The 288,358-nt window shown below is 44.8% G+C and overlaps 1 protein-coding gene and 1 long non-coding RNA gene across 7 annotated transcripts; both read left to right on the top strand.

The window, feature by feature from the left end:
- The first annotated feature begins 74,357 nt into the window (after positions 1 to 74,357).
- PDZD4 (PDZ domain containing 4) lies at positions 74,358 to 268,764 on the top strand. Of its 6 annotated transcripts, XM_077283624.1 has the most exons (9): positions 103,832 to 103,966; positions 106,142 to 106,219; positions 255,930 to 256,192; positions 256,704 to 256,794; positions 257,911 to 258,009; positions 258,282 to 258,344; positions 261,856 to 261,957; positions 263,588 to 263,698; positions 264,284 to 268,764. In XM_077283624.1, the coding sequence occupies exons 2-9, from the start codon at positions 106,184 to 106,186 to the stop codon at positions 265,898 to 265,900; spliced, it is 2,382 nt and encodes a 793-aa protein (XP_077139739.1). In that variant the 5' UTR covers positions 103,832 to 103,966; positions 106,142 to 106,183; the 3' UTR covers positions 265,901 to 268,764. The 6 variants fall into 6 exon arrangements, with proteins under 6 accessions (XP_077139737.1, XP_077139738.1, XP_077139740.1 ...); XM_077283622.1 differs by lacking the exons at positions 103,832 to 103,966; positions 106,142 to 106,219 and adding an exon at positions 74,358 to 75,069; XM_077283623.1 differs by lacking the exons at positions 103,832 to 103,966; positions 106,142 to 106,219 and adding an exon at positions 74,458 to 75,069 and having other exon boundaries at positions 255,930 to 256,174.
- A 3,737-nt stretch (positions 268,765 to 272,501) lies between these two features.
- LOC143804965 (uncharacterized) lies at positions 272,502 to 274,890 on the top strand. The gene is made up of 2 exons (XR_013221141.1): positions 272,502 to 272,636; positions 274,812 to 274,890. It is a non-coding gene; the product is annotated as an uncharacterized LOC143804965 (long non-coding RNA).
- The last annotated feature ends 13,468 nt before the right edge of the window (positions 274,891 to 288,358 follow it).

Genomic DNA, 288,358 nt, shown 5'->3' with positions numbered 1-288,358 from the left:
AGTGGCTACCAGTACTGTCTGGTGATGGTGGACCACTTCACGAAATTCGCCGTCGCTGTTGCTACCAAAGACCAGACTGCCGAATCAGCTGCACAGGCCATCTGTCAGCACTTCGTTCTGGTCTACGGGTGTCCGGAACGGCTACACTCTGATCAGGGGGCGTGTTTCGAAGGGCGAGTCATTGAAGAACTTCAACAGATGTATGGAATCAAGAAGTCCAGGACCACCCCGTATCATCCACAAGGGAATGGCGCGTGTGAACGTTTCAACCGGACTCTCCTACAACTGATCCGAACCTTAGCAGAAGACAAAAAGCCTGACTGGCCTCGATTCCTCCCAGAACTGCTGTGGGCCTATAACAATCAAGTCCATTCTGTCACCGGATACACGCCTTACACCCTCCTTTTTGGCCGCCCAGGCAAAGGCATCCATGAGCTACACCTGTCTAACCCTGATGAAGACACCTGTGGTACCTATCCTTCCTGGCTACAAGCACACCGTCAAAGGATGGAAACTGTCTACCGGCTGGTGGAACAGCAGATCCAGGACCAGGTCCACACTGATCCACTTCCAGTACAAGAAGACCTACTGAGTGTGGGTCAACTGGTCCTAGTTCGTATAAAGAAACCGCAAGGAAAACTCCGGCCCAAGTGGGAGACCGAAGTCTATCGAATAATTGGACACCCGTACCCTGGTGGCCCCGTCTACCAAGTACAAGGCGAAGACAGCGGCAGCCTCCGCACCCTGCACCGTAACATGTTGCGCCCCTGCCGTTCTCAGCCTGACTCCCCTCCTGTGATACCTAGAGAGATGGATATCACTAATACTGTGGGAAACACCGACACCGGGGATGTAGAGGTAGAAGACATACCTACCCCTGCTCGCCTGACTGACGCGTCTGAACCCCTTACCTCCTCGACTGACTTACCGACTGGGGCGGAGAGTGGAGTGACTGATCGGGGAGAGAGATTAGCACCCGTTAGGCGGACAGCTAGGACCACCGCAGGAGTGCCCCCGGGACAGTCCTACAGAGACCAATATGTGTGGCCCTCTTCACAGCCGGGTCCTACAACCTCCACAGCCATCGCCGCCCTGGAGTCAGTCATTGACAGGGACTGCCAACCTTCAAGTGGGGGGGCGTGTAATGAGCTGGCCGGCTCTGACTGTTCTGTTATCATTGACATAGAAGAATCTGTGACAGACACTGCCCCCGTGTGGCCAGAAGTTATACCTATGCCGAATGTGATTACAGAGAAACAAACTGTATTGGCTAAGCTCCCCCCTGTTATGTCATGTGACCAGGAAGAAGGGAGAGAAGAAGTAAAAAGACCCGGGAAGCCAGTCTGTGCAGAGAGAAGTCTGTATATGCTGGTGCCCTCCTGTGAATGCGATATAACAGATTGTCTGGATGATCCCTCTCCCTTGAAAGCTGACTTCCAGATCCTGAACCCACGAACTGTAAACGGGTCCTCTGTTGAGAGGCCGAATATTCACTCAGCGGTGACATCTCCACAGATCCTGAACCCACGAACTGTAAGCGGGTCCTCTGTTGAGAGGCCGAATATTCCACCCCTACCTGCCGTACCCCAAGGACTACAGTCTGGACCTGAGAGACGGAGCTTTGTTTAATCCCTGCAGTGACAGACAGGCCTGCGACGTGGGAAGATAACCTCCTGGAGTAAAGAGACTGGTAACGTGTGGATAGGGACAGTGAGGGATAGTTCGTTATTACACGTTAATTCTATGAATAGGCATTTTTTGTATTGTCTACAATTGTGTTCCGCTGTGTTAAGAAAATGTTTAACAGTAAAGATATGTTTGATAAAATGGAATCTGGGTGTGGAAGTTTTGCTGAGCCAGATCATGGATATACATGGGCGAACTTGCCCTCGGTCACTTCAGTTGGTGCGGTCATTAGTCCCACTTACAGTCGAGACTAGCAACTGACCAGAGTCTGACCCTCCATCACTACGTCTACTACTGTTCATGCTCCTTAGCTTTGTACAGTGAGTAGAACTGCCACTTTCAGATATTCGACCACTTTGTCTCTCTGAACATCCTTGGTGGTCAGCCATTCCATTCTTTGGAGGGTCCCTTTTGTTTCCTTTTCCTTGGGAAGAAGGCGGCCGCCACCTTAGGTTCTGCAGCTGTTTATTGACCTGCCGTCTGTACAGTCTTAGGTGCTCTACTTCTCTCAGGTATGCCATGCGATACCTCAGGAGTATCCGGATATTCCCTAGACTCTCCTTGGACCCGACAACCAGGAATGACACCATCCCATCTTCAACCACCTGGGCCTCGTCATCAGCCGGAATCCTTAGTCTCTTCACACCGGATTTATCCACCATCTCCTGCATCCCAAATCTGCCAATGAGCTTCGCTACCAGAGCTCTGGGCACTTGGACTGTGTCCTCTACCAAGCCCAGACGACTTTGAGCTTTCCTGGCTTGCTCCAAACAACGAGTGGCCTCATTATTCCTCAACAGGATCATCTGTTTCGTGCGGAGGCACTGTAGGTGCATGTCCCTCAGGACAGCCACCCTCTTCACTGTGACTTCCTTAGTAGACAGTACCACCAACTGTTTCGTCTCCAGTGCCCAGTGCACACTACACGCTTCTACTGCCTTTTTAAAGGCCTCATGCACACCCTCACTGGTACATGCATCTTGCGCCTCTTCGGGTACATCTATCACGCACTTGAAGAGCGGAGTCTCACTTTCTTCAGGAACGGACGGCTCCTGCTTTGCCATGGACCTTTCCATCAAGACACCTGTCACAACCGGGTGACTATCTTGTTCTGCTTTTAGCGCCAACTCCTCTTCAGCTTTACCCTCTTCCAGACCCCTGGTCAAGACGGGCATTAGCAGCTTCACGTCGTTACCCCTCTGGTACTGACACGGGTAGTCTGCGACCTCCACCTCTTTCTCTTGTAGAGGGCCTTTTAGTGCTTCTCTGAGCACTACAATGTCTTCCTTTAGGGTCTCATACATACTTTGCCATGTGAACAGGTGACCTCTGAGCTCAGAGACTTCCTTCTTCAGCTCATCCAGCCTGGGCTCAGCCGCTTGTCTCAGGACCCTTTCTCGTTCAACGTGGTCTTTCACTGACTCTTTAATCAATTCTATCTCGCTTCTCCCATCCTCTGGATTGGTGGGACATCCATCACTTGAGGAGGTATCTACTTCAGGCACCACTTCCTTGGTGGCCTCCTCCACTTCTGCACCCTCAGACTCTGCACTGTCAGGGTCGGCCCTCTCTTGGGTCTCAGCGGTGACATCATTAGGTTCGTTCCTTTTCCCTGGGACTTCAGAGTACTTCATACACCCCAGGTCCTCGGCATCTTCCGTCAATTCTTCACACAGAACAACTGGTTCAGCCTCTTCGCCTCTTTTACGTCTCCGGCGATGGGAGGAAGACTTGCCATTTGTACCTGAGTCAACCTCATTGCACTCTTTCCCACTGGCATCACCGTCTGAATGGGAGTCACCACCAACCGTCACCACAGGTCCTGGACCCCGTCCTCCACCCGTCACCACAGGTCCTGGACCTCGTCCTCCACCCGTTACCACAGGTCCTGGACCCTGTCCTCCACCCGTCACCACAGGTCCTGGACCCCGTCCTCCACCTGTCACCATGGCACATGCGCTTGATACTTGCCACGACTTGTCACAGTCACCCCCAGAGTCTGTGTCACACTCCACAGTACGATGACCCCGCAAGTCACTCTCTGTCTGGGTGTCAGCTCCACTTGTTTTAACCAGCAGACCACTACCAGCCGTATTGTGGCACACTTCAGGTGACGTCAGGTTAGTTAGTTGGGCAGTCGCACCTTTTCCCTTGGTCAGGCCTACCTTAGGACTGTCAACTCTAGGGGGCGCCTTCTCAACATTACTACCTCCCATCCACATTATATCCACAAACACTTCACCCTTTTCCCACAGTGCTTCCAAATCTTGTCCTATCACCATAGGACACGGCAAGTTCGGGACTACTGCCACCTCATGGTATGTGTAAACCCCCGCTACGGCAATGTAGAGAGTGGCTACCTGAAGACGTTTAGTGTCCCCAGGTGACACAGAACTTCCTGGAAGGGTTCTCAGCAAAGACGCTTCTCTCCCCGGGTCTATCAACCCCCGCACACTCTCTCCATCCAGCCAAAAAGGACACAGTCGTGACTCCTCACTGATTGCCACCCCTTTTTTGGCTCCGCCCCCTTTCTGGGCAAGTGCTCTGCTTTTTGACACCACCCCTGTTCGGGATTCAGCCCCCCTTGGGGATTCCACCCCTTTTTGGGCCATTACCCCTGTTCGGGTTACCGCCCCTTTTTGGGACTCCACCCCCTTTTGGGCAACCATCTCCATTTGGGTCTGGGCTCACTATTAGGGATACTCCCCTCCCTGGGACACACCCCGTGGACTTCCCCACGGCACTCAGGCCCCAGTTCGCACAGTACACCCCCTTGTCTCTGGGCTTGTACTGGCCCTTTAAGAGTCAGCACAACTTGGAGGAAAAGGGCCACTGCAGCTACGCCTGCTGTGGAACCTCTTGCTGCCACTGCAGCTACGCTCCACAAGGCTCTACCGCCGTCTTCGTGGACCCGCCAATCCACAGGACGCCGCTTGTCCCCTTCGTAACCCCGCCGAGTTACAGCCAGACGCTTGTCAGCTTCGTAACCCCGCCGAGTTACAGCCAGACGCAATCTTCGTGGCCCCGCCGAGCCACAGCAATTAACTTCCACGTGTGCGTGCTGGATCGTTGCCCGCATTCGAGCACCAAATGTAAGACTATTCCTACTGAGTGTGTTGGAGGACACTCGCTTGGCCGCGATATTCAGCACACGGGCACGGGTTTTTAAAACAAAACAGTCCATACGGTTTATTATGCCTCATAAACCATACCATGAGCAGTCCATATACATACTGAACCCGGACATCACTTTAAGTTTCAGGCCCTTATTCTGTGGCAACTAAACACGCTGGTCCACACTGACCAGTTGCCACGGGTTACCACACAGTTCATGTTACAAGCACCAACAGTTCATGGAGGTACCTTATGGGAGCTCCTGCTCCTTCTGCTGACTCCTTGTCAGACCTCTCTCCTGGGGAAACTGCCTTACGGGGTTCACCAACTTGCCTGGCCGGCACACATCAGTCAGTCCAGAGCCACCGAAGGCCGGTAGCTTCCCCAACACCGATCACCGATCATCCAGGTCCCAAGTCTCTCAGGTGCTCCAAGAAGACTCCACTCACAGGAGCACTTAACCCAGATTGTCCAGGACCATGATCACACTGTGGTCTTCAGAACGTCCATCCCACCTGGGACCGTCCAACACAAATGCATGTGGCCTGTCTGGGTGCTATTCAGGACTTAGTCCAACACCACAGGCCACCAGGTCCAAACCATGTGCTTTCCAGGAAGCCTCCTCCCAGGTCTTCCTTTCCAGGAAGCCTCCTCCCAGGTCCTCCAACACAGGCTTCCAGGACCTTGCACTTGGACCATTCAGATCCAAACACTGGAACCACACAGGAAACACGTGACCCACACCCTGGCTACATTATGTACCCGTAAGCACACCCACAGTAATGGATCACCTGGGCTGGTCACGTGATCCTGACATCACTGCAGGTCGATTCTCACGGCCTCAATACGACTCCGTGCACACCGGGGAGACCATGCAGCGCCCCCTACCTGTTACAGGGGTCACTGCATCACATGACATAGTATAATGTTTTTGGAGCGCCCCCGTAGTAGGGCTATGGGGTACTCGGTACCGGGTCCTTCGCTTCTCGGCGGGGATGTCACGGTGGCTGACCCGGTGCGTGGCTCTAGGGAACGTCCGTTGTAAATGGGGGAAAGGTCTTTAAAGGGATAATGCTCGTGATGCCACCTGTGGTATTCGGTCAGGGTGACCGACGCTGCTTAGGGGTACGCTGGGGATGATGTGATGGCAGCTAGATGGTATACCTTCCCACAGGTGAAGTGTATCCCCAGGGCTTCCCAGTGTGTAGATGGTGGATGCTGTGAGCGCAGTGAAGAACGAGGACACAAGGTTGCAGTCTCTTTACCTTTACTGAAGGCTTCAGCATCCACAGTCCAGGGTACAGACCACAGGGTAGGCAGAGTCCGGCCGGTCTGAAGGCAAATCCAGAGTCCCCTTATCCAGGTGGAAATTAGTAGCCTTCCTCTAGCGCCTGGATGTTGTAGTACCTCCCTGCTGAGCTTCTCGGTAAGGTCCTCACAACTGATGTTACTGTTCTAGATGTTATTTCTCTTTCTCTATGTCCCCCAAATGGAATGGATAGGACAAACCCGTATGACCGGTGGCCTGAGGCTTTTTACAGGGACTCTATCACGCCCCGGCCCCCACAAGTTGCCACCGTGACTCCTGGGTATAAGGTCGGGCAGGTAACGTGGAATTGCCTGTCCTGCCGGTCTTTGGAGCTAGGCTTGGAGATGTTGACTCCCTCGGTGTTTTGGCTACCGGGTCCTGCGCCTCAGAAAGGAGGCAGCCTTTCGCAGGGCAGAACTCCTTCTGGATTCCTCTCCTTTTGCTATGACTTCATTTCTCACCCTCCGCAATACAATTCTCTTCTAATGTCTCTTTCTTAGGATGCTGCTGCACGTGGGGCAGGCGCAGCTCCGTGGCCTTCTGTCTAGGCCTCTGACAGGATCCCACCACTGTCAGGGACCCACTCTGTCTGCAGCCCTTTGATGTTCCTCCGTCCCCTCTGGCTGCCTGACAGGGTGATGCCTGGGTGAAGCCCAGTCAGCTTCTGACTAACTTCCTATCCAGACCACCAGTTTTACCTAATTGTGAGGAGTGCCCTAATAGATAGAAACGTAGCTCCCCCTGGTGGGCTGGAGTGTGAAGTGTGTTGTGTGGTTTGTGATACCTGGTAAAGAGATCTCCTTTATTGCCTTCAGACATAATATCACTCCCCCTGGTGGAAGAATGACATTACTGCAATGACCAGGACTCTGGGGCGCTGCACTTTCATTTTACGTTTTTGGCCCCAAAGTATGAACCAGACATCGATGCCGAAAAAGTTCCTAACACTCAGATGGCTCTTTTTCATTACCAGACTTAAAAGGGGTTGTCCAGTTTTGAAAACCCCTGTTCCCCCACTGTAGTTTGTTTTTAAAAAAAGATAAACAACTGCGTTTTACTCGCCCTCCCCAGGTCCGGCATGAGCTCAGAGGCTCTGAGTGGTTCCAGCTGTAAATTCAGGCAGAGACGTTGAGCTCACTGATGTGACTTCAGTGCTGCAGACAATGACAGACACCAGGAGACTCTGCTCTGGACCTGGGGAGGGTCAGTAAGGGACAATTTTACAATAAACTATATCTGGGGTAAAGGAGAAAACCTTTTTGAGTGCACTCTATCTAATTATACTGGGTCCATGAGATGGGGGGCCCCATTGCCGTCGCCAGCATCGGGCTGTCCATATGTCATCGCAAATTCAACTGTATTGGCATCCTGATACCTATACAGATAAAGCAATTATGAAATAGGGAGGCCATCTTTCTTACTCGACATTTGATGTCTTAGCGCAGCAGGCGTGATGACTAGGGTTGAGCGAAACGGATCGGACAAATTCAAAAATCGCCGACTTTCGGCAAAGTCGGGTTTCATGAAACCCGACCCGATCCTAGTGTGGGATCGGCCATGCGGTCGGCGATCAGCGCACCAAAGTCGCATTTCGTATGACGTGTTCAGCGCCATTTTTCAGCCAATGAAGGAGGACGCAGAGTGTGGGCAGCGTGATGACATAGGTCTCGGTCCCCACCATCTTAGAGAAGGGCATGACAGTGATTGGCTTGCTTTCTGCGGCGTCACAGGGGCTATAAAGGGGCATGCACGCCGACCGCCATCTTACTTCTGCCGATCGTAGCATAGGGAGAGGTTGCTGCAGCTTCATCAGAAGAAGGGATATAGTTAGGGAGGGAAGATTAACCCTCAAACTGCTTGTGCTGTAGCGATTTCCACTGTCCAACACCACCTTTTTATTGCAGGGACAGTGGAGGCTATATTTTTGTGCATCAGCTCTGTAGCTTATTAGGCTGCCTTATAAGGCTCCCTGATAGCTGCATTGCTGTTTGCATGCTGCTGTGCAAACAAACTGCTTTTTTAAAAGCAAAAATCCTGTTGCTCCTTTCTGCACAGTTATCTTGTTTATTTGTCCACACTTTTGTGTGCAGCAGTCCTTTTTATTGCTGCCATACTTGTCCTGAGATCATTGTAGGGAGATTGAAATTGTACTACAGTCCTTGTATTTTTTCATATATCAGCCAGCCACTTTCAGCCACTTACACATTGTATTGTTTTATACACTGGGCCTGAGTTTTGGTTCAGTCTCCCAAAAAAAAGTGAGATTCAAATTCTCACAAAGTGGATATACTTCAGTCCTGTTAGTTTGTCGTATATCAGCCAGCCACTTTCTGCCACTTACATTGTGTTGTTATATACACTGGGCCTGAGTTTTGGTTCAGTCTCCCCCCCAAAAAAGGGAGATTCAAATTCTCACAAAGTGGATATACTTCTGTCCTGTTAGTTTGTCGTATATCAGCCAGCCACTTTCTGCCACTTACATTGTGTTGTTTTATGCACAGGGCCTGAGTTTTGGTTCTGTCTCCCCCGAAAAAAAGGGAGATTTAAATTCTCAACACATTTATATACACCTTCTACCTTGTTTTACAGTACCATATAACGGTTGTTATTTTGGTTAGATTTTCCAAAAAATGAGGAAGTCTGGTGGAAGAGGCCGTGGGCGTAGGTTGCCAGCTGGTACTGATGGTGTTGGTGGTGGTGGTGCATCTGGTGGTAGTGGGAAAAGCACAATAGCACCTAAGGCTGGAGGTGTTGAGCCAGCGTCATCGTCTGGCTACACAAGGCCTCGAAGGCTCCCTTATCTGGGAGTAGGAAAACAGCTTTTAAAGCCGGAGTAGTAGGAAATAGTTTTGGCTTTCCTTGCTGACTCAGCCTCTAGCTCTTTCGCCTCCTCTTCAGAAAGTTCAAAATATAAAAGCAGCGAGTCGTCAGTGGATGCTCCTGGTCAGGAACAAGACGTTTCCTTGTGTCCTTCACCCAAACCAAAAGTGAAGGATGCGTCATGCGACACTACAGGTTACTCCATGGAGCTCTTTACACATACCATGCCTGGGTTAAAAAGGGAAATTGTAACTGCCCATTACAAGAAGAATCGGACATGGAGTGCACTGATGCACAGCCACAGCTAGATTATTATGCTGTTCCATTGACTCAGATCACTACATTGCCCTCGCAGTGTACTGAGCCAGAATCTGACCCTGAGGAGAGACTATGGTGCCCCGTCCCGAACGCTATAGCACCTTACACGGTGACACAGAGGAAGTTGCACATGACATTGAAGAGGAGGTGATAGATGACCCAGTTGTTGACCCAGATTGGCAGCCATTGGGGGAAGAGGGTGCCACTGCCAGTAGCTCAGAAGCGGAGGAGGATGATCCGCAGCAGCCATCTACATCGCAACAGCTGTCATCTGGCAGGCCCGTATCAGGCCAAAAACGTTTGTCAAAAACAAAAACAGTTTTAGGACAGCGTGGACATCCGGTGAAAGTAGCACAGCGTGCAATGCCTGAAAAGGTATTCCATAGTAGGAAGAGTGTGGTGTGGCAATTTTTTAACCAAGATCCGAATGATCAGTGCAAAGTCATCTGTAAGAAATGCTCAAAGACCTTTAGCAGAGGGAAGAATCTTCAAAATTTAAATACAACGTGCATGCTTAGACATTTAACCAGCATGAACTTGCAAGCCAGGACTAACTACCAAACGTCCCGTACCGTTGGTGCACCTGCTCAGAATGAAGGTAGTCAGCAACGCTACATTGCTTCCCTCACTGTAAGCCCACTGGTTAGGACACCACCAGCAGCAAATGTGGAGGTATCGTCGCAAGGCCAAAGCAGTCAGGGAATCACAAGGTTCTTGGTAGGAAACACTGCATGTAGGCCAACATCAAGAATACCATCACCAACCCTCTCTCAATCCACCATGTCCACCACCCCCACCGCTAGTTCCACCATATGCAGCTCTCCAGTCCAGCTCACCCTACAAGAGACTCTCGTTAGGAAAAGAAAGTACTCATCCTCTCATCCGCGTACACAGGGTTTGAACGCCCACATTGCTATACTAATCTCGTTAGAGATGATGCCCTACCGGTTGGTTGAAAGCGAAGCTTTCAAAGACCTGATGGCCTATGCAGTACCACGCTATGACCTACCCAGTTGGCACTTCTTTGCGAGAAAAGCCATCCCAGCCCTCCACCAGTATGTCAAAGACCGCATTGTCCATGCACTGAGGCAATCAGTCAGTGGAAAGGTGCACCTCACAACAGATGCATGGACCAGTAGGCATGGCCAGGGACTAGTGTTGAGTGATACCTTCCGATACTCAAAGGTATCGGTATCGGATGGTATCGGCCGATATCCAAAAAATATCGGATATCGCCGATACCGATACCCGATACCAATGCAAGTCAATGGGACACAAGTATCGAAAGGTATGCTGGATGGTTCCCAGGGTCTGAAGGAGAGGGAACTCTCCTTCAGGCCCTGGGATCCATATTCATGTAAAAAATAAAGAATTAAAATAAAAAATATGGATATACTCACCCCTCCGGCGGACCCTGGACCTTACCGATGTAACTGGCAGCCTCCATTCCTAAGAATGAGGAGTGAAGGACCTTCGATGACGTCGCAGCTTGTGATTGGTCGCGTGACCGCTCATGTGACCGCTCACGCGACCAATCACAAGCCGCGACGTCATCGCAGGTCCTAAACTCACTGCATTCTTAGGAACGGAGGCTGCCGGTTACATCGGTAAGGTCCAGGGGCCGCCGGACGGGTGAGTATATCCATATTTTTTATTTTAATTCTTTATTTTTTACATGAATATGGATCCCAAGGCCTGAAGGAGAGTGTCCTCTCCTCCAGACCCTGGGAACCATACACTGGGAACTTCCGATTCCGATTTCCGATATCACAAAAATATCGGAACTCGGTATCGGAATTCCGATACAGCAAATATCGGCCGATACTTGCGGTATCGGAATGCTCAACACTACCAGGGACGTTACGTGTCCATCACGGTGCACTGGGTTAATGTGGTGGATGCAGGGTCCACAGGGGAAAGCCATAGTGGGACAGTTCTGCCTAGCCCACGGTCTAGGAAACAGTTGGCTGTAGGCGTTCGCCACCCCTCCTCCTCTTTAAGCGAAAGCTCGTCCACACAGCGCAGTCGCACGACAACTCCATCCGCAGCTGCCAGTGTTGCACACGAGGTGTCCCACTATCGAACAGCTAGTGGTAAGCGTCAGCAGGCTGTGTTACAAATGAAGTGTTTGGGCGACAACAGACACACCGCGGAAGTACTGGCCGAGTACTTGCAGCAACAAACTCAGTCATGGCTGGGCAGTGTACATCTTGAGGCAGGCAAGGTAGTCAGTGATAATGGAAGGAATTTTATGGCTGCCATAGCCCTTTCAGAACTGAAACACATACCTTGCCTGGCTCACACCTTGAACCTGGTGGTGCAGTGCTTCCTCAAAAATTATCCGGAGTTACCAGCCCTGCTCCTGAAGGTGCAAAGACTTTGCTCGCACATCCGCCGGTCGCCCGTACACTCCAGCCCTATGCAGAACCATCAGCGATCGCTGAATCTTCCCCAGCACCGCCTATAAATCGACGTTGCAACAAGGCGGAACTCCACACTGCACATGGTTCAGAGGCTGTGCGAACAGAGGCGTGCTGTAATTTGTGGGAGGATACACATACATGGGCAGGCACTTGGATGGCAGACATGGAGTTGTCTGGTGTACAGTGGTCGAAGCTACAAGACCTCTGTCAAGTCCTTCAGTGTTTTGAGGAATGCACACGGCTGGTAAGTGCAGACGACGCCATCATAAGCATGAGCATCCCACTAATGCGTCTGCTGATGCAAAGTTTAACGCACACTAAGGAGCAGGCATCTGCAGCTGAGGAGGAGGGAAGCCTTGATGACAGTCAGCCATTGTCTGCTCAGGGAACTCTCCTGGACGAGGTGGCGGACGAGGAGGAGGAGGATGGGGATGAATATTTATGGGAGTAGGATGCTTCTCAGGGGGCAATAGAAACTGGTGGTGTTGCAAGGTCAGGTACAGGGTTTTTGCGGGACACAAGTGATGTTGATTTGCAAGAAAGTGCTCCTCAACCCAGCACAAGCAGTGAATTGACACCTGGAACATTGGCCCACATGGCTGAGTATGCCTTGCGTATCCTCAAAAGGGACCCCCGCATTATCAAAATGATGACCGATGACGATTACTGGTTGGCCTGCCTCCTGGATCCACGATATAAATGAAAATTACAAAATATCATGCCACATGAGAATCTTGAGCAAATTTAGGCTACCAAACAAGCAACTCTTGTAGACCGTTTGGTTCAGGCATTTCCAGCACACAGCGGCGGTGATGGTTCTCACACGAGCCATAGGGGCAACATGGCAGAGGTGTTAGAGGTGCACAAATCCGAAGTGGCGTTGGACAGAGGGGTTTTATGACCAGTTTGTGGAGTGATTTCGCAATGACCGCTGACACGACAGGTACTGCTGCATAGATTCAAAGTGACAGGAGACAGCATTTGTCTAGTATGGTTACAAACTACTTTTTCTCCCTTATCGATGTTCTCCCTCACAGGTCATTCCCCTTTGATTACTGGGCATCTAAAATAGACACCTGGCCTGAATTGGCAGAATATGCATTACAGGAGCTCGCTTGCCTTGCTGCTAGTGTGCTATCAGAAAGAGTCTTCAGTGCTGCTGGTTCAATACTGATCGAAAAAAGGACACGTCTGGCTACCCGAAATGTTGATGATCTAACCTTCATTAAAATGAACCAATCATGGATTTCAAATTATTTGGCCCCACCTTCCCCTGCTGACACGTAGCTTGCCTGAAAAATGTCTTGCTTTTGGCCTCCTCTTACTGACTTCTCCAATTCCTCCATTTGCAGCTGCTGAATGTCCACCATAGGCCATTTTTATACCTCCCTAAATGGGCTGACTCCCCCCACAGGGCCATGGTCACCACCTGGCGCAAGCACCCGTGCAAGAGCCGTTTGCCTGGACAGGTGGGTGTGCCCACTCTTGGGCGATGGCACTGGCACAGGGTCCCTCATAGTACAATGAAGTGTCTCTGACGGTGGTGGTGCACAACCAACGTCAGACACACCGTCGTAATATGAGGGGCCCTGTGCCACTACAGCCGCCCACAAGAGAGTGTTCCCCCCCAGCTCGAACAGTGCTCTACCACTTGCAATACTTACCTCTCCCTGCTCCACCACTGTGTAGTCTGTGCTGTTAAATCCTTCAATGGCACTGCCAATACAAATTTGTTGAAATGATAGATGATAGTTAAAATATACAGGGGCCCTGGCCTCCATTTAGACCAGTTAATACTTTGCGCCTGCTACCACTGTCTGCTACTCAGCAGAGGAGCCCACCCCTGTACCTAGCTATGCCACCTGTTTCTTTATGATCAATTTTTTGGCAGACATTTAGCCCACTTTATTATTTGGGCCTACTAACTGTGTCTGCCGCTCATTACAGTTGTCCTCCACTGAACAAAGCAATGCCACCTGTTTAGTCCTGTTACCAATTTTGAACTGCATTTAGCCCACTTTATTATTTTGGCCTACTAACTGTGTCTGCCGCTCATTACAGTTGTCCTCCAATGAACAAAGCAATGCCGCCTGTTTAATCCTGTTACCACTTTTGAACTGCATTTAGCCCACTTTATTATTTGGGCCTACTAACTGTGTCTGCCACTCATTACAGTTGTCCTCCATTGAACAAAGCAATACCGCCTGTTCAGTCCTGTTACCACTTTTGAACTGCATTTAGCCCACTTTATTATTTGGGCCTACTAACTGTGTCTGCCACTCATTACAGCTGTCCTCCAATGAACAAAGCAATGCCGCCTGTTTAGTCCTGTTACCAATTTTGAGCTGCATTTAGCCCACTTTATTATTTGAGCCTATATCTGTGTTTCCTCCTCAGCCTGCCCATTGACCAGCCACTGCTAGATGAGTCTCCTGGTACATTGACCCAGACCACTACATTCCCCTAGCACTCTACACAGCCAGAATCTGACCCTGCTGAAAGTCAGGTTCCCCTTCCCGCATACTATACCACCTTACACGGGGACAAAGAGGAAGGTGCAGATGAAAGTGCAGGTTCCTTAATCAGGTGGGGGGCATACTTGTTGGCGACGTCACTGGCACAGGGCCCCTCATAATACGCAAAAGTGTCTCTGCCGGTGAGAGGCGCCTCCCGCCGTCAAACACACCGCCATACTATGAGGGGCCCTGTGCCAGTGCCAATGCCAACGAGTGGGCCCCCCTGCTTGCTCAGGATCACAGCACTTGCAAAATTGAAATACTTACCTCTCCCTGCTCCACCGCCGTGACGTATTCCTTTTTTCCTGGGCCCATGAAAATCTTGAGCCAGCCCTACCCCCCACAACTTTAGCCAAATGACCCCCAGTTTTCAATGCCTAACTATTATTATAAAGTAAATCAAGATTGACAAGCTTCAGTAATAAGAATTGATGTTTTTGGCATTAAAATGGGCACTGTAGGTGTTTTCCTGTCCTCCACTCACTGCCGACTTTGATTCCCCATTGACATGCATTGGGTTTCGTGTTTCAGTCGGCCCCCGACTTTCCGCAATAATCGGCCGATTTCACCCGACCTGACTTTTCACAAAGTCTGGTTTCGCGAAACCCGACTCGATCCCAAAAAAGTAAAAGTCGCTCAACTCTAGTGATGACGTCACTAACTACATGGCACCCGCTCCACTGAGATGTGCTGCTCTTCAGAACACTTTCTACAGAGCAGTGGGGGAATGAGGAGGAGAGCTGAGTATTTTTTTTTTATCAGTGAGAACTTTGTGGTGGCCAGAATACTATATGGAGGACTACATAGTGCATTATACTATAAGGAGGACTATGAGCGGTGCATTATACTATATGTAGGACTATGGAGTGCATTATGCTATATGGAGGACTATGGAGAGTGCATTATATTATATGGAGGACTTTGGTGAGTGCATTATAATATATGGAGGACTACGGAGTGCATTATACTATATGGAGGACTATGGGGAGTGCATTATACTATGGAGGATTGCGGAGTGCATTATACTATATGGAGGATTACGGAGTGCATTATACTATATGGAGGACTATGGGGAGTGCATTATACTATATTGAGGACTACGGAGTGATTTATACTATTTGGAGTACTATGGAGTGCATTATACTATATGGAGGGACTATGCGGAGTGCAGTATAGTATATGCAGGACTATGAAGTGTGCAGTATACTATATGGAGTACTATGGGGTATGCAATATACTATATGGAGGACTATGGAGTGCGTTATACTATATGGAGGACTATGGAGTTCATTATACTACATGGAGGACTATGGGGAGTGCAGTATAGTATATTGAGGACCATGGAGTTAATTATACTATATGGAGGACTATGGGGAGTGCATTATACTATATGGAGGACTATGGGGAGTGCATTATACTACATGGAGAACTATGGGGAGTGCAGTATAGTATATGGACTATGGAGTTCATTATACTATATGGAGGACTATGGGGAGTGCATTATACTATATGGAGGACTATGGGGAGTGCATTATACTATATAGAGGACTATGGGGACTGTATTATACTATATGGAGGACTATGAGGAGTGCAGTATAGTATTTAGAGGACTATTAAGTGTGCAGTAAACTATATGGAGGACTATGGGTATGCAGTATACTGTATGAAGGATTATGAGGTATGCAGTATACTATATGGAGAACTATGGGTGGTGCATTATACTATATGGAAAACTATTGGGAGTGCATTATACTACATGGAGGAATATGGGGAGTGTAGGATACTACAGTATATGGAGTACTGTGGGGTACATCATACTTTATGAAGGATGGGTTGCATTATCCTTTATGAAAGACTATGGGGTGGATTATACTATAAGGAAGGCTATGTAGCGACTATTCTAATATTTGGATGGCTATGTGGAAGTCTTTATACTGTATGCAAGCAATTACACAGTGTGAAAGTTTGTGCGGGGTCCATCATGCTGTGTGGTGGCCATTATACACTGTGAAAAAGTGTGAGGCCATTATACTGTATGTAGGCCCATTATAATGCATTGAGGGCTATGTGGGGGCTACAGCTGGGGGATAATACTGCGTTGAGGGTCACCATACTTTTGCGGGTATGTTGAGGATGGGGAATAATAGGGTCATCATACTGTGCATGTGGAGGGTGCTGTGGAGAAATTCACTGTGAGAGTATCATACAGTGTTTGTGGGTCACTTTTCTGGCATCATACTTTATGCGTGCAATTAAAGGGTAATCTAGGGCTCCAGTAGAGTAGTAGTAGAGTAGTAAGTTGTGAGATATGTTCTTCTGTGAGCCCACCACATTTTTTTTTTTCTTTTGCGGGGAAAGCCCAATTAGAACTCCTGCTTTGGGGCTCCATAATTTCTATGTACTTTCCTGCACATGGGCACTTGGGGAATTGTCTGGAGTCCAAGAGGTGACCCCTTTTCTTGGAAGGTGTTGGCAACTACACCTCAGATCACCATCCCACATTATCAGGGACATCAGCGATGTTGTGTCCCACTCCCCAACAACCCTTTTTTTTTCATGAGCTTGAATGGAAGGGGCGATTAGATTCATTTGAGTGTATAACATAGAATATTTAATTTGCCAATCAAATGGATTTATCTTAGATCACATTTTCAAACAATATAAAAAAAAATGCAAAGAAAATAAAACGAGAACAAAGTAATGCACAAATTGTATGCAAATGATTTGCCTCTAGAAGGTGTGAAAGCCACATTACACTTACCCATGCAGAACCCGACTCTGGGCCTTATAACAATGCATTCATTATCAGTATTTCTAGGAAATGAAGGCAAGCGGCAGCCAATCAGCAATGCAAATCAGATTATTATTTACACTTCTGATTGATCACTATCGCCTGGTTTCTGTGAACACATGATCTATATAGAAGCTGGTCTAAACAATACTTTGCAAAAATCCTTACATTCCTCTACACTGTTGTAATGCAAAATCAATGCAGCTTTAGCCACAGAGCAAAGAATTGGGGCCCTGGGCCAGCATTGGAGGTGGAATTGTGCATTAGGGCTGCAAAGGGCCCATGTATTGCTTTTGCACAGGGGCCCTTTTTTGCCTGCGGTCACAAATGAGCTAATGCTAACATCTCTGATATTATACAATAATAAATGAGCTAATCTATCCTGGTGGTCTAGGGTAATGAAGAAGTTAAATGTAACATCACTGGTGTTTTTTGGTAATAATGGAGATATTGCTAATATCCCTGGTGGTCTAGGGTAAAGATGAAATTAAAGTTTATATCCATGGAGATCTTTAGTGATAATGGAGTTATTGACAACATTTCTAGGAGCCTTGAGTATTGAAAATGATAATATTAACATCCCTGGTAGTTTACAATAAGTGAGTTAATGATAACATCCCTGGTGGTCTAGGGTAGTAGGAGGTTAAGCTCCAGAAGCATCAGAATCTCTCTTAAGCTTGTCTTATTCTCCATCTTTCTTTCCAGGCTGTGATTGCAGACTGCTTTTGGGGGCCAATTTCAGAGCCCCTAAACCAGCTGGACATGCAATACATCATGACTGCTTCCCTTTCTAGCATAGGGATATTACTATAGGAGAAAAAAATCAATAAAACATGTAATGAAAAGAGAAGCAGAAAAAAGAAAAGAGCACGGGACAGTACTGAATGTATATATTTGAATGCTTGGTGACAGGGTGACGAAGAACAGCTGCAAGCTACTCTTTCTAGTTACAGCAGGAAGACCTGTAAAGAAGTTCTAGCTATAATACAGCCAGAAGACTAACGGAAGGGGAACATTAATGATTAGAGATGGGCGAACTCGAATGGTAAAATTTGGGATCCGTACCGGGCAAGTAGTATCTGTGCACAGGCCTTGAGCAAGGACTTCTTCTAGAAGTCTGTGTTACTGTTCAGGTTTGGAAGCCCAAACAAAGCTTGTTCAAAGGCTGCAGCGCAGCCAATCAACAAGCTTTTCCCGTGTGTGCACTTCAGGCCTCATCATAGCCAAGTCAAGTATTCTATGAAAAAAAAAAAAAAAATAATAAAAAAAAGACATGGGGTCCAGTGTTTTTTTTTATAACAAGCGCAGGTAAAGCTGACAGCTGCAGGCTGCAACCTTCAGTTGTCAGCTTTGTCTTGGCTGGTTATAAAAAATTGAGGGGTCCCCACACCGTTTAAAAAGAAAAAATATTTAAATAAATAATTTAATAAAAGGCGTGGCATTTTTGATCACCAGTCAAAATAAAGCAGACAGCTGGAGACTGGTATTCTCAGGCAGCAGCGCGCAGCCACTCCAAAAAAGGCACATCCATTATATGTGATAATTCTAGTGCTTTGCCCTGCTCTTCCCGCTTGCCCTGGTGCATTGGCAAGCTGGGTAATATTTTTGGGTTGATGTCAGATTTGTTTTGTCAGCTGACATCAAGCCCAGGGGTTAGTAATGGAGAGGCATCTATCAGGTACCCACATTACTAACCCCGTAGTGAAAATGAATAAAGACACTCACAGAAAAAAGTCATTTAATTGAACAAAGCACCCCCAAACAAATCCCCTCTTTTTCCCATTTATTAATGTAAAAATAAAACTAAAAAATCATAGTTATACTTGCCTGTCTTTAATGCTGAATTCCCACGACGAGTCCCAACTCTGCTACATCTGATTGCACTGCTAAACGGTGACATCAGTAATGTTACACCTCAGCCCGGCTGCAAGATCACACTGAGCTGAGAGTGAGAACGCGGCTGCGTGTGACCAGCGGTGACATCATTAAGGTTACCGCGGGTCACATGCAGCCATGTTTTCACAGTCAACTCAGTGTCATCTGGCAGTCTTGCTGAGCGGTAACATACTAATGTCACTGCTCAGCAGTCCAACCTTATATAGCAGAGTTGGAGCTCGTCGTGGGACATCAGCATTATGGATTATCGGCGGACAGGTGAGGATTACTTATATTTTCTTTATTTTTATGTTAATAAATGGGAAAAAGAGAGGATTTGTCAGGGAGTGTTTTGTTCAAATAAAGGACTTTTTTCTGTGTGTGTTTATAAAGTTTCACTACAGGGTTGGTAATGGGAATGTCTTATAGGCGCCTCTCCATTACTAACTCCTGGGCTTGATGTCAGCTGACGTTACACAGCTGTCATCAACCCCAAAACCATTACCCCACTTGCCAACACACCACAGCAATTGGGAAGAGCCACAGATAAGTGCCAGAATTGGCGCATCTAATTGATTCACCTTTTCTGTCGCAGCTGAGGACTAATCTTTTTAGTCTGGAAGAGGGGCATTCCCAGCCTTTTAAAATCAGCCCGAAACTGTCTGTTTATTAAATATAGGGTGGACACCATGTCATTTTTTTATGGTAACCCATTTTAATAACCAGTAAAGGCAACGCAGACAGCTGTGAGCTGGCATTAATAGACTGGGAACCTTTAATGGTTATTGGTCCCTTCCCAGATTAATTACATCAGTTCCAGCTGTCTGCTTTCCCTCAGCTGGTCAGTAAAAATAAGGGGTACCCCGTGCCATTTTTTTTCTTTGATTTATTTGCTAGGTAAATACATGTACAGTAAGATACACATGCACTGCACTAATTATCTCACTGTCACTGACATATTTCTTACTATGCACAGGCGCCGGCTGGTGAATACTTTCATCGTCCGACGCCTGCTATCACTGCTATCAGCGAGACCAGGCGTACGCTGATGAGAGTAATAGTCATCAGCCAACGTCTGATCGGCGGTAACCTTTTCACCGCCAGTCACAGCTGCTTCCTCACAAGCTGTCATCTGTGTGACAGGGTCGGAATCACAGCGTTGCGACCAGTGTTAATGTCAGTAAGGTTACCGCTGATCAGAGCCTGTGTTTCCTATGCCCTCACACAGATGTTCGGGCCCCCCCCCCCCCCCAATTTATTTGAATGGGTTCCTGTTTCGGGATCGAGTTCGGGTACCGTTCTGTTACTAGAACCCAACTTTTTAATAAAGTTCTTCCAAACGCGATGTACCCGAACATCCACCGGTCCGCCCATCCCTATTCATTGTCACACATTCATTCATTTTAAAGGTGCTTTAAAATATATATGATTTTGAAATTGTCTTCTCTTTATGTTGAGCATTAGCAAACCTGACCCCACAGAATCTATTTTTTATAGGGATTTGTAACTGAAATATATGGTCACCTTGGGTTTTCTACAATTTCAACCCAGAAATAACTAAAGCGTGAAGAAGTAAAATCATTTCCAACCCTGGATCCACTCAACTCTTACAGCTTTCCCCTCCTCCAAGAAGTCATTGGGTCATGCCAGTGACAGTACACCCGCAGACGGCAGAAACAGACTTGTGGGGTCAGGACACGGTCCAGCACACACAAATGACTTTCCAATAACAATTAGTTGGGCCTGCGGAGGGATGAATAATCGGTGGTACTCGGATTGATTTTAGATGCTCTGAGAAGCATGAAACCTTACCCAGTGTGTAATAAAATCTCAACCTGGCTGATTATCAGGATCTGATGCTGGGAATGGGTTAAAAAATACTTACCATAGTGTCATTTTACTGTGTATAATGGAAGAGCACAAAGCTTTTTGCAAACCTTGCATTAACCCATATTTATCTGCCTGAAATCACTAGTGCATCTGTATAAACTAGCATTAAAGAATGCAAAAAAAAAAAACCCAGAATAATTCAACTTAAATTCAAGAAGATGTGTCCCTTGCCATAAATATGTAATTTTATACCTAATGTAAATGTAAGGAGGTGGACATGTTGCCCACATTCCCGCTTGAAGACACATACAGTTGTGCTCAAAAGTTTACATACCCTGGCAGAATTATTCCTTTCTTTGCCTTTTTCAGAGAATATGAATGATAACACCAAAACTCTTTATCCACTCATGGTTAGTGGTTGAGTGAAGCCATTTATTGTCAAACTACTGTGTTTTCTCTTTTTAAGTCATAATGACAACCCAAAACATCCAAATGACCCTATTCAAAAGTTCACATACCCTGGTGATTTTGGCCTAATAACATGCACCTAAGTAGACACAAATGGGTTTGAATGGCTTTGACCTGTTTGCTTGAAACCAGTGTGTATGCATAAAAGCTGAGTGAGTTTCTAGGATCCAGACAGACTTGCATCTGTCATCCAGCCACTGACGTTTCTGGATTGTGAGTCATGGAGAAAGCAAAAGAATTGTTAACAGATCTACAGGAAAAGGTAGTTGAACTGTATAAAACAGGAAAGGGATACAAAAAGATATCCAAGGAATTGATAATGCCAGTCAGCAGCATTCAAACTGTGATTAACAAATGCAAAATCATTGGCTCTGTAAAAACAAAACCACGGTCAGGTAGACGAACAAAAATGTCGCCCACAACTGCCAGGAGCCCTCTACTGGTGTACTGCTGCAGGTAAAGAAACATTTAATATGTACTTCTCTCATCGCAAGTGCTAATATATCCTACACATCTTGTAATGTACTATTTATGGATACCCTACAGGTTCTAGTTTTATGCTATATACTTAGATCAGCAATTTTTACCTGACACCTATAGCAAGCTACCCATCATATTCTTGCATTCAGGATTGTACCTATGAATAGCCATGTATATTGCATGCTTAGTTAGCTCTATGGGACCTCTTATGGTCCGGTACGCCCCTAGCATTCAGACTTTGGGACACTGCGGCTTACACCGCTGTCCCCTGACTGCTGCGCCTTCCCCCTGTGTTAAAAGCAGATCTCCCATTTAGTGAGCCCAAATGGGATATGGGGTTAACTCCCCGCAGAGGGGGCGGGGCTTATCCTCTGCTTCTGGCACCCGGAAGTGCCAATAGCACATTCAATCCCTGGACCCGGACCTGTTGGGCTGCCGGATCATGGACCCGCTGGAGCATGCGGTGAGGGATAGGATCGGCAGGGAAGGAAGCCTTGGTTAGCAGCTTTGCTGACTGGGAGCGACTCCTTCCCTGTTATGGTGCAGGCGATGCCGCCGGAGGGTCGGCGCTCTCGCAGAGCCACCCGGCCTCCGGCACGGCTGAGCCCGCCATTATATGCAAAGAAGAGCGCGCGCAATTCGCGTTCGCGCGCTTCCTCTGATTCGGGCGCCAGGCGCAGTAGTACGGCGTGAAGCAGCGTCGTACCTTAGGTGGGGGAGGATCAGGGATCGGCGCTGCGCGACACGTGCATTAGTACAGCCCCTGCTGCCCCAGTGACAGGAAGAAGGAGTGCAGGTCTGCAAGTGCCAGCGTTATTACCTGGCTCTGCAATCTTATTTGGAAACAGCATGGGGGGAGCCCAGGGAACGTCTGCTTCCTCACAGGATGCAGGCTCTGCAGAGAAGGAGACTGAGGCTCCGCAGGGGGGCATCCCACCACTTTCTAGGAACATGGGGGAAGTTATGGCCAATACTGACAGGGGCAGGGATACGGCAGCCCCAGTGCAGCAGAATGTGGGTTCACCTCACATAATACCAGCGCCCGGACAGCACAGCGCATACTCCCAGTCTAGTATAGGGGGATAGTCACAGTTTCCATCCTACCCACTCATTTTAGTACCCTGTACTCGCAAATACCGGGTGGGCATTTAGCTCCCTCTCAGGCAGCGGTAGCCGAACATCTGAACCCCCTAGCGTCGCTATCACTGATGGTGTTCGTCCCCCAATTCAGGGGCTGGCACCCTGGCTCTGGATAACAGACAGAGTGCGGGTATCCGCTCCGCGCGCAGATCATCATCGTCATCCCCCAGAGGGCACCGCAGGAATAGACATAGGAAGCGCGGTCGTTCTGACAGCAAGCGGCGTTCGTATCGATCCAGGTCCAGCCGGCGCAGTAGGCATTCTAGAGCGTCGCATTGGCGCTCGCCTTCGTCATCAGGCATTTCTTCAAGCAGGTCGCACAGGCAGGAGTCTTCTCGTCGTAGGTCCATACATCGCATGGAGCGTCAAGGTTCGATGACTCCCGTGGCACGGGACACAAGCCGTTCGGAGGTTGGTGCACCAATTGGTGAGTACCCTTTGTTGGGGCTTGGGGGGGGTAGAGAACCAACACCATCCTTTCAGACACAGTAGCCAATGCGGCCACAGGGTATAGGATTTATGTTAACCCCAAAATACTACAACCGTCAGGATCGTGCAGGCAGCCCCTCCCTCCTCGCCCGGACGTTTATAAGAATGGTCTGTTTTGTGGTGTCCCTCCGTTAGGGGCTCACTAGGACAGCGCCATCAAGGAACAAATCTGGGCCTCCTAGGATGTGTTATGGCGGAAAAGCACCCGGAGAGGTGCTCTGAGCTTTTTATATACTTAGACAGCATCTATAATTCCTACAAGGCCCACGGGGGATCAGCATGGTGGAAATATGATGAAGATTTCTGCCGTCGTCTGTCCGTCAATCCCCAATTAGGCTGGGTGTAAAAGCCACGGATTCGTGGCTTCTCCTGATGATGGCCCAAAAAACGACTCAATCCTTTCATGTGCCCGCTGCTGGGTCCAATAGCAACACGGCAGCAGCATCTACTCGTAGGCCAGGTTTGTGCTGGTTATTTAATGAAGGACACTGTAAGTTCTACGGGCTCTGCAAATATAAACACGAGTGTTCAGCCCCAAAAAGCTAACCCCGGAAAAAAACCCTCTACAGGTGAGGTTACCGACGCCAGCGAGCGTAGAAAGAGTGGGGCCGTGGCTGGACAAATACCCCAATAAGTCGGCTGCGGCGCAACTGCGGTTCGGTTTTTCCTATGGTTTTTTTTTCATCCCGTTTAACTGGTCCCTCGAGTCGCAGTCAGCCCCAAATTTACAATCAGCTAGGGAGTTACCCAACGTGTTAGCAGAGAAATTGGGTAAGGAAATCGGGTTGGGTCGCTTCCGCGGTCCTTTTAAGACACCTCCTTTCCCTAATTTGCGTGTTTCACCCCTAGGTATGGTTCCCAAAAAGGAATCAGGCAAGTACCGGTTGATTCACCACCTGTCCTACCCCAAGGGGATGTCTGTCAATGACGGCATACCCAGTGAGGACTCAGCCATTACTTATTTATCCTTCGATAAAGCGGTGGTTTTAGTCAGAAATGCTGGTCCGGGGGCCCTTATGGCCAAGTCAGACATAGAATCCGCTTTCCGTCTACTTCCGGTTCACCCGGATTGCTACCAATTACTGGGAGCCAAATTTGAGGATTTTTACTATTACGACACATGTCTTCCCATGGGGTGCTCAATTTCCTGTTTTTATGTTGAATTATTCAGCAAGTTTTTAGAATGGGTTGTCCGCGAGATCACTCGGCTAACCGCCATTACTCATTATCTTGATGATTTTTGATAGTTGGCCCAGCCGACTCAGACTTCTGTTCCACAGCGCTGGCACAATCCAAAGATGCCATGACATATTTTGGGGTCCCACTTTTCCCCGAGAAGACGATAGGGCCAGTATCAGTGATCACATTCCTTGGGTTTGAAATCGACACGGTCGCCATGGAATTTAGATTGCCGAAAGACAAAATCAACAAATTGCTGGACCTCATTAATGGATGCATTTCGGTTGGCAAAGTCACATTGACGCAAATGCAGTCACTTCTTGGCTCACTAAATTTTGCATGCAGGATCATGCCAGCGGGCAGGATATTTTCTCGCAGATTGACGTTTGCCACGAGAGGAGTGGAACAACGTCATCACAGATTCAGGATCACAGCTCAGTTACGTTCTGATTTAAACACATGGAAGATGTTTCTCAGCAATTACAATGGTAGGACTTGCTTTCAGGAGACAGAGTGTTCAAACGTTGATATGGGTTTGTTGTTTGCAGCGTCAGGCCACACGGGTTTCAGTGTTCGTTTCGGCAGCCAAATATGCTCCGCCCAATGGCCTGCTTCCTGGATTGCCAAGGAGTGGAACGGTGACCCAACCTTGATTGACCTTTTCCCGTTGCGGTTGCCATGGAAATATGAGGCCCACTATTGGCCAACATGCGAATCCGCTTACACCCTGAAACCGTTGGCGGGGCGCATGCCATCAGCTACCTAGCATCTCCTTCATTTTGGTTTTGTACCTGATCAGATCCATAGTATTAAAATGTTTAATGTTTAATGTTTGGTTTAAATCTAATACATTACCTGATAACAATGAGACTGTTCCAGAGTTAGTAACTGGGATTTATTCACAGGACCTACGGGATTTGCTTCTTCAGGAGCGTTTGGAGGAGGTGGATTGCCTACATTCGATCTGGGATGTCCTGGGGACCTGATGCCGCTAATACGCTCATCGGTAGCTCTGTCGACCTGGAGTGCATATGGTAAGGCGTGGGAGGAGTGGTGGCTTTTAGCAGACGGAAAGCCGGTGGGGTCTTCGGATGATGTTCGGATGCAGGTGACCATGGCATTTCTATCCAAATTGCATGCCAAGGGAGTATCGGGTGCGGTAGCGCGCAACCGTGTGTCTGCGTTAGCCTTCCATTTTAAACTGCGAGGATGGTCAGATTCCACAAAACATTTTTTCTTTTTTAGTCAGCCAGCTATTGAAAGGTTGGCGCCAAGTGGATAAGCACTGCGACAACAGGCGTCCTATCTCCTTTGATTTGCTAATTAGCTTGGTTAAATCCGCGGTATCAGTCTGCGATTATAACTATGAAGCTGCACTTACATCAGCGGCTTTCGGACTGGCGTTTTTGGGGCCATGCGGGTCAGTGAGATCTTACCCACGGCCCTAAATAAACCGGGTGGACTGAGGCGTGATGATGTATTGATTTGTCACGATCTCAGGATTAGGATATGTAAATCTAAAACTGATCAGGAGGGCTGGGGACGTGGTTCCCGATATTTGCCATCAATAAGGATGTTTGTCCATTAACGTTAATCAAGAACTACATGCAGGTGAGAAAGGATGGTGATCAATTTTTCATGCATGCGAGTGGTTCCCCTCTAGTGTCGGGCCAATTCTTAGCCATATTGAGACGTGCGTTGTCTTTTTTTGGGAATGCCTGCAGCAGAATTTGGGACTCATTCTTTTCGTATAGGTGCAGCGACTGAAGCTTCCAGGGCGGGTTTATTTGAATCAGAGATTCAAAGGGTGGGCAGATGGAAATCCCGCTGTTTTGCCAGATATATCAAGCCTGACTTAGTGTTATAAAAAAAAAATAAATTATTTTTTGGTTTTGGTTTTGTTTTGTCTAATAATAATATAGAAGCAGCTCCAGATACAAATCGGAGAAGTTATCGTTAGTGTTTTGGTTATTATATGTTGGCTAATTGTATACTTTATTTCCTAGATGGAGTGGGACCCAGTGTCTGGATAGTGGGTCACTCATACATCTATTGGGCAGCTCGTCCTGCTGAATTGTGCCCAGGAGGGCGATCCTTGGGTTTTGATGATGTCGATGTGATATGGCGTGGTATGAGAGGTCTGACGTGGTCCCAAGTGCTGCCGGAGGTCGCTCACATTGCAAGGGTGTCTTCATCTCCCGCCATTGTGGTTATCCATGCCGGAGGAAATGACCTGGCTTCCTTTCCACTTGCCGAGCTGCTTACGCTTATCAGATCTGATATGGACAAATTCCCGAGTTTTTCCCGCTGATGCGACTAGTCTGGTCCGAAGTTATCCCAAAACTGGTGTGGCGGGGTGCCAGGGAATTGGATGCTATGGAGAGATCCAGACGCACTTTGAATCAGAGGATATCGCGCTTCGTGAGATTTAAGAATGGTGTAGTGGTAAGGCACCACCGTCTGGAGGGAGATAATTCCGGTTTTCTTCTTCCAGACGGAGTTCATTTGTACGAGGCGGGTTTGGATATCTTCCTCAATGGGCTTCGTGAAGGTGTGGTACAGCCTATGCATTCGTGGGGGGGGTCGCAGCTCACTGTATTCGCTCCTCCTTGGCGGAAGGGTGGAGTTTTGTTGGTGGTGAAGATACCTGCCCGGGAGTCCGGAAGGCAGTTAATCTCCCTACACCCAAATTTGTTGGCAGATATTGCCTGAGTTTATAAGCTGCGACCAAATATTTTACCCAAAGTTAAAAGATGGAAATTTTATGTCTATATTTCCCAATAAAGTCTTCAATTTTGATAATTTGTTGGTGTCACTTAATGGGAGTAAACGGTTATGGGTCGTAGCAGTCTGTATGTTGACCTATATGTGTTTGTTCACACCCAACCTTGCATGTATGAAAGATATTTAATAAAGCCATTTTATATGCACTTTACTATGTACCTGAGATTGTCTGTTTTCAGCTTCCCCTACCCATTGAATGGAGCAATATGGGTCCATTATTCTATATGGAGCGATATATAGGACCACTATTTTGTATGGAGCAATATATGGGGCCCATTATACTGCATATAGCAAAATATGGGACCCATTATACCGTATGGAGCAATACATGGGGCCGTTATACTGTACGGAGCAATATATGGGGCCCATTATACTGTATGGAGTGATATATGGGGCCAATTATACTGTATGCAGCATTATATGGTCCTATTATATTGTATGAAGCTTTATATGGGACCATTATTCTGTATGGAGCAATATATGGGGCCATTATTCTGCATGGAGCAATATATGGGGCCATTCTATTTTATGGAGCAATATATGGGTCCCATTATACTGTATGAAGCAAAATATGTGGTCCATTATACTGTATTTAGTTATACATGTATCCATTATAATGTATGGAACAATATACGGTGCCCATTATACTGTATGGAGAAATATATGGGGCCCATTATACTGTATGGAGCATTATATGCACCATTACACTGTATGGAGCATTATATGGGACCTGTCATGTTCTCAATGGCAAGAGAACATAGCATCAGCATATATAGGAACTAGCTCTTGGAAGATGGGAACTGAGCTGACCATGAACTAAACCTAACGCACAACTAGCAGTGGCCGGGTAGCATGCCTACGTTGATTCTAGATGCCCAGCACCAGCCGGAGGACTAAATAATGCTAGCAGAGGAAAATATTAGTCCTAGCTCACCTCTAGAGAAATACCCCGAAAGGAGACAGAGGCCCCCCACATGTATTGGCGGTGAATTAAGATGAAATAACAAACGTAGTATGAAAATAGGTTTAGCAAATTTGAGGTCCACTTACTACATAGCAGAAGACAGAAAGGACACTTTCATGGTCAGCTGAAAACCCTATCAAAACACCATCCAGAAATTACTTTAAAACTCTGGCATTAACTCATAACACCAGAGTGGCAATTCCTGTTCACAAGAGCTTTCCAGACACAGTAACGAAACTACAGCTGTGAACTGGAACAAAAATGCAAAAACAAACATGGACAAGAGTCCAACTTATCTAGTAGTTGTCTAGGAGCAGGAACAAGCACAGAGAGGCTTCTGATAACATTGTTGACCGGCAAGCAACTAACAGAGCAGCAAGGTTATATAGCGACTCCCACATCTTGATGGGAACAGGTGAACAGAGAAGATGAAAACACCAGTTCAATTCCACCAGTAGCCACCGGGGGAGCCCAGAATCCAAATTCACAACAGTACCCCCCCCTCAAGGAGGGGGCACCGAACCCTCACCAGAACCACCAGGGCGATCAGGATGGGCCCTATGAAAGGCACGAACCAGATCAGAGGCATGAACATCAGATGCATTCACCCAAGAATTATCCTCCTGGCCGTATCCCTTCCACTTGACCAGATACTGGAGTCTCCGTCTGGAAACACGAGAGTCTAAGATTTTCTCCACAACGTACTCCAACTCACCCTCAACCAACACCGGAGCAGGAGGCTCAACGGAAGGCACAACCGGTACCTCATACCTGCGCAATAATGACCGATGAAAAACGTTATGAATAGAAAAGGATGCAGGGAGGTCCAAACGGAAGGAAACAGGGTTAAGAATCTCCAATATCTTATACGGGCCGATGAACCGAGGCTTAAACTTAGGAGAAGAGACCCTCATAGGGACAAAACGAGAAGACAACCACACCAAATCCCCAACACAAAGCCGAGGACCAACACGACGGTGGCGGTTGGCAAAAAGCTGAGTCTTCTCCTGGGACAACCTCAAATTGTCCACCACCTGCCCCCAGATCTGATGCAATCTCTCCACCACAGCATCCACTCCAGGACAATCCGAAGATTCCACCTGACCAGAGGAAAATCGAGGATGAAACCCCGAATTACAGAAAAACGGGGACACCAAAGTGGCAGAGCTGGCCCGATTATTGAGAGCGAACTCTGCCAATGGCAAAAAAGCAACCCAATCATCCTGGTCAGCAGACACAAAACACCTCAGATATGTCTCCAGGGTCTGATTAGTCCGCTCGGTCTGGCCATTCGTCTGAGGATGGAAAGCGGACGAAAAAGATAAATCTATGCCCATCCTAGCACAGAATGCCCGCCAAAATCTAGACACGAATTGGGTCCCTCTGTCAGAAATGATATTCTCAGGAATACCATGCAAACGAACAACATTTTGAAAAAACAGAGGAACCAACTCGGAAGAAGAAGGCAACTTGGGCAGAGGAACCAAATGGACCATCTTAGAGAAACGGTCACACACCACCCAGATGACAGACATCTTCTGAGAAACAGGCAGATCTGAAATAAAATCCATCGAGATGTGCGTCCAAGGCCTCTTAGGAATAGGCAAGGGCAACAATAATCCACTAGCCCGAGAGCAACAAGGCTTGGCCCGAGCACAAACGTCACAAGACTGCACAAAGCCTCGCACATCTCGTGACAGGGAAGGCCACCAGAAGGACCTTGCCACCAAATCCCTGGTACCAAAAATGCCAGGATGACCTGCCAACGCAGAAGAATGAACCTCGGAGATGACTCTACTGGTCCAATCATCAGGAACAAACAGTTTATGAGGTGGGCAACGATCCGGTCTATCCGCCTGAAACTCCTGCAAGGCCCGCCGCAGGTCTGGAGAAACGGCTGACAATACCACTCCATCCTTAAGGATACCTGTGGGCTCAGAGTTACCAGGCGAGTCAGGCTCAAAACTCCTAGAAAGGGCATCCGCCTTAACATTCTTAGAACCCGGTAGGTATGACACCACAAAATTAAACCGAGAGAAAAATAATGACCAGCGCGCCTGTCTAGGATTCAGGCGCCTGGCGGTCTCAAGATAAATCAAGTTTTTGTGGTCAGTCAATACCACCACCTGATGTCTGGCCCCCTCAAGCCAATGGCGCCACTCCTCAAAAGCCCACTTCATGGCCAAAAGCTCCCGATTCCCAACATCATAATTCCGCTCAGCGGGCGAAAATTTACGGGAAAAGAAGGCACAAGGCCTCATCACGGAGCAGTCAGAACCTTTCTGCGACAACACTGCCCCAGCTCCGATCTCAGAAGCGTCGACCTCAACCTGAAAAGGTAGAGCAACATCAGGCTGACGCAACACAGGGGCAGAGGAAAAACGGCGCTTAAGCTCCCGAAAGGCCTCCACAGCGTCAGGGGACCAATCAGCAACATCAGCACCCTTCTTAGTCAAATCGGTCAATGGCTTAGCAATATCCGAAAAACCAGCAATAAATCGACGATAAAAGTTAGCAAAGCCCAAAAATTTCTGAAGACTCTTAAGAGAAGAGGGCTGCGTCCAATCACAAATAGCTTGAACCTTGACAGGATCCATTTCAATGGAAGAGGGAGAAAAAATATATCCCAAAAAGGAAATCCTCTGTACCCCAAAAACACACTTAGAACCCTTCACACACAAAGAATTAGACCGCAAAACCTGGAAAACCCTCCTGACTTGCTGGACATGAGAGTCCCAGTCATCCGAAAAAATCAGAATATCATCCAGATACACAATCATAAATTTATCCAAATAATCGCGAAAAATATCATGCATAAAGGACTGGAAAACTGACGGAGCATTTGAAAGACCAAAAGGCATCACTAAATACTCAAAGTGGCCCTCGGGCGTATTAAATGCGGTTTTCCACTCATCCCCCTGCCTGATTCGCACCAAATTATACGCCCCACGAAGGTCAATCTTAGAGAACCACTTGGCCCCCTTTATGCGAGCAAACAAATCCGTCAGCAACGGCAATGGGTATTGATATTTTACAGTGATTTTATTCAAAAGCCGATAATCGATACATGGTCTCAAAGAGCCGTTTTTTTTTTGACACAAAGAAAAAACCGGCTCCTAAGGGAGATGACGATGGACGAATATGTCCCTTTTCCAAGGACTCCTTTATATATTCTCGCATAGCAGCATGTTCAGGCACAGACAGATTAAATAAACGACCCTTTGGGTATTTACTACCCGGGATTAAATCTATGGCACAATCGCACTCTCGGTGCGGAGGTAATGAACCAAGCTTGGATTCTTCAAAGACGTCACGATAGTCAGACAGGAACTCAGGAATTTCAGAGGGAATAGATGATGAAATGGAAACCACAGGTACATCCCCATGAGCCCCCTTACATCCCCAGCTCAACACAGACATAGCTCTCCAGTCGAGGACTGGGTTGTGAGATTGCAGCCAAGGCAATCCTAGCACCAAATCATCATGTAGATTATACAGCACCAGAAAGCGAATAATCTCCTGGTGATCCGGATTAATACGCATAGTTACTTGTGTCCAGTATTGTGGTTTATTATTAGCCAATGGGGTGGAGTCAATCCCCTTCAGAGGAATAAGAGTCTCCAAAGGCTCTAAATCATACCCACAGCGTTTGGCAAAGGACCAATCCATAAGACTCAAAGCGGCGCCAGAGTCGACATAGGCGTCCGTGGTAATAGATGACAAAGAGCAAATCAGGGTCACAGATAGAATAAACTTAGACGGTAAGGTGCAAATGGAAACAGATTTATCAAGCTTTTTAGTGCGCTTAGAGCATGCTGATATAACATGAGTAGAATCACCACAATAGAAACACAACCCATTTTTCCGTCTAAAATTCTGCCACTCGCTTCGGGACAGAATTCTATCACACTGCATACTCTCTGGCGACTTCTCAGTGGACACCGCCAGATGGTGCACTGGTTTGCGCTCCCGCAAACGCCTATCGATCTGAATAGCCATTGTCATGGACTCATTCAGACCCGCAGGCACAGGGAACCCCACCATAACATCCTTAATGGCATCAGAGAGACCCTCTCTGAAAGTCGCCGCCAGGGCGCACTCATTCCACTGAGTAAGCACAGACCATTTACGGAATCTTTGACAGTAAATTTCCGCTTCATCTTGCCCCTGAGATAGGGACATCAAAGTTTTTTCTGCCTGAAGCTCCAAATGAGGTTCGTCATAAAGCAACCCCAAGGCCAGAAAAAACGCATCCACATTGAGCAACGCAGGATCCCCTGGTGTCAATGAAAAAGCCCAGTCTTGAGGGTCGCCCCGGAGCAAGGAAATCACAATCCTGACCTGCTGTGCAGGGTCTCCGGCAGAGCGAAATTTCAGGGACAAAAATAATTTGCAATTATTTCGAAAATTCTGAAACCCAGATCTATTCCCCGAGAAAAATTCCGGCAAAGGAATTCTCGGCTCAGATACAGGTGCATGACAAACAAAGTCTTGCAAATTTTGTACCTTCGTGGCGAGATTATTCAAACCTGCAGTTACACTCTGAAGATCCATTACAAACAGGTGGACACAGAGCCATTCAAAGATTAGAAGGAGAGAAAAAAAAAAAAAAAAAAATTCTCAGCAGACTTCTTATTTCTCTCCTTTCTCAGCCAAGGATTTTAACCCTTTAGTGGGCCGGTCAAACTGTCATGTTCTCAATGGCAAGAGAACATAGCATCAGCATATATAGGAACTAGCTCTTGGAAGATGGGAACTGAGCTGACCATGAACTAAACCTAACGCACAACTAGCAGTGGCCGGGTAGCATGCCTACGTTGATTCTAGATGCCCAGCACCAGCCGGAGGACTAAATAATGCTAGCAGAGGAAAATATTAGTCCTAGCTCACCTCTAGAGAAATACCCCGAAAGGAGACAGAGGCCCCCCACATGTATTGGCGGTGAATTAAGATGAAATAACAAACGTAGTATGAAAATAGGTTTAGCAAATTTGAGGTCCACTTACTACATAGCAGAAGACAGAAAGGACACTTTCATGGTCAGCTGAAAACCCTATCAAAACACCATCCAGAAATTACTTTAAAACTCTGGCATTAACTCATAACACCAGAGTGGCAATTCCTGTTCACAAGAGCTTTCCAGACACAGTAACGAAACTACAGCTGTGAACTGGAACAAAAATGCAAAAACAAACATGGACAAGAGTCCAACTTATCTAGTAGTTGTCTAGGAGCAGGAACAAGCACAGAGAGGCTTCTGATAACATTGTTGACCGGCAAGCAACTAACAGAGCAGCAAGGTTATATAGCGACTCCCACATCTTGATGGGAACAGGTGAACAGAGAAGATGAAAACACCAGTTCAATTCCACCAGTAGCCACCGGGGGAGCCCAGAATCCAAATTCACAACAGGGACCATTATTCTGTATGGAGCAATGTATGGGGTCCATTAAACCATATGGAATTGGGGCCCATTATACTGTATGAAGCAATATAAGGGGCCACTATACTGTATGGAAGATTATATGGGGCCCATTATACTGTTTGGAGCACTATGTGGGTTCCATTATACTGTATGAAGTAATATATGGGGCCATTGCACTGTATGGAGCAATATATGAGGCCATTATACTGTATGGAGCAATGTATAGGTAATAAAACAAAGCAAAGTCCAGCTCACCATAGTTGACATCTCTGAGTATTCGGAGCACGGAACCGCTGTGTCAGGGCGTGGAGGGATCAAAGAAAAAAGGAAAATCCAGCTCAATGAAATAGTGAAAAAAACGTGTCGTTCCTTTATTCACTTCAATAATATATGTGGAGGATAAAAACATCAGCAACAACAGAAATAAAAACAGTATCAACGCGTTTCTGGTGACATGATTAAGGGTGCTCTGTCACCAGAAACGCGTTGATACTGTTTTTATTTCTGTTGTTGCTGATGTTTTTATCCTCCACATATATTATTGAAGTGAATAAAGGAACGACACGTTTTTTTCACTATTTCGTTGAGCTGGATTTTCCTTTTTTCTTTGAGCAATATATAGGGCCATTATACTGCATGAAGGACAACATGAGGCCCTTATACTGCATGGAGCATTATGTGGTGCCCATAATACTCTATGGTGGACTATGTGGTGTCCATAGTACTGTTTTAATGACTATGTAGTGCCCATAATATTGTATGGAAGAATATGTGGTGCCCATAATACTATATGGAGGACTATGACTATGTGGTGTCCATACTACCATGGAGACACAGGATGGGGATATTCTTAAATAAAGGGGCTCAAGATGGGGACATTATTAAATAAAGTGGCCCAGGATGGGGACATTATTAAATAAAAGGCGCTGAGGATGGGGACCTTATTAAAGTGGACATAGGGGTCCAGGATGGGGCAACATAGGGGCCTAGGATGGGGTCATTAAATAAAGGGACCCACGATGGGGGCATTAAATAAAGGGGCGCAGGATCTGGGACCTTATTAAATAAAGGAGTGACATAATTATTGCATGGGGGTCAGGAAGAGTGTCATGGCCACTCCTTCTGCGGCTGTGCCTGCTGCCGGGACCACCGCCGCTCCCTCCTCTCATACTTACCCGCTGCGGTGCGCTCCTCCTGCAGGCACGCGTCCTCTCCTTCATTCTTCTGCGCTCCCTGGTTCTCATCGGGTGAACGTGCGTACCGCCCACTCCAGCACTTCCTCTTTCTAATTTAAAGGCGCTCTGTATCTCCTCTCTGTGATCCTGGAGGACCGTGACCCGGAAGTCCTTCAGCACTCCATGTATTTAAGGCGATTCCTTCCTCTGCTCCTTGCCTGTCTGTCATTTGTGCTTCTGTGACTCAGGTCCACCTTTGTCTTTGCTCTGCCTGTTCTGAGTCTCCGCTCTGTCCAGCCAGTTCAGCTTCTCTGCCTTTCCCAAGCTTCCTTGTCTCCTCATCCAGTCCAGCCTTCCCAGTGTCCGCTCCGTACTCTGTTAGTCTGGTGTCTCTGTCCTGTCCTGCTTCCTTTGTGTCTTCCCCTTCCCAGTGCTCCTTTGGTCTCGCCTGTATTCTGCTCTTACTAAACTGTACTTCATCTTACCCCGCTCTGTCCGTCCTACGCCCAATTGTGTAGAGGGTTTTTAAATCAATGCCAGCTTCATTTTGAGCTACTTCCCAAGCAGTATCCCACTGACCGTTCTAAAGTGGCTTTTGTAATCTCTCACTTAGAGGGTGAGGCTTTGGCGCGGGTTATTCCTCTCTGGGAGCGGGATGATCCCCTTGTTTCTCAACTCTCCACCTTCTTTGATACTTTTCGCAAAGTGTTTGATGAACCGGGTTGTTTGGCCTCTACCACCGAGTCTCTGTTCAACCTTCAACAAGGTAAGCTTTCAGTGGGCCAATACGCTATCCGGTTTCGCACCCTTTCATCCGAATTAGGATGGAATAATGAGGCTTTGGTGGGAGCCTTCTGGCGGGGGCTTTCTCCTCAAATTAAGGATGAGTTGGCGGGTCGTGATACTCCGACTTCCTTGGAGGACCTCATCTCGTTGGCAACCCGCATTGACTTACGTTTTCAAGAACGTTCTCGAGAATCTACTCGATAGAGGAGATTTCCTCAACTTCCTCCTGTTTCTCCTAGCTCTTCCCGCCCTCGGTCTGAGTCTTCTGCTATTTCTGCCCCAAAACCCATGCAGGTGGATCGTCTTAAGCCTGTGGAGCAACGTCGGAAAGAGAGACTAACTCAAGGTCTCTGTTTCTATTGTGGTAGTGCGTCTCATCTCTTGCGTACCTGTCCTTTGAGGCCGGGAAACGCCACCACCTAGGACTGGTAAGAGAGGTCTCCCTAGGTATCCCAGAACCCTCTCAACCCCTCACTCTTTCTGTTCTTTTACATCTGGGTAATAAACGTTTCTCTGACTCTGCTTATATAGATTCTGGGGCAGCCAGGAACTTTATTCAACTCGAGGCAGTTAGGAGATTACGGATTCCGGTCAGATCCCTTGAGACTCCTTGACAGATTGCGTCAGTTGATGGCCAACCTCTGCGGGAGTCCGTTACATTGGTAACCTAAGAATTGGAACTCCAAATTGGAATCCTGCATCGTGAGAAGATCGTCTTCTATGCGCTGCCTTCTTTATCCCACACGTTTCTTCTTGGACTTCCTTGGTTGAGGACTCACGAGCCTTGTATTGACTGGCGGTCTGGCGAAATCCTGCGTTGGGGACTCTTCTGCCAGAGTAACTGTCTGCTTCCTGTTTTGCCAAAAAACCTTCTCGTCCAATTTCGGTGTCTTCAAATTTACCTTCTTCATATTTGTCTTTCCTGGATGTCTTCAATAAGACAGAGGCAGAGACTTTACCTCCGCATCGACCCTACGACTGCCCAATTGATCTTGTTCCGGGCTCTACTCCTCCCCGAGGTCGAATCTACCCATTGTCTCCTACCAAGACTCAAGCCATGACTGAATACGTCCGGGAGAATTTATCCAAAGGTTTTATTCGCAAATCCTCCTCCCCTGCAGGTGCGGGTTTCTTTTTTGTTAAGAAAAAGGACGGGTCCCTTCGTCCTTGTATTGACTACCGTGGTCTCAACAATCTCACGATCAAGAACTAGTACCCGCTACCTTTCATTCCTGAGTTGCTTGATCACCTGAATTTTCACAAAATCGGATCTTCGCGGAGCTTACAATCTAATCCGTATTCGTTCAGGAGACGAATGGAAAACCGCTTTTAACACTCGAGATGGCCACTATGAGTATTTAGTCATGCCTTTCGGCTTGTGTAACGCTCCAGAGGTGTTCCAGGAGTTTGTGAATGGTGTTTTCCATGATCTACTCTACTTCTGTGTGGTGGTATATTTAGACGACATTTTGGTGTTCTCCTCAGATCTTGCTTCCCACAAAAGGGATGTCCGCCAAGTGCTGTCTTGTCTTAGAGAGAACCGTCTTTATGCCAAACTCGAGAAGTGCGTTTTTAAGCAGTCTTCGCTACCATTTCTTGGCTATATAATTTCTGACTCTGGCTTGCAAATGGACCCGGAAAAAGTGTCTGCTGTGCTTAACTGGCCACGTTCTCAGGGAGTAATAGCTATCCAACACTTCCTTGGGTTCACAAATTACTACCGGCAGTTTATCCCACATTTCTCCACTCTGGTCGCGTCAATTTCTGCTTTGACTCACAAGGGGTTTAACCCCCACATCTGGTCTTCTGAAGCCGAAGATGCTTTTCACTCTCTGAAACAAGCCTTTGCTTTGACTCCTGTACTCCGTCGGCCTGAGGTCAACAAGCCCTTCATTCTTGAGGTAGACGCTTCTGCCATTGGTGCTGGTACGGTACTTTCCCAAAGATCCTCTTCCGGACATCTGGCTACTTGTGGTTTCTTTTCCAAAATCTTCTCCGCCTCGGAGAGGAACTGCGCCTGTGACAAGGAACTATTGGCCATAAAATTGGCGCTGGAGGAGTGGCGTTATCTGTTGGAGGGAGCTTGTTCACCCTTTCAAGATCTTCACAGATCATAAGAATTTGGAATATATCCATTCGGCGCAAAGATTGAATCCTCGACAAGCCAGATGGTTGTTGTTCTTTGCCCGTTTTGACTTCAAATTACATTTTCGTCCTGAAAACAAGAACTTCAAAGCCGATGCTTTGTCCAGGTCATTTCTCGCATCCGATGTTGAGGAGGAGCTGGCACACATCGTGGATCCCTGCAAAATTATCCTTGTGGCTCCGGTCAGCATGTCTTCTTTACCACCAGGTAAAACCTTTGTCCAGGTGAACGAAAGGTCTCGAGTCCTACGTTGGGGCCATGCCTCAAAACTAGCAGGCCATGTAGGATACAAGAAGACACTCGCTCTCATCACGCGCCACTATTGGTGGCCTTCTCTTCTTCCGGATGTTCGAAGTTTTGTTGCCTTATGTCCTTCCTGTGCAAGAAACAAGATCCCTAGACATCTACCCTCTGGTCTCCTACATCCGCTTCCAGTTCCTTTGGCTCCCTGGCAGCATATCGCTATGGATTTTATTACCGACCTTCCTCGGTCTTCTGGTCATACGGTCATTTTTGTAGTCGTGGATCGATTCTCCAAGATGGCTCATTTCATCCCTTTGCCAGGATTACCTTGCGCTCCTGAATTGGCGAGAATCTTCATTGCTCATATCTTCCGGATTCACGGTTTTCCGTTGCACATAGTCTCTGATAGAGGAGTCCAGTTCACCTCTCGTTTTTGGCGAGCTCTATGCAAACTGATGAATGTTACCTTGGATTTCTCTACAGCTTATCATCCTCAGACCAATGGACAAGCAGAGCGCACAAACCAAATACTGATGACTTATCTCCGTCATTTTTCCAACGGTCATCAAAATGACTGGTCTGATTTGCTTCCGTGGGCTGAGTTCGCGTACAATAACCACATCAATGAGCCTTTTTCCAAACCTCCCTTCTTCATCGTCTATGGGCAACATCCTGATATCCCTCTACCGGTACTTCCTGTCTCGGGTGTGCCAGCGGGTGATCTTCTGTCCAAGGAGATTCTCCAGGGTCTGACAGGAGACCAAAATTGTCTTGGAACGGGCACAGGCCAGGATTAAGTGACATGCCGATAAGAGACGTCTGGATCCTCCCTTATACCGGCCAGGTGATAAGGTGTGGCTGTCCTCCAGGTTTATTCGTTTAAAGATCCCTTTGTATAAATTGGGTCCACGGTACGTAGGTCCTTTCGAGGTTTTGTCTCGTATCAATGATGTTGCTTACAAACTGAAATTGCCCGCTTCTCTTCGCATACCTAACTCTTTTCCCTTTTGAAACCAGTCATTTTCAATCAGTTCCATGTTTCTCCTGCTCAAACTCCTTTACCTGTCTCCGACCCAGATGTCTTTGAGGTTAAAGACATTCTTGCCATGAAAAAGTCTCGAGGTAAAACTCTCTTTTTGGTTGATTGGAAGGGTTTTGGTCCCGAAGAGAGGTCTTGGGAGCCCCGTGAGAACATACAAGCTCCTCAGATTTCATCCAGGTTTCTGTCTGGTCTTAGAAAGGAGGGGGGTAAAGGGAGGGGTACTGTCACGGCCACTCCTTCTGCGGCCGTGCCTGCTGCCGGGACCACCGCCGCTCCCTCCGCTCATACTTACCGGCTGCGGTGCGCTCCTCCTGCAGGCGCACGTCCTCTCCTTCATTCTTCTCCGCCCCCTGGCTCTCGTCGGGTGCGCGTGCGCACCGCCCACTCCAGCACTTCCTCTTTCTTATTTACAGGCGCTCTGTATCTCCGCTCTGTAATCCTGGAGGACCGTGACCCGGAAGTCCTTCAGCACTCCATGTATTTAAGGCGATTCCTTCCTCTGCTCCTTGCCTGTCTGTCATTTGTGCTTATGTGACTCAGGTCCACCTTTGTCTTTGCTCTGCCTGTTCTGAGTCTCCGCTCTGTCCAGCCAGTTCAGCTTCTCTGCCTTTCCCAGGCTTCCTTGTTTCCTCGTCCAGTCCAGCCTTCCCAGTGTCCGCTCCGTACTCTGTTAGTCTGGTGTCTCTGTCCTGTCCTGCTTCCTTTGTGTCTTCCCCTTCCCAGTGCTCCTTTGGTCTCGCCTGTATTCAGCTCTTACCAAACTGTACTTCATCTTACCCCGCTCTGTCCGTCCTACGCCCAGCTTCTCTATTTTGTATCTCCTACTACCTGTCTCCGGGTTCCAGCTTCGTGCGGCAATAGTCCCCCTTGGGTCTGCCCCTAACGCTCCCTATATAGGGAGTGGTTTACCTGGTCAGCTCACCCTTGGGAGGTTCGTTGTCGTGGATCTGCGGGTCCACTCCTGGTGTTCCAAAAGATCTCACAATGAGGAACATACATTATTGTGTTATAGTGGCAAATGAGGACATAATTACTGTTGGGGCCAATCAGTGAGCATTATAACTTCTGTAACTTTTGAGGATACTGACTTCCACGGAGGGGAGGCAAAAGGGGGAACTGTTACTGTGCAGGGTGGAACTATTTCGATTTTTTTTTCATCTGAAGTAATGTAGAAGTTGGAGAAAAAGGTGAGCAATGTGCTCTGTAAGTGATCAGCTATAGATAACTGTGTTTTATTTTCTGCAAAGACGAGTCCTGACCAGAAGAAGTGATAGTGGTCTGTACTGGATGAAGAAGAAAACGAAGGTGAAGTATTTCAACTACAGACGTCACTGGTGAGTCAGTGTATTACCTGTACACTTACACCCTATACTGTATACCATATACAGAGCTCCTGTCTATAATGTCACAGGTGGTCTCTGTATTACCTGTATACTATATACAGAGCTCAAGTGTGTAATGTCCCCAGTGGTCACTGAATTATCTGTACACTATATACAGAGATCAAGTGTACAATGTTACCAGTGTTCACTGTATTACCTGTATACTATATATAGAGCTCATGTGGATAATGTCACCAGTGGTCACTGTATTACCTGTACATTATATACCGAGCTCATGAGGATAATGTCAGCGGTGGTCACTGTATTACCTGTATACTATATAAACAGGAGCTCTGTATATACTGTAATGTCACTGGTGATCACTGTATTACCTGTACCCTGACACTATATACAGAGTTCCTATGTATAATGTCACTGGTGATCACTGTGTTACCTGCACACTATACACTATATTCAGAGTTTTTTGTATAATGTCACTAGTGATCACTGTATTACCTGTACACTGACACTATATACAGAGCTTCTGTGTATAATGTCACCGATGGTCACTTTATTACCTGTATGCTATATGTAGAGCTCCAGTGTATAATGCAACTGATGATCATTGTATTACCTGTGCACTATAGAAACAGGAGCTCTGTGTATATACTGTAATGTCACTGGTGATCTCTGTGTTACCTGTACACCGACGCTATGTTCAGAGTCTCTATGTATAATGTCAGTGGTGATCAGTGCATTACCTGTACACTGACGCTATACACTGTATAATATATACAGAGCTTCTGTGTATGTCACTGATAAGTCCCTGTATTACCTGCACACTGACACTGTACACTGTATACCATGTACAGAGCTCCTGTGTATAATGGTCACTGCATTACCTGTACATTGAAATTATATACAGACTTCCTGTGCATAATGTCACCAGTGGTAATATTAGTGTTATTAGTATTGTGATTTTTATTAATGATCAGTATTGTAGTATTTGGTCACTGCGTCGTGGCAATATCTGATCTGGTCATGGTGTGGTGGTATTTCTCCCTTGAATGTGGGATTATTCAGTCACTATGAGGTGGTAATATTTGGTCTTGTCATGATGTGACTGTATTTATCTCCTGTATGTGGTATTATTCAGTCACTATGTGGTGGTGATATGTGGTCCGGCCATGGTGTGGTGATATTTGTCCCCTGTATGTGGTATTAGTCGGTCACTTTGTGGTGGTAATATGTGATCTGGTCACAGTGTGGTGGTATTTATCTCCAGTATGTGGTATTATTTGGTCACTATGTGGTGGTAATATGTGGTCTGGTCATGGTGTGGTGGTATTTATTCCCTGTATATTCCCTGTATATTATTCGATAATGTCAATGGTGGTCACTGTATTACCTGTATTCTATATACAGATTTCCAGTATATAATGGCACTGGTGATTATAGTATTATCTGTGTACTATAGAAACAAGAGCTCTGTATATATTGTCATGTCACTGGTGATCACTGTAGTACCTGTACAGTGACACTATATACAGAGTTCCTGTGCATAATGTCACTGGTTGTGAGTGCATTACCTGTTCACTGACACTATATACAGAGCTTCTGTGTACTGTATAATGTCACCGGTGGTCACTGACTTACCTGTATATTATATACAGAGCTCCAGTATGTAATGGCACTGGTGATCATTGTATTACCTGTGTACTATGGAAACAGGAGCTCTGTATATACTGTAATGTCACTGGTGATCCCTATATTACCTGTATACTGACACTATATACAGAGTTCCTACGTATAATGTCACTGGTGATCAGTGCGTTACCTGTACACTGACGCTATGCACTGTATACTATATACAGAGCAGCTATGTATAATGTCACTGGTGAGTCACTGTATTACCTGCACACTGACACTGTACAATATATATCATGTACAGAGCTCCTGTGTATGTCACTGGTGAGTCACTGTATTACCTGCACACTGACACTACACTGTATACCATGTACAGAGCTCCTGTGTATAATGGTCACTGGTGATCACTGCATTACCTGTACATTGAAACTATATACAGAGCTCCAGTGTATAATGGCACTGGTGATTATTGTATTACCTCTGTACTATAGAAACAGGATGTCATGGTCTGTATGGAAGTTCTTGTCTAGTGCTTCAGGGGTTAATGTTGCCTCTTTTGGCTCTGTCCCTTGTCAGTGATACTTTTGACCTCGGCTGATTTCCTGATCCCCGTGTATCTCTGGATACTGTCTGCCTGTGTGTGATTGCTTGTGTATGACCTGGTCCATTCCTGTTTCTGAGTTTTCTACCCAATTCTGTACTTGCTTAGTCTCTTGGTTTTGACCTCTGCTTGTCCCTGACCTTCCTCTTTGTGTTTCCTGTCTGATACCATGCTGCAATCTATGGCTTTCTGACCCTGGATTGTTATTGACCATGTCTCTGTCTGTTTCCATCTGTACTGTGTCGTCTCTTAGTTTACCCATGCCTGTCTAGTCTCCCTGAGCTTCTCTAGCCCGAGCTCTGATCTCTGGAGTCCGGAGCTTGCCTCCACTCCTGACACTCCGCTTGCAGTCACGTGCTTCAGGTCCTCTTACCTGAAGCACGCTTCTCCACTGTGGCCGTCCCGTTTCTCTGGACTCTCTGGGCACCTTTCGCTCAACTCAGGACATGCACACTGACTGGGTAAGCAAGGGCAGTGTGGTGTCCTTTACACAGGAGCTCTGTATATATTGTCATGTCACTGGTGATCACTGTATTACCTGTACACTGACACTATATAAAGAGTTCCTGTGTATAATGTCTCTGGTGTTCACTGTAGCACCTGTACACTGACACTATTTACAGAGTTCCTGTGTATAACGTCACTGGTGATCACTGTAGTACCTGTACACTGACATTATATACAGATTTCCTGTGTATAATGTCACTGGTTAGCAGTGCATTACCTGTCCACTGACACTATACACTGTATAGTATATACAGAGCTCTTGTGTATAATGTCACTAGTGAGTCACTGTATTACCTGCACACAGACACTGTACACTGTATACCATGTACAGAGCTCCTGTGTATAATGTCACTGGTTATCACTGCATTATCTGTACATTGAAACTATATACAGAGCTCCTGTGTATAATGTCACCAGTGGTAATATTAATGTTATTAGTATTGTGATTTTATTATTTCACTATTGTAGTATTTACCACTGTATGGTGGTAATATGGGATCTGGTCACGGAGTGGTGGTATTTCTCCCTTGTATGTGGTATTGTTTGGTCACTATGAGGTGGTAATATTTGGTCTCATCATGGTCTGACTGTATTTATCTCCTGTATGTGGTATTATTCAGTTACTATGGGGTGGTGATATGTTGTCCGGCCATGGTGTGGTGATATTTGTCCACTGTATGTGGTATTAGTCAGTCACTACGTGGTGGTAATATGTGATCTGGTCACAGTGTGGTGGTTTTTATACCCTGTATCAGTCACTATGTGGTGGTAATTTGTTATCTGGGAATGGTGTGACGATATTCATCAAATGCATGTGGCATTATTTGATCACTATGTGGTGGTAATATGTGGTCTGGTTATGATGTGGTGGTATTTATTCTGTGTATTTGGTATTATTTGATCACTATGTAGTGGTAATATATGGTCTGGTCACAACGTGGTGGTATTTATCCTCTGTATGTGGTATTATGCGGTCACTATGTGGTGGTTATATGTAGTCTGGGCTTGGTGTAATGGTATGTCTCCCTTTTATGTGATATTATTTTGTCACTATGTAGTGGTAATATGTGGTCTGGTCATGGTGTGACGGTATTTATCCCCTGTATGTGGTATTATTCGGTCAATGCGGTGATAATAAGTAGTCTGGTCATGATGTGACGGTATTTGTCTCCTGTATGTGGTATTATTTGGTCACTATCTGGTCTGGTCATAGTGTGGCAGTATTTGTCCCCTGTATGTGATATTATTCGGTCACTATGTGGTGGTAATATGTGGTCTGGTCATGGTGGTATTTGTTCCTTGTATGTTGTATTATTGGTCTTGGTATAATAGATGTGTTATGTATGGAGGTCACTTGTTCTCTCTGATATCAATAAGGGGAAGATTCTTGATTTCCAATAGTGATTAAATACTTGGATATTTATCCCCTCCCTGTCCTGTGACTATTAAACAGTAGCAAATATGCACTTACAGGGGTTCTACAGTGAAAACAAGTAATCACCTACCCTAAGGCCATGTTCACACGTTCAGTATTTGGTCAGTATTTCACATTATTATTTGTAGCCAAAACCAGGAGTGGATGATAAATGCAGAAGTGGTGATGTGTTTCTATTATAGTTTTCTTCAGATTGTTCCACATCTGATTTTGGCATACAAATACTGATGGAAAATACTGACTAAATACTAAACATGTGAACGTGGCCAAAGAATAAGTGATAATAAGTTATTGATTGGCGGGGGTCCGACTGCTGGGACCTGCACCGATCTGAAGAATGTGAACTCTTATCCCCATTAGTATGGAGCCGCATGTGCGACTCGACCACTGATCCATTCATTCCTCAAGTGGCTGCTCTTGGCTATTTCTGGAAGCCCCGAAAGAGAATGAATGGAGCTGCGGATAGATAAAAGTTCCCCATTTTTCTGATTTGTGCAGTTTCCAATGGTTGGATTCCACCGATCAATAAGTTATTGCCTACCTAGCCTGTGGATCGGTGATAACTTGCTTTCACCAAAGAACCCTTTAATGCAAACTACCATAATTGTACATCCCAGTTATGGGATGTTTTACAGTCGATGCACCACTATAACGCGGATCGCGGGTAACAGATATTTGCATATAGCTGTAGAGTTGGACCCTAGAGTTCATTCCCCTATGGGCCCTAGACACCCTAGTCTAACCCTGATGTCATTAGTAAATGCCTTGATTTATTAAATGTAAGGGGTCAGATTTTTGGGAATCCCACCAAGTTTGAGAATGAAGGGGCCGAAGATCTGCTTTAGTACTGTGCCTCGTTCACAGTTCTTCCCTGCATAGCCAGTTGGCCAGGAGCTCTACAGTGCAGAGGATAAATAGTGAATGGTACTCAGTGCTGCAGCCCCTTCATTTTTGGGTTTGTGAGGGATTGGACCACATCATAAGTTGATTACATATCCTAGCAAAACCTCTTTATGTTTCTGAATATTTTTAATAAAAAAATGAAACTATACTTAAAGGAATTTTTGGGAGTTTAACGTTGATGGTCTCTCTTTAGGATGCATCATCAATATCTGATCGGTGGGGGTGCGACACCCAGCCATCATGGTGATCACTTGTTCCCGGTGTCAGCGGTGGCCAGAACTGCTCAGTTATGGAGCTGCACAGCACTGCTCCATTGAAATAGTGGCTACAGTCGGGTCCTGCACATCCACCCTCTGTTGATTACAATTGATGGAGGATGTATGGTACCCGGCCATTGTACAGTTGACAGAGCTGTGCTGCTTCGTAACTGAGCCTGTGAGGGTGCCGGGTTTCGCACCCCCACCAATCAGACACTGATGGCCTATCCTAAGGACAACCTCTTTGAACTTTTATCTGCTCAGCCTAAGCATTTTTTAATGGCTGTGGATCTTAACACTTATTTTTCTCACAGACCATATCTAGTTTATGCACTTTCCAATAGGCAAAATGCTGGTTCCAAAAATCTGAGAAGACTTAGTATTGAAGCAGAATGCATTATATGCGACATATCCAGGGTAAGATTCCTATTATCATGTAACTTTCATGTATCTGTTGGGTATGAAAGTAGCAATCACCATATTAACCAAGGACATAGTCAACTTCCTGAGCTCCTATTCTAAAATGTCACACCTTATGCCAAACCAAGCCATGATCGCCGGGTACCAGCTAATTGACACTAATAAATTGCAGACCTTTTCCAGCCCACACTCCAAATACCATCCATGCATAATTTAGTTTAAGAGTAAACTAGTTCCTGATGGTAAAATACCAGGATTAATCTCTATAAGAAAAGGAAAATAAATGACTATCCAACCTAGAAGACTATCTAAATAGCATAGCACAGGCTAGATATATGTTTTATCAGTGACATTTGGTCACAGTACACACTATACTTTGGGATTTATATATTTCTCCAGTATTTTATAGCTTTGTTCTTTTACAGTATATGGCTGGAAAATCAATGCCTTAGTGGTTTATAATAGAATGACCACTTAATATAAGGTGGTCCCATAAGAGTAGGGGGCATCTGTCAGGTCTCGAATGTTCAATCTGTAGCCCCGAGGCCCCTTCTGACTCAAACACCAAGTGAGAAGCCCCCATGAAGTGGTAGATTAACCACCACTTCTCTTTAATAAAGGTCTCCATACACTTTAGATGTTGGTGGCAGTGGTAAACCATCGGACGTGTAGGACATCTCCTGACACTCTTCTCTGGAGAGAAAAGGATTGGAGAATTGGACCTTGAACATTCAATCCTGTTGTTTTCTGGGGAAATAAGCCTCTGACGCAAGGGTCTGGCAGTGGCTTTCTCCTCTCAATCCATTGGAAACAGATGAATGTTCAAAAGAGCCAAGAGCTCTTGTATTGGGAAATTGGAATAGTTAGCTCTCTGCTAAACGAATGTGTATGGCCAGCTTTAGACATATGACTTATGTAAACACTATAGTTCTGTTTGACCCCAAAACTTTTAGATTAGCTGGCATTTTCAGCTTCTGAATTGTAGACTCTTGACTGTCATTCTTGATCGAAATCTTAGCTTTGCATAAGCTCCAATGGCAGACTTCTTTGCAGGACCTGAAAGACCACGCTATAAGTCAATGAGATTGGCCAGGTACAACTGGTGTCCGTCATATGAAAGATCCGACAAAACAGTGTTGGCTTCAGCTATAAATGTTACCACCAATGGCTTTGAAATAAATTAACATTGTTGTTACCTTCAGCTCTTATGTGGTAGGACGGTTGGTGCCTCGTCCATTTCTAACTGAATCTTTGAGATGTTTAATTCTAAAGGTCACAAATGGCGACATCATATATTACTAAAAGATGTCTCCTCTGTATTTGACATATTTTAGAAAACGTGTTCTCATCAACGTCCAAGACGAAACAAAATCTGCTGATCTGTATAGTCCTGGAATTTATCATAATTGTAGCTGTGATGAGCACTGCTTAATTCCTATTTTGGATAGTCCTATTTTGCTGAAGATAAGCTGGTCATTGGGTGTCCAAGCAATGGGACACCCAAATATCAATTTTGTGATGTGATGTAAATGCTGCAGATCAGGAACAGAAATCGTGACAATGGTGGAGAGCTGAAACCGAAAATGCCAAGTCATACTCAGTTTGTTTTGCTCTATCTGTCGAAGCTTATACACTGTAGAGTTTTCCGAAAGGGACAACCTACTTAAGAGTAGTTACTCATTTGGGGCTTGATGTTGTACAATATAAGGTGGCCACAAAGGGTGCTGCTTTCTGGAGGACCCAGTTATGTCCACTCTCTATAAAGACAGCCTGTTAATTTCATTTTGTCCCATGTAATACTTTAGTTCCCCTTTAGTGGCGTAGTAGAAAAATTCAACACTTACTGCTTAGTTGGCCTACAGAATAGAATTGATCTTTGAGTGTCCCATTGCTAGGACTCCCAGCACCTAATCTCCTTATCTAATCTTCAGAGGGTCTTTCTTGCAAACTACCTAAAATAGAAATTGAGCAGTGCGCATCACAACTACAAGGAGGGTAAGAAATGCTCAGTTTGTCTTGTGTAATAATTACCACCACAGCTTATAGCCTATGGTTTACTGAAAGGGGACAACCGCTTTCACTGAAAGTTCCCTAACAGCAGGGAAATATATATCATACTCTATGTGCAGCCTATGCAGCAGCATGGACTATAACACCCTACTCCTGTACATAGCACACACGGACATGAAAAAGCAGCATGGAGGACATTATTCAGTAGTAGTGAGCAGTGCAGCTGTGAATCCTGCATTAGTGTGAAATAAAACACCTACTAGAATGCAGCACAATGGGTCTGTCACTGCCACTCTGCTTCTGTCTCTTTTTCTCAGCTTCTCACTGCTGGTTCCTCAACCTCCCCCTTTCCCGTTGTCAGACCTAAATAGGCAACTGTAATCTGATACCTCAGTATTCTGGAAGTTTCTCTTATTTTGACCAACATAATTTTCGTTATATTTCTCAGTGAAAGTTGAGTTCAGGAGGCGAGGCCGGAGAAGAAGAGGTTTATAAGAGGAAAGAATCATATTTGCAAGAAGAATCGAATGGTTTGGTGAAACGACAGCAACCACTTCAGTAAGCATCTGCAGACAAGCTTGTCTATTAGTCCCATTGGTGGCCAACATACAGCATGGATGCTTTACACTGTGAGACACATGGTCATTATTAGTGGCCACATCACGGTTGACAAGTCATCTGAAAAATTTTCCTAGGCTTGAAGCTCATGGACCTCAATGCAAAATCTATATCTGAGCCATGAATTATTATAATACTGGTGGGGATACAAGGGCACCACCAGGGCTACCTTCGGCACTCCCTACAGCTATGATCCTGCATTCCTCAAAGGGAATACATTTACTTTAACTACTAAAATTAGTGCTGGTTGAAAGATCCCAGAATAAAAAAACAATAAAAATGATACCTGAATTGTGGTAATTGGATGTGCCAAGCTTGGAAAAAAAATGCAAATTAGCCTGGAAGTGCATAGGGGAGTGTCAATGCACCACAAGTGCATCACCCCCGCCTTCAATGCACTTTGAGGATATTTGGCATGTAGCTACAAAGCTTGATTCCCCAGCACTGGCACATCCGATTAGTACAATTCAGATATCCTTTTTATTGTACGAATGAAGTTGTGATCCAGCTCACCCAAGTTGAAGCTGCCAGAGATCCTCGGCTCAGAAAAAGATGGCTCCTGGTCAGTGGTAACAATGAAGTATAAAGTAGGAAGAATCCAGATGTTTTTTGGATAACAAATGTGCAAAAACCTTATTGTAGACTCAGGAAAAACAGGATATACCCAGCACTCGAAAAATAGATGAGCTTTTCCTACGCGTTTCGAAGGACTATGTTTTAGTTCAAAGCGCATAGATAAAGCTAATTTTATTTTAGTACCGAAAATGTCCTTTTTTTTATTGGTCTAGAATAACGTTTTTGTTTATTTTGTAATCCAAAACATGGTTGAATTCTCCCAGTTTCTACTTCATCTTTTTTAACTTACCAGGACCTATATAACTATACCACCAGATTAGTGATGAGCGAACGTGCTGGAATGAGGTGTTATCTGAGCATGCTCGGGTGCTAACCGCCGCTTATTCCCATATAGAAGGAGACAGGTTCTGCGTGCGGAGGGCAGCTCTCACATTTCCATAACGCATCTTTGCATTTTTGCTCTGGAGAGGACATCACTGACGCCACATCACCAGATCATGATATGTTGAGCGATGTCTAAATATATCCCATTCTGTATGTGCGGAAAATATTCATCAGCAGAAGGATTGGGTTTATTTCCATCACCGTTCTGCCGGCACAGACCGCGATCTTTAAATAAACCCCTCAGTCTATTAATATCTGGTAGGAAACGGTCCAATTCACGAGTGCCACGCTGCCTGTTGTGTGCGCCAAAGGAGAGGGAGACCGTTTGCATTGTATAATCCCGTCAAGTAATCAGCATTGGCCGAGCATTCCTGAGAATATTAGCTACGTGCAGATCTCCCCGGTAGGTCCCAGATATTACGTTCATTGAGTTTCTCCAGTGATTGGAGAACATGTAGATAGGGAGGTTGGCGGGTCAGTTTGCTGCATCCTCGTAGAGAGGGAATTCTGTAATGGAACGCTTTACATATAGAGTAGACATGCTGAGCCCTTGGTAAATATGAAACCTCTGCCGCGTCATAGAGATGCCGTGTAACCTCCAGCTGGAGCAGATTGTTTATAGCGGGAGGTGCGGAGGGCAGTTTTAGGCACATATGTATCAGGGTTTTGGAGCGCCAATGTCTTGCAAAAATTGGCAGCATAGCAATCATTTTCCTATTAACCGTTTCTGTGCAGAGTCAATATTTGGAGCATAGCACCATTTGGAAGCGTACGACTGGGCACCGGTGTACCGGAATTCTTTTTTTTTTACGACATATGAAATACAATTCCAAAATTCTAAAGTTACAATTATTTTGATTAAAATAGGCTCCCAGTCACCCCAGTCATAGGGCTGAAGTTTGGCATCCGCACTGCTGCGCCATATAAACTCAGAGGATAATAAAGCAATGGAGGGAATCCCAGTGATTGGTGACCGTCAAATCTAACGAAAAGGACAAAAGTATCGGGACTAGTGTTGGTGTGAATCGATTCACAGAACCAGGTCAATCGGCCAAGTCAGTGATGTGTGGCGGTTGTACGGGAGCCCTGAGAACAGCCTCTTACATGACGGAATCCACAGCTCTTCTTTTGATGACGCTTCGTGCTGCAACAATGACATCGCACTAGATCGGATAATCAAAAGAAAATGCATTCAGATAAGAGGCGATTCTCAGGGGTCCCGTACAGCGGCCACATATTACTGCCGATGGACTGGGTCCTGCAAATCAATGCAATACATCTCAAGTTGGGACACCTACACATTCCAGCTACAGGAGCTTTTATGACATCCCATTCTTAATCCTATGGCATTAATATAGAGGCTGTCTCTACTTTGCAGCTATAGCCAGTGGGGAAAACTAGAGCTGGTGCAAGATTTGGATTGTGGCCCCCTCCGACCGCATGTTAGATGTATAGGCCCTTGTAGTGTTATAAATCCTATAAGAACATACAGGTTGCACCTCCTCTTTCATTATGTGGTAATGTCCCCATTCTTAGGCTTATTCTTGGTATATATGTCTCCCAACCTGGGCCCATCCTGGTATATATATACCCCATCCTGGTATTTATGTTCCCAGTAGCGTAGCTAACGGGGGGGGGGGGGAGGGGGTGGTCACCCCGGGCTCCATGCTCTGAGAGGGTCCACCCGGAGCTACATGACTGTAATGACATGACAGCGGGCGTGATGATGTCACTACTCGGCGCCCGCTTTCCGGAGATATGTAGGCGGTCAAAGCAGCGGAGAAATGAGGAGGACTATCGAGTTTCCCTATAGGGGAGACTCTGCAATGATGGGAGAGAGAGCCGTCACCATCATACTGTATGGAGCAATATTTGGGGCTCACTATACTGTATGGAGCACTATATGAGGACCATCATACTATATGGAGAAATATATCGACCAAACCGCTGCACGACCAGCTCTACTCTCACCTATTGTATCCTCACCCATCCCTTGTAGATTGTGAGCCTTCGCGGGCAGGGTCCTCGCTCCTCCTGTACCAGTTGTGACTTGTATTGTTTAAGATTATTGTACTTGTTTTTATTATGTATACCCCTCCTCGCATGTAAAACACCATGGAATTAATGGCGCTATAATAATAAATACTAATAGTATATGGAGTCCATTTTACTGTATGGAGCAATATATGGGGCCACCATACTGTATGGAGCAATATATGGGGCCATCATACTGTATGGGGCAATATATGGGATCAATTATACTGTATGAAACAATGTTTGGGGCCCATTATACTGTATGGAGGACTGTGGTGCCCATAATACTGTATGGAGGACGCTATGGTGCCCATAATACTGTATGGAGGACTCTATGGTGCCCATAATCAATTATACTGTATGAAACAATGTTTGGGGCCCATTATACTGTATGGAGGACTGTGGTGCCCATAATACTGTATGGAGGACGCTATGGTGCCCATAATACTGTATGGAGGACTCTATGGTGCCCATAATATTGTATGGAGGACTCTATGGTGCCCATAGTATAGCATGGAAGACTATGTGGGTGTCATAATTATGTATGGAGGACCATATGGTTCCCATTATACTATATGAAGGACTACTTGGTGCCTATAATATTGTATGGAGGACTATGTGTAGCATTATACTGTATGGAAGACTATATGGGGCCCATTATATTGTATGGAGCATTATCTGGTGCCCATAATACTACATGGAGGACTATGTGGTGCCCAAAATTCTGTATGGATGACTATGTGGTGCCCATAATACTATATGGAGGACTAAGTGGTGCTTATAATATTGAATGGAGGACCATGTGGGACTATTAATCTGTATGTAGCAATATATGGGGCCCATAATACTGTATAGAGGACTACATAGGAGGAAAATGACTTTGTCAGGGCTGCAAAGTTGAGAGATCTGCTCTTCTGTGACCCCTCCGAATATTGAGGTTTGTTTTGTTTTGTTTTCTGGGGGGGGGGGGAAGCAAATAGAACATCTGCTTTGGGGCCCCATGATTTCCATGTATGTCTCTGCTGTAGACACTGATACAGCCTTAAAGGTATGGTCCACTTCTGGAGATCTCTTTTTACTATCTTTGCAATTAGGCTTCATTAAATATTATGCACCATTTACGGTACATTTTTTAAGCCTCTGTTTCGTACTGTCTATTGCTGTTGCAAAATGAGGTAACGGAAAATCTGTCAGTGATCTTGTTTTGACAGGCTTATGGGAAAGTTGTAGATCTTTGATCTGAGCTCCTCTCAGTTGATTTATGACCACAGACGACATCAAACTTGAATGTAGACGATAACAAAGAGCCAGAGTCCAACAATGTAACAATTTTAATTAAACCCAATTGCAAAAATAATTTTTAGCCCAAAATAATTTAGTATTAAATAAGCAAAAAAAAGTCAGCAACCCCTTTATTAATAAAAAAGCAAACAAAACAGCATTGACAATGAAACCCGCAACATCTAAATCCATGCCATGATTGATACGCCATAGTTATCCCATAGTAATGCAATGTTTGCACTGTACCAGTCCTATGTACATTTCTTGGAGTTTATACCTATACAGAGTACTGAGCGAGGGACCCATAAATTTGGCAGTCAGATGCATTAAATCAACAGTAATGTCCTGTGGAAGGAGGCAGTAATAAAACCATCAGCCATCCCCCTGTCTGCACAGCCAGTTAATGCATCATATGGCAGCCGAGCAGCTTTTCCACATCTTGCTCATCTTCCAGTTTAGTGGCAGACGATGATTTATTTACAGTACAACGAGTCATTTCTTTGCTCAAGTAGTTAAAGAGTCACAAGGGAAGGTGAAAGATTATCACCCGACTATACAAAGAGAAGAGGGGCAACCACTATGCCGCCATATGCACTCATGTAGTATGAACCCTATGTAAAATCGGTGCTCTACCAACATAGTTGAAGAAGAAACACCAGCAATGCTGTCCTTTTTTTAAAAAATGAATAGTGTACTCGAGGAAGGAACTTGTGTTCCAGACTAATTGAAATAGGAACCTCCGTACCACAAAAGATAAGGAGACGTGTATGTCTTGTTGCAGTGTCAATTTATTTTGTTCCGGTAAGGAGGCAAAAAACAGATGTAGTCCAACGTTTCTCCCGAGGTCAGTTTTTGTCAAGGACATCTGTGTGTAGCAAGAGCCAGGAACCAGGAAATGCTGTAGGGTGGGATCCACAACATCTCCTGGCTCTTTCTACACCCAGATATCCTTGACAAAGACCGACCTCGGGCGAAACGTTGGACCATATCTGCTTTTGACTCCTTACTGGATCAAAATAAGCTAAAACTACTGCAAGACTTACAGTCTCATTTTCTTTTTTTGGTGCTGAGGTTCCTACTTCAATCTACCAACATAGGTGTCATGGTTAGAGAATGGTTATAGATACCCTGTGCAAGCTATTACAGTAGTACCCAGCACCCTATTATAACATTGGTCATAATCATGGTCGATCTAGTATGATGCAAAAGCCAGCAAGGTAATCTAGTGATTGTTCTTATGACTACACTTATTACGGAAAATTATCAATTGTGCCATAGGTGGCACCAGGAGTGCAGAGGCAGCAGTAGAACAAGGGTTCTGGGGCCTGATAGGGCCCAAAGCCTTTCTAATAGTTTGGTTCAACAACGGATTGGGAATGACCCGATAGAAATCTTTGGGATCAGTTCTGGGATCCACCATTCTGTTGTTTCCCTACCACTGATGGCCATTAGAGATGAGAGAATCAATTCTAGATTAATCGATTTTGCTTCAACTTTCTCCCAAAATTTGGATTCTACCGATCAGCGTTGTCAACTTGCCTTTTTCTTTTTATGGACCGTTTATCATAAAAATCACAGACGGACAATATTTTTATGAGCACATTAGAAAACCCTAATTAATTATTATGACTATCAGGGATCTGTGTCTACAACCCATAATTCTGATCTCAGACGTCGGCTGCAATCACTGTGAGCTGTAAAATGATGATAATTACAGTCAAAATAATCTGTATATGTTTCTTCAGCTTCAAAAATATCATAGACCCCTTAAATTTTTCTTTACGGATAGGTCAAAAATTTGCCTTATTTTTAATGACTGTCCTGGAATTTCTGGATGGTTGGCCACCTGACCATTGAATACAAAATTTGGTCAAATCCAGCAAAATGCATGCCTGTTAAAATTAAAAAAAAATTAGCTCTATAATCGCCTTTCTTCTTCCTTTCAGCCATCACCACAACTTCTCAGACCTCTATGTTGGCCTTCTGTTCTTCTGGCCTACTGTTTTTCCTCCATTAGGCCCATGAGGTCAATCTCCGGCCTGTGAGTGGCCTCACGCCGTCCCATGGTGGGGTGACACGCATCATGACGTATGTCGCTTCCTGGGGTCGCTCACAGGCCTCAGCTTGGAAATTCTGGAATGGAGGCAGAAGAGAAAGCCAAAAGAACAGAAGTTAATGCCGGTGACCAGGAAGCCGTGGCGGCAACGGCCTAACACTGAGTGAGGATAGGTAAATATAAAGGCTTTGTGTGTTTTTTATTATCTTAACCTACATTACTACTATAATACATGGCCGAGCTCTGTCATATTTTACTTCAAATTTATCAAAAGGGAGTAAGAGTAAAACTGTGTTAGTTGCCCATAGCAACCAATTACAGCGCAGCTTTCATTTTACCAGAGCAGTTTGTGACATATAATCTGAGCTCTGATTGGTTGCTGAAGGCAACAAGCACCCATTTTTTTAACGCACGGTGTAGACATGAAAGTAGTTGATGACAGTTGTATTTTGAATGCTCCGTCTGCCCATTTCACGACACACATCATTAGCGAGGCTAAAATTAGTTTACTATTAAAGTGTAAGCTGTTGGGACCGCTGTGGAGAAACAATCCTCTATGGCGGCAGCAGTCATTGACAGGCTATGTTCATATGTTGCGTTTTTGCTGCAATTTTTTATGCGCATTAAAATCTGCTTTTTACAGCACCAACAAAAGCCATAAGATTTCGGAAATGTCATGCCCACACTTGTTTATTATACCTGACTAAACTGGAAAATTGCTGCTTTTTTATCAACTGAAGCAGGTCAATTCTTTCAGCTATTTTTTCATAGTTTTTTCAGCATAGTAAGCAATGAGAAACGACGTTTTGTTGTGTTTTTGCTGCGTATTTTGTGAATAAAGCCACATTCACACGGTCAGTATTTGGTCAGTATTTTACTGGGAAAGAAGACGCGGAACTGCGGGTTGAGTAAAGGACTCTTGCTAGCTGAACTGTATTATCGAGCCAGGTTGTGGTGAAGTAGTAGGGAATAGTAAAGTGGGAGAAGTGAAAAGGATTGAATTTGTGTGAGGAAAATGCTACGTATTGTGAAGGAAACGTTTGAGAAGATATGTACCCACTATCTACTGTACTTAACCCCCTCCTCCCCAGGTTAATGTTCAGTAAAAAGTTTATTTTGAACTGTTGGTCTCCTTCCTAGAATTGTCAAACATCTGGTCCTGGCCAACCAGCAACATCGGTTACATGGGGCCTGCACAGTGTTGCACCCTCACAAGTCGACACACCCAGCCAGGAACCCCAACTTCATGTAACATGCCAGGGTGTAAGAGAAGAGTACCTCGCCCACAGCTAACCCCCCGCTCCATGTTCCATTTACATTATGGGTAATTCATTTTATATTTTCGTGGACTGGACTTTTACTTTTACTGGACTTTTTACGGACACAGCCTTACCAAATATACTTATTTTTTACTCTTCTTTTCAGTCCCCTTAATGCTTGCACTGTTTACTGCAATAATTGAGTTTTACACTACATGGCGAACTCAACAATCTCCTATGGAGCACAGGCACCAGCTGGTCTTAATAGTAGAACAAAAATGACGGGGGCCTTCAGTTGACCCCTGGCTGCCATGTGAACCTATTATCACACCACTATCACGTCATGGGGCACAATGCAAATTAGAGTGGATCCATGACCCGGATTGTGTGGATAAGCTGCAGAGATCAGAGCTTGCTCCAGTCACTGCTGTTAGCAGCAAAGCTGGCACCCATCGTATAAGGTGCAGGCTCAACTCCTGGGCCTGCTCAGTACACCCCCCCCCCCCCCCAAAATCCATTGTACATGTAAAGGAGTATTCTGGGGCTAGAATATTGATGACCTGTGAATATAATAATCCATCATATGAAATTGGTGGAGGTCAGACTCCTGGCACCCCTGACTATTAGCTGACTGAAGGGCCCATTCCTCTTTTATTTTGTGGTTGCATCTGGTACTTTTTTCCTTCTGCAACTCACTATTAAAGTAATTGGAACAGAATTGTTGTACCAGGCACACCTATTACCAAGTGTGATACTGTGCCAAGTCGCTAATTGTGGGGTAACCTAGTGTCACAAACCACCAAACGTATATTGATGACTTTGGCTAAGGGCTCGTGCAGATGGTCGTATTTTAGGTCCAGATCGGACCAATGTTAGTGTATGGGGCCGTGCACATGTCAGCTTTTTTGCTTGGACAGAGCCGGTCCTAGGAAAAAAATCACTGCATGCCTGAGTTTGATCCTATGTTTGGATCACACTCGGCCATGCAAGTCAATGAGTTTGTGAAAAACATCGGACTGCACTCGGATGACATCTGAGTGCAGTCCGATTTCCGAGACCCCACTGAATGGAGAAGACGGAGAAATGTTTCTCTCCATCTTCTGCTCATCAGAGAGATATGATGGATCACACTCTGATCAAACAGTGCATAATCAACCCCATTCTCTCACATGAGAAAATACTCGCACTTCCCCTAAGGATAGACCATCAATAATAAAGTTTTGTAAAACCCTTTTAAGATAGAAACATGTTTTGCAATCTACGGCTCGGTATATTCTTAACTAACTGACCTAGAATCAATAAAACTTGTGGAACCATCAGCTAAGATTTCTAGATGAAGATGAAGAATCGTACAGGGAGTAAAAACAACTGGCTACTTTTTTCCAAAAATGCCGATGTCCTAAGGTTTCGGGAAGAACTTCAGCCCCGACCCAAGCACTCAGCTGCAGTACGAGATATATCCTGCTGACTGATGTGTCGCCGTTTGTAAAAGTTACTGTCTTCCGATCTCTTTTTCCAAAATTCTCATGAGCGTAAGTCACTTTGAAAGTCAAACCTGCAGAATCAATTCTACCCGGTGCTGAATGTATTTTTTTCTACGATTCAGAGGAGATGTTTTCTAAAAGTGATCGATAGACAGAAAAAAAGCAGCTTAAAAAAAAAAATCTATGAGTGCACTTAATTCATCAAAGTCAACAAGCCGGACCGATGTGTTCACTGAAATGTGGAAGAATGTAATAAACTTCTGAGTGATTTCTGAACACATTTCACTCTCCTCCTTGACTATTGTATAGTTTGGAAATCTACCCGCTCATTTTCTTAAATAATATTCCGCCACCCTTACAAAGCCCGGGACGTTACATTAACGTAAAAATAACTCCTCCATCACAGCGACGTAGTATCAGGCACTGGCTTTAGTACAGTCTTTAAAGATCAAAGGCACAAGCCCCAAACGCCCCACCCCTGCGTAAAAAAGGACAAGGAGTCCAGGAAGTGATGATCCGGCCCCCACGGAGCCCTGATCCCTCATTATCCAGCCTGTCTAGGATCACATGGAGACACAGAAGAATTTACATCCACAGAAGATCTGTGGTTAGTTCTCCAAGATGTTTGGAACAACCTTCTGCCGAGTTCCTTCGAAAACTTTGTGCATGTGTACCATGAAAGAGTGATGAAGGCGAAGGGCGGTCACACCAAATATTGGTTTTAGATTCATCTTTTATTTATTCTATTTGTATTTTGTTAATTGATATTAAATAATCTATTAACACTTTTATTTTTTTAAATGATTATTAATTTGAAACATTTTTTCTGCATCTGTCTAAAACTTTTGCACAGAACTGATGTAGTTATTAAAGTGTTTGTGTTATCCGGAGGCTATATTTTATCTACATACTGTTCCAAACAAATCCCACTATACAAAAAATATTATTATCCATAACCATGACCACTATCCTTACCACCATACAGTGAATAAATAATATTACCATACTTGAGGTAAACAAAACACTCTGTATAAAGACCAATAATGCTGCTATATACCTACTGTATAAAGACCAATAATGCTGCTATATACCTACTGTATAAAGACCAATAATGCTGCTATATACCTACTGTATAAAGACCAATAATGCTGCTATATACCTACTGTATAAAGACCAATAATGTTGCTATATACCTACTGTATAAAGACCAATAATGCCGCTATATACCTACTGTTTAAAGACCAATAATGGTGCTATATAACTACTGTATAAAGACCAATAATGCCGCTATATACCTACTGTATAAAGACCAATAATGCCGCTATATACCTACTGTACAAAGACTAATAATGCCGCTATATACCTACTGTATAAAGACCAATAATGATGCTATATAATTACTGTATAAAGACCAATAATGCCGCTATATACCTACTGTATAAAGACCAATAATGCCGCTATATACCTACTGTATAAAGACCAATAATGCCGCTATATACCTACTGTATAAAGACTAATAATGCCGCTATATACCTACTGTATAAAGACCAATAATGATGCTATATAATTACTGTATAAAGACCAATAATGCCGCTATATACCTACTGTATAAAGACCAATAATGCCGCTATATACCTACTGTTTAAAGACCAATAATGCCGCTATATACCTACTGTATAAAGACCAATAATGGTGCTATATAACTACTGTATAAAGACCAATAATGCCGCTATATACCTACTGCATAAAGACCAATAATGGTGCTATATAACTACTGTATAAAGACCAATAATGCCGCTATATACCTACTGTATAAAGACCAATAATGCTGCTATATACCTACTGTATAAAGACCAATAATAGTGCTATATAACTACTGTATAAAGAGCAATAATGCCGCTATATACCTACTGTATAAAGACCAATAATGGCACCAGCAAACTACAGCTAAATAAATAAGGGTCAATATTATCCCTATGCAGTGACCATATAGTGGTGGGGGTCATTGCAGACCACATGACAGTACAGTTAGGGTATGTGTCCACGTTCAGGATTGCATCAGGATTTGGTCAGGATTTTTCATCAGTATTTGTAAGCCAAAACCAGGAGTGGGTGATAAATACAGAAGTGGAGCATATGTTTCTATTATACTTTTCCTCTAATTGTTCCAGTCCTGGTTTTGGCTTACAAATACTGATGAAAAATCCTGACCAAATCCTGATGCAATCCTGAACGTGGACACATACCCTTATACTCAGTGACTTACAGTTGATGTTCATTATGATAGGAGTCATAACTTTTCCATCTTACTACCTCTATGGCTAAACTGTGTGATGTGACGTCCTCTCAGTATCCCATTTCACCCCAAAATGACTGCTGCATTCCCTGCTTCAGCTTTTATACTGGCTATGATAGTCCCAGATGATTGGCTTTGCTATACGATACTATATAATATCAGCAAGGCATTATGGGGAAGCGCACCAAAGGGCACCTGCTAATGCAATCTTCTGCAGTGTATAATATGGCAATAGGCATTTTAGGTAAGTTCCGCAAATATTTAGATTTTGCCAGCTTCAGTGAATTCCTAAAAATTCAACACAAATTAAAATCTCATTGTTTCAATGTAATCGTTTCGTTTGTAATGTTTAACTTCTCACCCTGCCAGCAATGTCCCCAACTGATGGTATCCTGCACAAACTCCTCATCCAGCTGCCAGCCCCCAAAAATAGTGTCATCACTATAATTATCCCCCTCCCAGAAAATGTGCAGACAAGGAGTGCCCCTAAAAAAAATGTGGTCCCAAATAGTGCCATAGAGAAAGTAATAGCGCACCATCCAGAGACTGTGTTGCACCCTAAACGGTAAAGGTATCATCAATAGTGATCTTCTCAGTTCCTCCCAAACAGGAATTTTGTGCCCATTGTGCCTCTTAGACAATAATGTCCCAGACACCCCATAGGAAGTAATAAAGCCCCATATGTGAAAGGGTCTTTTTTTTCCAGTGAAAGAGCGCCACTCCTGCTCTTGTGACGGTGTCCGGTACTGCAGCTCTTCCCCATTCACTTCAACAGAGAGCTGCAATACCAAGTATAGACTTTGTACAAGAGTGGCGCTGTTTTGGGGAGAAAAACAAATGACGACCACTAGAATAGCAAAGGATCCTTTGGTGGGTCCAGGTTCTGACACTATTATGAGCAGCAGAAAATAAATTGTGGCAGCAGTGCCCTCCGATCCTAAATGTTGATCTATGCACAAATCCCCCACTAGAGCCTAGTGCACACACCACTGCAGAGCATTTGTTTTATTGGCCTCGTTTTCTGCCACCTCGACGCTCCCATTGTGTAGAGATGTCCCCTTCATCCCGACCGTGTTATTTGCTCGGCTGGCATTGACCATTTATTCTTCTAAGCGCAGCGGGAGACCGGGCAGAGGGGAGGGGGCTGGGGGCCCATAAATAAAGGCTGAGAACATGGCTTTGATGAGATATCGATTGATTGAGAGAAGTGGAAGGTGGTGAGACCGTGATACTGCAGGTGAATTAGAACAACAGCTTCAAGCATTACTTCATCCACCTCATAATTAAATTATCACTTGCCACAGTGGCCGCCACGCTTTTAACCCCTTCCTGCAGACTCGCTACACCAGCCAGGGCTTATATCTTGAGATATATTAAGAAACTGCATATGTAGCAATCGCTTACAGTAGAAGTTTAGGTTTATTAATCACCTTACCTATATAACAGAGAATATATTACGGGGTTTCAGAAGGAAGAGTGAGTAGTGATGAGCGACAGTGCTCGGATAAGGTGTTATCTAAGCATGCTCGTGTCCTAATTGAGTATTCAGCATGCTAGAAAAAAAATTGACAAGGCTGCATGTCTCGAGGCTGTTTGAGGTCCCGCAACCACAGAACGCAAGTTGCCAAAAAAATTGAAGCCACTAGGATTTTTTGTTGTCGTGGTCGCAATGCAAGAATAATCACTTACGTTATGCATAGACTGCGGCCAAAGCCGCCATGCAGTCCCAACTTAATCCTTAGACATGTTGGGTCCTCCAAAGTGGACATACAGACGGTACCACTGGTCACATGTGGCCGATCTCTGCCTACCACAATGTTGCACGCTTCTACTTCACAATCTTGTTGGTAGGAGAAACTTTGCTCATGCTTTGACCGTGCCAACGTCAAAAGTGACCAGTTTTTGGTTTTATTTTATTCCGACTGATCCTCAGACTATTCAGTTTGAAAAAAAGATCCTAAGACATGGTCCTTTTTATTTAATGCTGCTTTCATTGGTCTTTACTAAGGGGGTGTGGCTTACAGGATCCTCTGGGGCGTGTCTGTAGGCTGCTTTGCATTATTATTATGTGAGCCACGCCCCCTCAGAAAGACCGAAAAATTTGCACCAAATTAAAAGGCGCATATCTGGATTTTTTTTAAAAAAAAAAGAAGGGAGCAGTGGAAATAAAATTAAAGCACAAACTGAACCCACTAGACCTGGTGCCAGATCCTCTTAATCTTCATGGAGAGGAATAAAAAAGAAAGATACGTTACTGAAACTTTAAGTTCTTGTTAGTTGAGGCTGCAGACATCTAGAAGTTTAGAAGATACTTTTTTATCATTTAACTAAAAATAAATGATCCCAAATCGGGCAATAGAAATAAAAATGATTTATAAAAAATGCACAGGACAGTGACACTAATGCTTAAATACGACAGCTAGTATATAAAGTACAATATTAAAAGGGATTATGATGTCAGCAACAAGTGTCTTTCTGTCACCCAGGGACAGCGCCCCCCTTGTGTACAGGCTATGATTGGTATTACCTTTCAGTCTCATTGACGTTAATGGAATTATTTAAAGCGAATTCAAATAATAATATTATTTATAACATGATAGATGTTTTTTTTTCTAATATACATATTTTATTAGAACTGAAACCTCTCCTCCTTTAAAACTCTATTTCCAGGAAAGTTTTGTCTTTGGATTTCATAATGGCTTAAAATCTAATTCTCATAGATTTTCTTCTTGATTACAGGCCGATGTTATTTTTTTTCATCCAATTCCTTTGCCATTCTCTGGAGTCTGGAGCTGACCATACAAGTCTAGCCCACAAATCCTGGTTAAGCCCCGCACATTGAGATGCTTGACCCCGGCTCTGAGCTCATCACATCCATCTCATTAAATGCATCACCCATCACGTCTGATGCACTCACTGCCTTCAAGTTATTGATTATGCCAACGGCAATACAGATGCCTGGAGTTTTTCCCAAGCTTTAAGATGCCTCTCACTTTAATCCGTAGTCCTATAGCTCTATGGAGGCATGGTCTGAAAGAAAGCGAATTTGGTAGGAAAAGAGCACAATAAAGTAGTATCGAATCTTCTTACATCAACGTGTAGAGCACAGGTTCGTTGGAAGTGATTAGTTGAAGTAACACTTGGGATTATGGGAACTTTGCAAGAGAAAGGGTAACAAGTCATTGTAAGGTGTGTCTTATCTTGTGTCTTCAGGGTTCAGGAGCACACTGCTCCCCTTCCTCACAACTTTGTGTTTGCCAGGGGCAATGTGCTCCTGACGGCTAACAGTTTGGACCAGCAGCATGGCGGAGCCACTGGCTCACATTGTGTGCTTTCTGATGCTGTAAGCAGAGGTAACGTTACCTCTGTAGCAAAGGAGAAGCGTAGAGGGACTGGAGCTGCTCGGAATAAAGTCGGTCAGTATAGCGCTGGCAAACGGTGTCTAAGCACTTTCTGGTGAGCTTGTGTTTATACAGCGCAACCGAGCTAAAGAGGCCGAGATGCAGCAAGGAGAACGAAAACAGCAGCCGGAACCAATTGCACTGAATGCCTCTTGATGGCCTACTTTTTTTTTTTTCAGCCACTAGTTCTTCTCAATACCTGAAGAGACAATAAAAGATTCATTTTGAGATCACACAGTGTTAGTCAATAACCTGTCGTAAGGCCACAGAAAGCACAGTACAACTGACCTCGCTGTACTAAGACATTTTTAGGCAAATGAGGGTCAATATCCCTTTAAATGTTTTAGTGTATTGTTCTACGTGATATTCAAAAGAGGAAATTAATCGGTTCATACAGCATGGCACATAAATGTCTCCGTGCCAGCTGCTCCGTACCCTATGTAATCACAGACAGCACCAGAGCCTACCGCGCCAGACATAGCATTCTACACATGGCACTTAGTGGCCACCAGGGATCCGTACAGGAGCAAGCAAGGATGGCATGGTGACAGGGCCGAGACGAGAGCTCAGAGAGACCGACGCGATGGTTCTATTTAGAATAAGCAAAAAATCAGCACTGCGATATAACAAGTGATTAAATATCAAGTGTGTGACATTTAGGCTCAACTCAATGGAGCCAGTCAATGTCTAATCTATTATCTATCTATTATCTATCATCTATCATCTATTATCTATCTGTCTATTATCTATCTATCATCTATCTATCTATTTATTATCTATCTATCTATGTATCTATCTATCATCTATCTATCCATCTATCTATATCTATCTATCTATCTATCTATCTATCTATCTATCTATCTATCTATCTATCTATCTATCTATCTATCTATCTATACTAAACCAAAAAACGGAACAGCACAATATCTACTGTCGGGTGCACAGGCCTTCACAGCAATTAATCCTCTATGCCAAAAAATCCAATAAAGATAGAAATAGAAGGCAGCACTTCATTATTTAGGTGAAAAAATGTGGTTTAACTCAGACCCACATGGCAGGAAACGTTTCAGCTCCTGTTGAGCCTTTCTCAAACCTAAATAGTGGAGTGCTGCCTTATCTATCTATCTATCTATCTATCTATCATCAATCTATCATCTGGAACATTTTGGAACATCATCTGGATTTTCCACATTTTTTGAAGTTTTCTATATGTAAGATGTTTTTGTTGATAACTTCAGAGGCTTTGCATCCATCTTTGTATGGAAAGTGCTGTCTTTATTTTTCTATGTCTTTCTCTTTTTTCTTTCTTTCTTTCTTTCTTTCTTTCTTTCTTTCTTCTCTTCCTTTCTTCCTTCCATTCCATTCCTTTCCTTCCCTTTCCATTCTCTTTTCTTCCTTCCTACCTCCCTTCCTTCCCTTTCTTCCTACCCTTTCCCTCCTTCCCTTTTTTCTTCCTTCCCTTTCCCTACTTCCCTTTCCTGACTCTTTCTACCTTTTCCTTCCCTTACATTCCCTGCTCTTTCTATTCCTTTCATTCCCTTCCCTTATCTGTCTTTTCATCTCTTTTTCTTTCTTTCCTTCCTTTTCCTTCCATGCACTTTCTTTCCTTTTCCTTCCCTGCACTTTCTTTCCCTTTCCTTTGTTTCCCTTTGCTTCCCTTATCTCTCTTTTTATCCCTTTTCCTCTATTCTTTTCGCTTTTGATTCTTCTCAAGCTCATATTGAGGCAGGTGCCATTTTTTCATTTTTGGGGTTATCCTTCTTGGAATATCCCTTTCTCTATTTCCTACACTCTAAACTGTCCCTTCCATGCCAGAGTAGCGTGCCAATGGAAAGAGCAGCTCCTATGTTGGCAGAAGTAACATGACCTCAGCTGGCGGACACAGACAGGAGAGGGCCCCTGTGTAAGAACAATATATGGGCCCTTTGCAGTCCGATATATCATCATAATGCCCACTTGCACCTGGTTTGGAGGTGGTAGTGGCCCCCTTGCCTCTTGGGCCCCTGTGCAGCCACACAGGTTGCACCAATGATGTGTCTTCCCCAGGACATTCCCACTGTTTGGAATGGGCACTATATTACATTTTCTTCCTTTTACTGATATCTGCTAATTTAATAATCAAGTGATTACAATGTATCACTCTTTCAGTCTGTCCATTTTTCATAGAGTACAGGCTGCTGAAAGCAATAGTCTGTCTTCTGCTTACAGGCTTAGGAGGGAATGATGAGAAATATACAGAGACCACCAAACTTCCTGGGGAAAAGGATATGCAAATGAGCTCTCCTCCAAGAGGATCAACACTGGCTCTCTAGTGCCACCCATTGGAGGATGTCAGTCACTGCAATGCCTGAAGGGTCTATCCTGATACTATTAAGAGTAGAGCAATACTCTAACATGATCTTGTAGGAAGCCTAAATTGACCCCACCACTAGATTATGATTTCTAAGCAAAAGCATCCAAATGAAAAGACCATGTGGTTAATATAAGAGGTATGAAGAGAAAATAATGCATCCTATTAATGGGGGAGTATAATCAATTTAAGACTACTGTTCTTGTCCCCCCATCATTGGTCTAACAGAATAAAGATATCTGCACGGTACATTAACCAAATATCACAGCGCAGCCCTCCATACTCCAGGCTCGAACACACAGACATCTCCATCCAACCAGAGAGGGGACCCGCAGGACATCACTTATCTTAGAGCATCCTGCAGAGACTTACTAAATAATGCAAAAGGATCTGGAGGAAAGGTCTGATGGCCCCGGCTATACACGACCCTATTGACTACCATTACACATAGTATTAGCCTATTAGAAAGGTTAATTCATCTACAATGGAGACAGAGGGATTACAGCGGTCTATTAGGAGGCACCACAAGCCAAGGGAAAAAGGCAGACACCATTGATAGTGACGTGTGCGGACTGCAACCAACGTGCCCCACAAATTACAGCACGTAATCTCACGGAAAGGAAAGTGCACATGCAATGTAAAGTAGAAAAAAAGAAAGAAAAAACATATTTTCTGCCAATCACAGCACAGCTGCCATAAAAGCGATAATAAGTGAACCCCAATGTTTTAACGCCTTGAACATCACACCAAGATTGCATTTTAGTGATCAAATATTTTATTTTTTACTGTGCACCACACTGAGGGATGCTACTTTTGAGTGGCAACGTTAAAGGAGGCATAAGTGCTGTACTACATAGGAATTACTGTGTGACAGTATAGAGGGGGCACCGACCTAGGTGGCATTACTACTGGGACATCTGTGTTACCTCTCTGAGTCTACTCAAGATAAGTGTTCCCCTTGTTTGTCTATCCCAGTTGTCTGTAGTTGTAGTGGAGATTGAATAGTGCACACCGACCTAGGTGGCATTACTGTTGTGCATGAAATAAGAGAGGACACTACTATTATAGGTGCATTAAGGAGTCACTATTACTCTGTAAGGCACAATTATTATGTGATGCACTGAACAGGCAGCCAACTCTGCAAATGCCTTCCTAGTCCTTCTGACTTTTGGACCCAGTGGCAACATCCCCCCCGACTCTAATGGGACGTCTGTTTTACCTCTCTGAGTCTACACAAGATATGTGTTCCGCTTGTTTGTCTATCTCCGTTGTCTTTGGTTGTAGTGGTGATTGACTAGTGCTTACCCCGTCCTTCCCTAAGCAGAGATTATTGCTGGGGTCAGGCAGGGATTAGGTTCCTGTTTGGAATTAGGTGCAGAACCTATATAGGGATGTTTAGGGCAGACAGGATGACTTTAGATCTGTCTAGGGGTTTCCACATCCCCCTCCCCTAGTGTTGAGCTCGGTTCCCCTCATCCCTTCACTTTGCACTTAGTCTTCCCACACTGTGTTTGACAACAGTACTGGAAACGCCTTCCTAATCCTTCCTACTCTTAGACCCAGTGTCAACCTCCCCCCCGGCTCTAATTGACACACCTGGACTTGGTGTTTATAGACTTCCCGTCTGCTTCTGGGAATCGCCGGTGATATTTCCATTTCCCACTGTTGAGGCTTGAAGCTATAGCAGTAATCTATCTTCCTCTTTGGTGCTGTTGGAGGACGTCTGTGTTACCTCTCTGAGTCTACTCAAGATAAGTGCTAAACTTGTTTGTTTATCCCAGGTGTCTTTATTTGTAGTGGGGATTGACTAGTGCACATCCTGTCCTTCCCTAAGCAGGGTTTATTGCCAGGGTCAGGCAGGAATTAGGTGCCGAACCTATATAGGACGTTTAGTGCAGAAAGGATCACTTTAGATCTGCCTAGGGCTTCCCACTTCCCTCTTCCATAGTGTTGGTCGCCCCTTCCCCTCATCCCTTCGTGTTGCACTTAGTCTTCCCACACTGTGCATGCCATTATCACCGGCCGTGCATATTTAAGGAAAAAAAACTGGTTTTATTTGAGTGTGGTTTTTTTGGGGGGGTGTTTTTTTTCCCTTGGTATGGATCTGGTTGCAGCTATGCTGTCTGTCTCTGATGGTGAATGACCTCCGTTATGAGGTTCAGGAGCAACGACAGTGGCTGTAGGTCAGTGATGTTGGGGTCTCTGCAGGTAGGCCGGTCCAATCTGAGCCCAAGGTTGCCTTCCTAGACAGGTTTTCCAGAGGAAGTGACAAGTTTTTTGTGTTTAAGGAGGCTTGCTAACTTTATTTTAAGCTTTGTCCTCACTCCTCCGGAAATGAAGAGCAATGAGTTGGTATTGTGATCTCTCTACTACAGGGTTCAGTTTGTCTGTGGAGGGATTTTTTTTGGCTATTTATCTATGATGACCCTGACCGAGTCGCCTTGGTGGAGTCCAGGTTGCATCGCCTTCAGCAAGGGAATCGGTCAGTGGAGTCGTATTGCTCCAAATTCCGCAGGTGGGCAACTGATGCAAAATGCAATCACCCAACTCTCAAAAGCCAATTTCTTCAGGGTCTCACTGAAAGGTTGAAAGATGCTTTGGCAGTATATGAAACCCCTGAGTCCTTGGAGGCTGCTATGTCGTTGGCTATATGTGATGACAGACACCTTCAGGATCGGTGGGTAAGACCAACTTCTCCGTAGCATCTTTTTCAGGGTATTGCCCCTCTGCTAGGGGAGCAGTCTAGCTGTGAACCTGTACAGGAGAGGGTGGAGGAACCCTTGCAATTAGAAGGGCCTCTGCATCGTACATTTCCCGGGAGGTTCGCAAAAAAAGGGGTGTGTTTTTTGTGTGGAAAAAGGGACATTTTTGATTGGGGCCTGTCCTTTGATGCCTAAACCCTCTAACCCGTTTAACCCTTGGTAGTCTAGAGTCGAATAAGCAAGGGGTGCATCTATCGTTAACCAACAGTTCCCGGTTTGTCCTGACAGCAGAGGTGGTGCTGGAGAGCAAAACCGAGAAGATTTCAGTGTTTGTTGACAGAGGAGCTGGAGTCAGCATGGTTGATGCTAAGTTTGCCAGAACTCACATGCTGGTTTGCTGTGCTTTATCTAAGCCCATTTCCATCTTCGCCATTGACTCAGCGCCACTTGCACAGAAAGCTTTCACTCACATTGTTCGTAATGTAAGACTGAATGTGGGGTCGGTTCATTGTGAGATAATTCCTTGCTATGTCCTGGACGGTCTTCCCACCCCAATTGTATTGGGTCTTCCCTGGTTGGTGAAACGTAATCTGTTGGTGGATTGGCAAGCCAGGGAGATCATTGAGTGGGGGGATTACTGCCAGGAGAACTGTTTAAATATTTACCTGTCTACAGTCTCTGCGGAAACCTTACCTGCATTTTTGTCGGGGTTTGAGGACGTTTTCTCTGAGTGGGGGTGTCAGGATTTGCCTCCTCATCGTGAATATGACTGTCTTATTAATCTGACCCCAGGAGCTAAACCACCAAAGTCCAGACTGTATCATCAGACCCTCATTTTCGCCCGTGGTGGCAGAGTTCTTCTTTGTGAAGAAAAAAGATGGCGGTCTATGTCACTGTTTAGATTTCTGGAAATTAAATCAAATTACCGTCCGAGATCCATACCCTCTTCCTCTGATTCCTGATCTGTTCAGCCAGGTTGTGGGAGCTAAGGTGTTCTCCAAGTTGGATTTAAGGGGGGCTACAACCTGGTTAGAATCAGAGAAGGGGATGAATGGAAGATGGCGTTCAATACCTCTGAGGGTCATTTCAAGAATCTGGTCATACCTTTCGATCTGCATTTTTTCAGCATTTCATCAATGATATTTTCAATCATTTGTTGGGTAGGTTTGTGGTGGTCTATCTAGATGATATTTTGGTTTACTCTCTTGATTTGAAGACACATTGGGGGGTATGCTAAACAGGTGCTGCAAATATTAAGGGATAACAAATTATTTGCCAAATTAAAAAAATATGTTTTCGCCGTCCAGTAGTTGCAGTTTTTGGGGTAGCTGTTGTCATCTTCAGAAATTCGAATGAATTTGGAGAAGATCCGTGCTGTCCTTGATTGGGACCGTCCCGAGAACTTGAAGGCCCTACAATGTTTTTTGAGCTTTAACAATTTTTACCAGAAATTTATCAGGAATTATTCAGTAATTGTGAAACCCCTTACTGACATGACAAGGAAGTGGTCGGACTTTTCCAAATAGTCAGATGATGCCCTGGGGGCTGTTTCCTCCCATAAGAGCTGTTTTGTAATGGCTCTTATACTTAAGGTACCGTCACACTCAGCGACGCTGCAGCGATATAGACAACGAGCCGATCGCTGCAGCGTCGCTGTTTAGGTCGCTGGGGAGCTGTCACATAGACAGCTCTCTCCAGCGACCAACGATCAGGGGAACGACTTCGGCATAGTTGAAACTGTCTTCAACAATGCCGAAGTCCCCCTGCAACACCCGGGTAACCAGGGTAAACATCGGGTTACTAAGTGCAGGGCCGCGCTTAGTAACCCGATATTTACCCTGGTTACCATTGTAAAAGTAAAAAAAAAACACTACATACTCACATTCTGATGTCTGTCACGTCCCCCGCCGGCAGCTTCCCTGCACTGAATGTGTCACCACCGGCCGGCCGTAAAGCAGAGCACAGCGGTGACGTCACCGCTGCTGCCAGCGCTGACACATTCAGTGCAGGAAGCTCTCGGCAGCAGCGCGTAACCCTGTGAACGCCAGGGGACGTGACAGACATCAGAAGGTGAGTATGTAGTGTTTTTTTTTTACTTTTACAATGGTAACCAGGGTAAATATCGGGTTACTAAGCGCGGCCCAGCGCTTAGTAACCCGATATTTACCCTGGTTACAAGTGAACACATCGCTGGATCGGTGTCACACAGACCGATCCAGCGATGACAGCGGGTGATCAGCGACGAAATAAAGTTCTGGACTTCTAGCTCCGACCAGCGATATCACAGCGGGATCCAGATCGCTGCTGCGTGTCAAACACAACGAGATCGCTATCCAGGACGCTGCAACGTCACGGATCGTCGTCGTTCTCGCAGCAAAGTCGCTTAGTGTGAAGGTACCTTTAGTCAACCCAATGTTTCTCAGCCCTTTGTTGTGGAGGTTGATGTGTCGGAGGTGGGGGTTGGAGCTTTGTTGTCTTAGGGTCCATCCCCTAGTAAATGGCGTCCATGCGCCTTCTTTTCTAAAAAATATTCTTTGGCTGAGAGAATGTATGACGTGGGTGATAGGGAGCTTTTAGCAATTAAATTGGCATTTGAGGAATGGCGATATTGGTTGATATTGGTTGGAGGGGGCTGTCCATTAAAATACTGAGATCGCTGACCATAAGAACTTGTCATATCTTCAATCGGCTAAACGTCTCAACCCTAGGCAAGCTAGATGGTCCGTGTTTTTCACTAGGCTTTAATTTTGTGCTCACTTTATTTTCAAGGGTCAAAAATGTCAAGGCTGATGCGTTGTCTCGGAGATTCCCTGGTGGTGGTGACCCTGAGGACCCTGTCCTGATTTTGCTGCAGGGGGTAGTCATTTTAGCATTGTGCCCTGAGCTGGAGGGTGAGTTGTTGGAGGCCCAGGGGGACGCCCCGGCCTCCTGCCCTCCAGGAAGGTTATTTGTGCCTCCAAATCTGCGCCACAAAGTAATTGCGGAACCTCACAACTCTGTACTTGCTGGTCATCCAAGTAGTAAGGCAACAGCGGACCTCCTTTCTTGTAATTTTTGGTGGCCGTGGTTGCATCGGGATGTGGCTGAACAAGTAGCTGCTTGTAGTATCTGCACATGTTCTAAAGTATCACATACCTGTCCATCTGGTAACATTCTTCTATTACCTATTCCTAGTAGACCATGGACACGCCTGTTCATGGATTTTATTATTGACCTACCGGTATCTGCAGGCAAGATTGTGGTTTTGGTGGTTGTGCATAGGTTCAGTAAAATGGTTAATTTTGTGACATTACCAACACTTCCCGAATGTCAAGACTATTGCTCAGGTGTTTATAAATGAGATCGTGAAACTTCCCTCTGATGTGGTATCAATTCGGGGGACCCATTTTGTTTCCAAATTCTGGGGGGCTCGACTGGGGGTGCCGCTGTCCTTTTCCTCTGCCTTCAATCACCAGTCGAATGGACAGACTGAGTGCATTAACCAGAATTTGGAGACCTGCCTCAGGTGTTTTGTCTCCAAAAATCAGGAGGATTGGGCATCCTACTTACTGGCAGAATTTGCTATCAACAATCACCGTCAGGTCACCGTTCTTTTGTGCATATGGTTACCATCCTCAGTTTGGTACTTTTAACAGGGGAAGGGGAGGAGGCCTGAGCACCCGCCAATTGGTATTATTCTGTTCCATTTTTTCACTATATATATATATATGTATATAAATATATATACAGTGCCTACAAGTAGTATTCAACCCCCTGCAGATTTAGCAGGTTTAATAAGATGCAAATAAGTTAGAGCCTTCAAACTTCAAACAAGAGCAGGATTTATTAACAGATGCATAAATCTTACAAACCAAAAAGTTTTGTTGCTCAGTTAAATTTTTATAAATTTTAAACATAAAAGTGTGGGTCAATTATTATTCAACCCCTAGGTTTAATATTTTGTGGAATAACCTTTGTTTGCAATTACAGCTAATAATCGTCTTTTATAAGACCTGATCAGGCCGGCACAGGTCTCTGGAGTTATCTTGGCCCACTCCTCCATGCAGATCTTCTCCAAGTTATCTAGGTTATTTGGGTGTCTCATGTGGACTTTAATCTTGAGCTCCTTCCACAAGTTTTCAATTGGGTTAAGGTCAGGAGACTGACTAGGCCACTGCAACACCTTGATTTTTTGCCTCTTGAACCAGGCTTTGGTTTTCTTGGCTGTGTGCTTTGGGTCGTTGTCTTGTTGGAAGATGAAATGACGACCCATCTTAAGATCCTTGATGGAGGAGCGGAGGTTCTTGGCCAAAATCTCCAGGTAGGCCGTGCTATCCATCTTCCCATGGATGCGGACCAGATGGCCAGGCCCCTTGGCTGAGAAACAGCCCCACAGCATGATGCTGCCACCACCATGCTTGACTGTAGGGATGGTATTCTTGGGGTCGTATGCAGTGCCATCCAGTCTCCAAACGTCATGTGTGTGGTTGGCACCAAAGATCTCGATCTTGGTCTCATCAGACCAGAGAACCTTGAACCAGTCAGTCTCAGAGTCCTCCAAGTGATCATGAGCAAACTGTAGACGAGCCTTGACATGACGCTTTGAAAGTAAAGGTACCTTACGGGCTCGTCTGGAACGGAGACCATTGCGGTGGAGTACGTTACTTATGGTATTGACTGAAACCAATGTCCCCACTGCCATGAGATCTTCCCGGAGCTCCTTCCTTGTTGTCCTTGGGTTAGCCTTGACTCTTCGGACAAGCCTGGCCTCGGCACGGGAGGAAACTTTCAAAGGCTGTCCAGGCCGTGGAAGGCTAACAGTAGTTCCATAAGCCTTCCACTTCCGGATGATGCTCCCAACAGTGGAGACAGGTAGGCCCAACTCCTTGGAAAGGGTTTTGTACCCCTTGCCAGCCTTGTGACCCTCCACGATCTTGTCTCTGATGGCCTTGGAATGCTCCTTTGTCTTTCCCATGTTGACCATGTATGAGTGTTGTTCACAAGTTTGGGGAGGGTCTTAAATAGTCAGAAAAGGCTGGAAAAAGAGATAATTAATCCAAACATGTGAAGCTCATTGTTCTTTGTGCCTGAACTACTTCTTAATACTTTAGGGGAACCAAACAGAATTCTGGTGGGTTGAGGGGTTGAATAATAAATGACCCTCTGAAAAGACTTTTCACAATTTAAAAAAAAAATAAACAAAGAAATAACATTCTTTTTTGCTGCAGTGCATTTCACACTTCCAGGCTGATCTACAGTACAAATGTCACAATGCCAAGTTAATTCCAAATGTGTAAACCTGCTAAATCTGCAGGGGGTTGAATACTACTTGTAGGCACTGTATATATATATATATATATATATATATATATATATATATACGGTATATAACTATAGTAAACCAAAATGCGTGCGCTAATCATGGACAACCATAAGATCCATTCGGTTGACTGGCCACTTTACTGGAAGTGGTTGGGCACGACATGCCTGGTTGGGCACCGATTGTTCAGTCTACCTCCACCACCGGGGTGTTTAGATACAGGAACACAGCGATAACCCAATCTTTTTCCTGACGTACATGACGTTATCTTATTTTTACCCATTTGTGGGGTTGTTTTTGACTTTGCTTCTACGCTCTCTTTTCTTCTATTGTCCTTTTCCCATTTACAGGTCTATATTGCACCTTTGCTCCTTGGCTATCTATATACCTCTGCGTCTTACATTCCTTCATCCTGTAACCCCCTCCTTCCATGTCTTATATGGCCACAGATTTGAGCTGCTGGTGAAATACTCTCAGCAGTTTTCTGTCTAACAGATTGGCTCTGAGTGTTACACCAAAGACCATCCATATTTATTAGCTACCTTTCCCGCTCTCCCTCCCTCTCGCTCCCCCTTCCCTCTTCTGCTCTACCTCCCTCCTTCCCAGCAATGCTGATGCTCGGAGATACTCATAGGAGAGAACGCATGTCTATGCGTTCTGCATCAGCCTCATTAAGCACAGGTGCCTTCAGAGCCCTATGTGTGTGCCTGGAGGTGGCATGAAGATCTAGTGTATGTGACGTCCTCCTTGAGCGCCAGCTCCATAGCATCTGGAAAAAGAACCTTATTCTTCACAGGTATTTATGTCCTGGTACCCCATTTTCTTGGGTAGCATTGGAAGGCAGCCCTGGAGAAGAGACTACTTCATAGGGGGGAGGGGAGGAGAAGGTGCACCCCTTTTTTGGAAGATGAGGGGGGCAGCTACTGGTCTTATCCTCCCAATGTCAAACCTCCCCCCTGTCTGCCAGTCTGTACCGGCCATGGATTACCTGGTCCCTTTGGATGGATAATTAACGGATATTACGCGTCTCATCTGGGTCCCCCTCAATTACATTCAGATCCAGTAGACAGGGAATTGAACAGACATCTTTGACTGGCGATCATACAAGATTGGGGGGTATCCAGCCCCCTTCCATCACAGACTTGCACCCTCTTGAAGCTAACATGGGATGTAACATGTGTGTGGTTCGGAAACCAGAGGAGCATTACAAAGTGATGCTGCAGGTAAGAAATGCTCAGTTTACGAGGGCATCTAAATGGTTAATGGCAGCCAAGATGATAGGGTTAAAGGTGTGAAAATGGGTCCGGATGAAGCAGAAAGCAAAGGGTGTGCAGAAGGGATGAAGGAAAAGTGCATGGCGGAGGAAATAGCATAAAAGACAATGGAATAAACTGAAAGCTAAAAAATAACCATGCTTTATGGGGATACAGGTGTTGGATGAGGGGGTGCGGTGAGGGGCGCAATATGGAGAATATAGGGGGAGCCACAAATTATCCCTTATTATGTGATGCAGTCAATAAAGGCAGTGTGGTGTATGGCGAGGGCTGTCGTACTGGAGATTGGGTATAGGAACCGTATGTAAAGCAGATGGGGAGAAAATGCAAACAATGTAAGTAGCCAGCTGTAACCTATGTGTATATGTGCAGTATACGGTGTATATCATGTGCGCAGCCTCTCCTGTCATCATGTGTTCACACGCTACACGTGTACACATTCCCACACTGGCGGGCATGCATACACGTGCGACAAAAAACAATCACGTGTCACGCGGAACTACTCACCTTGTGAAACCAACGGGCTGCCATATAGAAGTGTACATATATATATATCTATATACACCGTATATATATTACAATATATAAACACCATAGAAAATATTACATGTGTGGCACAGAAAATACATAGGCACCCTCTAAGTTAACCAGGAGTCCATAATATCGCTGCTTACTGCTGGTTATCGCCGGTATGTAGGCTTAAACATGTATTGAGTGCGCTACAAAGGTGATGAAGATGTTAAATATGAAGAAGGAGGTCAATTTACCAGTTAATTAATTTAGTGGGTGGTCTCAGATTGGATCAGAATCCGTAATAATACCTTCTGTTATTGAGGATGTTACCCGAGTATTTATATTTATCTATCTATCTATCTATCTATCTATCTATCTATCTATCTATCTATCTATCTATCTATCTATCTATCTATCTATTCTTCCATTATCTATCTCTCTATTTATTATCTTTCTATTATCTGACTATTATCTATTTATTATCTGTCTATCTACCTGTCTATCTATCTATCTCTCTATTATATATTCTTCCATTATCTATCTCTCTATTTATTATCCATCTATTATCTATCTATTATCTTTCTATTATCTATTATCTATTTACTATTATCTATCTATCAATCAATCTATCTATCTATTATCTATTCTTCCATTATCTATCTCTCTATCTATTATCTATCTATCTAGTATCTATCTATTATCTATCTATCTATTACTTATCTATCTATTATCTTTCTATTATCTATATATTATCTATTATCTATCTATTATCTATCTATCATGTATTATCTATCTATCTATTATCTATCTATCTCTCGATCTATTATCTCTCTATTATCTCTCTATCTATTATCTATCTATCTATCTATCTATCAATCATTTATCTATCTTTTATCTATCTATCTATCATTTATCTATCTATTATCTATCTATCTATCTATCTATCTATCATTTATCTATATATTATCTATCTATCATCTATCTATCTATCTATCTATTATCTCTCTGTATCTTTTGTAGTTTGTTGTGCTGTCACTTTCCGGATTCCCTTTGTTTTTGCTCCTCTTCCTCCCCTTCATCTGTTTCCGTCCCTGCTTTGCGGCTCCTTGTGAGGTTCTTACTGGCAGTGAGAAGAGGGTTTTATTATCCATTTAAAGCCTCCTTAAATCTTCCCTGAGATTCTGCCGGCTACAGCCCATAATAATGAATCTTGTGATCCGGGGCCCGGAGCGCTGTGTGACTGGAATAGAAAGCTAGATCCAGACGACGAGTGAGATGAGGGGTCCGGGGATGGTGGGGTGACGATAATGCCTGGTATTGTGATGAATGTAATACAACATGCTATACGTCTATGCTCTACCCTGCTATATTTATTGCATCCAGCTCTAATTTCCCCAGTATATGTCCCCGCTATAACCCAAGCCTGAAGTACCAGTCTGTCGCTGTCGTTTCTAGCGTGCTGCTATGACAACTGTGATTTCGCCTTATCAAGTCACGCACTTGTATTATCCAACCCGTACAGTTATCATAGGGGCGTCCAACCATGGTGCATAGGGTCCGCGTGCTATGACACGCCGTGCAATCCAATACACGATCCCATGGTGGATCATCCCTATCAAAGTACTGTTCCAAATGGCCCAATCAGTTCTGCTACTTCCACTGTAGACACCAGAAGACCATCGCCTCCTCTATACTGATAGCCACACGAGAGGGGAAGGCAATGCTTCCTAGCAGGCAGCAATCCGAGACTGCTGGTTTTATAATTTCTCGTTTGCTGCCACTTGGTTGGAAATCCGTGACGTGAATTCCCTACGTGATACCGGCCACAAATACAAAGATACTCTGCCGAGGGACGGCAGTGGAGAATGTGCCATCACATGAGCTATGAGCATGCAGCTCTCATTGAAGACACCTGTGTCTATATGGAGATTTTATTATTTAAAGTCAATGATCAATGGAGGAAAAAAATGGTGCAAAATGACTCCTATGAGCCGAACCAGGCACCGTAAATGGGTCTTTGCTTTGGCTGGTAAAAACGGCTTTGCATGTGGGACTTGTCTGCAAAGATTCTTCTAAGGCTACTTTCACACATCAGGTTTTCAGTGTCAGGTTAAATCCGGTGAATGTTGGAAAAACTGGATCCGGCGCAGATTGTGAAAAACTGATGCGACGGATCCGTTTTTATGACGGATCCGGCTAGCCTATGTAGATTATTGGATAAAAAAAAATTTGGAGCATGCACAGTTTAAAAAACCGGATCAGGCCGCCGGATCCGCCTTTTTCCGCATCCGGCACCTTCCGGCTCCCATAGGCTTCCATTCTAGCAAACAGCCGGAAGCGCCGGATCCGGAGCTTCAGGCTTTTTCGCCGGAGACAAAAAACGTTGCAATGGACGTTTTTTCAAGAAACTGGAAGCGGCAGATTTGCCGGATCCGACGAAAACCAGACGAAACGCAATGTCATTCGGTGCAATCTGGCACTAATACAAGTCTATGGGAAAAAAACCTGATCCAGCGGCAACATTCGCCTGATCTGGTTTTTTGAAAATTAGCCGGATTTAGCCTGACACTGAAAACCTGATGTGTGAAAGTAGCCTACGACGTGATGAGCTTCTGGAAACTCCTTCCAAGGAAAGGGTAAATCAAGGCTGGATTAGCCCCTCTTACTTAACAGCTATCGCTGAGTGGGAGACCCTCTTATAGGGGTTGTGCCAAAATCCAACAGTAATATGTTCCTGGTCACGGAGATTCTGAGCACTGAGAGTACAAGCAATCATGAGTATGGGAATCCTCCAGTCCTCCAGTCCCGGCAGGTAGCGCATGCATTCAGTTCCTCTATCAGTCCTCTTACATAATGAATAAAGCAGCGGCAGAGCGTCTGTACCAACTGCATTCTATTCTTACAGGGACCCCCACTCTTATAATCACTAATGGCTCCAATAGTTGGACCCTTTGCCAGGGGCGTAATTATAATCAGTATAGAGGTTGTAAACGCACTCGGGCCCTGGAGACTAGGGACCCCAAAAGGTCCCTTTTCCCCATAGGAAAAGACTATTATTAAAGGGGTTGTTCAAGAGTTTAACACTTAGTGTAGGTCATCAATGTCTGATCAGTGAGGGTGCAAAACCTGACACCCCTGCCGATCAGCTGTTCATGGTGTCTGCCGAAACTGATTAGATACAAAGCTGCAGAGCTCCATCGACAGAATAGTGCCTGCGGCCGGGTACTGTACATCCCTATTGATTTGAATATGTGCAGTACCCAGCCACAGCCATTGTGCAGCTCTGTATCTGTGCAGTTCCTGTCGCACCCTCACCGACCAGACATTGAAGTCACACCCTCATCGATCAGACCCTGAAGTTACACCTCCACCAATCAGACATTGAGGTCACACCCCCACTGATCAGATATTGAAGTCACACCTCCACCGATCAGACATTGAAGTCACACGCTTACAGATCAGACATAGAAGTCACTCCCCCACCGATCAGACATTGAAGTCACACCCTCATCGATCAGACCCTGAAGACACACCTCCACAGGTCAGACATTGAGGTCACACCCCCACTGATCAGATATTGAAGTCACACGCTTACAGATCAACAGATCAGACATTGAAGTTGCACCCTCAATGATCAGGCATTGAAGTCACACCCTCACCGATCAGACATTGAAGTCACACCACCACAGGTCAGACATTGATGTCACACCCTCACTGATCAGACATTGAAGTCACACCCTCACCGAGCAGATATTGAAGTCATACCCCCACAATGAGACATTAAACTTCCACCCCCACCGATCAGACATTGAAGTAACACCCTCACTGATCAGACATTGAAGTCACACTCTTACCGATTAGACATTGAAGTCACACCCCCACGATCAGGCATTGAAGTCACACCCTCACCGAGGAGACATTGAAGTCATATCCTCACCGATCAGACATTGAAGTCACACCCCCACGATCAGACATTGAAGTCACACCTTCACCGATGAGACATTGAAGTCACACCCTCACCAATCAGACATTAAAGTCACACCCTCACCGATCAGACATTGAAGTAACACCCTCATTGATCAAACATTAAAGTTACGCCCTCACCGATTAGACATTGAAGTCACACCCCCACGATCAGACATTGAAGTCACACCCTCACCGATCAGACATTGAAGTCACACCCTTACCGATTATACATTGAAGTCACACCCCCATGATCAGGCATTGAAGTCACACCCTCACTGATGACACATTGAAGTCACACCCTCACCAATCAGATATTGAAGTCACACCCCCACGATCAGACATTGAAGTCACACCCTTAGTGATTAGACATTTAAGTCACACCCCCACGATCAGGCATTGAAGTCACACCCTCACCGATCAGACATTGAAGTTACACCCTCACCGATTAGACATTGAAGTCACATCCTCTCTGATTAAATATTAAAGTCACACCTACACTGATCAGACATTCAAGTCACACCACTATCGATCAGTTGTTGAAGTCACACCCTAACCGATCAGACATTGAAGACACCCCCACGATAAGACATTGAAGTCACCCCACCACCGATCAGACATTGAAGTCGCACCTTCAGCGATCAGATATTGAAGTCGCACTCTCTCAGATCAGATATTGAAATCACACCCTCACCAATCAGACATTGAAGTTAAACCCCCACCGATCAGACATTGAAGACATATCCTTACAGATCAGACATTGAAGTCACACCCTCACCGATCAGACATTGAAGTCATACCCTCACCGATCAGACATTGAAGTCACACCCTCACCGATCAGACATTGAAGTCATACCCTCACCGATCAGACATTGAAAGTCACACCCCCACCGATCAGACATTGCAGTCACACCCTTACTGATTAGACATTGAAGTCACACCCCCACGATCAGGCATTGAAGTCACACCCTCACCGATCAGACATTGAAGTTACACCCTCACCGATCAGACATTAAAGTTACACCCTCACCGATCAGACAATGAAGTCACACCCTCACCGATCAGACATTGAAGTAACACACTCGTTGATCAAACATTAAAGTTACACCCTCACCGATTAGACATTGAAGTCACACCCCCACGATTAGACATTGAAGTCACACCCCCACGATCAGACATTGAAGTCACACCCTCACCAATCAGACATTGAAGTCACACCCCCACGATCGGACATTGAAGTCACACCCTCACCAATCAGACATTGAAGTCACACCCTTACTGATTAGACATTGAAGTTACACCCTCACCGATCAGACATTAAAGTCACACCCTCCCCGATCAGACATTGAAGTAACACCCTCATTGATCAAACATTAAAGTTACGCCCTCACCGATTAGACATTGAAGTCACACCCCCACGATCAGACATTGAAGTCACACCTTCACCGATCAGACATTGAAGTCACACCCTTACCGATTATACATTGAAGTCACACCCCCACGATCAGGCATTGAAGTCACACCCTCACTGATGAGACATTGAAGTCACACCCTCACCAATCAGATATTGAAGTCACACCCCCACGATCAGACATTGAAGTCACACCCTTACTGATTAGACATTTAAGTCACACCCCCACGATCAGGCATTGAAGTCACACCCCCACGATCAGACATTGAAGTCACACCCTCACCGATCAGACATTGAAGTCACACCCTTACCGATTATACATTGAAGTCACACCCCCACGATCAGGCATTGAAGTCACACCCTCACTGATGACACATTGAAGTCACACCCTCACCAATCAGATATTGAAGTCACACCCCCACGATCAGACATTGAAGTCACACCCTTACTGATTAGACATTTAAGTCACACTCCCACGATCAGGCATTGAAGTCACACCCTCACCGATCAGACATTGAAGTTACACCCTCACCGATTAGACATTGAAGTCACATCCTCTCTGATTAAATATTAAAGTCACACCTACACTGATCAGACATTCAAGTCACACCACTATCGATCAGTTATTGAAGTCACACCCTAACCGATCAGACATTGAAGACACCCCCACGATAAGACATTGAAGTCACCCCACCACCGATCAGACATTGAAGTCGCACCTTCAGCGATCAGATATTGAAGTCGCACTCTCTCAGATCAGATATTGAAATCACACCCTCACCAATCAGACATTGAAGTTAAACCCCCACCGATCAGACATTGAAGACATATCCTTACAGATCAGACATTGAAGTCACACCCTCACCGATCAGACATTGAAGTCATACCCCCACTATTTCAGACATTGAAGTCACACCCCCACAATCACACATTGAAGTCACACCCTCACCGATCAGACACTGAAGTCACACCCTTACCGATTAGGCATTGAAGTCACACCCCCACGATCAGGCATTGAAGTCACACCTTCACTGATGAGACATTGAAGTCACACCCTCACGAATCAGACATTGAAGTCACACCCCCCACGATCAGACATTGAAGTCACACCCTCACCGATCAGACATTGAAGTTACACCCTCACCGATTAGACGTTGAAGTCACATCCTCTCTGATTAAATATTAAAGTCACACCTACACTGATAAGACATTCAAGTCACACCACTACCGATCAGTTTTTGAAGTCACAACCCAACCGATCAGACATTAAAGACACCCCCACGATCAGACATTGAAGTCCCCCCATCACCAATCAGACATTGAAGTCGCACCTTCAGCGATCAGATATTGAAGTTGCACTCTCTCAGATCAGATATTGAAATCACACCCTCACCAGTCAGACATTGAAGTTAAACCCTCACGATCAGACATTGAAGACATACCCTTACAGATCAGACATTGAAGTCACACCTCCACCGATCAGACATTGAAGTCACACCCTCACCGATCAGACATTGAAGTCATACCCTCACCGATCAGACATTGAAGTCACACCCCCACCGATCAGACATTGCAGTCACACCCTTACTGATTAGACATTGAAGTCACACCACCACGATCAGGCATTGAAGTCACACCCTCACCGATCAGACATTGAAGTTACACCCTCACCGATCAGACATTGAAGTTACACCCTCACCGATCAGACAATGAAGTCACACCCTCACCGATCAGACATTGAAGTAACACACTCGTTGATCAAACGTTAAAGTTACACCCTCACCGATTAGACATTGAAGTCACACCCCCACGATCAGACATTGAAGTCACACCCTCACCGATCAGACATTGAAGTCACACCCTCACCGATTAGACATTGAAGTCACACCCCCACGATCAGGCATTGAAGTCACACCCCCACAATCAGACATTGAACTTACACCCTCACCGATCAGACATTGAAGTCACACCCTCACCGATTAGACATTTAAGTCACACCGTCACTGATCAGACATTGAAGTCACACCCTCACCGATCAGACATTGGAGTCACACCCCTACGATCAGACATTGAACTTCCACCCCCACCGATCAGACATTAAAGTCACACCGTCACTGATCAGACATTGAAGTCACACCCTCACCGATCAGACATTGGAGTCACACCCCTACGATCAGACATTGAACTTCCACCCCCACCGATCAGACATTAAAGTCACACCGTCACTGATCAGATATTAAAGTCACACTCTCACCGATCAGACATTGGAGTCACACCCCTACGATCAGACATTGAACTTCCACCCCCACCGATCAGACATTAAAGTCACACCATCACTGATCAGACATTGAAGTCACACCCTCACCGATCAGACATTGAAGTCACACCCTCACCGATTAGACATTGAAGTCACACCCCCACGATCAGGCATTGAAGTCACACCCCCACAATCAGACATTGAACTTACACCCTCACCGATCAGACATTGAAGTCACACCCTCACCGATTAGACATTTAAGTCACACCGTCACTGATCAGACATTGAAGTCACACCCTCACCGATCAGACATTGGAGTCACACCCCTACGATCAGACATTGAACTTCCACCCCCACCGATCAGACATTTAAGTCACACCGTCACTGATCAGACATTGAAGTCACACCCTCACCGATCAGACATTGGAGTCACACCCCTACGATCAGACATTGAACTTCCACCCCCACCGATCAGACATTAAAGTCACACCGTCACTGATCAGATATTAAAGTCACACTCTCACCGATCAGACATTGGAGTCACACCCCTACGATCAGACATTGAACTTCCACCCCCACCGATCAGACATTAAAGTCACACCATCACTGATCAGACATTGAAGTCACACCCTCACCGATCAGACATTGAAGTCACACCCTCACCGATCAGACATTGAATTCACACCCTCACTGATCAGACATTGAAGTCACACCCTCACTGATCAGACATTGAAGTCACACCCTCACTGATCAGACATTGACGTCACACCCCCACGATCAGACATTGAAGTGACACCCTCACCGATCAAACATTGAAGTCACACCCCTATGATCAGACATTGAACTTCCACCTCCACCGATCAGACATTAAAGTCACACCATCACTGATCAGACATTGAAGTCACACCCTCACTGATCAGACATTGAAGTCACACCCTCACCAATCAGACATAGAAGTCACACCCTCACCGATCAGACATTGAAGTCACACCCTCACCGATCAGACATTAAAGTCACACCCCTATGATCAGACATTGAACTTCCACCTCCACCGAGCAGACATTAAAGTCACACCATCACTGATCAGACATTGAAGTCACACCCTCACCGATCAGACATTGAAGTCACACTGTCATCGATCAGACATTGAAGTCACACTGTCATCGATCAGACATTGATGACCATAGGATAGGATAGGACCAAGGATAGGCCATCAATGTTAAAATCCTGGACATCCCCTTTAAAGACCTGTGATAGTTTGGAGCCCTGTGGGAGATTTTATATTAGGGTCCACAAGCTGCAAGTTATTCTTCTGCCCCTCACAAAGATATTGTGATAGTCAATAAGTGTTCATTTTGGGTGAACCCCTTTACTTTTTTTCGTTCTTTTTTTTCCAGAAGTCTTAAGCATTTCAATGACTGAATTATAGCGGTCACACAAAATGTGAACTTAATGAAGCCGGAGGTTACCGAGATCGACTTGGTAGAAGCTATTAAACATGATTTTTTGCCTATTGCTTGATTTGGAAATCCTAAACTGGCAATTAAGACTGATAGAATCAATTTACCAGCTTTGAGATTTGCGGCTAATTTGGTCTGAGAATCAATGGAGAAAGATATGTAAAGATTTGCTCCGCTGTTCCAGCCATATTTGAAATTAATAAAACTAACTGCATCGCATGACCTTCTAAAAACAAAGATAAAACTATAGAAATAACCTCTGCTCTATTGATATTGCTTCCCTCATACTGGATTTATATATTTTATCTGTTTGCTGTGATGCCTGGTATCTCCCTCATTATAAAGCCCCGCATGAACTGCTGCCATAGAAACTGCATATACACACACATCAAAGGCTCGGGACGGAAGCTTCTCTTCAGGAGTTCTAGAATTCAGAAAAAGGAAAATATTTGTATCAGTGGATGCATTTTCTTTACATTCTCTAGACATCGCCCCTATACATTGCAGAGAGGAGCATAGCAAAAATCCAAATACACTCTTATTATAGTGACTGTGAAGGGTTAATTTCCACCTTTATAGCCATTTCATCTACCCACTTTTATCTTGGTAACACTGCAATTCCTCGAATGGGCTGCATCTTCAAACTAAAAGGCCATCTTCTGTCATCCTTCCTCCACTTAAAGTGAATTCGTCAGCAGGTTTTTGCTATGTAATCTAAGAGCAGCATGATGTACAGGCAGAGACCCTGATTCCAGCAATGTATCACTTATTGGGCTGATTGGTACAGTTTTGATACAATCCTTGTTTTCTCTGCTGTAGAATTAGCAGTGCTCTGAATGCTGAGCTCAGTATAACCCTGCCCACACCAGTGATTGGTAGGTCTAAGTGTACACTGAGCATAGACAGCTGCCAATCAGTGGTGGAGGCGTGGTAGGACCAGGAGGCACGTGGCACCTAGTTCTGTGGTGATAATCTCCTGCTGATAAAACACTGATTTTTATTGAAACTTCAGCGAATTGCCTAATAAGTGACACATCACTGAAATCAGGATCTCTGTCCCTACATTCTGCTACTCTCATATTACATAGCAAAAATAGTTGATAGATTCCCTTCAAGGATCTATTCTAGACTTATTTCTGAAGCCTTACACCATGGATGCTCCATTGATATTACTGATTGGTAGAGATCTGTATTACTATTTATCCTGATCCTTCTGGATCATGAATAGAATACCGGGACAACAAAGAGATAGCTGTATAGAGTATTCAAAGATTTCACTGGAGAGGACAAATTAGGAACCTATTGCTGGATTTTAGGTGGAAAACGATTAGGGCTTACATATTATGTAGGTTGAAAAAAGGCCACGGTCCATCGAGTCCAACCTTTCTCCACCAATTGTACATTTTGTCACTTATTTATCTACTAGATGGAGGCCTGCTGCTATCGCATCGGGAGGGCTGTAATGTTGCGATTGGGGCAGGCTCTGCAGCATTGAGAATCTCTCTCCCCATGTGCTCGCCCACCTATTCACTCTCTCTTTCCCCATGTGCTGACTTCTCCCGTCTGTGCTCTCTTCTTTGACCTGTGCACCCCATGTGCTATCCCCCTTGTCTGCTGTCTCTCTCCTTCCTGTGCTGTATTTTCCCCTCGTGAGCTGTCTCCCCCCTGTGCTCTGTCTCTCTCACCCCTGTGCACTTTCTCTCTCCCCCATCTGCTGTCTTCTCCTCTCGTGTCATCTCTTCTTTGACCTGTGCACCCCATGTGCTCTCCCCCTTGTCTGCTCTCTCTCTCCACCACTGTGCTGTCTTCTTCCCTCATGTGTTCTCTATTTTGAGCTGTCTCCCCCCTGTGCTCCTCCTGTACAAAGATGGCGGCAGTCAGTGATTCATTTGGCTGATCCCGGCAGTGGCGTGTTCGCAATGGTGTTCCACTGGTGGTACAGCGCAAGAGGCTGTGTACGGTGTATACAGTGTGTGTGGTACATATGGCGTATGCAGTGTGTCTGTGTGTATGTGTGTGTGTGGTGCGTGCGGTGTATATAGTGTGTAGTGTGTACGGCATATACAGTGTGTGTGTGTGTGTGGTGCGATGGTGTTCTGCTGGTGGTACCACGCAAGAGGCTGCGTACGGCGTATACAGTGTGTGTTGCGTACGGCGTATACAGTGTGTGTGTGTGTGTGTGTGTGGTGCATACGGCTTATACAGTGTGTGTGTGTGGTGTGTGTGTGTGTGGTGTGTATGACGTATACAGTGTGTGGTGCGTATGGCATATACTGTGTGTGCATGTGTGATGCGACGGTGTTCCGCTGGTGGTACCACGCAAGAGGCTGCGTACGGCGTATACAGTGTGTGTTGCGTACGGCGTATACAGTGTGTATGTGTGTGGTGCATACAGCGTATACAGTGTGTGGTACGTACGGCGTATACAATGTGTGTGTGTGGTGTGACGGTGTTCTGCTGGTGGTAATCTGGAAGAGACTGCGTACGGCTTATACAGTGTGTGTGTGTGTGTGGTGTGTACGACGTATACAGTGTGTGGTGCATATGGCATATACTGTGTGTGCGTGTGTGATGCGACGGTGTTCCGCTGGTGGTACCACCCAAGAGGCTGCGTACGGCGTATACAGTGTGTGTGTGTGTGTGGTGCGTACAGCGTATACAGTGTGTGGTACGTACGGCGTATACAGTGTGTGTGTGTGGTGTGATGGTGTTCTGCTGGTGGTAATCTGGAAGAGACTGCGTACGGCTTATACAGTGTGTGTGTGTGTGGTGCGTACAGCGTATACAGTGTGTGGTACGTACGGCGTATACAGTGTGTGTGTGTGGTGTGACGGTGTTCTGCTGGTGGTAATCTGGAAGAGACTGCGTACGGCGTATACTGTGTGTGTGTGGTGCAATGGTGTTCCGCTGGTGGTACCGCGCAAGAGGCTGGTACCCCCAGCAGTTTCCATATTGAGACACCCATCACTTGGTTGTCCTATCCGCCGCTTGGAATTCTGAGATCTGGACGGAACAGGATGTGAAGACATAGATCACATGGATGTAAGCTTATCGGGATGAAACAATTCTGAGTATATTCGGCTCTGTAAAACAAAGGCAGAAAATGGAACCGAATGAGAATTGTGTGACTTTTGCAGTATATCATCCATAGTTTGGCTCATAAGCTTGCAGCTTTTCCATAGCTGGTTCTTCCGTCTTAGAGGAAATCCCATTGCAGCCCCCGGGGAGCTGTCCGCAGTGCTGAAATGCTATAACAATAGGGTCGGACGCACAACGCTTCACAAATTCTCCTCTCACTACATCTTTTGCTTAGCAACAACTCGAAATCCTAAGGGAAAGAGGGAGTTAACTCGCGATTACCCTGCCGAGGACTCACCGCCAGGGCTATTTTAAGTGTAAAACAATAACTCAATTCTTTAATTAAGAGGTGAGCTAATTTTATTACCGCTAACTCCCTGCAGGCTGATCACCTCTGTAACATTTAAGGTGGTTTATGTAAGGTAGGAGAGCAGCCTTGCTATAGTCTTCATACCCCGGAAACACACGACTAGCTGGATCCCAATGGTTGTGTTAGTTATATGGGGGCTTCACAAGGGGTTATAAGGAATACTGTTGCAGCAGGGGTCTGGAAATCTCAGCATATAAGCATGCAACTCTAGGAAGGATCTCCCCCTCCCCACGCCCACATGAAGCAGTGTTTTGACAGTCAGGGTTAAATGCTGATAGAGCACTTATACATAACTGGCTGTCATTGATGGCGGGCGAGCGAGAATTAAGGTGAGTGACAGGCGGAGAGTGTGCACAGATAACAGCACAATCAGCTTACAACTCAAGAGGTGCCCAATCCTCCGCAGCAATGGCAGCACTGCATTAGGACACAATGACTTATTCCTGCAGCCACAATATATCTCATATACAATACTCTGCTAATGGGACGTATTTGGGTCAGGTTTTTGTGCAGCACAAAAAAAGGTATTTTTCTGCATTGAGCTGGGGGTCAAAATAGCCTGTCTGCTGGAATGGGAAAAGGACGATGATGGTGGGCTTAGCTACATTATTTAAAGGGGTCATCCGGGACTTTGCTTATTTTTTTGCAGCCTGTTTTGCTCATCGCTGATCTCTGCCAATTCAGAGTGGTCATAGATGGCTCTTACCAGCGATTCTGTTGCTCCAGACATCACGCCAGCAGAGAAGATCTTCATCTCCTCTGCTCTGTCTATGGAGCATCGCTGCTGACGTCATATTGATTGACCGCCTGCTCCCCGCAGTTAGGCAGCGGGGAGCCGGCTGTCAATCAATATGACAGTGGCATTGACGCTCCGTCGACAGACCAGAACAGGTAGTTAGCAAATACCTGCCTGTATATTCTTAGCCCCATAGGAAAAAGAAACAAAGTCACAGATAACCCCTCTAATTAACTCCATTATTAGTGAATGGGAGATATGGAAACTGTGTAACACTCCAAGCCAACCCCCATTTGCTTTTTTGGAAGTTTTGCAGTTTCCATAGCACCAAATGGAAGCATTGGTGGATGAACATCTACCTACACAATATATAATATGTTGTTGCATTTATATTACTGATATAAGTATTGGGAAGCCTATACATTACACCTACAGGAGCTTCAATGACAACCTCTTCTAATTCCATAGCTAATGATATGCAGCTGTCCCACCCTCCCTCACCCTACCCTTTGCTTGAAGATTTCCATTGACAGAGAACTCACCACCTCCCATGGCCGCCTGTTCCACTCATTGATCACCCTCACTGTCAAAAAGTTTTTTCTAATATCTTAATGTGTCTCCTCCCTTTCAGTTTCATCCCATTGCTTCTAGTCTTTCCTTGTGCAAATGAGAATAACGATGCTCCCTCTACACTGTGACAGCCCTTGAGATATTTGTAGACAGCTATTAAGTCTCCTCTCAGTCTTCTTTTTTGCAAGCTAAACATTTCCAGATCCTTTAACCGTTCCTCGTAGGACATAGTTTCCAGTTCTGCTCACCATCCTGGTAGCTCTTCTCTGAACTTGCTCCAGTTCATGTCCAACTTGCTCCATATCTTGTAGACATCTTTTCATGCCAGAAATCTCCTGCCGTGTTCAAGAGCTGCCTCAGCCAAATCTGTACAGCAAATATCTTTCATTAGCCCCATGCAGTAACCATTGGGTTATTTTGACTTTTGTTGTAATTTTTTGCATTGCGTTGAAGTTTAGTATGCTGTAGAATTTATGGATGGATAGATTTAAATCTATCTATCATCTATCTATTATCTATCATCTATTATATATCTATTATCTATCTATTTATCTATTATTTATCATCTATCTATTATCTATCTATCTATTATCCATCTATCTATTATCTATCATCTATCTATTATCTATCTATTATCTATCTATTATCTATTTATTATCTATCATCTATCTATTATCTATTTATCTATTATCTATCTATCTATTATCTATTTATCTATCATCTATCTATCTATCTATCTATCTATCTATCATCTATCTATCTATCTATCTATCTATCTATCTATCATCTATCTATTATCCATGTATCTATTATCTATCTATCATCTATCTATCTATCTATCTATCTATCTATCTATCTATCTATCTATCTATCATCTATCTATTATCCATGTATCTATTATCTATCTATCATCTATCTATCTATTATCCATCTATTATCATCTATCTATCTATTATCTATCTATCATCTATCTATTATCTATCTATCTATCTATCTATCTATCTATCATCTATCTATTATCTATCTATCTCCACATTTGAGATATGCAATGGCTTCACAAGTCCTGGTGCTGTAGTGATCAGTAATAGAGCTCTGCATGTATTACTCAGGGCTGGGAGTGTAATAGATAGAGATGGTTTCATTATCCTTGTCCTTACTAGATTACAAATGTAGTGTACGCAAGACATTATCATTTCTCCTTGTAGGTTGAATCACTGCCAAATCTTCACAATCCTTCATCGCTTTTGAAGCCATATTTTACTTAATGTACAAGTCTAAATTTCATTATAATTTAAAGACATTATTTAAATCAACTTACCTGATGAAAAGTATTGCTTTGTAGTGTCTTCTAAATACATCTTTTCATATGCTGACTGACATTGAAAGAGTGTGGGAGAAGTATTGGATCTTCTTAGAAAGACATCAGCTGGAGTCTCACAGGCAATACTCCATGGGAGAAAAGTCTGAAAATTATTCCTCTCCCAAAATGAAAGACATTTTTTTTCATGTACCATCTAAGAGCAGAAATAACCCTACAATGCCTGACTCTTTAATGAGCCTTGAAACTTGACCAGCGTAAATGCCAAGCCACAAGCCCATCAACAGACAGATTGTTTCAGGATGTTTGCCCCTCACCAGTGTAGAGTTGCCAGCCAGGCTGTGCTCTAAGCTGATGAGGGGCAAACACCCCAAAACAGGCTGCAAGCTGACAAACTTCCATCTTGGCATTAACTTTGGTCATGTTGCAAGGTTCATTAAGGGGTTAGACATTGATTTAATGGTTGAGGCTAGATGGTGATTTGGTCTCAACACATTGCCTCCCTGAAAGTACAGCAACAAGCAAGTCGCAAAAAATCCAATTGATTCCGATATTTTGTGCCTTTCTTGACGCGATTGCAGAACCAGAAAGCCACCCCATTCACCGGTGTTACAATGTGATGTAGCAGCTGAACAGAACGATCCATGGTCGCACAACATGTGGTCATGTTTAGCCCCAGCCATAGTGTAGCTACCTCTCTTAGGTGGTACTTGAGAGATAGTATTTTTATTTTTGCTAAATAGCTCACTTGCATACTTGGAAAAGGTGTGAAACGCATCATGTACATGAGCACTGCATGGAGGCACGAAGACTTCTTGTAGCTCCTCCGAAGCTTTACACAGTGTCTCCTTCATCTGAACATAACACAACTTTATTTCTTCAGAGCTCCAGAAAACATGCCAGAAAATTTTCTGCATGTCTCTATAAAATAGAAAGTTTTCTAAACCTTCTAATTTCTGCAACACTATAGGGTGACTACAGTATAATAATTATTATAATTGCCACACTGTTTAGCTTAAAAAAAGGACTCTTACAATCCAAGGCTTCTCTATCCCGCTGTAGGCTACCAGTTGGAGGACTAACAGGTTCACACAGGACATATTGGAATTAAGACTCTCTTCATGCCATGGTTAGACGTTTTAAAGTCTCTAGATATTTTCCTCTAGCACAAAGATAGGACACTATATCATAATGAGGTGGTATGGATCATCCAGTGCCCGGACTGCAAAAATAAACATCGATTTATATACAGTACACATATATTTTATTCTTGCAATGGTCAGTTGTTTAGGAAAGCAGAGCAGTAAAGAACAATCTCTTTTCACTTCCGAGTCAATGATTTTTATTATTCTGCTTTGGTCATAGGAAGAAGTGAATACTTTACACGATGGAAACCAATGAAGCCCTTGAGACACTATTGACTATAGTGGGCTTAATTGGGTGCCCATGATGGTTCCAACACTTTTCGTCTGGTTATTTTTTACCAGATTTGTGATGGAAGAGATTCCTCTGCTCTTGTGGATAGAGACTTAGAAAAAGCAGTCCATATCTACCAAGAAGATACCAAAAAAAGATACTTGGGTCTCCAGGTGTCATTGTACATGTTCAGCATATTCATTAGGACTAAGCATTGGTTCCAAAACACTGAATGTGGTGTGAACATAATTTTAATAGAAAAAGTGTCAATTCAGCTCACTACTCCTTTGTTAGAGATAAGTATCTCAGGAGACTTCCAGAGTAGAGAGTCTATGGTCTGTGTGTGGTGCAGGGAGCATGCACTTGCCTGGTGTCCATGTCTCAGTGACCCAAAAGGGAATGTTGTCCAGCACCAAAGGAAAAGAGTGAAAAATGAGTCTTTACTCATGTAGGATAAAAAAAATTGTCAGAATATTAAAAAAAGCCATAATGTTTAAGCTTTTCAGGTAGTAAATCTCTTAACCTGGAGAACATATCCTTTTGGACCATCGAGAGCTGAGTATAATCTTAAATAATGTATAGCTAAAATCTATGTTCAATCTATGTTCATGATTAGACATACTCATCAAGTGATCAAGGCAGACCAAGGATCGACTAAAGCAATGGAGGACACACTTGGGTTAAAAAGGTCAATCCTGGGGAGGGGGGTTTTGTGTGTGAAAATGGCATCTGCAAAAAAGGCAGTATGGCTCACAATCCAAAAACATCCATTCATGGTGGGAATAAGGAGTTCATCAAAGAAATAACACAAGTGTCCTGGAAGTGTGCACCTGGTCTCAATCATTGAGAAAATTGAGAACCTGTGGTTCCAGATACTCAAGGCTTGCTGTTACATGCCATTCTCAGTCCTCCTGTTTTCTCCACTTTTGCTTTGATGCTGACAGTGACGTTGTGGTGATGCTATGTAGAGGTTAATCGTCTCCATCATTATTTGCAGCCAATAAAGCAGCTTTTCATCCCAGAAGGAACGTGGCTTTTGTTTAGTTGTCTAGGTGTCTTCATTAGCAATAAAAATCCCTGCTTTCCACTACAGCCTACCATTCAACGCTCTACCCCCTCCAGTGTCTCCATTATTCGGCTACAATTGAGCTTGTCCTTTACTCCCCTCACTTGTTTCCACCTCTCCTCCTTGTTCTCTCCATCTTTCCTTCCCCCTTGCCTCCCTCTCTGCAGTGACACTGAGCTCTGCATTTTAAGCTACAGAATTACCGCACTCCTGCTGCCCTTTGCAGGTTAATATCCATCTTTATGTATTCCAAGTCATTTTGCCCGAAATAGCAGGCGTCTTATGGAAAAAACCAGGGACTGTAAATCACCGAAAGTCCAAGCAATTTTCAGCCAAGAGCTTCCCCCATCTCTACCCCAACACCTTGACAACCAATTCATTATGGCTTATTTTGATGCCATAATGGAGATGTACACAGCAACGCCCCTTACAACCAGAACGAGGGACTTTTACAATTCATGGGTTAAATTCATCTAATTGGAATCACAAAGTAGCGATGGTAGATTAATGGCGATACAGACATAAAATGTAACATAGGAACGTGCATCATGTCTCTGGTCACCGGCGGCTCCTCGTGCAGTAACTGTGAATAATAGATGGATGGAGTGAATGAACAATGCTCAGGAACGTATAACAGTCAAAGGGTAAGTCCTAAAAGGGTAGTATAGGATTAGAAAAAAACATGTCTGCTTTCTGCTAAATCTATTGACCTTGGTTTAAATTCCAACTTAGCTTCATAGAAATTACTGTGAATGAGTTGCAATGCAAGATGTGGGCAGGTGTGGCGCTCTTTTTAGAAGAAAGCAACACCATTAAGACAAATACTGTGTATTTTTCCAATGTTATCTAATCATGCTGGTTGCCCACTAGTACTAGGCACCAAGTGATGGTATCACCACACTCTACCTTTGGAATCCTTTTAGGTTTTTTTTCCATTCCATGTTCCCAAATTTAGTGTTGTCTGGAATTAATCTCTGGTTCTCTTCTTTCTTCCACTTTCTATTTCTTCTTTCTATTGGGATTAATGATCCCCCGGTCTATAATCATCTCCGGCTGTCAAGTAATCCAAGCCAAGATCAAAGAAGTGTCTCCTTTTGGTAATCCACATTCTGGGCTTTCCTAGTTTATGGTGTAACAGTTTATAGAGATTGATACTCTAGAACAATGGCTTCTACGGTTCTACAGCTGTTGCAAAACTACAATTCCCAATGTGCTATGTTGGGAATTGTAGTTTCTCAACAACTAAACTGTCCCAAGTTGGAGACCACTGTGTTTGACTTTTTCTGTTGTGCTCCTCAAGCCTTCACACAATAGATGGAGTCTTTCTACCTTGCTATTTTTAAAAAAAAATTTGTTTATTAGTTCAGAATAAACAAACATTGCACACATTTGCAATTATCGTCATTAATTATACCATGAAATACAAACAGTTGCAAAACATCATCATACTAGAAGTTACAAAGGTAATAGAATGTGCATGGTAATCATTAGTTCCTTATAAGAAAATACCTATTATACAACTTAACAACTCTAACCATTAACAGTAAGTCGCCAAAAGAAAAACAGATTCAAATCCTGCTCTATGAGCGATGCCCCCGAAAACCACAAGCCCACCTTCCCATGTAGATATCTAGTCAGTGCAGACTATAGAGTACGACAAGAGGAATAGGAATTCCATCTGCCCCATATCTTCTCGAATTTACCTGGACATCCTCTATTTTGATACATTGTTTTTTCATATGGGATAATTGAATTCACCAGATCAATCCAAACTCTAAGGGTCGGGGGGAGCCACCCATCCATCTTAACGCTAATACCTTCCTTGCCAAAAAGAGCGTCTCTCGGGGAAAGATCCCAGTATAATGATCCCAAGTCTCCGTATCCCACACCCCGAACAAACAGGTCAATGGTTCGAGCGGGACAGGGATCGACAATAAAGACATTAATAATGTCGTTACCTCTCTCCAGTAATGGAGAACTACAGGGCACCTCCAAATCATATGAACAAAATCTGCATCAGGCATATGACACCGTAAGCAATCTGACGAATGTAAGCGGCCCATTTTAAAAAGTCGCGTCGGGGTCAAATAGGCCTGATATATGATATATAACTGGGTCATCCTATTATTGATTGAAGGGGAAACTTTAGTTGAGGATTCAAGAATATCTTCCCATTCCTCCCCCAGTACATCGGGAAGGAGTTCCTCCCATTTCCCCTTGACAGAATTGATGACAGACCCATCTCCCATGGATAGTAGATATGTATATAGAGAGGAAGTGAGTCCTTGAGGACCCTGTGATTTGAGGATACCTATCAAAGGTAGAGAAGAGATCGCCCGACCCGTACCTACATTTCGTATGTGCGATTGGAAAGCTGATCTTAGTTGTAAATACCTGAAGAATTGAGACCTAGGGATGTTGTAATTATTTTGTAATTGTTCAAAGGTTACAAAAAAACCCTGGTTATGTATATCGCTCACCGAGAGAACACCACGGGAGACCCAGAAATCAGTGGATGGGTGATTTAGTAATTCTGGTATATAACCATTATTCCACAGTGGCATTTCAGCTATGACATCCGCAAATTTAATAATTCTTTATATTTGTCTCCATACCAATCTCGCTAGCCGGAGCATAGGCAACAAACGACAAGTACCAACTTTCTCCATCTCCAAAAATCCCAGTGGGCAGTCAATCCGGGCAGAATGAATTAAATGACTCTCGGAATTAGGTAGGGAGCTATTAGGCATCCACTTACTTATCGCCTTAGCCTGCCCAGCAAGGTAATACAGATAGAGGTCTGGTAAAGCCGCCCCACCCCCCTTTTTTGGTCTCTGTAGAATAGATAGTTTGAGTTTGGGCCTGGTCTTCCCCCATATAAAGGATGTGATTAAGGAATTTAATTTTGCGAAAAATGACTTGGGTGGTACAGCACTATGTTGAAAGCAATAATTGAGCTTGGGAAGCAGTATCATTTTAATTAGGTTAATGCGGCCTGCGACAGAGAGGGGGAGTCTACTCCAAATTATAAATTTAGATTTGACCAAATCCAACAGTGGATAGATGTTAAGTTGTAGGTCTAACCGACTGTATTGAGACATATGAATACCTAGATATTTGAAGTTGGAAACCACAGGTAGCGATGTGAGAGTCCCGAGACAGGGAGCCGAAGTATGAGATAAAGGCATCAGGGCAGACTTATCCCAGTTTATATATAGGTCGGAGAATTTACTAAATTTATCTATGACCGCTATCACTTGTGGTAGAGTTTCTTCTATTTTATCCATAAATATTATCATATCATCAGCATAAAGGCCAATGGTATCCACACGATCTGCAATATTTATTCCCTTGATATCCGTGGAGGATCTTATGCGTATTGCTAAAGCCTCTATCGCAAGGGCGAAGAGAGCAGGGGACAGAGGACATCCCTGATGGGTTCCCCTGTGTAATGTAAAAGAATCAGAGGTGGAATTATTTACAATTACACGCGCCCTGGGATTCTTATACAGCGTGTCTATCCCCCTAATAAATTTCTCTCCAAAACCATATTTCTGCAGACATGCGGAGAGGAAAGGCCACTCGAGAGAGTCGAATGCCTTGGCCGTATCTAGCGATGCCAGCGCCCAACTATTGTCCGGCTCTAGAGAGCTATATTGAATCACCGATTGGACCCGCCTGATATTGATAGAAGTACTTTTCCCAGGCATAAAGCCAGTTTGATCTGGGTGTATAAGGTCTAATATGAGCGTATTTAGTCTAGTGGCCAATATTTTGGTGAAAATTTTGTAATCTACGTTAACTAGTGATATGGGGCGATATGATCCACATTCCAGAGGATCCTTCCCCTCTTTTTTCAGTACAATAATGTTTGCATCATAAAATGTTTCAGGCATAATCTCTCCCTCCCATATACTCCTAAGTACCCTCAATAAAAGTGGTGCCAATTGACCTCGATATTTCTTATACAGCTCAATAGGAAACCCATCAGGTCCAGGGGCCTTCCCAGTGGCCATATCCATTATAGCTTGCTCCACCTCCTCCAAAGTGAACTCAGCCTCCATAAAGGCTTGCTGAGCTGGACTCAATGAGGGGAATGCTATGTCCGATAAATAGTCTACACATTCAGGAACACCAAAACCACTACCAGACTTGTATAGAGATTTATAGTAATCGTGAAAACACTGGAGGATCTCCTCAGTAGAGGATACCAATGAACCATCAAGTGCCCGGATCTGTAATACTGTATCAGATGTGTTGTGTTGGCGTACTAAAAAAGCCAATAGTTTACTGGCCTGATTCCCCAATTCGAAGTAGGATTGACGGGTAAAAAACAATTTGCGTTTTGATCTTGTGTCTATATGTTGGGTATATAACCTTTGGGAAGTGAGCCATGCTACCCTGTTGCCACTAGTTTGGTTGGTTAAATAGGCAGTCTCGGATTCCTTCAATCGTCGCTCCATCTCGTCATCCTCTCCTGCCGTCATTCTTTTAATATAGGAAATTGTGGAAGACAGGCAACCCCTTAGATATGCTTTTAGAGTATCCCAAAACAGACTAAGATTTGAGGGGTCTGGATGGGTAAGGATAAAACAGTTCAGCTGATCCACCGTTCTATCGCTAGAATCTATTAATTTCAGCCAGAAGGGATTCAATTTCCAGGGTATAGTATTATTTGACTGACCGTATTTAAGTTTAAGAATAACTAGACTGTGGTCTGATATCCCCCTATTGCCATGCTCAATACTATCCACCCATAATGCCAGGTCACTAGACCCAAATATATAGTCTATACAAGATAGAGACCGTCTAGTTGATGAATGACAAGTGTAATCCCTTATCCCAGGGTGACGTATTCTCCATAGATCCAGCCATCCGCTACCATTCATAAACAGTGCCAATTGAGAAGAGGATTGAGTAGAAGGGCCCCCAGACATCCCGTCATCCAGTCTCAATCTATCTAAGGAACTATCCATGACTAAGTTAAAATCTCCCATACAAACAATAATAGCATCAGGATAATTTAGGGAGAATCCTATTGCCATGCGGAGAACCGATATATTAGCTGGGGGTGGATTATAGACACACAGTATCACATATTCCCGCGTGTTAATAAAGGCGTGCACAAAAACAAATCGACCTTCTGGATCTCGTCTTGCCTCCTTGGCCTCCCATCTAACACTTCTATGGATTAGCAGAGAGACCCCTCTTGAATAGCTGGTATGAAATGCGTGGAGGGACCACTGCACTCATGGCTTTTGTGTACATTTAGCTGTGTCCCTGGTCAGATGTGTCTCTATAAGTGCTACAACATGGGGATGATACCGCTTAATCTGTGAAAATACCTTGATTTTTTTTACGGGGGGTCTTAATACCCCGTACATTCCAAGTCATACATATAATCTCAGACCCCATAGTTACACTTGAGAGAAGGAATATTATACACCAAAGCTCGTGTAGAGATTAGGAACACCACGCAGAGCACAGAATTATCAATGGCGACTATCAAACATATCAAACAGTCAAAACTGGTGTAAGAACCCAAACAAAATAAAACTTGAGCAGTAGAGGAGTATTATCCTACACTCCTACAGTCAATTAGAAAAGGGGATACCCTCACTGGAATCAGCGTTCGGTATTGTTGGTAAGCTCAACACCTTGTACGGAGAGCTCCATTTTGTATTGCCATTGGATAAGGAATATTGCTCAGGAGTCCGGCACATTAGACACCTTGTATGTTCGTAACCATTCGGTTACCTCTGCCAGATCTGTAAAAAACAGGGAAGAGCCTTCATGGACAACGCGGAGCCGAGCTGGGTAAAGCATGGAATAAATGATGTTTTTATCCCTGAGCTGCTTCTTAACTTCCACAAATCGAACTCGCTGCTTTTAGAGCTCCATAGAGAAATCCGGGAAAATTGATATAGTGGCGTTATTGAATTTAATAGGGCTCTTCTGCCTCGCCAGGCGGAGTATCGCATCTCTGTCCCTGCAGTTAAGAAGACGCGCCAAGAAGGGCCGGGGCGGAGCTCCAGGGGGGAGAGGCCTCGCTGGTACTCTATGGGCCCTCTCCACAGAAAATGTTGAGGAGAATCCATCTCCCAGGGAGGTTTTAAGCCAGTCCTCTAGGAATTGCTCAGGTTGCTGACCCTCTGAACGCTCCGGCAAGCCAATTATTCGAATGTTATTACGGCGCAGTCTATTTTCCAAGTCGTCTGCTTTTTCTTTCCAGGCATTCACGGACCCGGCGGCTTTTGACAACTTAGCTTCCATAGGGGTAATGGTGTCCTCTATCTGAGACACTCTTGTTTCAACCTCCGAGATGCGCCCTCTCATAGCTTGCATATCATGTCGCAAACGACCCACTTCAGTATGTACGTCTTCTATTTTCTCAGTAAGAGAGGATCTAGTGAGGGATATAGCCTGCATCAGTTGCTCAGACGCTTGCTTAAGAGTTAGTTCGTCCTGTTCTCCCTCCTCATTACTGTCAGAGGGACGATTTTTGCGTTGATGCTGTGTGGGATTATTTCTGAGAGTGCGTACATTATCAGAGGTGTCTTCTCTGGTATATTTCTTTAATTTCTCAGCAGCCCCCGATCCTTTAGAGTGCTGCATGGCGGTTAGCAGAAGGACCCTTCAGAAGGATCACACATATAGTTATAGCTGGTCTATTCTCCAATAGCTGATCCGGCAAAGTTAAATACTGGAATGGATCCCAGGAAGATCACCAGCCAGACAAGGGGACTGTCAGATATTCACAAAAGCAGCAGCACAGGATTCACCAGGCACTATGTCCCAGAGCAGCCCACAGCCTCCACAGGCAGCACAGCAGAGAGGGAGGGGTTAATCCCTCCAAAGTTTATGGCACAAACAGGAGCTTGTCAGATAAGGGGGGTGCAGGGCCCAATCTTCCAGGGCACACACCGCACTGCCCCTTTATTATTACAATGATGTGCTCACCTCCCAGGTTGTACCGCAGTCTTGCTGTAAAGCGCCGCTCTCCTTACTGCTGGAGAGCGCGCTGCAGTGATGGCTGTCGTCTCCCAGGTGCCGCCCGCTGCCCCAGATCAAGCACCTGTATCTCAGCGTTCCACAGCGCTCCCGCTTCAGCCCAGGTGTCTGCCCCCTCCAGGGGAGATGTATCCGGCTTCAGCAGCCGCCGGCGCCGCGTCCTGTATGCTGGGACACGCGTCCAAGATGGCCGCCGCAGCCCAGGGATTTTTACCGCCCGTCCTGGCTACTTCACTTCCCGGCGTCTCCGGGCTCCAAAACTGCCGCTCCCGGGGGTCGCCGGTCTCCTGAGATCGTAGGGGCACCTCTCCAGCCGGTGCAGCCGGTAAAACAGGGGAATTTGTGGCAGGATTCAGGTCAGGATGGCCGGAGCTCTCCTAAGGTGCATCCTCTCTCCTGGGTTACATAGCCATGCCCCTCTTCTACCTTGCTATTACTTGACATTTTTTGCCGTTCCTGTCCAGGTCGCTCTCTCTATCTTCAAAGCACATTTTCCAGCACGGTCTTATTCATCACTGCTCACTCATTGTATCACCGTGACCTTTTCCCATACTGCTTTGATTCTTCGCCCACTCTGTCAATTTGTTATGATCTTCCTCTCTAAATCCAATAAGGACATTTCACTCCAAATTGTAATCTTGACCTGTCCTTATTTTCCAGCCTTTTTTCGACTTCATATTTGATCCTTTGTCCTACTATTATTATTTATTTGTATCCTTATATACATATTTTCTTCTTATTTTCATATGCCTTGCTCAACTTGATAATGGAGCTCCACTTTTGGAGTAAAGCATATAAGTGACTTATTGCGAAGACTATTTGGCTGCCGTCAGCTTTTGAAAAGTCTCTATATATCTGCTGCCCTGCACTCACCCCAAAAATCTAATTTACAGACATAGAGGATTCAGGTTGAATTGCACGCTTACTCATGAGTTGCAAACCATGGCCATCAACAGTCAGTGCTTCACTATAAGGGTTCATATGCTGTTGGTGTATAGACTAACAATCCAAAAATGGTGATAGTGCAAGGTCAAGACATGGTCACTTCTGTATGGTCCATTTTGAGTAGATTCACTAGCCTTATTTGAGCCCGTCAGCTAAATTCATTACCCAATGGTCAGCACCTTAAAATTTACAGTTCTCCAGCACCATAGGAATCCAAATTGACTGTCAAAGAGGTGGTCAGCTTAGCCTATGTGCTTCATTGGCGTTGTTATACATGACTGGGGATGTGCACCCCAAAGGCTGACTGGGCTGTGCTGTTTTACATTATGGGTCAAGTTTTCCTCCTACCAAACAGTCATGATCTCTCTTGGATACTAAGATTTTGATGCTGACAATACAAAAATCAAGACTCAACTTTTGATATGAGATTTGAGCCCACTTTGGCACCAATTGGGTTCTCCATTAGCCAGAGTTTTCTGCACTCCGAGTCCACATATATCATACCAAAAACTCTCAAGGTAAAGGTCAACCAACCATTTCAAATATTGTAGGTAAAATGTTCAATTAGCTCACCAAAACAAGGTACTTGTGGTCTTCAATCTATTTGTTAGTTTGCATGGTGCACGGATTATTGGGTCAATTCCCAAATTTGTAAATAGGCAAAAAGAAAATAGATGATCCAGCGCCGGTACTTGTATATGAAAATCCAATTTCATTCCATCCTCATTAAAAACACATTAAGGAAAATCTTAAAAGTGGAACACATGGCCTCTACCTTTCCATACCATTACAAATTCTTCATCATTGCCATAATGTGTTGGACGTGTGTTGGCTATATGTTCCACTTTTAGCATTTTCCACCATGTGTTTTTAACGAGGAAGTTATACATACAAGCACTGGTGCTGGATCATCGACTTTCTTTTTGGCTGTCTACCAACCAATTCCATATTTCTGTCTTTTAAAGTAATGAACTACAAGGTAGCATGAATTGGCACCAAGAAGAGGTCCTATTTCAATTTTTACTGTATGGCCCATTTTTGTTTGATCCATTTCCAGTGTCACTTGTTCCTTTGCCCTTGTGTCCATAAAACCAGTGAATGCACATATTGTACAATGCCAGTGTGACTTTTAAGTTTAGCTTAGTAATATTTGTGTATTTTTTCCTGACTCCTTACAGTCATTTTGTAAATTCGACCGGGAAATTGCTGCTCGAAAAAATGACGGTATCTCTATATATTGTGGTGCTTATCTGAGTAGAAGGAATATTCCTACTTTGTGTCTTGAACAATATATTCCATGTGTATCTGAAATGATATTTTCATCTATTCTCCATGACCTTCACCGCTCCATATAGAAAATAAAAGGACAAGGACAAGCAATCAACTGCTTTCTTGTGCATCTTCATTCCGTTTTGGCAGCGCTCCAGCCTTTAGCCATGCTGCTTTGTATGTGAGGAGCGTATCAGACAACACAGTGGTTGTAAAGTCTCGGTTCTTTGATTACAATAAAACTATGAGTCTAATAAAGTGTCGACGTAGAAGAAGAGCCAGAAGAACAGGCAATTTAATATTACGCATAAAGCCAAGCAATCTCTGAAGGCAAACATTGGTAGTAGTATGGCTCGTACTCAAGAGCTCATGACTTTTAAAGAATGCAACCTTTGCCTATTATTATGAACTTGAGACGTCTAGGAATAAAAAAAGCTTAGCCATAAAGAGGTAGGTCGCGCACAGTCATATCTGAAACGCGTGGCATGTCTTGTCTATCGGAACTACAGAGTTGAAAACTGGGAGTGACATCAGCAGAAGATCTTGGTTCCATGGTTGATCCATCACACCCAACATGTTCAATGTCAATCGGCAGCTAACGTGGTGTAAATACCAACACTAGACATGTGTTCCCTGGAGTGAATAATCATATTTTAGCATCTGTCAGTCTGATCCAGTGTTTCACAGTGGATTCAAAGATGCAAGAATAACTAGATTCACACAATGGTTGAGTGAAATAATGGAGTTTACTTAAGAGAAAAAACACAAAACATACAAGATGTCAAAAGATATAAACAGCTACATACAAGACTATAAAAAGATGCATCCAGATAATACAAATGGTATATCAACAAGATAAGGAACAGCACATTATGCATTATACTTAGCCTCCATTTTTTTCATATAAGGGACTACCTGCTAAAATCATCCAATGAGAGTAGACTTAACCTTCCAAAAACTTTCTTAGTTTCAACTGGGCTCAAATTTTCTTCACAGGAGTAGACAGAGCATCGGGCAGATCCCTACAGTGGGCTGCTCACTCTGGTTACAATTTTTGGTGTTATGATTGGTAATGATGGACTGGCAGGGCCGCCATCAGGGCATGACAGCCATGACTGGCGTATGGGGCCCGGTGAGCAGAGGGGGCCCGCATCGGGCCCCGTCTAATCTGCTCACCGGGCCCCCCCCTGCCGGCGCTGCGGGCCCCCCACCTGCCGGCGCTGCGGGCCCCCCCCTGCCGGCGCTGCGGGACACTATTGACGTGCGGGCCCGTGCCCGCACGTCAATAGTTAACAGCCGCCGGTCGCCGCCAGCCAGTCGGAGGCTGGCAGCTGACTTCAGCGGCCGCAGTGCGCAGTCGCACTTCGCCGGCGTCTGATGTCATTGTCAGCCGCCGGCGAGTGCGTCCTTCACCTGCGGCTGCGTGGAGGAAGTGAGGTTCCCCGCCGCAGGAGCATGGCAAGGTAAGAACTCGGCTTTTTTTTTTTTCAGAGCGGCGATCCCAGGGGGGTGGGGCCCGGGGCAGAACGCTGGACATGCTGGGGCAGAAAGCTGGACACGGGCAGTATGCTGGACACAGGGGCAGAGATGCTGGACACAGGGGGCAGAGATGCTGGACACAGGGGGCAGAGATGCTGGACACAGGGGGCAGAGATGCTGGACACAGGGGGCAGAGATGCTGGACACAGGGGGCAGAGATGCTGGACACAGGGGGCAGAGATGCTGGACACAGGGGGCAGAGATGCTGGACACAGGGGGCAGAGATGCTGGACACAGGGGGCAGAGATGCTGGACACAGGGGGCAGAGATGCTGGACACAGGGGGCAGAGATGCTGGACACAGGGGGCAGAGATGCTGGACACAGGGGGCAGAGATGCTGGACACAGGGGGCAGAGATGCTGGACACAGGGGGCAGAGATGCTGGACACAGGGGGCAGAGATGCTGGACACAGGGGGCAGAGATGCTGGACACAGGGGGCAGAGATGCTGGACACAGGGGGCAGAGATGCTGGACACAGGGGGCAGAGATGCTGGACACAGGGGGCAGAGATGCTGGACACAGGGGGCAGAGATGCTGGACACAGGGGGCAGAGATGCTGGACACAGGGGGCAGAGATGCTGGACACAGGAGGCAGAGATGCTGGACACAGGGGGCAGAGATGCTGGAAACAGGGGCAGAGATGCTGGAAACAGGGGCAGTATGCTGGACACAGGGGCAGTATGCTGGACACAGGGGCAGAGATGCTGGACACAGGGGCAGAGATGCTGGACACAGGGGCAGTATGCTGGAAACAGGGGCAGTATGCTGGACACAGGGGCAGTATGCTGGACACAGGGGGCAGAGATGCTGGACACAGGGGGCAGAGATGCTGGACACAGGGGGCAGAGATGCTGGACACAGGGGGCAGAGATGCTGGACACAGGGGGCAGAGATGCTGGACACAGGGGGCAGAGATGCTGGACACAGGGGGCAGAGATGCTGGACACAGGGGGCAGAGATGCTGGACACAGGGGGCAGAGATGCTGGACACAGGGGGCAGAGATGCTGGACACAGGGGGCAGAGATGCTGGACACAGGGGGCAGAGATGCTGGAAACAGGGGCAGAGATGCTGGACACAGGGGCAGTATGCTGGACACAGGGGCAGTATGCTGGACACAGGGGCAGAGATGCTGGACACGGGCAGAGATGCTGGACACAGGGGCAGTATGCTGGAAACAGGGGCAGAGATGCTGGAAACAGGGGCAGTATGCTGGACACAGGGGCGAGATGCTGGACACAGGGGCAGAGATGCTGGACACAGGGGCAGAGATGCTGGACACAGGGGCAGAGATGCTGGACACAGGGGCAGAGATGCTGGACACAGGGGCAGAGATGCTGGACACAGGGGCAGAGATGCTGGACACAGGGGCAGAGATGCTGGACACAGGGGCAGAGATGCTGGACACAGGGGCAGAGATGCTGGACACAGGGGCAGAGATGCTGGACACAGGGGCAGTATGCTGGACACAGGGGCAGTATGCTGGACACAGGGGCGGTATGCTGGACACAGGGGCAGAGATGCTGGACACAGGGGCAGAGATGCTGGACACAGGGGCAGAGATGCTGGACACAGGGGCAGTATGCTGGACACAGGGGCAGAGATGCTGGACACAGGGGCAGTATGCTGGACACAGGGGCAGAGATGCTGGACACAGGGGCAGAATGGAGATATGGGGTATGATGAAAGACATGGGGGCATGACTGGAGACACTGGGGGCAGAATTGGAGACAGGTTGTGCAGGATCATGGGGCAGGATGGATACGATGGAGACAGATGGGGCAGGATGGGGAGATCATATGGGGCAGGATGGATACTCATGAGGACAGGATGGGAGAACATATGGCTGACGCCAGTAATGAGACACATGGGGCCAGGATGGGGAATATTATTACCATAGGGACTAATTAAGGGATATTATTACTGCAGTGATGTATTTATTTTTTGAGGACAGTGTTTTAAATGAGGGGGCGGTCCTGTTACTGTGTAGAGTGACACTATGTCGCCTCTTTTTCTTTATGTGGTGTAATGTAGAAGTTGGGAAAAATTAAGTAATGTGTTCTACAAGCAGAGCTCGAGATAACTGTTATTTCCTGCAGAAACGAGTCCTGGCTGGAAGACATGATGGCGGTCTGTGCTGGATGAAAGATGAAGGACTTCACATAGAGACGTCACTGGTGAGTCAGTGTTACCTATACACTGACACTATACACTGTATACTATATACAGAGCTCCTGTGTATAATTTCACTAGTGATCACTGTATTATCTGTACACAGACACTGCATACTAAGTAGAGATCTCCTGTGTATAATGGCACTTATGGTGATAGTGTGGTGCTTTTTTTTTATTACTGATCAGAATTGTAGTATTCAGTCACTATGTGGTGGTAATATGTGGTCTGGACATGGTGTTGCGGTATTTGTCCCTTGTATGTGATATTATTCGATCACTGTGGTGGTAATATGCGGTCTGGTCATGGTGTAGCGGTATTTGTTCTTTGTATGTGATATTATTCGATCACTGTGGTGGTAATATGTCATCTTGTCATGGTGTAGCGGTATTTGTTCTTTTTATGTGATATTATTGGTCATTTTAAAAATTGAAAAATAAATAAAAATATACCTAAATTGTTTTGCATATTTTAACAAATATTTAATAGGTTACAGCAGAGTAGTGCCCGGCCAAAAGAGTCTACCGTGTTATGGTGGCGGCTTACAAAAGCTGCCGGCTATATGTGTGATCTGGTGATGGGAACTGTTAGGGTATGTGTCCACGTTAAGTAAACGCTGCGTGTTTGACGCTGCGTGGGGCCACAGCGTCAAACACGCAGCGTCCAGATGTTCCAGCATAGTGAAGGGGATTTTAGGAAATCTCGTCTCCACTATGCGTGGTAACACGCACCCGGCGGGCCTGCGACTCCGGACATGCGGTGCTTCTTTTAAGATCGCAGCATGTCCGTGTTCCTTGCGGCAGCTGCGACGCCGCAAGCTATAACACAGGGCCCTATGTGTGGGGTGCGATGATCCCGGATGTGTGCAATGAACACATCCGGCATCATCGCGTCACAGTAGGGGGCGGGGCTTAGCACCGAGCGGGTTTGCCGCTCTGACGAAACCGCCGGCCATCCTGAAGGTGGATACGTACCCTCAATGTGTGATTGGTGAGAAGTGGAGTTTTTCCAAGAGAGAGCGGTGGGACCGTGGACAGTTCGAGGGGTGGAGAGTGGAGGCGGGGCTGGGGTGGAGCCTGGGCGGAGTCTCAAGGGGGCCCCGAAAATTTTGCCAGTATGGGGCCCCGAAATTTCTAGTGGCAGCCCTGTGGACTGGTGGAGTTTAGGAGCAGCAGAAGAAGGCAGAGTCTGAACTTCTCCTCTGTAACAATGAGGATTTAACACAGATCTGGAAAAAAAATGCTGGACAGAAAAGTGCAATTTGCTGCACTATTTTGTCTCATGAAATGCCAAGCCGCCTAAAGAAAACCCAATCAACTCCTTTTCTAGTCAACAGAGTCCAATGCCTGCCACTGGTTTCTGCCATGTATGGGTCCAACACTGTTAACTATTATTATTTGGTCATTATGCTCAAGTGATGGAGCAGAACAATGGAATTAAAAATGGAAGAGCCTTAACAAATCATTAGCGCCAAGTCAAGTTGAGCCATGACCTCTCTCAAAATATATCCCTTTTTATCCCACATAAACCTGGCTGGTATATTTGGTTAAGGTTATGATAAACCTACCTGGGTAGTCAAAAGGTCCGAGGTCAAAAGCCCGAAAGGTACATCATAGACAGAGGGGTGAGACAAAGGCATAATCAGATAACAGTCCAAGGTCAGAATTTCAAGAAGGTAGCGGATCAGGACAAAAGTGCTAGGCAAACGGAGGGTCAAAGCAAATAGAAGCAGCAAAGATCAGGATACAAGACAAGGAGAACGGAGCACACACATACCTCTTGAGCAAAGCTACAATTGGCAGCAATCTAAGGTAGAGAGCTGGTTAAACATTGAGGTAATTACTGTGAACAACAGACACATGGATGAGGCCCTGGCACACCCTCGTCATAATTGGATGACTAAACTGTCACTCAAGACACTGACAGCTCGGCACGCCCCAGGATCCCATTGGACAGCTGAGCTGTCAATCATGCCCCTGTCCTAGATTGGAAAGAAGGAATGTCATTCAATGAGTCCAGACACAGTGATAGGAAGAATTGTGACAGGTGCTTTCCTGGGACCTGGCAGGAGGCAAGGGGAAGTAAATGCAGAATTATTCGCTAATTGTTTTTGGCAATTTGCGCAAATCAAATTGCAAAAAGTATGAATTTTCCATGTCTAGCAAATTTCCTAAGATTCTACACAAAATTGATTTGCATCGAATCAATTCGCTTATCTCTACTATCTACACAACAAGTGTATCTGTGTGCTTTCAAATGCCAGGGCTGAATTTTAATTCTAGTCCGGTCCTGGTTTCTTTGTCTAGCATAAACATGATGAGAATATAGGATACTATGTGTTCATGATGGTACTATGTGCTCTTTATTCTTTCTTTAACCAAAGTCTGGTTTATCAGTCTGAGAAGATCCTGGGAAAATTGGAATATCCTTGGATAAAATCTTGAAACCTAACGAAAGGGCCCCCTATACAATAGTTAGCTCTCAGCTGACGTATGGTTTGGTCGGTAGATATCACTCCCAATTATACCACACAGGAACATTTGCTCTGCTGAGGGGTCTGTTATGACCCCAATGGCGAGGGTCTCAGAGGAACGTGGAAGTCTGCAGAATACAAAAATCCAGCTCATAGGGCAGTGGTAACTGGGTTGACCATATATCTACTCCTAACGCCAACACTAGAAGTAGCCGGGGATCATTCCTACGTTGATTCTAGATGACACGCGCCAGCCGGAGAATCTAGCTACCCCTAGTAGAGGAAAACAAAGACCTTTCTTGCCTCCAGAGAAGGGGACCCCAAAGCTGGATAGAAGCCCCCCACAAATAATGACGGTGAGGTAAGAGGAAATGACAAACACAGAAATGAACCAGGTTTAGCACAGAGAGGCCCGCTTACTGATAGCAGAATAAAGAAAGGTAACTTATATGGTCAACAAAAACCCTATCAAAATCCACACTGGAAATTCAAGAACCCCCGAACCGTCTAACGGTCCGGGGGGAGAACACCAGCCCCCTAGAGCTTCCAGCAAAGGTCAGGATATAGATTTGGAACAAGCTGGACAAAAATACAAAACCAAAACAAATAGCAAAAAGCAAAAGGCAGACTTAGCTGATATAACTGGAACCAGGATCAGTAGACAAGAGCACAGCAGACTAGCTCTGATAACTATGTTGCCAGGCATGGAACTGAAGGTCCAGGGAGCTTATATAGCAACACCCCTAACTAACGACCCAGGTGCGGATAAAAGGAAAGACAGAAAAACCAGAGTCAAAAAACTAGTAACCACTAGAGGGAGCAAAAAGCAAATTCACAACAGTACCCCCCCCTTAGTGAGGGGTCACCGAACCCTCACCACGACCACCAGGGCGATCAGGATGAGCGGCATGAAAGGCACGAACTAAATCGGCCGCATGAACATCAGAGGCGACCACCCAGGAATTATCCTCCTGACCATAGCCCTTCCACTTGACCAGGTACTGAAGCCTCCGCCTGGAGAGGCGAGAATCCAAGATCTTCTCCACCACGTACTCCAACTCGCCCTCAACCAACACCGGAGCAGGAGGCTCAGCAGAAGGAACTACAGGCACAATGTACCGCCGCAACAAGGACCTATGAAATACATTGCGAATAGCAAACGACACAGGAAGATCCAGACGAAAAGATACAGGATTAAGGATTTCCAATATCTTGTAAGGCCCAATAAAACGAGGTTTAAATTTGGGAGAGGAGACCTTCATAGGAACAAAGCGGGAAGAAAGCCACACCAAATCCCCAACGCGTAGTCGGGGACCCACACCGCGGCGGCGGTTGGCAAAGCGCTGAGCCTTCTCCTGTGACAACTTCAAGTTGTCCACCACATGATTCCAGATCTGCTGCAACCTATCCACCACAGAATCCACCCCAGGACAGTCAGAAGGCTCCACATGACCCGAAGAAAAGCGAGGATGGAAACCAGAGTTGCAGAAAAAAGGCGAAACCAAGGTGGCGGAACTAGCCCGATTATTAAGGGCAAACTCAGCCAACGGCAAGAATGTCACCCAATCGTCCTGATCAGCAGAGACAAAACACCTCAAATAAGCCTCCAAAGTCTGATTGGTTCGCTCCGTCTGTCCATTAGTCTGAGGATGGAAAGCAGACGAAAACGACAAATCAATGCCCATCCTACTACAAAAGGATCGCCAGAACCTGGAAACGAACTGGGATCCTCTGTCTGACACAATATTCTCAGGGATGCCGTGCAAACGAACCACGTTCTGGAAAAACACAGGAACCAGATCGGAAGAGGAAGGCAGCTTAGGCAAAGGAACCAAATGGACCATCTTGGAGAAGCGATCACATATCACCCAGATAACGGACATGCCCTGAGATAGCGGAAGATCAGAAATGAAATCCATGGAGATATGTGTCCAAGGTCTCTTCGGGACAGGCAAGGGCAAGAGCAAACCGCTGGCACGAGAACAGCAAGGCTTAGCTCGAGCACAAGTCCCACAGGACTGCACAAATGACCGCACATCTCTTGACAAGGAAGGCCACCAAAAGGACCTGGCCACCAGATCTCTGGTGCCAAAAATTCCCGGGTGACCTGCCAACACCGAGGAATGAACCTCGGAAATGACTCTGCTGGTCCACTTATCCGGAACAAACAGTCTGTCAGGTGGACAAGACTCAGGCCTATCAGCCTGAAATCTCTGCAACACACGTCGCAGATCCGGAGAAATAGCTGACAAGATAACTCCATCTTTAAGAATACCAACAGGATCAGCGACTCCAGGAGCATCAGGCACAAAGCTCCTAGAAAGAGCATCGGCCTTCACATTCTTTGAACCTGGTAAATACGAGACAACAAAATCAAAGCGGGAGAAAAACAATGACCAGCGGGCCTGTCTCGGATTAAGGCGTTTAGCAGACTCGAGATACATCAGATTTTTGTGATCAGTCAAGACCACCACACGATGCTTAGCACCCTCGAGCCAATGACGCCACTCCTCAAATGCCCATTTCATGGCCAACAACTCCCGATTGCCCACATCATAATTTCGCTCGGCAGGCGAAAACTTCCTAGAGAAAAAGGCACAAGGTTTCATAACAGAGCAACCAGGGCCTCTCTGCGACAAAACGGCCCCTGCCCCAATCTCCGAAGCATCCACCTCAACCTGAAAGGGAAGTGAGACGTCAGGCTGGCACAAAACAGGCGCCGAAGTAAACCGGCGTTTCAACTCCTGGAAAGCCTCCACGGCAGCAGGAGCCCAGTTAGCTACATCGGAGCCCTTCTTGGTCATATCCGTCAAAGGTTTCACAATGCTAGAAAAATTAGCGATAAAACGACGGTAGAAGTTAGCGAAGCCCAAGAACTTCTGAAGACTCTTAACTGACGAGGGCTGAGTCCAATCAAGAATAGCTCGGACCTTGACTGGGTCCATCTCCACAGCAGAAGGGGAAAAAATGAACCCCAAAAAGGGAACCTTCTGTACACCAAAGAGACACTTTGAGCCCTTGACAAACAAAGAATTTTCACGCAAAATTTTAAAGACCAACCTGACCTGCTCCACATGCGAATCCCAATTATCAGAAAAAACCAAAATATCATCCAGATAAACAATCAAAAATTTATCCAGATACTTCCGGAAAATGTCATGCATAAAGGACTGAAAAACTGAAGGCGCATTGGAGAGCCCAAAAGGCATCACCAAGTACTCAAAATGACCTTCGGGCGTATTGAATGCGGTTTTCCATTCATCACCTTGCTTAATGCGCACAAGGTTGTACGCACCACGAAGGTCTATCTTGGTGAACCACTTGGCACCCTTAATCCGGGCAAACAAGTCAGACAACAGCGGTAAAGGATACTGAAATTTGACAGTGATCTTATTTAAAAGCCGATAATCAATACAAGGTCTCAAAGATCCGTCCTTTTTTGCCACAAAAAAGAATCCCGCACCAAGAGGGGAAGAAGACGGACGAATATGTCCTTTTTCCAGAGACTCCTTGATATATGAACGCATAGCGGTATGTTCAGGTACCGACAGATTAAACAGTCTTCCCTTAGGAAATTTACTGCCTGGGATCAAATCTATAGCACAGTCACAGTCCCTATGAGGAGGCAGTGCACTGGACTCAGACTCACTGAAGACATCCTGATAATCAGACAAATACTCCGGAACTTCCGAAGGCGTAGAAGAAGCAATAGACACAGGCAGGGAATCCTCATGAATACCACGACAGCCCCAACTTGAGACTGACATAGCCTTCCAGTCCAGGACTGGATTATGGGTCTGTAACCATGGCAGCCCTAAAACGACCAAATCATGCATTTTATGTAAAACCAGGAAACGTATCACCTCGCGGTGTTCAGGAGTCATGCACATGGTAACCTGAGTCCAATACTGCGGTTTATTTGCTGCCAATGGTGTAGCATCAATACCCCTAAGAGGAATAGGATTTTCTAATGGTTCAAGAGTAAAACCACAGTGCTTAGCAAATGACAGATCCATGAGACTCAGGGCAGCACCTGAATCTACAAACGCCATGACAGGATAAGATGACAGTGAGCAAATCAAAGTTACAGACAGAATAAATTTAGGTTGCAAATTACCAACGGTGACAGGACTAACAACCTTAGCTATACGTTTAGAGCATGCTGAGATAACATGTGTAGAATCACCACAGTAGTAGCACAAGCCATTCCGGCGTCTATGAATTTTCCGCTCATTTCTAGTCAGGATTCTATCACATTGCATTAAATCAGGTGTCTGTTCAGACAACACCATGAGGGAATTTGCGGTTTTTCTATCACATTGCACCGAATTAGGTGTCTGTTCAGACAACACCATGAGGGAATTTGCGGTTTTGCGCTCCCGCAACCGCCGGTCAATTTGAATAGCCAGTGCCATAGTATCATTCAGACCTGTGGGAATGGGAAAACCCACCATAACATTCTTAATGGCTTCAGAAAGGCCATTTCTAAAATTAGCGGCCAGTGCACACTCGTTCCAATGTGTCAGCACGGACCATTTCCGAAATTTTTGGCAATACACTTCAGCCTCGTCCTGCCCCTGAGACATAGACAGCAAGGCCTTTACTGCCTGAATCTCAAGATTGGGTACCTCATAAAGTAAACCGAGCGCCAGAAAAAACGCATCAAGATCAGCCAATGCTGGATCTCCTGGCGCCAGCGAAAAAGCCCAATCCTGAGGGTCGCCCCGTAAGAACGAAATAACAATCTTTACTTGCTGAGCAGAATCTCCTGATGAACAGGGTCTCAGGGACAAAAACAATTTACAATTATTCACGAAATTCCTAAACTTAAACCTGTCTCCGGAAAACAGTTCAGGAATCGGTATTTTAGGTTCTGACCTAGGATTTCTGATAACATAGTCTTGTATGCCCTGCACACGAGTAGCCAGCTGGTCCACACTTGTAATCAAGGTCTGGACATTCATGTCTGCAGCAAGCATAGCCACTCTGAGGTAAAGGGGAAGGAGAAAAAAAAAAACTCAGAATCTTCTTTCTTATAATCCCTCTTCTGCAATGCATTAAACATTTAATACTGGCCTGGCAAACTGTTATGACCCCAATGGCGAGGGTCTCAGAGGAACGTGGAAGTCTGCAGAATACAAAAATCCAGCTCATAGGGCAGTGGTAACTGGGTTGACCATATATCTACTCCTAACGCCAACACTAGAAGTAGCCGGGGATCATTCCTACGTTGATTCTAGATGACACGCGCCAGCCGGAGAATCTAGCTACCCCTAGTAGAGGAAAACAAAGACCTTTCTTGCCTCCAGAGAAGGGGACCCCAAAGCTGGATAGAAGCCCCCCACAAATAATGACGGTGAGGTAAGAGGAAATGACAAACACAGAAATGAACCAGGTTTAGCACAGAGAGGCCCGCTTACTGATAGCAGAATAAAGAAAGGTAACTTATATGGTCAACAAAAACCCTATCAAAATCCACACTGGAAATTCAAGAACCCCCGAACCGTCTAACGGTCCGGGGGGAGAACACCAGCCCCCTAGAGCTTCCAGCAAAGGTCAGGATATAGATTTGGAACAAGCTGGACAAAAATACAAAACCAAAACAAATAGCAAAAAGCAAAAGGCAGACTTAGCTGATATAACTGGAACCAGGATCAGTAGACAAGAGCACAGCAGACTAGCTCTGATAACTACGTTGCCAGGCATGGAACTGAAGGTCCAGGGAGCTTATATAGCAACACCCCTAACTAACGACCCAGGTGCGGATAAAAGGAAAGACAGAAAAACCAGAGTCAAAAAACTAGTAACCACTAGAGGGAGCAAAAAGCAAATTCACAACAGGGGTCCTGGTTTCTGGCAGCGGATTGTCACACTGAAAACTAAAAGATTGTCAGTATGAAATTGGACATACGTGATCCTTATCTCCCCAGACATCATCTGTTGGGGAATGTTGGGAGGCCTCCATACACATAAAGCTGGTCATACACCTTAGACATATGGTGGCTGAACCAGCTGATATCGACGGGTTCAGATGACAGCCTAATGTGTATGGGGGCGCTAGCCAAATAATGGTTGTGGGTGAGGTCGATCAGGGATGTCCAATTTCAGTCTGCCCATTGCGTTGCTCTTCCAGGAATAAGACGCCGGCCAAAGTGTCAGTCGGTGGCTTTCTCATATAGAACACAGGAGCTCTTGGCCAAAAGATATTTTGGTCTGCAGCCATCTAATATGTCTAGCCGGCCTTAGACAGTTGTCGGAGTCGGTCAATATTGGCGACTTCGGATGAGTTAGTCTGTGTTGGGGCCTTCACAATAGAGGCAGAAGCCGTGAAACTGTTTCCTACCATAATGTTCAGTATCTATTGTCAGATTTGATGAAGGAAACTGATGGGTCTATTTTTTAGGATTTGGCCTCTTACTCCAGTCAAGAGCAGTGATCACACAATCGCATGTGAAGACATTTTAGACAACTTTATGTCTCTATTCAGCGGCATAAGTATGTCAGAAAACACTTCTAATTTTTATGTCCTCTGGAAGGCTGAAAAGTGAAGTGCTGAGATCCTACAATACCCCGATGTATAATTTATCGATTACACAATAATATCTCGCTACTAATGGCTATTACGGAAGTCTGTATTATGTCTATGGTGCATCCAACTAAGACGTGTAAACCTGCTGATGGATGCTCCAGAAAGACGCAGGGGATTCATTTCCTTCTTTGCTTTGTTATCAAGAACAGTACCGTAAAGAGAATTATTAGTAGAAAAAAAAGTATATTGTGATGTTACGATATATTCAGTTAAAGCTATTAGTATGGATTTCGAAAAGGAACCAATATTTGAAACAAAGAAACCCAAAAGCCAGCAGTGAGGCTGATGATCAGATGTCTTACAGCGCCCACAACACAGATAAGATTATGAGGATATGAGCATTGTGTAGACTCCCCTATGGCAAGTCGTGTAATTAATTCTGAGACTCCGGGCTATCCACATAGAGCGTGTGGGATACAGCCTCGCACTTTTCTGTATAAGAGCAGTCTAGTATTTCTGCTTTCTAATATCTTTCTTATGAGCTTCTGTTAAACATTGAGCTGCCAAAGATTCGATGCCAGCCAAGATGTAGTGTCTGGGAGATCCTCGCAGTTAGAGCTACCTGATATGAATTACTGAGACTGCCTTCTGGGCCTCCAGAATTGGCATTTTCTCTTTATCAGAAAGTCCTACAAAAGAATTCATTGAACCTACAAAAGCAGTGTAACAGATAATAACCTATGTAACAGATACAGCTCTGACATATTCCATGGCAATGTACACTGAGAATATACAAGGCTTTGTCTCAAGTTCTTACATAGTTAAAGCAACTTTTGCAATTTACTTGTTGTCAAAAAATCCTCTCCGTTCTCAAGAATTGAGAGATTTTTAATTCTATAGTATACAACTTATTGCTTAGGCCACCCTATGGTCTCAAAGTAGCCGGTTACCTAGGCAAGGATTGACCGCCACTAGCAGGCTCTATGCGTTAGATCCTGCGAACGGCACTCATACGTTGGCCGGACCTCTGGATAAGACCGGCTTCAGAAACCATGCGCTTCTCTCATGCTACAGAAGCCCGGGTGAGAGCTCAGTTTGGGCCATTAGTGAGCCATGCCACCTTCCTGAAGAAGTGTGGAAGAAACGCGTGTCAGGGTGGAGGGACACAGCATAGACTCCACACAGTGTGTAAGTACTATTGAGAGGCTTCATGATTACATTCTACAAGCTGCAATCTGCTTTTTTTTGTTTAATAGAGTTTATTGCTCTTAATTCAGCACCAGCAGGGTCGGACTGACCCACCGGGAGATCAGAGAATCCTCCGGTGGGCCCGCCCCCCAGTGGGCCCTCCCCCTCACCTGCACCAGACTCCTGCAGCACAGGCTATTAGAGGTGCCTGATGGCGGTCTACGATAATTGGTGTTATATAGCCCTTTTTCATACAGCACCTGCACTTTTTATGTAGCATGAAGTTGCACACAGCATGATTTAAGAGTAGCATAGTATAGTATTGTACATTAATACATCATAGTAAATTTTATTTTTAGTGTGTTTAATGGAGTCCTTAGCCATGAGTGTCTCTCACTTCGGAGGTCAGTAGATGGTTTTTAGTTTTTTTGTTTTGTAATTAAAATTAAATAAAAGATTATGGATTACCGGTATAATTTAAATCTGTTTCAATTTGTGTTTATTTCTGTTCACTCCCCCATTATGGAGGGATTATAGTGTAACGGACAGATTTTTGTAGACTTAAAGGGAGACTGTCACCTCCCAAACTGCAAATTAAACTGTTTCTACAGTAATATAGTGTAACTAGCTGTACTACCCGGCTTCGCCCGGGTTAATGACTGCTGTTAGCAAAATAGAATGTGATAACAAAAATTTATTCTGCACACAAAAACCACAAAACAGATAGAAATGTAATTATTAAAAGGCAAAAACTAAGCTAATAGAAGAATTTCACAACATATATTAGCTTTGTTATACTGAGAATGTCTTTGTTGCCTATATTAACCAATCAGAGCTCAGATTAATTAACTGTAGCAAAATAGAAGCTGAGCTGTGATTGGTTGCTATTGGCAGCCTGATAAATCCCCAGGCAACAGTAAGCCCTCCCCCCTGGCAGTATATATTAGCTCACACATACACATAATAGACAGGTCATGTGACTGACAGCTGCCGTATTTCCTATATGGTACATTTGTTGCTCTTGTAGTTTGTCTGCTTATTAATCAGATTTTTATTTTTGAAGGACAATACCAGACTTGTGTGTGTTTTAGGGCGAGTTTCATGTGTCAAGTTGTGTGTGTTGAGTTGCGTGTGGCGACATGCATGTAGCAACTTTTGTGAGATGAGTTTTGTGTGGCGAAATGCGTGTAGCAACATTTTGTGTGTCGAGTTGCATGTGACAGGTTAGTGTAGCAAGTTGTGTGCAGCAAGATTTGTGCATGGCGAGTTTTGCGCGTGGCGAGTTTTATGTGTGGTGCGTTTTGAGTATGTGCAAGTTTTGTGTGAGGCAACTTTTGCATGTGGTGCAACTTTTGTACATGTGGCAATTTTTCTGTGTGTGCAAGTTTTGCATGAGGTGAGTTTTCCATGAGGTGAGTTTTGCACGTGTGGCGAGTTTTGCGTGAGCCTAGTTTTGCATATGGCGAGTTTTGCATGTAGCGAGTTTTGCACATGGCGAGTTTTGAGTGGTGACTTTTGTGTTTCGACTTTTCTGTGGCGAGGTTGGTGTGTGTATGGTGAAATGTGTGCTGAGGGTCGTATATGTGTTCAAGCACGTGGTAGTGTGTGGCGCATTTTGTGTGTGTGTTCATATCCCCGTGTGTGGTGAGTATCCCATGTCGGGGCCCCACCTTAGCAACTGTACAGTATATACTCTTTGGCGCCATCGCTCTCATTCTTTACGTCCCCATTGTTCACATCTGGCAGCTGTCAATTTTCCTCCCACACTTTTCCCTTCACTTTTTCCCCATTATGTAGATAGGGGCAAAATTGTTTGGTGAATTGGAACGCGCGGGGTAAAAATTTCACCTCACAACATAGCCTATGACGCTCTCGGGGTCCAGACGTGTGACTGTGCAAAATTTTGTGGCTGTAGCTGCGACGGTGCAGATGCCAATCCCGGACATACACACATACATACACACATACACACATTCAGCTTTATATACAGGTCCTTCTCAAAAAATTAGCATATAGTGTTAAATTTCATTATTTACCATAATGTAATGATTACAATTAAACTTTCATATATTATAGATTCATTATCCACCAACTGAAATTTGTCAGGTCTTTTATTGTTTTAATACTGATGATTTTGGCATACAACTCCTGATAACCCAAAAAACCTGTCTCAATAAATTAGCATATTTCACCCGACCAATCAAATAAAAGTGTTTTTTAATACCAAACAAAAAAACCATCAAATAATAATGTTCAGTTATGCACTCAATACTTTGTCGGGAATCCTTTGGCAGAAATGACTGCTTCAATGCGGCGTGGCATGGAGGCAATCAGCCTGTGACACTGCTGAGATGTTATGGAGGCCCAGGATGCTTCAATAGCGGCCTTAAGCTCATCCAGAGTGTTGGGTCTTGCGTCTCTCAACTTTCTCTTCACAATATCCCACAGATTCTCTATGGGGTTCAGGTCAGGAGAGTTGGCAGGCCAATTGAGCACAGTAATACCATGCTCAGTAAACCATTTACCAGTGGTTTTGGCACTGTGAGCAGGTGCCAGGTCGTGCTGAAAAATGAAATCTTCATCTCCATAAAGCATTTCAGCCGAGGGAAGCATGAAGTGCTCCAAAATCTCCTGATAGCTAGCTGCATTGACCCTGCCCTTGATGAAACACAGTGGACCAACACCAGCAGCTGACATGGCACCCCACACCATCACTGACTGTGGGTACTTGACACTGGACTTCAGGCATTTTGGCATTTCCTTCTCCCCAGTCTTCCTCCAGACTCTTGCACCTTGATTTCCGAATGACATGCAAAATTTGCTTTCATCAGAAAAAAGTACTTGGGACCACTTAGCAACAGTCCAGTGCTGCTTCTCTGTAGCCCAGGTCAGGCGCTTCTGCCGCTGTTTATGGTTCAAAGTGGCTTTACCTGGGGAATGCGGCACCTGTAGCCCATTTCCTGCACACGCCTGTGCACGGTGGCTCTGGATGTTTCCACACCAGACTCAGTCCACTGCTTCCTCAGGTTCCCCAAGGTCTGGAATCGGTCCTTCTCCACAATCTTCCTCAGGGTCCGGTCACCTCTTCTCGTTGTACAGCGTTTTCTGCCACATTGTTTCCTTCCAACAGACTTACCATTGAGGTGCCTTGATACAGCACTCTGGGAACAGCCTATTTGTTGAGAAATTTCTTTCTGGGTCTTACCCTCTTGCTTGAGGGTGTCAATGATGGCCTTCTTGACATCTGTCAGGTCGCTAGTCTTACCCATGATGGGGGTTTTGAGTAATGAACCAGGCAGGGAGTTTTTAAAAGCCTCAGGTATCTTTTGCATGTGTTTAGAGTTAATTAGCTGATTCAGAAGATTAGGGTAATAGGTCATTTAGAGAACCTTTTCTTGATATGCTAATTTATTGAGACAGGTTTTTTGGGTTATCAGGAGTTGTATGCCAAAATCATCAGTATTAAAACAATAAAAGACCTGACAAATTTCAGTTGGTGGATAATGAATCTATAATATATGAAAGTTTAATTGTAATCATTACATTATGGTAAATAATGAAATTTAACACTATATGCTAATTTTTTGAGAAGGACCTGTATTAGATTAGCCCCTATAAAAATCACACCTGTAGTATTAAATGCCATGTTTTAGTGGCTGAGAAAAAGAATTTTATTTCATATGCAAATGAAGGTGCTTCGTTGCACCCTTGGCGTGGCTAAGGGCTTAGTGCACCTTCACACCCCTTCATTTAGCATTCTGAGCACTTCCACCTACCCTGATTGATTTCAATACATGGTACTGTGCTTACGCACTGACAATTCGGGAGCTCAGCGGCAAACACACAGAGTGGGTGCTGGGGTGCTCTAACACCTCGCTCCTGTCGGGTTGCATTAGTGTAGCAAGCGGCGGTCGCAGACAACAACTAGGGAGGAAAGCACGCCAACATTTTGTATGCGCCCACTCTGACAATGTTAGTGCGCATGTATAGGCCTATGAATCACAGAATCCTGGAATGTAGAGTTGGAAGGGACCTCAAAAATCATCGTGTCCAACCCCCTGCTCAATGCAGGATTCACTAAACCATCCCAGACAGATGTCTGTCCAGCTTCTGCTTGAAGACTTCTATTGAAGGAGAACTCACCACCTCTCATGGCCGCCTGTGGATTGAGTTCAGGCAGTACTGGCTCTGGTCAAGCGAGCGCTGTCAATCAGGATAAGGAGAAGTGTTCAGAATGCAAATTTACTGGTCACAAAGTTGCACTGAGTTGTTGGCCATTGGCCTTGTTCAACGGTGCAACAAAGCGCCTTCATTTGCAAACGGTATAAAATGCTTTTTCTCAGCCACTAAAACATGAAATTTATACTGAAGGGATAATTTTTTTTATAGGCTGCTATGTCCTCTATATAACTGTATTCCTAACAGTTATTTGTTCATATAATAATAATTTGTGATCCCTCTGTTTAACCCACCGATTCCTGGAATCGTCTGCTAATGTTTTTTTGTTTTCCGGTCCAGCTTTACCACCGTTCCACCATCTATCAGTACGTTTTAATGAAGTCAGGTATAGATTTCAGCATTGACATTAAAAAATGATGATATTATTGGAAAGAGCAGAATTAACCCCAGAACTGTATCAATAAAGTCCGACTGCCGTACTCCAGTGCAAAAGTGCAATAAAATCAGCTAATCATTGACCCCCGTACTAATTGTTCCTGAGGTTCTTGCTGTGGATCCTGCTTATGGATTATTGGTAACTGACTGTTTAAGGTTTTGATGACATACTGTATACAGGTTACGGGTTTGATTAATGGTTTTAATACATCATGTCTTCTGTATTATTGACTGGAACACCAATTAACCCCCTTGGGATCATTTAAAGGACTCTTTAAAGAACCCCCTTCATAGACTGTAGCTACAGATGTAGCATTGCTTACTGATTGACAGAGTTGTACAAAAGGGAAGATAATGTTGGATGCCATTCGAAATCTGTGGAAATCTGAGAATCACAACGGGATTAGTAGTAGGAAACCAACATCTAAAAGAAACCATGATAGGGCTAATATAACAGAAGTATAATAAGTACTGATGCAAAAAAAAAATATGGAGAGAGTAAATGCATTGTAGACCTGCTCTTCATGGGGCCAGTCACTGAAGATACCCCTACACAGAACTAGGGAGCCCTTGTGTTGTGAATTCTGCTCTTGGGCTCCCTCCGGTGGTTATAAGTGGTAGCGCTGCTATCTCTGGATCACAGCAGTCATCAGGTGTGTTCACTTTTTGCAATTCTGACTGGGCTATTTAGTCTTGCTTGACCCTTTAGTCAGTGCCAGTTGTCCATTGTTCCTGGAGGATTCACATCCCTGCCTGGTCTCTCCTGCTTTGCTGTTCATTTCAACAAAGATAAGTTCTGGCCTTGATTTTTGCTGTCCACATGCTGTGGGCCTTATTGTTCAGTTCTTTTCCATGTTTTTGTCTTGTCCAGCTTGGTCTGTATAAGGATTTGTTTAGCCAAGCTGGTATCTCTGGAGATGCAGATATACCCTCCATATCTTTAGTTAGATGTAGAGATTTTGTATTTTCTGTGGTGGATATTTTCTAGTGTTTTAATACTGACCGCATAGTACTCTGTCCTATCCTTTCTATTTAGCTAGAAGTGGCCTCCTTTGCTAAATTCTGATTTCAGTCTGTGTATGTTTTTTCCCTCTCTTCTCACAGTCAATATTTGTGGGGGGCTGTCTAACCTTTGGGGATTTTCTCTGAGGCAAGATAGTTTTCCCTTTTCTATCTCTAGGGGTAATTAGTCCTCCGGCTGTGTCGAGATGTCTAGGGAGTGAAAGGTACATTCCACGGCTACTTCTAGTTGCGGTGTTAAGTTCAGGGTCTGCGGTCAGTACAGGTCCCACCTTCTCCAGAGTACGTCTCATGCTGCTCTTAGGCCACCAGATCATAACAGTACAACTGGCCAACAATGAGTTAACTGCATCTCAGAAGAAGGGAAGGAAAGTGCTGAGCCATTTTTTTTTCTGTAGTCTGTTGTGGTTTTTTTTCCCTCTTTACCTCTGGGTGGCTCAGGAGTTTGGCGCTGGCATGGATGTTCAGGGATTGGCTTCTCATGTGGATCAACTTGCTGCTAGAGTACAGGGTATTTCCGATTATATCGTTCAGACTCCGGTTTTAGAGCCTAGAATTCCAACTCCTGATTTGTTTTTTGGGGACAGGTCCAAATTTTTGAGCTTTAAAGATAACTGTAAACTGTTTTTTGCTCTGAAACCCTGTTCCTCTGGTGATCCCATCCAGCAGGTTAAAATTGTTATATCTCTGCTGCGTGGTGACCCCCAGGATTGGGCATTTGCCCTGGAACCTGAGAATCCGGCTTTGCTTAATGTAGACACCTTTTTCCAGGCGCTTGGGTTATTGTATGATGAACCTAATTCAGTGGATCATGCTGAGAAGACCTTGTTGGCCCTGTGTCAGGGTCAAGAAACGGCAGAATCATATTGCCAGAAATTTAGAAAATGGTCTGTGCTGACTAAATGGAATGAGGATGCCTTGGCGGCAATTTTCAGAAAGGGTCTTTCTGAATCCGTTAAAGATGTTATGGTGGGGTTCCCCACGCCTGCTGGTCTGAGTGATTCTATGTCTCTGGCCATTCAGATTGATCGGCGCTTGCGTGAGCGCAGAGTTGTGCACACTATGGCATTGTCTTCCGAGCGGAGTCCTGAGCCTATGCAGTGTGATAGGATTGTGTCTAGAGCTGAACGACAAGGATTCGGACGTCAGAATAGGTTGTGTTTTTACTGCGGCGATTCTGCTCATGTTATTTCTGATTGCCCTAAGCGTACCAAGAGAATCGCTAGTTCTGTTACCATCAGTACTGTACAACCTAAATTTCTGTTATCTGTGACCCTGATCTGCTCATTATCGTCATTTTCTGTCATGGCATTTGTGGATTCAGGCACCGCTCTAAACTTAATGGACTTAGAATTTGCCAGACGTTGTGGTTTCCCCTTGCAGCTTTTGCAGAGTCCTATTCCTTTGAGGGGCATTGATGCTACACCGTTGGCTAAAAATAAACCTCAGTTTTGGACACAGCTGACCATGTGCATGGCGCCAGCCCATCAGGAAGATTGTCGTTTTCTGGTGTTGCGTAATTTGCATGATGCTATTGTGCTGGGTTTCCCATGGTTACAGGTGCATAATCCGGTATTAGATTGGAAATCTATGTCTGTGACTAGTTGGGGTTGTCAGGGGGTTCATGGTGACGTTCCTTTGATGTCAATTGCCTCCTCCCCCTCTTCTGAAATTCCTGAGTTTTTGTCAGATTTCCAGGATGTATTCAATGAGCCCAAGTCCAGTTCCCTTCCACCGCATAGGGACTGTGATTGTGCTATTGACTTGATTCCAGGCTGTAAGTTCCCTAAGGGCCGACTTTTCAACCTGTCTGTGCCAGAACATACCGCCATGCGGAGCTATGTAAAGGAGTCTTTGGAGAAGGGGCATATTCGGCCATCTTCTTCACCATTGGGAGCGGGATTTTTTTTTTTTGTTGCCAAGAAGGATGGCTCCTTGAGACCCTGTATTGATTATCGCCTCTTGAATAAGATCACGGTCAAATTCCAATACCCTTTGCCTTTGCTTTCTGATCTGTTTGCTAGGATTAAGGGGGCTAGTTGGTTTACTAAGATTGACCTTCGAGGGGCATATAATCTGGTTCGTATTAAGCAGGGTGACAAATGGAAAACTGCGTTTAATACGCCCGAAGGCCATTTTGAATACCTTGTGATGCCATTCGGACTCTCTAATGCTCCATCTGTGTTTCAGTCCTTCATGCATGATATATTTCGGAATTATCTTGATAAATTCATGATTGTATATTTGGATGATATTTTGATTTTTTCAGATGATTGGGAGTCTCATGTGAAACAAGTCAGGATGGTATTTCAGATCCTTCGTGATAATGCCTTGTTTGTGAAGGGGTCTAAGTGCCTCTTTGGAGTACAGAAGATTTCTTTTTTGGGCTTCATTTTTTCTCCCTCATCTATAGAAATGGATCCGGTTAAGGTTCAGGCCATTCATGATTGGATCCAGCCCACATCCGTGAAGAGCCTTCAGAAATTTTTGGGCTTTGCTAATTTTTATCGCCGTTTCATTGCCAACTTCTCCAGTGTGGTTAAACCCCTGACCGATTTGACGAAGAAAGGCGCTGATGTGACGAATTGGTCCTCTGCGGCTGTTTCTGCCTTTCAGGAGCTTAAATGCCGATTTACTTCTGCCCCTGTGTTGCGTCAGCCGGATGTTTCTCTTCCTTTTCAGGTTGAGGTTGACGCTTCTGAGATTGGGGCAAGGGCTGTTTTGTCTCAGAGGAATTCTGATGGTTCCTTGATGAAACCGTGTGCCTTCTTTTCTCGAAAATTTTCGCCTGCGGAACGCAATTATGATGTCGGCAATCGTGAGTTGTTGGCTATGAAGTGGGCATTTGAGGAGTGGCGACATTGGCTTGAGGGGGCCAAGCACCGTATTGTGGTCTTGACCGATCAGAAGAATCTGATTTACCTCGAGTCTGCCAAACGGCTGAATCTTAGACAGGCCCGATGGTCCCTGTTTTTCTCTCGTTTTGATTTTGTGGTCTCGTATCTTCCGGGTTCTAAGAATGTTAAGGCTGATGCCCTTTCTAGGAGCTTTTTGCCTGATTATCCTGGGGTCCTTGAGCCGGTCGGCATTCTGAAGGAAGGGGTGATTCTTTCTGCCATCTCCCCTGATTTACGACGGGTTCTTCAGGAATTTCAGGCTGATAAACCTGACCGCTGTCCAGTGGGGAAACTGTTTGTTCCTGACAGAGGGACTAGTAAAGTGATTTCTGAGGTTCATTGTTCTTTGTTGGCCGGTCATCCTGGGATCTTTGGTACCAGAGATTTGGTTGGTAGGTCCTTTTGGTGGCCTTCTTTGTCACGGGATGTGTGTTCTTTTGTGCAGTCCTGTGGGACTTGTGCGCGGGCCAAGCCTTGCTGTTCCCGCGCTAGTGGGTTGCTTTTGCCTTTGCCGGTCCCTGAGAGGCCTTGGATGCATATTTCTATGGATTTTATTTCGGATCTTCCGGTTTCCCAGAGGATGTCGGTTATCTGGGTGGTTTGTGACCGGTTTTCTAAGATGGTTCATTTGGTACCTTTGCCTAAATTGCCTTCCTCTTCTGATTTGGTTCTGTTGTTTTTTCAGCAAGTGGTTCGTTTGCATGGCATTCCGGAGAATATTGTGTCCGATAGAGGTTCCCAGTTTGTTTCTAGGTTTTGGCGGGCCTTTTGTGCTAGGCTGGGCATTGATTTGTCTTTTTCTTCCGCATTTCATCCTCAGACAAATGGCCAAACCGAGCGAACTAATCAGACTTTGGAAACTAATTTGAGATGCTTTGTGTCTGCTGATCAGGATGATTGGGTGGCTTTCTTGCCATTGGCCGAGTTTGCCCTTAATAATCGGGCTAGTTCTGCTACCTTGGTTTCACCCTTCTTTTGTAACTCTGGTTTTCATCCTCGTTTTTCTTCAGGGCAGGTTGAGCCTTCTGATTGTCCTGGGGTGGACTCTGTGGTTGGCAGGTTGCAGCAAATTTGGGCTCATGTTGTTGACAATTTGGTGTTGTCTCAGGAGGGGGCTCAGCGTTTTGCTAACCATCGTCGGTGTGTTGGTTCCCGGCTTCGGGTTGGGGATTTGGTCTGGTTGTCTTCCCGTCATGTTCCTATGAAGGTTTCTTCCCCTAAGTTTAAGCATCGGTTTATTGGCCCTTATAGGATTTCTGAGATTATCAATCCAGTGTCTTTTCGTTTGGCCCTTCCAGCCTCTTTTTCCATCCATAATGTTTTTCATAGATCTTTGTTGCGGAAATATGTGGTGCCCGTTGTTCCCTCTGTTGATCCTCCTGCCCCGGGGGTGGTTGATGGGGAGTTGGAGTATGTGGTTAAGAAGATTTTGGATTCTCGTTTTTCGAGGCGGAAGCTTCAGTATCTTGTCAAATGGAAGGGTTATGGCCAGGAGGATAATTCTTGGGTTGTTGCCTCCGATGATCATGCTGAGGATTTGGTTTGTGCCTTTCATTTGGCTCATCCGGATCGGCCTGGGGGCTCTGGTGAGGGTTCGGTCACCCCTCCTCAAGGAGGGGGAACTGTTGTGAATTCTGCTCTTGGGCTCCCTCCGGTGGTTATAAGTGGTAGCGCTGCTGTCTCTGGATCGCAGCAGTCATAAGGTGTGTCCACTTTTTGCAATTCTGACTGGGCTATTTAGTTTTGCTTGACCCTTTAGTCAGTGCCAGTTGTCCATTGTTCCTGGAGGATTCACATCCCTGCCTGGTCTCTCCTGCTTTGCTGTTCATTTCAACAAAGATAAGTTCTGGCCTTGATTTTTGCTGTCCACATGCTGTGGGCCTTATTGTTCAGTTCTTTTCCATGTTTTTGTCTTGTCCAGCTTGGTCTGTATAAGGATTTGTTTAGCCAAGCTGGTATCTCTGGAGATGCAGATATACCCTCCATATCTTTAGTTAGATGTGGAGATTTTGTATTTTCTGTGGTGGATATTTTCTAGTGTTTTAATTCTGACCGCATAGTACTCTGTCCTATCCTTTCTATTTAGCTAGAAGTGGCCTCCTTTGCTAAATTCTGATTTCAGTCTGTGTATGTTTTTTCCCTCTCCTCTCACAGTCAATATTTGTGGGGGGCTGTCTATCCTTTGGGGATTTTCTCTGAGGCAAGATAGTTTTCCCTTTTCTATCTCTAGGGGTAATTAGTCCTCCGGCTGTGTCGAGATGTCTAGGGAGTGAAAGGTACATTCCACGGCTACTTCTAGTTGCGGTGTTAAATTCAGGGTCTGCGGTCAGTACAGGTACCACCTTCTCCAGAGTACGTCTCATGCTGCTCTTAGGCCACCAGATCATAACACCTTGTATGTTCTTCATATGGACCTACTGTGAAGGCATTTCTAAAAAAAAGCCCCCATTGAGTAAAGGAATGCAAAGTCTGTGAAATATCATTTCAATAGTTTGAGGATTCGGTTATTTAAATGTGGTCACACTTTTTGCTTGCATGTCAACTGAACTTCTCCATTTTGGTGGGTCCAACTGCTGATCTAATTTGTATTGAGGTGGAACCATAGTCATTTGATGCATGGGAGATTGGATTTCAACCCGAAAGATTGCCTGAGATTCTGCCAAGAACATCTGTTGGGCTGTACTTTGATATTAATGGATGAAAATGAACAAAATCAAGCAAAACAATCAATCTTTGGGTAAAGGTCCCATGCACTTTAGATGAAAGTCAGCTGAACCTGCAGATTTCAACGAGACAAGCCAAACATCTGATGTGTATGTGGACCTGCTGACGCTAACCAAGGAGATGTCGTGAGAGAAAAGTATCGGGCAGTAGGAATTTATTTTAGCTTTAAAGGGAGATAAACTGCTGGCAGACTCCTCCGGCAGTGACTTTCTCCTGGTTCTCCGTTGAAACGACAAGAACATTCAACAGAGCCGATTACTCATCTTATGTTCCGGATCAGAAGTGGCAGCTTTCAGCCAAATGACTGTTCAGCAAGCCGATTATTATCTCTTGTGTATGGCCATCTTTAAATGTAATAACCAACTGTGGTCTTAGCTAACAGATCACAGACTTTCATAGTCTGAAGTGGGGTCAGCTGTGTTTGATTTTTTTTGGGACCAAAAATCAGAACAAAGAACTGTCATCCATGAATGATCTTTTGTTCAAATAGTTTTCAGGTGAAGATCATTTGTTTTTTTTTCCCAGTGTTAATTTATTTGTATGCCCAGTTTGATCAAATGTAGGTTCCAATGTAGACTAAAACATCTATGGCTGAGGCAGCGTACCAGGGTATTGTTCTTCAATGGTTGTTAAACCATTAAACTATTTTTTGCTAATGTTTATCACCACTTTTAATAAGGGGGTGTATCACTGGGGCATGCCCACCATATGTAGAAAAGTAAACTTCTTTCAGTGTAAAAATGGCTTTTCCAAAATAAGTTCTCCGTTCCAGATGATGCCTCAGTGGGTTAAGTCAAGTTTATAGGAAGACCCTAAAGTAGGACAAACTTCATAAACTAGAAACTACAATAGTGTCAGACTGATGTGCCGAGAGTTGACTATGGTAATAGGTTCTACTATCAACCTATACATGTTCACTTTGAATGACGTTATATATCATATTACTGTATATTATTGATGAAGAAGGAACCTCAGAACCACAAAAGAAAATTAGACTGTAGGTCTTGATGTAGTGATAGTTTATTTTGATCCGGCAAAAAGTCAAAAACAGATATGGTGCCATGGCTTTTACCCTCCTTGCCATATTTCCTGATTCCCGGCTCCTGCTCCACATAGGTCCTCCTTGACATGAAAGAGATCTTACGATTTATGTTATTGCTCTACTAGATTTCTGCCTACTTGCACCCATAACAGATGTCCTTGACAAAGACCGCTCCCGTTCGAAACGTTGGACCAGCAAGACCTACAGTCTCAGTTTCTTTTGTGGTGCTGAGGTTCCTTCCTCAGTAAGTTTGAACCACGAGTCCCTTCCTCAAGCACACAATTCTTTAATAGGACAGTGTGCCGGTCTTTCTCCATCTAATTTGTACATAATTGATGTTGTAAAGGGTGATTCACTACTGAAATTTAAGAAGGGCCTGGATGCTTTTCTTGATAAATATAATATTACAGGATATGGGCATTAGATTCTGTGATGGGATGTTGATCCAGGGAACTAGTCTGATTGATGCATAGAGTCGGGAGGGCATTGTTCCCCCAATATCGCGCTATTAATGTCTGCTCCATGGGTTTTTGCCTTCCCCTGAATCAAAATATTAGGTTATAGGTTGAGCTTGATAGCCTTTGTCTACTGTAACTTCAACCTTAAATCTATGAAACTATGAAATTATTAGTAAGTTGTTTATCAGTAAACTTATAAGAATTGCCAAATTTATGCGTTGGGTTCCAGATGTCTATTGCCAAATACTTGGGACCCATTGGTTGCTTGGATTGCTTTCTATAGTTGGATTGCCTGCAATTGTTGGCATTGTAATTGACTGTCCAACCCAGACCAAAGACTATTGAAAATAACGATACCGGAATACTTGTCAAGTAGTCCACCTACAAACAAGATATATGACCCCAGCGTTGGATCCTTCCTAATAACCCCTCTGACTTGCAGTCCAAAATGGTTTTCCACACCAATTCACAGAAGAGAAAAGCTCATGGACGTTTAGATGTTTTTTACAAATAAAAAAAACAACTGAGCATTTTTTTAAAATGTTTTCATCTAATGCAGGGGTGGGGAACCTCAGACCTGAAGACCGTTTACGTCCCTCGACAACTTTTTCTTTGGCCCCTGGGAAGATTCCTGGGGACCACAGTGCTTGTGCAGGCAGCTGTGTTTTGATGTCCACTGGCCTTTTAATTCCTTCGTGCTCCGTGAGCACATGCATGTAACATTCCCTACTGAACGCCTAAGCACGTGCAATGAAAAATTACGTCCTGACACCAGTGCCAGTGTCAAGGCTCACTTTGTGGGAGGTGTTAACATACAATTTGTACGGCCCCCGACGGATTGCTTTGGCAGAAAGAAGGTTCCTCACCCCTGATCTAATGCACTTCTAAAGTGTAACCTTGCTAATTTAATTGCAATTTTGCTCTTTCTTATTACATTTTGCCAAGTTGTTGCCTGTAAGATCCAGACAGTATAGAAAGGCTTTCATCACACAATATATGGCTTTTTTAAAGGTTATTCCAAAAGTCGGTCACCTTCCCCAGAGAACAGACTTTCCACAAATAGAAGCAGAGAACAACAATAATTACAGTATGATTTATAGAAATGTCAGTGTCTACACTTTACCAGGAACATGAAGGCAGCAGAGATTTCTGTGTTTGACCTGGGATTTATATATATATTTTTTTATTTAAGATCATCACATTATATACTGTTGCAGATTTTGTACTGAACTAGGGGGCTAGACACTTTCGGTAGTATACCCCTATGTATTTCTTTATCCATTTTTACACACACCAACTTTTTGGCTGCAGCAAAATATATTACATGTTGGTTATTCAATTCAGGGGCCATCCAGATCAGAAATGTCAGAGAGCTATTGTTGCTTTGGCTCATAAAAGGAAGTCTCAACTTGGAGATCCATCGCTATGACATCTACAGGTGCTTCTCACAAAATTAGAATATCATAAAAAAAGTTAATTTACTTCATTTCTTCAATATAAAAATGAAACTCATATATTATATAGAGTCATTTCAAACAGAGTGATCTATTTCACGTGTTTATTTCTGTTAATGTTGATGATTATGGCTTACAGCCAATGAAAACCCAAAAGTCATCATCTCAGTAAATTAGAATAATTAACCAAAAACACCTGCAATGGCTTCCTAAGCATTTAAAAAGAGGTCCCTTAGTCTGTTTCAGTAGCTCCACAATCATGGGGAAGACTGCTGACTTGACAGATATCCAGAAGGCAGTCATTGACACACTCCACAAGGAGGGTAAGACACAAAAAGCCATTGCTAAAGAAGCCGGCTGTTCACAGAGTGCTGTATCCAAGCATATTAATGGGAAATTGAGTGGAAGGAAAAACTGTGGTAGAGAAAAGTGCACAAGCAACCGGGATAACTGCAGCATTGAAAGGATTGCTAAGAAAAGGCCATTCAAAAATTTGGAGGAGATTCACAAGGAGTGGACTGTTGCTGGAATCATTGCTAAAGAGCCACCACACACAGACGTATCCAGGACATGGGCTACAAGTGTCACATTCCTTGTGTCAGGCCACTCATGACCAATAGACAACACCAGAAGTGTCTTACCTGGGCTAAGGAGAAAAAGAACTGGACTGTTGCTCAGTGTCCCAAGGTTACTAACAGCCGTGGGTGGAATAGCGATCCACCCGCGGCTGTTAACATGTTAAATGCTGCTGTCAATCACTGACAGCAGTATTTAACTTGTGCAAACCGGATGCGCGTCACAAACCCCCTCTATCGGCACCCCTGTCACATGATCGCAGGGCAGCGATGGGTTGGCATTACAGCCAGGAACCTGCAGAAGACCCCCATGCTTGTCATCGGAAATCTCCTATGAACGCCAGCCCGTGGCGATGATTATTTCTAAAGCCCTGTTATGTGTAGTGCAAGCAATCGAATGATTGCAGCTTCGAGTCTTCTAAAGAGACTATTGAAGCAAATAAAAAGTTTTAAAAACGGTGTTCAAAACACACCCCTTTGGCCCCATTCAAATTAAAAGATTAAATAAAAATACACATATTTGGTATTGCCGAGTTCAGAAATGTCTGATCTATCAAAATATAAAAACAATTAATCCGATCAGTAAAGGGCGTAATGAGAAAAAAACACACCAGAAATACGTGTCAAAACATTGTAGTTATGGCTCTGGGAAGAAGGGGAGCAAAAAACAAAAAGAACGCAAAAACGTAAAATCCCAAGGTCGTAAAGGAGTTAAAATACCTTTTTATCTATCTATGTGAGTACAGTACACTAATATATCAGTCCTTACTGTTCTACAGCATGGTTAGATGTCTGCTTGTCCTATAGAAGTAGCACTGGAACATTACTCCCCAGGATGTTGTGTATTGTGGAGGAGCTGACACCCATCCATGATGATCTTATGAGACCCCTGAACGGATGCTAAGACCACCTGACTCTGATTGTGAGTGGATATTGAATCTGTAATCTCTGTACAGTATTGCGGCATATGTAGATGCTACATAAATAAGAAAAACAGTATTTCTTTATGGCTCATTGCTCTATCATCATACATTTTAAAAATTTAGATAAAAGCTTAAAACTTTGTTCCGCAGTGTTGTGGTCCAATTTTCATAGTCATTTTCTTAACATCAAAATGACATAATCCCAACCGCAGAAAAGCTTAGACCGTCCTAACAAAGTGACCCGGCCTCAATATCTCGTGATTCGATTGAGACGTCAGACTGGCAATAAAATATTTATTACATGTCAAGAGTCACAAAATAGACACTCAAATTCAGAAAATTCTTTATCTTTTTATGATTATTGATGCTTACCCTGATAAACCTTCTTAGGTTAATGATCGGGGGGTTTGCGGCACAGCAAATTGCATCTGACAGGTTGTATAAACTGTCATCGGTGGTCCCTGGTGGCACCTGCCATACCGGCATATGACAGTCCAATAAAGTTGTATTATGACGCAATTTTGTAGTGTCAGATCTATGACATGTGACAAATTGTGTCTAATCTCAGAAAGCAGGGACGATATGTTACTCATATTAATGCAATAAGATGTAAAATGTAGCCTAAGACAAAATCTCTTTATTGGTGCATAAACACTTCATTTCAAGGACAAGTGAGAAGTCATATTTTATACTAGGCCATGGGTATGTCTTTTTATACCTACTTGCAATTACCTACTTAAAAGATCTTTTTGAATTACATTTCTATGATCCCTTGAAAAGGGGCTACCAGGGTGTGCTCTTATATTTTTCTCGATGCTCCCGAGTACCATATTTCACTTAAAAAAAAAAAAAAAATCTGCCATATGGTTCCAGAGATATGGGCTTTTTTATGTAGTGTACATTTTTATAGGCTTTAGCAAGGGGGTATGACTCACTGCAATAATGCAGATCAGCCTAAAGACACGCCCCAGACGATCCAGTGAATCATACCCTTTGATAAAGACTATAACAATTAGCGCTAAACGAAAAGACCCATAGCTCTAGAACTATATGGTATATTTAAAAAACATATATATTTTTAAATTTTTAAAAAGAAACAAAACCTGGTGTCAAGTCATCAATTTTAAAGGGAATTAGTTTCATACTGACCGAATCACTGGCAGCTTTCATTCCTGGCAGTATTTTATTACAGAGGTTTATGTGTTACTTTAACGATCTGCTACGTTCTTCAATGTGCAGTCTGTTCACAAAAGAGTTCTGGTCCAGGGGGGTTGAATAAAAGAAGTGTGTATAAAAGAGGGTTCTAGTCTGGGGTCACTATATAGGAAGGATCTGGTGTGAGGTCTATATAAATAGGGTTCTGCTATGGGGTCACTATGTAGAAAGGTCTGGTTTGAGGTTTCTATATAAAGGGTTTTGGTCTGGGGACACTGTATAGGAAGGGTCTTGTCTAAGGTCTGTATAAAAAGGGTTCTGGTCTGGGGTCACTGTATAGGAAAGGTCTGGTTTGAGGTCTATATAGAGAGCGTTTTGGTATAGGGTCTGGTAAAAGTCTGGTTTGAATACAGAGGGTTCTTGTCTGAGGTCACTATATAAAAAGACTCTGGCCAGAAGAAGTTTGTATGCAGAGGATTCTGGTCTGGGGTCACTTTATAGGAAGGGTCTGGTTTGAAATCTATATACAGAGGATTCAGTCTGTGGGTCACTATATAGGAAGGGTCTGGTGTGAGGTATGGAGCGCCCCCAGACGCAGGGCCGCGGGGTACTCGGCATCGGGCTTCTCTGTCTCAGTTCTGGGGTTGTCACGGTGGCTAGACCCAGTCCGTGACCCTGCTAAGGGGCGTCCAATGAAAGTTGTAAGTGGTGGTGCGCGGCGCAGGTCGCGATGAATAACGAGGACACAGGGTTGCAGTCTCTTTACCTCTTTACTGAAGGCTTCAGGATCCTCAACCCAGAGCACTGTTAACCGGGCTGGCTGAGTCCGGCCGGTCCGAAGGCACATCCAGAGTTCCCTTTGCAGGTGGAAATCGGTGCCTACCAACTAGCGCTTGTGTGTTGTAGTCCTTCCCTGCTGAGCACCACGGGATAGTCCTCACAACTGTTGTGTCTGTTTCTGATGTTCCCTCACAACTGATTCTGATGTTCTTCTCCGTCCCCCAGATGATATGGATAGGACGCACCCGTATGACGGGAAGGCCTGGAGTTCTTCCGGGACCCGAGCGTCGCCCCTCTCCCACAGTTGCCCTCTATGTCTTCTTAGCTGATTTTGGTGAGACAGCCAACCTAAAATCAACTGTCCTGCCTCTGTTTGAAGTATTGCTTGGAGCCTAATACTTTCGGCGTTCTGGCCACCGGCTACGCGCCTCAATAGGATGTTGCCTCGATCTTACAGCACGACTCCTACTGGTGTTATCTCCTTTTTGCTTTGATCTCGTTTCTCACTCTCCACAATAAACCTCGCTTCTTGTCCTTTCTTGAGATACCGCCGCGATGTAGTGCAGGCGCGGTTCCTTAACGTTCTTTCCTGTTCGCTAGGCCTCTGTCAGGATCCCACCCCTGACAGGGACCCCCCTGAATCTTCCCCTGCAACACCCTCTGCCACAGGATGTTGCCCGGTTCCAACCCAGTCAGCTTCTCTCTAACTTCCTATCCAACCCCCAGTTTTACCAGATTGTGAGGAGTGGCCCAATACATAGCGCCCTTAGCTCCCCCTGGAGGCCAGACTATGAAGTGTATTGGTGTCTGTGATACCTGGTCAGGTGAACTCCTTCAGTGCCATCAGACATACCATCACTCCCCTTAGCGGCAGAGCATCAGTACTGCAATGACCAGGTCTCTGGGGCGCTGCAGGTATATATATAGAGGGTTCTTGACTATGGTTATTCGATTGGAATGCTCTGGATTGAGGTCTGTATGAAGAGGATTCTGTTCTGGGGTCACTATATAGGAAGGTTCTGGTGTGAATTGTGTATATAGAGGGATCTTGACTATGGTTATTCAATTGGAAGGGTCTGTATTGAGGTCTGTATGAAGTGGGTTCTGGTCTGGGCTCATTATATAGGAAGGGTCTGATGTGAGGTATATATATAGAAGGTTCTTGACTATGGTTATTTGATTGGAAGGGTCTGGATTGAGGTCTGTATGAAGAAGGTTCTGGTCTGGGGTCACTATATAGGAAGGGTCTGGTGTGAGGTGTATATATAGAGGGTTCTTGACTATGGTTATTCAATTGGAAGGGTCTGGACTGAGGTCTGTATGAAGAGGGTTCTGGTCTGGGGTCACTTTATAGGAAGGGTCTGGTGTGAATTGTATATATAGAGGGTTCTTGACTATGGTTAATCAATAGGAAGGGTCTGGATTGAGATCTGTATGAAGAGGGTTCTGGTCTGGGGTCACTAAGTAGGAAGGGTCTGGTGTGAGGTATATATATAGAGGGTTCTTGACTATGGTTATTCGATTGGAATGGTCTGGATTGAGGTCTGTATGAAGAGGATTCTGGTCTGGGGTCACTATATAGGAAGGTTCTGGTGTGAATTGTGTATATAGAGGGATCTTGACTATGGTTATTCAATTGGAAGTGTCTGGATTGAGGTCTGTATGAAGAGGGTTCTGGTCTGGGCTCATTATATAGGAAGGAGCTGGTGTGAGATATATATATATAGAAGGTTTTTGACTATGGTTATTCGATTGGAATGGTCTGGATTGAGGTCTGTAGAAGAGGGTTCTGGTCTGGGGTCACTATATAGGAAGGGTCTGGTGTGAATTGTATATATAGAGGGTTCTTGACTATGGTTATTCGATTGGAATGGTCCGGATTGAGGTCTGTATGAAGAGGGTTTTGGTCTGGGGTCTCTATGTAGGAAGGGTCTGGTGTGAGGTGTGTATATACAGGGTTCTTGACTATGGTTATACGATTGGAAGGGTCTGGATTGAGGTCTGTATGAAGAGGGTTTTGGTCTAGGGTCACTATGTAGGAAGGTTCTAATCTAAGGTTTGTATACAGAGGGTTCTGGTTTTTGTACAGGGTGGTTTGGGGGCTACTGTAAATCTTAAACTACATATATATATGAAGGGTTCAGACCTACATAAATAGATGGGGGATAAGGATAAAACATTTGCAGGGGTGACTCAATTTGGACAAGTCCTATTGCCTTGGGAGGCCCAATAGAGCAAGTAAAAGAGAGCGTAAATGGAGGGGACACCCTGAATATAGCTGAAGAAACTGAGCCCAAGACCAATGTTCCTTGTACCGTGCATGATAAGATGTGATTCATAAGAGCTAAGGCCCAGGGGCAGGTCTATCTGAGATGTCCAGAAGAAAAACATCTTTGTTGCCAAGGGCAACCAATCACAGTGCAACTTTCATTTCACCAAAGCTGTTTAAAAGATGAAAACTAAGCTCTGATTGGTTGCTATGAGAAACAAAAACAGGTTTTGACAAAAGGAGGCCCTTGACAAGTGTTATTTACTGACAAGGCGCCCCCCAATAAATATCTTATCATAGCAGCAAGGTTTGGGTTCTTCTGCTGGATGCCTGCAAAGGAAACGGTTCATTAGTTTCCATATAAATAAGTACAAATAAGCTTGGTTCTCCTTAAAGGGGAAGTCCTGCTTCGTTCACTTCTGCATCAAAAACTGAGCGGTGCAGTTAACTGACACAATATCACTTCTTGCAGGTGAAATTGCATGCACAGGGTCACCTTTAAAAGGGCATTATACATATGCCGTCATGTAAAGGAAGCCCACCCTAAAGTCAGGTTACTGCACCTTTAAGGCCTCTGGTGATTTGCAAGGGCTGGAATTGTAAGAGTTAACTTCATGCCATATTTTATTGCCATGATGCAGAATATGAGGGACACCTGTTTTGCTTTTTTTGCTGACGTGCGTGGCTTTCTGCGGAGCGTTTTGGAGTATTGCATGTGAAGGCATCTGGGGGTCCCCAGGAGAGGATTTAACATCTGACCCCAGTCATCACATGATGCATTTCTCCTATGGTAATAGGGTGCGGGGTGACAGCTGCTGAGCCCAGGATATTGCACTCATTAGTCACTAGGACTCGGTGAAGGGAACAAGCGGGATAGAAAATGAGGGCGAGAGAAATCGCCCGTGGAGAGGAAAATGTGACGAGGAAACGCTTTGATGTGCTAAACACTATGTGGATGGTGCACAATATGGAAGCCTCAAATATTGCCACAAGCGCCAGCAGTGAAAACAGTAGAGGGTAGAAACCCACAGACGTTCATGTCCCACCTGGATGTTTATTTCTAGCATGTTTCCCTCATTGTCTTAAAAATTAACCATCGTTTTAATTTTTATTACATACAGTATATCATTAGTACACATAAAAATAAGAAACTATGTTATTGGAGAAATTTGCTTATTTTGCATTAATCTTTTATTCTGAATTCATAAGTAGAATCTGTTAGCAATAAAGACAAGATTTTTCCATTATTGAGATATAAGATGACAGTTGGTTCTCATAAAATTCAATGGAGAAGGAAGGAGCCAGAGGCCGACACAGACATTCTGCTGCAAGATCTCCTGAAATGACAGTTCTCCATAGAACTTTATGAGCACCAACTGTCATCTCCTATCTCCGTAATGGGAAAATTGTATTCACTGAAGACAGATTAAATCTAAACCCGTGAATTGAGCATTTTGAGAATTGAAGCTTCAGTCCAGGAGGAGAAAGAAGCAGGTTTCTTTAATAAAATCTAATACAACATCGCTTATTCTCACATATACTATTGATATATATATATATATATATACATATGTGTGTGCTTATATACTGTATATATAAATGTATATATATATATACACACTGTGTATTAAAAAAATAAAACAATGACTCTTTAAGCAGATGTGATTATTAAATCTGCTAGATATGGCATATTTATGGATATTACTAGCTTATTAAAGCATGCCATACAATTGAAAAAAAATTGGGCAAACCGGCCTACAGTATCCTATCTGATGTGTGTGGGTATACTGACTCTTTCCCAATGGCATATGTCGTAGGAAGGAAGGAATAGACATTTTGGATTTCAATCTCCCCAATCATTAGTTTTCCCATGGAGAAAAAAAATCTGTACACCAGTGAAGCCAAGTGTGCATAGTAGTGGTGGAGACAGGAGGAATAGTTATTTGCCACTCCAGCTCTAATGTTCAGGTCCTCACCAGTCTCCACTTCTTTCTGGGTAGCTCGTCACATGCTGTCGATGTGGCCACTGCAATGAAGTCGCAGAGTCCATTAGTTGGCCATAGGTTTAGATGTCATGAGATTGGCTACATGGAAGGGGACTGGAGCAATGGAAGGGAATAATGGGTGGTTATGTTGGAAGAATATACAGCAGATGTTGGAAAATATAGTAGATGATAGAAGAAGGATTGGGCATGTTGGATTTCAATCAACCTGACCATTAGTTCTACAATGGCCAAAAAACATGAACACCCATCATCCCATTTCTGCATATTTGTGGTGGAGATAGGAGGAGGGTCTGTCTGCCACTCCAGCTCTAATGTTCAGGTCCCCACTTTTTTTCTGGGCAGCTCATCACATGGTGTCCATGCAGCACCCCAGAGTCCTGGTTGTTGCAGTACTGTGGCTCCGCCACTATGGGGAGCTATGGTACGTCTGATTGCACTAAGGAGTTTCTCTGACCAGGTACATTCTCACCACACTTCACACTCCGGCCACCAGGGGGGGTGGTCCTATCTAGTAGGCCACTCCTCACAACTCTGGTAAAACTGGGGGTTGGACAGGAAGACAGGGAGAAGTAGCTGGGAAGAGCTAGTGAGAGGACCTGTCAGGGATGGGGATCCTGGCAGACTCCTCAGAGCAGAACTAACCAGCAAACAACGGGAATACAGAAAAGGAGAATACCAGCAGGGGTTTTGTTGAAAGAGGCAGCACCTTGCTGAGGCGCAAACAATCGGTGGCCGGAACGCCGAGCAAGTAAGAGACTTTAAGTACATTGCAAACCACGGCAGGACAGCTAATTACAGGTTGGCTGTCTCACTTAACACCTAAGCAGACAACGGAGGCAGCTGTGGGAGAGGGGCGACTCTAGAGTCCCGGAAGAACTCCAGGCCTACCCCGTCATACGGGTGCGTCCTACCATATCACCTGGAGGACGGAGAACGAACAGTAGAGACAGAAAGAAACAGTTGTGAGGACTATCCCGGGAGCTCAGCAGGGAAGAACTACAACACACAGCGCTAGAAGGTAGATACTGATTCCCACCTGTGAGGAGAACTCCTGATGTGTCGTTGGACCGGCCGGTCTCTGAAAACCCAGTTAACAGCGCTCTGGACTGAGGTCTCCAACATCTTCAGTAAAGAGGTAAAGAGACTGCAAACTGGTGTCCTCGTTATTTACCGCGACCTGCACCGTTACCACACCACTTATTGCACCGGACGTCCCCCATTGACAGACAGGGCCACGGACCGGGTCTAGCCACCGTGACAACCCCAGGACTGAGACCTAGAGGCCCGGCTCCGGGTACCCCACTCCCCTGCGGCGGTGTGGGGGCGCTCCAACTTGGCGTCACGAACAGGATTTACTTAAGCCTGAAGAATCAGGTCATGTGTGCCTTGGAACTGTGAGTTATTGTGCTTGGACTGTACTTTATTGAAAAGACTGTGCTGTGCCATTTGCCGCCAAAATTCGCCATTGCCGCGCGCGGAGGGAGGAGCCTTAGCTACGTGGGCGGGATCAGCCAAAAGAAGCGCGGAACGGAAAGCGCGGTGAGGCGCCAATCCCGGAAGAGGAACTCCAACCTCCAGCAGGTTAGTGGGAGGAAGGGACGGCCATGTCCGAGTCGGGAGGAGAGGAGGTGGCGGTCGCAGCCGCGGACGCAGGGGCAGCTCCGGTCCCCGCAGCGGGCGAAGCCGCGGCCCTAATACCACCACTGACTGCCGCAGAACCCGCTGCCCCCATCAGCCAGTCGGACACTGCCGCTAATGCAAAAGCCATAATGCCCTTCTCCATGCCCTACCTGCCCGGAGCGGCCTGGCTCCCACGATACTCTGGGGAGGCGCATACGTTCACTGACTTTAAAGAAGGGCTCTGCAGCCTGCTCGAGTTCTATCCCCTAACCGAGCCCCAGAAGGTCCATATGATAACCGGCCAACTCTTTGGGGCGGCTCTGAGGGAATTGAAATCCTGGCCCGCTGAGGATAAAGGAACTGCACAACAGATTTTTGCCAAGCTTAAAGCCACCTTTGACACTCGCACTGCTACAGAGATTAAACTGACTTTTTATGGATGCAAACAAAAGTCACAGGATAGCTTGCGGGACTATGCCCTTAATCTCCAGGAAGCGATGCGGGCCATTAAGCAGAGTGACCCCGGCAGCATGCAGGATGAAGATAAAATCCTGAAGGAGCGGTTCATTGAGGGGCTCCTGTGCAGTCACCAGCGGGGCCAATTGCACTTTCTGGCCATGCAAAATCCAGACTTGACTTTTGCGCAGTTTAAAGATAAAGCTATCCAGGCATTGCAGGAGCGACAGCCCAGCCGCGCAGTACCACCCAGGCGCCCCGCTCTCACATACCACCAGGAGGTGGCATCGGATACCCCAGTTGCCGCGGAGGCCGACGCCCAGAGCTTCGAGGACGACTCCCCTGCAGGACTTCGTCTCCAGATGCAAGAGCTAACCAAGAGCGTTGCTGCCCTGGCCCGGACGGTGCAGTCCCTACAGGAGGCCCCCAAAGAGAAGATCCAGTTGGCTTCCAGCCCGGAGGATGTCCCTTGGATGCGACAGAGGAGGACTCCGCCGACCAGGAGCCGGCCCGACGATCTCTTCCACCAGGATGGACGACCCATCTGCCGCCGCTGTCACCAGATGGGCCATCTTGCAAGGTACTGTCCTTTAAACGAGCAACCCCTGGGGCAAAGGGCCAACCCCCAGGAGTAGGACGGTCAGGCCCGCAGCATTGGAGAACCAAGTATATTGGAGGACGACCAGTTCTCCCTGTAGTGATTGATGGAATCCCCTTGAATGCTTTGCTGGACACCGGTTCTCAGGTGACGACTATACCTTACGTGCTCTACAAACGGTATTGGGAGGACGCTGATATTACTCGTGGCCCTGATGATGATTTCACCATAATCGCCAGTAATGGTCAGCCATTGCCACAAGTGGGGTATAAGGAGGTCACCATCAAAGTGGGGCGGGTGGAATTGAAAGCCCAAGGGATTGTGATTGTAGATATTGATCGTCGAGAATGTAATCCCATGATGACTCTTGGTACTAATGTTATAGAAAATTGTCTTGCAGAAGTGATTGTTTTGTTGCAACAGGTGGCAGAAAACGCTGGCCACAGTAAGCAACGTGCCCTGCAGAAAGAAATCAGAGCTCTGATGCAGAGACAGCAGGTAGAGCTGACTGGTGGTGAGATTGGTCGTGTCACTGTAAGTGATTCAAACCCCATCGCGATACCTCCCAAGAGTGAAATGTTAATATGGTGTCGAGCAGCCATAGGCCTCAGGGGTAAGGACTACCAGGCCTTGGTAGAACCTGTATATTCAGACAATAGGCCTACTGTTCTGACAGCCCGGGGGGTGGTAGACGTCCGACAGGGGAGAGTGCCTGTACGTGTCCTCAATTGTGGGGAGGAAGAGGTCCACCTAACCAAGTATACTACGCTCGCCAAACTGTTCACTGTCAATAATAGTGTAATACAGACACCTGAACCCTTGGGCCCGTCAAACGTGGCGGAGAACAAAGGTTCTGCAGAGCACTCGAAAGATTGGTGTCGGGAATTGCATGTGGGCACTGACTCTACCCCATCTCATCAAATACAGGGGGCTTACAGGGTGGTACACGAGTACGAACAGGTATTCAGCAAACACCCCTCAGATTTTGGGCAGGTGAAAGGGATCCAACATCACATCCCCACGGGAGATCATCGACCCATAAAAGAGAGATATCGCCCTGTACCCCCAGCTCATTACCAGTGTGCCAAGGACATGTTGCGGGAAATGAAGGAGGCTGGGGTGGTGAGAGACAGCTGTAGCCCCTGGGCGGCTCCGTTAGTCCTTGTTAAAAAGAAAGATGGTACAATGAGGATGTGTGTTGATTACAGACAGTTGAATCGCATTACACATAAGGACGCATACCCACTGCCCAGGATAGAGGAGTCTCTGGCTGCTTTAAAATCTGCTAACTATTTCTCTACCTTAGATCTCACCAGTGGGTACTGGCAGGTTCCTGTGGCGGAGGCGGACAAGGAAAAGACGGCCTTCACGACGCCAATGGGCCTCTGTGAGTTCAACTACATGCCCTTCGGATTGTGCAATGCTCCCGGAACGTTCCAGAGGATGATGGAGAGCTGCCTGGGACACCTGAACTTTGAAACCGTGCTGCTATATCTGGATGACGTCATAGTCTTCTCTAAAACCTACGAAGACCATCTGAAGCACCTGGCCGAGGTGTTTGAAGCCTTGTCCAAATTCGGCCTAAAAGTGAAACCGTCCAAGTGTCATCTGCTGAAACCTAAAGTGCAGTACCTGGGCCATGTGGTGAGCGCTGAAGGAGTGGCCCCAGACCCCGACAAGGTCACAGTGATCCAGGACTGGCCAAAGCCTAGTGACCTCCACGAAGTCCGGCAGTTCCTCGGGTTGGTAGGTTACTACCGGAGATTCATTAAGGATTTCACCAAGAAGGCCGCACCCTTGCAAAATCTGCTGGTGGGCCAACCAAAGAAGACCAAGGGGAGGAAAACCCCCTTTGATTGGAACGAAGAGCTGGAGGAATCCTTCACCTGCTTGAAGTCGGCGCTGACGGGGGAAGAGGTACTGGCTTACCCCGAATACGACCAACCGTTTGTGCTGTACACAGATGCCAGTAATGTGGGACTAGGAGCCGTGCTGTCTCAGGTCCAGAACGGCAAGGAAAGAGTGATCGCTTACGCCAGCAGGAAACTCCGTCCCACGGAAAGGAACCCTGACAACTACAGTTCCTTCAAACTGGAATTCCTTGCCCTTGTCTGGGCAGTGACGGAGAGGTTTAAGCACTACCTGGCTTCCGCGAAATTCACCGTCTTCACGGACAACAATCCGCTAACGCATCTGGATACCGCCAAACTCGGGGCCTTGGAACAGCGGTGGATGGCCCGGCTGTCCAACTATGATTTCACCATCAAATATCGGGCAGGGCACCAGAATGCCAATGCCGATGCTTTGTCCCGAATGCCCAATTTACCAGAAGTGGGAGAAGACCCGGAGGCACTTGAAGAGGTGGAGCTGCCTGCCTTCCATCGCCCCAAAGCCACTCAGAGCTCTCACCATGTGAAGAACAGGCACAAGAACCAACCGGATGCCACGCTGAATCCCCTGCCCCACCACGGATGGGCAGAAACCCAGGATAGTGACCCCGCGGTCCGTCAGGTGAAGGAGCTCTTGACGCAGGCTGGGTTGCACCCTGGCCCAGATGATCCACAAGAAACCCAACAGCTGTGGAAGGGAAGAAGCAAGCTGTTTATCCATGATGGCAAGCTGTGCAGGAGGAGCATCGACCCACGTACTCATGAATTGGTGTGGCAGATAGTGGTGCCAAGGCGAGATGCGCCCATGGTTCTGGGAGCCTACCATGATGGAGCCGGACACTTCGGATGGAAGAAGCTGGAGAAGCTACTCCGAGGGAGGTTCTATTGGATTGGCATGAAGAGAACCATTGAGAAGTGGTGTCGGGAGTGTGGTCCATGTAGTCTGCGCAGAAAGGACCGTGACAGCCAACGGGCCCCCCTGCGGCCTATCATCACCAAACGGCCGCTTGAACTGGTCGCGCTGGATCATGTGAAGCTGACACCTAGCCGGTCGGGCTATATCTACGCCCTTACCATCGTGGACCACTACTCCAGGTTTCTGGTGGTTGTGCCTGTTAAAGATCTAACGGCCAGGACTGCCGCCAGGGCCTTCCAGCAGCACTTTTGTAGGCCCCATGGCTACCCAGAGAAGGTACTGACCGACCAGGGACCTGCCTTTGAAGCAGAAGTATTCCAAGAATTCTGCCAGTTGTACGGGTGTAAGAAGATCAGAACTACACCGTACCACCCTCAAACCAACGGGATGTTCGAGAAGATGAACCAGGTAGTAATCGATTTATTGAAGACCTTGCCTGTGGAGGAACGGAATCTGTGGCCGACAAAGTTGCCTGACTTGGTGGATATGTACAACCACATCCCAGTAAGTTCCACCAACTGTACTCCAGCGTACCTGATGCGAGGAAGGTCTAGTCGGTTACCCGTTGATCTGGACATGGGGGTCCTAGTACCTGAAGATACCTCGCCGGATGCGGATTGGGATGCAGAAAGGCAGCGAAGGTACCGCGAAGTGCAAGAGTGTGTGGAGAGAAGTCTCGCCCAGGCTAGGCAGAGGCAAGAAAGGGACTACAACCAACACGCTCCTGCGATTCCCCTGTCACCTGGTGAGCAAGTGCTTAAACGAAAGAGGAGGTTACACAAGCTCGATGACCAATGGGAAGCGGAACCGTATACCATCTTGCCATCCGACTTCGACAACACTAAGGTCTGTCTCATCAGCAAGGACAAAGGAGAGACCTCGACAGCGGTATCCAGGGATCACCTTAAGGTCTGCCCCGATAAATTGAAAGAGAGGGGCACGGCCCCAGAAATCTCCCCGCCGGTGGAAAAGGAGAAAATGTTCCATACTGTCCTTGGTGACTTTCCCCAGTCCTGGACTCTGATAAACCAAGCCGTTGCGGTACCTGTTGTAATGTTTGAACAGCCGGACCCGCCAGAAACAATGGTGGAACCAGATCATCCGGCCCCGCAACCTCAACAAGCCTTGCCTGAAGAAGCCATGCCAACCGTTGAACCGGAAAATCCTCCCTCTGCTATCAGTGAGCCTGCCGTACCCACTGTTGATAGCAGCAGCTCTGAGAGCCCCAACCTGCCAGTGCTACCCAGACTCACTAGAAGTGTAGTTAGAAGACAGCGCACTACACCAGCGGTAGCAAGCATAGCGGGCCCTGTTAGGCCAATAGCAACCCCTGCGCTGCGAAGGTCCACACGCAGCACACAGAACCAAACTCCCCTCTGCTACAAAATGTGGAGGTATTGATAAGGGCTGCTATTTCATTAAAAAATGTTTGTATGCATATCTTTTTGTTACAGGTTGTTAAAATGGACAATAGAGTAATGGACAGTGAATTGCTCAAAAACTTTCATAAGGGGGACCCCTTTGTTTACCCGGGGTCCCCGCTGTTTCAACCACTGAACTGAGAGTCATAAACTGTGCATGACCTAACTTTTGCAACGTTCAAGAATCCTCACCTCCCGTAAAGGGAAGCATTGTTATGTTCAATTGTTATGCTATTTCAAAAGTTTGTGTGTTTCCTGTTAACATGTATTATTGTTCTTGTTTTCCCAGTCCCGGAGTACTGGATTTAACCGGGGGGGAGTGCAGCACCCCAGAGTCCTGGTTGTTGCAGTACTGTGGCTCCGCCACTATGGGGAGCTATGGTACGTCTGATTGCACTAAGGAGTTTCTCTGACCAGGTACATTCTCACCACACTTCACACTCCGGCCACCAGGGGGGGTGGTCCTATCTAGTAGGCCACTCCTCACAACTCTGGTAAAACTGGGGGTTGGACAGGAAGACAGGGAGAAGTAGCTGGGAAGAGCTAGTGAGAGGACCTGTCAGGGATGGGGATCCTGGCAGACTCCTCAGAGCAGAACTAACCAGCAAACAACGGGAATACAGAAAAGGAGAATACCAGCAGGGGTTTTGTTGAAAGAGGCAGCACCTTGCTGAGGCGCAAACAATCGGTGGCCGGAACGCCGAGCAAGTAAGAGACTTTAAGTACATTGCAAACCACGGCAGGACAGCTAATTACAGGTTGGCTGTCTCACTTAACACCTAAGCAGACAACGGAGGCAGCTGTGGGAGAGGGGCGACTCTAGAGTCCCGGAAGAACTCCAGGCCTACCCCGTCATACGGGTGCGTCCTACCATATCACCTGGAGGACGGAGAACGAACAGTAGAGACAGAAAGAAACAGTTGTGAGGACTATCCCGGGAGCTCAGCAGGGAAGAACTACAACACACAGCGCTAGAAGGTAGATACTGATTCCCACCTGTGAGGAGAACTCCTGATGTGTCGTTGGACCGGCCGGTCTCTGAAAACCCAGTTAACAGCGCTCTGGACTGAGGTCTCCAACATCTTCAGTAAAGAGGTAAAGAGACTGCAAACTGGTGTCCTCGTTATTTACCGCGACCTGCACCGTTACCACACCACTTATTGCACCGGACGTCCCCCATTGACAGACAGGGCCACGGACCGGGTCTAGCCACCGTGACAACCCCAGGACTGAGACCTAGAGGCCCGGCTCCGGGTACCCCACTCCCCTGCGGCGGTGTGGGGGCGCTCCATCCACGTGACCCCTTCTTTTATATCACTAAGACCAGTGATTGGCCACAGCCAATTCTTCTTCTCTGAGCCTTGCATTAATATTCTAGCATTTAGTAATCCTATAACACCATCTATACCTGGGTAGCTGCACTATTCGATAGTCATGACTGTGAAAATGTAATATAAAAAGTATTAAATTAATGGTATAGGATCAACCGGGAAAAAAATAATGAGAATGCAACTCTTAATGAATGTAGCGATGACTGTGATAAATGTACATCACCTAAGGCCGAGGCATTAATAATTGAAAAGGACAAATGAGGTAGACCAATTGGTCTTTATCTGTGATCAATAATCTATGTCTCCATGGCTATATGACGGAGCTGGTGCAATGCTGCGGAGTCTGTGACTTATAATAAGCTGAATAATGAGATTATTACTGCACATTAGTGAAAAGCGGCTCTAACTGACTGCGAATGACATGGATCACTCGTCACCGAGGTTAGTTCCGGAGTTCTATATATCTGTTAATGTGTGCTCCTTTAAAGGGGTTCTCAAAGATCGAAAAATAAATAAATAAAACTGTATTTCCGTAGTGTATAAAAGAGATAAAGAAATATGTTTTGACTTTTTGTGTTGGTAAAATGGATGACTCCTTTCATCTACGTTCCTGTTGCAAACTGTTGGCTTTGCTGCCCGCTGCAAGATCTGCTCAGGTCCAGCGTCCAGTCCTCCGGAACAGCCAGGTCAGGCAACTTCGGCCCATCATAACGTTGTGGGGTCTAGTAAATGTCAGAGGTGCCCAGGATACCAGGCTGTGGATGCAAAAATGAAGGCTGCCCAACTCCTGCTGCAACAAGGATTGGACTGGGTGCTGGATCAGGGCAGCATACATCTGTTGTGCTAACTCTATTGTCACCTTCATGGCGAGACTACGTTTCCCATCCAGCCTTGCACGTTATAGCGGGTGAATGGCGCGTGTGCAGAGTACCACTGTGATTGCGCATGCGCATTCCCTGCTGCTAAACTGACCACTCTCTGCATGGCATGTCTCTAGAGATGAACATCACCTTCACGGGGGGATGTCACTAGGCAGAACCGAATATGGTAAGCTACATGGTGCCCTAATGGGGACACTTTTATAAACCTTAATCAATTACAAACTTTAAGTTCAGTCAATTAAAAGCAGTGACAAAAATTGGCTTTTAAAGGGGTTGTCCACTACCTGATAAAAAACTTTTTTTTACCTTAAATAGACCCCTTTGTAAAATAATAAAAAATGTACTTCCTGCAACTGCTCCACTCCTGCCAAGTGAGCCCTGCAGACAGTCAGCGGAAGAAGTGAGAGTGCATTAATCTTTTCATTAATAACTAGAGATTGTCCAAAATATACCATATATCCAGATCTAAAAAACATATACCCAAAAGGTACGTATGGGGCATGTTTCCGAATTTGCATTGCACCCAGATCCTTCACTTTATATCCCTGGGATTTGGATCAAACCAATAAATCAATGTGGATATGTGACACTTGGCAATGCCTCGGTCTTCTTGTTAGAGGGAAGAATATTAATGAGAACTAAATCCGGTCTTTACTAATTAGACTTTAGTGATTTATAGGAAGGATGGGATTTGATGGATTGTAGAGATCTCATAGCAAAATCTTTACTGGCTTTCAATCCTCATTTTCTTCATCACTATAGTGCCACAATGTAGCCCAAATGCAACAAATACCTCAGTTCTGGTACTTACGGAAGTATGGCTTACTTGCTTTAGCATAGGTAAGGCTTAAAATCTTAAAAGTTGTCTGCCAACTGGCACCACATTCTTCATAGGAATTCCATCAATTCCTAAGATTATCCTGAGCCTAAAAACCATTAGGGATGGGAAAAAGAGCAAAGCATGACATTTACCAAATACATTTGTCAGATGTTCAGATTTATCACCATCAGGCTGGATTATTTTGTCTAGTATCTACCAAAAGATTTTAAAAAAAGTCTGTATATTTGCCTAAAGTCTTCAAATTGTTGACACACTGGAACAGCTTGGTTTGACTTTTTTAGTCCTACAGGACTGAGATGGTGGCCACCTAGACAACTGTTCAAGGTGGTCTACGGGCACCTTATGTATTATAAAAACTACTTCAGAATTGCTTTGTACAAGGAATTGGTTGTGATTTGTTAGAGAGAAGAACTGGCAGAAGAGCTACAAGAGCCAATGAATCCTACACCAGATACATGGTTTGGTGGACACAGGCCAACTGCAGAACTGCCCAGATGTGGAGTAGATAAGATAGAGGTAAATGGTCAATAAAAACGTGTGCTTGGTGAGGAAGTGGGGTCAGCAATGCTAGTTAAATGAATGATTGACCAGATGATGGCTAATGGACCACTCTTGGGCTCCTTGAGTCTTGCTGACCAGTGAGGGGACATCAAAAATGAAGAAGTCACTTTAAACCAAAAATTCCATTGACGTAGCCCAAGTCCCTAAAGTATACATGTAATCCCAACATTGAGATTAGGAAATCTGCTTCTTGTCAAGTTACTTCCCACAAGTAAGCTGTAGACAACTATGTTCTTGTGTACAGCTTATGGAAATCATACAGATACCATCAAAACTACGCAAATTCAAAGGGATTGAAAAGGAATGGCAGCGACATGACAGGGTAACTTGTTGCTCGAAATCTTACAATCTGAGATATGGAGCCGTAGGAAGATTGAAGACGGCATCTGTTGTTATTCAAGGCAGGCAGGTTGTAAAGAACATCTCTAAATTATAGACGGAGACTGTAAAATAGATGTAACTGACATAGCACATAGCTGGAAGGTGTTGGATTGCAAGAGGCCCTGCTGAGATTCTTCCCAGGGATGTGGACACATAGAGACAAGTGATTGCCAAACCATTTAGTATAATAGTAAGAACACACACAGATCCGAACTGTTAATGCTATGCTACAGTCTTCTTCGGACCTCAAAATTAAAAATTCACTACTGAAAAAGCTTAAAATGGAGGTTTATTAGGGCAGCATGGTGGCTCAGTGATTAGCACTGCTGCTTTACTGTGCTGGGTTCCTGGTTCATATCCCACCAAGGACCACATCTGCAAGGAGTTTGTATGTTCAGCCTAGGTTTCATAAAATCATAGAATGGTAGAGTTGGAAGGGACCTCCTGGGTCGCCGTGTCCAACCCTCTGCTCAATGCAGGATTCACTAAATCATCCCAGACAGATGTCTGTCCAGCCTCTGTGTGAAGACTTTCATGGAAGGAGAACTCACCAACTCTCGTGGCCGCCTGTTCTACTCATTGATCACCGTCAAAAAGTTTTTTCTAGTATCTAATCTGTGTCTCCTCCCTTTCAGTTTCATCCCATTGCTTCTAGTCTTCTCTTGTGCAAATGAGAATAGAGATGATCCTTCTACACTGTGACAGCCCTTGAGATATTTGTAGACAGCTATTAAGTCTCCTCTCAGTCTTCTTTTCTGCAAGCTAAATATTCCCAGATCCTGTAACCGTTCCTCGTAAGACATGGTTTGCAGTCCACTTACCATCCTGGTCGCTCTTCTCTGAACTTGCTCCAGTTTTTCAATGTCTTTTTAAAAATGTGCTGCCCAGAACTGGACTCAGTATCCCAGAGGAGGCCTGACAAGGAGGAGTAGAGGGGGATAATTACTTCACGTGATCTAGATTCTGTGCTTCTCTTAATACATCCTAGAACTGTGTTTGCCTTTTTTGCTACTGACTGTTTCCTCACAGACTGGAAAGACATATTGATAAGGTATGTCGGATGTCATCCCCAGTGATCTCTGTAAAGTATTACGCAATCAAGTAAAATGCATAAATATTAGAATCAAAATATTAACACATCAGTTTTATTGTAATGTCAAAACGGGATTCCATCCTTCTATTAAAAAATATCTGCCAGCCGAAACGCTCCAATTGGAACACCTTGCCCCATCCTTGACTATGACTGAGGACTTAAGTTGCAAATGCAACATAATCAACTTTAGGAGAAAAGGGAGAAGAAAATAGAGTTTTCAAAGGCTAAAAAACTTCTTCATTTATGCAAAATGTTAAAAAACATTAATATATAAAATAGAAAAAGATGCAATTAACCGGTGAATACGGAAACCAGAGGCAATGAAGCCTAGAGGTGGATAAGTATGGAGGGGGAAATTAAACCAATATGTGTATGAACCACTGTGGTATTTGTAAGACTTCAGAACTAGCCAACCAAAAGTCAGAAATTCAGCCCAAAGTTGCCAATTCTTACCCATAATGCAGAAGTGGTCCCAAGAAACACCTAAAGAAATCCTAAATGCGCGTTTCGCTTTATCATTGCTTTATCAAAGGGAGAATGAGTCTCTTGATAAAGTTCTTATGCTTTTCAACCAAGAACTATCTCCTTATTCTCCCACAAATGGAGCGCCCCCACGTGTAAGGGCAATGGGGTACTCGGTACCGGGTCTATCTCTCTCGGTTCTGGGGATGTCACGGTGGCCCGACCCGGTCCGTGGCCCTTCTGAGGGGCGTCCACTTAAAGGTGTTCGGTGTTCGTGACGCCACCTGTGGTATTCGGTCAGGGTGACCGACGCTGCTAGGGGTCCGCTGGGGTGATGGAATGGCAGCTAGATGGTGTACCTTCCCACAGGTGAAGTATGTCCCCAGGGCTTCCCAGTTGTATAGGTGGTGATGGTGGACATCGTAAGGCGCAAGGAATAACGAGGACACAAAGGTTGCAGTCTCTTTACCTTTTACTGAAGACTTCAGAGTCCACAGTCCAGAGTACCGTTCACAGGGCTGGCTGAGTCCGGCCGGTCCGAAGGCACATTCAGAGTTCCCTTATGCAGGTGGAAATCAGTAGCCTTCCTACTAGCGCCTGTGTGTTGTAGTACCTCCCTGCTGAGCACCACGGGATAGTCCTCACAACCTTCGTGGATGTTTCTGATGTTCTCTCTCTCTCTCTGTCCCCCAGATGATATGGATAGGACAACCCGTATGACGGGGTAGGCCTGGAGCTATTTTATAGGGACCCTAGAGACGCCCCTCTCCCACAATTTGCCTCCGTTGTCTTCATAGGTATTAAAGTCGGGTAGCCAACTTGGAATCAACTGTCCTGCTGGTCTCTGAAGTAATGCGTAGAGCCTATTACTCCCTCGGTGTTCCGGCCACCGGCTACATGCCTCAGAAGGAGGCTGTCGATCTTGGGGCAGGTCTCCTCCCGGTATTATCTCCTTGTGCTGTGACTTCGTTTCTCACTCTCCACTTCGCTTCGTGTCCTTTCTTAGGATGCTGCCGCAATGAAGTGCAGGCGCAGCTCTGTAATGTTCTATCTCGTGCTTGGCCTCTGTCAGGATCCCACCCCTGACAGGGACCCTCTGTCTGCAGCTCAAATGTTCCTCCTTCTCCCCCTGTCTGCCTGACAGGTCCTCTCTAGGTCGAACGCAGGTAGCTTCTGACTCACTTCCTATCCAACCCACCAGTTTTACCCGTGTGTGAGGAGTGGCCTAGTAAATAGAACCTTTGCTCCCCCTGGTGGACTGGAGTGTGAAGTGTAGTGTGTGACTGTGATACCTGGTCAGGTGAACTCCTTTAGTGCCATCAGACGTAACATCACTCCCCCTGGTGGAAGAGCGACACTACTGCAACGACCAGGACTCTGGGGCGCTGCACTCCCCCCGTTAAATCCAGTACTCCTGGACTGGGAAAAGAAGAACAACAATACATGTTAGCAAAAGACATACAACATTTTTGGAATGCTGTAAACAAATTAATATAACAGTGCTTCCCTTTATGGGAGGTGAGGACACTTGAACGTTACAAACAAGAACATATTTACATTGTGCAAAAGCAAATTGAAAACAGTTATTATCTATCTATAGAACCAATTACCCATACAGGTACTCTATCTACTAAGTGCTATAACAATAATTTAACATTTTTCTTTCTCTAATTGCAAAGTCTATCAACCATCTATCTATGGCTCTCTAGAGGACTCTCTAACCCCTATGGGTTCACTTTATTGAAATTCAGCTTTCAACTTTCTCTTGTCCTCCATTTATTTAAAGTACATCATTAAACATTTCTTATCACTAGCTTTCTGACTACATACTATTACTATGTAAAACATTATTACTATCTATGTATTTAAGGCAACATTATCACGCTTTGGCTACGTGCAACAAGTAAACATTCCCTTTAAGAGGAAATCTCAAGTCTCTTCTGAGGTAGTGCAAACAATCAATTTGCAGTCAGTTATTAACTTTAAAGCAAGAACTTTCGCGCTGTAATCAGGAACAGTCTCTTCAAAAAGCTCTTCTTTGTAAAACCAGTAGGGAGCACCTTTAAGAAGGTGCAAACTATGTACAGCAACAGTTTGTGAACCATTCACCATCCATGATTCGGCAGTCTTTTAGAAAAAGTAGCAAAACTTAACTTGAAACAATAGGGATCCCGGGTAAACTAAGGGATCCCTTTAAGAAGAATAACCCTAGGCGGGTTTTAAGCAGCAGGAAACAAACAGTTAACTATGTACAGTTTTCGGTTCTCCGAGGTTTATTCTCATAATAAGTTGCAAGACATCAGTCGGTAATGAACACTTCTTGACCGGGGAAGCCTTGGTTCTGTGTTCTCGTCTGATGCGCGGTCACTGTCGTTGGTTCGTCTCTCAGGTGCGGTCAAGTCACCAGGGGTCTGTATTCCAATGTCAGTTTGGGTAGCAAGTTCAGTAGCGGCAATAATGCACACAGTGGTGGTAGTGTTAGGATTTGTCAGTTCAGAGTTAGTCATAGTCAGGGCAGCAGGTGGCGCTACAGTAGGTTCACACCGCTTAATGTTCCGAGCGCACCAGCCTTGTGCAGTCCGATGGCGAGTGTAGGTCACCTGGTCCCCCCGGCGTAAGATTCGGTTCCGGTAGCCATCACGGAATTGGACCTCCACGTCATAGCTGGCAACAAAGATTTCAGTCGGTAGTCCCGACTCCTGTATGAAGCCCCAACCCCTTTTCGGGTGAAAGGCTAGTACGGTTCCTTGTTTCACTAAGTTCTTATTACTGCGTTCGGTCTGTGGCTTTTGTACTTTCGGTGGGTCATTTTGTTCTGTCTCTTTTCTGTCTTTCCAATGTGAAATTAAACATTGTTTGTATTGCTCCCAGGTGAGCACGGCAATATAGGTACCTTCTTGTTTGGACCCGTCCGGTCTAGTCTTTGGAGCGTCCCATTTGAAGATCACTCCCTCTGAGCTCACGTCTAGCGGTTCGCCCATAGCTGTTTGTAACGCGGCAGTATCCCTTCTATCTTGCCCTGAGCCGTCACAACTATTTCGGCAGCAGGTGGTTGGTCACAGTCGGGTCGGGGAGCAGTCACCGGAGCAGGATCGGTCGGGTGGGCCGGAACGTTTCCCATACCTGCGTCTGATGTGGTTCCACCGGTGTCGATCCGCTCCTCTGATAAGGACACTGGAGTCGGCGGTGGCTCGGGCCATGGTTCTTCCAATGCGACCGTCTTGCGCAGCTCCGACTTCCATGTTTTCACTGTGGTCGGTTCTACGTCCAGGAGCTGATGACTCGGCTCCTCCACCGGTGGATCCAGGATCAAGCTCTGGTCCACCTCCGGTCGGCTGAGACAGTCCTGGATCGCTCCGTCGTCGTTCAGGCACTCGCTGGTCACCCTCACTGCCTCGAGGTCAATGGCCGCACATGCACGTTGCTCCTCCATTTTCTGGGGTGGAGCTCCTTCTTCCCTTCGGGGCACGTCGTCTTCTCGCAACAGTAGTCGGAGGGGGCGGTCGTCGCTTCTGGCGCCACTTTGATAGTCTCGTCCCATGGCACGCCCTTCTTCTTCTTCTGCGCTCCTCGTGGCGCGGTAATGGCGGCGGTTTTGGCGGGAATTTTGGCGGCAAATGGCAATACACAGTCTTTCAGCAAATTACAGTTCCAATACAGTTCTGACACAGTTCTTAGGCACACATGACCTGATTTTCAGGCTTAAGTAGATCCTGTTCGTGATGCCAAAAAGATGCCCGATCTGGTCCGTGGCCCTTCTGAGGGGCGTCCACTAAAAGGTGTAGTTGTTTGTACGGTGTTCGTGACGCCACCTGTGGTATTCGGTCAGGGTGACCGACGCTGCTAGGGGTCCGCTGGGGTGATGGAATGGCAGCTAGATGGTGTACCTTCCCACAGGTGAAGTATGTCCCCAGGGCTTCCCAGTTGTATAGGTGGTGATGGTGGACGTCATAAGGCGCAAGGAATAACGAGGACACAAAGGTTGCAGTCTCTTTACCTTTTACTGAAGACTTCAGAGTCCACAGTCCAGAGTACCGTTCACAGGGCTGGCTGAGTCCGGCCGGTCCAAAGGCACATCCAGAGTTCCCTTATGCAGGTGGAAATCAGTAGCCTTCCTACTAGCGCCTGTGTGTTGTAGTACCTCCCTGCTGAGCACCACGGGATAGTCCTCACAACCTTCGTGGATGTTTCTGATGTTCTCTCTCTCTTTGTCCCCCAGATGATATGGATAGGACAACCCGTATGACGGGGTAGGCCTGGAGCTATTTTATAGGGACCCTAGAGACGCCCCTCTCCCACAATTTGCCTCCGTTGTCTTCATAGGTATTAAGGTCGGGCAGCCAACTTGGAATCAACTGTCCTGCCGGTCTCTGAAGTAATGTGTAGAGCCTATTACTCCCTCGGTGTTCTGGCCACCGGCTACGTGCCTCAGAAGGAGGCTGCCGATCTTGGGGCAGGTCTCCTCCCGGTATTATCTCCTTGTGCTGTGACTTCGTTTATCACTCTCCACAATATACTTCGCTTCGTGTCCTTTCTTAGGATGCTGCCGCAATGAAGTGCAGGCGCGGCTCCGTAACGTTCTATCTCGTGCTTGGCCTCTGTCAGGATCCCACCCCTGACAGGGACCCTCTGTCTGCAGCTCAGATGTTCCTCCTTCTCCCCCTGTCTGCCTGACAGGTCCTCTCTGGGTCGAACCCAGGTAGCTTCTGACTCACTTCCTATCCAACCCACCAGTTTTACCAGAGTGTGAGGAGTGGCCTAGTAAATAGAACCTTTGCTCCCCCTGGTGGACTGGAGTGTGAAGTGTAGTGTGTGACTGTGATACCTGGTCAGGTGAACTCCTTTAGTGCCATCAGACGTAACATCACTCCCCCTGGTGGAAGAGCGACACTACTGCAACAACGAGGACTCTGGGGCGCTGCACAAACATATATGCTCAGCTCGGCTGATCAGTCATGCATTATCTATGGGGAGATTGGATCCTTATCTGCTTCTGTAAATGATGATGATTAGACAAGAGACCCCCAATACATAAGAGATGATCTAATGTGTATGGAGACCCTGAGGATGCATTCAGACATCAGTGCAAACCGGTCTGAGCTTGGACCACAATGCACGGACTGGCCGTGGGTCTCCCGCACCGAGTGTGACACCTTATACCAATATACAGTATGATAGTGTCATGCTTGGATCAGGAGACCTGTAGCCAATCCGTGCATTGTGGTCCAACCTCGGACGGTTTGAACGGACGTCTCAATGCACCGTTATTTGTAGTGTATACTTGGTTTTACTCCATCACTAACATTAACATATTCAATATCTCCAACAACCCCAATCATGCAGATTCCCATATACAGACCTTCAGAGGAATATGAATATCCCCCAAACTTCCAAGCAAGGACCTCCTAATGTTGTTACTAATCCCAATGCTAATTTATTCTTTACAGGGAATCTGTCACCCAAACCCAGGATTTATTTTAAGTAGGTAATTATATTTCTCATAATAATAATTTTGAAACATTGTTTCATAACTTCGTGTTTTTCGATTCCTCTGTTCTTCCTACTGGAAAATGAAGGAAAAAAAGGACAACTGGGTGTTACCAATTTTGGTTGTATCCCCTACACAGTCTGATACTGTCCAATCAGTGCTGCCAGCTTGAACAGTGTAGGGGCACACCCATTAAAAATGTGCACTCATAGTAATGCCCAGTAATGCCATCAAAGTAATGCCCAGTAATGCCATGGGATAATAATGCCCAGTCATAGAAATGCCAAGTAATGCCCCATCATAGTAAAGCCCAGTAATTCCTCGTCATAGTAATGCCCAGTAATGCCCCTTCATAGTAATGCCCAGTCACAGAAGTGCCCATTCATAGTAATGCCCATTAATGCCCTGTCGTAGTAATGCCCAGTCATAGCAATGGCCAGTCATGGTAATGCCCAGTAATGCACTGTCTTAGTAATGCCCAGTCATAGAAATGCCCAGTAATGCCCAGTCATAGTAAAGCCCTGTCATAGTAAAGCCCCAAAGCTTGCCTTTGAAATGCAGTGAGCCGCCTGCGCCATGCATTCGAGACCAGACAAATAAACAGGAAACTGAAGACTGAAAAACCAATTTACTGCTTTCCATTGTTTGCGGATCCCAGCCTCTTCCCAGGAGCGAACAGAACATTTCATCCCATTATTGTCTGCTCCAAAATTAATCTTGGCGCCGGCATCTCACGCTTTAACCTCTATGTTGCTGGAAGTCTTATTTGATACGGTATCTCATCCCACTCACCTGCTCGCTTCTGTTTTCTTGTTAACTCATCCTGATCAATTGTATTTCTCCAATCTCAGCTGAAATCTAAACGCCTTACACAGCAAAATGCTTACCGGGAACGTGCGAAGGTTCAAGGCTCCTGACAGTCATGAATAGCGCGTCTTCACATTGAGCCGTGTTATGTTTCCCAGATAGACAAGAGCTTTCTATTCCACACGATTCATTCCATTTTATTCTTTTCTCACTCGCTACATTGTATCTACAGCTGCATCTAACAAAATTAGAATATCATCAAAAAGTTAATTTATTTCAGTTCTTCAATACAAAAAGTGAAACTCATATTATATAGAGTTACTTATTACACACATAGTGATCTATTTCAAGTGTTTATTTCTGTTAATGTTGATGACTATGACTTACAGCCAATGAAAACCCAAAAGTCATTATCTCAGTAAATTAGAATACTTTATAACACCAGCATGAAAAACGATTTTAAAATCAGAAATGTTGTCCTACTGAAACGTATGTTCAGTAAATGCACTCAATACTTGGTCAGAGCTCTTTTGGCATCAATTACTGCATCAATGCGGCGTGGCATGGAGGCGATCAGTCTGTGGCACTGCTGAGGTGAACTCTAGAGAGAGAAAATATTCTGAAAAATTCCCACGCTCGAGTTCATATGTGTTTCTGCCAGCAGGGGGCGTAGCACCGCAAGTCTACGATGCTACGTTCCCCTGCATTCCATTCATTCCCCAGTTTTTACAGCCAGGGGCAGTCGCATTAGCAGGCTCCTGGTTGTAAAATTATTTAACCCCTTCAGATGGATTTATATGGTGGGACATGACTGTACGGCGGACAGGAATGGGATATTGTTTTTTTTTATTTTAACTTTTTTTCAGAAGACAAGGGTCGTCATTTGGATTGAGCATATAATAAAGCTATTACAACACCATGTGTATTTACTTCATTAAAATACTTTTTTCCTAATGTATGTTTGTTTTTTTAACCCTTTATTAATATTGGATTAATAATGGATAGGTGGCTTACTGACACCTCTCCATTATTAACCAGGCTTAATGTCACCTTACATTAGCACGATGACATTAACCCTTTATTACCCCATATCCCACCACTACAGGGCAGTGGGAAGAGAGAGGCTAAGTGGCGGAAAAGGTGCATCTTACAGATGTGCCTTTTCTGGGGTGGCTGGGGGCAGATGTTTTTAGCCCGGGGGGCCAATAACCATGGACCCTCTCCTGGCTATTAATATCTGCCCTCAGTCACTGGCTTTACCACTCTGGTGGAGAAAATTGCGAGGGAGCCCACGCCATTTTTTTCCGTGATTTAGCCCCTTATTTTAACACCTAGAGCTCCCAAATTTTGCACACACACACTACTAACATTAGTAGTGAGGAATATGTAAAAAAATAAGGGATATGAAATGGTTTACTGTATGTAAACCATGTCTCATATCCTGTTGGGTTTGATAAGGAGGTAGCAAAAGCCGACAATTGAATTACCGGATTTTCTGCTATCTACTGTAGCTCTGTATTAAATATAAATATATATATGTGTGTGTATATATATATATATATGTCTCTCTTGCATATATATATATACACACACAGTACAGACCAAAAGTTTGGACACACCTTCTCATTTAAAGATTTTTCTGGATTTTCATGACTATGAAAATTGCACATTCACACTGAAGGCATCAAAACTATGAATTAACACATGTGGAATTATATACTTAACAAAAAAGTGTGAAACAACTGAAAATATGTCTTATATTCTAGGTTCTTCAAGTAGCCACCTTTTGCTTTGATGACTGCTTTGCACACTCTTGGCATTCTCTTGATGAGAAAAAGCAGCTAAGTAAAGAAAAACGAGTGGCCATCATTACTTTAAGAAATGAAGGTCAGTCAGTCCGAAAAATTGGGAAAACTTTAAAAGTGTCCCCAAGTGCAGTTGCAAAAACCATCAACCGCTACAAAGAAACTGGCTCACATGAGGACCGCCCCAGGAAAGGAATACCAAGAGTCACCTCTGCTTCTGAGGATAAGTTATCTGAGTCACCAGCCTCAGAAATCGCAGGTTAACAGCAGCTCAGATTAGAGACCAGGTCAATGTCACACAGAGTTCTAGCAGCAGAAACATCTCTACAACAACTGTTAAGAGGAGACTTTGTGCAGCAGGCCTTCATGGTAAAATAGCTGCTTGGAAACCACTGCTAAGGACAGGCAACAAGCAGAAGAGACTTGTTTGGGCTAAAGAACACAAGGAATGGACATTAGACCAGTGGAAATCTGTGCTTTGGTCTGATGAGTCCAAATTTGAGATCTTTGGTTCCAACCACCGTGTCTTTGTGCGACGCAGAAAAGGTGAACGGATGGACTCTACATGCCTGGTTCCTACCGTGAAGCATGGAGGAGGACGTGTGATGGTGTGGGGGTGCTTTGCTGGTGACACTGTTGGGGATTTATTCTAAATTGAAGGCATACTGAACCAGCATGGCTACCACAGCATCTTGCAGCGGCATGCTATTCCATCCGGTTTGCGTTTAGTTGGACCATCATTTATTTTTCAACTGCACAATGACCCCATACACACCTCCAGGCTGTGTAAGGGCTATTTGACCAAGAGGGAGAGTGATGGGGTGCTACGCCAGATGACATGGCCTCCACAGTCACCAGACCTGAACCCAATCGAGATGGTTTGGGGTGAGCTGGACCGCAGAGTGAAGGCAAAAGGGCCAACAAGTGCTAAGCATCTCTGGGAACTCCTTCAAGATTGTTGGAAGACCATTCCCGGTGACTACCTCTTGAAGCTCATCAAGAGAATGCCAAGAGTGTGCAAAGCAGTCATCAAAGCAAAAGGTGGCTACTTGAAGAACCTAGAATATAAGACATATTTTCAGTTGTTTCACACTTTTTTGTTAAGTATATAATTCCACATGTGTTAATTCATAGTTTTGATGCCTTCAGTGTGAATGTACAATTTTCATAGTCATGAAAATACAGAAAAATCTTTAAATGAGAAGGTGTGTCCAAACTTTTGGTCTGTACCGTATATATATAGACTGTAAATATGTTTTCACGAATATTTGAGCCCATGGATCCATTCTATGTCCATTTTGCAAGCCGGCGAGAAAATCTTGCTGTACAGATGCCATACGGATGACACGCGGATAATTTTTTGAGAAAAAAGCCGCATCCTCGCATTGAATATGGATCACTCTTCAGGAACTTTTCTGCGTATTACGCCTGTAAAAAACGGACCGTATTTTCCTACGCTAAGTGTGACGCCGGCCAAATACGGATGTAAAATACTGACCGTGTGAACGTGACCTAAGAATGAGGCTATGATATGATGGTTCCAGTGCTCCATTCATTCAGGATAGCAGGGTAGATAGGTGATGACTTTCAATGACGGGATTAGTAGTGCCTATATAAAGCCCAGTCGATTTCTGTCAGACACAGACAGAAGAGATCTCCTTACGCAAGGATAATATCTGGCATCTTTTCAGTCCAATAGCTCATCATAATGCACAATTCCACCGTCATTGGAGGTGGATGTGGCCCCCTAACCTCCTGGACCCCTTTGTGGCTGCACAGGCTGCACCTTTGGTCTGTCCGCCCCTGGATGACATCAGATTGTGATATTTATCAAATATTACTTACAGCCTTGTCAATAGTAAATATTCATTGTTGGATATTATGTGGCTAATAACATGTTTACTCGTGATGAGGGAACGTGCTGGGATAAGGTGTTATCTGATCATGCTCGGGTGTTCATCACTAGTGTTTATCAAATAGTAATTTCCCCAACTCTTTGTTTCTCACTTTTCTGGCAAATTCCCCGTATTTGTTTTTTCCTCACCATCATGGAGCCCCACTCAGTATCTGCTATCCATATTACAGTGGGTTGTTTATGCCGGTCTATTATAAATCTCACTGCAGGATACAGAAATCTCTGGGGAAAAAGGAAACACAGATTTTTGCCTTTGAAGGTAGTTCTGAGAAACAGCTGGAAGGTGCCGCTTAATCCCGAGCACATCCACAGCATCACGTGTCACCCTACGGCACCGCGCTGGGCCATCCAACCCTGCATTATTCCACACAATGACATCATACACTATGCTATGAAAAAGAACAATGGCACAAATATTGGAAATGGTAAAACATTATATCCATTGCTCTTTCGGGCTTGGAAGAATTTCATCAATCTGTGAGAATGGAGATAAAGAAAATTCAAAGCTCCTTCTGATGATCCAGAGGCTCAAGACAACCTGTCCAGATCGCTAATGGACAAGAACTACTAGTCACACGCTTATCTCTAATAGTAACGAACTACAATTCTACTGGTTTCATCATTAGCATTAATGGTGTCGGTATAAAAATGCACAAAAAACATGAATATTTGACCCTTGGTGCACATGAGCTGCAGAGAGGCATTTTCTTACCTGTAGCAAATTTTTAATGTAGTACCACCCTAAGGAGATCTAGAGCAATGATGTATCGGACCAGGGGCGGACATATTCGGTGCAACCTGTGCAGCCGCACAGGGGCCCAATAGGTAAGTGGGGCCCGGCCACCACCACCTCCAAAACAGGTGAAATTCTGCATTATGATAACGCTATTGGCCCATATATTGTTCTCGCACAGGGGCAGAATTCCATCTGTGTCCGCCATTGTATCAGACGGTAATAAAAGGAGGCGTCTCAGACTTCAGAGCTCTCTCCATGAGACTGCAGCATTCCATGCAGATGGAGGACCAGAGCACTGCAAAAGCGGCACCATCGAGCGCACAGGAATGCCGCCTACATGTCTGACAAGGGTTGTCTTATTTTCATTTCAGATTGAAGGGTCACTTTCATGAAATTTGTCACCCCATGTACTGTAACATGCCTCTAGTGCACTAACAAATTCTAGTTCTATATTGCACACATCAGTAGTACTGCTATGTAATGCACACTTCATAAATTACATAGAAACTTACACAAACACATTGCACACATGTATTATTACACACATACATGTAGATGTACAGATATATTACATACACATACATACTTACATAAACATGCACATGTACAGTATATACATTACATACATATATAGACGTACAGATATGTTACACACACATACAGTACAGAGCAAAAGTTTGGACACACCTTCTCACTTAAAGATTTTTCTGTATTTTAATGACTATGAAAATTGTACATTCACACTGAGGGCATCAAAGCTATGAATTAACACATGTGGAATTATATACTTAACAAAAAAGTGTGAAACAATTATGTCTTATATTCTAGGTTCTTCAAAGTAGCCACCTTTTGCTTTGATGACTGCTTTGCACACTCTTGGCATTCTCTTGATGAGCTTCAAGAGGTAGTCACCGGGAATGGTTTTCACTTCACAGGTGTGCCCTGTCAGGTTTAATAAGTGGGATTTCTTGCCTTATAAATGAGGTTGGGACCATCAGTTGTGTTGAGCAGAAGTCTGGTGGATACACAGCTCATAGTCCTACTGAATAGACTCTTAGAATTTGTATTATGGCAAGAAAAAAGCAGCTAAGTAAAGAAAAACGAGTGGCCATCATTACTTTAAGAAATGATGGTCAGTCAGTCTGAAAAATTGGGAAAACTTTGAAAGTGTCCCCAAGTGCAGTGGCAAAAACCATCAAGCGCTACAAAGAAAACGGCTCACATGAGGACCGCCCCAGGAAAGGAAGACCAAGAGTCACCTCTGCTTCTGAGGATAAGTTTATCCGAGTCACCAGCCTCAGAAATCGCAGGTTAACAGCAGCTCAGATTAGAGACCAGATCAATGCCACACAGAGTTCTAGCAGCAGACACATTTCTATAACAACTGTTAAGAGGAGACTTTGTGCAGCAGGCCTTCATGGTAAAATAGCTGGTAGGAAACCACTACTAAGGTCAGGCAACAAGCAGAAGAGACTTGTTTGGGCTAAAGAACACAAGGAATGGACATTAGACCAGTGGAAATCTGTGCTTTGGTCTGATGAGTCCAAATTTGAGATCTTTGGTTCCAACCACTGTGTCTTTGTGCGACGCAGAAAAGGTGAACGGATGGACTCTACATGCCTGATTCCCACCGTGAAGCATGGAGGAGGACGTGTGATGGTGTGGGGGTGCTTTGCTGGTGACACTGTTGGGGATTTATTCAAAATTGAAGGCATACTGAAACAGCATGGCTACCACAGCATCTTGCAGCGGCATGCTATTCCATCCGGTTTGCGTTTAGTTGGACCATCATTTATTTTTCAACAGGACAATGACCCCAAACACACCTCCAGGCTGTGTAAGGGCTATTTGACCAAGAAGGAGAGTGATGGGGTGCTACGCCAGATGACCTGGCCTCCACAGTCACCAGACCTGAACCCAATCGAGATGGTTTGGGGTGAGTTGGACCGCAGAGTGAAGGCAAAAGGGCCAACAAGTGCTAAGCATCTCTGGGAACTCCATCAAGATTGTTGGAAGACCATTCCCGGTGACTACCTCTTGAAGCTCATCAAGAGAATGCCAAGAGTGTGCAAAGCAGTCATCAAAGCAAAAGGTGGCTACTTTGAAGAACCTAGAATATAAGACATAATTTCAGTTGTTTCACACTTTTTTGTTAAGTATATAATTCCACATGTGTTAATTCATAGTTTTGATGCCTTCAGTGTGAATGTACAATTTTCATAGTCATGAAAATACAGAAAAATCTTTAAATGAGAAGGTGTGTCCAAACCTTTGGTCTGTACTGTATATACATTACACACATATATAGACGTACAGATATATTACACACACACATATACATACTCACATAAACATACGCATATATACACATTACACACATGTATTATTACACACATATATATAGATATACAGATATATTACATACACATACATACTCACATAAACATGCACATATACTGTATACACATTACACATGTACTTGCACACCAATACACACATATACATACATATTACACACAGACATACGTACTGAGAAGAAGAAGAGGACTGGAACACTAATGTCACATATTGGATGTAGCAATTCCAAAAGTCAATGTCAATCATTTAAAGGGAACTTGACATATTAGAAAATGCTATTTACCTGCACATATGAGGTTTATCTCTAGGTAAATAGCATTACAATGCTGTCCGGCCACCGTACTGAAAGTGGGGCTACTAGGAGAAAATGAACGTATTTCCTCCAGGGAGGCACTGGCTGTAATCACACCCCAGAACATTGATTGATAGTTCACTGTGCACAGATCCTCTGCAGAGACGGCTGTCAATCAAAGTAGGGGACTCATGATTACAGCCGCCACTCACTGCCCCCATGACCAGCGGCTCCCGAGAGGGAAATAGTTCATTTTCTCCCGGTAGCTGCACTTTCAGTAAGGCATTGAGGCAGCATTTTAATGCTATTTAGCGGAACATAAACCCTATATCTGCAGGTTAATAGCATTTCCAAGGTGTCAGGTTCCTTTAGTGACCTTTGCCACATGATTTTAGATAAGAAGCCAAATCAGAACCTTCATTTGCAGACACATGTTATGGAGTGTTTGCCCCTCATCAGTGCAAAGTGATGCTTATTGCATGCGAGTGTTGTGTAACGGCTCAGACCTCCAAAACTAGTAACAGTCCACATAAGAGAAAGTACAATAAGGCCATTTTTCTCTTTTGGTCGATTGAGGTCATTGGCGTAATTGAAAAATCAGTTTGTGACCAATCACAGATGGTGCCCGCAAGCTCTTGAACGTTCATTCTGGCCAAAGTAGAGAAGACAATGAAGTGCACTTTGCCGGTAAAATGTCAGTGCACTCTATGGTGCTCCAGAAATACAAGCACGCTGGGGTCACTCTAGTAGACACACATTTTTCCTGCAGGAGTACATGGTATTTCATGCAAATGAATGGGCACTCTTGTTACATTTCATGTAGAATCCTGCGGAAAGTCCTAGTCTTTCCAGACCATTTGCAATTTTGCTACCAGAGGGCAAATCCTAACAACCCCCTAATGCGCCCACTGACTTGAATAGGGCATGTGGATGGGGCTGTCCTAATGTGTGATCGCTGTACGATGGATATTAATGAAGATTTAGGAAAAAGAAAAAGGTTCTAAAAAGTCACAATCAGTTTCACGTAAAAAAAAAAGCCTAGAAAACATAAATTGACCTTGTGCAGCTGCGATGTGAGAGTACGTAGCATTGCACGAGCCTATAAACCTCTCGTTTTGCCCTGCACTGTGTACTCTCACAGGGCTCCGGATGGGGGAAGGGGCTCTTTATTGGAAAAAAGAAAAGCAAACAATCAAACAGAGCTATTAAATCTCATTACCGATTATCTTCATTTCCTAAAGTGTCCTAAATGGATTACATGCTTACAGCTGGAGCAGCCGAGCGGTGTAATGTCTGGGCGAGCGGTGCGAGAAAGGAGTCTGTGTGTGATAGGGCTCTGCGCCGCGGCACGTCTCCAATGCCATTGTTGTTAATAATACGCGAGCTCTGTGTTTTACCGTCGTGTTTGTATGTTCAATGCAATATCAGGCCTCCAGGGGATAGCTACGTGAGTGCAAACGAACAGGAACGGGGAAGGTACTGTGGCATAACCACCCATAGGAGCTAAGGGGGATGAGTAAATATTTCCATGGTATTTTTCAAAATTGGGTAATTATTCACATGGAACTCAAGTCTCGTAATCCCCCCTCTATATCTGAAGCCGCCACTTCTCCTGTCTCGTCCTCAGCTCCCTAATGACAACCTGTCTTTCTGATATGCTCCGCTCTGCGCTTCCAGCACCCGCCTTGCCTTCCCCAGTGACTTTTGTCACAGCTTGGCTCCTGTCTTTTCTATATCAACAAATCTTTTTAAAGTGTCTTTGGAATGTTCTCTGTCTATGTCGATCTCTTTTATCTATCAGCCTAAAATGGGGCATGATTGCAAAAAATGTACCCGATGTTTTCAATTAATAATGACATGTATGGAGGACTGGTAGGAAGCCACTTTAGATAGCGATGTAGGGGAAGAGATATAGCTCAAATAGACCTAGGGAGAGCCAAGGCGATTACAAGGATTCCTTTTATTAGGTGGGGAGTATAGTTTGTGTATATAGGTGTATAGATGGGAGAGAAGGTGTTGTGGAACCACCCACGTATCCGCCGGTGTTAGGTAGTCTGGAGGGTGGAAGCAAACTCTCCTTTTCACCAGTTAGGGTAACAAAAGACTTAGCGGGCTTAGCGAAAAACAACAGAAAATGGGATGAGAACAAGGAAGATTTAAGGACTTGCCATGAGACATTCCTGTTGGGGGACAGGAGGTTATTGGCAAGATCCAATTAGGAAAGCCGAAGGGCATTTCTCGCAGACCTGGTGTTACGGATAACAGCAGGGAGAGTCGTGTAGATCCAACTACTGCCACTAGTTTGACAGGGAATGCAACTCTGCCGCCTCCAATAATCAGGACAATTACGCAATTGACTACTGAGTGATGTACTAGGCTATGGCTGCTTCCACTACTAGGCCAGTTATTGGTGAACTCACAGTGAGCGAATGGTATATTCACCTCTGATTCCAGATAATGGAATATATATATGCCCGGTACTGTCACTGCCAGTTCGAAATTACAAAAGTAACTACTAGCTGCCACCACCAGTCATTTATGAATCCATATTTTCACCTTAATATATGGACAAAGTCAGGAGAATTTTGGAGCAACAGGTGAGCACATGAGGTGCCCCTCAATACAAAGTCCATGAGACTGATAGAGAAGGTGCCGGCAGCCATGTAGACACTAAGCAGGGGCATCATCAACCAAGTAAGGAGGAATGGGGAACATGTAAAACCTATTTTAATGATTGGTGGAGGTCCAAGATGTGGAACTCTCCATGACCAGACATTTATCACCGATCAACAGTTTGTCAGGAATAACATCAGTGTGTTTTTTAATGGTTTTTTATTGGACCTACTGTTTAAGATTTTTAAAGCGGTTGTATGGGACGTTGACATTGATAGCCTATCCTTTGGTCTTCAATGTCTGATCGGTTGGGGTGCGACAACCTGCACCCCCATCAATCAGCTGTTTCCGTTGTCTGCCAGAACTGCTCGGTTATGCACAGCATATCTCCAAGAACTGTATAGTGGCCGCAGCCAGGTGCTGCACATGTGTTTCCTATTTGGATCAATACGGAGTGGGTGTGCAGTACCCGGCCGCGACCACTAATCCGTTGACGGAGCTGTGCTGTGCAGCTCCATAACTGAGCATTTCGTCTGGTACCTGGGAACAGCTGATCAGCAGGGGTGCAAGGTGTCACACCACCACCAATCAGGCATTGATGACTTATCCAAAGAATAGGCTATCAATGTTAAAGTCCAGGACAGCCACTTTAAAAAGGGGTTCAAAACAATCTGATAAAAAGTATTATTAGAATATAGTTTAATTGTCAAGCAATGCCTTAGGACTGTGGGTGCTAATCAGGTCCTTAGGACTAGAGGTGCCCTAGTCCATCCCTGTCCCTCGAATTTCTCTTGAAGGTGGAGACAGCAGGTTTACATGCCTTGCTATGTTCCTATATCAACCATATGATATATCTGCCCCATCCCCCATCCAGGATAGTAGAAAACTGAAGTGTATAGGAACGCACTAACCAGACAAACAAGGGAAAATTGACAAGGATAAATGAAAATTCCAACAATACAAAATACACTCACCAAACAAAGAGTGGAACACAAGGGATTAAATGGAAGGAAAAACCAAATAGAAGAGGATGAGGATGTACACACAAACAAAACTCCAAGCAACAATTCTCCAAACGGCAACTCCAACCATGAACTACTCCTCCAACTCCAAACCAGGCAATAAGAACTAACACTTACAATCCCTGAGTGCCAAAGGCGAGCATATGTAGCAGAGAGAGAGGGGAGTGGCCAACACTGAACAGCTGAGGCAATCCAGGTTGGAGATTTCCACGAGCTTCAAATGAACAGATTAGCCCTTGCACTGCCAGCAAGGAAAAAACCCTTCCCTATTTAATAAGATGGTGAAGTACTTCTAACCAGTGCAGGAGTTTGTGAAACGTGATCTTCTGGCCTCTATCTGTCCACAAAAAAACACTATAATGATGTATACTTACCTTCAATCTCATAGATGTCCAAAATTGTTCAGATAGCCAGCTGATTGTTGCTTTTTTGGACTTTCTGCTAGGAGAGAGGAGAGAGAGCTGCCTTACTCACTACCTGGTATGTTGCTATTCCCATGACTGCGAATTGATAAAAAAGTTTGTTGTTTTTTTCAGTAGTGAAACATATTTCATTCTTCTCCCCTTTGATACTAGCTGATTATTCTTACAAATGCAATATATTTAGAAAAAAAATGACATTGCGCTTTATTAAAATTCCAGAAAGCGAAATGACACGTAACCCCATACAGTCTACCCAAATAGATTAAGTCCAACGCAACGCAGCTGTAGTCCATTATTTTTAAAGGGTTCATTCATTACAGTCAAAGTGGTGCAGTCACTGTTTCATTGCTTATACCACTCCACATGAGTGCTATGTATTTGCATTCAATTAGAGACACTACGGTTTTGAATATTTCAGTATTTTTGCATGATAAATATAAATAGAACCAAAGTGCCTTGAAATTCGTGACTGCGCGACACCAAATCCACCAACTAATAAGCATAAGTACACTCTGTGAATATTCAGTGCATTGTGCCCCAGCCATATTCATCCAGATATAATATTATTTCGGTAGGTAAAGGTCAATATTACACATTATTATCATGATTCCATTTTCCGAGCTTAACTTGATAATAGTTTAGTTAAACACCCACAAAGCTTTGCTGCATGCCACATTAAAGGGAATCTGTCAGCAGGTTTTTGCTACTCCATCTGAGAGCAGTATGATGTTGGGTCAAAAACCCTGATTCCAGTGATGTATCACTTTATTGGACTGCTTGCTGCAATTTTAACTAAAAACTGCTTTATCTGCTGCACATCTATCACTTCTCTAAATGCTGAGCAGTGTATAACCCCACCCACACCACTGATTGGCAGATTTCTGTGTACACTGTGCATAGGCAGAAAGTTGGTAGGTAGAAGTGAGATTATATAGAGCTTATGAATATGGAGGACTACATGGCAGAAGGTTTACTAGTCCTCGAGTGATAATCTCCTGCTGATAAAACAACTATTTTATAAAAACTACAACAAGCAGCCCATTAAGTGACACATCGCTGGAATCAGGGTCTCATTCTCTACATCATGCTGCTCTTAAATTAGGTATAAAAAACCTGGCAAATCAGAACACCCACTTGACTGCAATAGACCTTCAGAAAGATTTAGCAGACTCTGGAATTGTGGAACATTGTTCTACTGTTCAGAGACACCTGCACAAATATGGCCTTCATGGAAGAGTCATCAGCAGAAAACCTCTCCTGCATCCTCACCATAAATTTCAGCGTCAGATGTATGCAAAAGAACATCTAAACAAACCTTGATTAATTTTGGAAACAAGTCCTGTGGGCAGATGAGGTTAAAATAGAACTCTATGGCCACATGATTAAAGGTTTGTGTGGAGAAAAAGGGCACAAAATTTCAGGAAAAGAACATCTCGCCAACCATTAAGCATGGGGGTGGATCAATCATGCTTGAAGGTTGTGTTGCAGCCAATGGCACAGGAAACAATTTACGGGTAGAGGGAAAAATGGGTTCAATAAAATTTCAACAAATTCTTGATAGAAACATAAACCATTTGTAAAAAAGCTGAAGCTGAAAAGAGGATGGCTTCTACAAATGGATAATGATCCTAAACACATGTCAATCCACAATAGACGACCGCAAAAGGTGCAAGCTGGAGGTTTTACAATGGCCCTCACAGTCCCCTGATCAACTTGCTTAAAGGCCCCGTCACACATAGCGATGCTGCAGCGATACAGACAACGATGCCGATCGCTGCAGCGTCGCTGTTTAGTCGCTGTGTGGTCGCTGGAGAGCTGTCACACAGACCGCTCTCCAGCGACCAACGATGCCGAGGTCCCCGGGTAACCGGGGTAAACATCGGGTTGCTAAGCGCAGGGCCGCGCTTAGTAACCCGATGTTTACCCTGGTTACCAGTGTAAAATGTAAAATAACAAACACTACATACTCACCTTCGCGTCCCCCGGCGTCCGCTTCCTGCACTGACTGAGCGCCGGCCCTACCAGCAGAGCGGTGACGTCACCGCTGTGCTGTACTTTCACTTTACGGCCGGCAGTCAGTCAGTGCGGGAAGCAGACGGCAAGGGACCTGACGGACACCGGAATGTGAGTATGTAGTGTTTTTTTTTTTTACATTTACGATGGTAACCAGGGTAAACATCGGGTTACTAAGCGCGGCCCTGCGCTTAGTAACCCGATGTTTATCCTGGTTACCAGTGAAGACATCGCTGAATCCGTGTCACACACCGATTCAGCGATGTCAGCGGGACCTTAACGACCAAAAAAAGGTCCAGGCCATTCCGACACGACCAGCGATCTCACAGCAGGGGCCTGGTCACTGGTACGTGTCAAACATAGCGAGATCGCTACTGAGGTCGCTGTTGCGTCACAAAACTTGTGACTCAGCAGCGATCTCGCTATGTGAGACGGGGCCTTAACTGTTCACAATTATAGTAATTTTGCCCAGTGGTGCCCAAACTTTTTCATGCCACTGTAATAGCCACAGTGTCTTTTATACAAACTTACAAAAAAAGTCATTCCTCCTCATTGATTCCCTTCCCAAACCAACAAACCTACTCATCCTACACACCATATCTTACCATATCTTCTATCCTATTGTTCAAGCACGCATCCTTCTAATTTAGAAGGCCAGTGGGGGTCAGCATCTATAACTGATCCTTGCTTCATCGGTGGAGCCTCCCTATTCTGATCTCTCTCCCTACGTCTCTATGTGAACCTTTGTCCATGACCACAACAGGAAGACCTACTAGAGAACCAAACCCTTGTATCACAGGTTAGGGGTACCATACGTATATAGTTTCTGAGATTCTACTAGATATCCACAATGCTTTGCCATGCATAATGTTCGAAAAAAATATGACTGGCCAACCAGTTATCCTACATTGCACTGATGAGAGGCAAAAACCCGAAACACGTGTCTGAAAATTGAACTGCTAATTTGGCTTTCTATCTTACGTCATGTGGTAAGGCTACTTAAAAGGTGGATATTGACTATTATAATTGCTACTTTAATAGGTAGGACTAGAGTCCTTGTTTTCATCTTCTGTGAAGAGGCCATTAACAAAGAAAAGCTTGGCACTGCGTCACTGTCTATCATGCTGTAGATGGGTCTATATTTTACCAGTCCTAGTAAATGATCAATATTGGATGAAGATTCTCAAAAAACAAATAAGGCTTGGGCTATACAGCGACAACCATAGAGCAGCCAAAGATGGCTTGGTGCTGATATCGAATTCACTTCGAATTCAAATCGAATTCACTTCCAATTTCACAAAAACATCTGATTTGCTCGAATCAAGCAAAATGTTGGAATCATGGCCCCCATTTTGCTTGATTATATTTAGGATTGGGATAGGGTTAAAAAAATATAAACGCATTATACTACACCTTTGATCTCATCCTTCACCCGTCTTCTATACCTCCGGTTCCGTTCTTCTTTTCCATCTTTTTAATATTTATCATGATATAAAACAAAATACAAAAAAATAAAATAAATGTAACATAAAACACTGATCTAGATAAAAAAAAATTCCCAAAATTTGGATTTAGATAAGAGATCATTTTCTGATGACACATTCTATTTACATTTCATTTTTTAATCCTTTTAGCCTTTTCCCATCCATTAGATCCCTTTGTTTTTTTTAGAATCAATCCCACCCTCGTTTTCCGGGAAAAGACAACAGAATATTCATTGTTCCACTGTAATTAATAAAGAAACTGTGCTATTATCTGTGGCGAAGAAGCATTCCTTCACGGCACATTACTGTAGAATAATTCATCAAACATCTCTGACTAATCAGTGCAGGAGGAAGAGTCCCACAAGGACAACACACGGTTCTTGATATGATCTATCACTGGGTTCCATCCTAGAGTAATTAATCCCAAAATCTAGGGCAAAATCTAATTTTGCGCCATGAACAAAAATAACTTGGAAAAGGTCAAAAAGTGTAACCTCCGAGGAGTTATGGTATTGTAGTATTGATTTTAACTTGTGTTCGGGCAGATAATAAAACATGCTTATTCACCTTCAGTAAGCAGCTCTGTCAGCATGATGGACGCGTCAGAGTAATTATTTTTCCTCTGTTTTTGTTGCTACGTTCTTTGTATAGTAAATACAGTTTTTTCCCTTGTAGAACGAAACATTTGTAATCTAATATTTCGCCTTGGGCGCATACAGATAACGGGGACAGACTTTATGTGTTTGTTAAAAGGAAAAGAAAACTGTATGTGTCTTCCGCCCAGGCGCGGGATAATGGATTTTTCTGATTTTCTTCAGAATGTGGAACCGTTTGTGGCTGATACTTTGACCTCTGGCATGGCGTGTGACAGCAGTAGAAAGAGAAATATAGAAAACACAATGTGATACAGGCGCATTCTCTTTCATGACAAAGGCAAAAAGAATAAATAATAATGCAAAAAGAATAAATAATAATACAAAAATAAAAAATAAAAATAAAAAATATATAAATTGCCTAGGTTTGAGCTATGACATGGCAAAATAATTTTAAAAAGAGGAAATACCGTAAATATTTGTGACTGTTATGTCTTCCCTGGTGAGGTGGCTCCTTGAAGCCCTTAGTCCATATAAGAAGTTGCTATAAGCATAGCTGTGTTGACTCAGCAATATAGCAGAGCTTAGTTTGTCCAATGCAAAGCTGGCAGTGGTAGGTTGATTCAGCATTACAGTAGAGCTGTGTTTGTCACAGAGTCCGATGCAGAGCTGGCAAAGGTACAGCAAAGATGTTTCAGTGATATAGTAAAGCCGAGTTTGTCACAAAGTCCAAGGCTGAACTGTTAGCATTTTTGGCCAGTGGTATAGCAAAATATAGCAGAGCTGAGATTGCCATAGAGTCCAATGCAACGCTGGCAGAGGTACAGCAGAGATGAATCAGTGATATAGTACAGTTCAGTTTGTCACAAAGTTCAAGGCTGTACTGACCAGTGATACAGCAGAGTTAATCAGCAATATTGTAGAGCTGAATTTGTCACAGAGTCCAAGGCTGAACTGTTAGCACAGTTGGCCAGCGGTATAGCAGAATATAGCAGAGCTGGGTTTATCACAAGGTAAAAACGGGCCATTAGTAAAGCAGAATTACCCTGTGATGAGTTTGTTAGTAAGTTCTAATCAAGGAAACAGTCCATAGTAACAGTGCGGAGGCCAAGTACCTGAATACTTAGTCAGGGTGCAGCCACCTGAGCCAGCCTACCAGTTCTGGGAATGGGACCTCACAGAAGGGAGCCAGGATGCCATGATCACCTGACCTGCAGAAGAGCAGGGTATTTCTCTTTTCTTTAGTAGCAAGGCAGTTATTATGCGATTTCCTGGTGATCTAAGGTAATCCTCATTTCCTTGACGGTCTAGGGTAGAAGATTAAGTTAATATTTGATTCCATTGTAATCTAGGTATCAAAAGAGTTTAATGTTTGAATCTCTTTTCATCTAAGGTAGAAGATTAGTTTATTATTCCAGTTCTGGGTGGTGTAAAGTTAGGCCTCCTTCGTTGGTGGTCTACGACCTAGATTCTCCACCTCTCAACCATGTTTGACCCAGAGGACTCCATGCCATGTCTTGAATTGGCATATTTACTGATCACATGCTCCATTCAGTGCGCAGTACATGACACAATGATAGCTCTAGGGGTACTTGGATGTAATTTAATTTCTGAGAGGCACTTGGTTTCAGTTCCAAACAGGAATATAAAGAACTGTACAGCAGTTTTCTCAATGATTGGCCTGATATGACCAGATCACAGTTCAGTTGTCTTTCTATGTTCTTTTATCGCCTACATTTTTGTAGGGAATCCTAAACGGAACCTGTATAGTGATCCTCAGTCATGTGATTGGCTGTAAGGATGGAGCTGCTTACTTCAGGCGCTCACGGTTAGAAAATATTTTCCCATCATATAGGAAAGAAATAACATAACTTGTACTTTTTTCTTTTTAATTCCTGCTCATTCTTAGCTAGAAGTCCAGTGGGAGGTTTTATTTGCTTAGTAACTATACCTATATGCACATTTACACCGGCTGTCAATCACTGATAAAACTGCTTACTTGACTCCGAAAACCAGAATAAGCTGGAATTTAAAGTTAAAAGGTTATTCTAGCGTTTTCTGAAATATTCTCAAGTTCGAAAGATATCCCTTAGGGTGCATTCACATTGCGTTTAGGCACATGTTCAGGGGCTCACAACAGGGCATACGTATGAACCTCCCACAAAACAGGATTGGGAAGTATGCGCCGACAGGGCCATAGATTATAATGGTGCAGACAGAGCAAAAGTGTGCTCTTCCGTGCATCATTTTTGGGCGTATACACCAACTGGAGGTGGACACCTAGAAGAAGTCTCCAGCACCATTATAGCCTACAGCCCCGTCAGTGCATACATCCAAATCTCGTTTTGTGAGGGGTTCGGATGTAAGCCCCAAAGTGACCCACTGAACGAGTGCTTAAACGCAATGTTACAAAACCTGATAAATTATAACTTCCAAATCGCTGGGGGTCCGATAGGACATCTAATAAATTCCAAAAACAAGCTGCCCTTAGCTGGTCTTCGGCACACCTATAAGAATGAATGGAGCATGTTCATCCACCACTACTTTTACATTTGACTCTGGTTCTCGGTACCGGTGGAGGTCCCAGCAGTGGAACCCCCAAAGAACAAGATGTTATTCCAAGGATAGAGGATAACTTCTAAACTTGAGAATTCCCATTTAGGTATACTGAAACATTTCCCACAAAGCTATAAGTATATCAATCTGCTTAGCTCCTCCAGCTGTATGACTTGCCATCCGCAGATCAGACTGCGAGTTTATTGTGTCTGGTTCCCTTTGAGGGCCTTGACTGCTCAACCTAATGGTCCAGTGAGACCATGGTATTATTTAGAAACGATAGTTGGGCACTGTAGAGAACTGTTGTTTTAGCACTGTTTGGTAATATCATGTCTTTACAGCTAGGTATTGTTATGTTGGCACTATTTACCAGCATTATGTGGTACTGTTATTATTTACTGTATGGTTTTATGTAATAGGCAGCAGATCGCACTAATATTGTGGTTCTGTCATGGCAGTATTGTCCTCATATTCCAAATACTTGATGAAGATCCTGGTAACCTCTGAACTTTCCTATGTTAGAGCAGAACTAGGTTCGAGGTGAAGGTCTACACATAGATGGGCAATGCCACCAACAGGATACTCCCTACATACAATCTGTACTCATCTTAGAGTCCGGAGTTAAAAGTCTTCTCAGCTCTGGTTAAGTCTCTGTGGATCTCAGTGCAAAGAGAAGAAGAGTCGAAGACTTTTAATTGAAGAGATTTCCATGAAATTATAAATTAGAAGAATATAACTGGGCTAAGGACAGTAGGGAAGACTATTCTCTGGACATAAGGACCTCTATTTCATGCTGAGTCTGATAAATTGTACCAGTACTTTTCAGAGTGTTGTCCTTTTATCCATATTTATGTGCCGAATCCCTTGGCGCTCCATGTCTAAGTAGAGTGTTTCTTTCATCTATGAGAAATAGGAAACGTTTCCATGTATTGAAGGATGAGAACAATAAGGATTTTTCCTATCAAAATCTTAGGTAGTAAGTAACATTTAGAAGGCTACTCCAGGGGACACTTCAAACAAAGTCGTGAATCCCTTGAACTCACAATATATCATTAAAAAATAAAACTTAAAAAGTTTAAAAACTTTGACATTGATATGGTTTCATCTGGTGCAAAGCTCTCAGAATAGCATGCCATATTGATAGGAAAAATCTCAGTGTGTTTAAGATCACAATATCTCCACCTTTCCATGCTTCCAAGGATAGGCAAATCTTCAAGGAATGGGGTGAAAATTTCTTCAAGGATTGTGTTGACAGGAAGTTCCAAAGTTTCACATGGTTCATGAAAAGGAAGGATTGGACTATCCGGACGTGGAGCCCTAATTTTCTAGATTTCTTCAATGGTTCTTCTAGTTCTTACACCTTTTTTGCTTCGTTGTCATATACTCATATGTCAATTCTTGCTAATTTTTAATTGTAAGGCTGCTTGCAAGCTTCCACTAGTAAGCAATAGCCATTACTACCTTAAAAAGGATTACCACTCACAACATTCAGAAAACATCCCTCCATCCAAGATCAGGAGAACCAATAAGTAGGGGATATGCTGTAATTCTCGCAACACTCTTTTTCTTTCCCTTTTTTGATAGTATCACAACCATTGTGATACAGGGCTCTTCTTATATAGGTAGACATGACCCATGGACAATGATGTCTCAGAAAATCTTAAGCCTTCCTCCATAGATATCTTTGCAGTCTTGGGCGTTTCTTCTGTAAGGTGTGCATAGAGATCAATGGTGTACTGAGATATGGGTGATGGGTGTGATAGCTCCTGAAGAAAAGTCACCAAAAACAGTTAAAACTTAGCAACAACTTTATTTTTTTTTTCATAAATCAACTATTTAAGTAAAGATAAGAAACTGTATAATAAAACCTATTAGGGAAATATCCTTCTTTTAGTGCTCAAATCTGTCCACAAATCTGTCTACACTGAGAGATCACATTACACCTGCTAATGCCGGCACTATCTGTAATCCAACGCTATCACGCTGCTTGTCCTTACACTAATACGGGAAGCCAAACGACTGCAAGGACCAGTTGAAGCGCTAGTAGGCACGAAACGGCCGCCATCCATAAGATGTTTTTCATTCACTCCTGCAACCTGTTCTTTAAAATTTTTCAATAAATAGAATTTTAAAGGGATGGGAATTAAAAAATAGCAAAAATTGGTCATTTTTGACCTGGTGACATGTCCTTTCGAATCTAAGTTTACGCTTTCTCCAAGCACAATGGTTACACTTCATATTGCAGCCTGTACAGAACCCATTACTGTCTCAGAATAATGGTGGACATCAAATAGCCAGAGAACCTGGTGTCTGACAGATGATTTACCTCTATAAAGAGCAGATGACCTGAGCACGGGACCACTGTATTCCAGGCATTCACTGTACATGCCCTCCGTGTAGATGCTTAGAGAAGACTGTGGTGATACTTTTCCTTCGGAGAACTTTGGATGTCTACAGGTCTTCAGACATCTTCATTCAATGATTACCTCCAGAGAGACATTTCCGTGACTGATAAGGGAGCATCAGACGTAGTGATTGTAAATGATATAATTTGCCCTACAGTATAGGAGATATTCAGCATGCATCAAATTACTGGTGGGATTTTTGGCTCACATCCCCCAGTAATAAGTGACTGCAATGTGCACTCACGATATAGCTAACAGTTCTTTGGAAAGATGTAGGCCATCTCTTGCAAATGATTTGGGGAGGAAGGTGTTGATTGTGTTTCATATCCTCGAGTCGTTAAACCACTTGGGTACGTTATTTATTACCCTGGAATAGGAATTCTCCAATATTCACCCGGTAGAGATGACGCTGATGACGGGAGATTTTAATTTATTGAGGGTAAGGAAGGTCTTGTTGTAATTAGAGAATCTATTCTGGTATCTCGGTGGCTGGGAAGACTCGCTCATTATGCTGAAGGTTAGTGGTGAATAGAGCAATTGATTGTCTGTGAGAGGACAGATTTCTTAGCTAGATTAGTATGGAGGAGTGATGGCTCCGTAGTAATCCATACTGGGAAGATACGGGTGGATTTATCCTAACGTAGACACAGTCGTTCACTTTTAAGAGAAGTGGGTGGAAGGGAGATGTTTTGCTTCTATAGACATCTTGATGGCAATCTTGGATTTTCATAGGGAGTTTTGCAGCAAAAGGAGAGACTTGAAAGGGTTGTCCAAGCAATCTGCAATCACTCTATGTGACAGTGAACACTGTCAGGATTATCTGGTGCCGGCGACAGGAGCAGGTGGACGCATGGCAACAAGTGTACGATTTGTAAACAAGTGGTCACTTGCCAACTAGACGTCTAAGCATATTGAGCAAGGTCAGACATGTCTAGTTGGAATGTGACCATAAGTATGAAAATTGCATACTTGTGGTTACATGTCTGCCCGCTCCCTGCGCGCTGTGACAAAGAGTGACCGCAAGCCTGGAGGGAGAACACCTATAAGCCCCCCCTAGAAATTATGCTAATGTTATCAGAACCTGCTGATAGTGACAAGTTTAGCCGACAGTCTAATGTGTATTGGGGGTGCCGGATTGTCGGGAGAGATGTTGACCAGGCGTGCCGGTTTCGAAGTGCTTTGTTCACCGGAGATAAGTAGCCAGCAATGTTGATTGTCGAAGGCTTTCTCATAGAGAACACAGGTAAGGTTGATCCGACCGAGAAGGCTGATGGCCGATAGATCGACCGAAGCTTAGTTCGGCTGACAGTCATCTTTTGTGCATGGCCAGCTTAAATGGGACACAATTGATATGCAGTGGAATAACAGTCACGGTGGCCAGCAATTAAATTTTCATAAGTGATGAGGGTCTTCCATGATGTTTTTGCATTCTGTTATGCAATGCGTCTACTCGCATCAGATATAATACAGCAGTGGCGCTTCCGTAATTTGGACAGATGGATTGCATACACTGGGGGTAAGCTGCTGTATGGAAATTCATGATCCCTATTGACTACAGCTTCCAGATTAGTTCCAGTCAATTTAAAGAATTCATGTTGTTCATGTTTTTTTGTTATTGCGCCATGTGTTAAGCATTAGCACAGAATTTAGGAATGTTAAGGGGTAGAGAGAAGAGGTGTTTTTTTAACATTTTTGTGGCTATTAACTGCTATCAGTTTTTCTTATATTTATTGTCAGATTATATTGAAACAAGTACCATGGTGCTACAAATATAAAACTTACAGGCCTTGTAAAAGAGATTAGTCACTAGATGAAAAGTGGTCAGTTTTTGCTCTTATTTTATTTCTGTTATTCTCATGATTATTCTGCTTTCTTTTTAATCCAGAGATATGGGCCTTTTTATTTGTTGATAGTTTTAATGTTCTGTACAAGAAAACATGGCTTAGAGGCCTAGAGGCCCAGAGGATCCTATGATCCACACCCCATTGGACAACAAATTGTTAGACTAGATAAAAAGGCCCATATCTCTACGACCATATGCTGGATTTATAGAAAAAAGAAATAGGAATACTCAGTGGAGCTGCGGAAGTAAAATGAGAGTAAAGAATGTCCACTTTGACCTGGTAACAGGTCCTCTTTAAAGTGAATATTTTAGATGTTCTATCGGAGGTGAGCATAAGATAGAGGAAGAGATACTGAGCTCAGGATTATATCGTTTTCTAAGAGTTGATTGAATATTTTGCTACCTAAAGCTGTAAAAATGCAGCCAGAAAAAAAGCCTGCGAGTGCTACTTGCTCCGCTCATTGACAGCGATTGACATCTATGTCTATATTATAAATGCATAGAATGAAAGATGTCAAACACCGAGTGAGAGCAGATAAAGCAGGACTTGCACACTCTCCCGGGAGAGTTTTTACAACTTAACACATGAAAATACTATTTCACTATAGAAAATTACTATATATTGAAAACTATAATTCCCCACACTTACTATTTCTCCCTCTCTCCCATACTGATCTTAGATAGGGGCATAGGAAAGAAATATTAAAGGGGTATTCTGGTTTGAACAAGATCTCTAAAGCTGGCCATACACATTAGACTTATGTTGACTGAACCTGCTAATATCGATAAAGCAGGAGTGGGGAACCAGTTCACTACTGAACACTGAGGTGTATGCAATGAAAGATTATGTCCTAATGCTCAGTGCCAGCGTCAGCGCGTACTATGTGGGCAGTGTCAGCGCACTCTGTGATCTAGTTCCACCTACAACAATGACAGCACGGCAGCCCCATCTCCTCCTGTGTTGTATATGCCCCAGTGTCTCATGTGATGTATGTACTCCAATCCAATGACCTCCTGTGATGTATATGCCCAAGTCTTCTGTGATGTGTATGCTGCAAACCCAGTGTCTGCTGTGATGTTTATGCCCCAAGTGTCTCCTGTGATGTATATGCACCAGCGTCTCCTGTGATGTATATGCCCCAGCATTTCATGTGATGTATGTGCCTCCAGTATCTCCTGTGATGTATATATGCCCCCAGTGTCCCCGGTGATGTATATGCACCAACATCTAATGTGATGTATATGCCCCCAGTATCTCCTGTGATGTATATATGCCCTCAGTGTCTCCTGTGATGTATATGCCCCAAGAGTCTCCTGTGATGTATATGCACCAGCGTCTCCTGTGATGTATATGCCCCAGCATTTCATGTGATGTATATGCCTCCAGTATCTCCTGTGATGTATATATGCCCCCAGTGTCCCCGGTGATGTATATGCACCAATATCTAATGTGATGTATATGCCCCCAGTATCTCCTGTGATGTATATATGCCCTCAGTGTCTCCTGTGATGTATATGCCCCAAGTGTCTCCTGTGATGTATATGCACCAGCGTCTCCTGTGATGTATATGCCCCAGCATTTCATGTGATGTATGTGCCTCCAGTATCTCCTGTGATGCATATATGCCCCCAGTGTCCCCGGTGATGTATATGCACCAGTATCTAATGTGATGTATATGCCCCCAGTGTCTCTTGTGATGTATATATGTCCCCAGTGTCTCCCATCTCGTGTGATGTATTTGTCCCAACGTCTCCCGTGTAAAGTATGTTCTTCAGCAACAGTGTCTCCTGTGTAATGTAAATGTTGCAGTCCCAGTGTCTCCTATGTGATGTATATACAACAGTCTGTGTCTCCTGTGTTATGTATACTGCAGATCTCCCACTGTTGAGTTCTATAAATGTAATGTGAGCTTTGATGAATTACCAACTGTGAAGAGACCTGCAGTGTAATATACACCTGTGATCAGAACTTACTGCTGTGAATTATTTTCCAAATTCATTGCAAAGAGTCGACTGCGCTCCCAAGCAATGCAAATATGAAAAAGCAATTGTGAATAGCAGCATCATCATTACCATCTTACTGCTTAGATTGCACCAAAGAGAAGCAGCTCCAGCCATCACATTAAGGTTGAGTTAATTAAATGTTTGAACAAATATAGCAGGATAAATTTCAAGTTGATAATTTTGTACAAATAATGTTATAAATGTTGAAATGGCCCCTGGCAGAAAAGAGGTTCCTCACTCTTGGTCTATGGGGGAGCCAGCCAAATTATGGTTGGGAGAGATGTCAGTCATGCATTTCTGATTGCGAAGTACTGATTGCAATGAGCCACAGTCTGACGTGTCACTCTATGGCTTTTTCATAGAGATCACAGGAGCACTCGGCGGAGAGAGTCGGCTGAGCTGGCTGTTGGCCGAACGATCTTTGTCCGACAGCCACCTTATGGACATCTAAGATTTTAAGCCCTGACCATAAGAACAGGGCTTGAGTCCCTATCTTGAATGAAGCGGTGGTCTCACACATGCTCTGTCTCTCCATTCAGTCTACCGGACTTCTAGCTGCTCTATTTTGATAGAATGGAGCAACATCGGCCATGCGTAACCCCTGTGTGAATGGCCATGCGTGACCCCTGCTATGATCAAATGGGGCAAAGTCTCCTATTTTGGCTATCAAAGGGGATCTTAGCAATCTGAACTCGATCGATCCAGTAGCTATCATCACCTTTCCAAAGGAGAGTTAATAATAATAATAATAATAATCTTTATTTATATAGCGCCAACATATTCCGCAGCGCTTTACAGTTTAACAGTTTCAAACACAACAGTCATAGGTAACAATGTTAACAATACAGTAATAAAGCAAAATAAGACAAAATAAGACGACCCTGCTCGTGAGAGCTTACAATCTACAATGAGGTGGGGAGATACAAAGTACAGGTGTGTATTTACAATGATGTATTTACAATGATGGTCCAGCCATCTTCAGGGGGTGGGGGGTAGATGGAGATAGTGAATGGGCTACACACACAAACATAAAATAACTGATTAGGGAACGTGATAGGCCGCTCTGAACAAATGTGTTTTGAGCGAGCGCCTAAAACTATGCAAATTGTGGATGGTTCTAATATCTTGGGGTAGAGCATTCCAGAGGATTGGCGCAGCACGGGAGAAGTCTTGGAGTCGGGAGTGGGAGGTACGGATTAGTGCAGAGGTTAGTCGAAAGTCGTTTGCAGAGCGCAGCGGTCGGCTAGGCCGATAGACAAAAGTGAGGGAGGAGATGTAAGGGGGTGCCGCATTGTGGAGAGCTTTGTGGGTGAGAGCAAGTACTTTGAATTGTATCCTGTAATGAATGGGCAGCCAGTGTAACGACTGGTGAAGAGCGGACTCGTCCGAGTAACGATTAGCCACATGGACGACCCTGGCTGCTGCATTAAGGATAGACTGGAGAGGGTAAAGTCGCGTGAGGGGGAGGCCAATTAATAGAGAGTTGCAGTAGTCCAGACGGGAGTGGATTAGGGCGACAGTGAGAGTTTTTGTTGTCTCCATGGTGAGAAAAGGGCGGATTCTAGAGATGTTCTTTAGGTGTAAGCGGCACGAGCGGGCAAGAGATTGTATGTGGGAGGTGAAGGAGAGATCGGAGTCAAACATAACACCCAGACAGCGTGCCTGCTGCCTAGGCGTTATTATGGTGCCACCCACGGAGAGGGAAATGTCAGATTTAGGGAGGCTAGTAGAAGGCGGGAGCAGAAGAAGTTCAGTTTTGGAGAGGTTGAGTTTCAGATAGAGAGCGGACATGATGTCAGAGACTGCAGACAGACAGTCAGTGGCGTTCTGTAGTACAGCGGGGGTAAGGTCATGGGCTGACGTGTATAGTTGTGTGTCATCAGCATAAAGATGGTACTGAAAGCCAAATCTGCTGATGGTCTGTCCAATTGGGGCCGTGTAGAGGGAGAAGAGAAGGGGGCCAAGGACTGAGCCCTGAGGTACCCCGACAGTGAGAGGAAGCGGAGATGAAGTGGAGCCAGAGAACAGAACACTGAAGGAGCGTTCAGAAAGATAGGAAGAGAACCAGGAGAGAGCAGTGTCCTTAATGCCTAGTGACTGGAGCCTAGAGAGTAGGAGACGGTGGTCAACAGTGTCGAAGGCTGCAGAAAGATCGAGAAGAATGAGCAGAGAGTGGTCACGGTTACATTTTGCTGTCAGAAGGTCATTGGTCACCTTGATGAGTACAGTTTCTGTTGAATGTAGGGGGCGGAACCCGGACTGTGAAGGGTCTAGGAGGGAATGAGTGGAGAGGTAACGGGTAAGGCGGGAGTAGACTAGGCGCTCCAGGAGTTTTGAGATGAAGGGGAGATTGGAGACTGGTCTGTAGTTGTTTGCGCATGATGGGTCAAGGGTGGGTTTTTTTTAGTAATGGAGTAATGATAGAGTGTTTGAAGGAGGAGGGGAAAATGCCAGAGGAGAGGGAGAGATTAAAGATTGTAGTTAGGTGAGTTGGTAATAACTTCACTTAACCGGAATGCCCCTTTAACTGAAAAAAATCCATAAAGAATTATCCAGTGCCAATTAAACTCTTTCACTCCTTATGCTCACAAATTTTGCATAAACTTCCTCGCATTTCTATCGTTCAGCTCTCCATACATTATTACTCTTCATTATTCATAGCCCACCTTCTCCATATGCTCATCTCCTCTCTATCATTAGATCAGATCTGAGAAACCTGTCACCGCTGTTACACTTCTAATCTACTCCATTTATCTAATTCAACGAAAAATGAGCGTAATTACATCATGTAAAAATCATGCACATAATACTGAGCAAAATAGATGATATACAATCGCTCCTGTTGACTGAATGGTCCCTTTTAAAATATGCCATCTGTAAGGCCGAACAAAGCTGCGGGAGTGAAGCTGCATCCTGGACCATAAAGTGGCAAACTAAAAAACGGTTGTCGAGGATTAGACTTTCCATAAATGACATCATGCCATTAATGGATTGTATCTATCCATATCTGAGCTGCAACACCTAACATATCCCATAAACCAGTATAGCGGTTTGTTTCTAATAGCAAAAAAGCAAAAAAAAAAACAAGACCCTTTGGTTTAACTGTGCTCTATATAATATTGAATCTCTGTTCCACTATGTTATATTTCTAAACCACTCGGACATGCCAATTGGGTTCATACACTGATGTTGCCAACGTTGGGCACAAGAAGTACATGCACCTTTTTTTCCCCAGTCCTTTATCAACGATTGGCACATTCAATTACCTATGTATCTTTCAGTGCAGTAATGCTGTAGAGCTCCAGGTATCAGAGTCTTTCTACATCAATGGTGACTTATCAATTTCCCAATACTATCTGGAAGCAATACATTTTCTATAGGATCTAAGATGAGAGAGATTCTGGAATTTTAACACCCCGATGAAGGTGAACGCCAAAACGTGCGTGGGCACCACGCAGTTGTGTGACTCTCTATCCTTGGTCCTTGCAGTAAGTAAAGCTTACACTACTTGATTACACTCTCACTATACAATTGGATATACATAGTGCATGATAATATATTTGGTTCTGTTTTGGCTTGCTAATTTACCCCTCACATTACTGCTATACATATATTTTTAATCCTTGCGTGAGCGCCCCTGTAAATATTTTTTTACCTCCTTATTGTTCATATAAAGCATACATTTTGCATCACTAGTGTGAATCCTGACTTATAGGTCGGTCTTCATTTTCTTTCTCAACTATTAATTTACCAACTGTCTGGGATTTAAGAGACCACCATTCCACATAGGTTATAGTGGGACATACAGTTAAGTCCATATATATTTGGACAGATCAACATTTTTCTAATTTTGGTTATAGACATTACCACAATGAATTTTAAACAAAACAATTCAGATGCAGTTGAAGTTCAGACTTTCAGCTTTCATTTGAGGGTATCCACATTAAAATTGGATGAAGGGTTTAGGAGTTTCAGCTCCTTAACATGTGTTACCCTGTTTTTAAAGGGACCAAAAGTAATTGGACAATTGACTCCAAGGCTATTTCATGGACAGGTGTGGGCAATCCCTTCGTTATGTCATTCTCAATTAAGCAGATAAAAGGCCTGGAGTGGATTTGAGGTGTGGTGCTTGCATTTGGAAGGTTTTGCTGTGAAGAAAACATGCGGTCAAAGGAGCTCTCCATGCAGGTGAAATAGGCCATCCTTAAGCCGCGAAAACAGAAAAAAACTATCCGAGAAATTGCTACAATATTAGGAGTGGGAAAATCTACAGTTTGGTACATCCTGAGAAAGAAAGAAAGAAAGCACTGGTGAACTCCTCAATGCAAAAAGACCTGGGCGCCCACGGAAGACAACAGTGGTTAATGATCAGAGAATAATCTCCATGGCGAAGAGAAACCCCTTCACAACAGCCAACCAAGTGAAGAACACTCTCCAGGAGGTAGGCGTATCAATATACAAATCTACCATAAAGAGAAGACTGCATGAAAGTGAATACAGAGGGTTCACTGCACGGTGCAAGCCACTCATAAGAATCAAGAATAAAAAGGCTAGACTGGACTTTGCTAAAAACATCTAAAAAAAAGCCAGCACAGTTCTGGAAGAACATTCTTTGGACAGAAGAAACCAAGATCAACCTCTACCAGAATGATGGAAAGAGAAAAGTATGGCGAAGGCATGGTGCAGCTCATGATCCAAAGCATCCCACATCATCTGTAAAACACGGCGGAGGCAATGTGATGGCTTGGGCATGCATGGCTGCCGGTGGCACTGGGTCACTAGTGTTTATTGATGATGTGACACAGGACAGAAGCAGCCGAATGAATTCTGAGGTATTCAGAGCCGCCATACTGTGTGCTCAGATCCAGCCAATGCAGCCAAACTGATTGGTCGTTGTTTCATACTACAGATGGACAATGACCCAAAACATAAAGCCAAAGCAACCCAGGAGTTTATTAAAGCAAAGAAGTGGAATATTCCTGAATGGCCAAGTCAGTCACCTGATCTCAACCCAATTGAGCATGCATTTCACTTGTTAAAGACTAAACTTCAGACAGAAAGGCCCACAAACAAACAGCAACTGAAAACCACTGCAGTGAAGGCCTGGAGGAAACACAGCGTCTGGTGATGTCCATGAGTTCAAGACTTCAGGCAGTCATTGCCAACAAAAAGTTTTCAACCAAGCACTAGAAATGAACATTTTATTTAAAATTATTTAATCTGTCCAATTACTTTTGGTCCCTTTAAAAACAGGGTGGCACATGTTAAGGAGCTGAAACTCCTAAACCCTTCATCCAATTTTAAATGAAAGCTGAAAATCTGAACTTCAACTGCATCTGAATTGTTTAAAATTCATTGTGGTAATGTCCATAACCAAAATTAGAAAAATGTTGTCTCTGTCCAAATATATATGGACGTAACTGTATACCTTACTATTGGTTACACGCACCTCTACGTTGCTATAATTGCGCATGTTGTCGTATATTTCTATGTTTTTTCCCTTTGTATTTTTCTATATTCACTGAGAGGTAGAGATTGGCATTAACATAAAAGGCAAAACAAACCCTGTGTAGTCAGATTCACACTCTCTTTCACTTGCATCCTACTTCTTGCTAATCTATAGAAGATGTAGCATATGATAGCAATAGAGCTGTATATGCAAAACAGTAGTACATTTTGAACCAAAACTACTTAAAAGCTGCCATGATTTTTATTGCAGTGTACATACTTTGTAAGCTTTCACCTTAAAGATGTCTATCTCAACCTAATAATGACCAACTGCCAGGGGCATAACTACAGTAGGTGTAGTGGTTGCAATCGCACCTTGGTCCTGTAGTTTATGGGGTCCAAAAGGTCCTTTTTGGCCCATATGAAAAAACTATTGTTATTAAAGAACTGCAATAGTTGAGGATGGTACCTGTTAGAAATTTTGCATTGAGGTCCACGAAGTTCAAGTTACGCCCCTGCCAACTGACTTATATTGGTGGGGCTTTGCCTTGGGCTTCAACCTTGCTATAATGCAAATTTATGGTTCAGGGTTGTCCAGTCTTCTGATAAAACTCGGAATGTGGCTGCAAATATGCAAATCATATAATTGTGGTCACATGACCGCCCACTCTTGTCGGCAATACCGGATAATCTTGTCAGAGTGAAAGCAGACTTTTATCAAAAGACCTGACAACCTTTTTAAACCTCTGCAATCCATCAGGAGAAAGTCAGGTCTCTGGCTTCAGACACTGCTGTTGACCCTTGATAGAAGGCAGGAGTGGTTAATTATTACTTCTGTCTTCTATTGTGTAGGCTACATAGAGCTCAATGAGTAGTGTACAGAGGCATCAGCACTTACACTGCTGTAGGACCTGGATATCACATGTTGTAAGAGCAAGGTTAACTTATGTCACTGTAGTGTCTTGTTTTCCCCTGTAACTGGGGCTCCCAAGTTATTGTGGAAACAAGAGATAAATAAAGTAAAAACAAATATAAAAAAATAATAATACAAGAAAAAAAATCTAATTCTTTCATCTAAAATACCTTTGACTACATACTTGTAAAAAAACAAAACATAGAAACTACACATATTAGGTATCCACATGATTTTAAAAACCTGGAGAATTTATTCAACAAGTTATTTAGTGTGAAACATTAACAGTAAAAATAATTTAAAAGTAAATAAAAATTATATATATATCACTAAAACAAGTATATAAATTACACAATAATGATTATGTATCACAAAGAAGTGGTAAAAAATAATACACTTTGCCTCAGTAAAAGAAAAAATTAAAAAGTTGTGGCTGCTGAAAAGCCGAGAGGGGAAAAATGAAAAAAAAAATGTGTCTGTTCATGAAGGGGTTTAGGTGATACAGTATTTACTGGTTGCAGGCTCCATTTAATTGCGTGAAGCAGTATACTTCTAGCTATGGTAGCGATTGCTGACATATATCTCGCATGCTAGCAAACATTTTATTGGATGCAAACCGATCTAAGTAAATGAGCCCTTCCAGAAAGGCAATTCTAGAGAGAATATTACACTCAGCCATTATGTATCAGAAATGAATGGAAATCATTGCTTCCCTGTCACACTAGAAAATGGCAAGTGCCATTTACGCTCATGATCTGCTGAATGGGCATATCATCACTTTAGGATATCAGGATTCCTGGTTCGAAAATTGTGGCCTTGTAAAACGCGCATAACACAGTCCCTGTGGGGGAGCAGTTGCATACAGAAAAAGAATAGCAATAAGGTGCCGTCAACCCAAAAAGCTGATGATACAGTAGACTGATCACTAGCCTGGTTGTGAAACCCAGCAAGAGCTCTAAGAGTTCCAGATTGTGGATACTTTATCTCCTAATACTTCAGAAAACCATCCTGAAGCTGCTGCAAAACAGGATACTTTGAACTTGGCATTTTGTCCACTACTTGCTATCAAGCCTGGGTCATTTTTATTTTAGAGGTCTTTGTTCACCAGGGCAAATCAACCATATTTAATGAAAGGGGCACTACTGTTCACCTAGAATCCAACACTTGTTGTAATACATTGACCAACAGCTTCCTCCTTGAGAGCACAGGAGCGCTCTGCCGAACAAGCAGTCCTGTGTTTAAGGGTGCTGGCTCAGACTGTTGTCGACCAAACAATCTTTTGGCCGACAGCCATCTAATGACCAACTAATGTGTAAGGTAAGCTTACCTTTGGCTCGTTCTTGATCAATGTCAACTTGATAGATGAACTCTCTGTAGGAAGATTGATCTTGTGCAAGCCTCGATAGGTCCACCAGGGTCTTCTCCACCGTTATCTTCATAGTATCAAGCCATTGGGTTGCTGATCTTCTTCTTCACCTTGTTTCTTCTATTCTTCTGACCATGATGTCCTTCTCCATGATTGCTTCCCATGATGTGTACAAAGTAGGCAAGTCGTAGCTTGGTGATCCTTGCTTCGAGTGACATGTTTGGCTTAATTTGTTCCTAAATTGATTTGTGCCTCGAATTAGTAAAAAAGTGCTGTATTTACACCATGTCCAATCTCCTATTCTTTTGCTCACTGACTATTACCTGTCGCCCAGCATGTGAAACATGATCCCTCCAGATAAAGGGAGCTAAAGCCAGGGAGCATTGGTTGTAAATGATATGTGATGTATGTTATTACAATGCTTGGAGAGATAAGATGACCATGGGTTCAGACAACTCCTTTAAACCCTATCCATGGACTTGTTCAAGGTTGCTATGCATTGGTGTAGATTAATTCGGGAGACTTAAGGCTGGGTCACACATAACGATATCGTTAACGATATCGTTGCAACGTCACGCTTTTGGTGACGTAGCAACGATCCCGCTAACGATCTCGTTATGTGTGACAGCAACCAACGATCAGGCCCCTGCTGGGAGATATTTACCCTGTTTACCATTGTAAAAGTTAAAAAAAAAAACCAGTACATACTCACATTCTGATGTCTGTCATGTCCCCCGGCGTCCAAAGGGTTAAAACTGCTAATGCACGCGCTGCTGCCGAGAGCTTCCCTGCACTGACTGTGTCAGCGCCGGCCGTAAAGCAGAGCACAGCGGTGACGTCACCGCTGTTACTGCCGGCGCTGACACATTCAGTGCAGGGAAGCTCTCAGCAGCAGCGCGTACATATTAGCAGCGCTCTTGCCAAAAGCAGTTTTAACCCTGTGGACGCCGGGGGACGTGACAGACATCAGAATGTGAGTATGCAGTGTTTTTTTTTTTTTTACTTTTACAATGGTAACCAGGGTAAATATCGGGTTACTAAGCGCGGCCCTGCACTTAGTAACCCGATGTTTACCCTGGTTACCCGGGTGCTGCAGGAGGACTTCGGCATCGTTGAAGACAATTTCAACGATGCCGAAGTCGTTCCCCTGATCGTTGGTCGCTGGAGAGAGCTGTCTGTGTGACAGCTCCCCAGCGACCACACAACGACTTACCAACGATCACAGCCAGGTCGTATCGCTGGTCGTGATCGTTGGTAAGTCGTTTAGTGTAACTCCAGCTTAAGATTGGTGGAGTATGAGTTGAATAAGTATTATCTGTTGGAAAATGTTAGCTCCCTTTATTTAGTAAACATTTTACGGCTTCAAGATACTTTATTTTGAGGTGAAGGAGCATAAAAAGTTGGTGACATTCTTTAATTACCGAGAAAATTAAATTATATATGTTAGGTGACTAATTAAAACTAAGTAGGATACAGAATGACTCCAATCATCCAAATAACCTGTTTTGATTACACACGTCAGTGATGTAATGGTAGTGAAGGTAATGTAATGACCTATCAAGAAGGGCAACGTGTGACTCAACCTTGCAATTACAGGTGTTTAGAGAACCAGTCATAACTTCTCAGAAACAGTTTGACTTTTAAATACGTCAAGTAAATTATTGGAATTACATTTCCAATGCCTCTTCATTAAAGATAATATGATGAAGATTACGGGATCCATCTGATTTCTGAGTTGAAACTGCAGTCCAATCTGTAGGCAAATTGTTTTAGATTAAAAGTAATTTGAGCATTTATTTGTAGGAAAATATTCAATATAACTATACTTCAACATTGAAATTGCAACACCAAGAAGAATGTTACTGATATCAAATGGTGAAAAAAAGAAACTAAACTTTAAAAACATCTCAATTTATTCAGTACGGAGTATCAGCACCATGTGCAGAAATCCCAGAACTTACAGCCTTGGCTGCTATCAATGAGGAAAGTTCTGCCTTGTTGAATGCACTTACGGTAGGTAAATCATCAAGATCCACTGCTGGCAGCTCCTTTGCATTTTCCGGCCAATGACATCCCAGATCTGCTCGATGGGAGACAAGTCCGGAGACTCTGCAGGCCATAGTAGCACATTTAGGCCATGTAGGTTGCTCACAGTAGCATCTAGGATATCATTTGTTAGAAACTGCAACGGGAGCTGCCAGCAGCGGACCTTGATGATGTTCGAGCATTCAGAGGCTGAATATTCCTCAGAAAACCATTAATAACCTCACTGATAGCAGAAAAGGCTGTAGGTTCTGAGATTTCTGCTCATACTGGTAATGGAACAAAGCAAGATGTTTTGAAATTTTAGTTTCTATTTTTCCATGATTTCCAGATTAATATCTTTCCTTCCAGTTATGTACTTTATTCCGCGACTTTTCCTTCTTGGTGTTGCAATTTCAATGTTGGGGAGTGTAGTAGTTTTTTACATTTAAACCTCTTCTCATTTTAAGATCAGGAGTCACGAGGGTGGTCTTACTCTGTGACAGTTCTTTCCACATGCACAGTCATACTGGGAAGGCTGTCAATCAGTAAGTGACTCCACCCCCTGGACTCTTAAGCCAAGAATCATCAAAGGTTTAAATAATTTAAAAAAAATAATTAATTGATTATCACAAATATATGTATTGTAGCAATCTGCTTAACTCCTTTTCCTCTGTTATATTGCCACAGAACAGACTTCCTGTCAATGTGATTGGTTCCTGTTAATCTTTTCTGCAGGCAAAATCTTCACTTCTTGTGTTCCGTCATTTTGTTTCAGAATTTATCTGACCATTTTCACTCCACCTTAACTTGTTTGCAAGATATAATTCCATTTTTAGAGACTTCCCACTAAATGTCTTCCAGTAGAAGTTGTATTGGCAAGTTTTTAAGACTAAGGTTCGGATACAGTTTTAAAGACGGCTACTACTAGCGATATAACGCAATTTTATTTTAAAGTACTAAATTAAAGGAATAGTGTGAGTGCGTACACTTTTGTATATTTTACCATACAAAGGTTAAGTACATATAAAGATTTACTACAAATAGTCACATCATCACCAGGGAGCTTTTAAACGTCATCCGTCTGGAATATCAGAGAAGCAACACCAAGACAAAGAACCCCTGGGAGATGACCTACACTGCACGAGCGTCCCCAATTATGAAGGTACCACAACACTATACACATATCAGTACAGGTACCCAAGTTTCCGCTTCTATCTTAGGCTACTTTCACATATCAGGTTTTTGCCGTCAGGCACAATCCGGCAAATTTTTCAAAAAACAGATCCGTTTTTTTTTTGTCCGCCGGATCCGTTTTTTTTCTTTTTTCTCATAGAGTTGTATTAGCGCCGGATTGCACCTGATGGCCTAATGTTTCATCTGTTTTTTGCCGGATAAGTAAAAAATTAGTTTTCCGGCCATATCCAGTTTTTTACACAAAGCATGCATTTTCCATTCTGGAATAGCTCTCTCTCAGCAGGAAATTATTACTAAGAGGACTAGTAAATCTCCTGCCAGCTAGTCCAACCATGTCCCCATCGTTGATTGGCAGCTTTCTGCCCATGCACAGTGTACACAAAAAGCAGCCAATCAGTGGTGTGGGCGGGGTTATACATAGTTCAGCATTCAGAGAACTGGTAGATTTTTATCAAAACTGCAGCAAGTAGCCCAGTAAGTGACACATAGGTGGAATCAGGGTCTCTTCCGCTACATTATGTTTATGATGGCGTAGCTAAAACTTGGCGACAGATTACCTTAAATAGTACTGGTCTTCTAATAGGAGTTAAGGGTACCTTTTGGGCCACGTGACCCACTACAGTATAGTCATGACGAAATATGAATGTTCCAACACCCATTGCTTGTTTTTTGTGTTTGGAGATTTTTGTACTGCTCATTGACATTCTTTGTACAGTAGAAGCGCTAATAGATATGTGATGCTGGAGCTTGGGTTTGCATTGACGATCCATTGAATGGTTTCCCAATGGAACCAAACATCCATGCATACGAGGTCCCGAGTTACTCAACTTTTTGCATTGAATGAACATGAACATGTTATTGGAAATGTATGTTTTAAGTTAAAGGAATGAATTATTTTATGTGTATTTTATAGTTTGGTGGGTATTGTGCGATGCACAATCTTCACGTAGAGGACACGGAAAGCTCTATTCATGTATCTTTCCGCATTCCATTATCATGCACCTTTTGTGCTGCGTTATGTAAAGAATAAATTATCTAGCAACTGACAGCTTCTCTTTAGGGGGAATTATAAAAAACAACAAATGTGTTTTTATAAGATAATAAGAAAAGCACAAATATCGCGTTCCTTAAACAATAATCAGGTAATACAATTGACAATTGTTGGGTTCAGCTCGAAAAGAAATGTAGCAGAAGAGATGGAGGAGGAAGGCGTTGAGCAAGCGGCGCTCATCTGCCTCGCCTGTCACTCATACGGACGTTTTGAGTGGCAGAAAGAGGCGAAAAATTTACATATTAAGATTAATGATGCATTTAGCCCGAGGGTTCCCTGTCTTGTAACTGTATTGAGTTTTTACATCGGAGAACCTGTCAGTTAAATGGAGCTCTGTAGATATTGCTGGGAGCGGCCGGTCTGGTTAGAGGTGATGGCAGATGGAGGAGCTGGAGAGGGGTGTGCCGTCTACATCTGTCCATATTACATCCCTGAAGATGGTGGATCAGAAGTCCAGAGAAGTGGGAAAGGAAATGGAGAAAAGATGGAACAATTTGATCACATGCTTTACGTAGATATATTTAATGGAGAGGAGCGCTGACATCAGCGATGCTGCCAATACCAGACACTTGGTGGAGACTCAACGTTGGACCCACAGAGGGTGAAGTAAACTGCAGTTTGTTTGTTTTTATAATATCAGATTTTCATAAAGTGGACATCCCCATTGAGGGAAATCTTAATTGATGCTCCAAAAGAAGTATTATGCATGTTCTAAAGTTCACCATTGTTTTCTGATCTCGGGTGTCTGATCTTTGGGACCACCACCTACTGTTAATATTAAGGGTAAGTGCAGCTGAAGGTATTTTCGGTCCAAGTGCTATCCAACAAAACATTGGATCATACTCAGACCAATGATATTCTATGGGGCCCTGCACATTTTTTCTGAGGAAAGAATCCATACAAGGCCAAGTTTGATCCGATATTTAGATCACACTTGGCCAAGTCAACGAGACTGCAGAGACCATCAGACTGCACTTGGATGACATCTGAGTCCGATCCGATTTCCATGGAAAAACAGAATGGTGAAGATGGAAAAAAAATGGGATCACACTCTGATCAAACTCAGATCAGAGAGTGATTAGTGTAATCAACCCGATTCTCTCAGATAAGAGAATATATGCTCGTCGGGACCTGCCCTAAGGAGCTGCAAAGTTTTCAGGTGCCATTCCGATCCAAGGTGGCCATGCCATTACTTATTCAGGTGGATAAACACATTCTTGCCCCAATGATTTGTTTGGGTACGCAATGATCTCCTACCCATAATAATAAAATAGTTATGGTGTTATAGTTCAATAGTACGAGGTTGTCTTCGTGAGATCCGTCTCCTTTTGCTTTGGTCTACTGCTGTTTTGTAAAACCATCTTTTTGATGGATTTCCAGTACATTGCTATTTTTCCATCGAGGCTGATGGGTGCGTATTCCTGAAGGATGTACTTATAACAGAAGCCAATTTACTGCGTGGAAAAAAAATGTCATCTGAAAGTTCAGCGTGAAATCTTCATCTATTGTGTAGGCAGGAAATTTTGTGAAGTGCGGAGCAGTAGCTGATCATTTTCACACCTGTTATGTATTTACAAGTTCTTTTTATTACTCTATTGGAAAGGAAAATGTACTGGCTTAAGCTGTTATACCTAGGACTTATCCTTACGTCGATGGTTTTAGTGTCTTCATTGGGTCCATTCTTCATCTTATGGGGTCTCGAAAATGTTGTCTCGGCTTCGCTGCCAGGATGGGACTTCAGGTCATATATAGGCAAACAGGAGGATGGACGGTCAGGCAATCAGATTACAATCGTTGGACAGTCTTGGTCTCACGGAGGTCTAGATGAACATAAAAAGTGTTTATATTCTGCCAAGTTCCTAAAGAAGAAAACTTAGGAACAGATTCAGCAAGTCTGGTGATGTTCACAATGAGGGGACGTGCTGGAGTTAGATTCTCCTAATTCGTGAAGTGGTGTCCACGTCTTCATGAATCTGGTGCGTCAGACAAGCAGCGCGCTACCCTAGAAATCTCCCTCCTTTCCAATGATAGTTTCCCACAGCTCATTATGAATTAGATGAGCCGACGCGTCACAGCCCATCCCACCCCATCTCCACGCGTTTTGGTGTGAAGACGTCAAAAGTTGTAAAATTTAGGCACAGCTATGAGTTGCACCGAAATTTTTCAATTTTCAAAAGCTTTTACATTTTAGCCTGAAAGCTTTGATGAATCGGGCCCTTAATCTTTCTACTTGGGTGGTTCTTCTATTTGCTACCACCCTCTAGCATCTCGTAGGTAGGGGCTAAGTCCAACCTTGAAGGACAATATACAGGCATAGTCAAAAAGATCCCATTGTGTTGAGTGAAGTCCGTGGTATTTTTTTATTTCATTCAATCATTTATATAATTTTTAGTTTAGTTATTTCTTTGCAATCTTTAGAAAAAGAGCATTTCTTGATAAAACCTTAGCGTTGACTGCTTCAGTCGGGATGTAATAGATCCTATTAGTATTTGCGGCACAGACTATCGATTTCCAATCTGATCAAAAACAAAATCAGCAGAAAGTTTGTATAATTTCCCCATATTTGGCTGGGTTTCCTATGGGCAGTTTGTTTTCTGACCAAATTAAAGAAAAAATAGAATTGGCTTCCTATGAAATTGGACAGAGTACAGGCTTGTGTCAGCGGTGTGGGGCGTAAGAAAGTTGAGGTATAGGTTTACTGTTCTTGGAAGCACAGTAATGGAAACCAGATTGGAAAAAATGAAATTCCTATATCAAACATATATGTCACATTTATACTTGTCTGGCACTGCAGTGAATGAAGGGGGGTTGCGTATGTGATCTCGGTCCACTCTATTATTAGTAGTATTAGGACACCTACACATTCCACCTTCAGGAGTTTTTTTGTTCTTCCATTCTAAAGTCATAGACATTACTATGGAGTTGGTCCCTTTGCAGCTATTACAGCTTCCACAAAGGCTTTCTACAAGATTTTGGAAGGTTCTGTGGTGATCATTACCTATTCATCCAGAAGAGCATTCGTTAGGTCAGACACTGATATTGTCACACGCAGTGTAGGACAGACTAAGTGCAACACAAAGGGATGAAGAGAGAGGGAACCAAACACTAGAAAAGGGAGGAGTGGAAACTGTCATGAATCCCCAATGGCTAGGGATAGCACAGGACAAGCAAAGTATAATAAATATCGGACAAGCTCTAGGGTGATGGAACCTGGGCTGACCGCTGCCCTACGCCTGACAAACGCAACTAGAGATAGCCAGGGAGCGTGCCTACGTTGGTTCTAGACGCCACGCACCAGCCTAAGAGCTAACTAGTACTGCAGAGAAAACAAAGACCTCACTTGCCTCCAGAGGAATTAACCCCAAAAGGTATAGTTGCCCCCCACATGTATTGACGGTGAAACGAGAGGAAGGCACACACATAGAGATGATGTATATAGCTTTAGCAAATAGAGGCCCGCTGAAAACTAGAAAGCAGAATGATACAAAAGGGGACTGAGCGGTCAGCAAAAAACCCTAATCAAAAAAACCATCCTGAGATTACAAGAACCCATGTGCCAACTCATGGCACATGGGGAGAACCTCAGTCCACTAGAGCTACCAGCTAGCATAAAGACATGATAAGCAAGCTGGACAAAAACAAACAACTGAAAATCAGCACTTAGCTTATACTGAAAGATCTGGGAGCAGGTAGGCAGGAACCAAACAGAGCACATCTGAACACATTGATAGCCGGCAAGGGAAATGACAGAAAGGCCGGGTAAAATAGGAAACACCCAGCCCCTGATGGACAGGTGGAAACCAAAGGCCGCAACCCACCAAAGTCACCCAGTACCAGCAGTAACCACCAGAGGGAGCCCGCAAACAGAATCCACAACAGTACCCCCCCCTTGAGGAGGGGTCACCGAACCCTCACGAGAACCCCCAGGGCGATCAGGGTGAGCTCTATGGAAGGCGCGGACCAAATCAGTAGCATGAACATCGGAGGCGACCACCCAGGAATTATCCTCCTGACCATAACCCTTCCACTTAACCAAATACTGGAGTTTGCGTCTGGAAACACGAGAATCCAAGATCTTTTCAACAACATACTCCAATTCTCCCTCCACCAGCACCGGAGCAGGAGGCTCGACCGAAGGAACAACGGGCACCTCATACCTCCGCAACAACGACCGATGGAACACATTATGAATAGCAAACGATGCTGGGAGATCCAAACGGAAAGACACAGGGTTAAGAATCTCCGAGATCCTATAAGGACCGATGAACCGAGGCTTGAACTTAGGAGAAGAGACCTTCATAGGGACAAAACGAGAAGACAACCACACCAAGTCCCCAACAAGAAGTCGGGGACCCACGCGGCGACGGCGATTAGCAAACTGCTGAGTCTTCTCCTGAGATAACTTCAAATTGTCCACCACCTGATTCCAAATCTGATGTAGCCTGTCCACCACCACGTCCACTCCAGGACAATCCGAAGACTCCACCTGACCAGAGGAAAAACGAGGATGAAACCCCGAATTACAAAAAAAAGGAGAGACCAACGTGGCCGAACTAGCCCGATTATTAAGAGCAAATTCGGCCAGTGGCAAAAAAGCAACCCAGTCATCCTGATCAGCAGAAACAAAACACCTCAAATAAGTTTCCAAGGTCTGATTAGTTCGCTCCGTCTGGCCATTCGTCTGAGGATGGAATGCAGACGAGAAAGACAAATCAATGCCCATCTTGGCACAAAACGTCCGCCAAAATCTAGACACAAACTGGGATCCCCTGTCAGAAACGATATTCTCCGGAATCCCATGCAAACGAACCACGTTCTGAAAAAATAAAGGAACCAACTCAGAGGAGGAGGGCAACTTAGGCAAGGGCACCAAATGAACCATCTTAGAAAAGCGGTCACACACAACCCAGATAACGGACATTTTCTGTGAAACCGGGAGATCAGAAATAAAATCCATGGAAATGTGCGTCCAAGGCCTCTTCGGGATGGGCAAGGATAACAACAACCCACTAGCCCGTGAACAGCAAGGCTTAGCTCGAGCACACACTTCACAAGACTGCACAAAGGTACGCACATCCCTAGACAAGGAAGGCCACCAAAAAGACCTGGCCACCAAGTCTCTTGTACCAAATATTCCAGGATGACCAGCCAACACAGAAGAATGGACCTCGGAGATGACTCTACTGGTCCAATCATCCGGAACAAACAGTCTTTCTGGTGGACATCGATCCGGTTTATCCACCTGAAACTCCTGCAATGCGCGTCGCAAGTCTGGGGATACGGCGGACAATATTACCCCATCCCTAAGGATACCAGTAGGCCCAGTGTCTCCAGGAGAGTCAGGCACAAAACTCCTGGAAAGAGCATCTGCCTTCACATTCTTTGAACCTGGCAGGTATGAAACCACGAAATTGAAACGAGAAAAAAATAACGACCAACGAGCCTGTCTAGGATTCAAACGCCTGGCAGACTCAAGGTAAATGAGATTCTTGTGATCAGTCAAGACCACCACGCGATGTCTAGCACCCTCAAGCCAATGACGCCACTCCTCAAATGCCCACTTCATGGCCAAAAGCTCCCGATTACCCACATCATAATTGCGCTCGGCGGGCGAGAATTTTCTAGAGAAGAAAGCACATGGCTTCATCACCGAGCCATTAGAACTTCTCTGTGACAAAACCGCCCCCGCTCCAATCTCGGAAGCATCAACCTCAACCTGAAAAGGAAGTGAAACATCTGGTTGACACAACACAGGAGCAGAAGAAAACTGGTGCTTAAGTTCCCGAAAGGCCTCCACGGCCGCAGGAGACCAATCAGCAACATCAGCACCCTTTTTAGTCAAATCAGTCAAAGGTTTAACAATACTGGAAAAATTAGCAATGAACCGACGATAAAAATTAGCAAACCCCAAGAACTTCTGAAGGGTCTTAACAGATGTAGGTTGTGTCCAGTCACAAATAGCCTGAACCTTAACGGGATCCATCTCAATAGTAGAAGGAGAAAAAATGTACCCCAAAAAAGAAATCTTCTGGACTCCGAAGAGACACTTTGAGCCCTTCACAAACAGAGAATTGGCCCGCAGAACCTGAAACACCTTCCTGACCTGTAGAACATGAGACTCCCAGTCATCAGAAAACACCAAAATATCATCCAAATACACAATCATAAACTTATCCAGATATTCACGGAAAATATTGTGCATAAAGGACTGAAAGACTGACGGAGCATTGGAGAGTCCAAAAGGCATTACCAAATACTCAAAATGGCCCTCAGGCGTATTAAATGCGGTTTTCCACTCATCACCCTGTTTTATCCGCACCAGATTATACGCACCACGAAGATCTATCTTAGTGAACCACCTAGCCCCCTTAATGCGAGCAAACAAATCAGTAAATAATGGCAATGGATACTGATATTTGACTGTAATCTTATTCAGAAGGCGATAATCTATACAAGGCCTCAGGGAACCATCTTTTTTTGCCACGAAAAAAAACCTGCTCCCAGAGGGGACGAAGATGGACGAATATGTCCCTTTTCCAAGGACTCCTTAACATAATTCCGCATAGCAGTATGCTCTGGCAGTGACAGATTAAATAAACGACCCTTAGGGAACTTACTGCCAGGAATCAATTCTATAGCACAGTCACACTCTCTATGAGGAGGGAGCGAATTGAGCTTAGGCTCCTCAAAAACCTCCCTATAATCCGATAAAAACGCAGGGATCTCAGAAGGAGTAGATGAAGCGATAGAAATCGGAGGTGCATCATCATGAACCCCCTGACATCCCCAGCTTAGCACAGACATTGTTTTCCAGTCCAGGACAGGATTATGAGTTTGTAACCATGGCAGACCAAGCACTAGTACATCATGTAAATTATACAGTACAAGGAAGCGAATCACCTCCTGATGAACGGGAGTCATGCGCATGGTCACTTGTGTCCAATACTGCGGTTTATTCATAGCCAATGGTGTAGAGTCAATTCCCTTCAGAGAAATAGGAACTTCCAGAGGCTCTAGACTAAAACCGCAGCGTTTAGCAAATGACCAATCCATAAGACTCAGGGCAGCGCCTGAATCCACATAGGCATCGACGGAAATGGAAGACAGTGAAAAAATCAGAGTCACAGACAAAATGAACTTAGACTGCAGAGTATCAATGGCAAAAGATTTATCAACCCTTTTTGTGCGTTTAGAGCATGCTGATATAACATGAGCTGGATCACCACAATAAAAACACAAACCATTTTTCCGCCTATAATTTTGCCGTTCACTTCTGGACTGAATTCTATCACATTGCATAGTCTCAGGTGCCTGTTCAGAAGACACCGCCAACTGGTGCACGGGTTTGCGCTCCCGTAAACGCCGATCAATCTGAATGGCCATAGCCATAGACTCATTCAGACCTGTAGGCGCAGGGAACCCCACCATAATATCCTTAATGGCCTCAGAAAGACCATTTCTGAAGTTTGCAGCCAGGGCGCACTCATTCCACTGAGTAAGCACCGACCATTTCCGAAATTTCTGACAATATATTTCCGCTTCATCATGCCCCTGAGAGAGGGCTAATAAAGCCTTTTCAGCCTGAATCTCTAGGTTAGGTTCCTCATAGAGCAATCCCAATGCCAGAAAAAACGCATCCACACTGAGCAATGCAGGATCCCCTGGTGCCAATGCAAATGCCCAATTCTGAGGGTCGCCCCGTAGGAACGATATAACAATCTTGACCTGTTGAGCAGGGTCTCCAGAGGAGCGAGATTTTAAAGAAAGAAACAATTTACAATTGTTCCTGAAATTCAGGAAGGTAGATCTATCTCCAGAAAAACACTCTGGAATAGGAATTCTAGGTTCAGACATGGGAGTGTGAACAACGAAATCCTGTATGTTTTGAACCTTTGCCGCGAGATTACTCAGGCTGGAAGCCAAACTCTGGACATCCATGATAAACAGCTAAGATCAGAGCCATTCAAGGGTTAAGAGGAGTTAAGAAGCAGCTAGACAGCAATTAAGGGCTAGGCAGCAAAACTCTGAAGGGAAAAAAAAAAAAAAAATATTTCCCTTGAACACTTCTTTTTCTCCTGCTTCAGCCCAAACAATTAACACTTTGTGGGCCGGCTATACTGTCATGAATCCCCAATGGCTAGGGATAGCACAGGACAAGCAAAGTATAATAAATATCGGACGAGCTCTAGGGTGATGGAACCTGGGCTGACCGCTGCCCTACGCCTGACAAACGCAACTAGAGATAGCCAGGGAGCGTGCCTACGTTGGTTCTAGACGCCACGCACCAGCCTAAGAGCTAACTAGTACTGCAGAGAAAACAAAGACCTCACTTGCCTCCAGAGGAATTAACCCCAAAAGGTATAGTTGCCCCCCACATGTATTGACGGTGAAACGAGAGGAAGGCACACACATAGAGATGATGTATATAGCTTTAGCAAATAGAGGCCCGCTGAAAACTAGAAAGCAGAATGATACAAAAGGGGACTGAGCGGTCAGCAAAAAACCCTAATCAAAAAAACCATCCTGAGATTACAAGAACCCATGTGCCAACTCATGGCACATGGGGAGAACCTCAGTCCACTAGAGCTACCAGCTAGCATAAAGACATGATAAGCAAGCTGGACAAAAACAAACAACTGAAAATCAGCACTTAGCTTATACTGAAAGATCTGGGAGCAGGTAGGCAGGAACCAAACAGAGCACATCTGAACACATTGATAGCCGGCAAGGGAAATGACAGAAAGGCCAGGTAAAATAGGAAACACCCAGCCCCTGATGGACAGATGGAAACCAAAGGCCGCAACCCACCAAAGTCACCCAGTACCAGCAGTAACCACCAGAGGGAGCCCGCAAACAGAATCCACAACAGGAAACCCCTAGACAGATCTAACGTCACCTTCTCTGTCCTATCGTCCCTATATAGGTTCCGCACCTATCGCCGAGCAGGAACCTAATCCCTGCATATCCCTGGCAATAAGCCCTGCACTTGGGAGGACAGGATAAACATTAGATAATCCTCATTACTGCTAAAGACAACTGGGATAGACAAACGAAACAAGGGAACACTAAGGGTATGTGCACACGTCCGGATTTCTTGCAGAAATTTCCTGAAGAAAACCGGAAATTTTCTGCAAGAAATCCGCATTTTTTTTGTGTTTTTTTCACGTTTTTTTTAGCATTCTGCAAGCGTAATTAGCTTGCAGAATGCTAAAGTTTTCCAAGCGATCTGTGGCATCGCTTGGAAAACTAACTGACAGGTTGGTCACACTTGTCAAACATACTGTTTGACAAGTGTGACCAACTTTTTACTATAGATGCTGCCTATGCAGCATCAATAGTAAAAGATAGAATGTTTAAAAATAATAAAAAAAAATAAAAAAAATGCTTATACTCACCCAGACGATCTCTTCAGCGGCGTCCGTTCCTCTTCCTATAGCTGGTGTGTGCGCGCAGGACCTTCCATGACGTCGCGGTCATGTGAGCGGTCACGTGAGCGGTCACATGACCGCTCACGACCAATCACAAGACAGTGACGTCATCACAGGTCCTTCACCGCACACCAGCTATGAGAACCGAAGCGGCAGCATGCAGCGGTGAGGCGGGAACACTCCGGGGACATCGAAGGTGAGTATAGGACTATTTTTTATTTTAATTCTTTTATTTTTGGCCAATTATATGGTGCCCAGTCCGTGGAGGAGAGTCTCCTCTCCTCCACCCTGGGTACCAACCGCACATAATCTGCTTACTTCCCGCATGGTGTGCACAGCCCCGTGCGGGAAGTAAGCAGATCAATGGACTCCTAGGTGTGCGGAATCCCCGCAATTCCGCATTTTTAATGAACATGTTGCTTTTTTTTCCGCGATGCGATTTTTTCGTGGAAAAGATCGCAACATTTGCACAAAAAATGCGGAATACACGGTAAATAATAGGAGGCATATGTTAGCGTTTTTTTCGCGTTTTTATCACGTTTTTATAGCGAAAAAACGCGAAAAAAACGCTAAAAATCCTGAACGTGTGCACATGGCCTAAGGGTACTGTCACACAGTGGCACTTTGATCGCTCCGACGGCACGATGCGTGACGTTGCAGCGTCGCTTGATTATCGCTCCAGCGTCATAGACTGCGGTCACACTTTGCAATGCACGGCGCTGGAGCGATAATTTCATGACGTAGTTGCGATGTAGAAGTCATACGGGACATTGGGAATATCGTGCACATCGTGTGATCATGCCACCACAGCGGGACACTTGACGACGAAATAAAGTTTCAAACGATCTGCTACGACGTACGATTCTCAGCGGGGTCCCTGATCGCAGTAGCATGTCAGACACAGCGATATCGTAACTATATCGCTGGAACGTCACGGATCGTGCCGTTGTAGCGACCAAAGTGCCACTGTGTGACAGTACCCTTAGTTTTAGAAGACTCAGAGAGAAACACCAACATCCTCCAAACTCCAAAAAGGACGATAGCCGACTGCTACTGTTCCAAGCCTCAACAGGGAAGGGCAAATAGAAAATATCACCCACGCTTGCCAGCAGCAAGTATATCAACACTCAGGTCCAGGTGTGGCCATTAGTACCAGGGGAGGTGGCCACTGGGTCCTAGCATCAGAAGGACCAGGCAGAAGTCTGCAAAGAAAACTGCTGAGGCCTTCTACAGGCAGATTCAGTGCAAAGGTCTGCAACCTCCGACACATCCATGACAGATGTTGAGGAGAGGTAGGGCTCACAATCTCCATTCTACTTCATCCTAAAGGTTTTGGATGGGGATGAGTTGGGCTTAGGGCTCTGTTCAGCCGGTCAGATTCTTCCCACTAAACTCCCCTTCCATGCCTTTATGGATCTTGTGCACTGGACACAGTAATGGGGGACATAAAAGGGCCTTTCCCAAACTGTTCCCACAAAGGTGGAAGCTATAGTTATCCACAATGTCTTGTGCTGAAGAATAAAGATTTTCCTTCCCTGGAACTAAGGAGCCGAGACCGATCCCTGGAAATCAAGCCCATAGTAAACTATTCAGCGGGCATAATGCAGCAGACCTCCCAACCGTCCCTCATTGTGCGGGATTGTCCCGGATTTGACTCTTTGCCCCGCTGTCCAGCGCAGGACGCTGTGATCCCGGGAGACAGCAGGAGATCTCGTCACACCCCCTTTTGTTAGGCCACGCCCCTTCCCCTTCCCCATGTTCTGAGTCTCCCAGCGTCACAGAGAGGGAGAGAGAGGGGACTCACTGAGTCACTTCTAGTTTGAGGTACGTAACACATAACAGCCGAACACAGCCTGGGTGCCACTGCCGGCGGCAATGTAAGCAGCAGACCAGTGTGCTGTGTGAGTGGACTGGAGCTGCTAATTATTCAATAATTAGCAGCTCCAGTCCACTCACACACTGCCTGGTCTGCTTATATTCTGTCTCCAGTCAGTGCATTGATTTGAGGAGAAGGCTGAAGCTTCAGTTCCCTGGGAGAGGGTGACTACACGATCACGACGCTATTATTGTGACTGCTATTAATACCCCACGCATAAAAAGGGCTAAGCCAAAGCCCCTGGCCTGTGACAGTCTGTCTGACACTGTATCAGATCATGTGCTATATTCTCGTACAGACGTACACACACACACACACGGCTCCGCTCGGTACACCTCGCACACACACGCGGCTCCGCTTGGTACACCTCGTACACACACACAAGCGGCTCCGCTCGGTACACCTCGCACACACACAAGCGGCTCCGCTCGGTACACCTCGCACACACACAAGCGGCTCCGCTCTTTACACCTCACACACACACACGCGGCTCCGCTCGGTTCACCTCGTACACACACGCGGCTCCGCTTCGTACACACACGCGGCTCCGCTCGGTACACCTCGTACACACACACGCGCGGCTCCGCTCAGTACACCTCGCACACACGTGGCTCTGCTCGGTTCACCTCGTACACACACGCGGCTCCGCTCGGTACACCTCGTACACACACACACGGCTCCGCTCGGTACACCTCGCACACACACACGCGGCTCCGCTCTTTACACCTTGCACACACACGCGGCTCCTCTCGGTTCACCTCGTACACACACGCGGCTCCGCTTCGTACACCTCGTACACACACACACGCGCGGCTCCGCTCAGTACACCTCGCACACACGTGGCTCCGCTCGGTTCACCTCATACACACACGCGGCTCCGCTCGGTACACCTCGTACACACACACACGCGGCTCCGCTCGGTACACCTCGCACACACACACGCGGCTCCGCTCGGTTCACCTCGTGCACACACGCGGCTCCGCTTCGTACACACACGCGGCTCCGCTCGGTACACCTCGTACACACACACACGCGGCTCCGCTCGGTACACCTTGTACACACACACGTGGCTCCGCTCGGTACACCTCGCACACACGTGGCTCCGCTCGGTTCACCTCGTACACACACACGGCTCCGCTCGGTACACCTCGTACACACACACACGCGGCTCCGCTCGGTACACCTCGTACACACACACGCGGCTCCGCTCGGTACACCTCGTACACACACACGCGGCTCCGCTCGGTACACCTTGCACACACGTGGCTCCGCTCGGTTCACCTCGTACACACACAAGCGGCTCCGCTTCGTACACCTCGTACAAACACGCGGCTCCGCTCTTTACACCTCGTACACACACACACGCGGCTCCGCTCAGTTCACCTCGTACGCACACACGCGGCTCCGCTTCGTAGACCTCGTACACACACGCGGCTCCGCCCTTTACACCTCGTACACACACACACACGCGGCTCCGCTCAGTACACCTTGTACACACACGCGGCTCCGCTCTTCACACCTCGTACACACACACAAGCGGCTCCGCTCAGTACACCTCGTACACACACGCGGCTCCCCTCAGTACACCTCGTACACACACGCGGCTCCGCTGTATAGATCAGCTGACGTGCTCAGTTCAGTGCGGGCTCAGCGCCGGAGCCCGCGCTGAAACGGGGTTTATTACCTATGTCGTACTATTACGGCATAGGTAATAAAGGAGTTAAAGAACAGCACCAGAATGGGGGGGGGCATATACCAAGATAAGGGATATATATTACCAGGATGGGGATATATATACCAAGATGAGGCCCAGTATAAGGGACATATACCAGTGTGTCATGATCTCTGCAGGCAGAGATCATAGCAAGCCTATAGAGGGACAAGCTCTCGGAAGATGGAACTATACTGACCATGAACTAAGCCTGCCGCGCAACTAGAAATAGCCAGGTAGCATTTCCTATTTATCGCTAGATGCCCAGCTCTGGCCTAAGACCTAAATAGCTAGCAGAGGGAAATATAAGACCTGGCTCACCTCTAGAGAAATATTCCAAAGAAGACAGTAGCCCCCCACATATAATGACGGTGAGTTCAGATGAAACTACAAACGCAGCAGGAAAATAGTCTTAGCAAATTTGAGGTCCGCTTACTAGATAGCAGAAGACAGATAGTATACTTTCATGGTCAGCAGAAAAACACTAACAAAACACCATCCAGAGATTACCTTAAACTCTGGCATTAACTCATAACGCCAGAGTAGCAATCCCTGATCAACGAGAGCTTTCCAGACACAGTAACAAAACTTCAGCTGTGAACTGGAACAAATAGGCAAAACAAAACATGGACAAAAGTCCAACTTATCTAGTAGTTGTCTAGAAGCAGGAACAAGCACTGAGAGGCATCAGATAACATTGTTGACCGGCAAGAAACCACCAGAGAAATGAGCTTAAATAGCGACACCCACTACTGATGGAACCAGGTGAAACAGGAAAGAGGATGACAAGTCCAATTCCACAAGCGGCCACCGGGGGAGCCCAGAATCCAAATTCACAACAGTACCCCCCCCTCAAGGAGGGGGCACCGAACCCTCACCAGATCCACCAGGGCGACCAGGATGAGCCCTATGGAAGGCACGAACAAGATCAGAAGCATGAACATCAGATGCATTGACCCAAGAATTATCCTCCTGGCCGTAACCCTTCCAGTTGACCAGATACTGGAGTTTCCGTCTGGAAACACGAGAGTCCAAAATTTTCTCCACAACGTACTCCAACTCACCCTCAACCAACACAGGAGCAGGAGGCTCAACTGAAGGTACAACAGGTACCTCATACCTGCGCAATAACGACCGATGAAAAACGTTATGAATGGAAAAGGACGCAGGGAGGTCCAAACGGAAAGAAACAGGATTAAGAATCTCCAATATTCTATAAGGGCCGATGAACCGAGGTTTAAACTTAGGAGAAGAGACCCTCATAGGGACAAAACGAGAAGACAACCACACTAAATCTCCAACACAAAGCCGAGAACCAACACGACGATGACGGTTGGCAAAACGCTGAGTCTTCTCCTGGGACAACTTCAAATTGTCCATAACCTGCCCCCAGATGTGATGCAATCTCTCCACCACCGCATCCACTCCAGGACAATCCGAGGATTCCACCTGACCGGAGGAAAATCGAGGGTGAAACCCCGAATTACAGAAAAACGGGGACACCAAGGTGGAAGAACTGGCCCGATTATTGAGGGCGAACTCTGCCAATGGCAAAAAAGCAACCCAATCATCCTGGTCAGCAGAGACAAAACACCTCAGATATGTCTCAAGGGTCTGATTAGTCCGCTCGGTCTGGCCATTAGTCTGAGGGTGAAAAGCAGATGAAAAAGACAAATCTATGCCCATCCTAGCACAGAATGCCCGCCAAAATCTAGACACAAATTGGGTACCTCTGTCAGAAACAATATTCTCAGGAATACCGTGCAATCGGACAACATTCTGAAAAAACAGAGGAACCAACTCAGAAGAAGAAGGCAACTTGGGCAGAGGAACCAAATGGACCATTTTAGAGAAACGGTCACAGACCACCCAGATGACAGACATCTTCTGGGAAACAGGCAGATCTGAAATAAAATCCATCGAGATGTGTGTCCAAGGCCTCTTAGGAACAGGCAAGGGCAACAGCAGTCCGCTAGCCCGAGAACTACAAGACTTGGCCCGAGCACAAACGTCACATGACTGCACAAAGACTCGCACATCTCGTGACAGGGAAGGCCACCAGAAGGATCTTGCCACCAAATCCCTGGTACCAAAAATTCCGGGATGACCTGCCAATGCAGAAGAATGTACCTCAGAGATGACTCTGCTGGTCCAATCATCCGGAACAAACAGTCTATCAGGCGGACAACGATCCGGTCTATCCGCCTGAAACTCTTGCAAGGACCGCCGCAGATCAGGAGAAACGGCCGACAAAATTACTCCCTCCCTAAGGATACCTGTGGGTTCAGAATTACCAGGAGAGTCCGGGTCAAAACTCCTAGAAAGGGCATCTGCCTTAACATTCTTAGAACCCGGTAGGTACGACACCACAAAATTAAAGCGAGAAAAAAATAAAGACCAGCGCGCCTGTCTAGGATTCAGGCGTCTGGCAGTCTCAAGATAAATCAAATTTTTGTGGTCAGTCAATACCACCACCTGATGCCTAGCCCCCTCGAGCCAATGGCGCCACTCCTCAAACGCCCACTTCATGGCCAAAAGCTCCCGATTCCCAACATCATAATTCCGCTCTGCGGGCGAAAATTTGCGAGAAAAGAAGGCACAAGGCCTAATGACGGAGCAGTCGGAACCTTTCTGCGACAACACTGCCCCAGCTCCGATCTCCGAAGCGTCAACCTCAACCTGAAAAGGCAGATTCACATCAGGCTGACGCAACACAGGGGCAGAGGCAAAACGGCGCTTAAGCTCCTGAAAGGCCTCTACAGCATGAGGGGACCAATTAGCAACATCAGCGCCTTGTCTGGTCAAATCAGTCAGTGGTTTAACGACATCCGAAAAACCAGCAATAAATCGGCGGTAAAAGTTGGCAAAGCCCAAAAATCTCTGAAGACCCTTAAGAGAGGAGGGCTGAGTCCAGTCACAAATAGCTTGCACCTTGACGGGATCCATCTCAATGGAAGAGGGAGAAAAAATATACCCCAAAAAGGAAATTTTCTGGACCCCAAAAACGCACTTAGACCCCTTCACACATAAAGAATTAGACCGCAGAACCTGAAAAACTCTCCTGACCTGCTGGACATGAGAGTCCCAGTCATCAGAAAAAATCAGAATATCATCCAGATATATTATCATAAATTTATCCAGAAAATCGCGGAAAATATCATGCATAAAAGACTGGAAAACTGAAGGGGCATTAGAAAGACCAAAAGGCATGACCAAATACTCAAAGTGGCCCTCGGGCGTATTAAATGCGGTCTTCCACTCATCCCCCTGCCTGATCCGCACCAAATTATACGCCCCACGAAGATCAATTTTAGAGAACCACTTAGCACCCTCTATACGAGCAAACAAATCAGTAAGCAATGGCAATGGGTATTGATACTTAACAGTGATCTTATTCAGAAGCCGATAATCAATACATGGTCTCAAAGAGCCGTCTTTTTTTGAGACAAAGAAAAACCCAGCTCCCAAGGGAGAAGAAGATGGACGAATATGTCCCTTTTCCAAAGACTCCTTTATATATTCCCGCATAGCAGCATGTTCCGGCACAGACAAATTAAACAAACGACCCTTTGGATATTTACAACCCGGTATCAAATCTATGGCACAATCGCACTCACGGTGCGGAGGTAACGACCCAAGCTTGGGTTCGTCAAAGACGTCTTGATAATCAGAGAGGAACTCAGGGACTTCAGAGGGAATGGACGACGAAATAGAAACCAAAGGTACGTCCCCATGAATACCCTTACATCCCCAGCTCAACACAGACATTGCTCTCCAGTCCAAGACTGGGTTGTGAGACTGCAACCATGGCAATCCCAGTACCAAATCGTCATGTAAATTATACAGTACCAGGAAACGAATAATCTCCTGGTGATCCGGATTGATACGCATGGTTACTTGTGTCCAGTATTGTGGTTTATTATTAGCCAATGGGGTGGAGTCAATCCCCTTCAGAGGAATAAGAGTCTCCAAAGGCTCTAAATTAAAACCACAACGATTGGCAAAGGACCAATCCATAAGACTCAGAGCGGCGCCAGAGTCAACATAGGCGTCCGTGGCAATGGATGACAAAGAGCAAATCAGGGTTACAGACAAAATAAACTTAGACTGAATGGTGCCAATGGAAACAGACTTATCAAGCTTCTTTGTACGCCTAGAGCATGCTGATATAACATGAGTAGAATCCCCACAATAGAAACACAATCCATTCTTCCGTCTAAAATTCTGTCGCTCGCTCCTGGACAGAATTCTATCACACTGCATACTTTCTGGCGTCTTTTCCATAGACACCGCCAGATGGTGCACCGGTTTGCGCTCCCGCAGACGCCTATCAATCTGAATAGCCATTGTCATGGACTCATTCAGACCTGCAGGCAAAGGGAACCCCACCATAACATCCTTAACGGCATCAGAGAGACCTTCTCTGAAAGTTGCCGCCAAAGCGCACTCATTCCACTGAGTAAGCACAGACCATTTACGGAATTTTTGGCAGAAAACTTCAGCTTCGTCTTGCCCCTGAGATAGTGCCATCAAAGTTTTTTCTGCCTGAAGTTCCAAATGAGGTTCCTCATAAAGCAAGCCCAAGGCCAGAAAAAACGCATCCACATCGCGTAACGCAGGATCCCCTGCTGGCAATGAGAAGGCCCAATCTTGAGGGTCACCCCTGAGCAAGGAAATCACAATCCTAACCTGCTGAGCAGGGTCTCCAGCTGAACGAGACTTCAGGGACAAATAAAGCTTACAATTATTTCGGAAATTCTGGAAGCTAGCTCTATTCCCTGTGAAGAACTCCGGCAAAGGAATTCTCGGCTCAGATACCGGAGCATGTACCACAAAATCTTGTAAATTTTGTACTTTCGTGATGAGATTATTCAAACCCGCAGTTACACTCTGGAGATCCATTATTGTCAGGTGCACACAGAGCATACAGAGATTAGGAGGAGAGAGAGAAAAAAAGACTGCAGCAAGGCAGACTGGAGGAAAAAAAAAAAAAAAAAAAAAAAAAAATTCCAGCAGACTTCTTATAACTCTCCTTTCTCAACCTGGGTCTTTAACACTTTATGGGCCGGTCAAACTGTCATGATCTCTGCAGGCAGAGATCATAGCAAGCCTATAGAGGGACAAGCTCTCGGAAGATGGAACTATACTGACCATGAACTAAGCCTGCCGCGCAACTAGAAATAGCCAGGTAGCATTTCCTATTTATCGCTAGATGCCCAGCTCTGGCCTAAGACCTAAATAGCTAGCAGAGGGAAATATAAGACCTGGCTCACCTCTAGAGAAATATTCCAAAGAAGACAGTAGCCCCCCACATATAATGACGGTGAGTTCAGATGAAACTACAAACGCAGCAGGAAAATAGTCTTAGCAAATTTGAGGTCCGCTTACTAGATAGCAGAAGACAGATAGTATACTTTCATGGTCAGCAGAAAAACACTAACAAAACACCATCCAGAGATTACCTTAAACTCTGGCATTAACTCATAACGCCAGAGTAGCAATCCCTGATCAACGAGAGCTTTCCAGACACAGTAACAAAACTTCAGCTGTGAACTGGAACAAATAGGCAAAACAAAACATGGACAAAAGTCCAACTTATCTAGTAGTTGTCTAGAAGCAGGAACAAGCACTGAGAGGCATCAGATAACATTGTTGACCGGCAAGAAACCACCAGAGAAATGAGCTTAAATAGCGACACCCACTACTGATGGAACCAGGTGAAACAGGAAAGAGGATGACAAGTCCAATTCCACAAGCGGCCACCGGGGGAGCCCAGAATCCAAATTCACAACACCAGTGTGTGTATATAGATAGACTGGCTATTGAACCCGTTCTACGCCCGGGTGGCGAGCATTCATATTGCTATATGGTCTCCATCCTGGTATGTACTGCTTCCATCCTGCGTCCCAATCCTGTCATTTGCTCCCATCCTGTGCACCTATTCTGTCATGCGTTACTCCCAACCTGCGCCCCCATTCTGTCATGCGCTGCTCCCATCCTGCGCCCCCATTCTGTCATGCGCTGCTCCCATCCTGCGCCCCCATTCTGTCATGTGCTGCTCCCATCCTGCACCCCCATTCTGTCATGTGCTGCTCCCATCCTGCGCCCCCATTCTGTCATGTGCTGCTCCCATCCATATGCCCCGTATGCTGCTCCATGAAGGTTGATGGCCCCCATAAGATGCTCCATAGCATAATATGCCCCGTATGCTGCTGCGATAAAAAAAAAAATGGTTCAGGCCCCCGACACTTTCGAAATTCACCTGTCCACGTTCCACCGCTGTGCGCCAGTCTGTCTTCCGGGTCTCTGGCTGTGACTGTTCAGTCAGATGGCACGCACTAAGCACGTCATCGCGCCCTCTGACCTGAACGTCACAGCCAGAGGACGCGGAAGACGGAGCCCAGTGGTGGAACGGGGACAGGGGAATATCGCATATTCGCCCTCCTGGCACGTCTGTGCTTCTCCATCAGAGATCTCAGTATGCGTTCCGTGCTTACGCATACCGCGATCTCCTGGGCCACAATTTTCATCCCTGGATGCATAACTCTGTGGAGTCCAGACTGCGCAGGCGCTTGCTCAGTTTATAAAGGCTTCGGACACAGTGATGCTCCCAGTGTTATATTATAGATAGATATGATGTGGGGGTCCTGGTCAAATCTTGCACCACAACCCATCACACTCTATTTATGTCGCTGTTCTCGGTTGCTCTATGTGACTGTAGACATTTGAATCTTCACAGCGTTCACATCGCACGCGGTGAGGATTCTCCAGACACGGCAGCAGGCGGTTATATGACTTTGAGTATGTGACTTGCATACTCCTTTAAACATTTCATACCTCCCAACCGTCCCGGATCCCGCGGGACTGTCCTGATTTTGACAGTCAGCCTCGGGATCCCGGACGGGACATTAGTTGCCCCGCATTACGTGCCTAGGGCGGGGACAATGCAGCAGGGGGCGGCATCTGAATAAGGTTTGTGTCTGTTTTTTTTTTTTTTTTATAAAAGCTGGGTCTCACCTCCCGACCGACCCCGCCCCCCCCCCCTCGCCCCCTGTGCGGCGCTGCCACGCTGAGGGAGAGAGCCAGCAGCAATCAAGATGAAAGGTCAGCGACTCACTACCTCCTGTGTGTGCACGGAGCTCCGGCTTCTCCTGCTCTTATCTGCTATCCCGGCAGAGAAGGAGAGACGGGGGAGGTGCAGGGACAGTGCAGAGCTGTGAGCAGGAGAAACTGAAGGCTGCACATGGACATCAGCCGCCCCTGCACTACAGAGGAGATTGTGTGATGTGTGTGTGTGTGAGCTGTGTGATGCTGCATGTGTGTGTGTGTGTGTATGAGGTATCTGGTGTGTATGTGATGGCTGCGTGTGTGTGTGATGGCTGCGTGTGTGTGTGATGGCTGCGTGTGTCTGTGATGGCTGCGTGTGTCTGTGATGGCTGCGTGTGTCTGTGATGGCTGCATGTGTGTCTGTGATGGCTGCATGTGTGTCTGTGATGGCTGCATGTGTGTGATGGCTGCGTGTGTGTGATGGCTGCGTGTGTGTGTGATGGCTGCGTGTGTGTGATGGCTGCGTGTGTGTGTGATGGCTGCGTGTGTGTGTGTGATGGCTGCGTGTGTGATGCATTTGTGTCAAAGCTGCATGTGTTTGTGAGCTGCGTTTGTGATGCTGCATGTGTATGTGTGATACTGCGTGTGTGTGATGGCTGCGTGTGTGTGTGTGATGGCTGCGTGTGTGTGTGATGGCTGCGTGTGTGTGTGTGTGATGGCTGCGTGTGTGATGCATTTGTGTCAAAGCTGCATGTGTCTGTGAGCTGCGTTTGTGATGCTGCATGTGTATGTGTGATACTGCGTGTGTGTGATGCTGCATGTGTGTGAGCTGCGTGCGTCTGTGAGCTGTGTGTGTGAGCTGTGTGCGTGGGTGTGAGCTGCGTGCCTGTGTGTGCTGCATGTGTGTGAGCCGTGTGTGTGAGCTGTGTGCGTGTGTGTGAGCGTGGGTGTGAGCTGCGTGCCTGTATGTCATTATACAGTATGGAGAACTGTGGCCATTATACAGTATGGAGCATCATGTGCAGCCAGTATATAGTATGGAGCATCATGTGCAGTCATTATACAGTATGGAGCATCATGTGCGGTCATTATACAGTATGCAGCATCATGTGCGGCCATTATACAGTATGGAGCATCATGTGCGGTCATTATACAGTATGGAGCATCATGTGCGGCCATTATACAGTATGGAGCATCATGTGCGGCCATTATACAGTATGGAGCATCATGTGCGGACATTATACAGTATGGAGCATCATGTGCGGTCATTATACATTATGGAGCATCATGTGCGGACATTATACAGTATGGAGCATCATGTGCGGCCATTATACAATATGGAGCATCATGTGCGGTCATTATACAGTATGGAGCATCATGTGCGGTCATTATACAGTATGGAGCATCATGTGCGGCCATTATACAATATGGAGCATCATGTGCGGTCATTATACAGTATGGAGCATCATGTGCGGTCATTATACAGTATGGAGCATCATGTGTGGTCATTATACAGTATGGAGCATCATGTGCGGACATTGTACAGTATGGAGCATCATGTGCGGTCATTATACAGTATGGGGCACTGCGTGGCCATATTTTTTTGTTTATAATTATTGTATATGAAACAGTGTGATCGCCAGTGCTAAATGGGTGTGGTTGGGACGTGGATATGGGTGTGACTAATTATGAATGGGTGTGGTCAGAGGCGTGGCCTAAAATTTGCCGCGGCGCGCAAAGCGCGCCGCAAACTTTATCCCTCTTTCCCATCTTCAAAAGTTGGGAGGTATGATGCAGTCAGGTGGATAATGTTCTCCCAGCATTCACCGAACCCAGACTCCATCAGATGCCAGATTCAGAAGTGTGACTGGATAGAACACGTGTAATACAGACCCCAGTGGTGCGCGGCTTTACACCACTCCATCTGACGCTTGGCATTGTGCTTGGTGACGTACAGCTACATGCATCTGTTCGGCCATGAAGCACCTAGTGGGGGCGCTGTGTTTGTGCTGATGTTAATACCAGGGGAGGTCTGGACTCAGCAGTTATGGAGTCAGCAGAGTGTTGGTGACATTTCACTCGGTGACACCGCTCTGTAATGTTACGGGGTCTCCACTTTGTGGCTGAGTTGCTGCGGTTCCTTCCTCTTCTCAATAATGTAATTCACAGGTGATGGGGGAAGTTTAGGGAGGAAGAAATGTCATGAATGGACTTGTGACCACCGTAGCCCCTATTATAGGACCACACTGGTATCAGTGAGCTCTGCACCACCATCCGATCTGTCACATGTTGGTAAAGGCAGACAGCCATGGCGAGGGGCGGAGGTTATGCAGGGGTGGGGAGCCTGTGTATAATTGGGGGCAATAGGAATAAACGGAAAGCTTGGTGTGCCCCAAGACTTTTGTCTATATAGTGAATTTATTACATTTCAGGTCGTTAAAGTGAATAAAATGTAGCCGTACACGGTGTATCTGTGCTGGAAGATAAAAACGTCACTACATGTCTATGACTCCTCATGTTTTAAATTCGGGCACATGTGTCGCTGTATGAAGATGTCACAGGCACAAGGAGAAACTCATTCTTGTGTTTGTAATTTTAAGGTGCTTTGATTAGATAAAAGCATTAGTAAAATGGCAGCCGAGAACGAGCGAATGCAGCAGGCTGAGCGGCAGTCATTAGCGTTTCCCAGCTATTGAAATGCCTCATTGAGAAGAGACCTGGGGGAGCTGCCGCTGCCTGGACGTGAGAGAAATATCTAGAATCTTGTTTAATAACGCAGACCCTCATTTACCCGAGATTAGCTGAGATGTGCAGAGACGCGCAGATCATCATCACTTTCTGTACATTTTTCAACTTTAATTCTTTTGTCATTAAACATTTGTCCATTGCAGATCTGCGGAGGATTTCTATGTTTTTCTAAGTCAATATCATGGTCATCACACACTGGTACCATGAAAATTACCAGAACTGTCCGTCTGTGGCATGTCCTACTGACCCCGAGGGTCCATTGAGACTAGGTGATAGCACGCAGTTCCTCAGTGGTTTCCACGGGGGAAGTTATGACAGTATAAATAACATGGATGCAACATTATTATTAGGAATAGCCTGAGTTTTAAGCCTTGGGTGCCAGGCCAATGGTTGAGCCCTTTTCTGTAGGGGTTACTGATGTACACTGTGAGAACATGCCAATTGCACAACCCTAACACTGACCCCTTTTATAACAATAAAAAGTGCAGTCCAGGTGAGGTGTATCCTCCAAGCCCGAGGTCTGGGTGGGCACACAGACTACGGGCGTCAGCACAGCATATAGCAGGGGCACACAGGATACGGACAGCCAAGGACCAGAATATCACAGACAAGTAGGAGGGGACATCATGAAACCATAGGCAGGTGTAGGACATCAGGAAACCGCAGGCAGGTGGAGGACATCAGGAAACCGCAGGCAGGTGGAGGACATCAGGAAACCGCAGGCAGGTGGAGGATGTCAGAAAACCACAGGCATGCGTAGAATGTCAGGAAACCACAGGCATGCATTGAATGTCAGGAAACTACAGGCAGGTGAGGGATGTCAGGAAACTGCAAGCAGATGTAGAACATCAAAAAAATGTAGGCAAGCGGAGGTTGTTAGGAAACTGCAGGCAGGTGTTGAACATCAGGAAACTGCAGGCAGACGGAGGATGTCAGGAAACCTCAAGCGGATGTAGAACGTCAAGAAACTGCAGGCAGGTGGATGACATCAAGAAACCACATGCATGCGGAGGATGTCAGGAAACTGCATGCAGGTGTAGAACGTCATAAAAATGCAGGCAGGCGGAAGATGTCAGGAAACCGCAGGCAGGTGTTGAACATCAGGAAACTGCAGGCAGGCAGATGATGTCAGGAAACTGCAGGCAGGTGTTGAACGTCAGGAAACCGCAGGCAGATGTTGAACATCAGGAAACTGCAGGCAGGCAGAGGATGTCTGGAAACCGCAAGCAGGTGTAGAATGTCAAGAAACTACAGGCAGGTGGAGAACGTCAGGAAACCGCCTGCAAGCGGAGGATGTCAGGAAACCTCAGGCAAGTGTAGAACGTCAGGAAACCTCAGGTAGGCATTGATCGGCAGGAAACCACAGGCAGCATAGGTGTGTAGCAAGCCAGAGTCCAGCAACCCAGACGTCTTGATTCAATACCTCGACAAAAGGGTGTGTCTCAGTGGGATCACGCTGGGCTATACACAAAGCCCTACATGGAGCACAATTTAAAAAAAATTGCTTCCATGTATCTTAAATCTCATCTCCTGAACTCTACTAACAGACACAAAAGAAGACTATGATGTTGCTAAACCTGGTGATAGTGCAGTATAAAATCACTTAAAGGGATTTTTCTAGGCATTGAACTATATTGTTCAGAGACCTCAGATTGGTTAAAAATAAAAAATAAATGATTACCACCTTCTCCAATTCCCCACAAGACCTGTTTTAATGCTTACCTGATCCGCGCTGGTCTGTGCTTCCTGGTCCGGTTCTCAATACACTTTAAATAGAATACCCTGCTCAGCCAATCACTGGCAGAGGTGGGTCACTGCTGTGGTCAGTGATTGGCTGAGTGGGAATTCCATATTCGGTGTTAATTGGCACCAAAAGAGTTTTTCCACCTTCCCTTGTCCAGATTGCACCATGCACCACCCTTGGAGAGTAGGGGCCACCTGTGGTGGGAGACTGTGCAGGTATCCCCTCTCCACTTGCCTTTACTTGTACATACAAAAGCAAAGTCCTCTAATCCCACATGGTTAGGGTTGTGCTACCCTTAGTCCACACCATATAGGGGCCCATTTTAACATTATTTATGGGGTTCCCAATGTATTTGGAAATGTTACATTTTCTTCATCTTCTACATATTTACTGTACATATTAATTTATTTTTCCCTACTATAAGCTGACTATAAACTATTTTAATGTTCTGCCAGTCCCGCGTTTGATGTATACCCTTATGATCACAATTTTTCTGTTTTTGCTGCTTAATCAATTTGTTTCAGTTGATGGGGTCCTGGTTTATTGCTGTATTATTATACCTTTCTATCTTGTCAGCCGCACACTTCACTTAGGATCCTTACGGAAAAATGTCATCACCATAAATGTCACTTGGCCTGTTGTTATAATACATGGCGATCCCGTGCCGCTGGATAACGTTCCCTGCCATGTTTGCTATTTCATTTTTATAGTTGTACACTGTACTCCCTTTAATATGGCATAAGATAGTTTTAAGCATCATTCACAGAAAATTGTGGCATCTTATTTGTTTTTATTTCATAAAGTCAGTTTAACCTATATAGTTATGTAGATAAAATAGCTTTCCTCTCCACACATAATCCCTATAAGTCATATAGTCCTTAAAGGATCTGTCAAACACTGCCTACATCCGATAGGTGGCACTAGAGTATAAACTCTCCACAAGGAGAGACGTTACCCTATAGACTCTCATCCAGCCAAAGCAGACCTCTTCCTTTGCACTGATGAGGAGAAAACACCCCGAAACATGTGTCTGCAAATGAAGCTTTTGGTTTCTCTTTTATTCTAAGTCATGTGGCATGTCAATATTGACTTTTAGGATTGTTAAACCCCAAAAGGTGGCACTAAAGTTCAAGTCTTCTTCCTCTCTGAAGAAACAATATGCATATTTAAGGCCCCCATACAAATTAGATTTATGTCAGATGAATCAGCTGAAAATCAACACACTTGGCCAACAGACTAGCGTGTGTGGGGCCTTCCTACTGTTCCCCAATTAAGGATGTTGAGGGGCAAAAAGATCTGGCATGTCCGAATTTGGACATTTTGGACTGACGAGTGACGATCCTTTTGTTCTCTAAGAGATAAGCCACCATCAGAGGAGTCTATTTACAGCTAGCGTTCAACAGAGAGCCCTCCTGTATATGGGAGAGCTGGGAGAGATAGCTACCGGCCGAATAATTGGCGAACCAAGTATATGTGGGGTTTTAGTTTGGAGGACTTGATATTTCACATGAACAGTCTATTGACTCCCCTAATAGACCTATCCATTAAAGTAAATGGCTGCCTAGTCCCACAAGCTCGCTGCCTCGGGGTAACCCTTGACCCTGATCTCTCCTTCAAACCACATATCCAAGCCCTTTCCACAAAAAGCAGAATCCAATTCAAAAATATTTCCCGGATCCGTACATTCCTCAACCAAGAATCTGCAAAAACCCTAGTCCATGCCCTCATCATCTCCCGCCATGACTACTGCAACCTTCTGCTCTGTGGCCTCCCCTCTAACACTCTCGCACCCCTCCAATCTATTCTAAACTCTGCTGCCCGACTAATCCACCTGTCCCCCCGCTATTCCCCGGCCTCTCCCCTCTGTCAATCCCTTCACTGGTTCCCCATTTCCCAGAGACTCCAGTTCAAAACCCTAACCATGGCATACAAATAACCCACAACCTGTCTCCTCCACACATCTGTGACCTCGTCTCCCGGTACTTACCTGCACGCAACCTCCGATCCCCACAAGATCTCCTTCTCTACTCCCCTCTTATCTCCTCTTCAAAAAGAACCTGAAGACCTACCTCTTCCGACAAGCTTACAACCTGCAGTAACCACCGATAGACCAAACCGCTGCACAACCAGCTCTACCCTCACCTACTGTATTCTCACTCATCCCTTGTAGATTGTGACGCTCGCAGGCAGGGTCCTCTCTCCTACTGTACCAGTCGTGACTTGTATGATTAAGATTATTGTACTTGTTTTTTATTATGTATACCCCTTCTCACATGTAAAGCGCTATGGAATAAAAGGCGCTATAATAATAAATAATAATAATAATAATAATAATAATGTAATACTTAATGTCCCTTGTGGTGGCGCTACAGAAAAACTCAACTCTTACTGCTGATGATCAGTCTGATTACAGCTGATTGTTGAGGATATGAGCAGACACCTTGTGATCAGCTTATCACCAGGGATCCTTCTAACAAAAAAGCATTGATCAAAAGGGAGAACCCTGTTAAAGAGACTGACCCGGTGGTTTTCCCCTGCCGATGAGTGGCAAACCATCCTAATTGTCATACATTCTTCATTTGATCAATTTGCTTTCTTGGATCTGGAAAAGATGGATGATAACATAACATAAGAAATCCATCAGGTCTTAATGTAAGTGTTGTAACATTGCTTGTGGCATGAAATGCAGATCCTTATGGCTACAACTGGTTGACAGCAGACACGACTAAGCACAGTCAAGAAAACAGGACTGGATCATGATCACAGGACCAGAGCATGACCACAGCACCATTGGTTGGTCAGAAGGTCAGAGCATGATTGCAGAAATGGAAATAATAACCAGAAGATACCAGGAGCAGTGTCCAGGAACAGGACTTGGTTGGAACCTGGTGTTACCCTGAGCAATGTCCAAGGGCAGGACTTGGTTGGAACCAGGAGTTATCAGAACCGTGGTAAGTACCAGGACTTTGATGACACCAGTGCATACCAATAGTAGCAACCAAGAATAGGTCTTCCTCAGAATCAGGAGCAAGCCCAAGAGTTGAATTGAGGTGACAATAGAGAAAGTGGTTTAATACTTAGCCAAGAGCCATCACCAGGAGAGAAGATCAGGGAATTAATGAATTATCCATAGAAGAAATTAGGAGTGTAGTCAAGAACAGTTTGGAATCAGGTACAACTTGGGAACACACTTGAAACAAAGTGGCTTGAGGCAAGGTCCACAAGAACGGAATGCCAGACGAGAGCAAGTACAAGTACTGTTCTGTGCACTGTACATTGACCTTTGGGCAGTTAAACTATGGTTCTAGCTATTATATAGTTATATAGCAGAAGTTCAGAAACAGAAAAAATTATTTGTTGCTTTACTTGTCAGAGCAAGATGTGGTGGTGACCATGTGCATATGAAACAGGACAGTACAGGAACGTAGTATAGCTAAATTGTGCTGAGAGGAGCAGAAATGAATTAAGGGTGCATTGATATTTTTACTATTCTGGCTATAGAGCCTTGCCATGTGGTTGTAATAATTATAGGGGATAATTCAGGAGACTCTTTGCGTGGAACAAGACAACAGGACACAGTTTTATAAGTGGTAAAGTTTATATTATCACACAGTGATTCAAGCAGGTGCAGAGAGAAACTCAAGTCCACAACACTTGGTGCAAATAATAAACGCAGCTTAGCAGTCAATAGGAAACTTCAGAGGTGAATGCAAACAAACAGAAAGTCTATGAACCACAGTTATACTTGAGGAAACTTGACACGAATAGATCCTTGACTTAGTCCAGACACAGAGAGATATGCTATTAGGCAGTTCAAATCATATCTTAGCTCAACCAGGGAGGTCTGGTTAATAGTCTCAGGTTTTGCAGAGCAGAAACAGCTTACATGTCCAGCAAATGCAGATGGAAGTAACACGAGCAGCAGATGAAGGAGGATTACTGAACACTGGTGTATGCAGCAGGAACTCAGAGCAGAGTGGCAGGATCTTCAACACAGGTTCACAGGAGCAGGTGCAGGTGCAAGGCCAGGGAGTAATCGGGAGCTGGATGCAGAGCAGAATAATCTAGCACAGACTGAAGGCTGGGGTGGAGTTTTATAGCAGGAAGACAAGTGCACATGAGACCAAAGACGCCATGTTGGAAAAGGGCAGTAATGCACAAAAGGTAAAAAATGTTCAGCGTCCTGACAGTGGTCTACTAACAGTTGTGTCCCACAGCACCTTGTGGTAAACATTAGTTATAATAAGCCCTACATTTCTGGAAAGTGAGGAGAAACCCAACTCAACTTTTCCAACACTTTACTTACTTTGGAGGTCCCATGAATTTTTATTCTTGGGTGAACCTACACACTCTTTGCCCACCCTATTGTACAAGTATAGCCTCACCGTAATACATCCAAATTAAGTTTGAATAAAAACTTTTCCAAACATGAGTAGAATTAGGTTATTGTCGATGGTTGCCACCATTTCTTGTAGGACGTCTCACCATATATTAGAGGTCAATAGACTACCCTTCATAGGGATTAATCTGCAGATTTGACGTACCCAATTATGGATGTTTGGGTTGCCCAAATTGCAGGCCAAATCATCTTGAGATTGAAGAGTCCTGTCACTCAAGTCAAGAACTGAATGATAGTAAACTGCCAAAATTGCTTATCACATCTTCACGGTCATTTTTTTCAATCGTCTCTAAAAACAGTGTCTGATTTAAGATGATCATTATCACAAGGATTCAAGACAATTGAGCTACACTAGCAGCAATATTCATGATGTGAAAAACTTTGTTCCCTTCCAGTAGACTCAGTAGACCACTATTCTTCATATTGGATTCGATTTTGCAATCCTTGTCATATTTTTGGTTCTGCCCAATGCCACCTAAATACATTTATGGGCCCAGGCAAACATACTTATCTGGCTGCCTCCGGGTATTTGCTAATTAGTGCCCTTTCAATTAATGAGCTAAATTTTCTGTAAAGGTAATAGTGGGCAAACCTGGTTCCCAACGTAGTGCCTTTAACTTCACAAAGGCGCAAATATATAAGCCCCAAATAGTATTTTGTTTCTCCTCCCAATAGACCCTTTATGTATAAGCTCTGATCATGTAATTTGGAGAGGGGCACTATTTAAGATAATCCTATCACCTGATGAAGCTACATATGCGAAATGAGTGTTCAGGCCAGTGGCAGGTGAGAAATTGCCAAGCACGTAACGGTTAAGGCAATTTCATTTACCAAAATATAGACGGTATGTATGTATAATGTAAACTTTGTTTATATACTGATATATCGGTATAATATATATGTGTTCTCTGTATCAGTAGTCTCCGTATATTTTAATATATGCATTTTGTGAATGCCTTTATAAAACTTGAATTATTGCTAAATCTCTGTTGTCACCTGTTGCTTTTCTATTGCTTGTATCTTAATTTAAGTACTTTGGTATTTTGTAATTTGCCTTTTTTAATAATGTGCACTCCTCGACATCGAAATTGTAGAACCAAGAAGGAAAAGTCGTAGAAGTAGAATTATGGATAGACATGTAAATAATATAAAATGATGAAAAAAATAACATTTTCAACACATATCAATGTATTAAAGTGGTTGTCCACTACGTGGGGCAACCTATATCATTCCTCATTTTTGTCCCCATTTAAATAAATACACTTATACTTACCCCCGGTACTTGTGCCATTCCAACGGTGTCAGCATTTGCATTCCCGGGGCTCACGTGAGATTGTTACCTTACACGAGCCCTGCACCCAATCAGTGTCGGCTTCACTATCCCCGCCTTTGACCATATTAAACATTATCAGGAAGTCAGGATTGTGGCTTCTCTCTGACTTTCCTTTGCTGTTCTATTTGTCCAAAGGTGGGGATAGTGATGCAAGCACTTTGGGCGCAGGGCTCACTTGATGTAATAACCTCACGTGAGTCCCAGTTAAGGCACCAATGGTACGGCACCGAAGGTGAAGTGTTTTTATTTTAAAAGAACCAAGGAAGAGGTATGAGAAGGGGTTGTCCAAGTAGTGGGCAGCCCCTTTAAATTTTGCATATTAGCACCACATGCAAAAATCCCTGTACTCATGCACTATCAATGGAGCAATGGAGGCTACAGTGAAGGTCTGTCCTCTTCAACAATGAGTCCTTTTGCCTCAAATGCAGTGATTCCTAGAGATTGCTCTGTAGACCACGTGGGCAATGCCATGAGGATTCCTTCACAAGGGAACATCACACCAGTCCTACTCCTGGGATTATGGTGTGTAATGGCATAATGAATGGTAGCTGGACACCTCTAGTCTTCATTCCAGGTATACTTGGCTGTCACGATTCCACCATTCATGGTGTCTTAGGGCTGCTGTGAGTGAGAGTTGCGCCACCCTATGGGATCGAGGGCTGGCTGAGCTGTCAGGATTATGAGTGATACCTCTGCTGTTTAACCTGAGAATGAGGTGTGAGTGCTATGATTGACAGCTCAGCTGTCCTATCTGGCCGGGTCTGTGGGATCTGCTGCAGGTGTCAACTATCCTGGGTAACTAAAGCACTCTTTAGAACTCTGACAACTGCTAGACCTTTGCCAATTGTAGCTCTGCTCAAGTGGTGTGTTTGTCTACTATGTGCTCTGAGTTATATCCTGATCTCCATTGACGACCTTGGAATTACCTTCTGACCATTCATATGACTGACCCCTGCGTTTTGATCCCCTACCTATCTGATCTCGAACTGTTTCCTGACTATGCTTTTGTCTTTTCCCTTTGTCCAATACAAGCCCTCTTGGTACTGACCCCGGAACTCTTGACTATCCTACCCCACAATAAGTGTATGTATAGCGATTAGCATCATATCGGCGTTACTTTGATTTGTTGGTGGACCTAGTGGTACGGCCATTTCTCCAAGTGTCCCAGGAGCCATTTTTCAACACGACAACGTTTGTTGCTTGTGCTACTGTGAGCACCCTGTGTGGCCTAAATGTACTACCATGGTCTGCAACGTCTCCCATCGAACAACTCTGGGACATCATTGATTGACAATTGAACAAGGAGCTGCCAGAAGCGGATCTTGATGATTAGCCTAAGTGTATTCAGTGTGTATTCAGAAAGTTCCTCAGACAGCCATTAATAACCTCACTTTTAGCAGCCGAGGCTGTAAGTACGGGGATTTCAGAGCTCATACTGAATAATTGAGATGTTTTGAAAATATTGATTCAATTTTTTCATCATTTGCAGATCCTTAACATAGTCATAATCTCCATCATTCCCAAACTTTTCCATCTTGGTGGCGCAATTTCAATGTAGAGGACTATATATTTTGATTTAGGTTAATGACTTCCAGATATCCTGTTCCTGAGCATTTGTTTTTCTACATGTTGTGCCCATTATTGTCGCTTAGTGCCATTCAAGTGTATAGAGCTGAGCTGTAATAGACAGAACAATGGACAGGACACTTTTTTTCAGACCCTCCTTTTTTCAGATTATTCCTTTAAATGAGGTGTAAAGCCCATAACCGTGAACAATTTGGTCACCATTTCTATATTCTACCAAACCAGACATCTCCATTCTCCGTACTAAGAGGATCGCTTGATAAGTCAGAGGTCACCTTCTGATGACCGTATCTTCCATCACGTTTTTGAGAGGGTTGGAGTGCCGTATACTTATGTCTGTATCTCGAATGTCCTTATCCTACAGGAACCCATATGTTTAACATCAAGCTTTGACCTAAAACCCTATTTTAAAAAAATAACTTCAGGATGAGATACGACCTCAGATGGAGGCAAAATTGCTCTCAAGTCCTAGAAATCTTCAGGATTCCCTTCTTGCCTTTCTTCTAATGTTTTATCTCCTCTCTGCCTCCAGTGTCCTTGCTGTCTTCTCTTCAATCTTTTCGTCTTTCTTCCCTGCTCTCTTGCGTGCTCATTAACTCTCCCTGTCACTGTTTCTCTTCCCGGTGTCCTGAAGCTGTCACTGTTACACGGTTTCTTCTAATAATTACACAACCAGAGTGCCCTCATCCTTCCCTTGTCCACCGCACACCTCGGCCCACATCTCGTCTCGTGTTTCCCATCCCCCCACACACACAAAATAAAGAAAAAATCCACCCTGTTGTGTTTCGTTCCTTCAGCGAAGGCCCAGTTTCCATGGCAACGGCTGCTGCGTATCAATAAGACGCAGTAAGCAAGAGCGCCATTGATCGGTCTCTGATAGAGTCACAGTCTAATGGCAGATTGGGGTGTGATGAGCGACCGGGACTGGCCGGTAATGACTGAAGCTCGAGAGGGTAAACGAAGGGTAATAATGGCCCCTTTTAACCAAATATGGGACAGATTGGAGTTTATACCCACAAAGTATTGAAGTGACCATAATCTTTTACATGTTAAGCAATCCAATGCATGAGAAACCAAATCTGGGCCTATAGAAAGTAAATCCGATGATCATTAACCCCTTCCTGATGGGGCGATTTTCCTTTTTTACACTCTCATTTTTTCCTCCCTTTTTTCCAAGGGCTATAACTTTTTTATTGTTCCGTTCACGTAACCATAGGAGGGTTTGTTTCTTTGTGGGACAAGTTGTAATTTTCAATGACACCATCCATTTTATCACGTGATGCACTGGAAAGCAGAAAAATAAAATTCCAAGTGTGACAAAATAGCGATAAAAAATACAATTCTGCAATTGCTTTTTTTTGTATGTTTTTTTTTTTTATTTACCATGTTCTCTATGAGGTAAAACTGACCTGGTAAGATAATTTTCCAGGTTATTATAATTAGGCAGATACCAAACATGGATAGTTTTTTTATTTATTTTTTTTATTTAAGTGATGCAAAAAAATTTAGAAACTTGTAAAAAACAAAAATAATTGCACTTGCCACCATTTTCTGAGACCTGCAATATTTTCAATTTTTGGTTGATAGAGCTGTGGTGAAAGCTTATTTTTTGTGCCCTGAAACAATGTTTTTATTAGTACCTATTTGAAATAGACGCGATGTTTTGGAAAACTTAATTTTTCTTCTCGTTACAATTAATTTAATTTAATTTACATTTTGATAGACCGGATATTTATGAATGTAATGATACCAAATATGTGTATTTTTTATTTCTTTATTTTTAATTGGGGGAAAGGGGTGATTGTAACTTTTGAAAAAAATTCAGATTTTTAAAGACTTTTTTGTTCACTTTTTACTGTATTTGTTGGTTCCCTTAGGGGACTTGAAGCTGTGATCATCTGATCGCTTGTACAACAGTATTGCTATATACAGTAAAAATTACGGTCTCTTATGAACGCCAGGTACGGGCTGGCTTTCACAGGAGAACCAGCATGACAGGTACGGGGGACTTCAGAAGACCTCCAGCTGTCATAGCAACTCATCAGCATCCTGTGATCACATCAAGTGGGAGTGGGTTGAACTAGATGGACTTAAAGTCTTCCTTCAACCTTAATAACTATGTAATCATCTGCTGGGAAAGTTGCTGGCTCGGCTTAGGAGCCCACATCACAGTCAGGGACCTGACATATGACGTAACTGTACGCCATATATTGGTAAGGGGTTAATAACAACTTCATTATAGCTATGCAAATAATTTCTATCCATTCACTCAGAATATTAAAGGGGTTGTCTTGTGTTTTTTTAATGGTTAAACTTTCAAAGTGCATGTAAAAAAACAAGAAACTTTACAATTTACCTCTTCTTAAAAATCCTCTCGGTTCTCAAGAACAGAAGGATTTTTAATTCTATAGTTTACTGCTAATTGCCAAAGTTATGGGACACCTCAAGGAGAGCATGATCGCTTGCAAGCGGTTAAAGTCATATTTCAAGACTTTGTCTAAAAAATGTGGATAAGCAACGTTTTCAAAAGAAAATAAAGACTTAAAAAAGAAAGCTTAAAAATTGGTAAAAAAAAAAAAGGTTTAGAGTGTAAGGCATAATTATGAAGGGCATTAAAAGAAGCAAATTACTCCACAAAAGTGGAAGAATTGGAGCAAATAAATGTAGCAGATGTCCAACCATTCTCAGGATTTTTGGAGGTTGCATGGTTAGTAGCTAGATTCACCCCCTTTTGCAAATATCATGGCTTATAAACGCTTTTTGTAGCCAGACAAGGGTCTGTGAATTCTTGTTTGAGGGATTTTCATCCATTCTTCCTTGGAAAATTCTTCCAGTTCTGTGAGAATCCTGGGTCGTCTTGCATCCTCTGCTATTGTGAGGTCTAACCACAGATTGTCAATGATGTTGAGATCAGGGGACTGTGAGGGCCACTGTAAAACCTTCAGCTTGTGCGTTTTGAGGTTGTCTATTGTGGATTTTTACGTGTGTTTAGGATCACTATCATTTGTAGAAGCCATCCTCTTTTCACCTTTAGCTTTATTACAGATACTGTTATGTTTGCTTCAAGCGTTCCCCGTGCCATTGGTTGCAACACAACCCCAAAGCATGATTGACCCACCTCCATGCTTAATGGTTGGCGAGATGTTCTTTTCCTGAAATTCTGTGCCCTTTTTTTCCTCTACGAATACCTTTGATCATTGTGGCCAAAGAATTCTATTTTACCTCATCGATCCACAGGACTTGTTTCCAAAATGCATCAGGCTTGTTTAGATGTTTTGCATACTTCTGAGGTTTCATTTTATTTTGAGGACGGAGGAGAGGTTTTCTTCTGAGGACTCTTCCCTGAAGGCCATATTTGTGCAGGTGTCTCTGAACACTAGAATAATGTATCACAACTCCAGATTCTGCTAAATCTTTCTGAAGGTCTTTTTCAGGCAAGCAGTGTTAGGGCTAGCGGAACACACCAAGTAATAGAGAGATTGATACGAGGTGCGTTCGCAGCCTGGGGTCCACCGTGCAGAAGTACCTGCTGCAAAGTAATTGCAGATGGACACTGAGCTCACATGTGGGTTAAACTTCACCCCGTATGAAATGAAAGCGAGCTCTGTTGCCTCACAGAGTCACGCTGTACACAGAGAATAATACCCTAACTAGGGTTGTGCTTGCTTTGCTCTGGAACGCTTCTGTACTAACCGCCGTCGGGGTAATCCTTGACACTGATCTCTCCTTCAAACCGAATATCCATGCCCTTTCCACTTCCTGCCACCTTCAACTTAAAAATATTTCATGGATCCTTACATTCCTAAACCAAGAAACTGCAAAAACCCTAGTCCATGCCCTCATCATCTCCCGCCTCGACTACTGTAACCTCCTACTCTGTGGCCTCCCCTCGAACACTCTCGCACCCCTCCAATCTATTCTAAACTCAGCTGCCCGACTAATCCACCTGTCCCCCCGCTATTCCCCGGCCTCTCCCCTCTGTCAATCCCTTCACTGGTTCCCCATTACCCAGAGACTCCAGTACAAAAGCCTAACCATGCGTCACGGGGAGACTAGGTGGGCAAGAGCTAATAACCCGGGCCCCAGCAATTTCCCTCAGACTAGGGAAATCCTGACTGACCCTCTACCTAGAGTTTACAATGCTGGTGTGCATGTCTAGGCCTCGACCCTCGCCCTGTCTCCTGTTTCAACCCTAGGCTGAAACCACCGCACACCACCCAGTGAAAAGATCATACACCAATACCCACAGTTAGAACAGACAAGGATAACAGAAAATATACACCATGCCGCAGTCACTCAGGAATACACTATAAATGCGCAGGGCAAAATAAATACAAGTATAGGAAGGAGTAAATAAGACAAAGGGAAATACACCACCAGCAACGATACTCCAACTTCTAGCTCACCACTCCAGACCGAGATAACAACGCACAAGACAGAAGCTATAATCGTCGACGCCCAATGTTCAGGAGAACTATTTAAAGGCAATGGGCATGGCCCAGCTTCCAATCCGAGCATCAGGTAAATTAACCCCGGACCAGCTAGATAAAATCTAGCCGACGCCAATGAGCACATAGTGGTCAAAAGCGGAATTACCGCTGTCTGTCGGACGACCTGGTCTGAACAGCGTCCGACATGACAGTACCCCGCCTTCTACGAGGGATTCCAGGGCCCTCACGGCTTATAGGACCCGGCTTGTCCGGATGGCGACGGTGAAAAAACCTGACCAGCCGATCCGCATGAATGTCCAAGGCTGGTACCCAGGACCTCTCCTCAGGCCCATAACCACGCCAGTGTACCAAGTACTGTAAAGTGCGGCGCACTACACGAGAGTCAACCACCTTGGAGACTTCAAATTCCAAATTACCATCCACCAAGACTGGAGGTGGCATAGGCGCCGCGTCCACAGAACCCACTACCTTCTTTAAAAGAGACCTGTGGAACACGTTGTGTATCTTATACACCGTAGGAAGCTCCAATCGGTATGCTACTAGGTTAATGACGGCGGTGACCCTAAATGGACCAATAAACCGTGGACCCAATTTAAGGGATGGTATTTTGAGCCTTATATTTTTTGTGGACAACCACACCCAGTCATCCACAATCAGGTCCGGACCTGGCACATGCCTACTGTCAGCCACACGTTTGTACCTAGCACCCACACTCAACAGGCGCTGTTTAACTCTCCTCCAGACTGATGACAATTGTGCTCCTAACTGGTCCTCCTCCGGAAAGCCGGAAGAGCCCCTCTGACTCAAAGTACAAAATTGAGGATGTAGCCCGTAAACACAAAAAAACGGAGACTCCCCAGACGACTCCTGGCGGTGATTATTGATGGCAAACTCAGCCAAAGGAAGAAAGGTAGACCACTCCTCCTGGTTATCAGAGACAAAGCAGCGTAAGTACTGTTCCAAATTTTGGTTCATACGCTCAGTCTGACCATTTGACTGAGGATGAAACGCCGAAGAATGAGACAACTTGATCCCCAGCCGTGAGCAAAATGCTTTCCAAAATTTTGGCACAAGCTGAGTACCCCTATCGGACACGATGTCAGATGGAACCCCATGAAGTCTGACCACCTCCTGCACAAATACCTGAGCCAGAGTCTTAGCGTTAGGCAACGAAGGCAAAGACACAAAGTGCGACATTTTTGAAAACCGATCAACAATCACCAAGATGACAGTGTTCCCAGCTGAGGAGGGCAAATCAGTGATGAAATCCATGGAGATTTCTGCCCATGGCTTACTAGGTACCTCAAGAGGAAGTAGTGTGCCAACAGGACGGGAGCGGGGCATCTTAGCCCTAGCGCACGTGGTACAAGCTGACACGTATGAGACCACGTCCTGTCGGATCTTGGGCCACCAAAACCGACGTGACACCAACTCCAAGATACCTCTAACCCCTGGGTGGCCAGCCAGGACAGCATCATGATGCTCCGCCAAAACCTTTTTGACGGAGATGAAGCGGTACAAAAGATTTGTTGATGGGAAGCTCAGATGGTACCTCCTCCTGAGCCTCGGCAATCTCAGCCTCAACCTCGGTAGTGAGAGCCGAAACCACAACACCCTTTTGGAGGATGGGTACTGGATCCTCCCGAGGTTCTCCCCCCGGAAAACACCTGGATAGAGCATCCGCCTTAGTGTCTTTAGACCCCGGTCTGTAAGTGACAACAAAATTGAACTGCATGAAAAACAATGCCCAGCGAGCCTGCCTGGGAGATAGACGCTTGGCTGACTCCAAATACAGCAGATTCTTATGATCAGTAATAACAGTAACCTGATGTACCGACCCCTCCAAGAAGTGTCACCATTCCTCAAAGGCCAACTTGATTGCCAACAACTCCCTGTTGCCGATATCGTAGTTACGTTCGGCGGACGACAGTTTCTTGGAGAAATAGCGCATGGACGCAAATCACTCAAAGATGAGCCTTGTGACAGCACCGCCCCCACACCAACCTCAGACGCATCGACCTCCACAACAAAAGGCTTCGACACGTCTGGCTGCACAAGAATGGGGGCCGAAACAAAACGGTTCTTAAGAAATTCAAATGCGCGCACAGCAGCCTCAGGCCAAATGGAGAAATTGGTACCCTTTTTAGTCATGTCAGTTAGCGGTTTAGCAATGATGGAAAAATCCTTGATAAATTTCCTATAGTAGTTAGAAAACCCAAGGAACCGCTGAAGTGCTTTCAGGTTATCAGGCCGTTCCCAATGCAGCACCGCTTGCACCTTAGCGGCGTCCATTTTAAAACCAGAAGCAGACAATATAACCCAAGAAAGGCAACTCTTGAACAGAAAATACACATTTCTCAAGTTTAGCATACAGCTTATTCTCTCTGAGAAGCTGTAACACCTGCCTGACATGATCTAAATGAGTATCACGGTCGCAAGAATATATGAGAATGTCATCTAGGTACACGATAACGAATTTCCCCAAAACATGCGAAAACACATCATTAATGAAATGTTGGAACACTGCAGGTGCGTTAGTCAACCCAAATGGCATCACCAAATTTTCAAAATGACCCTCAGGGGTATTAAAAGCCGTCTTCCACTCATCACCTTGACGGACTCTTATGAGGTTGTACGCCCCCTGAGGTCAAGCTTGGTAAACCACTTAGCACCTGCCACCTGGTTGAACAAATCTGGTATTAGTGGCATAGGGTATGGATCACGAACCGTAATCTGGTTCAATTCCCTGAAATCCAAACACGGGCGTAATCCGCCATCTTTCTTCTTCACGAAGAAGAACCCTGCTGCCACAGGCGAGGATGAAGGCCTGATGTGCCCTTTGCTCAAACTTTCAGCAATGTAATCCTTTAATGCTTGTCTCTCCGGACCGGAGATGTTAAACATCCTTGCTTTAGGCAATTTGGCCCCTGGTTTAAATCTGATAGTACAGTCATAGGGGCGATGTGGCGGCAACTCTGAACAACCCTTCTCAGAGAACACATCCACAAAATCCAGAAGTGACTCCGGAACGCTTGAAGTCACAGCAGACACACTTGTGGCCAGGCAATTCTGCTGGCAGAATTCGCTCCACTGAATTATGTCCTGAGTTTTCCAGTCAATTACCGGGTTGTGCATAGACAACCATGGAAAACCCAAAACCACCTGAGCAGGAAGATTCCTGAGCACCTTACATGTAACCTGCTCGGAATGTAGAACCCCAATGTGGAGTTTCACCTCAGCCACAAATTCAGTAATCTCCCCCTGTGAGAGAGGAGCAGCATTGATGGTGACCACGCGGATAGGATAAGGCAGTTTTTCAATCCTAAAACCTGCTGTGCGCGCAAACTCCTCATCAATGAGATTTGTGGCTGAACCACTATCCACAAACACAGTAATTGGCAGCTCACTGCCAGCGATTATAACTTTAGCAGGGAACATGCATTGAGAAACCACCATGGAGGATATACATAAGCTCAGATTGGTCTCCTCCACAACCTCTGAGCTTAGAAGTTTTCCGCCGTTGCGTCTTTCTTAGACAGTAAAGGACAGATGTTAATAAAATGACCAGTCTTACCGCATTAAAAACTGGCTCCCTGCTTCCTGAGCTCAGGGGCTCGACACTTCACATGTGACACCCCTGCGATTTGCATAGGCTCCGTGGGCTCACCTGCAGCAACCACACGTGAACCTAAACCCTCTCCCAGAGGCGGTGTCTCATGCTGCCCCTGGTGCAAACGGTGATCAATGCGGACAACCAGACTCATAGCGGAATCTAGAGAAGTAGGAGTCTCGTACATCAGAAGGGCTTTTTTAACCCTTCCAGAAACCCCATGAATAAGCTGGATCATTCCACTGTGTATCGATCGCCCAGCGACGAAATTCAGAACAGTAATCCTCTGCAACTTGCTTCCCCTGGCAAATAGTGCGTATCTTAGATTCTGCTAGAGCCATTCTGTCTGGCTCATCGTAAATATTTTCAAGAAAGGAAAAAAAACTCTCCACAGAGTCAAATGCAGCAGAATCAGATGGCAAAGAAAACGCCCATGCTTGGGGATCCCCGCTTAACAATGACAACACCAGGCCCACACGCTGAGCTTCATTACCTGAGGAGATCGGGCGCATACGGAAATATAGTTTGCAAGCTTCACGAAAAGAAACAAATTTACTGCATTCCCCAGCAAATTTTTCAGGCAAAGGAAACTTAGGCTCAGCAACTCTACCTGTCGCTCCAGCTTGCACATTAGATACTGCTAGTCCCTGTTGCTGCACTGCCCCCCTCAACTCAGTGACCTGTAGGGACAGCGCCTCCAACTGGCGGGTTATGGAAGTCATGGGATCCATGACAAAACAAAAAAAAGGAAACCCCCTCTTTTTTTTTTTCTTTTTGTTTTAAAGGCCGATTATAATGTCACGGGGAGACTAGGTGGGCAAGAGCTAATAACCTGGGCCCCTGCAATTTCCCTCAGACTAGGGAAATCCTGACTGACCCTCTACCTAGAGTGTACACTGATGGTGTGCATGTCTAGGCCTCGACCCTCGCCCTGTCTCCTGTTTCAACCCTAGGCTGAAACCACAGCACACCACCCAGTGAAAAGATCATACACCAATACCCACAGTTAGAACAGAAAAGGATAACGGAAAATATACACCACGCCGCAGTCACTCAGGAATACACTATAAATGCGCAGGGCAAAATAAATACAAGTATAGGAAGGAGTAAATAAGACAAAGGGAAATACACCACCAGCAACGATACTCCAACTTCTAGCTCACCACTCCAGACCGAGATAACAACGCACAAGACAGAAGCTATAATCGGCGACGCCCAATGTTCAGGAGAACTATTTAAAGGCAATGGGCATGGCCCAGCTTCCAATCCGAGCATCAGGTAAATTAACCCCGGACCAGCTAGATAAAATCTAGCTGACGCCAATGAGCACATAGTGGTCAAAAGCGGAATTACCGCTGTCTATCAAACGACCTGGTCTGAACAGCATCTGACATGACACCATGACATTCAAAGCCATCCACAACCTGTCTCCTCCATACATCTGTGACCTCGTCTCCCGGTACTTTCCTGCATGCAACCTCCGATCCTCACAAGATCTCCTTCTCTACTCCCCTCTTATCTCCTCTTCGAACAATCGCATACAAGATTTCTCTTGCACGTCACCCCTACTCTGAAACTCTCTACCGCAACATATCAGACTCTCACCTACCATCGAAACCTTCAAAAATAACCTGAAGACCTACCTCTTCCGGCAAGCCTACAACAATAATAATAATGAAGGAACCAGATGCTAAGCCAAGGCTAATTGCTCCCACTGATGCTATCTGCCTGCCTGAGTGTACAGACCCAAAGCTAAACAGACTCCCACCACATATAAACTGAGTGGTAGAGTATCCACTGGCAACAGCCAAACACAAATGATACTAGCGCATGGCCGTGCGGCCATGCGAACCTTTTATAGTTGTAGCTCTCCAGGACCTTCCTAGTGGACCAATGGGAGCTGCTACAGGACCTGAGAGTGTGACCCCCGACCTCTAATGAGAGGTCTTCCCTTGGGCATGCTCAGAAGGAGAAAAGCAGGACTTAGTCCCAGGAGTGCTTGCTCGCCGCTGAACAGTACTGGTTATAATGGCTGAACCTGGAAGAGCAGCAGTAACCAAACGTGCAGTATCTGTCCGAGCCAGGTGCTGGGATAGACATCTCCACTGAGCAGGTTCCACTGCGGCTGGAGAAGAATGGGAGACCACAGCAGACAAGGTTCGAGATTTCCCCTGTGAAGCAGCTGGAACTCAACACGTAACAAACAGTGGTTCTGATTTGCCTTTCTATTAATCCTACAAGCAGCTCTCACTGAAATTTTGCTTGGTCTTCCAGACCTTATCTTGCCCTACACTGTTCCTGTTAACTGCCATTTCTTAATTACGTTTTCAACTGAAGAAAGAGCAACTTGAAAACGCTTTATCTTCTTGTAGCCTTATCCTGCTTTGTGGGCCTCACCATTTTAATTTTCAGGGTGCTGGGCAGCTGCTTAGAAGAACCCATGGCTGCTGTTTTTTTGCACAAGGTTAGAGGAGGCTGGGTTTTTATAAAGCTGGAAAACTTACATCACTTGGCATTTGTAATACACACACTGTTAAGATTTAGCTCCAATTTGCATACTTACGGTCAAATGACGACTAACTTTTCATCCGCTTCTCTCAATAGCACATTAAGAGAAATAGGAAGGGAAGCGTCACTGCACGTGATAGCAAGAACATCTAGAACTTGCAATCATGTGATGACCGCTCAAATGGGCAAGCAAAGCTAAATCCTAACAGAGTATACATTGCTCACTGTTAGGCATCAGCAAGCTGCATTGCTTGCTGAAATTTTCCCCAGGGCTGGACAGCCCCTTTAAGTGGCAGCACATATAAAATATCTCCCTTCATGGTAGTCATGGCTGCATTAATTGTCTTACTATACAATGCAGGGTCATTTTCAGTAGTGAAGTAGCCACTGACATCCTTAAAGTGCTCATTATTGTCTTCTTTTCCCCCATGTGCTCCCCTCCCCCATCCTTCACCAGTCCTCCCTGTCTTGTATCCTGTAAAGATGGCGAGATGCATTAGTAGCTTCACTGTAATTGATTAGTCATTTCACTAATAGCGCGTGTTGTGGCAGAATACATATGTTGTTTGGTTTCTCCTACCAAGACTTTCAAGCATTCACTTGTAATTAAAATAAAATCAGAATTTCTGGCTGTAAATGCTGTGATGTCCTAGAAATATTTACTGGTTTTGCAGTTAAATATTTAAAGAAATTGTGCAATAAAATAACAGGATTTCTTATGCATTAACTAATATATGTACAGTCCCAAGGCACTGTATATATGTATATATATATTAATCCTGTCTCCTCATGTACCAGTTATCACTTGTATTGATTAAGATTATTGTCCTTGTTTTTATTATGTATACCCCTCCTCACATGTAAAGCACCATGGAATAAATGGCGCTATGATAACAATACTAATATATATATATATTTAAAAAATTTTATTAGATTGATATATACTTTATAGAAAGCCTACATATTTTGTAGTGCTTTACAGGCATCATCATCACTGTCCTCATGGTGGCACACAATCTAAATTCCATATCAGTATTTGTTTATTTTATTTAAAAGAGTTTTCCCACAAGGTTAATTTTAATCAACATTTTTATCAATAGATCTCCAAATAATAATTTCCACAATTGGATGTGTTGAAAAAAATGTCCCTGTGCTGAGATAATCTTATAAATGTGCCCCTGCTTTATACTGTGTAATGTCTGTGTCTGACCGTACAGGGACATGGTCTGATCATACCACATCTCCTGGGCAGTGGAGGACGCAAAAGAGTATACAGACATTGCAGCACGGGATCACCGCTGATTCTTTGTTTGAGGTAAAACATCGCTTAAAAACAGGCAGTGAAATGTTTTACCTCACAGAAAGAATCAGCTGTGATCCCATGCTATCCTGTCTGTAGACTCTTGTTTGCTTCCTCCTCTGCCTAGGAGCTGTGGTATGATCAGACCATGTTCCTGTACAGTCAGACACAGCCATTACACAGTATACAGCAGGGGCACATTTATAAGTTATTGAGTGAATGGGTGTGTGGATGGATGGATGAATAGGTGGATGGATGAATAGGTGCATAGATGAGTGGATGGATGGACAAATAGGTGGATGGATGAATGGGTGGGTGGATGGATGGATGAGTGGATAGATGGATTAATGGGTGGATGGATGGATGAGTGGATAGATGGATGAATGGGTGGATGGATGAATGGGTGGATGGATGGATGAGTGGATAGATGGATGAATGGGTGGATGGATGAATGGGTGGATGGATGGATAGATGGATGGATGAATGGGTGGATGGATGGGTGGGAGAATGGATGGATAGATGGAAGGGTGGGTGGGTGAGTGAATGGGTGGGTGGATGGATGAATAGGTGGATGGATGATAAGTGGAAGAATGGATGAGTGGATGGATGGATGAGTGTTATGATCCGGTGGTAGAATCTCAAAACTGACCTGACACATATAACCAGAATGATAGGACAAGTTCTGGGGATGTGGAAGCTATACTGACCGCAATCCTGATCCTATCCAACACACTAAAGTCAGCCGTGGAGCGTTACCTAAAAACCTAGACGCCTCTTCACAGCCTGAGAAACTGACTGCCCCTAGAGAGAAAGCAAAGACCTCACTTGCCTCAGAGAAATAACCCCAAAGTTTATAGACAGCCCCCCACAAATAATAACGGTGAGTTAAGGGGAAAATACAAATGTAGAAATGAAACAGGTTTAGCAAATGAGGCCCGCTAACACTAGATAGACAGAAAATAGATAGGAATCTGTGCGGTCAGTACAAAAACTATCAAAAATAAACCACGCAGAGAATACAAGAACCCCCACACCGACTCACGATGTGAGGGGTGTCCTCTGCACCCCAGAACTAACCAGCAAGCAAAAAATCACATAAAAGCGAGCTGGACTAAACTCATAATATACTGAGAAACGTTTTCAAGGAAATAATGAGCAAAATGAACAAGCAAACTTAGCTTCTCCAGCAGGAGACTGGTCACAAGGAATATTCAGGAGAGGTCAGAATCAGGACTGAATACACCGACAGCAGGCAACAAATGAAAGTCCAGGTGAGTTAAATAGGCCCAGCATAGAAGGAAATGAAGCAGCTGAGCCCAGCCATATCGCTAAAGGCCACAAGAGGGAGCCCAAGAACAAACTCACACAGTACTACTCATGACCACAGGAGGGAGCCCGAGAACGGAATTCACAACAGTACCCCCCCTTGAGGAGGGGTCACCGAACCCTCACCAGAGCTTCCAGGCCGATCAGGACGAGCCGAATGAAAGGCACGAACCAAATCGGCCGCATGGACATCGGAGGCGACAACCCAGGAATTATCATCCTGACCATAGCCCTTCCATTTAACTAAGTACTGAAGCTTCCGTCTCGAAATACGAGAATCCAAGATCTTCTCCACCACATACTCCAACTCCCCCTCGACCAAGACAGGAGCAGGAGGATCAACAGAAGGAACCACAGGCACCACATATCTCCGCAACAATGACCTATGGAACACATTATGAATGGCAAACGATGTTGGGAGGTCCAAACGAAATGACACACGGTTGAGGATTTCCAAAATCTTATAAGGACCGATGAAACGAGGCTTGAACTTAGGAGAGGAAACCTTCATCGGGACATAAGGAGAAGACAACCACACCAAATCCCCCACACGAAGTCGGGGACCCACACAGGGACGGCGGTTAGCAAAGCGCTGAGCCTTCTCTTGGGACAACGTCAAATTGTCCACCACATGGCTCCAAATCTGCTGCAACCTATCCACCACAGAATCCACCCCAGGACAGTCAGAGGGTTCAACCTGACCCGAGGAAAAACGAGGATGAAAACCAGAATTGCAAAAGAAAGGTGAAACCAAAGTAGCAGAACTAGCCCGATTATTGAGGGCGAACTCAGCCAATGGCAAAAAAGTCACCCAATCATCCTGATCAGCAGAAACAAAACATCTCAAATAAGTTTCCAAGGTCTGATTAGTTCGTTCGGTTTGGTCATTCGTCTGAGGATGGAAGGCCGACGAAAAAGACAATTCAATGCCCATCTTAGCACAAAAGGACCGCCAAAATCTGGACACAAACTGGGATCCTCTGTCAGACACAATGTTCTCCGGAATACCATGTAAACGAACCACATTCTGAAAAAACAGTGGCACCAAATCGGAGGAGGAAGGCAGCTTAGGCAAATGTACCAAATGGACCATTTTAGAAAAACTATCACAAACCACCCAGATGACAGACATCCTCTGAGAGACAGGAAGATCCGAAATAAAATCCATGGAAATATGCGTCCAGGGCCTCTTCGGGACAGGCAAAGGCAAAAGCAATCCACTGGCACGAGAACAGCAAGGCTTGGCCCGAGCACAAATCCCACAGGACTGCACAAAGGAATGCACATCCCGCGACAAGGAAGGCCACCAAAAGGACCTCACCACCAAATCCCTGGTACCAAAAATCCCAGGATGACCTGCCAACACCGAAGAATGAACCTCGGAAATAACTCTACTGGTCCATCTGTCCGGGACAAACAGTCTCTCCGGTGGACAACGGTCAGGTCTATTGGCCTGAAACTCCTGCAACACCCGTCGCAGATCAGGAGAGATGGCAGACAAAATCACCCCCTCTTTGAGGACACCAGTCGGTTCAGAAACTTCCGGGGAGTCAGGTACAAAACTCCTAGAAAGGGCATCAGCCTTCACGTTTTTCGAACCCGGAAGATATGAAACCACGAAATTGAAACGAGAGAAAAACAGCGACCATCGAGCCTGTCTCGGATTCAACCGTTTGGCAGACTCGAGATAAGTCAAATTCTTGTGATCCGTCAAGACCACCACACGATGCTTGGCTCCCTCAAGCCAATGTCACCACTCCTCAAATGCCCACTTCATTGCCAACAACTCACGATTACCAACATCATAATTCCGCTCGGCAGGCGAAAACTTTCTAGAAAAGAAAGCACATGGTCTCATCACAGAGCCATCAGAGCTTCTCTACGACAAGACAGCCCCTGCTCCAATCTCAGAAGCATCAACCTCGACCTGAAAGGGAAGAGAGACATCAGGCTGGCGCAAGACAGGAGCCGAAGAAAATCGACGTTTCAGCTCCTGAAAGGCCTCCACGGCCGCAGGAGACCAATTCGTCACATCAGTACCCTTCTTGGTCAAATCCGTCAAAGGCTTAACCACACTAGAAAAATTAGTGATGAAGCGACGGTAAAAATTAGCAAAACCCAAGAACTTCTGAAGACTCTTCACAGATGTAGGTTGAGTCCAGTCATAAATAGCCTGGACCTTGACTGGATCCATCTCAATAGTACAAGGAGAAAAAATAAAGCCCAAAAAGGAAACCTTCTGGACTCCGAAGAGACATTTAGAGCCCTTCACAAACAAGGCATTGGCACGCAGGACCTGAAATACCATCCTGACCTGCTTCACATGAGACTCCCAATCATCAGAAAAGACCAAAATATCATCCAGGTACACAATCATAAATCTATCCAGATACTCTCGGAAGATGTCATGCATGAAGGACTGAAACACAGAGGGGGCATTAGAAAGCCCAAAAGGCATCACCAAGTACTCAAAATGGCCTTCGGGCGTATTAAATGCTGTTTTCCATTTATCGCCCTGCTTTATGCGCACAAGATTATACGCTCCTCGAAGATCTATCTTGGTGAACCAACTGGCCCCCCTAATCCGGGCAAACAGATCGGACAACAGTGGCAAGGGGTACTGAAATTTGACCGTGATGTTATTTCGAAAGGCGATAATCTATACAGGGTCTCAGAGAACCATCCTTCTTGGCCACAAAAAAGAACCCCGCACCTAAAGGGGACGAGGACGGGCGAATATGCCCCTTCTCCAAGGACTCCTTTATATAACTCCGCATAGCGGCATGTTCTGGTACAGATAAATTAAAAAGTCGTCCCTTAGGGAACTTACTACCAGGAATCAGATTTAGAGCACAATCACAATCCCTATGAGGAGGTAGAGCACTAGATTTGGGCTCATCAAATACATCCTGGTAGTCCGACAAAAATTCAGGGACTTCAGAAGGAGTAGAAGAAGCAATTGACACCAAAGGAGCATCGCCATGAATTCCCTGGCAACCCCAACTTGACACAGACATTGCTTTCCAATCCAGGACTGGATTATGAGCCTGCAGCCATGGCAGACCCAACACGACAACATCATGCAAATTATGTAGCACAAGAAAGCGAATCACCTCCTGATGTGCAGGAGCCATGCACATGGTCACTTGGGTCCAGTACTGAGGTTTATTCTTGGCCAATGGCGTAGCATCAATTCCCTTTAGTGGGATAGGGAACTGTAAAGGCTCCAAGATAAAACCACAGCGCCTGGCAAATGACAAATCCATCAAATTCAGGGCGGCACCTGAATCCACAAAAGCCATAACTGAGTAGGATCACAGAGAGCAAATCAAAGTAACAGACAAAATGAATTTAGGTTGTACAGTACCAATGGTGACAGACTTGGCGAACCTTTTTGTGCGCTTAGAACACTCTGAGATAACATGAGTAGAATCACCACAGTAAAAGCACAACCCATTCTGACGTCTGTGGTTTTGCCGTTCAACTCTGGTCAGAATCCTGTCGCATTTCATAGGCTCAGGTTTCTGCTCAGAAAATACCGCCAGATGGTGCACAGGTTTGCGCTCCCGCAGACGCCGATCTATCTGAATGGCCAAAGACATAGACTCATTCAGACCCACAGGCGTGGGGAACCCCATCATAACATCTTTAAGGGCTTCAGAAAGACCCTTTCTGAAAATCGCCGCCAGGGCGCACTCATTCCATTGAGTGAGCACAGACCACTTCCTAAACTTCTGACAGAAAACCTCTGCTTCATCTTGACCCTGAGAGAGAGCCAGCAAAACCTTCTCTGCTTGGTCTACCAGATTAGGTTCCTCATAAAGCACTCCAAGCGCCAGAAAAAACGCATCCACATTTAGCAATGCAGGATCTCCTGGCGCCAGAGAGAATGCCCAATCTTGAGGGTCACCACGCAACAAAGAAATAACAATTTTAACTTGCTGAACAGAAACACCAGAAGAGCGAGGTCTCAGAGAAAGGAATAACTTACAATTATTCTTAAAGTTCAAAAACCTAGATCTATCTCCGGAGAACAGCTCAGGAATTAGTATTTTAGGCTCTGACATAGGACTGCGGACTACATAATCCTGAATGCCCTGTACCCTTGCAGTGAGATGATCCACACTAGAAGACAGACTGAATGTCTATATCTGCAGCTGAGTTCAGAACCACCCAGAGATTAAGGGGAGGAGAGAGACTAAACACAGTGCAGAGAAAAAAAAAATGACTTCAGGATTTCTCTTCTCCCTCTTCTGCTGCATTAACACTTTCTGGCCTGCTGTACTGTTATGATCCGGTGGTAGAATCTCAAAACTGACCTGACACATATAACCAGAAGGATAGGACAAGTTCTGGGGATGTGGAAGCTATACTGACCGCAATCCTGATCCTATCCAACACACTAAAGGCAGCCGTGGAGCGTTACCTAAAAACCTAGACGCCTCTTCACAGCCTGAGAAACTGACTGCCCCTAGAGAGAAAGCAAAGACCTCACTTGCCTCAGAGAAATAACCCCAAAGTTTATAGACAGCCCCCCACAAATAATAACGGTGAGTTAAGGGGAAAATACAAATGTAGAAATGAAACAGGTTTAGCAAATGAGGCCCGCTAACACTAGATAGACAGAAAATAGATAGGAATCTGTGCGGTCAGTACAAAAACTATCAAAAATAAACCACGTAGAGAATACAAGAACCCCCACACCGACTCACGATGTGAGGGGTGTCCTCTGCACCCCAGAACTAACCAGCAAGCAAAAAATCACATAAAAGCGAGCTGGACTAAACTCATAATATACTGAGAAACGTTTTCAAGGAAATAATGAGCAAAATGAACAAGCAAACTTAGCTTCTCCAGCAGGAGACTGGTCACAAGGAATATTCAGGAGAGCTCAGAATCAGGACTGAATACACCGACAGCAGCCAACAAATGAAGGTCCAGGTGAGTTAAATAGGCCCAGCATAGAAGGAAATGAAGCAGCTGAGCCCAGCCATATCGCTAAAGGCCACAAGAGGGAGCCCAAGAACAAACTCACACAGTACCACTCATGACCACAGGAGGGAGCCCGAGAACGGAATTCACAACAGATGAGTGAGTGAGTAGATGGATGGATGAATGAGTGGATGGATGAGTGGATGCATGAGTGAGTGGATAGATGAGTGAGTGAGTGAGTGAGTGGATGGGTGAGTGAGTGAGTGAGTGAGTGAGTGGATGGATGAGTGAGTGGATGGATGGATGGATGGATGGATGGATGGATGAGTGGATGGATGGTTGTATTTTTTCTTGAGTTTTTGTATGCAAAAGGATTTGGTGATAACCTTGGGAGCTTTGCACCTCTCTTTACGTGGAAAAGTCCTGCATTTATATGTCTATCTCTAGATGGATAAATGACAGATAAATAGATAGATAGATAGATAGATAGATAGATAGATAGATAGATATGAAATAGATGGATAAATACATAATAGATGGATAGGTAGATAGATAGATAGCTAGATAATAGGTAGATAGCTACCCATCTATTATCTATTTATCTATCTATCTATCTATCTATCTATCTATCTATCGATAGAAAGATGTTAAATTGATAGAGTGAAGAATATGAGGGGATTTAATGGCAGCTTACAATCCTCTTTAAGCATGTGTAGCTGTAACAGGACACCTGGCTCAGCAGTTTCTGCAGGTGGTCCTGTCCCACCAGTTAGTATCCAGTCTCATACAGGATGACCACCTGTGGCGCCCAAGCTGTGTGACTGCTACACTCAAACGTCCTTCAGTCAGGAAGGATTTCATAAGAAGATTTAAGGAAAATATGGAGTTATCGTATGTCCTAGCCACACAGCAGTTACATTTTTGAGATCTCTGGAACTGGCCGAACGCCTCCCAAGGTTTTAGATCTGTTCTAGCACCCCAGGGTGGTGAGATACGCAGAACGGCTAGTAGAAGCCAGGTACTGAAGCTATATTTAGTCTCCAAGCATTACGCTGGCCCTGCCGGATCCAACTGGGGTCAGAACCACCGACCTATGACCTACCATTGGGAAGTTATAATTCTGCATAGAGGTCTTTGGAGTTTTAGCAACAAACACCCAAGGGAGGGGAAAAATACCCTCCTGAAGGCGGAACAGGGAGTAACCGACCAAGGGGTAAAATGTTGTGCAAGGCTCTTATATCTGAGAAACTAGTGGCAGTCCTACCAGGCTGGCAGAGTTCTATTTCACTGGTCCTAGTGTAAAGAGCCTCTCAGCCTGTCAAGGTTATGAGCGAGTGTGGTGCCACATCAGCGACTTCATTGGCCACCTTCTCTCAACTCCCTTGCCTCCCTGGTCCTGTGTGGACAGGGGGTGTCTGTGTAAAACAGTGCCAATGGGACATAATGTGTTCCCAGAGGGTGCAAAACTTGACATTGACAAGTGACGTCAGGCAGGGTGGCGAGGTGCGGGTAAATAGATAGATAAACGGATAGATAGATAGATAGATAGACAGAAAGACAGACAGATTTTCAGAACATAGACTATAGTTCTCTGTAGATTTCATTACTCCTATATTTTTATACCAGATACATTGCCACCCCCAGTACATGGTATCGCAGCTCAGCCCCATTCATGGGGACTCTTAAGTTCTCAGCTTGTAGCTGCGTGTTTGCCGGGGTACATGCCAGGTAGATGATTCTAGATTTATACAATACAGAAGGAATTAAGACTTAAAATGTAGATACCATCGAGGCAGGGTGCATTGATGTCACATCATACTCTACCCTATGCCAAGAAATCCTAACAGGTTTTGACAGGAGAACATTTTATCCCTCCTCTAAAAACCCAGTGGACACTATTGGGGTGCCACCTACCTCGAGATTCTTCTGCTGTTTGCAATGTTCCACCAAACTTTGCCAACTGCAAAATTAATTTCTCTGCATGATATTGTATAGTCCTAATTAAATTACAGCACTGATTTTCCATGGAACGTTCTTCTTCTAATGTTTTATTTCCATTAGTGCTCCACTGCTCAACCTTCACCCTTTTACTCTAAGAAAAAACAGACTTCTAAACAATGGAAATTAATTGGGTAATTGGTTTGCAATTATAGAAGTGCCAACTCAATGCTAAGCCAGCAGCCAGCAGTGATTAAGTTTTATAAGAGAGCTCTCTATATGAATGGAGGTATTTAATTAAGTGTTCTAATCTGAACCACAACTGAAAAAACTTGAGGGTGAATATTTTAAAAGTTATTCCCCCGCTGTCTCCTATTCACATGCAAAATAATATTTTTTCCCAATTGGCTCATCTAAGGTTGACAAGAAAAATCATATTTTTACAGTTTTATCGAACCAATATATATACCGTATATATTGGTTCGATAAAGCTGTAAAAATATATACATACTGCTATATACATATATAGAGTTGTGCTCAAAAGTTTACATACCCCGGCAGAATTTTTTGCTCTCTTGGCCTTTTTTCAGAGAATATGAATGATAATACCAAAACTTTTTCTCCACTCACGGTTAATGGGTGGATGAAGCCATTTATTGTCACATTATTGTGGTTTCTCTTTTCAAATCACAATGACAACCCAAAACATCCAAATGACCCTGATCAAAAGTTCACATACCCCATTGGAAAGCAATGCCACTGTAACAACCAGGAACTTGGGGTGTTACATAGGTGTGATACTTTGTGGCATTTGCGCAGTAATGGCTTTCTTCTGGCAACTCGACCATGCAGCCCATTTTCCTTCAAGTGCCTCCTTATTGTGCATCTTGAAACAGCCACACCGCTAGTTTTCAGAGAGTCCTGTATTTCAGCTGATGTTATTTGTGGGTTTTTCTTTGCATCCCGAACAATTTTCCTGGCAGTTGTGGACATTTTTGTTGGTCTACCTGACCGAGGTTTTGTTTTTACAGAGCCCCTGATTTTCCATTTGTTAATCACAGTTTGAACGCTGCTGACTGGCATTATCAATTCCTTGGATATCTTTTTGTATCCCTTTCCTGTTTTACACAGTTCAACTACCTTTTCCTGTAGATCCGTTGACAATTCTTTTGCTTTCCCCATGACTCACAATCCAGAAACGTCAGTGTTACCTTTAGTAGCCATACAAGACCATTTGTGTGCATGTTCTGTGCCACTTCTGTGCATGTTATCAGGCCAAAATCACCAGGGTATGTGAACTTTTGATCAGGGTCATTTGGATGTTTTGGGTTGTTATTGTGATTTGAAAAGAGAAAACAGTAGTCTGACAATTAATCGCTTCACCCAACCACTAACCATGAGTGGAGAAAAAGTTTTTGTGTTATCACTCATATACTCTGAAAAAAGGCCAAGAAAGCAAAAATTCTGACCGGGTATGTAAACTTTTGAGCACAACTGTATACTGCTATGTACATATATACTGTATATACTGCTATATGCATATATACTGCTCAAAAAAATAAAGGGAACACTAAAATACAGGAATGAGGAAAACCAGCTCCATGAACTTTGATTCTTTTATTCACACAAAATATATGGAGGACATACAGAGTCAGCAATACAACCCTACATGACACGCGGCATCAACGAGTGTCAACAGATGTCTGCGTATCCTAAATCATGAATAATATTATATAAATATATTGTGTGAATAAAAGAATCACATTTCATGGAGCTGGATTTTCCTCATTCCTGCATTCTTCATTCACTGACAAGGCATTTCCACGTTTCAAACACCCTCAAGATGCAATCATGGTAAGCTGGACTTTTTTCTCTTAGCACTAAAGTACCACATTATAGATATCACTGAACGAAATATTCCAGTTGCAAATCTTTATTCATTGCATAGTGGAATTCGATGAGAACAATAAAACATAAAAATTATCAATGTAAATCAAAATTAATATCCCTTGGAGCTCTGGATTTGGAATGATACTCAAAATCAAAGTGGAAAATCAAATTACAGGCTGATCCAACTTCAGTGGAAATGCCTCATGACAAGGAAATGATGCTCATTAGTGTGTGTGGCCTCCACGTGCCTATATGCACAACAGCAAGAGAAAGTGTGATTGACTTGGAGTTACATTATGCTGTTTAAGTGTTCCTTTTATTTTTTGGGGCAATATATATATATATATATATATATATATATATATATATATATATATATATATATACATACACACATACATATATATCTATCAAACGGTTCCTCAAGTCGATATTATGAAACTAGTATTATAGGTGACTTATGATAGTTTATGGGGTCCTTAAATAGATTTAGAATTGGGGTCCAAAGAGTTCAAATTATGACTCAGGCTCGAGTCATTTTATATCTTGGAAGGACATCAGAATATTTAGTAGAAACCTAATAAACCATAGGGAGAAATGCAAACTCCATTTATTTATGGCCTTTTCAGAGCATTGAAAAACATCACTAGACCCATAGAAAACCCAGTGATCCATATGGAGAAAAACCAAATTCCCTATAAATATTGCCCCTTAGGAACAGTGGATGTGTGGGAATATTAGAGTACCCAGAGGAAACCCAGTTAACCATTTGGAGAAAATCCAAACTCCTTGATGGAAACCCAATGGGAAGAAACTATCTATAGATATGGCCGTGGTAAGATTCAGGCAGGTATCTGGGTCTAATTTTGTTGAGTTCTTTCTAAAATATATAAAAATTTGTGATGAGCCAGCATGCTTGGAACTGCTTGTTATCCATTCGAGTAGTACTCTCATCAGCCAACGCCTGTGACCAAAGGTAAACTTTTTACAGCCAGTCACAGCTGCTGGCTCACGCTGTCATCTGACAGTGTGGGAACTGCAGCTATCTGACCGGCGGTAATGATCTTACCACTAGTCACAGCCTGTGTTTTCCACGCTGTCATGCAGATGACAGTGTGGTAAACAATGGATGTTTGGGCCCCCCCATTCATCAGAATGGAGTCTGGATTCGGGTACCTGAACCAAACTTTTTAAGTTGTTTAGCCAAATCCGCCGGACCTGAACATCCACAGGTTCGCCCATCACTACATATAATGCATGGGTCACGGGATACATAGCGGTACATAAAGTTAGTCATGTCTGCCAGACTCCCAACAGTCAAGAATTCCCTGTCCCCACAAGGAGAAGGACTCTATATCTCATCCTCCTCCTCTCTGAAGAGACAATTTGCATAATTAGCATATTTCCCAGAGGATCATTGCGGCTGTAAGTCTCCTCATTTCGGCATGCTTAGCATGTCAATCTCTGCAAGGAGAAAAAATACTTCTTTTTTATCCTCCTAACATTTGAGTATTGTTCCTGGCCAAAAAGTTTGAAAAATGTAGCAGAAACACAGACAGACGGATAATTTAGAATAATTGCAACACAGTCAACCGATGATCAGCCCAAAAATGATTTCTACATTAATTCCATCTTTTTTAAATTAAAGAAAAAAGGCCCTCCCAAAGTTGGGTGAGGGCCTCCTAATTGCCCTGACAAATTTATGGTAGAAGGCTGCCTGAGGGCTCTCTCATATTAATGGTAGAGGACCATCTGAGGGACTTCCCAAATGTATGAGTGAGGGCCGGCTCTTGGCCCCAAAAAATGTATGAGTGTATTTATGAGTTTATTGTATGGTTTGTTATTTGTGTTATTATTCTATTACATCAATCTTTTGTAACTTGCAATTGTAAATATAATTCAGACTTCATAAAATATATAAATGTTCTCTTATGGAAGGAAAAGAGGAAATAATGGGAAAAAGAAGAAGGCGGTTCTTCTCTTTGCCATTCTTTCCCCTTTTCCTTCCATAATAAAGTTCTCCTACCCCTCCCCCCACCTTACTTACCTTCCTTTTACCTGTTATTTTAGTATTAGCGCTTCACATTTTAATACATTTAACTCTACTTGTTTTTGCCATTGCTGTTTAAAATATATACAAACAAATAAAAATTATTGAAGCAGTAAAATACTAAACCATGAACCGTATACCCTTTTTGGAGTCGGAAGTGGTGCATGGGAATACACCATAAAAAAAAAAACACGAAAATTTGATTTGGCCGCTGTCAACAGGTGGGGTTGAGAAGACTGGGCCAATCCAGGCCTTGTTCATTTACAGTACATAAGGGGCAACCTGTCAGCATTTTCAGTTATTACAACCCCTGGCAAAATTTATGGAATCACCGGCCTTGGAGGATGTTCATTCAGTTGTTTAATTTTGTAGAAAAAAAGCAGATCACAGACATGGCACAAAACTAAAGTCATTTCAAATGGCAACTTTCTGGCTTTCAGAAACACTAAAAGAAACCAGGAACAAAAAAAATGTGGTAGTCAGTAATGGTTACTTTTTGTAACCAAGCATAGGGTAAAAATTATGGAATCACTCAATTCTGAGGAAAAAATTATGGAATCATGAAAAAAAAAACACTCCAAAACATCACTAGTATTTTGTTGCACCACCTCTGGCTTGCAGTATGCAGTCTCTGAGGCATGGGCTTAATGAGTGTCAAACAGTACTCTTCATCAATCTGCCGCCAACTTTCTCTGATTGCTGTTGCCAGATCAGCTTTGCAGGTTGGAGCCTTGTCATGGACCATTTTCTTCATCTTCCACCAAAGATTTTCAATTGGATTGAGATCCAGACTATTTGCAGGCCATGACATTGACCTTATGTGTCTTTTTTCAAGGAATGTTTTCACAGTTTTTGCTCTATGGCAGGATGCATTATCATGTTGTAAAATGATTTCATCATCCCCAAACATCCTTTCAATTGATGGGATAAGAAAAGTGTCCAAAATATCAACACAAACTTGTGCATTTATTGAAGATGTAATGGCAGCCATCTCCCCAGTGCCTTTACTTGACATGCAGTCCCATATCATCAATGACTGTGGAAATTTGCATGTTCTCTTCAGGCAGTCATCTTTATAAATCTCATTGTAACGACACCAAAGTTCCAGCGTCATCACCTTGCCCAATGCAGATTCATCACTGAATATGACTTTCATCCAGTCATCCACAGTCCACGATTGCGTTTCCTTTGCCCATTGTAACCTTGTTTTTTTTCTGTTTAGGTGTTAATCATGGCTTTCATTCAGCTTTTCTGTATGTAAATCCCATTTCATTTAGGCGGTTTCTTACAGTTCGGTCACAGACGTTGACTACAGTTTCCTCCCATTCATTCCTCATTTGTTTTGTTGTGCATTTCCTGTTTTGGAGACATATTGCTTTAAGTTTCCGGTCTTGATGCTTTGATGTCTTCCTTGGTCTACCAGTATGTTTGCCTTTAACAACCTTCCCATGTTGTTTGTATTTGGTCCAGATTTTAGACACAGCTGACTGTGAACAACCAACATCTTTTGCAACATTGCGTGATGATTTACCCTCTTTTAAGTGTTTGATAATCCTCTCCTTTGGAAAAAATACGATATATCCAGCAGGAAATTCAAGTAAAAATTCTTGTTTATTTCTTCATATTAAAATATAGATAATGGTAAACCACTCAAAAAGTATTACACAGCAACACGCATAAAAAGTTCATGGAGTGGCAGTGTTATTCCGATGCGTTTCGACTTGATGACTTAATCATGATGTCTCTCTTTTGTTTCAATTGACATCTCTCATGTTGGAGCCAAGATTCGTGCCAGTCCATTTGGTGCAACAGCTCTCCAAGGTGTGATCACTTCTTTTTTAGATGCAGAATAATGTGCAGATCTAATTTGATGCAGGTGTTAGTTTTGGGAATGAAAATTTAGAGGGTGATTCCATAATTTTTTCCCACATAATTGAGTGATTCCATAATTTTTTCCCTCTGCTTGTTCTAACATAGTAAACATTACTGACTACCACATTTTTTGTTCTTGATTTCTTTTAGTGTTTATTAACCCCTTTCTGACTTCGCAAGGGATAGTACGTCCGAGGTCAGAAGCCCTGCTTTGATGCGGGTGAGCCCGCATCAAAGCCGGGACATGTCAGCTGTTTTGAACAGCTGACATGTGCCCATAATAGGCGCGGGCAGAATCGCGATCTGCCCGCGCCTATTAACTAGTTAAATGCCGCTGTCAAACGCAGACAGCGGCATTTAACCGGCGCTTCCGGCCGGGCGGCTGGAAATGAGCGCATTGCCGACCCCCGTCACATGATCGGAGGTCGGCGATGCTTCTACATTGTAACCATAGAGGTCCTTGAGACCTCTATGGTTACTGATCCACGGTAGCTGTGAGCGCCACCCTGTGGACGGCGCTCACAGCACACCTGCATTTCTGCTACATAGCAGCGAACATCAGATCGCTGCTATGTAGCAGAGCCGATTGCGTTGTGCCAGCTTCTAGCCTCCCATGGAGGCTATTGAAGCATGGCAAAAGTAAAAAAAAATTGAAAAAAATAAAAAAAATATAAAAGTTTGAATCACCCCCCTTTCGCCCCAATCAAAATAAATCAATAAAAAAAAAATCAAACCTACACATATTTGGTATCGCCGCGTTCAGAATCGCCCGATCTATCAATAAAAAAAGCATTAACCTGATTGCTAAACGGCATAGCGAGAAAAATATTAGAAGCACCAGAATTACGTTTTTTTGGTCGCCGCGACATTGCATTAAAATGCAATAACGGGCGATCAAAAGAACGTATCTGCACCGAAATGGTATCATTAAAAACGCCAGCTCGGCACCCAAAACATAGGCCCTCAATCGACCCCAGATCATGAAAAATGGAGACGCTACGAGTATCGGAAAATGGCGCATTTTTTTTTTTTTTTTTAGCAAAGTTTGGAATTTGTTTTCACCACTTAGATAAAAAATAACCTAGTCATGTTAGGTGTCTATGAACTCATAGTGACCTGGAGAATCATAATGGCAGGTCAGTTTTAGCATTTAGTGAACCTAGCAAAAAATCCAAACAAAAAACAAGTGTGGGACTGCACTTTTTTTGCAGTTTCACCGCACTTGGAATTTTTTTCCTGTTTTCACACATGACATGGTAAAACCAAAGATGTCGTTCAAAAGTACAACTCGTCCAGCAAAAAATAAGCCCTCACATGGCCAAATTGACGGAAAAATAAAAAAGTTATGGCTCTGGGAAGGAGGGGAGTGAAAAACGAACACGGAAAAACGGAAAATCCCAAGGTCATGAAGGGGTTAAAGCCAGAAAGTTGCCCTTTGAAATGACTTTAGTTTTGTGCCATGTCTATGATCTGCCTTTTTTCTACAAAACTAAACAAATGAATGAACATCCTCCAAGGCCGGTGATTCCTTCATTTTTGCCAGGGGTTGTAGTTTTAGTTATTCCCCGCACGGCACTAAAAACCCGTTTTGACAAAACACTAGGGGGAATGCAGCCCAGCACCTACAGAACATAAAGGAACAGTTCATGCCACGTGTCCAGCTTGGATACCCAATAGTTATACGGCACGGAAGATTCACGGACCACACTGGTACAGTTAGCTAGGTACTCCTTATCCATCTTCATAAACTTTTCCCTCCTTGTCAGACTACCATGTTCATCAGGGTCTGGGCGCTGGGAGGGTATAATGAAACTGTCTCATACCTTTAATAGTCTTCCCTTGCTTCTCCCTCATCTCTCTTCCTTGGTTGCTCAAGGAACTATGACCTCTGCCACCAGTGTTGTCAGATGATACTTTTTTAACCAATTCTTCAACTATGGCCATCTGATATTGCACCATTTTAGTAGTCCTCTCCAAGCAGGAAGGGTTCTCTTTGGAGCATGGGTTGAGAAGGGTGAGAGACAAGTTATCATCATTGTCAAAAATGCATCTGATGTGTGGGTCACGGGAAACACAGCGGCACATAAGGTTACCCATGTCTGCCAGACTTCCAACAGTCAAGACTTCCTTGTCCCCACAAGATGGAGGACTCGCCATCTCCTTCTCCGCCTTCTAACATTTCAGTATTGTTGTTGACCAAAAATTTTGAAAAATTTAGCAAAAAGCCAGTGAGGCAGATCATTTAAAATAATTGCATCACTGTCAACCAATCTTCTGCCTTAAAATTATTCCTATAGTAATTCCAGCTTTTTGAAATAAAAAAAGGCCCTCAAAATTGAAGGAGGACCACCTGATTGGCCTCACAAATTTATGGTAGAGGGCAACCTGAGGACCCTCTCATATTAATGGTAGAGGGCCACCTGATGGCCCTCCCAAATGTATGGTAAAGGCTGCCTGAAGGCCATCCCAAATACATGGTAGAGGGCCACCTGAGGGTCCTCACAAATTAATGGTAGAGGGCTGGCTGAAGCCCCTCCCAAATGTATGCAAGAGGGCTGCCTGAGGGCCCTCTCAAATGTATGGTAGAAGGCCACCTGAGGACCCTCCCAAATGTATGAGTGAGGGCCGCCTGATGGCCATTCCAAATTTATGGGCCAGCCGACGTTCAGTGGAGGCGCCATTGCACAATTTTTAGAGTGCCAACCCCCACAGTCAGGCAGGGACAAATCAGGGTCAGCTTTAGGCTACTCTTACTGTTTAGGGCCCTTTGGTTATATCTCCCCTGCTTTGCCCATCCTTGTGTATAAGGATGCAATCATAAAAGAAATGTAGTGTCCTCAAATGTCCTCAAGCACTTGTCCACATGTCCATTGTTAAGTGGACATTCACAGTAACTGCATTGGTCAGGGTGCAAGTGTTGTTATGAGACACATTTTGGTGTAAGGTAGGGACGGAACACCACAAAAAATAGTGATGTATGGGGACATAGTACCGATGGACGTATACCGTAATGAGGTTGTGGAAACCCAAAGTGTCCACAAGCCTAAATCGCAAGATTTCCAGGGCAAGCAGTATGTAAATATGCCCGTTTAGTGTTTGGGCCTGTGGCTGGGTAGGTGGCTGGGTATTTTCTTTGCGTTTCAAGGCCAGGGCTAGGGACAGCTAAATGATAGAGTGGGGCAAAAAATATCGGACAACGTTGCTGATGGTGCTTGCAAATGTGCAATGACAGGTGCAAGGAGGGAGGCATCCATGGCTGCATCCCTGGACAGGGGATTGGCAAGCAAATAACAACCTGTGTACTGTCTTCCTCCATCTCCACCTGGTCCACACGTAAACCTTCGTCTTTTATTGTGAGCAGGGAGTGTTTGAGTAGACACAGTAGTGAGATGGTTACACTAGTTATGGCGACATTGCCGCACAGCATCTTAGTTGATTCCACAGAGATGTAATTCATCAATGGCCACTCATCACTTGTTATGTGTGTAGGCTGAGCAGAATATTGATGGGCATGTTGGAGCTGGTATTCAACTACTGTCCACTGCTGCTCACAAAGCCTTGCCCAGTACATATTTAATGTTGAGTTCCAGCGTGTCGGCAGGTCACAAACCAGTTGGCAAGCTTGCACTTTTAAGCGCTGCTGCAGCACTTCCAGACAAGGGACAGCTGTAGCTGACTTGCATAAATGGCCGCAATAGTTGGCACCCCTGCCTATGACAGCCCTTTACAAATTGAGTGAGTGCCGCATGATGAATCTGTGGATATGGTGGGGGAGGAGGCCTAAAATCCCCTCATCCATAATCCCTTTTTGATTTGGGAAGTGGAGAAGAACACCTAACTCTTGAGGGATCCCGATTCGTCTGGGTGTTCGTGGAACAGTTCTCCGCCTTCTGCTTCTAGACATCCCACTGCCTCTGATGGCCCTCTAAAAATTGAGTGAAGGCCTCATGATGACTCTGCGGATGTGGTGGAGGAGCAGAAGGACAAAAAAAACATGAACTGTAAACCATTTTTTAGATCGGAATGGGTGCATGGGAATAGAAATACACCAGCAAAAAAAGGAACACTTAAACCTTGGCAAGATAAGTTGCCATGTGTGGTTGATCTGAGGAGCAGTGGCCTACCATCTCCGTCTAGTGACCCAACTTCCTCTGATGGCCCCATAAAAATTATTAACTATAGGATGGATGACACCACAGCTACAGAGGCAAACGTCTGATAGCCCAGCTTGACTACTCATCTCTACTGTGAAGAGGCTTTCAGCATTTTGAGAGTTGGCTGGAGGACATCATCTCTGAAAATAGGGTCCCACAGCTGCACCTCAACAGTTTGAGCAGCTCTTAGAAGACCACAGGGGGGGTGTTTAGCCCCTTACTTTGTCACTGAGGATGATTTCATTCTCCAGAGATTACCGATGAGTGGTTCTTGTGGTAGGATGTAGGTGTTGACAGCTGACGTCATCCTATTAGGCAGATAAGAATTAATGTATGTGTGTTTGCTTTACTAAAGATGGAATGAATGCTTATCCTATGGGGTGGAGGAGGTGGGTTGTATTTTTTCTCTTTTTTTATTTTACCTTATATACAAGTCATTTTACAGGAAAGAATATTTCTTAACATTTTTTTCCTGTAAATCCATTCTATCTTCGGTTTTGTATATTTTATTGTCAGTATGTAAAAGTGGCATAATACTCTGACAACATTGTTCCCAGAAGCAACCTGTGAGTCAAAAATGCATCCAGACATCTTCCTAATGCTTTCCCCATTCTATTTGAGAACTTGTTCTATCCATTTCAGCAATTTTACTGCCCCCATAGACCTCCTAAGAGGGCCCCCCAGAAAATGCTTGGTTTCCTGTTGACATCAAGTATACTCTAGACGAGCACCCAAGCAGTCCAATTTGCCCAATTCGAGTAACGAGCACCCAAGTATTTTAGTGTTCGCTCATAAATAATGAAAATCTAACTCAACAACAAACTTTAGTTTGTAAGTGTTAGAAACTCTTGAGGAAGACTCACAGAAAAGTTGACATGATGTTTCTATTTCTGTTTTTCTACAGGTGAATGGAAAAGAACTTTCGAGACTCTCCCAGGAACAGACATTTGATACCTTACGAGCCAGTAAAGATCCTCTACTGATTCAAGTGCTGAGACGCAGTCCCCGTATGAAGGGAGCGGCATTGACAGCTTCTCCCCATGACCTGCAATTTGTGGACAGTGGAACCCAAACAGATATCACCTTTGAGCACATCATGACAATGGGCAAAGCTCGACCTCCAAGCCCTGCCATGGTTGTTCTAGAACCGTATGTACTATCAGAGCTGTGAGTAGAGGCTGCTAACGTGTCTGTTTGTCTGTAGTGACTTAACACATCACCGATGCAATGTCAGCAGTCTATGGGTTATCTAAGATGGCAGTAGTTCTATATCAATATGAAACGAAATGGTTATCACTTGGAGTTCCCAACAATTAGCTCCAATACTCACCTTAGTGATCAGTTGGTTCCCCAAGAAGATAAGTAGTAAGATGTCAATTTACGTATACCACCTTTGCAGGGGAAATGAAATATTACAGAGTTTCTAATGAAGCCAATAGACTGTCCGTGTAATGCAAATATATTTTAGTGCTCCCAAGAAGCACTATTTGTAGCCCCATTGTGATAGGTCTGAACGAGGAACCAAAAGTTTGACAGACATACAGAATCCTAATGGGTGACAAAATGCCTATGGCAAACGATCTGGTGTCAGTGAGCAAATGATAATAGTTGAAATGTAATAAATATGTATATTGTTATAGACTAGGGTTTACTGTGTCGATTTTTCTCTATTTTACAGGCCACCAATTGGAAACGAGTTCTATGAGCAATCTGAGTTCATGGATGGAGCACAACCTGAGGGAGAGCGCACTGATGAGCTGGAGTATGAAGTGAGTTTCCCTGTGGTGCTTTACATCCATTATATATATTGATACCATTAGAACAACATGATAGTCTATGGATTGGTCGAATCTTCCAGAGCAAGAGTCTTCATTCTGGGGATTCCAAGTAAAAGTTTCTCCTTTATGATATGATGGATGTAGGGTCTTATAATGAGACCGCTGCCTCCATCTAGTCTTGAACATATCTCTAAATTTGACTATGCATAAATATTTTTGCTTTCTTTTATATCTTTTTATTAAGGAATTATGATAGAGGTAAATAAGATTAACTCTACACAGTGACACAGATTTTGGTAGACCTCGAGCATTAGTTGGGATCTAGTCTATGCATTGGTACTGGTGTAATATCAATCCCCCCCCCCCCCCCCCCAGGAAAGAAAAGTCACATCAACCATACATTTCCCCACAATGGTCATCCGTGTAGTACATTGAACAACTGGAGTGGACCAGAATAGGAGCTCTATAAGTCATTCTGTTCTGAGACCTCCCCATGTACATGTCATAATATGTGGTCTTCAGTTTAATCTCTTTAATGGATAAACTCCATTTTATTATGTCTATGTTCCTTTAAAACGTGACTATTTTTATTGTCTTCTGTACTCAGGTTGACTATGATCATAGCTTTTTATGACCCACCTTAGCTCAATAATTGGATACCAATATTAGGATTTACTTTGGCCATTTACTAGAGATTTTAGCAGGTTGATTTAACCCATAATCTGCCATTAGTCACTGCATTTTTGTGACATGAAAGAATATCACATGCCAGCTTGGACAAACATTGATGGAAGAGATGATCTGCTGCTTTGGATTTTTTTGGTCTTTTGTCATGTGCTCTCGTTGGCATTCTTATAAATTCATCCATGACCTAAGATGTACTCCACTGGATGTGATCATATATGGGGTGAAATGAGTTTGCAAATATTCATATCATTATCAGTGCAAAGTATTCAAACTGCCAAAAGTTGGAGGAAACCTTGATAGACCAACCATAAATGCAAGTCCTTCAGAAAGTGACCATCTAAGATCTCTAGTGTAGGGTCACCATTGTACCCAATGTAAATGACTCGATTAAGTTCCTGGTCATCTTTTTATCTCCACCAGGAGGTAGAGCTGTGTAAAATAAACCATCAAGAGAAGCTCGGCCTAACTGTTTGTTATCGAACTGATGATGAAGAAGACTTGGGAATATATGTCGGAGAGGTAGGAAACTGTGAAACCTCCTCAAGCTGCTCTTACCACATATACTCTATTGAGTTAATTCCTTTCATCTCCGCCTTTTAGTATTTTACTCTTCCAAGCTTGCTAAGAGTTTCATCTGTCACTAGACTTTTATCTCTGCAGGTTGTGGGAGTCTTAAAAACAAGAACATGATTTGTAGAAGTCAATATGAACCGCATTTATGCAGCTATAGAAACAACGAGATTACATATCTCATCTTAATGTTTTTTTTCTCTTTCTCTTCTCTCTTAAAGGTGAATCCAAACAGCATTGCGGCAAGAGATGGGAGGTTACGGGAAGGGGACAGAATTCTACAGGTAATGGCGACATAGACCATATACAACATCAACCATTGCATTACTTTCCAGAGTTTAAAAGATGACCAGGAGTAATAGTAAAGAAAATGTCTCCAAAATAAGATGTGTGACTGGAATATGTGATTACAAACCAAAATACATACGTATACTGACCTTTAGGTCAAGAGTCAAATTAGGGGATGAGGCTGTGGTGTCTCAAAACATCTTTTTAGTTCTTTTCACTACATGATTGACTCCTAGTGCTAAAACTTGGGCTGATAATGTCATGACTGTCCAAAAATATGGTGGTGGACCCACTGGGTTGACTATAAGTTCTCAGTTATTCAACTGTAAAACACAAGGCTATACTTTCTTGAAGGGAATGCTCAAGTTGCTCTACCAGAGTAGTTTTCTATGGCATCATCTGACCAGCATAGAGATTTATAGATTTGTAGAATGGAACCAGAGATGATAGGCAGAAGAGTAGATATACAAATCTGAGGCTAGGGTTGATGGAGAACTTGCAATATGAGAATCAGGAATGGATGAGCATGGTGCACACCCAGCATCACATTATGGATGGTAAGCTCCACATCTTTGTTTTTTAAAGGCTCACCCTGATCTGCCCCAACAAGTCAACATTTTTTGGACCATGCCATCATGTAGACAAGCAACTATTAGGCCATGTGCACACGTTCAGGATTTTTCGCGTTTTTTTCGCGTTTATTCACTATAAAAACGTGATAAAAACGTGAAAAAAACGCTAACATATGCCTCCTATTATTTACAGGGTATTCCGCATTTTTTGTGCAAATGTTGCATTTTTTTCCGCGAAAAAATCGCGGAAAAAAAAGCAACATGTTCATTAAAATTGCGGAATTGCGGGGATTCCGCACACCTAGGAGTGCATTGATCTGCTTACTTCCCGCACGGGGCTGTGCACACCATGCAGGAAGTAAGCAGATTATGTGCGGTTGGTACCCAGGGTGGAGGAGAGGAGACTCTCCTCCACGGACTGGGCACCATATAATTGGTAAAAAAAAAAAAGAATTTAAATAAAAAATAGTCATATACTCACCCTCTGATGGCCCCCGGAGTGTTCCCGCCTCTCCGGTGCATGCTGCCGCTTCCGTTCCCTTAGATGGTCTGTGTGAAGGACCTGTGATGACGTCGCGGTCTTGTGATTGGTCGCGTGACCGCTCATGTGACCGCTCACGCGACCAATCACAAGCCGCGACGTCATCGAAGATCCTTCACACACAAACCATGTATAGGAACGGACGCCGCCGAGGAGATCGGCTGTCTGCAGGTGAGTATAACCTTTTTTTTAATTTTTTTTATTATTTTTAAACATTCTATCTTTTACTATTGATGCTGCATAAGCAGCATCTATAGTAAAAAGTTGGTCACACTTGTCAAACACTATGTTTGACAAGTGTGACCAACCTGTCAGTCAGTTTTCCAAGCGATGCTACAGATCGCTTGGAAAACTTTAGCATTCTGCAAGCTAATTCCGCTTGCAGAATGCTAAAAAAACCGCGAAAAAAACGGAAAAAAAAACGCAAAAAAAAATGCGGATTTCTTGCAGAAAATTTCCGGTTTTCTTCAGGAAATTTCTGCAAGAAATCCGGACGTGTGCACATACCCTTAATATATGATCTGAGAAATATCAGTAAAGTATTGACATTTTTATTACATTTAAAGGGGTATTCAAAAGTTTGGAAGTTATCTCCTATCTATTGGATAGGGGATAATGGAGCGCCCCCACGTTAAGGGCAATGGGGTACTCGGTACTGGGTCTATCCCTCTCTCGGTTCTGGGGATGTCACGGTGGCCCGACCCGGTCCGTGGCCCGTCTGAGGGGCGTCCAATTAAAGGTGAAGTTTGTCTGGTGTTCGTGACACCACCTGTGGTATTCGGTCAGGGTGACCGACGTTGCTTAGGGGTCCGCTGGGGTGATGGAATGGCAGCTAGATGGTATACCTTCCCACAGGTTAAGTATGTCCCCAGGGTTTCCCAGATGTGTAGGTGGTGATGGTGGACGATGTATGGCGCAATGAATAACGAGGACACAAAGGTTGCAGTCTCTTTACCTTTTACTGAAGACTTCAGTGTCCACAGTCCAGAGTACCGTTCACAGGGCAGGCAGAGTCCGGCCGGTCCGAAGGCAAATCCAGAGTTCTCTTAACCAGGTGGAAATCAGTAGCCTTCCTACTAGCGCCTGTGTGTTGTAGTACCTCCCTGCTGAGCACCACGGGATAGTCCTCACAACTTTCGTAGATATTTCTGATGTTCTCTCTCTCTCTGTCCCCCAGATGGTATGGATATGACAACCCGTATGACTGAGATAGCCTGGGGCTTGTTTGTAGGGACCCTAGAGATGCCCTGACCCCCACAATTTGCCACCGTGTCTTCTTAGGTATTAAGGTGTAGAGACAATTACTCCCTCGGTGTTCCGGCCACCGGCTACGCGCCTCAGAAGGAGGCTGCCGATCTTGGGGCAGAACTCCTCCCGGTATTATCTCCTTGTGCTGTGACTTCGTTTCTCACTCTCCACAATACACTTCACTTCGTGTCCTTACTTAGGATGCTGCCGCACGTGGGGCAGGCGCAGCTCCGTAGCTTTCTATCTCGTGCTAGGCCTCTGCCAGGATCCCACCCATGACAGGGACCCTCTGTCTGCAGCTCAGATGTTCCTCCTTCTCCCCCTGTCTGCCTGACAGGTCTTGCCTGGGCCAAGCCCAGTCAGCTTCTGACTCACTTCCTATCCAACCCGCCAGTTTTACCCGTGTGTGAGGAGTGCCCTAATAGATAGAAGCAAGGCTCCCCCTGGTGGACTGGAGTGTGAATTGTAGTGTGTGACTTGTGATACCTGGCAAGGTGAACTCCTTTAGTACCATCAGACGTAATATCACTCCCCCTGGTGGAAGAGAGACATTACTGCAACGACCAGGACTCTGGGGCGCTGCACTAACGTCCCTATTGCTGGGGCTCTAACCAATCAAAACAACAGGGGCTCTAAAGACCACCACTTTGAAGTGGCTTCTTTAGTCGGAAAGGCCTTTCAGATGTTTGGTGATGTTTGGTGGAGCATCTTCAACTGAAGTCTATCTTGTATCCCGGTTCTTGAGATCAGTAGGGGTCTTAGTGGTTGGATTACCAATGATTGTGATGTTATGCCCTATCTACTTGAGAACCGCTGTCTGGTCTAACTGCTACTCCCAATCCCTATAACAGCTCAACCACCAAGCATAAGAAACTAAGGAAGCCATTCAAAAAATCAAAAGCACCTACTGCATTAAAGTGGTGCATCTATTTCAGACATGTATGGCAAATCTGCACACTCACCATCGCATTTGGTCACTCCTGGCATCCAATTGAAGGTTAGGGTCCCTTGTCCTCAATATAGTTATGGGACCATAACTGTGTTAAATAGAAGACCTCCTTCTAGTATTTAAAAAACATTAAGATTTTAACATAAAATGACTGACAATGTGAATTAAATTACACATATTGCATTCTTTCCCCACAGATTAATGGTATGGATGTGCAAAACAGGGAAGAAGCAGTTGCAATTCTAACACAAGAGGAAAGCACAAATATTTCCTTGCTTGTTGCCCGTCCAGAGACAGAGGTAAGATCGTTCCTTCCATTTTCTATCAGTTCCTAAGGCTCTGTGTAATTTGGAAAATAGAAGTCACCCCAGTCCTTGGTAACTTCCAAGAAAATTCTTTGATTATTGGATTCTTCTTACATATGAGCCAAGATCTTCTCTTGTCTTGAGTCATTTGGATCTCCCAACAATAGATAGACCAAGGTTGTACCCAGGTTGGACTGGCCAAGTTGTTATACAAGAATGCACTTCAAGGTCCAGTAGAAGACCATCTCAGTTGGAGATGATTTTGCAATTATTGATTTGTCACCAGGAAATGTTTCTTACAGATGCCAGCCAATTGATCGGCCGAACCACCATTCACCCACAAACCATCTGCTGTATATGGTGGGCTTTACACTGGACACAGCTGATGCCAGGGCCGGACTGGGACTAAAATTCAGCCCTGGCATTTGAAGTCACACAGGCCCACTTGTCACATGGTGACTTTATAATATCTTTGTACACTTGTAGGTTACAAGAAGCGAGGGGAGTGTAACACGACTATATAACATATAATTACAGCTGTATCCAGCATTACAGCTCAGCCCCCATAGAATGTAATACAGCACAGCCCCCATAGAATGTAATACAGCCAGCCCCCATAGACTATAATACAGCACAGCCCCATAGAATGTAATGCTGCACAGCCCCCATAGAATGTAATGCAGCACAGCCCCCATAGAATGTAATGCAGCACAGCCCCATAGAATGTAATACAGCCAGCCCCCATAGACTATAATACAGCACAGCCCCATAGAATGTAATGCTGCACAGCCCCCATAGAATGTAATGCAGCACAGCCCCCATAGAATGTAATGCAGCACAGCTCCATAGAATGTAATACAGCCAGCCCCCATAGAATGTAATACAGCCAGCCCCCATAGAATATAATGCAGCACAGCCCCATAGAATATAATGCAGCCAGCCCCATAGAATATAATGCAGCAGAGGCCCATAGAATGGAATGCAGCACAGCCCCCCCCCCCCCCCAATAGCTCCACAATCCAGTCATCACTCATTGATAAAAAAAACAAACAAACACTCTACTCACCTTTCCTCCTGCCCCGCGCTGCTCTGGCTCTGGTCTCAGCAGTCGAAGTCTGCCCGCCCGGTCACACAGCAGGTGCGCGATGATATGACGTCATCACGCACCCGCAGTGTCAGCGGCAGGCAGAGCGGGGAATGATGGGAGAGGAAGCGTCAGCAGACGCTCTCTCCTCCATCATTGCATTCAACTATGACGCCGGTATAGTTGAATGCGGGGCCGGGAGTGCGCCGACAGCGGGGAGAGTGTGCCGACAGCGGCACACTCGAGCGGCCCACTACTGCCACCGGCCCTTCTGGCATTTGCCAGAACTGCCTGATGGCCAGTCCGGCCCTAGCTGATTCTATGGACAAGCAGTGTCTAAGAAATAACTTGAGTTTATCAGCTCCATCCAGAAGGATTATATTGTAAAATTATGATAAAATATTATTGCTCTCCCATACTGCCCCCAAATATTACTACTTGTGATGGTATCATCACAGGGCAAAGGATGTGTATGTAAAACATTGATTACTGAGATTCAAGGGAAGATAAGTCTCCATTTTTCTCCTCTGGTTCTTTTAGATGGGCAGAAGATGGAAAGATAGTGACAGGGAGGACTTCTTGGATGATTTGGTATCTGAAAATGAAGAGGAACTACAAGCACAAAGGCTAAATTCTCCTCCTCAGCAACAGGTACAAATGTACAACATTGTGGAATCAACTCTGAAATCATTAAAAAGTAAAAATATTTTGAATCGGCATAAATGGAAGCAGAAGCCTCCTGACTGTACGCGATGGAGGATGTTGGGGGATGAACGAAAAGGACTGCTGGATTTCCTTTTGGGGTTTTTTGGGAGATAAGCCACTACCAGAAAATCCATGCAGGGACTTACTCCCTTCTTTCTAATGAGAACACATGCATGATCGACCCAGCTGACTGTGCTTGTGTATGGGATTGGGTGCTTGATGAAGATAATTGTTGGCTGAGGTACCATTCAACCGACAGATGCATGATGTTTATGGCCAGCCGTAACTAGTGTGTCATCGGTTAGCCAAAACTATGCTTTGCTTAATTTCACCTTTTTTATGTTTGAAATAGTCTATTTTCATGTATGTAGACACATTAAAGGCTTGTCTGGTGTAAAAAAAAACAAAAAAACATATCTTCTGGTGCAAACTTGGTGCCCGACCTAAGGAAATCAAAATCAAACACCTCTTTAAATATTTCATATTTGTTTTATAGTGTCTGTACTATGATGGGTTTTCTTTTTATTTTAGGTTGAGAATGAAGAAGCCGAAGGTAGCCCTAAGTCTCCTCGACCTTTTCCACATCCAGCAGGTTTAAGCCGCAGTCAGGAACTGGACAGTGGTGTAGGAAGGACAGACGAAAGCACTCGTAATGATGAAAGTTCGGAACATGACATTTTGGGTGACGACCAAACCAGCAGCGCAAATACACCAGGCAGTCAACGTCGTCTGCGCTTCCTTCGGGCAGATGCACAGAATCCTCTTCAGTGCCGTGAATTTCACCATAGCTTGGACTCTTTGCTGGCAGCTGATGGATCAGCACCTTACAATGAGGTCCTTCCACCAGGTGCTGGATTAACCGATGAGGAGTATGAGAGATATCGAGAACTGCTGGAAATTACTTGCCACATGGAGAATGGAAATGGTCCTGCTTTTCTTTATGCTTCACGACAGGGTGGTCTCGATGTGAATCGCAATGAAAGTGTTTTACGTGAGATGGCAGTACTGGAGGAAGAGTTGAGGCATCTGGAATTCAAGTTTCGTAATGTCCTAAGAGCCCAAAAGATGCAACAATTACGGGAACGGTGCATGAAAGCCTGGCTCTTGGAGGAAGAGGAGAGTCTTTATGAGTTTGTGGGTGGGGGAAGTGGGAACAATGATGGTTGCACAAAGCTTCCAGATATCACAGAACTCCCAGAAAGGTCAGATAAGGACAGTACCAGTGCATATAACACTGGAGAGAGTTGCCGAAGCACTCCACTAATGATGGAACCGCCATTACCACTAGACAGTCCCTTGCGGAGGATTAATGATCCTACTGGTGCATTTTTCCAAGCAGCAGAAGGGATATCACCTAATGCTAACATGAACAGAGGACATGGCAAGAAAGTGCCTCCATATCCTGGCAGTCCTGAGCCAGTGCCACCAAAATTTCGATCCTTGTGTCGGGAAGGGAGGCATACAACAGAGGAAAGGTTAAGAAGAGCAACAAAACAAGGGAGCGAGTTAGATAGGGGAAGTCGTGAAAACAGCCCATATCTCAGCAGACGCCAACGCTCCCAAAGCGGAGAACGTTACCGAAGCTGCCTCCAGTTGGCCCAACAAAGAAGTCTTGATGAACTAGATGTGGACCCTACGTGCACAAAAACTATGGGGGCTTCTCAAGGCAATCACTCCCATATAGAGCCGAGAATGGAATGGAAAGTAAAAGTAAGAAGTGACGGTACCCGATATGTGGCCAAACGTCCCGTCAGAGATCGCCTCCTGAAAGCAAGAGCCATGAAAATTAAAGAAGAACGTAGCGGGATGACCACCGATGACGATGCTGTAAGCGAGATGAAGATGGGGCGTTACTGGAGTAAGGAAGACAGGAAAAGACATCTCATGAGAGCTCGGGAACAAAGGAAGAGAAGGGAATTCATGATGCAGAGCAGGTTGGACTGCCTGAGAGAGCAGCAACAGCAGCAGGGTGCAGATGGCAAAGGCGAGATGAGCATCATTGCCCTCAGCCACCGCAAGACTATGAAGAAGCGTAATAAGAAGATCTTGGATAACTGGATCACCATCCAAGAAATGCTGGCTCACGGGACACGCTCTGCTGATGGAAAACGGGTTTACAATCCCTTGCTCTCCGTTACCACAGTCTGAGGAGCATCCAAAACGCCAAGCAATCCTTGCCAAATCAGAACCTCTCTACTTTCTTGTCTGTGTGTCACACCAACCATTCTTGGAGACTCTCTTACTCTTTATGCTTTCCATTCAGTTCCATTTTCTTAGATCTTTTTTTTTCTTTCCTCAGTCTTTTGGGGGATATCTAAGAGGTACTTAAAACACAGGGTTAACTTTCAAACCAGCTCTTGCTTGTAGATTTCACAACTTCAAAGACATTTTTAAAGTTTCTCGATTCTGGACTTGTCCAGCAGTGTAGAAAAAAAATACAAACAAAAAAAACGTAAAAGCAACTAGGCGGATAACTCAATCCATCATCTAGCTTGGAATGAAAAACAGAGCACAATTTACTTTTCAAAATCCAATGGGTGAATGAATACCATTGCATTTGCCAAGTGTATTTCTTTCTAAAAGGTGTGGTCCTTTTACATGGCTTTGTTGAAAAATACGGTTACGGAACTGGTTAAATACGAAAAAAAAAAAGAAAAAAAAAAAAGACTAAATGCTGCCCCCTGGTGGTGAAAGAGCACATAACAACAGCGACAATGTTCAATTGATGATGAAGAACAATAATAATAGCGCAGGGATGAAGGTCGTTATGAGATTTGGATAAAGAATCTGCCTTTTATCTTGTGGACACAACTGCTCGTTACAAGGCGTTGTGCAGGCTCACGTCTTAGAGGATTTAACTTGTCTATTGTTTCCAATGTGATTGTGATCTCGGGATCTGATTTTAAAAACTGTTTCTGTTTCCACAATTCTGTTTGACATTGAATGTGCGAGCCTGAGAGGGAGGAAAGTGGTGAGTCTGGTACAGAAGGTGCATGACATGGAGGTATCTTTGCTGGGAGCAGAAGGTCTTTCTTTGTCTTTTTTTTTAATCTGGCAATTCCATGATGGCTCTTAAAGATGAGACACGACAATAAATGTGATCTTCATCTCACCGCCATCAGCAGTGGTCCTCTAGGTCACTCATTTCAAACATTTTAAAAGAACTACTGAGAAAATGAGACCTCAGTGTAGGATGCTGTAGACAGAAGAACCTCTTACACAAACAAATTAGTGTTTGTTAAAAGGAAGCTATCACCAGAAAATGACCTGATTTTTATGCTGATTGTATTTTGGGGAGCAATGTTTTTTTTCCATATCACAATCTGTGTTAAAAGATAATAAATAGAAATCATGCAATTCTCACTTTGGCCACTGGGGCTTTTTTAGATTTTAACTTCCTGTTGTTTCAGGAAACAACACATGTACACAGCCACAATAGTCATAGCCCTATACTACACTGTTTTTTCTATTGAAGTGTCTAATGAGTGTGTACAAACGTCATTGTGAAGAGAGGGGAGCCGGATTAAGTATCAAGGATCATATCCGATTGAATTATCCATATGAAAGGACTAGGTTTTAGTATCCTGAAACACGAAGGAAAAAAAATCATATATACATTTACGAGTAATGGTAATGTCACATTTTAATTGAATTGGAATAAAGTTGTCTATTGTAATTGGCGGGTCCTGTGTTATCAGCAGTGTTATTGTAACCCTGCATCTGATAAGGAGCCTGCGGAAAACCCTTTCTGAAAGGACAGGAAGTTTAAATTTAGGGAAAAGCACTGTTAAAATTGCAGGATTCATTTTTTTTTAATAAAGATCGTGATATGAAAAAAAATACGTCTAACAGAAAAAAAAATGATTTAAACAATAAGCCATTTTCTGATGATAGGTTTTCTTCAAAGGCAAAGGTTACAAACCACTAGAACTATGAAAGATGAGCAACCTAGAAGTGGACAAAGTGGAGTATGTATATATATATATATTTATTTATATATTTTATCGGTCCTACTAATCAGAAGAGGCAACAGGAATGCCACCATGGAGGAGGTTCGCAAAGTTCTGGTTCGACAGCTATGGACCCCCAACGAGGCCACTGGACCAGGGTCCTGCAATTCTTTTTGCTTAGCTCTTATGACTACCTGCTTCTAACTATCCTTAAAATTTGACCTAAGGAACACTAAGGGTCTGCTGGAGTCCCTACCAATCATGAGAACGGAGGTTTTGTGCCCATTCATAACAACGTTGTACTTGCCAGTCTCCATCATGGAAGGGCAACGCTCATGCGTGACCACTGCTTCATTAAAGCAGGACAACGGGACATAAGTTCTGATTGGTGGAGGAACCCCCCCCATCTTGTCAACAGGCGATAAGTTGTATTTGTGGGATAACTCCTTCAACAAATGCAACATAATTTAAAAAAAAAAATCCTAAACTATTCCTAAAGAGGAGATGTCATGAAAAAAATTACTACATTTAGAAACCAATTTTTTCTCACTAGTAATTAATTCATAATTTCACTCCCGAATTGAGAACAGGAAAAAGCCCAACAGGGTAGAGTCAGTTTTGTACCCAACACTTAATTTACTAGATGAGAAGAGCGGAAGAAGCAAAGGGCCAGTTACCTTCTGGGCAAATTTGTAGAGCAAAAAAAACAACAGTTTGTCACTTTTCAAGCCAATCCAGTGGACAAAAAAAGGTAAAATTACCACATTAGCACAAACTTTCATAATACTGCCCATGATACACAAAAATATGCAAGTGAGGAAATGGAACCAAATTCATTTTGTTACGATTTTCTGTTTATTGAATGAAATATCATAATTATATTACGTTTCCATAAGGAAGAATATAAGCCCTACATTAATAAAATATCTTTCTTATGTACTCTGCTTCTAATATTATAAGTGGAATTTTTGTGCTATAAATGTAGCCAAATATCTTGAGACTTCCTGAAAGATGAATCCTTTAGCTACCCACTTTGATGACCTGCCACCTCCCATAAATATGTATCTAATATATATATATATATATATATATATATATATATATATATATATATATATATATATATATAATGATTTTTATACCTGTTGTAAAAGCCACTGATCTCCTGAATCCGGGGATGGTCTATTTTTCGTTCTACTCCTCTCCGTTCCTGAGATAGGGCCCCCTTATTTGTTGTATATAAATATATAAATATAGTATTTAAATTAACGGGGCATGGTCCTCAAGAAGATGCCCACGAAGAAGCGTTGAGGACCACGCCCTGTTGGCTAAAGAGACTAGATTTTTATACACGGAATAAAGGTCATATCTCAGGAACGGAGAGGAGTAAAAACAAAAGAAAAACATCACAGGATTCAGGAGAACTGCGGCATTTACAACAAGTTTTTAAAAATTATATATTTATTGGAGGTGTCAGGTCCTTGTTAAGTTTTCCCAAACCCTTGGACCACACATTCCTATGTAATTAAAAAACAAACAATTTTTTAACGTATTAATTAGAGTTAGACAGATTTGTTATAATTTTGATAACTGGACTGGAGTTGAATTTGAAATTAGTATAAAACATATTATTATTATTATTATTTATTATTATAGCGCCATTTATTCCATGGCGCTTTACATGTGAGGAGGGGTATACATAATAAAACATATCCCTTTATATGGAGATATCTCATAGTCAGGATCCTCAATGATTAGCCAGAATTACAAACCAAAAAGTATCTCTTACCCTGGAGGACCCACCATGTCCATCCTTTAGACACACAGCCTCATTGATTTTAGTAGGTACCGTGCAATGCCTGATTTCTCCTGCGGTGGTGCTGTAGGGAAACTCAATAGCTATCAGGTGATTAAAGCCAATCACTGGATTAGATCAATGTTGGGGGTTTCTCCAAAGCATGGTACATACATCAATAGGTATTACTGTATAACAAGATGAGTAATTAAAATTAATTGAACTTCTGCTGTTATTATTGTCATTAGAAGATATAAAATACAGAAAAATGCTAATTCCAAAAACGAATGTAAATCCATCCCTACCATCCATAAAGAAAGGGACCAGGAATGAGGAGAAGGAACTCTCACCCATAACAAGTGCTCCCACAAATGTCCTTCCTGTTCAGCATCCATTCTTCATTGCAGTGGTGCCTTCCAGGTCCACCTCTCAGGCTCATGAGTAGATGGGGACTGAAAGACTTGTGTTTGATTTCTCTCGTGGGTTGTCTGTTTGACTTTCTTTCAATCTCCATTGTTACTGTGTCTCATTTTCTCTGCTACTGGGTCGAGAATCTTAATAAACTTTTACCTTTCTTATAGGAGGGAAATGGTGTTGGGTTGTCATTTATTCATTTCACTCGGCCAAAGACGGGCATTTAACGACTTATCAAAAAGTTTTATATGGCTGGGGCAGCACGAGAGAAGTCTTGGAGACGGGAGTAGAAGGTTCAGATTGCGGAGGGTGTTAGTCTTAGATCATTAGCAGAATGAAGAGCATGTGCAGGTGGTAGACAGGGCTGAGGGAGGAGATGTAGGGCGATGCACCACTGTGGAGATCATTGATGGGGAGGTACAGGGTGGGCCATTTATAAGGATAAACCTGGGTGGGCCATGTACTATATATGGATACACCTAAATAAAAAGGGAATGGTTGGTGATATCAGCTTCCTGTTGGTGACACTTTAGCATATAGGAGGAGGAAAACTTTTCGAGATTGGTGGTGACCATGGCGGCCATTTTGAAGTCGGCCATTTTGGATGCAACTTTATAAATGGCCAACCCAGGTGTATCCATATAAATGGCGCACCCTGTAGAAAGATTAGGAAGGAGATGTAGGGCAGTGAAGCACTGTGGAGAGCACATATAGGGTGGTAAATAAGTGAGGGAGGAGATGTAGGACAGCATAGCACTATCAATAATAAAATCATCCCCAGGTCCAGCTCCGATGCTGCCTGGATGATTGTATACCGGATGCTTCGGTGACATGTCAAGAGTGCTGCCGCCAATGACTGGTCTTAGCAGAAGTCAGAGCCAAAAGGACCCCAAACATCTGCCCTCATATACAAATTAGTTTAGGGCTAAAAAAAAAAAATATATCACAGAATATAGAATTAGTTTAGAACCCAATGATAAAGCAAAATCTGAATGAAATGGTAACATCACGTAGAATGCAGCGAAGACCTCTGCCCAAACCCGTACAAGACTATTATTATATCGTCATACTAAGTAAATTACTTTCTTGCTAATATACATGATAATATAGTAATGAGACTCATATCAGATACTCACATCGATTGCTGACGTATTATTTTTCCATTCGTGGATTTGAAATGGCATAATCACCAAGGCCACTTAATCCGAGTAATTAAAAGACCACATATCAGATATATTACTCAATATACCCATCACGTCAGCCCCGAGAGATGTATCGGATCCTGGTTGTCATTATTCTTGTTTTATCTGGTCTAGAACTCATTATAAAACACAACGTTGTTAATCAAAGTTCTGAGAGCCTCGAGCAAATACCGATGGAGCTCTATTCCCACTGGTTTCCCATTCCAGGTCATGATGCCATTTGATATGCACGCCCATTAAAGGGTCAATGTAAGACCGTTGTCCACCAGGATCTGAAATGGGACTGAGAGCGACACAAGGAACAAGCTGGAACATGCGGAGACCTGGAGAGTTTTCTGCACTGCTCCTTTTTATTAGCTTCATACTGACCCCCAGGCTCCCTATGGGCACCACCAGGAAACATTAACCAATGCCCCCTCACTCATCACCGCAAATGCCACAGACGGATGGCTTGTCATCATCAATGGGTGATTCGATCTCCACACTTGACTAAATCTCGCCCCCAACTGTTGTAGTCTGTTGCAACCTTCTACCCATTAATTTAGAATAATAGACACTAGGTTACGGAAGTCAATGGCGATGGATTAATGGAAAAGTGATAGATTGCTACCCAATGGGGAGTGCATAGTGTCCAGATAGTGGAAAGAACCAATATAACTATGCATGCCCATCATGGTGGATTATATTATTATCAGCAATGATGGCACAACTGGTATAGAGTATAAATCTACTACGAGGTCCATGGAGGAGTAGCAAGACACAAGCTCCTGAGCCCCTATGTAAAATTTGCAAAAGGACCCCCACCAAGCTTGTGTCATTCTTATGCAGCCATTGTACACCCCAGATGTAAATGCCATTTTTGCCCCCTCTGCATCTTCACCCGTGCCCTTTATTGCTAGCCCTTCATCCTAAACTATCTCTTACATTCTTCTGCTCGTCCATCTTGCGTCAGTCTCATTTTCCATGTATGAAAAAATAAGCAAATCCCCTACATCCGCGCATATAAACCAGCAGAGCACCTAAGGCTTCTAATCCGTAGCTGGTAATGGTAGAAACATTAAAAAAACATGCGAAACATGTAATTATCACAAAAAAAGCTAATGTAATATGAGCGGGAGGCGCAAAATATGGTGAATATCACTACCAGGGCCGCCATCAGGGCATGACAGCCATGACTGGCGTATGGGGCCCGGTGAGCAGAGGGGGCCCGCATCGGGCCCCGTCTAATCTGCTCACCGGGCCCCCCCCTGCCGGCGCTGCGGGCCCCCCACCTGCCGGCGCTGCGGGCCCCCCCCTGCCGGCGCTGCGGGACACTATTGACGTGCGGGCCCGTGCCCGCACGTCAATAGTTAACAGCCGCCGGTCGCCGCCAGCCAGTCGGAGGCTGGCAGCTGACTTCAGCGGCCGCAGTGCGCAGTCGCACTTCGCCGGCGTCTGATGTCATTGTCAGCCGCCGGCGAGTGCGTCCTTCACCTGCGGCTGCGTGGAGGAAGTGAGGTTCCCCGCCGCAGGAGCATGGCAAGGTAAGAACTCGGCTTTTTTTTTTTTCAGAGCGGCGATCCCAGGGGGGTGGGGCCCGGGGCAGAACGCTGGACATGCTGGGGCAGAAAGCTGGACACGGGCAGTATGCTGGACACAGGGGCAGAGATGCTGGACACAGGGGGCAGAGATGCTGGACACAGGGGGCAGAGATGCTGGACACAGGGGGCAGAGATGCTGGACACAGGGGGCAGAGATGCTGGACACAGGGGGCAGAGATGCTGGACACAGGGGGCAGAGATGCTGGACACAGGGGGCAGAGATGCTGGACACAGGGGGCAGAGATGCTGGACACAGGGGGCAGAGATGCTGGACACAGGGGGCAGAGATGCTGGACACAGGGGGCAGAGATGCTGGACACAGGGGGCAGAGATGCTGGACACAGGGGGCAGAGATGCTGGACACAGGGGGCAGAGATGCTGGACACAGGGGGCAGAGATGCTGGACACAGGGGGCAGAGATGCTGGACACAGGGGGCAGAGATGCTGGACACAGGGGGCAGAGATGCTGGACACAGGGGGCAGAGATGCTGGACACAGGGGGCAGAGATGCTGGACACAGGGGGCAGAGATGCTGGACACAGGGGGCAGAGATGCTGGACACAGGGGGCAGAGATGCTGGACACAGGGGGCAGAGATGCTGGACACAGGAGGCAGAGATGCTGGACACAGGGGGCAGAGATGCTGGAAACAGGGGCAGAGATGCTGGAAACAGGGGCAGTATGCTGGACACAGGGGCAGTATGCTGGACACAGGGGCAGAGATGCTGGACACAGGGGCAGAGATGCTGGACACAGGGGCAGTATGCTGGAAACAGGGGCAGTATGCTGGACACAGGGGCAGTATGCTGGACACAGGGGGCAGAGATGCTGGACACAGGGGGCAGAGATGCTGGACACAGGGGGCAGAGATGCTGGACACAGGGGGCAGAGATGCTGGACACAGGGGGCAGAGATGCTGGACACAGGGGGCAGAGATGCTGGACACAGGGGGCAGAGATGCTGGACACAGGGGGCAGAGATGCTGGACACAGGGGGCAGAGATGCTGGACACAGGGGGCAGAGATGCTGGACACAGGGGGCAGAGATGCTGGACACAGGGGGCAGAGATGCTGGAAACAGGGGCAGAGATGCTGGACACAGGGGCAGTATGCTGGACACAGGGGCAGTATGCTGGACACAGGGGCAGAGATGCTGGACACGGGCAGAGATGCTGGACACAGGGGCAGTATGCTGGAAACAGGGGCAGAGATGCTGGAAACAGGGGCAGTATGCTGGACACAGGGGCGAGATGCTGGACACAGGGGCAGAGATGCTGGACACAGGGGCAGAGATGCTGGACACAGGGGCAGAGATGCTGGACACAGGGGCAGAGATGCTGGACACAGGGGCAGAGATGCTGGACACAGGGGCAGAGATGCTGGACACAGGGGCAGAGATGCTGGACACAGGGGCAGAGATGCTGGACACAGGGGCAGAGATGCTGGACACAGGGGCAGAGATGCTGGACACAGGGGCAGTATGCTGGACACAGGGGCAGTATGCTGGACACAGGGGCGGTATGCTGGACACAGGGGCAGAGATGCTGGACACAGGGGCAGAGATGCTGGACACAGGGGCAGAGATGCTGGACACAGGGGCAGTATGCTGGACACAGGGGCAGAGATGCTGGACACAGGGGCAGTATGCTGGACACAGGGGCAGAGATGCTGGACACAGGGGCAGAATGGAGATATGGGGTATGATGAAAGACATGGGGGCATGACTGGAGACACTGGGGGCAGAATTGGAGACAGGTTGTGCAGGATCATGGGGCAGGATGGATACGATGGAGACAGATGGGGCAGGATGGGGAGATCATATGGGGCAGGATGGATACTCATGAGGACAGGATGGGAGAACATATGGCTGACGCCAGTAATGAGACACATGGGGCCAGGATGGGGAATATTATTACCATAGGGACTAATTAAGGGATATTATTACTGCAGTGATGTATTTATTTTTTGAGGACAGTGTTTTAAATGAGGGGGCGGTCCTGTTACTGTGTAGAGTGACACTATGTCGCCTCTTTTTCTTTATGTGGTGTAATGTAGAAGTTGGGAAAAATTAAGTAATGTGTTCTACAAGCAGAGCTCGAGATAACTGTTATTTCCTGCAGAAACGAGTCCTGGCTGGAAGACATGATGGCGGTCTGTGCTGGATGAAAGATGAAGGACTTCACATAGAGACGTCACTGGTGAGTCAGTGTTACCTATACACTGACACTATACACTGTATACTATATACAGAGCTCCTGTGTATAATTTCACTAGTGATCACTGTATTATCTGTACACAGACACTGCATACTAAGTAGAGATCTCCTGTGTATAATGGCACTTATGGTGATAGTGTGGTGCTTTTTTTTTATTACTGATCAGAATTGTAGTATTCAGTCACTATGTGGTGGTAATATGTGGTCTGGACATGGTGTTGCGGTATTTGTCCCTTGTATGTGATATTATTCGATCACTGTGGTGGTAATATGCGGTCTGGTCATGGTGTAGCGGTATTTGTTCTTTGTATGTGATATTATTCGATCACTGTGGTGGTAATATGTCATCTTGTCATGGTGTAGCGGTATTTGTTCTTTTTATGTGATATTATTGGTCATTTTAAAAATTGAAAAATAAATAAAAATATACCTAAATTGTTTTGCATATTTTAACAAATATTTAATAGGTTACAGCAGAGTAGTGCCCGGCCAAAAGAGTCTACCGTGTTATGGTGGCGGCTTACAAAAGCTGCCGGCTATATGTGTGATCTGGTGATGGGAACTGTTAGGGTATGTGTCCACGTTAAGTAAACGCTGCGTGTTTGACGCTGCGTGGGGCCACAGCGTCAAACACGCAGCGTCCAGATGTTCCAGCATAGTGAAGGGGATTTTAGGAAATCTCGTCTCCACTATGCGTGGTAACACGCACCCGGCGGGCCTGCGACTCCGGACATGCGGTGCTTCTTTTAAGATCGCAGCATGTCCGTGTTCCTTGCGGCAGCTGCGACGCCGCAAGCTATAACACAGGGCCCTATGTGTGGGGTGCGATGATCCCGGATGTGTGCAATGAACACATCCGGCATCATCGCGTCACAGTAGGGGGCGGGGCTTAGCACCGAGCGGGTTTGCCGCTCTGACGAAACCGCCGGCCATCCTGAAGGTGGATACGTACCCTCAATGTGTGATTGGTGAGAAGTGGAGTTTTTCCAAGAGAGAGCGGTGGGACCGTGGACAGTTCGAGGGGTGGAGAGTGGAGGCGGGGCTGGGGTGGAGCCTGGGCGGAGTCTCAAGGGGGCCCCGAAAATTTTGCCAGTATGGGGCCCCGAAATTTCTAGTGGCAGCCCTGATCACTACAAATACCCGGAGCTACAGGCAGCCCACTCCGCCACCTGCCCACCATTAACACTTTCCTTCCAATTCATTTGTTTTTATATATGACAAAGAGTTAAATTTCCTCCCTGCAATCTACACTAACTGTAGACAGAAGACACAGGGTTGCTTCTTAGCAGCGTACGGCTTGTATCTGTGAATTTCTTAGCAAATTACTAAGATGTGAGTGTTTGTGAGTTCAGCAACTTCAAAGAATGGAGAAGACAGAAGCACCAGGCTCTGTGCCCGCGTCCCTTGTCGACCAATTACTAGCATGGAGCATTTAATGATTTATTGCATTAAACTACATAACATTCATACGTGATATATTCTGTATATCAGACCCTTCCAGCCATGCGGCGGTTGTCAGTGAGGTGTTGTCAGCGGTGTAAGCCCGGTACAAGGCGGAACAGTCAAATCAATGCGGAAATTAGATTACGGTGATTATCCGATTTCCACATGACACAAATCACAACAACAGTGTAACTAGAAATTGCCGGATGTCACAGTATAATTTGGCAAATGTCCGATTTTTTTTCATGGTGGAATAGATATATAATTCCACCATATATATCTATTGATCTGACAGCAGAAGTTGCGACGCCCACCAGGGCTGTGGGGTACTCGGAACCGGGTCGTACAGTTCTTTGGGGAAGTCACGGGGCCGTGACCCTACTCCGTGGCCCTGGGCGTGCAATAAAAATGCAAGGGGGAAAGTTATATGGGATTGATTCGTGAATCGTGATGCCACCCGTGGTGTTTGGCATGGGATGGCCTGCACTGCGGTTCAGGTCCACTGGGGCCGGTGGTGATGCAGGTAAGATGGTACAGCTCCCCACGGGGCCCCAGGGCAGATATAGCAGTCTGTGGTGCCCCAGGGTTCTGGTTGTCACAGTAGCATTGCTTTCCTCACAGGGAGAGTGATGTTACGTTTGGAAGCGATGAAGGATATCTTTTATCAGGTAATCACCATACACACATCATGTTCACACTCCAGGCCACAAGGGGGAGCTTTTGATCCTATTCCTGGGTGACTCCCCTATATATATTGTGGTTTAGAGGGAAAGAGGAAATTAGATTGTCAGAGAGACAAAAGAGAGCAGACCGACATAGAGTGTCATAAGGTCTGAAGGGGCTGTGCAGTCTGAAGTACTACAGCCCCGGGAGAGAGAGATCTATAGAAGGAAAGAACATCATTCAGTGAGAGTGAAGGAGAGCGAGGCACAGGCGAGGACACCAGGGGGAGGACAGCAGTGAGCAGACTGTCTCCCTGGCAAAGCGCAGATAACCGGTAGCCGGACCACCAAGGTTGTAAGGGACTCCATGACTTACAGCAGAGACCGGCAGGACAGCTGAACTGCAAGTTACCTGTCCGCCACACACACACCTGAGGACACAGTAACACATAGAGTCCGCAGCGTGATAGAGTCCCTGTAAAAAGGCGCGCGTTACTTGTCATACAGGTATTGTCCTATCCTATATGGAGGACAGAGAGAACTGTGAGGACCTTATCTGAAGCCATAGGCAGTAAGGGACTACAATACCACCATGCTAGAGGAAGGCTTTTAACTCCACCTGGTAAAGGGGACTCTGTATTCGCTTCCAAGCCGGCCAGACCCTGCCTGTCCTGTGATCTGATACCCTGGACTGTGGCTGTCTGAAGTCTTTAGTTAATTAGGTAAAGAGACTGCAAACCTGTGTCCTCGTTCTTTACTTCACCATTCACCATCTTCCATCTACACACCGGGAGCCCTGGAGGATATTCTTCACCTGTGGGAAGTTGTACCATCTAGCTGCCATAACATCACCCCAGAGGACCCCTTAAAGCAGCGTTGGTCCCCACTGACCGAATACCACAGGTGGCGTCACGAACATAAACATTATTCAAAATCTCCCTTTTACATGGGCGCTCAGGGCCACGGACCGGGTCGCCACCGTGACATCCCCCTGTGAACACTGGACCCGGTACGGGGTACCCCATGGCCCTGGCGGGCGACTCAAGTCGGTTCAAGTGGTGGTGAACGTTAGGGTGCAGAAAATAAGCAAGGGACGCAGAAAAGTGCAGTTTTCTTTACCTTTTACTTCTTAATAGATGACAATGCAATCCAGGGTACCAGCTACAGATGACAGCAGGAGTCTGGCTAGCCTGGAAGCATTCATGGGGTCCACCTTACCAAGTGGGGTTGGAGGCCTTCTTGCTGTGCTCTCTTTTCGGGTCCCTGCTGCCTGTTCCTAAGCTGCGGCCCTCTCCTGCGTGTTGGCTCTGACCTGTATGGCAGACAGCGCGAGCTTATAATGGGCACTGCCTGTTCACTGGCAGCCCCAGGCTCCTGGTCTGCTGCGGTGCCTCCGAGTGTTCGGTGTGGCCAGTGAGCTTGCAGTCCCCTGCCCTCCAGACTCAGCTGTCGGGGCGTACAGCACCCGCACAGCCAAGGACTCTGGCATCCTTCTTGTCAACGCTCCGCTCCGGGGTCCGCTCTCACGCAACTGCAATTCCCCAGACTCCTTGTCTCCACTCCTCTCTCTCGCTCCTCTCCTCACACTAAGGACTCTTTCACACTTCCGTATTTTTGTTTCCATCAAAATCCGTTGTTTTGTGAAAAAAACGGATCCAGCAAATGTTTCTGCTGGATCTGTTTTTTCTCATACACTTGTATTTGGAGCGCCCCCTACAGGGCAGTCGGTATCGGGTCCGGTCTTAAAGGGGATGTCACGCGGGCTGCGACCCAGTCCATCTTTACCTGGTTTACTGTAGTTAGCAGGCCACAGTCCAGGGTACCAGACACGGATGATGGTATGGCCCGGCCGGCCCAGAGGCAATGGAGGGTTCCCTTGTTCCAGTAGAGATCCGTGAGCCTTTCCAACTAGTGCTTGCTGTAAATGAAGTCCCTGTTGCCTGAAGCGTCCTGCAGAGTCATCTATTCCCCCTGTCCTGAGACAGGTACCTGCATGACGGGCAGCTTGAGCCTTTTTACAGGGACTCTATCATGCCCCGGGCTCCTAGGTGCTGCTGTGTCTCAGACGTGGTGTGGGCCAATACATAAAGCTCTGAGCCCTCCGGTTCTGCCAAGTGTCGTAGAGTTCCACTAAGGCCTCGGTCTCCCTGTACCTGGTACTGCGATTCACCTCTGGGGGTGCCCGGTCACAGTTCCCCTCTGAGCCCTGTTCCTCTTCTTTGCTCCTTCCCTTCTGGCTCCTCCACATTGAACCCCTCAGGTCTTCCTTGGTCTTCCTTCTTCCAGAGGCTGCAGCTCCCTCATGGCTGCCAGGCCTCTCTGTCTGCTCTCTCAGACTTCCTGCTCCTTCGGTCTCCCTGGACCAACTGTCTCTAAACAACTAACTAGCTCCTCCTAAAAGGTCAGGATACATATAGCTTAGGGAAGCTCACCGGAATCCAAGTCCTAAGCTCCCCCTCCTAGCCTCCATTTGGAACGTGTTGTGTGTGGGTGCCTTACTTGGTGAAGAGAACTCCATTGCCTCTGAGCATGACATTACACTCCCCGAAGCAAAAGCAATATCACTGCAGCAGCCGGTTACCTGGGGTGCTGCATATTAGCGACGGATTGTGATGGATGGCCTTCCGTTTCATCCGTCGTTAGCTGGATCCGTCGTAAAGTTGCTGTGCCGTCAGGCGGAGACAACGCACATAGAAACATTTTTTGTGTACGTAGGAAAATCGCCCACCGACGGATCCTGTGTGTCCGTAGTTGGCTATAATGGAAGCCTAGGGACGCTGGATCGTCGCTGACTATCAAAAGCAGGAATCCAGCAATGAATGCCGTCTTTTGAAACTGAGCATGTGCGGAAGAATTTCCAGTCAGGGAAATTCTCTCTCGCTCTCTCTCTTTCTTTTTACTGTTGATGCTGCCTATGCAGCATCAATAGTAAAAAGATATGTTAAAAATAAATTAAAAAAATTAAAAATCATGATATTCTTACCTTCCGGCGTCCGCCGCAGCCTTCCCAATGCTCGCGATGCTCCCGGCAGCTCCCGTTCCCAGTGATGCCTTGCGAAATGACCCGATGACGTAGCCGTCTCACGAGACGGCTACGTCATCACAGGTCATTGTCTCGCAAGGCATCACTGGGAACGGGAGCATCGGGTAGGCTGTGGGGGACGCTAGAAAATAAGAATATCACGATTTTTTATTTTTAAAATTTTTAACATGGGTTGTGTTGTGTATGCGTTTTCGAAGCGGAAAAACATACACAACATGTGCACATAGCCAATTCTGGCAACAACTGCCTCGACGGTTCCGTCAAAAAAACGGACCCAGTGCACCCGTTTTTTTCAATCTGCAACGGATCCGTCTTTTCAACATTTTGACGGATTGTTACTGATTGTAAAAAACGGAAGTGTGAAAGAGGCCTAACTCCCTAACAGACTACACTGACTCCTCCTCCCGACCAGAGAGGGCAGCTCCCCAGAAGTCGGGTCTAGAGCTCCCCCTCTGGCCTGGAGCAGGAAATGTGATGCATGCTGTGTATTACCTGGCATGGGGACCTCTTCCTGCTTCCAGGCATGACATCACCCTACAGAGGGAGGCAATGTCACCATGGCAACTGGACTCTGGGGTGGCACAGATGTGTGATCTGTCGGTGGTGCACCCTGCATGATATTCGTATAAGAGCCCCCACAGACTTACAATGGTTGATGGTCATCAATATCAGATCAGCGGGAGCTGAACACTCGCACCTCCAGATTCGAAAGTGGCACCGAATTGATCCGTTCACTGTATAGTGGCCGTTCTGACCTAAGGTAGGCACGCCTAATGTCAGACCCCCACTGATCTGATGAAAGACTGTCAATATCAACCCCTTTGTATCAATGTCTTTTGCCCCACTGCAAAATTTTCAATAAGGACGCCAACATCCGATGTGCAGTTATAATACTAATGTCTTTTTATGTGATATAGGAGTGTATGTGTTATGAATTCTGTTGTGGGTTCTGCTCTTGGGCTCCCTCCGCTGGTTATAAGTGGTAGTGCTGCTGTTTGTCCTTCACAGCAGTCATCGGGTGCTTCCACTTTGGACGGGGCTATTTAATCTGGCTTCACCCTTTAGTGAGTGCCAGTTGTCCATTGTTTTTCTGGAGGATTCACATCTCTGCTTATTTTCTCCTGCTGGATTGTCCAAATCATCAAAGATAAGTCCTGGCTTTGTTTTTGCAGTCCACATGCGGTGGACTTTATAGTTCAGTGAATTGCTATGTTTTTTTTTGTCCAGCTTTGTCTGTGTAAGGATTTATTCAGCCAAGCTGGAAGCTCTGGAGTCGCAGAGTTACCCTCCATACCTTTAGTTAGGTGTGGAGATTTTTGTATTCTCTGTGGTGGATTTTTGTAGTATTTTAACACTGACCGCACAGTACTCTGTCCTGTCTTTTCTTTCTAGGTAGCGTGGCCTCCTTTGCTAAATTCTGTTTTCAGTCTGCGTTTGTAATTTCCCTCTCCTCTCACAGTCAATATTTGTGGGGGGCTGCCTTTCCTTTGGGGATTTTCTCTGAGGCAAGATAGTTTTCCTGTTTCTTTCTTTAGGGGTAATTAGTCCTCCGGCTGTGACGAGGTGTCGAGGGAGTGACAGGAACATCCCACGACTACTTATAGTTGCGGTGTTAAGTTCAGGGTCTGCGGTCAGTATAGAGGCCACCTACTCCAGAGCTCGTCCATGCTGCTCCTAGGCCACCAGATCATAACAGTACAACTGGCCTACAATGAGTTAACCGCATCTCAAAAGAAGGGAAAGAAAATGCTGAGCCATTTTTTTTTCTGTACTCTTGTGTTTTTTTTCCCTCTTCACCTCTGGGTGGCTCAAGAGTTAGGCGCTGACATGGATGTTCAGGGACTTGCTTCTCGGGTGGATCAACTTGCTGCTAGAGTACAGGGTATTTCTGATTATATCGTGCAGACTCCTGTTTTAGAGCCTAGAATTCCTACCCCCGATCTGTTTTTTGGGGACAGGTCCAAATTTTTGAGCTTTAAAAATAACTGTAAACTGTTTTTTGCTCTGAAGCCCCGTTCCTCTGGTGATCCCATCCAGCAGGTAAAAATTGTCATATCTCTGTTGCGTGGCGACCCTCAGGATTGGGCATTTGCCCTGGAACCTGGGAATCCGGCCTTGCTTAATGTAGACACCTTTTTTCAGGCGCTTGGGTTATTGTATGATGAACCTAATTCTGTGGATCATGCTGAGAAAACCTTGTTGGCCCTGTGTCAGGGTCAAGAAGCGGCGGAATCATATTGCCAGAAATTTAGAAAATGGTCTGTGCTTACTAAGTGGAATGAGGATGCTTTGGCGGCAATTGTCAGAAAGGGTCTTTCTGAATCTGTTAAAGATGTTATGGTGGGCTTCCCCACGCCTGCAGGTCTGAGTGATTCTATGTCTCTGGCCATTCAAATTGATCGGCGCTTGCGTGAGCGCAGAGTTGTGCACACTATGGCATTGTCTTCCGAGCGGAGTCCTGAGCCAATGCAGTGTGATAGGATTGTGTCTAGAGCTGAACGCCAAGGATTCAGACATCAGAATAGGTTGTGCTTTTACTGCGGCGATTCTGCTCATGTTATTTCTGATTGCCCTAAGCGTGCCAAGAGAATCGCTAATTCCGTTACCATCAGTACTGTACAACCTAAATTTCTGTTATCTGTGACCCTGATCTGCTCATTATCGTCATTCTCTGTCATGGCATTTGTGGATTCAGGCGCCGCTTTAAATTTGAAGGACTTAGAATTTGCCAGACGTTGTGGTTTTCCCTTACAGCCTTTGCGGAATCCTATCCCTTTGAGGGGTATTGATGCTACACCATTGGCTAAAAATAAACCTCAGTTTTGGACACAGTTAACCATGTGCATGGCGCCAGCCCATCAGGAAGATTGTCGTTTCCTGGTGTTGCATAATTTGCATGATGCTATTGTGCTGGGGTTTCCATGGTTACAGGTACATAATCCGGTGTTGGATTGGAAATCTATGTCTGTGACTAGTTGGGGTTGTCAGGGGGTTCATGATGACGTTCCTCTGATGTCAATTTCCTCCTCCCCCTCTTCTGAAATTCCTGAGTTTCTGTCAGATTTCCAGGATGTTTTCGAAGAGCCCAAGTCCAGTTCCCTTCCACCGCATAGGGACTGTGATTGTGCTATTGACTTGATTCCAGGCTCTAAGTTTCCTAAGGGCCGACTTTTCAACCTGTCTGTGCCTGAACATGCCACCATGCGGAGCTATGTAAAGAAGTCTTTGGAGAAGGGGCATATTCGGCCATCTTCTTCTCCATTGGGAGCAGGGTTTTTTTTGTTGCCAAGAAGGATGGCTCCTTGAGACCCTGTATTTATTATCGCCTCTTGAATAAGATCACGGTCAAATTCCAATACCCTTTGCCTTTGCTTCCTGATTTGTTTGCCAGGATTAAGGGGGCTAGTTGGTTTACTAAGATTGACCTTCGAGGGGCATATAATCTTGTTCGTATTAAGCAGGGTGACGAATGGAAAACTGCGTTTAATACGCCCGAGGGCCATTTTGAATCTCTTGTGATGCCATTCGGACTCTCTAATGCCCCATCTGTGTTTCAGTCCTTCATGCATGATATTTTTCGGAATTATCTTGATAAATTCATGATTGTATATTTGGATGATATTTTGATTTTTTTCAGATAATTGGGAGTCTCATGTGAAACAAGTTAGGATGGTATTTCAGGTCCTTCGTGATAATGCCTTGTTTGTGAAGGGGTCTAAGTACCTCTTTGGAGTACAGAAGGTTTCTTTTTTGGGCTTCATTTTTTCTCCATCATCTATAGAAATGGATCCGGTTAAGGTTCAGGCCATTCATGATTGGATCCAGCCCACATCCGTGAAGAGCCTTCAGAAATTTTTGGGCTTTGCTAATTTTTATCGCCGTTTCATTGCCAACTTCTCCAGTGTGGTTAAACCCCTGACCGATTTGACGAGGAAGGGCGCTGATGTAGCTAATTGGTCCTCTGAGGCTGTTTCTGCCTTTCAGGAGCTTAAGCGCCGATTTACTTCTGCCCCTGTGTTGCGTCAGCCGGATGTTTCTCTTCCTTTTCAGGTTGAGGTTGACGCTTCTGAGATTGGGGCAGGGGGCGTTTTGTCTCAGAGGAATTCTGATGGTTCCTTGATGAAACCGTGTGCCTTCTTTTCTCGAAAGTTTTCGCCTGCGGAACGCAATTATGATGTCGGCAATCGTGAGTTGTTGTCTATGAAGTGGGCATTTGAGGAGTGGCGACATTGGCTTGAGGGGGCCAAGCACCGTATTGTGGTCTTGACCGATCATAAGAATCTGATTTACCTCGAGTCTGCCAAACGGCTGAATCCCAGACAGGCCCGATGGTCCCTGTTTTTCTCCCGTTTTGATTTTGTTGTCTTGTATCTTCCGGGTTCTAAGAATGTTAAGGCTGATGCCCTCTCTAGGAGTTTTTTGCCTGATTCCCCTGGGATTCTTGAGCCGGTTGGTATTCTGAAGGAGGGGGTGATTCTTTCTGCCATCTCCCCTGATTTGCGACGGGTTCTTCAGGAGTTTCAGGCTGATAAACCTGATCGCTGTCCAGCGGGGAAACTGTTTGTTCCTGACAGATGGACTAGTAAAGTGATTTCTGAGGTTCACTGTTCTGTGTTGGCTGGCCATCCTGGGATTTTTGGTACCAGAGATTTGGTTTGTAGGTCCTTTTGGTGGCCTTCTTTGTCACGGGATGTGCGTTCTTTTGTGCAGTCCTGTGGGACTTGTGCGCGGGCCAAACCTTGCTGCTCCCACGCTAGGTTTTGGCGCTCCTTTTGTGCTAAGCTGGGTATTGATTTGTCTTTTTCTTCCGCATTTCATCCTCAGACAAATGGCCAAACCGAGCGAACTAACCAGACTTTGGAAACTTATTTGAGATGCTTTGTGTCTGCCGATCAGGATGATTGGGTGGCTTTCTTGCCATTGGCCGAGTTTGCCCTTAATAATCGGGCTAGTTCGGCTACCTTGGTTTCACCATTCTTTTGTAATTCTGGGTTTCATCCTCGTGTTTCTTCAGGGCAGGTTGAGTCTTCTGATTGTCCTGGGGTGGACTCTGTGGTTGACAGGTTGCAGCAGATTTGGGCTCATGTTGTGGACAATTTGGTGTTGTCTCAGGAGGAGGCTCAACGTTTTGCCAACCGTCGTCGGCGTGTGGGTTCCCGGCTTCGGGTTGGGGATTTGGTCTGGTTGTCTTCTCGTCATGTTCCTATGAAGGTTTCTTCCCCGAAGTTCAAGCCTCGGTTTATTGGTCCTTATAGGATTTCTGAGATTATCAATCCAGTGTCTTTTCGTTTGGCCCTTCCAGCCTCTTTTTCCATCCATAATGTTTTTCATAGATCTTTGTTGCGGAAATATGTGGTGCCCGTGGTTCCCTCTGTTGATCCTCTTGCCCCGGTGTTGATTGATGGGGAGTTGGAGTATGTTGTGGAGAAGATCTTGGATTCTCGTTTTTCAAGACGGAGGCTTCAGTATCTTGTCAAGTGGAAGGGTTATGGCCAGGAGGATAATTCTTGGGTTGTTGCCTCCGATGTTCATGCTGACGATTTGGTTCGTGCCTTCCATTTGGCTCGTCCGGATCGGCCTGGGGGCTCTGGTGAGGGTTCGGTGACCCCTCCTCAAGGGGGGGGGTACTGTTGTGAATTCTGTTGTGGGTTCTGCTCTTGGGCTCCCTCTGGTGGTTATAAGTGGTAGTGCTGCTGTTTGTCCTTCACAGCAGTCATCAGGTGCTTCCACTTTGGACGGGGCTATTTATTCTGGCTTCACCCTTTGGTGAGTGCCAGTTGTCCATTGTTTTTCTGGAGGATTCACATCTCTGCTTGGTTTCTCCTGCTGGATTGTCCAAATCATCAAAGATAAGTCCTGGCTTTGTTTTTGCAGTCCACATGCGGTAGGACTTTATAGTTCAGTGAATTGCTATGTTTTTTCTTGTCCAGCTTTGTCTGTGTAAGGATTTATTCAGCCAAGCTGGAAGCTCTGGAGTCGCAGAGTTACCCTCCATGCCTTTAGTTAGGTGTGGAGATTTTTGTATTCTCTGTGGTGGATTTTTGTAGTATTTTAATACTGACCGCACAGTACTCTGTCCTGTCTTTTCTTTCTAGGTAGCGTGGCCTCCTTTGCTAAATTCTGTTTTCAGTCTGCGTTTGTAATTTCCCTCTCCTCTCACAGTCAATATTTGTGGGGGGCTGTCTTTCCTTTGGGGATTTTCTCTGAGGCAAGATAGTTTTCCTGTTTCTTTCTTTAGGGGTAATTAGTCCTCCGGCTGTGACGAGGTGTCTAGGGAGTGACAGGAACATCCCACGGCTACTTCTAGTTGCGGTGTTAAGTTCAGGGTCTGCGGTCAGTATAGAGGCCACCTACTCCAGAGCTCGTCAATGCTGCTCCTAGGCCACCAGATCATAACATGTATGGCCCCTTGGCCAGGGGTGGCTGCTACCCCTGTACCCCGGCTCTAGGTTTGGATCACCTCTAGTGATGAGTGAATGTGCTGGGACAAGTTGTTATCTGAGCATGCTCAGGTGCTAACCGAGTGTCTTCGGTGAGCTCGAATAATATGTTTGAGTCCCTGTGGCTCCATGTCTCGCGGCTGTTCGACAGGGAATCCCCGTTTGTTAGGCAATCACTGCATGTCTTGTGGCTGTTTGACAGGGACCCCCTGTTTGTTAGGCAATCCCTGCATGTCTTGCCGCTGTTTGACAGGGAATCCCTGTTTGTTAGGCAATCCCTGCATGTCTCGTGGCTGTTTGACAGGGAATCCTTGTTTGTTAGGCAATCCCTGCATGTCTCACGGCTGTTTGACAGGGACTCCCCGTTTGTTAGGCAATCCCTGCATATCTGGCCGCTGTCTGACAGGGACTCCCTGTTTGTTAGGCAATCCTTGCATGTCTCACGGCTATTTGACAGGGACCCCCTGTTTGTTAGGCAATCCCTGCATGTCTTGTGGCTGTTCAACAGGGAATCCCTGTTTGTTAGGCAATCCCTGCATGTCTCGCGACTGTTTGACAGGGACTCCCTGTTTGATAGGCAATCCCTGCATGTCTCGCGGCTGTTTGACAGGGAATCCCTGTTTGTTAGGCAATCCCTGCATGTCTCATGGCTGTTCAACAGGGAGTCCCTGTTTGTAAGGCAATCCCTGCATGTCTCGTGGCTGTTCAACAGGGAGTCCTTGTTTGTAAGGCAATCCCTGCATGTCTCGTGGCTGTTCAACAGGGAGTCCCTGTTTGTTAGTCAATCCCTGCATGTGTTGCCGCTGTCAAACAGTTGTGATACATGCAGGTGCGGGGACTCGGAGATATTATTCTCAGGAATATAGGCTGGATGTGAGTTTTGTTTACATCCAGGGTTCTGCTATTTCATGTATCAGTATGAAGGTCTGTAGTGGGAGAACCAAATTAATTACATGAATGGCTATACAAAACTCCAAACAGTAGTTGTTGAATACTTTCATGTACATCCAAATAATGGCATATAAAAAAACCAAAACTTCTGATCCTCTTTCGTTACCTCCTAAATAGTGTTGAGCGATACCGTCCGATACTTGAAAGTATCGGTATCGGATAGTATCGGCCGATACCCGAAAAGTATCAGATATCGCCGATACCGATACCAATACAAGTCAATGGGACACCAAATATCGGAAGGTATCCTGTATGGTTCCCAGGGTCTGAAGGAGAGGAAACTCTCCTTCAGGCCCTGGGATCCATATTAATGTGTAAAATAAAGAATAAAAATAAAAAATATTGATATACTCACCTCTCCGACGCAGCCTGGACCTTACTGATGTAACCGGCAGCTTCCGTTCCTAAGAATGAGCGCTTGAAATACCTTAGATGACGTCGCGGCTTGTGATTGGTCGCGTGGCGGTCACGTGACCGCCACTGTTGTGAATTTTGATTCTGGGCTCCCCCGGTGGCCGCTTGTGGAATTGGACTTGTCATCCTCTTTCCTGTTTCACCTGGTTCCATCAGTAGTGGGTGTCGCTATTTAAGCTCATTTCTCTGGTGGTTTCTTGCCGGTCAACAATGTTATCTGATGCCTCTCAGTGCTTGTTCCTGCTTCTAGACTACTACTAGATAAGTTGGACTTTTGTCCATGTTTTGTTTTGCCTATTTGTTCCAGTTCACAGCTGAAGTTTTGTTACTGTGTCTGGAAAGCTCTCGTTGATCAGGGATTGCTACTCTGGCGTTATGAGTTAATGCCAGAGTTTAAGGTAATCTCTGGATGGTGTTTTGTTAGTGTTTTTCTGCTGACCATGAAAGTATACTATCTGTCTTCTGCTATCTAGTAAGCGGACCTCAAATTTGCTAAGAC

This window comes from Ranitomeya variabilis, chromosome 2 (genome assembly GCF_051348905.1).
Source record: "Ranitomeya variabilis isolate aRanVar5 chromosome 2, aRanVar5.hap1, whole genome shotgun sequence".
Classification (NCBI taxonomy): Eukaryota; Metazoa; Chordata; class Amphibia; order Anura; family Dendrobatidae; genus Ranitomeya; species Ranitomeya variabilis.
The sequence above is the reverse complement of the archived record's forward strand: the minus strand, read 5'-3'. Positions and strand labels throughout refer to the sequence as shown.

Excerpts from the sequence above, each read along its gene's own strand:
- PDZD4 (XM_077283620.1), top strand. The coding sequence starts at position 106,097 with ATGTGTTCTACAAGCAGAGCTCGAGATAACTGTTATTTCCTGCAGAAA. Across the intron at positions 256,795-257,910 it reads CTGATGAGCTGGAGTATGAA|GAGGTAGAGCTGTGTAAAAT; the intron begins GTGAGTTTCCCT and ends TATCTCCACCAG. Across the intron at positions 258,010-258,281 it reads TGGGAATATATGTCGGAGAG|GTGAATCCAAACAGCATTGC; the intron begins GTAGGAAACTGT and ends TCTCTCTTAAAG.